We start from the raw sequence: 204,458 nt of genomic DNA on the forward strand, positions 1-204,458 counted from the left end.
TATAATAAATATAAAATTATTATTTTTTATAGCTTAGTACCTATAATCTAATAGCTAATCCGAAATTAAGAACTAGTAAATAAAAATCGTAATCCGGTATTATATATATAAAATCCCTAATTAAATATAGTTTATAAAAGTAATTTCTTTATAAGTAGTATTTAATAATACTCTTTTATATTCTATTAGCTATAGTTCAAACGAGGTTATATAAGAATTAGAGGCAAATATTTCTCTATTTTTTTTAATTCTAAATAATAATAGAATTTTAGAGATTATTAGGAATCTAAGATATATTAATACTAAATTAACTATTAAATTTACTACTAATATAATAAAGAAATACTATAATTTATATTATATTTTTATTAAATTAAATATTAGTAATATAGTATATTTTAAACTATATAAGAAATACTAATTATTCGAAAAACTGAACTATAAAATCTCTAAATAAAGAATAGACTTCTTTTATATTAGAAAGAGAATTAGGAAGCTAGTATATAAGTTAGATCTGCCTTTTTATTAGAAGATCTATTCGGTAATCTCGATTATATACTTGGTACTAGCTCTAGTTAATAATAATTTCTTTAAAAAACTATTTTCTAATTTTTAGAAATTATTCGAGAATTAGAATAATAATAATAAATAGAAAATATACGAGTTAGAATATATAGTAAACTAATATATTATATAATATAGCAGGAAGAATTATATTAAATATCTCGTTAAGTTTAAAAGTTATAGAAACTAATATAATAACTAGTATTTTCTAGAACTTTTCTAAGATACTCGTAAGTTTATTACGAAATATAAAAAAAAACTAGTAGCCTTACTAGTTTTATATTAAAGTACTCGTATTTTAATATAGTATTTATAAGCTCTTTCTTATATAAGGATTCGGTTCTACTAATAGTATTATAAGTATTATTAATATATAAATTTACTATTATCTTAATTTATTAATTCTTAATTTATTATATATATTATATTTACTAATAAATCTTTTCTTTATTTATATTTATAGTACTTATATTTGCCTCTATATTATATATCTTATAACTTATATTATATTTGTATTATATAAGTATTTCTTACTAATATAATAATATTCTAATTACTAGCTATAAGCTATTATAAGCCGAAAATAATAAGAACTACTTATATATATTAGAGATTAGTTTATACTTTAATAAATAATATCTCGAGTATTTTAAAACCTATTAAGCTTATAATTTATATATTTATTTATATCTTATTATTAATTACTCGTATTTTCTCCTTAAATAGAACTATTTATAGTATATTAATAACTAATCCGTTACTAATTCTACTAGAGCTATCCCGTCTAATAAAGAACCTATTATAATAACTAATAAAAAGAGATATAATTACTTTCCGGAAAGCAAGAAAGTAATAAATAAGAAACTAGCTATAAAAAAAGTAATAGTTAATAATTCTTTCGATTTCTTAGCTAATATCTCGCGAGTTAAAGGCAAAGCTAGAGAGATTAATATATTTTCTATAAAGAATAATAAAGCTATTAATTCTTAATATTCTTAGTATAGAACTAAGGATATTAAAATAGTATAATTATCTAATAAGTTTAATTATACTCAAGGAAAAATATTACTAAAAAAGAGCTAATTAGTAATACCTTTATAAAACCATATATATTATTATATATTAGATATAATAAAGGCAGGTATATTTCTTTAGAAAGATAATCTTTATAAACTTCGAAAATATATAAGCAGCGATTTTATAATATTATAAAAGTATAAAATATAAAAATTTAATAAAAAATTTAATAAAAAGATATAAAAGATAAAGAAGCCTATTATAATTCTATTCGAGTTATTACTTTTTATATTATTTTCTAAGTTAGATTTCGAATTATTTATATTATTCCTATATAGGTATAAATATCTATTATTATTTAAAAAGCTATTTATTAATATACTTCTAATATTTAATAAAGTCTAAATAATTCTTAATTATTATAAAGGAACTCTTATTAAAAAGTCAAGTACTAATTTACTATATATTTATTATAGATATAAGATATCTTTTCTTTTTATATTTTTAAATATTATTATAATATTTATATATATATATATTTTCCTTTATTATAAATACTTTTATTATTAATAAGATAAATATATCTAATTATATCTTCTATAAGTAATTAATAACCTTAATATAATTATATAATCCGGACTATTAATACTAATATTTCTATAATTAGCTAATACTAAATAGTTATTTTATTAGGATTTCGGGTTATTTTCTTTATTTTTAATTACCCTATTATATATGTTTTCTTTTCTTTTTATATTATTTATTAAATACATTTTTCTTGTCTTATTATTATTTATTTATATAAGAATATATAAAGTTCTTAAAAATAGTATTTATTAGGCTAATAAAAGATATATAATAATATAATTATAATTACTAGAACTAGAATTCTTATAGAATTAATAGAATTATTTTTAAATATACTAATAATTCTTATATAATATTAACTTTATTTTATATATATTTAGATAAGGTTAATAAGGAATTATATAATAATAGAACTCTTATAATTCTATTTAATATAAATACTACTATACTAAAATTAGACTTAAAGACTTTATAATAATATATAGCTAATTTAACTAAATATTATAATATTGAAATTCTTGAAATTATTCTAGAATAGATCTTATAAATTATTATTACTTTTTCTATATAAGATATATTAATATATTTTAATAATTAAATATTTCTGGAAATTATTTTTTATTATAATTATTAAATTAATACCGTTTTTCTATTTCTTAATTAGCTTTTCTTTTATTAGTATTTATATTAAACCGAGTTTAGTTTCTTTTTATTATATATATATAATTTATAATAAAAGGAGTTTAAAGATAAAATAGTTTATAATAGGTTTATAAAAAGAATTTAATAATAAAGGTATTTAGATACTCAGATATTTAAATACTTAAATACTTAGATATTTAGATATTTAGATATTTAAAGATATTAAAAGTATTAAAATAAATATTTTGTTTTTAAATATTTCATTTATAATAAGAAATTTAGGAAATGAAATATTATAATTCTGGAAAAGTCTAAAGCTTAAAAAACTTAATTTAATAATAAAATCGAAATTATAATTAAAAAGTTTTAAGAATATATATAAAATATATATTCCGAAAAGAGAATTTTATAGATTCGAGTATTATATAAATAGAAAAGATAGTTTCTAAGAAAATAGTCTTAGAGCTAAAAGAAATTAGTTTTAAAAAATAGTAGAAATTAAATAAATAGATAATCAAATAGCTAATTATTTATCGGTTTACTAATAATATATAATACTATTATATAGATATGAAATACTATTTATATAAGGTTAGTAAAGTTATTATTATTTAGAAATAGAAAGTATAGTATTTGTTACGCTCTGCTGCTTTACTAGTAAATTTAGCGTCACGTGACCACGCGATGACGCATGCGGCTGGCTAGTATTTAGAATACCAAAGCTCCTGTACTTACAAGCTTCCCTCCTTAGTTTAGAATCCTCGGATTAAGAGCTACTCTACCTTGCTTTCCAAGCCCAGAGACCCGGTTTCGTGACAGTATTATAGTATTAATATATGATTCCTAAATCTACTAACCCTAATAGGGTCTAGTTTACTAGTCGAGTTATTTATAGGATATAAAATTATATAACTATATCTCATATTTTATATTTTATTACTTATATCCCGTATCTCATATCTCGTAACTATATATATAACTCCTAAAGAAATAGCTATATTAATACTAGAAACTTTCTAAAAAATGCGAAAAATAGTATTTTCTTCTAATTATATATAAATTCCCTAATTTGGCCTAGTACCAGATTTCCCAAATATTTTATATATCTATATTACTTCTGAGGTTTTAGTTATATATTAAAGGCTATAGCCTTTTGTATATAACTTTCCCTCTTATAATATTCTTCTATTTCATATATCTATTTCTTGCCTTATTTATATTCGACTTATTTCTCTATATTTAATTATATAGTATTTATATTAATTAGGTATTTAAAGGTATTTATTGGCTTTAATTTCGTTATAGAATTAGTAGAATTCGATTTTCCCTTAATTCATTTAACTTCTATAATCTCTTATTATTCGTATATCTAATTGTAATGCCTATATTAACGAGCGTCCAGCTGGATTTGGTAGCCTAATTAGGCTAGTGCTTATGTGGGATCGCACTCCCAAATTGGGACTAGTGCTTCCGTACATCCAGCGGAACACTAGATTCTATATATGGAGGCATGCGAGCTTTGGAAATGGGCATCGATTAGTTTATTATAGAGAACCAGTTCTTGGAATCAATTATACTTCCACGCTTCACTCCATACTTTACCCTATATTTCACCCCTTTACCTTGACTACTTGCGTAGCACCCTGCTATATTGGGAGCCTCATACTAATAGAAATATATTAAATTAATTATTAAATGCTTTTCTCAAATAGTTCCTAATTTAATAAGATATTTATATAATAATTTCGAATTCGTATAGACTACTAGTAATAGTTCCATTTCTAGTACTCTATTAATTATAGATTTGGCTAAAGCGCCTATATTAAAGCCGTAAGCCATATTATAGAGTTTTAAAGCTAGAATACTTTTAGTAACTCTCTTGTATTTAATAGAGAACTAGTAGATAATATTAGTATATCTAGTTCCGTTTACTAGAATTAGAATATATCTAATTTAGGAAAAGAGATCTCTATTATTTATAAATAAAGTATTTATAAAAATAATTAAATATAAGAACTCTTTTACTAGTTTTATAAATCTTAATTCTCTAGTAATATTCTCAATTTGCTATTAAATGCATTTATTAAATGCCTTTATATTAGTTTCTAAAAGTTTAATAGTTTAAGTAATAATTAATAGATTATATTAAGCTTCTAATTAATAGACTAATATAATATATACTCTTCTAATATATTAGGTAATATATTAGTTTTTAATAAAGAGATCTTAATAAATAGTGCCTCTATTACTTATAATAGTAATATTCTTTATAGAAATAGTTCGGAGGTTTTTATACTAATATTCTTATATAAGAATAATTCTAGTAATATATAATAAGCACACGTAATGGCATATAGACAGGTATCAGATATTATAGATCTAGTTTCCTATTTTGGGTATAGCTTGCAATCGGAATTATATGGATTATATAGGATTTCCTAATTAAGTAAAAAGCTTTATATACCTGGCTAAGTACTAGGGAATATATAGGGAGACGCTTCTAGCTTTGAAAGGGGTATTAATTAGTCTCTTATTAGAATTAATTCTTGGAATCAGTTATACTTATAAGTATTACTCCGTAGCTTACTTATCTTAACTACTTATATATTACCCTGCTATTATATACCTTATATTCTAATTAATCCAATCTTCGGAAAGCAGTTTATTATAAGGTAGTCAAGCCATTAATAGACAAAACCACTAATAGCTAGAGTATTAACTAGAAGAAGTATCTCTGCTATTACTAGGGCGACCTAGTCAGGCATTTAGGGGAGCGTCTAGTTAGCTACTCTAGCTACCGCCTAATCAGGAGAAGGAAGTAGAACTCAGATATCCCCAGAACTAGCTAGCAGGATAATAATAACGGAGAAGCTAGTAGCGGCTTGTTATCGCATTACTAAGTTAGAAGCAGAGATATAATAGAGAGAAGATCTAGAGAATTTAGAAGCTCAGATTTACTATCTTAAGGATATTCGGGCACCTATTATAGAACCTATTATATTACCGGTAGTATATTTGGTTTACAGGGCTCCAAAAACCCGAGAATTACTAATCTATAAAAGGAAGAGTATTAAGGAAGCCCAGGACTTCTTTTACTAGGCAAAGCTAAAATAGTATAAAGACGGCGGGATTATCTAGGTTATAGATATAGTAAAAGTTATATATTATATTTCCTGTTTTAAGAATATAGCCAGGAATATCTGGAAGTATAGGAAGTAATTAGTAGGCATTAATACTACGGATTAGGAGACCTTTATCGAGTTTATAAAGAATTCTATCTTGGATCCGGAGAACCATAGTAATAATACCCTTACTAAGTTCAAGAATATAAAATAGTAGCCAGGTTAGAGTATCCAAAGCTTCGTATCCTACTTAGATAGCCTATTAGATAACTTGGGATATACGGGTTTACTATAAGAGCGGGATAACTTATTTAGTAACTTAAGGCAGGAGATTTGGGACAAGATTAATTACTAAGGAAATACTTTATAAGAAAGGAAGAAGCTTATTTCTATGGCTATAAGAGTCGAGAATAACTTAAACTAATCTACTTAACGGGAATATAATAATAAGCTAATAGGTTAATAAAAGGAAAGAAATTAGAGAAAAAAGAGAGAAGATAATAAAGGGAAACGGAAGAGAAGTATATTCCCGTTACGAGGTTTATATAACCGGGGTAATAAAAGTATAGTAATAGGGTCTAATATAGTACCCGTATTAGGATCTATAAGACCGGGTATAACTTGCTTTACTTACTAGAAAAAGGGTTACTATACTACTACCTGCCCAAATCGGGAAAAACCGACTTGCTATAACTATAATAAGTCTGGCTATAAGGTATATAAGTACCTAGAACTAAAGAAGCCGGGAAACGGGTATATCCCGTAATAGTTATACTCGTTTATACTATAAAGGGCAAGGCCCCTAAAACGAGAATAGTAATTAAGGTTATTATTAAGATAAGAAAAGATAGGTAAAGAATTAGAATATTAGTTAATTCGGATATAGAGGCTAATTATATAAAGAGGAGGTTAGCCTTAGATATAGGTATTCTATTAATATTAAGGGTAACTCCCTTATTCTTACTAGAGGAAAAGAGAATTTATTTATATAGAGATTATATTCTTGGGATTACTACTAAGGATATACTAGGGAACTAAAGAGAAACTAATATATACTTTATATTATATAATTTTGATCTAAATTATATTAATATAATACTTGGATTCCTATAGCTTTACTAAGTTAATTCCCTAATTTCCTTTAGGGAAGTAATATAAAGATACTAGATTTGACTATAGAAAATTAAAGTTCTAAATACTAGGAAGTTTACTAAAGTAGTAAAGTATAAAATATATGTTTTTCTATTAATTACCTATCCTATAATAGATAGCTAAAGGATTACTACTATTACTATAAATAGAATAGCTATACTTCCCAGGAAGTATTAGGACCTTCTCCGAGTATTCTCTATAGAGGCTATAGGTATACTACCCGATTACTATATAATAGAGTATTATATAAATCTAGAACCAGGATCCTAATTACTATATAATCCTATATATACTTTATTAGAAAGAGAGCTTAAAGTTCTTTGGAAATATCTTAATACTAGCTTAGAGAAGAAGTAGATCCGTTATTTTACTAGCCTAGCTAGTATCCTAATTATATTTATTTTAAAGAAAGAAGGTAGCCTATATCTATATATTAATTACTAGGATCTAAATAAAATTACTATTAAGAACTAAATACTATTATTACTTATTAGTAAGATAATAAATAGGTTTTATAAAGCAAAGGTATATATAAAGCTAGACTTAAAGAATACTTACTATTAATTGCAAATATAAGAGAATAATAAATAGAAAACGGTATTCCGAATATATTATAGATATTTTAAGTACTATATTATATTCTTTAAACTATCTAATACTCTAGTAATATTCCAGGCATATATTAATTATATATTAGTAGGCCTTATAAATATTATTTATATAGTTTATCTGAATAATATTTTAATTTATTTAGAGAACCCAGAATAATATATAATAGCGGTCTAATATATACTCGAGTAATTATAGTAATACTAGCTCTTTATAAACTTGGCAAAATACGAGTTTAATATAAAGAAAGTAAAGTTCCTGGAATTTGTAATTAGCCCAGATAATATAGAAATAAAGGCTAGCCAGATTATAGCTATTAGAGAATAGCCGGCCCTAAAGAATAATATCCGAGAAGTTCAAGTATTCCTGGGTTTTACTAACTTTTACTAGAGATTTATCTATAAATACTTTAGAATAATAAAAGGATTAACTAATTTACTAAAAACTAGCAGAAAACCACTATATTAGTTTAGCTAGATAAATAAGGTAAATAAGGCTTTTAAGGAACTATAAATTGCATTTATAATAGTACTAATTCTTTATTATTTTAACCTAGCCTTAAAGATTTATATAGAAACGGACGCTTTAGGATTCGCAGTTATAGGTATGATTTCCTAGCTCTTTAGTAAGGGGGCAAAAGCCAGGTAATACCCTATTACTTTCTATTTAAAAAAAATAACTATAATTAAGAATAGATATAAGATATATAACTCTAAACTCTTGGCTATTATTCTAGTATTTCGTACTTGGCGGTATTATCTAGTATATATCCGGTATATTATTATTATTAAGACAGATTATAATAACTTAAAATACTTTATAATTAAGAGAAAACTAAATAGTTAATAAATAAGATAGATAAAGAAGCTAGCTATCTTTAACTTTATCTTAGAGTACTAGCCGGGATATAGTAATTCCGCTAATAGGCTATTAAGGAGGCCAGACTTTATAGCGGGTATAAATAAAAATACTTTATTACCTATATTTTATAATAAGCTATAGAATATAGAATAGAGAACCCTATAGGTAATAATAATAAGATACTATACTATTCCTATAATACTATAATATAAGGCCTAGGAAAGAGGAGATAGGTACTCCTTAATTAGCGAGATACTAAGGAATTCTAAAAAGGAAGTCTATTTTAGTAATAGAGTAATACCGGAAATACTATTACTTGAGCCTATTACTAGTATAGCTAGTTATAAATAGTACATACTACGGATTCTAGCTATATAGGCAGCTAGATCCGAAATAGTATATAAGGAAAGCAGAGAGATATTACTTGAATTACTATTATAGTATTAAAGGCTCGATCTATTAGTATAATACTGGTAGTACAAATAGTTCTTAAAAGAGACCTTTACTAGAGTTATTAAGACTTGGGAACTTAATATATCTGGGTTATTAAGATATTAGAATACTATTTATATACCAAATAAGCCGGCTCTTAAAAAAGAATTACTATAAGCTAACTATAATAATCCTATAGGTAGGTATTTTGGTACTAGCAAGATACTAGAGATTCTCTAGAGAAAGTACTTCTAGTAAAATATAAGAAAGAATATAAAAGACTATATTAGAACTTATTCTATATATTAATAGACTAAGATAAAAAGATATCTGCCATATAGTATACTTAGTTTATTCCCCCTCTTCTCTAAGCCATAGCAAGAAATTACTATAGACTTTATTATAGGGCTGCCTCTTTCTAGGTTTTATAATAAAATATATAATTCTATACTTATTATTATTAATAGGTATACGAAAATAGTATAATATATTCTGACTACTAAGAAAGTCTTGGCTCCTAAGCTAGCAGAGCTATTTATATATTATATTATTAAAGACTTTAGTATACCTATAGGTATAACCTCTAATAAAAAATCTATTTTTATAAGTAAATTCTAGTTAAGTCTATATTTCTACTTAAAGGTTTAATAATAGCTAAGTATAGTATTTCACCCGCAAACTAATAGATAAACAGAGAATCTAAACCAAACTCTAGAATAATACTTAAGGTATTATACTAGCTACTAGTAGGATAACTAGATAGCAAAGCTTGCTCTTATAGAATTTATATATAATAACTCTATATATTTAATAACAGAAATATTTCTATTCTATACCTTATACGAATTCTATTCTAGTATTAAACTATATATTAAGGATAATATTCCAGAAAAAGAAGCGCTAGTAGTATAGGAAAAAGTATAAAGGATTTAAGTAAAACAGGAAATATTAGAGAAATAATAGCAAGAAGTAGTAAATATATAGAAAAAGTACTATAATAAGAAATATATTAATAAGAAGTTCAAGATATATAATAAAGTTATGCTTTATATAAAGAATATTTAATAGCTATAACCTAGTATAAAGCTAGTAAATAGATATCTTGGCTTCTTTAAAGTTCTAGAAATTATAGGAATATATAGACAGGTATACTACTTGGAATTACCGCTATTATATTAGATCTATAATATTTTCCATATTTCTTTCTTAGAATCATAATACCTACAAGCTAGTACTATAGTAGAACTAGAGCCGGTTAAGATTAAGGGCAAAGAGGAATTCGAGATGAAATCTATTATAGCCTATAGGGAAGATAGAAAAGAAAGGAAATATCTTATTTATTAGAAGAGCTACTTATTAGCGGATAATATATAGAAACCACTAAGTAATTTAGAGAATATAGCTTAAGAATTATAAGAATACTTGAAAAAGAGTAATATTATAATACTATTAGCTAAACGGAGATATAAAAAATAAATGCTTTTATTAGGAAACTATTAAAAAACCATATATTTATTCTTGGAAAAACTATATAAAAATTATTAAAAACTCTAATTTCTGTATCCTATAAATACTTTATTCTTATAACTATTCTCTATTATCCTTATTATTATCCTTATTAGGATCCTCTCGAGAAATAAGTAGTAAATTAGCCTATAAAGCTATTAGCTATTAGTAAGAAATAAGAAAGAAGTAAGCTTACTTAATACTAAAGAATATTAACTATACTATTAAGAGTACTTTATACTTATACTAAGCTAGTAAGAATTACTTAACCTATTTCTTAGATTATTAGGGGAATTTATTAGCCTCAAATAATAGCTTTAATATAAGAAGTATATATAGTTTAATATAGAAAAAGGGTAATAATAGCCTTCTTTCTTTTGGGCAAAGAATAGGGAAAATGCTTATATATATTAATAGCTTAAAAAAGGCAGTTTAACTATATTATATATACTTAAGGAACCTTAAATAATATTAGAATAAGAAATAAAAAAAGGAATTTATAACTTATAGAATTATACTTCTTATTCTTGGAGTAGTAGTAATTATATACTAAGTAATTATTACTCTTAATATAAATAAGGTCAGGAAACTTAGTAATATTCTTAGAATATTAAAGATAGTAAGGGCAAATCAAGGATATAGAAGTATTAGCCAAACGGATAGTAATAGGCTAATAAGTACCAAGAGAAGTATTTATCTTAATAAATAAAGAAGTAGAAAAGGGAATTAGAAAAGGACTTAAATAAAGCTTAAATAAGGCTTAAAGGAGCTTAAAGAAGCTTAAAGAAAGCTTAAAGAAGGAAGGCAAGGGACGAGAAGAAGCTAGGTACGGTATTATGGTTAAGGAAAAGAAAGGTTAGTTAATAGGAAAAGGAAGGCCTTTTTATAATATTCTCTCCCCGAATAGTAATTACAAATTCGGAACTGGCTCTATACTAGGAATACCCAGAAAATTCCAAAGAAAAGATTTATGAATAAACTAGAAGATTAGATTAACTTTTCCAAGCTCTTGGGCCTATAGAGTAATAATTTATTTGCGAATAGAGGCTAAGTTAGGATTTACGAACTAATTAGGAGATTAGATAAGCTTTATATCTAATAGTATATACTATATTCGTACTACCTTTGCAAGAGGAAATCGCCAGAGGCGATTTGCGAACTAGCTAGAAAGAATTAGTAAACTATATCCTTAACTCTATTACCTGGTATAATAATGGAATAATTATAAGAAGTCTTTAGGGAAAGCTAGTAGCCAGGAAAGTTTTAGGGAAATATTTATAAAGCTATTCGCAGTTTTCCCAGGCCTCTTAGGGACAAGGGCCCAGAGAGGGAATTAATATAATAGGTATACGTAATGGCATATAGACAGGTATCAGATATTATAGATCTAGTTTCCTATTTTAGGTATAGCTTATAATCGGAATCATATAGATTACATGGGATTTCCTAATTAAGTAAAGGGCTTCGCATACCTGGCTAAGTACTAGGAAATATATAGGGAGACGCTCCTAGCTTTGGAAGAGGCATTAATTAGTCTCTTATTAGAATTAATTCTTGGAATTAGTTACACTTGCAAGCGTCACTCCGCAGCTTACTTACCTTAACTACTTATATATTACCCTACTATTACGTGCCTTACATAATATCCGTATAAATAATATCTCTATTAAATTTGAAATTATAGTTAAAAGTAAGGCATTTATATTTCTTAGCCAAGAATTTAGCCTCTTGAAATTTTAGTTATTTCGTTTTTATAAAATTATTAGTTCTAATAAATAAGGTATTATTAATTTAAAGGCTAATAATTCTAAAGAATTACTTGCTATAGAGGAGGCAAAGAGTTATAAGTCGACTATTCTATAGAGAGCTCGTTAATATAATAGAAATAATAAGTTTTAAACTAATAGTTCCCGGTTTCCGGTATATTATATAATAGTTTTATAACTTTTAGAACGAAATCGTTCTTTAAATTTAGCTCTCTAATAAGCTTATAAGGTAGATTAATATAAAAATTATAATTAAATAAAGTTATTAATTAAATATAAGCTTATAAGATATTATATAAATATAATTCTATAATATCTATTATTATAGTAATAATATTAAGAATAATTCTCTAATTAATATATTAAATAATAGGTAATTATATTAATACTATATATTTTTTACTATTATTATAAGCTTAGATAACTAGTTTCGATTTCTTAAATTCTCTCTTTATATCCTTATTCTTAATCTTATTAATAAACCGGGAATTAAAGATATATATCTCTTTTAATACCTGAGATCTAGAAATAACCTCAAATATACCTTTTTCTAAAAGGCTAATAATTTTAACTTGGCAGGAGTTCTTATATAAGTTATTATCTTATAAGAATACCATAAAATCCGGATTGTTATAAGAGTATTCTTTATTATACTTTAGTAAAATAGCAGAAATAGTAGAAGGAATTATATTTGTATTACTTTTAGCTTTATTATAAAGTTCAAAAACAATTTCAGGTTCGAGACTATTAGTAATAATCTTAATATCTCTTATATAAAATGGCTTTATAAAAGTTAAATAAAAGGTAGTATTACTATATAGTAGAGCTAGTATATAGTTCTTTCTATTAATAGCTACTAGCTTATATGGCCTATTTTAATTATTAAATTAACTGGTATTTCTTTTATATTATATGAGAATATCCGAATTTAAGAAAAGTTTATAAATATTAGTAATACTAGAACTATTTCGGGTATTTAGAGTATTTGTAATTTGGTATCTAGCTTAAAGCTTTTAAATTTCTACTATTACCTTCTTAAATACTACTAATTACTATAATATAATTAGTAATAGGATATTATATTCGGTTATTCGAGGTAAAGTACTATAAATTAAGAGAATTAGGATAATATTATTAGATCTAGCAGAATTATTAATAGCCTTAAAAGCTATTTAGAATATAGTATTCTTATTAATTCTATTAATTTTAGCTATAATAATAAAATAAATATATCGAATTAGGTTATAATAGTATTCTATAATTCTAATAGAATTATAAGCTTTTATAGAAACGATTTTAATTTTAGTTCCTATAATATTTATAAACTAAGTAAACTCTTTATTAATAAACTGCTTTCTGGTATCTATTATAATCTAATCGAGAGGGCCTAAATAAGTATTAATCCAATACTATTTTAGGGTATCCCAAATATATAATATACTAATATTTTAAAGCTATTAGCTAGCTTAATATCGAATGCCTTTATTAATAATATAAAATATAGGCTTACTAGAAATATAGAAAATATTAATAATAATAAAATAATTAAAGCTAATATTATCTTTTAGGTTAAACTTGAATTATTTTAGTAATTATCCGAATTTCTAATATTACTTATAATATTTTATAAGGTATTTAAGGGCTTTTATATCGATATTATAATTAGCTTATTCTAATATATTTCGGAGCTTACTAATAGATAAATAATTAAAATAGTAATATAAATATTATAATTCGATCTCTATAAAAAAAATAGGAATTATAAATAAAGAATTCGAAAATAAAGCTTTATAATATAGTATTTTAAAGCAGGAAAGAGTATTTAAAACATTATATTATAAATATAAAATATCTAGTAAAAATAATAAAATAATTAATAAGATTATTAAAAATAGATTTCTAGCTTATTTATATTAGTTAAGCTAAATAAAAATAGAGTTTTTATAGATATAATATAGAATTATATTTATCTAATTAGTATTTTTATTATTATAGATCTAATAGAGAATATAGATCCGATATTAAATTAGATACTATTATTAATATACTATAAAGCTTGGAATTAGTTAGAACTAGTAATTAAGAATCTGAAGGCTCCGGTATTAATTATGATTTTATAAAAGTAGTAAATATTATATTTTAATATATTATTAACTATAAATATCTAAATATCTTTTATTTATTTAATAGGTTTTAAGGTATAGTTTTTGCTTATTATTTAATATATAAGGGAAAGGGAAATAAGGTTATCTATAAGGGTATTAGTTATAGGAATAGTAGGAGTAGAAGTAGTAAGAGTAGCTAAAAAGCTCTTAATAGAAATAAAATAGAAATCTGAATAATATTTTTTTCCTTTATTTATTTCTACTAGTAAAGCTTTAAAAGTATTACCTACTATTTCGTTTTTATTATTCTTATTATTCTTTTTTTCTTTAAATTCGGTAATATATTATATATAAGTACTATTAAAGCATTTATTAAAATTACAGGTATTTCGGGATTTAAATTAATAAATGTTTTTATTCTTAAATCGAGCTTTTTTAGTCTTTTATTTCTCTAATATATCTTTCTATAAGTAGTATTCGGGTTTCTTATATATAAAATACGATTTCGGAATATAATTATTATAATTATAGGGCTTGAAATAGTTATTATAGGTTCTGAAATTGCGGCTAGATTCGTATTAATGATTTTTAAATAGATAATAGCTTAAAGAATTTTGAGAATAGTATTATTAATTAGTAAAATAGGTTTTGGTAGTAATTTATTGCTTTTTTTTATAGGTAGTAATAGACGATTAGAGCTTATTAATAAGCTAACCGAGTTTATTAAAAAAAATCCGAGATTATATATTAGTATACTAATAAGCCTTAATAGGAGGTAATAATCTTATTATATAGGAATTCAATACTTTATAAGACAGGAATAAGGCTATATTATAATTTATATAGGTTATTAATTAGTATTTAGATAAGCTTAAATATTGTCTTTTTAGGGTCTTTTATTATTATAATTACTAAGGTAATAGTATTTCATTTATCTAGATTTTAATAATAGAAACCGGGGCCTTTAAAGAAGCTATAAATATTCGTATAGGCTTCTTTATATATATGGCTCGAGAGCCAGTTATTATAGAAGTAATCTTATACTAATTCCTTTAATATAATAGGAAAAGCTCTTTCTAGTATTTCTTTTAGAAGCTCTATATATTAATAAATATTAAAAAAGATAATAAGTTTATAATTAAAACTACTATTAGTTCTATTATATTTCTATATTTTAAAATATATCTTTACTATTTCCCTAATAAGCTTTCTAGTAGTAATAGTAAGTATTAATTAATAGAAGTTCGGGTTTAGTAGTAATACTAGTAATAGTAAAGGTAAAAGTAGTAAATAGCCTTAATTTAGAGAAAGTAAATAAATAGCTTGATTTCTCGACTAAAAGTATCTGGTTCTTTTATATCTAGTTCTATTTAGAATAAGATAAACTAATATAATAGGTCTCTGAAAAAGATCTATTCTAATTAGACTATTATTAATAATATTAGCTTTATTTTATATACTTTTTGTTTTCTTTTAGGTAAGGTTAATAAAGAATTATATAATAGTAAGATTTCTATAGTTCTATTTAATATAGATATTATTATACCGAAATTAGGCTCGAAGATTTTATATAAATATATAATTAATTAGACTATATACTATAGTATTAAAGTTTTTGAAATTATCCTGAAATAGATTCTATGAATTATTATTATTTTTCTTATATAAGATATATTAATATATTTTAATAGTTAAATATTTCTAAAAATTAGCCTTTATTATAGTTACTAGATTAATACCGTTTTTCTATTTCTTAATTAGCTTTTTTCTCTTATTAGTATCTATATTAAACCGAGTTTAGGTTCTTTCTAGTATATATATATAATTTATAGCAGGAAGGATTTAAAAATAAAATAATTTATAATAGATTTATAAAAAAGATTCGGTAAAAAAGGTATCTAGATATTTAGATATCTGGTTTAGATATCAGGTTCAAATACCTAATTAAGATATTAAATACCTGATTTAAATACTTAATTAAAATACCAGATATCTAGTTTAAATACTAGATATTCCAGATATCTAGAAATATTAAGGATATTAAAATAAATATTTCGTTCTTAAATATTTTATTTATAATAAGAAATTTAGGAAATGAAATATTATAATTCCGGGAGAGTCTAAAGCTTAAAGAACTCGATGAAATAGCAAAATCGAAGTAGTAGTTAAAGAGCTTTAAGGATATATACGGGATATATATTCCGGAAAAGGGTCCTATAAATACGAATATTATATAAGTAGAAAAAATAGTTTCTAAGAAGGTAGTTTTAGGGCCAAAAGAAGTTAGTTTTAAAAAATAGTAGAAATTAAATAAATAAATAGTCAAATAGCTAATTGCTTATTAATTAGCAAGAGCTAGTATCTTTTCTATAGGCTATTAAATACTTTTATAAAATTAATAAATAGTTTCTTTTTTTAATATAAAATAGACTAGATTTATTTTAGGTTATTAAATACTTTTAGAACTAATCTAAAATCTTCTCTAATTTATATGTATAAATTAATTAGTATTAGTTTATTAGTAATATATAATATTATTATATAATATATATAAAATACTTAATATATAAATTAATAAAATAGTTATTATTCCGAAATAAAAATTATAGTATTATAGTATTAATATGTGATTTCTAAATCTACTAAACCTAATAGGGTCTAGTCTATTAGTTGAGTTATCTATAAAATATTAGATTATATAACTATATTCTATATTTTATATTTCATTATTTATATCCCGTATTTCGAATTCCGTAACTATATATATAACTTTTAAAGAAATAGCTATACTAATAGCTAATAAATAAATATATTACTTGAAATTACTATTATTATATTAGATTTATAATATTTTTTATATTTCTTTTTTAGAACTATAATACTAATAGGCTTGTATTATAATAGAACCAGAACTAGTTAAGATTAAGGGCAAAAAAATTTTTAGAGTAAAATTTATTATAGCCTATAAAGAAAATAGAAAGAGAAAAAAGTATTTTATTTATTAAAAGAGCTATTTACTAATAAATAATATATAAGAATTACTAAGTAATCTAAAGAATATAGCTCAAGAATTACAAGAATATTTGGAAGAAAGTAATATTATAATACTATTAGCTAAATAGAAATATAAAAAATAAATATTTTTATTAGGAAACTATTAAAAAACTATATATTTATTCTTAAAGAAATTATATAAAAATTATTAAAAATTCTAATTTCTATATCTTATAAATACTCTATTCTTATAATTAGTTTTTACTATTTTTATTTTTATTATTATTCTTATTAGAATTCTCTCGAGAAATAAATATTAAATAAGCCTAAAAAACTATTAGCTATTAGTAAGAAATAAAAAGGAAATAAGCTTATTTAATACTAAAAAATATTAATTATATTTTTAAAAGTACTTTATATTTATACTAAGCTAATAAGAATTACTTAACCTATATTTTAAATTATTAGAAGAATTTATTAGCTTTAAATAATAGCTTTAATATAAGAAATATATAAAGATTAGTATAAAAAAAAGGCAGAAATAACCTTCTTTTATTTAGGTAAAGAAAAAAGAAAAAAGAATTTAATTATATTATATATATTTAAGGAACTTTAGATAATATTAGAATAAGAAATAAAAAAAGGAAATTATAATTTATAGAATTATATTTCTTATTTTTAGAATAATAATAATTATATATTAAGTAATTATTATTCTTAATATAAGTAAGATTAGGAAACTTAGTAATATTCTTGAAATATTAAAAATAATAAAGGCAAATTAAGGCTATAAGAATATTAGTTAAATAGTTAATAATAAGCTAATAAATATTAAGGAAAGAATTTATTTTAATAAATAAAGAAGTAAAAAAGAATATTAAAAGAAGCTTAAAGAAATTTAAAGAAATTTAAAAAAGGCTTAAAAAAGGCTTAGAAAAGAAAAGCAAGAAATAAGAAAGAACTAGATATAATATTATAATTAAGGGAAAAGAAAATTAATTAATAGAAAAAAAGAAGTCTTTTTATAATACTTTTTTTCCGAATAGTAATTACGAATTTAGAACTAGTTATATACCAGAAATATCTAGAAAATTTTAAAGAAGGAATTTATAAATAAACCAGAAAATTAGCTTAATTTTTTTAAGCTCTTGGGCCTATAAAGCAATAATTTATTTATAAATAAAGGCTAAGATAAAATTTATAAACTAATTAGAAAATTAGATAAATTTTATATTTAATAATATATATTATATTTATATTATCTTTATAAGAAAGAATTACTAGAGGCAATTTATAAGTTAACTAAGTAAAATTAGTAAATTATATTCTTAGATCTATTATCTAATATAATAATAGAGTAAATATAGAAAGTCTTTAGGAAAAACCAGGAGCCAGGAAAGTTTCCGGGAATATATATAAAGCTATTTGCAGTTTTCTAAAGCCTCTTAGGAATAAGGGCCTAGAGAGAGAGTTAATATAATAGATATATATAATAGTATATAAATAAGTATTAGATATTATAGATCTAGTTTTCTATTTTAGGTAAAGCTTATAATTAGAATTATATAAATTATATAAGATTATATTTCTTAATTAAATAAAGGGCTTTATATACTTAGCTAAATACTAGGGAATATATAGGAAAATACTTCTAGCTTTAGAAAGAAATATTAATTAGTCTTTTATTAAAATTAATTCTTGAAATTAGTTATACTTATAAGTATTACTTTATAGCTTATTTATCTTAATTACTTATATATTACCTTATTATTACGTGCCTTATATCTTATAAAAGTATTTTTTTATAAAAAAATATTATATAAGAAATATTAAAACTATAATTTTAATACTTTAATTATAACTTCTTATATTATAGCTATTAAATATTAAATTAAGAATCTAATTAATTAATTTTATAAAATAAATTCTATAATATAAGTAATAATTATTAAAGTAGAATTTATTTATAGTATATAGAAATAAGCTTATATATATACTAATTAAACTAAAAGATTATTTCTTTATTTATTAAGATATTACTAGTATTAGAAGTCGCATAAATATAAATAGTCTAATTAGAGGAAACTATTATTAAAAGCCTGATTTAGACCTATTAGAAGCTGGGTTTTAGTTATATATAATAGGCTAGTATAGTAAAAAACTCATATAATTACGAAAAAGTATAATTATATAACTTATAAAATTAAAAAACTTAAAGAAAGCTAAGAAAGGATTTAGAGAGTTCTTCCCGAGATTAAAGACTTCTCTTGCCTTCTTTTACTTTTTTCTTTTCTTAAGGGAAGTTTAGGGAATCTTTCCCTAAAACTAATTACTTTTTTTATTTTCTTTTATTTTCCTTTTTCCTTAAAAGGCTTTAGAGTTCTTTTTTTATTAAAATAAATACTTTGCTCTTTAAATTAAGCCCCCTTTTAAAAGAATATTTTCTCTTATATTATAGCTTTATTAGTCGAGAAAAGAGCCTAAAATTATAATATAATCTCTTAAAATAAGAAAATCTGGCTTTTATTTTTAATATTTATATTTGCTTATATAGCCTCTTATATTCTAATTAAATAAGAAATATTAATATATAGCCGCTAATATAGTAATGTCTTAATAAATAAAGGAATAGTATTTATTTTAAGAAATAAAAGTGCTTATTTTATCAACTTGGGCATGGAATCTTATTATGTATGTACTCAGTTAACACTTGACCAACATGCAGACTTCGTAAGTGCGAGTCAGTTTTGACCCTGTCCGTTAATTGCCCGTCACTCGGCCGAACAACGGCAAACACACAAAGCTCACCTCACAGCCAGTTGGGCGTACCCGAATTTTGAACAAGTGTATCTCCCGAACCATTCATTGCATCATGCTTTGTTTTGGCCAATGGGTGACCTCAGCGCCTCCCTATTTTCCTGCGTATAGCAAATCTGCGTACGACGCTGAAACTTTCGTAGACTCAATCATGACGCCACAGCTATCTTCTGCGGCTCCGGCCGGGCTCCATTAGTAGCTGGAGCTTGAGGTACATGTTCTGGGACAGCTGGGAACACAACTGACTTGGCATGGTGCACAGCTGACGGTTGTGGGCTTTGCTCTGCCGGGTTACGAGTAGCCTGCTGTAGTTGCGTATGCCGTGGGCTGTGAACCGCTGGAGGAGAAACTGGAGTGGCTGTAAGATTTCGGGCCGGTGCTTGAGCAATAATTTGTTGCGAAGGAGGCTGGGAAGGTTGTATTTGTACGGCATCTTGGGTTGGTACGGCAGTTTCGTGTTTGGAAGGCGCTACTTGTTCCCCAGCTGCGTCTCTAATTGTAGGTACTTCATGCACTGTCGGAATTTCTGGCGCCACAGGGATTTCTTGGTGTGGAAGCGCTTGTTCCTGAGGTTGATGTTGTTGTTCCACCTGCTGATTCTCCTCTCCCTGCTCGTTCACTGGTTCAGCTGCAAGAGTCTCTCCAGACAATCTAGCTTCCATGTCTGTCTCCGCTTCTTCTTGCTTCCGGTACTCATTCGCCAGTCGCTGTAGCGCGTATGCGACTTCTTCCACAATCAGAGATGCTGGCTCTCGTTGACCTGGCCTTCGCGGCAGGTGGCAGAAGCACGCCTTGATGACATTTTTGGCTTGGAGCCCACAAAGATCCCGCACCTGGTCCAGGAACTCTAGAGTCGAGACTGACTTGCTCGCTTGACTGAGGCCCGCCGGCGTCTCTTCGTAAGCAATCTTGTCGCGGCAGGTGATTTGGTACAACAATATGCCTAGTTCCTGGGCGAAGTTGACTTTATTTTGCTCTATTTCTTTCCGGGACTTCAGGCTACCTCCTGCATCTGGAGGACTCGGCGAACCAAACCCATTGTCGAGCCATGGTTGTGTCCAGTCGTCCTTCCCAAGCTCCGTGTTCTGGCTAAAGAAACGATAGTGCTGTACCCGCCGTTGCGTGAAGCCAGGGTTGGCGGTCTCAAAGTGTATGTATGTAAGAGCAAGTGTGGCGGCAAGACAAAGTCGCGCGGTGACCGAGAACTCGTCGAAGCTCTTTTCCAAGATATCACCCAAGGTTTGGACTCCCTTCCACTTTGGCCTGTCGGTCTCAATGATTCGTCGGAGATGGAAGATCCTGTCTTTGTCTAATTTCACATCTCCAATTTCTTGAAACTTTCCTTCTGGCATCGTGGACAAGATCGTGTTAAGCTTCGATGGCATGTCGCCATCGCTGACTTCCAACCCAGGCCGCGAATCCGACAGCGTCCCAGTAACAAGGAGCTCGTGGCAGGGGATGTGATTTGGTATTTCTGACCGAGACAGCGCCATTAGAAGGAAGAAGTTCGGATCCGACCGCATTTTGAGCTTCTGGTGTAGACGATTGAATCTCATCCAATCTAGCAAGTCATTGTGGTTATCCTCCAGTCGAATGGCGAGCTTCACAGCAGAGTTCTCATCCTCAGCATTGGCGCTAGTGAGCGCCTCTTGCAGACTACTAATATCTCTTCGGACGAGCCTTGTATCTCGCCAAATTGTTGGCGGGTCGGCCCCGTTGCGGATGAAGAGGAGCGGATTCTCGTTATTGAGCTGAGGAAGGCATGCGTTCAGCTCCTTGTTCATGACATCAAGGCGGTCCAGCAGCGCTTCCATCTGTTCTTGGTGATCAGATGCGAACTGAACGGCCTTTACTGACCCCAGTGCTCGCTGTGCGTCTTCTCGTCTCTTTTTTGTCCGCTTTTCAGCCGAGGCAGAGATCCATGACGATGGCCCTTCTTCACGCCCTCTTGATGCAAGCTGATCCAAGTTCGCAGGCCGTGCCGACCCAAGTGAAATTGATTCTGCCGGTGCCTTTCCTTTGCTAGATTTCTTTCTTGAGAAGCTTGAGACGAAGCGTCGAACTCGTGACTGTGGCTGGACGCCTTCCCCAGCTCCTGCCACAGCAACTTGACCACCGGGATTAGCAAGTGGAGCTCGTGCTGGAGCTGGGGCCGTAGCTGGTCCGGGAGCAGGGACTGGGCCCGGAGCCGGGACTAGAGCAACATTAGCCGGAGCCGGGACATGAATGCCTAAAGTTTAGGTCAGCTTCATTCGTGGCCTATGGCGGTGAACAGATAGCTCACTCTCGGATTTGTAGGACTCAACCAGCTTATAACATTCTTCAAACACCGTAACAATTTCGAAGGTATGATCCTCTATTCGTTTTCTGAGATCAGAATCGATCCATCGTGTCTCGGTCTTGTCCGCTTCGATGTGGGCCCTGTATTTGAGAACAGATGCCTCGAAGAGACGCTCCTGAATCCGCACGCGTGTGTCGAATCGATTGAAATCCACGCCAAATCGCGCGACAGAACGGCAACCAAGCCAGATCGCCCGGATGCGGTTATAGGCTGGATCAAGCAGGGCAATTGCTGCCAAGCTCAGGGAGATTGGGTCAGCCATGTCTGGCGGGCATGAGCCAGCCCTAGTGTTCGAGGAGCTTGAAAGCCCCTATACTCTTTGAAATTGTAGAAGCCTGCGGTTGTGCCTTCGTGAAGCTGGGGATTGTCAGTTCTTGTATGGGGCCTGCAGCTTTCCTCCCAGCAGCACTTCCTCCTATTTTCTGGCGTGCGAAGACAGCCTCGTGAGGCCCATAACCTCGCCTTGGGCATTGTCTCATTCATGTTTCAAAACCCCTCACGTGGCAAATGTGTCGACTTGCCATTGGTCACTGAATGTCTATGCTGCATGTGCGGCTGAGATGTCGACGTGCCCACCCCAAGTTTAGGCAGGGAATGGCTTGGAGATCAGGTTCGCGAATCGGCAAGTTCGCACGAAAAACCTCGAACAAATCCTTTTAGCTTTATGTTTGTTCGGGATCCTGATTTAGATTTGAATCCTGTACCTTCCCGCTCGTGTCCGGCTAGGAAGTGAAAGACACCCCTGTTCTTCCAATATTGTGAGTCTTAGCCCTCATTTTAAGCTCTTGGTCTCTGTCTCCCTTCCTCCCCTTATATTTCTGTGACAGCTGTTGTTATGAACGTCCTCTCCACTTCATCGCTTGTGCTTCAAAGGAGCCTCAGCGTCATTGAGGACGAATGACCAAACATTGCTCGAGTCTTGAGATTGTCTTGTCCAAGTACTAGTGCGCATTCTTAGCATGCTATCTCGTCTGATACCTGTGGCTATTCATCGGTATCTATGCTGAACTGTTGAATAGTTTCGGAACGCTTAGTTTAAGAGTGAAGACAAGATGGATCCAGTCGGAGTCGTGGGTTTCGCGCTAGCGGCAAGTTCGCTCATCGCATCGCTCTTTCGAACTACTAGTCGTTTGGGTGGCAGTCACATAGAAATTCATACTATGGCGATGGCTCTTGAAGCGGAAACAGCCCGTGCAAGCAGGTGGAGAGGGTACCATGAAAGCCTGGACGCCGGTCACACAACGGAAGATGAAGAAGCAGCCCGAAGAACGGAAGCAATGGTGATGGAACATCTACATGAGCTTCGGGCTATGTTTGAGACGTTTCGCATCATGGAAAGAGGGAAGACTTCCAGACGATCTCAGGAATTTCAGATTTCTCTGAGATGGATCACAAAGAGAAGAATGGTTGTGAACACTTTGTATCTCTGCAAACAGCTAAACGATGCGATAGACTCATTGCGGCAGCCTACTAGAGAGATCGAAATCTTACGCAGGCAGACTCAGCAGCTCATAGATGGCCAGAAAGACATAATACAGAGTCTTGCCCAGGCACGTGAAGAGATGTTAGGCTCTTCACAGCAACCTCGTAACCCTCTTCCTAGGATCTCCCCTGGTTTAGAGGAACCTGTATCTAAGATCGATCTGGAGAATGCGGCCCATGTGAAAGTACTCTATGAGTTCGCATTGCAGGGGCTTCTCATCGTTGAAAAGCTTTTAGGCAGCCAAGATGTCACACACGTTTACGAGAGACTCAAAATCTGGGGAACTGGTCTTTTTGATGGCCCTTTGGGGCTGGTCCAAATTCTCGCTGCGTATCCGGATCATAGCGGTCGTTCGGGTCCAGGGGCGAGTTGTGGCGTTTTCCAGTCTGCATTCATTGAAATTCTCTTGGATATAGGTAGGATTACAAAACTCTAAAGTTTCAATCAAGTTTAGGCGAGCTGACCACCACTGTTCCACAGAACAGATACAACTTGCGATGAAATCCGAGAATGCAACTGTCTTGGCCTTCCAGAATGACCTAGCCAACTTTTTGGAAGCTGATAGTCCGATCAGAGAGGAAATCTTCTATCGCACCTTACTTCGCAGCCCACGAAATGGGGCGTTGCCCGAAAAAGACGTCAACAAATATCTAAGTTATGTCGATCATGAAGTGGAAAAGCTGCCAGAAGAGGAATTCAACAGATATTTGAGTCATATGGAAGATGAAGTGGGCAATCTGTTCGTTGCGCTCCGTGCTGTTGACTCAATGCGTGACCTACTCGGGTATCAACTTCAGAGGCAACCAAACGGGAAAACCTTTGCCACAGAAAAGCTCGAAAATCCAGTCACAGTCGCTGAGCAACGCTTTGGACTCATTGATGAGATGATACGGCTAGTGGAAGGAGTGGTATTAGCCTTAAGACGACTGGACGTGAACAGCAAAGGCGCTGTTAAAGATTTGTTCTCGTTATCAGAACAGTTCGAGAGAGAATTGGGAGAGTTTGTGAAATGGAGCAAGACTATAGAAGGCAAAGTGACAGCGGACATGACTATTTTGCTGGAAAGACTCGCTGGCTCACTTCGAAGTAAGTCAGATATCTTCCCTTTCTGAGACCAAGTTACCAACCAGTTGAAGATGGAATGCTCCCAGATATCCACTCTGGAAGTGGCGGCTCCGAGTACCAGCTGGTTCTGATGAAGCCGACTTTGCTAGGGACGCTCCACACGTTCCAAGAAAGCATTGCCAACCTTTACATGCTCTCCGAGGGTGGGTTTGACCACAGCGAGGCCAGCCTTGCGGATAAAAGAACACAGACTCTTGGGTTCGAACTGGGAGATATCCCCGATAGGGTAGGGCCATACGATGGTCCATAGCGCCTAAATGCCTATAATTATCGGTATTGCACAAAGAGCACACAGGAATCGCTATATTCACTACTTCCCCACAATCATTTGACCTGCATTCGCTTTTCGAAAACTTCTCTAATTCACTATCACTTTTTTCTTGTTGTTAAGGATTAGCCGCAATGATTTACATTCCTTCCACTCCTTCCCGGCCTCTCAAACTTCCGTCGCCACAACAGTATTTTGGTAATCTCTCCAATCAACCACAATCCACAACTCGTCCAAGCTCGCACCTCCTACACCCTGCTCACTACCAGCACTTCAAGAACATCAAGTTGGCTACTCATCATAAATTTTTATAATTTCATTCTTGCAGTCATCCTGCTCTCCTCATCTTGGCCATCGCCGAACCAATCCCGAACTCGGGACTTGCTGAACGACAAGGCGTCGTCTTGCGATATTGTTGCATTGACGGCTGTAAGTTCCAACCAGCTCAAACTATCTCATCAGCGGATTATGCAGAAACAATAACTTCGCAATTTTCAGGTACCACCTGCAGTTTCAGAGAATGCGAGGATCAAGGCTGCATCTGGGTAAGACAGGATGACCACCTTAGAAGCTTGGAGAAAGTGGAGATGAGCTAATGATGCGATATCAGCTCGATATAGTTCGTTCCTGGAGACGTGCGCTTTTACGAGAATGAAGTTGTGGTCGTTCTTTCTTCATAGCTTGTGGCCGTGCTTCTCCATAACAATTAGTTAAAGTACAGGACCGGTGTGAATGACTTACTCTCGTCTTGCGAACGTTGGCGCCCAACTTTTCGGATGTCTCGTGTTGCCTGACGCGGGGGCCATATCGATTGGGGGAGGAGGGCCAAGAGGGTTGCTTTATGTTGCCGCTGGGACCAGGGGGGCGCATCGACGCGTTAGAGAAATACAGTGCAAGACGAGGGTGTGATGCGCAGCATCCCCCAATTACAGCTCAATGTTAGGGTGCCTTGGCTTGGACGAAAATTGGTGCTACGCTAAATAAAGTTTAGCGGTAGTTCTGGTTGACCATAGCAACCAAAAGGGTCAATGCCTGATTTTCACCATTTTCGCCATTTTTCTAAGGCCATACCTAATTATTTTGACCCCATTATCTGAACTATACTGAACAACTATATGATTCACAGCTTTATATGACTATTTCTAAGGCCCTAGCCAATTATTTTAGCCCTATAGTCTGAACTATACTAAATAACTATATGATTCACAGCTTTATGGCCCTATTTCTAGGGCCCTAGCCAATTATTTTGCCTGCATCATCTGAACTATACCAAATAACTATATGATTCACAGCTTGATTTATAGCTTAATCTGAATTATTCAGGCTTCCATTTAAGTCATTTTTGGCCCCAGATATCTATAAAATAGGCCCTCAGCTCCCAATCCTTCCTCTAACTTCCTCACATATATATACACACATACACATACACATATATACTCACTCACTCTCTCTCTCTCCTCATACATACTTTATACATAACACTTTACATACATATAATGGCAGCCCAAGCTCAATAAGATCTAGTCGTCTGGACTCGTATAGACGCCTCTAATAATATTCAGTACTTCCTTCATATAGGAGGGAATAAGCTCCAGCCCTCAGTCATTAATAGTAGCCCTCAGCAGAAGCGTACCTTTAATATTAATGATCCAGAACCCTCAGATATTATAATTAAGGGTCCCTATACTGCTACTACCTTTAATGTCCCACTTCTCCCTGAGGTTATTAATGCAATCTTGACCCAACGAGTATAAGTTACTTCTCCTAAGTTTATATAATCTGTACTAAGTAATCTAGTAGCCAAGTTAATACTCAAACTCCTTATACTACTTACCAAAATAGTCAAGGCATTTTTGAGGAGTGCTTAAGAGTTCCTGGAGGAGAGTGGTATAGAGCATATAGTAACTATATTCGTTATAGTCATATGACCCAATATAGTACTCGAGATATTAATAATAATAGAGGAGAGGGCAATAGTAGAGGACAGCCTAAACCCCCTCAAATTACACGAAGTGGCCGGGTTTTAAAGCCTGGACATTATCCTGGCCAGAGTATTCCTTCTATTACAAATAAATAGATAGGACTACTCTTATTATATCATACGATTACCTAGCTTTTATATAATACCTAATAAATTATATTAAGCTCTTAATATTTGCCTTCTTTTAATTTTACTTATAATTATAATTTAATTTGGAAATACCTAAAAACTAAGAAAAAGAGAATTTAATCTAGTCCCAAAGTATTATATAATAAGTATAGAATCTCTTGGTATTAAACCAAGTTAAGAAGCCTTATTTCTTTCTCAGATTCTTTCCTCCTTTCTTTAAACCCTTAGACTTAACTTATTTAGCCTTTTTTATAGATATCTTTCTAATCCTTCCACCGTATAATATACTCTGAGTAAGCGGAACAGCCCCCTCTATCTCTCCCTTAGCTAGAGCTTAATCCTTCTCAGTCTGAGTATAATCTGCCCTAACTTACTCCTTAGCTTATTCTCCTGGACGAAATACTCCTGGACCCAAGAGAGATTATATTTGCTCCTATATATAATTACTCAAGCTTCCTCTTTTCTCAAAAGTACGGCTTATCAAGTCCTGAATTATATCTTCCTCCTCTATAAAGTCCTTAAGCTCTTAAAGCTTGGTAAGAAGGGTACTCTTATACTCTTTAGCTACCTTCTTATACTTGAGGGTTATAGATTACCGATTCGTACGTTAATATATAGTCTCTGGGGAATCAGGAAGTACGGATTAGGGAGGAGGAGGGATAGCTTCTTTTAGTAAGGCTAGAACTTGGCTAGAAGAAGGTTTCTTCTCAGAGTAATATTAGTATATAAATTAAATAAGTATTATATAACATACCGCTAGTCTCGGAAGAGGTTAAGAGAGCTCTACTTTAATAGCAGGCTCGACTTTCATATACTTGGCTTTAGTCACTTTGGCAGGCTAGAAATAAATATTAGTTAAAAGTAGAGGAATAGCTCGGTAAAAGAACTTACTTCTTGGGCTACTTGATTATATAATAAGATACGGCTTTGCGAAACCGGATACTTCTCTTTTTTAACGGCTCCTAACTAGGAAGAAGTAAATCCTATTAAAGGAGGGGTTAGAGAGGAAGGCAAGAGAGGTAACTTCTTTCCTCTACCATATAATAGCTTAGATAGCTCAGGTAATACAAGAATAGCCTTATATCTCCTTTAATAGTATTAAAGGCTTTTCTGGATAAGGTCTTTATCCTTAGTAAATAGGATTAAATAAGCCTAGAACTCATAAATATCCTTTTGAACCAATATAACTAAGTAAGATAAAAGATCCCCTATTATACGAATCTCCCCAGGAGAAAGCTTTTCCAAATCTCGTAAAAAGGAATTATCTCTATCCTTCCAAGCTATAGCTATCCAAGTCTTATACTTCCCAGTTTAGAGAACTAGCTCCTTCATATGACTATATACTTGGCCATATTTTCTGCTTAGAATACTCGTTACAAGCTCATTAATAATAAAGGCTTATATTAGGTCATTATCCTAATACCCAAGTCTCAAGAGGTTTATTCCAAAGACCTTATACTTAATATTACTTCCTAAGATAATATAAGTATTATATAATTAATAGGTAAGGAAAGTATATATATACCAAGAATACGGAACTAAGAAGATATAAGAAAAGAAGGATTAAGCTCTTTATTAGATAGCTAGATATAATATCCTTAAACTTTAAAAAGAGCTAATTATATAATCTCCCTTTGAGACCTAAACTTGGATTTTCCTATCTAGGATTACGGACAATAAGAGAGAGTAAAGGAGCCAGTATTCGGACGTTTCTGCTCTTTTCTAGTAGTAGCAGTAGCAGAAGCTTAGTACGAACCGGCTATAGTTATTATATAAGAAATAACTCTTGGCCTATATAATTAGGTAGCAGGTATAGGGGGGGGTAGGCTTGAATCGCTCGCTCCAGAGGGTCTTGGCCTTAATTCAATCTAACTAGGGTAATTTAGATATGGTTTAGTAGCCCATATATTATATAATACAAAGGCCTCCTCCTCCTCCTCTTGCTTAATCAGGGAGGCTTCTTACTTAGGCTCGGCCCGGGCTTAATAAAACTTAGTAAAGAGCTCCTTAAATAATAGAAGAGGAGAAAAGAAGGCCGTATAATAGGAGCTACTAATAGGGAATACCGGATTACTATCTAAAATCTCAATAATAGTCTCTTTTGTATTTTGGAATACAGGGGAAGATACTATAAGGTTAACTAGAGAAGTACTATAATACTAAGGTCTTAAATTATATGAATTAGGCAAACGAGGGGTTTCTGTACTATATTACTTATACTAGAACTAGCCAGACTTATTAAGAGTATTCCTATATATAGGACACCTTGAGAGAAAGCCAGAAATCTTTCCAGGAGGCATTTTCAAGTAAAGGAAGAAAGAAGGTATAATTATAAGTAAATTATATAATAAAGATAAAGATATAGCAAGATCCTTAAATAAAGATTTACTTTTTCTCTTGGGCCTCCTGCTCTAATAAGTCCCTCTTATCCGGCTACTTCTTATCCTACTCCTCCTTATCTGACTTACTCAAATTACCTTCTCTACTAATATCTATCCCTTTAATCTCTCTTTATTAGGATCATATAGTCTCTATAAACTCCCAGTTCTCTGAGATTAGCTACCTAAGGCAAGATCCGTTTTACTATATCTCCTTAGTACTAATTTTAATCTTTGGGACAAGTTCTAGCCATAGGCTTGAGTTTCTACTAGTAATATGATATTATATAGTAAGCCAAAGGCAGTAATATGCCTTAATATGAAGCCTAGAACCGTCTAGTTTACTAGTTCCTTCTATAAGGCTTAAAGGATTAATCCCAATATTTGCAAGCTGTGATTTATATTATATTAAGGTATTATACGGCAAGTACTCATTAATATCTATAGCTAATAATCTTAGTATATAAAGATAAATTTATAGTCTAGCTAACTGAGAGGCCCTAGAGCTAAAAAGGGAAACTAGCGGTAAAAAGATATTAGGGCTCGGTTTATTTACTTAAACAAGAATCATACGAGCCCCTAAGTCAAGCTATATTACAAGCTACCGCCCAAATTAGGAAAAGAAAGAGATTATAGGAATAACTTACCCTAATTAATATAATCTTACTCTAATTTAGCCAAGAGCCCCTCATTAACTAGAAGTCCATATTACTTAATAGCTATATACTTATAGAGAAATACAGGAATGCCTACTATATAGTATTTCCTCTTTAGATCTTTCCGGATCCGGTAGTAATTCTATATATCTATATATAATACTATGGCGTATTATATAATAGGTATATAAATAGCTAGTATAGTAATTCGGTCCGCAAGAGTACTATTAAAGTCCCCAGCTACTATAAGGGCTTGAAAAAAGTCCTATACTAGATTAGCCTAAGTAAAAGAATTATATAAATAGGTATAAATACGAATACGCCAGTAATATAGCCGGGATTTCTCAAGTTAACTCTACTAAGACTCGATTCTTTGATTCTTTATACTAGTCCCAAAGCAATAGACCTTCTCAAAAGAAAGAATTAGTATTATTATACGAGAGAGAGTATATTAGATTTTAGTAATAAAAGGGACCTCTCCTCCTTTATTAAAGGAAATTACTCGGGGGTAATAGCCAAGCTTTCTAAGTACCTAAAGGAACTGGCCAAGTATACTATATGCCATACGATTAGAAACGCCTATATAATACCAGATAATATTGCGAGAATAAATATTAATAGCAGTATAGATTTGGAAGCCCCATAAAGCTAGCTTATTATACTAATTAAGAGACCACCCCCAATCCGGGCCTTTGACTACTATCTCTTGCTTCTTATGCTATATATCATTCGTACGACGCTTATAGCCCTTACTATCTAGGCCCTTAATAATATTATAGATCAATTTGCGAGAAGCAGTAACCCCCATTTAATAGAAGTATATCTTGATTAAGCCTGCTCCATAGCCTTTAATCCCCCTATAGTCTAGCTCCTCTCGTATAATACCCACAAGCTATTAGTACTTCTGCTCCCTCTTCTCTATTATTATTCTCCGAATAAGGCCAAGATCTAGCCTATATCATACGAGCTATCGGCGGTAGAGGGGCATCCCCTCAACTGAGAGTGCTTGGAGAATCATATTATTATTATAATTGCCTGCAAATAACTCAGAAATACGTAATTTGATCCTCTCAATCTCAGGAGACCCATTCTTCCTATTATGCGATATACCCTAATTAGAGAAAGCTCGTTTCAGTGTTTTTAGGCTATATTCAACCTATAGAATCCCTCTTATTTTACTTAAAATCTCAGGGATCGTATGCTTCTCAGAGACCTAACTAAGAATCTCATTTTTATAAGGCTCAAGATTAATCTTTGGAGGCATTTTTAGTACCGCGCAATACATATAATATATTGAAAGTGGAATAATTCAAGTAAGTAATATGTAATAGGTCAAAAATGCGATTTTCCAAAAATTCGATTTTGCGGAAAAAGCCATTGACCCTTTTGGTCGCTATGGTCACCCGTAGTAGTTAGCCGATGCCTGGGGACAATTTCAGTTTGCGGCCTGACATGCAAGGCAATATCGCATTAATCATGCGCATCGTGAATAAAGTCAAATTCTGGCGCACAAACCTTAGTGCACTCTTCCCACATACTCTTCTTGGACGTACTACCATTCGTATAAACAGCCCAGAATCAGCAGCAAAGTTGCGCTAGGCAAGAGGAAAATAGGATATGGGTTTTCTCTAAGGTTACTACAACCGTATCGATTGTTCTACGAGGAAGCAATTACGTTTAAGGAGGAAGTGCCTTACTGAGAAGTTTCATACAAGCAAGGGACCTCTTGGCCGCAAAGTTGCGTTCGGAGTAGCTTGGTGGACATTTACCAAGAACCCCGCACCATCTTGAACCGTAAACACAACCGCGCCCAAAAGGGTAAATGTCACGAAACCGGGCTCTGGGCTTGGAAAGCAGGTAGAGTGGCTCTTAATCCGAGGATTCTAAACTAAGGAAGGAAGCTCGTATGTACAGGAGCTTTGGTGTTCTAAATACTAGCCAGCCGCATGCGTCATCGCGATCACGTGACGCTAAATTTACTAGTGAAGCGGTAGAGCGTAATAGTAAACGTCGATCCGACTATAACGGGAGTCGGAATTAAACCATTATCCCTCCGAGTAAGAACCTTTCTTCCGAGGCTATTTGAGTTAGAAAAGAGAATCTCAAAACATAAAATATATATTACTTTCTAGAATATGTTTCTCTACTTTGAATATTAATAGTATTAAAATTACGAACTTGTCTAGAAATAGCAAACCTATTTATATTAGTTTATAATTTATCTTTAGTAAGCAAGAACTTACTTTATATTTATAGTATTACTTATATAAGGTAATACGAATATAAAGAAAGTAAATAAAACGAGAATATAAAGAAATCTTATATCTAATAATTAAAGTTTATATTACTTGAAATTTTAATAACGAGTATATTTTTTCTAATAAGTAACTTACTATAACCTCGCTATTATATTTAACTTATAAATGAATAATATATTAAAGAAATACTTAAATATATACTTATTAAGTATTAAGTAAAGTATAAATAGCCTATTTATAACTAAGCTTAAATAAAGTAAAGTAAATTACTGTAACGTGGTACGTAGATTAAGCTCGCTACCGTACTGCCAGCTGGGCCAAGGCCTATAACGACTCAACACCTCCTCGTAGTGCAGGCTGTCAACCTATACTCTCTGGAGGGTAGGGCCAAGATTGAGTCACGAGCAAACGCAGGAAGATTTTCCTTTACCACCCAATCCGGTTTCACGCAAGCCAGCGGTATAGCGCCTCTACGGGAGCTCACTTCTACTCGACGAGACTCACGATCAGGATATCGACTCCGATTCTTTCTCTCTCGCTCGATCTACTATATACTTGGGAGAGATATATCTACAGGAATAGCGAGGGAAATCGAGGTGAACACCGTGGCCTTTCCGACTCTCTCAACTCACTCTCGGACTAGCTATATGATAGAGGAATTCTCTTGCAGAGGCAGGCCCGAGGACTCGGTATTTCCACGGATATAATAGGGGGTATAGGGTATTAAGAGGATAAGGGGAGGGATCGGGCTTGGATATTTGGGTTATAGGAGGACTTGGGTAGGAGGAGAAATGTTCTGGTGGCCACCCCAACCGGCCGTGGGAGGTTTTATATAGTTATAAGGCAGTTTGGTTATATATAGAGAATAGCCATAGGCCCCTATCTATACCTGGCTATAGTAAGAAATGCTTTCTAAGGCAAGGGCACTATAATACCGCGGGATTAGGGACCCGGGGCTATTTAGGAGGGAGTCTTTTTACCCCTTGTAGTTTTTGGCTCTATTCTAAATAGGACTTTGAGTTCTAAGGAATATCCTTAGCTTAGCACGTCCTTATACCCTTCGGGAGGTCTCTCGGACGTAAATAAATGTCAATTAATTAATTAATTAAAGCTAGCTAGGCCAAAAGACTATAGTATTCGCGACTTTGTTATGAATATACTTAATACCATATATATACCTGCGTCTGTACGTTACGTGCAGCTTATATAATGCATATTATAATTACTTAAGTAATTTAATTATTTATTACGTGGTTTATTTTATTAAATACTTTTCTTTATATTATAAATATTATTAAATTGTTTTCTTTATTATCTTTTTTTATCTTTATTATCTTTTTTATTACTTAAAATTCCTCTAATATTACTTATTATACTAGTAAAATTTAATATAATAATTATCTATTATTTAATATATATAACTTTTAAATAATAAGTTTGAAATATATATATATATATAATTTATTACTTAAGTTATTTAAGTATATACTTAATAAATATTAAGTAAAGTATAAGTAAAATATATTTTGGCTAATAGAATACAAGTAAAACCTATTACTTTACTTTATTTTATTTATTTAATATATTATAAATAAGCGAGATTAATAATAAGAGAATTATTTTATTTTTTAAGTAATTAATTTAAAAGAATTAAAAAAAGAATTATAAACTCAAATAAATAAACTCATATATTTATTATATTATTTTCTATATTATTACTAAATTCTTTTAATATTAATTTCTTTATATAAATTTCTAATTATATTATATATTAAAAACTTAAATTTATTTATTTTTATTAAAAAAACTACTTTTAAAATTATAATTTAATGTTTTTATAAATACTAACTCGGCTCTTTTATTAATATACTAGAAACTTAAACTTTGACTTCTATTAACTATTAATTAAAAGTTATATTATATATTAAAAACTTAAACTCTTATATTTAATAATATATTTAATATTATAACCTAAAGTTTTAATAAAATACTAACTCGAACATTTTATTAGTATATTAGAGACTTAAATCTTAAATTCTTATATATATTAATTTAAAGTTTTTATAAATATTAATTCGATATATAATAGAAATATTAAACTAGAAGTAATATATAAGCTTTTATAGCGTGGGATTACAAACATATGAGCGAAACGTGATTAGAGTAAAGATTAGTTGATTTCTAAGACGAGAGAAGGAGAGAGCGGGGTAATATATATGCGAACTAAGCACTCCTCACGATACATAACCGCGCCACGGGACCAGGGACCTGAAACCCCCACCCACAGGAGCTTCGTCCCGAGCATACTACCAAGAATAAGAGCCTAAAGACCCATCCATAAAGCATTATAATAATCGTAACTCGTACGCTCTGTCTTGTATATACCCTAGGCTTCACAACACTATGTTTCCGGCCTAATTCGTCGTCGTCCAAGCACTACTAAATACTCCATTTGCAATTATCGTACAAACCGTATCCAAGGCACACATTCAAAGTGGATCTCAAAGCAATAACCTAATCCTACAAATCATATGTGCCAGCACCTCTGCAATTACCGCCGTAATGCAGACATCACTGGTCTTGGAAGTAATGGTGCCTGTACTCTGTAAATTGTTATTGCAATCGCAGGAATTGCTAGTCTTGAAGTGTAATCCTGCTAGCACTTCTGTAAATTGCCGTTGTAATGGCAGGAATCACTAGTTTTGGAGAGGGCAAAGTGGTTCGGAAGATATCGCTTCGTGGGAGGGAATCGTACGTCGGAAGTCGGAATCATGAATCGTAATTAGGAGAGGAGGTAATTGTAGTTTAAAAGTGTAAAGGCAAATCGTAAGTCGAAAGTGTGCCAGTACTTCTGTAACTGCCGCTGCCATCACAGGAACTGCTGGTCTTTTAATCGAATAGAGAGAAGGTAAAGAGCTTCGAAAGTCGTGGAAAACGTACGAAATTGTAATTGCCCAAATCGTGCACTTCTGCTTGCCAATTGCCCCAGTTTTGCAAACCGCATATTCTAGCGCTTGAGTAATCTACGCAAGCATCTCTACCTCGTCGTCTTCGGTATTAAATGAAGATTCGTACTCTTGTAACAGTATAAGAGGAGAAGCTAAAGGCGGAGACCCTGGAATCTTCGTAGGAAAGACTAGTATTGGAAGGGTGATATTATTGAGGAGAAAATTATCCATCTGCCTAAATACCTCCTGGAAATATGCTAGCTGTAAAAGCACATTCGAATCGGTTAGATATTTGTTTCGTGCGATATAACTGATCTTATCGGAGCAATCTGAAGCAGTTTGAAAGGCCTTAGCCCTAGGCTAATGAAGAAGAGTTTGAAGGGAGACAAGAGGAGTTGATATTGCGCAATCCGAGGAATCGATGGAAATTGCAGTGAGCTATAAAGTAGTCTTAATTGAGTCGTAAGAGGAGAGCTTTGAACTAATAAAGGACACCGTTGTCGTACAAATAGATGATGTAATTAAAGCCTGAATTGTGAATCTTGAAGCTTGGCAAGGAGAGGAGAGGAGACGAGAGGAGACGAGCTGGTGGAGACTGCGCACAGACAACATTCTCTGGTTTTGACAAGTTGCGTTGATTTAACCCTTAACCAAAGGGTCACAACCCTCACGAAGGTCGCAGAATGAGAGGCTCATTCCATTCTATGCTCTTACTCGTTAATGTGATGAGCAGGTAGTTCCACCAGGTACACGGACGGCTATACCGTATTCGAGTCCCTTACTATGCTTGCCCCACTTGCCTCGCAAGGAAATCAAGTCTGGACAGTCACGAGAGCCGCGAGGTCTTCGTACTAAGAATATTAATAAAGGAATAATATAGCTTAAGGCCGTTTTAAAGCTAAGAATCGATTCGATATCGATACGTATCGATCCTTGCGATACCTAACTAATACTATCTAGTATCGGTAAGGTATCGATACCTTAGGTATTAAAGCCAAGTCTACCAGAAATTAGTTTTTCGGAGCCCGCAGATTCGGTGGGAGCTCGGGACGAGTGGTGTAAAGAGGCTCAGTGGAGGATGATGTGCAATTAGCTCCTTTAGTTTGCTCTGAATTGTGTGCCCATCCCCTTTTGTCAAGGGCACAATCACAAGAGAATGTTGTAAAAGTTGAGACCGGTTCTTTTTCGGATGTCTTGGGTTTGAACATCATTTCGGTCTTGTGCTGTACTTGCAGTTCTTCTGAATCCATTGGTTCGAGAACCTTTTCGTTTGAGAAGCTCGCTCCTGTCTACGTTCGTAAGCCAAAATTTGCTTTGTCGCAAGTGTGCTAGGATGTTTGAAGAACTAAGTACCTTTATATACTCGCTTGCAATGAAGTTTGAGTCCGAGTTCTTCCAATTGTACCTTCTGGGTGATTAATGTTGTGAACCTTCCCTTCAGTGTTGGAAATGCTCAATGAATGCATTCTTATATCTTATATCTAGGTGGGGGGAGGGGGCGTAGTTGAGCAGGGACCTTGAAGTTAGCCATACGGGCGTCAAATGTGGACTCAACATGGGTACAATATGCCCTGGCTGCGATGCTGCACACGGTGATTTGGAGTTGGTTTCTCGTTGACGCGGGGCTGAGTGGAAAAAGCAGGAGCACAATTCATTTGAACTGTCCCCAAATAGGAGCACTCAGGACGGCTTGATTTCAACTTCCATGTAGCAGTGGACTTAAAGTTCACGATTCGCCAAATCTTGCTTCCTTTTGACATCCTCTTCTCATTCTCTTGACCTCACACAACTCTGATTTTGATTCAATATTTACCAGCTTCGAATCGACCCCCAACATCTTCTTACGATCGAAGATGATTTCGTCTCTCAATCGGTCCCATCCTTCATAAGATATAGGGTCAAATGGACGAGTGCGTGCCAGTTAGATCACAGATCCGGGAATTTCCCACTTTTGAATCTAGGACAACTTCAGGGGTGATCCCACTTCAATCTGGGTTCTCGGTTTCTCTAAGGTGTACTTTTCTCCAAGAATCCACCAAATGCAGGGCTGAGCCAAGCCCTCTCGTTTTGTGGCGTCGCTTCCCCTATTGGAATCCCCGACATCGCCAAGCAAAATCACAAGCGAGTTTAAATCCGTAGTATTGCATCTCAGCCCTTTCAGCACCAGGCTGCAACTTGCTCGTTTCATTCTCCTTTTAACCTGGCGATGTGTCGCGAAGGCCTTCTTTCTCGATGTCCGAAAAAATGCAGGCCACACGCCCACGACATACCCCAAAGTTTGTGGAAGGTCGCTTGAAGTTGAGCACTTCCTGCACGGAGTGTCACAGGAGAAAACAAAAGGTATGGACTTCAAAAAAATTTGATGGCGTGAAGGTGGGCAAGAAAGCTAATCAGAACCCAGTGTGACCAAAAGCAACCTTGTGGACACTGTGCCAGGAGATATCCTCCTCCGCCGTGCATATATCGAAGCTTCCGGTGAGTATGGTTGTTGGCTTTCGCAGGCCCAAGTTAACGAGAGCAAAAGGGAAATCTCTAATCCATCCAAAGATCAAGCTGAAATTCTGGGATGGCAATTCTTGCAAGTACATGAATCCGGAACTTCAATGAAAGCGGAGTTTGCTCTCGGTAGCAACCAAGTCAATTATGAAGAGGACAAAACTCTGTCATGTCCTCTCACGCAGGAAGTTGAGGAACCCTTCGTCTACGAAAAATCAGAGTTGGAACCGCCTCACGTTTCCTTCGACACTCTAGAACAGTTCAGTTCAGAGAATTACCAGCAGCTTGTCACTACTATGATCTCCCACCTTTCTACAGCTGTACTTGGGGAGTCGTTTGCTGCGGAGGCACTTTTGCCGAAAATGTCGAAAAGAGGTGAAAGCCGGCTACCCTCTTTTCTCCAAAGTAATTCTAGAGGGCATAGGCAACCAAAAGAGAACCCCCACTTCAGAAGTAATTTCCTGCAATGTCGTGCGGTTCCGCCGCCGAGCCATTTCAGTATTAGTGCCGTGGAGCCACTGCACTTTCTAGGAATAACTCCTACAGTCCAGAGCGCAGAACTACTCCAAGTTTGTAAGTTGAAAACGCCGAATATGATGAAATAAATATCAACTACTGATATAGTACAGTTTTGAAGATCATATGCAAATATGTGGTATCCATTGATGGTAATCCGGCGCCAAACTGCTATAACGATTACTGGGTGCAATGGTCTATAAAATCGCCACTTTTGGCCCACCTAGCTATCCTCACATCTGCCATCTATCAAGCAGAAGCGCAAAACGAACCTCCAGGACAGTCTCCAATCACACTTCGTTACAAGGTCAAAAGCATTGAACTGCTCAATGAAATGCTCGGGAATGAAGAGAGCGCTACTTCTCCCGAAGCCATCGCTGGTGTTCTCTATCTGATGGTGAATGAGTGGTATTGGTGTAATCGTGATGTTGTGCAAAGCCATATAGTAGGACTGAAAGAGATGATTCGATTGCGTGGTGGGCTGCACAATTTGGGACTGAGTGGATTTGTGAGGAAGATGGTTCTTCAGTATGTGCGGAGGAGTTCATCTAGCAATCTGTTTTGCAAAGATTCTAACTTCTTGAGCAGCATTGACTATAACGTTGCGTGCTCGTACGACATCGAGCCTGCTTTTTCGCATGTGGAGCCCACTCAACCTCGACACCCAGTTGAAATGAGTATCCCATTTGTAGCTGCGGAGCAGGACTTCTGCAGCATCACTGAGGAGCTTCAAATCGGCAAGGAGACAGCGACAATCCTTGACGACATGCGTTTCGTGATTTTGGCGCTCATAAAACACGCCGAACAAGATTCTGCAGAGCCAGAGCAGATGAAATTAACTGCTACTGCGACATGGATCAGAGATCGGATCGCCTCACTGCCGGACGGCTCATCACTTGCTTCACCTTTAGCAAGTGATTTCATATACAAGAGCTGCAGAATTGCTGCCCTCATTTACTGCAAAGCCATCGTCGAACGATCTTCACTCACAAAGGTTTGCACGTTGAAAGAACTAACTCATCTCTGGGCGACTATGTGGCGAGTCAAGCTTTCCCGGTGGAAACAGATTCCCGGGATCTTCCTCTTCGTCATCGCATCTGCACTTTCGGCGGCAGAACTTACTCCACATGGAAGATTTACGAAAGCAATGTTCAAGACGGCTACCTCGTTCATTGGGTTGGACTATTTTGATTTTGTTGACGCTGCTCTGATGGCTTTTGTCAAGCTGCAGAGGTGGTTGAGGACTGGAGGTGAGGAGGTTGAGCGATCGTCGAAGCCTGTACCGTTGGAGTTTATTCATATATACGAATCTTAGAAGAGAAATGCAGTTACGAACGAGCAACCCTTTTTTCCCATTAGGGGAGTGTCTCGTGACCACTTTCGGGCCGTCAACTCTCGCCAAAGCCCCTTTTGAGTTTGAATAGGGGCTTCGCTAAAAAGTAATTGCCCCACTCCCTTTAAAGGCCATGCGGCCGCAGCTACCTTCCAGAATTCCAGCACTGGCTGTCAAACATAAAGCGTGTTGAGTTGATATGGTGAATAAAAAATCTTCTATAATATAATAAAGACTTTGGTCTTTTGATTTATCTTTGGGCCTGCCGAGAATAGTCTAGTGGCGCTGACTAAACTTCGGTACCTGCTCCGATGTTCTAGAACTACACCATTTTCAGCTAGCAAGGTTCTCCAATATTTGGGTCCCTGCACCTCGCAGCGCGCAAGGGAGTCTTCATCCTTTCTCCGCGTCCCTCGCGGCCTCGCGGACACCGCAAGCACCACTATCTGCGCGGCTGCTCCTGCCCCAGAATTTCACCCAATTCTTCCCAAAGTCTCGAATCTACACGAACCTCCCGTTGATCAATTGCTACATTTCGAACCTCTCAATCTGGGACGCTGCTGGCAGCCCCGGAAACACTGGACAATTCAAGATCGCTCTGTAGATGCAGTACTGGCCTCGAAGACGCATTACACAGGAAGAAGGTTGAGAACATGCCGAACCAATAACACTGGTAGAAAATAGGGATCTGCGGGCCGATGGGCACAATCGACGCCATGGCAGACGCTGGGGGAGATGGGACTCTGCGACAGCTTGAACCACACTGGAATCGCGGAATGATTGCTGCCTCCATTGTTATCTCTCTTCTTGGTGCATTCACATCTACCCAATTGCATGCTCCCCGTTACCGTTGCCTGCAATCGTAAAGACTAACATTTGCTCCAGGATGTGCCAAGCCAGAGCCTCAATTAGTTTCAATGCCGTGCTTGTTTGGGTATTACTTGCTAGCCTGACATTTGGATTCTGTTCAATATGGAGTCTTCATTTTGTGGCAACGTTGGCATACGAATTGGATATTTCGATTGGGATCAACACAGCTTTAACAATTCTCAGCTCTGCGCTGGCTGTCGTTTTCACCTTTGCAGCTTTGGGGTCTGACCTGCTATGGGAAGTCTACCGCCGAGAACGAAAAAGGACAAATGGGAAACGTAGGAGGAGGAAGTTGCCAAATGGCTTGGGAAGTCGACCACGAGGACAAGCCTCGGACCTCGACTCCAGACCACTCCTCACTCAGTCAGAGGACCTCGATGATTTCTCGCCAGGGCCCACCTCCGGCCCGAACCCGTTTGAGCTGGAGGGAGTTGAAGTGGAGGACAGCGCACCCGTCCCGGAAAATCACCAATTCCCGCCTTCTCTCGCACGACAGAATTCAACAGGCAGCACATCAACAAGAAAGATATCTACTTTGCCAGTGCTCGGGTCTTCCAATCATAGCTTGATCCGACACTCAGATGACAACCAAGAACTAGGGAACGCGGACAGTACGACAGATTTCACAGACTCGGGCGACCACTCAACTTCAGGGCGGTCTTCCTCATTGTTGGGTTCCAGTTCTGCCTCTACGTTCGCGCTTAGCAGTATTGTGAACATTGCGTATCTCACCACATCTCCAGCCAAGAATATTTTCTTTTTGACTGGAGAAACACTGTATTTGGGCTGTACGTGGAAGAACATCACAAAGGGATTTGTATGGTCTCTCGCCATTACCAGCATGCATTACGCTGGGATTAATGCTCTAAGAATTCCTAGTGGCTATTGCACACTAAATTACGCCTTCGTGGCACTATCTGGCATAATTAGTTGGCTTGTATGCATCGTGGGGTGTATCCTGATGTCTCAAATGGAGACGCATTTGGGCCAACAATTCCTCTTCTCCATTGCAGCAACAACAGGAGTTGCCGCCATGCATTTTACTGGTAAGTCATTGCGCCCGCCATCTGATGTTCTCATACTGACACCACCTAGGAATGGCAGCTGCAACATTCTGGACTAAATCACCACCGACGGAAGCAAGAGGCTATCCACCTATCCTAGCAACTGCTGTAGTTAGTATCGCAATTGCAACTTGCATTGCGGCTAATGGCCTCCTAGCCCATGCTGTAACAGTTTCTCGAAACAAGCTGGCAGAGGTCGTATCGACACGCAAGAAGTTGTGGAGGACTATTGCCCAAAAAGAGAATGCTGAAGCCGCAGCCGCAGCGAGAAGCGATTTTATTGCTTCTGCATCTCACGAAATCAGGACTCCGCTACATCACCTCCAAGGATACAGTGACCTGCTCTCGCAGACGGAATTAACCGAGGAAGGCCGTTTGCTACTGCATTCCATTCAACGAGCTACTAAAACTTTATCATTGAGTAAGCTACAAAATTCCCCTTGTTGCTAGCATCTTTTAACCCAAACCCAAATCAGTCACAAATAACGTCTTGGATTGGTCGAAATTGGAAAGTGACTCTGAATCTATAGCCCGCCCTGTCGCTCTCGACATCAGAACCGTCTGCGAAGCAATTCTTGTGTTGCTACCTAATAAAGATGATGAAGCAGAGGTGGAAACAATGGTCGTTGTCAAGCCCAACGTTCCAAAGTCAATCTTCCTGGATGAGACTTACATTCATCGAATCTTGATGAACCTTCTCTCCAATGCGCTAAAATTCACAAGATCTGGTTACATTATGTTACTAGTTGAGTTTGAAGAAGGCAAGCTTGTGGCTACTGTGAAAGACACTGGGCCCGGGGTGCCTCCATCTTTTTTACCTCAACTTTTTGAGCCATTCAAACAAGCTCAGACGAGAGGCTCGCAGAGAGGAACGGGGCTCGGCCTGAGCATCGTCAAACAGTTGCTCCATAACATGAACGGCAGCATTACTGTCGAGAGCAGACATCCCGAGGTCGAGGGAGTCGAGCCAGGACGGACTGGCAGTACATTTGCCATATCTATTCCCGTGCAATCTGGTACGGAGGTTAACTCGGCCGACGTGCAAAAGCCCGCGAAAATTGCAATTCTCCACGGTGGCAATGAACGAGCTATCGAAGGGCTTCGAATTGCCTGGGAGAAATTCGGATTTGAGGTCGTCATAACACATAACACTGCGGCTCTAGCGGGTGTTGACTGGAAGTATATATGGGCAGATCTTCCGTTCCTGAAGGCCAATCCGGCTTGTCTACAGGCCCTTTTGAAACAGGATTCATGGAGAGTCCTCGTCCCATACGATACTCTCCATCCGATACATCAGATTCCAGAACTTGAATCTGCTCTACAATTTGTTCCACTACCGAGGCCATTGATATGGCATACGTTTTCACATCGTATGGCTGCAGCAAAACAAGGGCCGATGAAAACCGAGGTTTCAAGGACGGTAAGGTTCGCACCGACGGTCAATTTTGTAAATGAAAATGACAAAGCACAAACACCAAAATCGACTGCAAAGAACTTTGTTATCCTGCTCGTTGAAGACAACCCGGTATGTCGTTTCTCCCATGCTTATCTTCACAAAACCCCTTACTTACTCATCGCAGATTAATCAAAAGCTCGGCCGAAAGATGTTGACCTCCCTTGGATACAGGGTCTGGCTCGCAGAAAACGGCCAAGAAGCGATCGGTCAAATCCTAGAGAACGACTCTGCCATAGATGCGATACTTATGGACCAGTCTATGCCTGTGAAGGATGGAATCATGGCCACAAAGGAGATTCGAGAGATGGAGGCAGCCGGTGCCCTTTCCCGACGACATCCGATCATTGCTCTGACGGCGGTCGTGAGTTCTGAAGCACAGGCGTTGTTCAAGTCTGCTGGCGCTGATGACTTTCTTGCTAAGCCACTTTCTTTGGCTAAGCTCGAGCACACGTTGGCTATTCATCTGCCTGTAAAGCGGAGGTGAACTAGCAGGTTGACAAGCAAAGGCCGAAAATTTGTCATTCTTGCGGGGGCTTACTATGGCAGTACCGCTCACGTATCAGGAAATTCCCTGCGAGCTGGTTGAGTAATGTCTGCCTTGAAATGATAAATCCCAGTCTCAGTACTGGCACAACATCAGCCATTAAACGGAGGACGCGGGGGAGGCGTAGAGCTTCGAGATGTCCGAGGTAGAGGAGCCTTTTCAACCCTTATTTCACATATCAAAAGCTGACATCCTCCACAGGACTATCGGGTAAACTCTATCACATGAAGAAGTTGACTTGAAGATCAAATATGAGTTTGTACATAACCTACACACAAGATAGATGCGGCTGACGATGTAGGCGTAAGACGAGGATGAGCTTTGGGACACACATTAGATCTGTAGACTGTATAGATATTCTCTTTCCAGCTAGTTGCATAGAATTGAGCATACAGACACAAATAAGATCTCTGGAATCAAATTCCTGTCTCTCCAAGATCTTCGAAGATGGTTCGAGCATATCGGACATTATCTCGTCCGAAGTGGACGATACCAGAGACTGTACCACTTTGGGAGGCATAGCATTCGGGCTTACACAAGATTAATCCACTGAGACCCCACCGAATCTATAGGATTATAAGCTTAATTTGCACATATTCGTATCTTCGCAAGGTGTGAGTTCCCATTTCACACTCGCTGCTGGGGTTAAAAGCACTGAGCTCGGATTTCATACTTCGTACCGCCGGATAAGGTTACACCTAGAATTTGACGCTCAGGCGCTGGTGGCGCTTACGCTTTTCCCCACCACAATGTCTGCTTACACAACATGTGCTTTTTTTTCAGCCTATGGGATTATCACCGATGCGTGTGTTCACATTGGCGTCGCCGTTTGATTGAGAATCTGAGAGTTGTTTTCATAAAATTAGAAATTGCTTACTCCTCCGGAATCCAGATTTGAGTGAGGTGAGCGCTACAGGCCCCTATCCGAAGCGAGATTAGCTCAGGTACGGGCCACAGGGGTTCGCGTTTTGGCTTGCCGGTGGTACCTGAATCTGTGCAACAGCGCCCTCCCTTCACCACCGTTCACCCATCTGCAATCAATATCTCTCAAACGTCTCTCAACACGTCGTCAACAATTGAAGCGGTCTACTTGATGCCCATAAGAGAGTAGAACGAAGCAGGAGCTAGTTTTTGTCATCGTCCAAGATGCGCGCCTCCGTTGCTCTTTCCCTGTCGCTGGGAGCAACAATTGCCAGCGCCCAGCTTCAACCTCGACAGACCACCAGCATTCCGGATTTCGTCACGAATTATGGTAGATTAAGGCTTTTCCTATTAACCATCCATCACTAACATCCAGGTAGCGCCATTAGTATATCTCGACCAGAACGACGTCTACCTTCCTTCCGACATTCAAGCGCAATTGAACAACACTTACCCCGCACTCAACTACACAGCGCTGCCCAAAGCGGATGTCCCTTCACCACTCCTCCTTTCAGATCTCGAACAACTCAACATTCTAGGAAATTGCGGGCAGAACTTCGATGCATGCCCCATCTATCTTACCTCCAAAGACAATGTGGCGACGGACCCACCTTGGCTTTATGGCGTCCTGCCTGATCCCGTGACCGGCAAGACTGTCGGCGCGAGATCTTGCGCTATCATTGTCAATGACCATGGAGGCGGACTTGTCGATGCTTATTATATGTATTTCTACGCTTTTAACTACGGATCGGTTGTTTTGGGGCAGCTCCTTGGGAATCATGTTGGAGATTGGGAGCATAGCATGGTGAGATTCAAGGAAGGAATCCCCATTTCCGTCTGGCTCAGTCAACATGAAGTAAGTTGCTCCTTCGAAAGGAAATGCAACCGCCGCTGATGGTGGACAGTATGGACAAGCTTTCACATATGACGCGCTATTAAAAAAGGGTCCTCGGCCCATCATCTACAGTGCATTTGGCTCTCACGCCAATTTCGCAGTAGCAGGGACGCACTCCCGAAACGTATCCGTCGTAACAGTAAATGACTACACTTCGCCTGGCCCGGTATGGGACCCTACTCTGTCAGCATACTTCTACACCTATACACCATCGTCAGCCACAAACGGCACATTCGTGCCTTCCGACGCTACGACTCCCACAGGATGGCTCTACTTCGAAGGCAGGTGGGGTGATGAACAGTATCTCGACAGCGACCCTAGACAAGTGAACTTCCTGAATGCCAGCATTGCTTGGAAGTACGAGACTGGGCCAACTGGACCTTTGGACAAAGGCTTGAATCGGACGGATGTGTGCCCGAATGTGTCGGGGACGCCTTGCACAACTTTGAGTGTGTTGCCTATTACCAGTGGCTCAAGTATCCCAGTCACGGTCACAAGAACAACTTCAAGCCAATATTCGGTGCCTACGGGAACGGGTGGGGGAAATAGTACTTCTTCTAGAAGTGCGGGTCCAACTAGCTCGACGTTGACCAGCGCAAACGGGGCCAAAGGTTTGAACGTCAAGATTGGGTTTAGTTTCTGGGGAGTTGTGGTGGCTTTGCTAGTTTGGTGACTTGATTCAGTCACCGATGAAAGCTCATCGTACTATCTAATGGACGGATTTACCGGCCAGGCTCGCGTTCCCTGATCTCGTCGTCGACGAGCATCGCCCTTGGACCGAAACACAAATGACAGCATTTGGCAACGCCTAGGCACATTTTACAAGCTTGCATGCTCGCCCTTTAAAACATTTTGCCCTGCATGTGATTGGTAGAAAGTGGCGCAGCCCATCCTCGTCCCCATGCGCAATGATCAAGCCCCAAGGCTCCAGCCTTATCGCCTTGACCACCAACTTTAAGCAACGGATCACCTGCAAGAAAAGACGACGATAATTCACCCTACTATTACCAGTTTTCATTAAATATTTGAATGATGAAGATATTAGTGCACAACGTCCCAGACGAGATTCTCCTCCAGATCTGCTCAAGTCTCACCAGCCACGAGCTCTACCAACTCTCACTGTCATGTCGAGCTTTATCTCGAGTGGCTTTTGAAGTGTTCTCCCGCGCCATCAAGCTCGACTACGCATACCGCGATGATGGAAGCCTCTCGCATCTGAACGGCTTCATAACGAAACTCGAACGTCGCTCTGGCGGCTTCCTCTCAGGCATCAACATAGCCCACCTCTCATGGCCCATCGGTAGCGAGCTTCGTCGCCGCATGCATTACATCTTATCCATTCTCCCCAATATACAGACTCTGAATCTAAAAGAGCATTTTGGCTCGCTTCGGGGGTTCTTTATCGGGAGTGGAGGACTGGATGAGAATCTGTACGATATTTTGCTTCAAATACCGTCTGCATCTACACTTCGCAGTCTTACCATCTCGGATACCAGGATCACGGCTCATGATATTCTGAAACTATTTGCAATGAAGCAGCTAGAACATTTGTCTCTCGATGGCTTCAATTATGCCATGGGTATAGAACCTGGTGAAGAGGTGCCTCACTCACAACTGCAAAGTCTAACCATCTCGACTTCGGCGAACCCCACTGGCCGCCATATCGACATTATACTTGCACGAACACCCAAACTGAGGAAATTCACCTGGAATTTCGACCTCAGCTCAACGTTGAATCAAGAGGCAATCCGGCGAGCACTGTCGCCGGCAGCCATGGGCGAGGCTCTCAGCCCTCTGAGGTCGAGTCTCGAAGAATTGTATATTTCCATGGCTCCTAGTCGGTTTCGAAGCGATTCAACAAGTCTGAATCTTTCCAACTTCTTGAAATTGAGGATTTTGAAAGTCCACGAGGAAGTTCTTTTCCCGTCGTATAATGAGCTGGGTTATGTTGTCTTCTGTCGTGGTCTTGAGGCACAACTCTGTGAACGCTTGCCTCCGAATCTGGAGATGTTGGAGGTGAGATGTCAGAGACATATATAAACCCTCAAATATCTTCTGGTGCTTGGCTGACTCATAAAATGTGCATAGATCGTGTTTGACCGCACTGGCCGAATCGACTGGTGGGCTACAGAGAATCATAAGTTGGTTTTCTGCTCAGCAGGTAGCAAGAGAACGCGTGCTAAGACGCCAAGACATATTTCAATCACGGAGAGATCATGTGCTGCTCTTGGTGAGAGAGAACTTGAGGACTGCGCGTTAGAGCCACCAGATGAAGTGAAGTGGGCTTTCGATAAAGCAGGAGTCACATTCAAGGTTTTTAAGAGGGCAAGAGAGGTACCCCTTAGCTAAAGCAATGACCCAATCCGAGATTGCAAGATTCACACTCGTTTCTAGAACCTTGGCTGAGGAGACTTCGAGCAAAGGTCTTCTGCGTCCTCCTACAAATGTGTGCTATCTCACTCTTTATACCGTATCAACCTTCTCAATACCCAGGCTCTTCCCTCCCTCATCGAATACTTGTTTCACCCACCCAATCCCATCATCAAGCCACCCCTGCCTCCCAGGTCTCATTCCCTCTATCTCCGCACTCTCCTTCTCAAGCGTCCCCAACGCAGTATCAAAATACGGGCCCCAGTTCTCCTCTTTGCTCATCTCGTCACCGAGGCCCGAATACAAAAAGCTTAATGGCGTTCCGCAGCGCCCACAAAACGTCCTGTGCGCCTGCTCAGAGCTATCAAAAACCTTGATATACGTCGCTTCCTCCAACTCCTTACTCGGGCGGAGAACTTCTGCCGTTGTCTTTGGAGTGATACGCTCTTCACTTGTGTTCGAGTCGGAACTCGTGTTGCGGGCCAGAAGGGAGAAAGTCACCCATCGCTGCGGGCAAATAAACCAAGCCTGAATAATCGCGCCCGAGATCCGACGACAGGAATTACAGTGATCGAGACTGATGACCGGTAAGCGCGCGGCCACATTGGTCTGAGCACCGAATGCATGTTTTGGTGGGTGGCGGTCGGAATCGAGGAGCGGGCGGGACTCGAAGGCCGGGATGGAGATTGTGTAGGTTATTGCTTTGCAGAAGCAGCCGCCGTGGACTGAGAAGGGGGTTCTGGGGAGAGAGGACATCTTGACATGGAGATGGAGTTATGGAGAGGGAGGATGCTGGGCTGAAGACAGAAGTGGGGGAGGAGGGGGGTTGAAGGCGGGGGCGGGGTGATTATTGAGGCGTCTGACGTACACTGGGTATCCTTGCTTGTTTGTGAGCCCACAGGAGAGAGAGATTCGAGTTCGCTTGTTTTTGAAGCGGGTGAATTCACGGGGAACATCTCGAAATTTCAACGTTTCATCGATGCCGAGATTTCTTGTATGTATATTTATTAGGAAATCCAAAGGCACGAGCTTAGGTTTCTAAGCACCACTGGAATAGAAAGCCCGTTGTTATTTGAAGAATTTGAAGTGTTGCGAGGGAAATCTGATCCTTGAGCGAACATCCTCTTAAGGGATTGCTTTGGTAGCTACCAAAACTGTTCACATCGGCTGAACATGAAAAGAGGCTCCAAAATCACTTTAAAGCCTTCAAGCGAGTTGCACGTGAGAACCGCGCCAAAATTTTAAAAACGGTATAACCAAATGGAGTGATATGCCGCGGCAAAACTGCGGGGAATTTTAAGTTAAGATTCTTAATCTAAGGTCGCGGGATTCGTCCCTGTTCAATTTCATCTGCTCGTGCGACATCAGTAGATTTCCCCGAACACCAGCTGCACAAACGGTAGTTAATGCACGTAAATTGAGCAGAGTAGGGAGTTGCACTGAAATTAAAAGAATTAATTAAAGCTAGCTAGAATAGAGCTCAAGGTGAGGTGTGGAAGCTCTGGAATATATATTCAAAGAGCTCGGCCATGCGAAGCGATCGCGCTACGCCCCATTGAGAAATCCTAACTGCAACAGTAGTTAAAAGCTTAGTTCATCTGCTCGTTCAGATCTGGCACGCAGCGTCATTGGGTTTACGTTTTAACTAATAATATTTACCTTGTATTTCATTTGATGCTGAAATTCAGGTAACAGACAACAGCCGATGGCCACTCTGTTATCGGAGTACTCCGTAGCCAGTTTCCTGCCTTGCCTGTAAAGATATAAGTTCCGAGCTGCTAGCCAAGGGCTTGATAGTGAGATCTTTAATTTTATCCCGTGTCAATTCGAAATGCAGTATCTCTAAATAGTTATTGAATTAAGATTATAAGGAATTTGTTTATCCGAAAGAACTCGGCAGGAGTAAACAAGGCTAATTCCATATAGGAACCAAACAGGAAACAGGAAACAAACAAGGAGGTTAAGCACCAAAATATTCTCATTGCCTGTTTAATAGCAATTGGGAGATTTGGAGAACATATAGTTAGTCTAATCCAAAAACAATAAAATAAAATAAAGTTTACTATAATACTAATTAATATAATTTATATTAATTAGAATTATTATATAGCTTATAGTAAATAATTCCCTGTTTCCCGATTTTTAATATTTTTAATATAGTAAAAGTTATAAAGTATATATAAATTTTTATACTTTATTTTATTTAAAAAATTATATCTTTTATAATATATATAATTAAATATAACTAAAATAATATTTAGTTCATAATTAAGCTTTATAATATAAAAGTAAAATAAATTTAATTTAATAAAGGTTTTATATACTTTTATAATTATATTAATATAATAAAAGAAATAATATATATAATAACTAATATAAAATTATTATATCTTTTAATACTTTATATTTTCTTTAATAATAATTCGAAAAATTTAAGATTTTATTAAGCTTAGTAAATTTAGGAATTATATATTAATATTATAATATTATAATTCCTATTTCTAAATATTAATTATTTTACTAATTTATATACTAGTATTTTATATATATTATATAATAGTATTATATATTTCTAGTAAACTAATACTATTTAGTAAATATATAAATTAGAAAAATTTAAGAGCTTATTATTAAGATTTATTTATATATATAGATTAGAAAGAATTAAGTTATATTTATTTAAAATTCGGTTATTTAGAAATAAAGCTATTATTTAAATTAAAGAAAAAATAATTATTAAATAAAAAAGATATTTAATCTTATTAAAATCTAATTATATTATATTAAAAAAGAAAATATTTATTAGTTCTATTATTTATAATATTATTAGTATAGCTATAGTTATTAATAATTATATAATATAGTTATATAACCTAAAACTAATTAGAAATAATAGAATACAAGTAATAATTATATAATCTTATATTATATAAGTAATTTAATAAATAAACTAGACTCTATTAGATTTAATAGATTTAAAAATTATATATTAATATTATAATATTATATTTCTTATTTCTAAATAAGAATAATTTTATTAATTTATATAAAATAGTATTATATATTACTAGTAAACTAATACTAATTAGTTAATATTTATAAATTAGAAAAAGACTTAGTTAATTAGAAAAGTATTTAATAGCCTAAAATAAGTAATCTATTTCTAGTTAAAAGAAGAAATTACTATTAATTCCGGAAAAGCATTTAATAGCCTAAAAAGAAAATACTAGCTTTTATTAATTAATAGATAATTAGCTATTTAACTATTTATTTAACTATTTAATTTCTATTATTCTTTAAAATTAACTTTTTTTAGTCTTGAAATTACTTTTTTGGAAACTATTTCTTCTATTTATATAATACTTATATTTATAAAATTCTTTTTCCGAAATATATATCTTATATATATTTTATATATATTTTATATATATCCTTAAAGCTCTTTAATTATAAACTTTAATTTTTCTATTAAATTAAGCCCTTTAAGCTTTAGATTCTTCCGGAATTATAATATTTTATTTCCTAAATTTCTTATTATAAACGAAATATTTAAATACTAAACTATATTAGTATATTTTATATAGAACTTTTAATAAGAACTTATAGAATTTATTTAAGAATAACTTTAAGGATTTTAATAATATAACCTTTAGTTAATATAATTATATTAATTTATAAATTCTTTAAAAATACCTTTAATATAATAATATTTATATTAAATAAAATTATATATACTTTATTATAATATAATTTCTATTTAATATTATTTAGAAAAAAAAATATATATTTAATATAAAGCCAATATTATTAAAAATAGCCCGATTAGAATAAATCTTTTAAAATAATTTATTATATTAGTTTATTTTATTTTAGAAGAAACTAGATAAAAGAGAATTAAATATTTTTAGTTAATTAGCTAATTAAATTAAGGCATTTTTTTATAAAATTAAAGTTATTTACTACTTCTACTTTTACTATTATTATTACTAAATCCGAACTTTTATTAATTAATATTTACTATTATTACTAGAAAGCTTATTAGAAAAATAATAAAAATATATTCTAAAATATAGAAATATAATAGAATTAATAATAGTTTTAATTATAAACTTATTATTTTTCTCGATATTTATTAATATATAAAACTTTTAAAAAAGGTACTAATAAGAGCTTTTTTATTATATTAAAAAAAACTAGTATAAAAAAGCTTATATAAATATCTATAGCTTTTTTAAAGGCCCCGGTTTTTATTATTAAAATTTAGATAAATAAAATAGTATTATTTTAGTAATTATATTAATTAAAGATTTTAAGAAAATAATATTCGAGTTTATCTAAATACTAATTAATAATCTATATAAACTATAATATAGCCTTATTTTTATTTTATAAAATATCGAATTCTTATATAATAAAATTATTATTTCCTATTAAGATTTACTAATATACTAATATATAGTTTCGAACTCTTTTAATAAACTCGGCTAGTTTATTAATAAGCTCTAATTATTTATTATTACTTATAAAAAGAAGTAATAAATTAATACTAAATTTTATTTTACTAATTAATAATACTATTTTTAAAATTCTCTAAGCTATTATTTATTCGGAAATTATTAATATAGATTCTATTATAATTTCGGGATCTATAATAATTACTTTAAATCCTATAATTATAATAATTATATTTCGAAATTATATTTTATATATAAAAAACTCGAATATTATTTATAGAAAAATATATTAGAAAAATAAAAAACTAAAAAGGCTTAATTTAAAAATAGAAATATTTATTAGTTTAGATTCCGAAATTCTTATAATTTTAATAAATATTTTAATAGTATTTATATATAATATATTACTAGAATTAAAAGAAAAAATAATAATAGGAATAATAAAAATAAACTAGAAAATAATACTTTTAAAGTTTTATTAATAGAAATAAATAAAAGAGAGAAATATTATTTAGATTTTCAATTTATTTTTATTAAAAGCTTTTTAGCTATTTCTATTATTTGCATAATTTTTTTTTATAATTAATACTCTTATAAATAATCTTATTTCTCTTTCTTTTATATACTAAATAATAAATAAAAACTATATTTTAGAACTTATTAAATAAATAAAAAATATCTAGATATTTATAAGTAATAATATATTAAAATATAATTTTTATTATTTTTATAGAATTGTAATTAATAATACTATTAAAAGTCAAATTAATATCTAGTTTAGTATTAGATCTATATTTTCTATTAAATTTATAATAATAAAAATACTAATTAGGTAAATATAATTCTATATTGTATTTATAAAAATTCTATTTCTATTTAGCTTAACTAATATAAATAAACTAGAAGTTTATTTTAATAATTTTATTAATAATTTTATTAATAATTTTATTAATAATTTTATTATTTCTATTAGATATTTTATATTTATAATATAATATTTTAAATACTTTTTCCTGCTTTAGAATATTATATTATAAAGCTTTATTTCCGAATTCTTTATTTATAATTCCTGCTTTTTTATAGAAATTAAATTATAATATTTATATTACTATTTTAGTTATTTATTTATTAGTAAATTCCGAAATATACTAAAATAAACAGGTTATAATATTAATATAAAAGCTCTTAAATACCTTATAAAATACTATAAGTAATACTAGAAATTCGGATAATTACTAAAATAATTCAAGTTTAATTTAAGAAATAATATTAGCTTTAATTATTCTATTATTATTAATATTTTCTATATTTCTAGTAAACCTATATTCTATATTATTAATAAAGGTATTTGATATTAAGCTAGCTAATAACTTTAAAATATTAGTATTTTATATATTTGAAATACCCTAAAATAGTATTAGATTAATACCTATTTAGGCTCTTTTAATTAGATTATAGTAGATACTAGAAAGTAATTTACTAGTAAAAAGTTTATTTAATTTATAAATATTATAGGAACTAAGATTAAGATTATTTCTATAAAAGCTTATAATTCTATTAAAATTAAAAAATACTATTATAGCCCGATTTAATATATTTATTTTATTATTATAGCTAAAATTAATAGAATTAATAAAAATATTATATTTTAAATAGCTTTTAAGGCTATTAATAATTCTATAGAATTCGATAATATTATTTTAATTATTTTAATTTATAATACTTTATTTTAAATACCCAAATATAATACCTTATTATTAATTATATTATAGTAATTAGTAATACTTAAAATAATAATAATAGAAATTCAAGAGCTTTAAGCTAAATACTAAATTATAAATATCTTTAATATTCGAAATAGTTCTAGTATTATTAATATCTATAAACTTCTTTTAAATTCGGATATTCTTATATAATATAAAAGAAATACTAATTAATCTAATAATTAAAATAAACTATATAAGCTAGTAATTATTAATAAAAAGAATTATATATTAGCTTTATTATATAATAATACTATTTTCTATTTAATCTCTATAAAACTCTTTTATATAAGGGATATTAAGGTTATTACTAATAGCTCCGAACCTGAAACTATTCCCGAATTCTATAATGCAACTAAAAGTAATATAAATATAATTTCTTTTATTATTTCTATTATTTTACTAAAGTATAATAAAGAATATTCTTATAAAAATTCAGATATTATAGTATTTCTATAAAATAATAACCTATATAACTCCTATTAAATTAAAATTACTAGTATTTTAGAAAAGAATATATTTAAGATTATTTTTAAATTTCAAATACTAAAAAAGATATATATCTTTAATTCCCGGTTTATTAATAAGATTAAGAATAAGAATATAGAAAAAGAGTTTAAAAAATCGAGACTAGTTATCTAAACTTATAATAATAATAAGAAATATATAATATTAATATAATTATTTATTATTTAATATATTAGCCAGAGAATTATTTTTAATATTATTATTATAATAATAAATATTATAGAATTATATTTATATAATATCTTATAAGCTTATATCTAATTAATAACTTTATTTAATTATAATTTTTATATTGACTTATTTTATAAATTTATTAAAGAACTAAATCTAAAAAATAATTCTATTTTAAAAATTATAAAACTATTATATAATATACTAAAAACTAGAAATTACTAATTTAAAACTTATTATTTCTATTATATTAATAAGCTTTTTATAGAATAATTAATTTATAATTCTTGTTTTTTTTATAATAAATCATTTTTCGGAATTATTAGTCTTTAAATTAATAATATTCTATTTATTAAAACTAATAATTTTATAAAAGTAAAGTAATTAAAACTCTAAAAGACTAAATTCTTAGCTAAGAAATATAAATACCTTACTTTTAATTATAATTCCAAGTTTAATAAAAGTATTATTTATATAAATATTACTAGAATTACTTTTATATAAAAATATTAATATAAAAACCTTTGAATTATTTCTATAAAAAATATTATTATTATAAATAATAAAAGTATTATTTATTAAGATCTTTCTATTAAAGACTAATATATTATATAATATACTAGAGAAATATATATTATATTAATCTATTAATTACTATTTAAGCTATTAAATCCTTGGAAACTAATATAAAAATACTTAATAAATATATTTAATAGCAAATTAAAAATAGTATTAAAAAACTAAAATTCGTAAAACTAGTAAAAGAATTCTTATATTTAATTATTTTTATAAATACTTCATTTATAAATAATAGAAATCTCTTTTTCTAAATCGGATATATTCTAGTTCTAGTAAATAGAACTAGATATACTAATATTATTTACTAGTTCTTTATTAAATATAAGAGAGTTATTAGAAGTATTCTAATTTCGGAATTCTATAATATAGCTTATGGCTTTAATATAAATACTTTAATTAAATTTATAATTAATAAAATACTAGAAATAAAACTACTATTAATAATTTATATAAATTTAAAATTATTATATAAATATTTTATTAAATTAGGAACTATTTAAAAGAAATATCTAATAATTAATATAATATATTTTATTAAATATATAAATAACGAGAAATTATAAAAGTTAAATAAATTAAGGGAAAATCGAATTCTACTAATTCTATAATAAAATTAAAGCTAATAAATACTCTTAAATATCTAATTAATATAAATATAATATAATTAAATATAGAAAAATAAATCAAATATAAATAAAATAGAAAATAGATATATAAAAAAGAGAATATTATAGAAAAGAAAGTTATATATAAAAGGCTATAGCCTTTAATATATAACTAAAAATCTTAAAAGTAATATAGATATATAAACTATTTGGAAAATCTAATACTAGGCCAAATTAGTAAATTAATATATAATTAAAAAGAAATACTATTTTTTATATTTTTTTAAAAAAGTTCTAATATTAATATAGCTATTTTCTTTTAGGAATTATATATATAGTTATAGAACTCAGAATACGAGATATAATTATATAATCTTATATTTTATAAATAACTTAACTAGTAAACTAAATTCTTTTAGGCTTAATAGATTTAGAAATTATATATTAATATTATAATACTATAATTCTTACTTTTAAATAATAATAATAACTTTACTAACTTATATAAATAATATTTCATATTTATATAATAGTATTATATATTACTAGTAAATTAATAATTAATATAAAAATCTTTAAACTATTTCTATAAAAAATATTATTACTATAAATAATAAAAATACTATTTATTAAAATCTCTTTATTAAAAACTAATATATTATTTAATATATTAAAGAAGTATATATTATATTAGTTTATTAATTAGAAACTTTATAAAATCTATTAATTATTATTTAAATTATTATAAACTAATATAAATATATTTAATAGTAAATTAAAAATATTATTAAAGAACTGAAATATATAAAACTAGTAAAAAGGTTTTTATATTTAATTATTTTTATATATATTTTATTTATAAATAATAGAGATTTCTTTTCCTAAATCGGATATATTTTAGTTTTAATAAATAAAACTAGATATATTAATATTATCTATTAGTTCTCTATTAAATATAAGAGAATTACTAGAAATATTCTAGTTTTAGAATTCTATAATATAAGTATTTTAGCTAAATCTATAATTAATAAAATATTAGAAATAGAACTATTATTAATTATTTATAAAAATATCTTATTAAATTAAATACTATTCGAGAGAAATATCTAATAATTAATATAATATATTTCTATTAGAAATATAAATAATAATAAAAAATTATAAAGGTTAAATAAATTGAGGAAAAATTAAATTCTATTAATTTTATAATAAAATTAAAATTATAAAATACTTTTAAATATCTAATTAATATATATATATAATATAATGAAATATAAAGAAATAAATTAAATATAAAGATATAAATTAAATATAAAGAAATAAATTAAATATAAATAGAATAAAAAACAAATATATATAAATATATAAAGTATTTGGGAAATCTGGTATTATACCAAATTAGGAAATTAATATATAATTAAAGAGAAATATTATTTTTTTACATTTTTAGAAAAGTTCTAGTATTAGTATTATAATAGGAATTTTGCTTCTATTAGTTATATAGTTCTATTATATAACCTCCGGATATCTATATAATTTATAATTCGCTTATATTACTTTTTTTTTCTTTTTAGTTCTTAGAAATTAACTAATCTTTATTTCTTAATTCTATGTTTTATTTATATACTATAATCTCATACTATAGAAGCCTATTCTTTTCTATATATTACTATTTGTTTTATATTTCTATTATAATATAGCTATTTCTTTAGAAGTTATATATATAGTTATAAGACTCGAGAAATAGAATATTAATAATAGAATATAAGTAATAGAATATAGGTAATAGAATATAGAATATAAAATATAGTTATATAACCTTATATTCTATTAGGCTTAGCAGATTTAGTAATTATATATTAATACTATAATACTATAAGTCTTACTTCTGAATATTAACCACTTTACTAATTTATATATTAGTATTTCATATATATTATATAATAGTATTACGTGTTCCTGGTAAACCGATACTTATAGAAACTTAAAACCCTTATAAGTCTAAGCTTAATATACTATTTACTTATATAAGTATACCTGACTTTTCTAAAGTATTCTTGCGTTTTATATAATTAAAAATCCTCCCTATCCCACCCCCCTCACCCCCAAAAAAAACTAACAAATAGAGCATAGGACAAATTCCGTTGTATTAAAGAAGAACCAACTAAGGAGGGAAGTAAGAGCTTGCGAGAGAAGCTCATACTTAAATGTTTAGATGACACCAGCACGTTACGTAATATTGGCTAAATCCGGTACAGTTGGGAATGCGGTAAGTGAATGGGTGACATGCAACCGTGACAAAAAGTATAAATTGTCCGTGTACTTTAAAATTCGATCACTAATTAACCACAAAATCTATTAGAAATTGGGTTAATAGGTTTTATTGACCTGGTTCCATCCTACAATTTCCCCGCTCAGTATTAATAAATCGGGGCTGTAACTAAAAAGTTGTTATGGGCGCAAAAGGGCAACCGTTTTGCCGTTTTTGGATCGGACCGACTGTAGTAGTATACATTTGAATCTAAAAATCCCTGCGAAACATTGATATCAATATGAAAAGAGTGCCGGCAGTCTCGTTCCCTCGTTTTTTATCTTTCTAAACTCGTGCTATTCTTCGTTGATATCCGTTGCAAGGACTCATCAGTACGGAGATACTTGATATTTATTCCCTCGGGTCAACATTCATCATACTAGCAATGCGTCTTTCAGTCAGTACTGTTGCTCTGCTGGCAACCGCGGCCAATGGTTCAGTACTTTCGTGGACAGAATCTGTCAGCGGAGTACAGTATAGCGTGGGCATCCCCGAGGTTGCAGCAGCGCCGTTCGACATATACACGTCCATTGTAGCCCCAATCGACATGACCTGGGCTGCCATCGCCTACGGTGGGTGCATGCTCAGGAGCCCCCTCCTCGTCGCATGGGCACACGGTACTAATATCATAGTGTCACCTCGTTGGGCGACGTAAGTCTCACAAAGTAAACAATTTTCTCTCAATTTGGACACTGACGATAATAAAAGCGCGTACCATCCACCCGCGCTCTATAACGGCACCACCGCGAAGGTCCTCAAAACTTCAACCGTCAATGCCACACACTGGAAGGCGGACGTGGTCTGTTGTGGGTGTAGCTCATGGTTCGGTGGCGCTGCCTTTGTCCCAGCCATGGGAGACACCTTCTTCGGATATGGCGTGAGCAACCTTTCCATAGCGAATCCAGCCTCGCCCAGCACCAACATCGGATTCCATAATGTTGGGAAGGGCCACTGGGAGCTCAATATCACCGGTGCTCGCAACTCGGCTCGCGACTTTACGAAGCTCACAAAGCCGATGTGAGGATGGGCGGGAACCATGGGTAGTTGGTCTCAATATTGTACGAAGATCACGGAATAAAGTGACGGGATTACAGGGCATAAATTTATGCAGTCCACTAAAGTGCCCTATAAGGTCTCACTTGCCCCCTGAAGGGTTCCAGTCGTTTAATTAATTAGTATATAGCGGGGTAAATCAGCTGACCCAATCAGTAATAAGTGAAGATATACTAGCCATAGTATATTACTATTTTCTCCTGGCCCTTTTTTCGTCCTTCCTTATACTTATTCCCCCCTTTTAGTCTAATTACCTCCTTTATATAATTAGGAATTGCTTTAATCCACTCTTGAATCTTATACTGAGATATGCTTTCCCAGTATTTCTCCAATCTTACTCTCAGCTTCTTTTTATTACTAGTAGGCCCTTGCCTAGTAGTTTCCTTCTTTATCCAAAACCATAAACGCTCAATAGTATTTAAATCAGGTAAGTTACTTGGCCAGATTATTTTTATAATCCTCCAGAGATTATAAACCTCTTATTAATAATGAGATTTATAAGCTAATATATTATTCTCTTAAATAAGTATCTTGAGATAATCCTTTTAATACTTTTTTATAAAAGGTAAAAGCTTGAGAATAAGGATCTTTTTTTGGTAGTAATACTAATTAATTCTTCCTTATTTATCCTTTACTATAAAAGCTCCAGTTTCCTTATTATACTTCTATACTTTTCTTACTCTACCAGGCTTTCTTTTATATACTTTTGTCTAATCCCTTAGCCACTTTCTTTATTACTTTTCCTATTTTTACTTATTTGCCTTCTTAATCAAGGAATTTTTTATATTCAAATTAGTCTTTCTCTCTCGCTTTTACTATATAATTTCTTTTTCCCATATATAATATAGCCCCTTTTTATTATATAAGAATAATTCCTAAAATATAAATTCAGAAAAGCCTTTCTATTACTTCCTTATATAATACTTATTATATGCCTCTCCAGGAAGTTCCTATATTTTTCTTTTTCCTCTTATATTTCCTAATTATACTATTATCTTATCTATAAAAATAATATTTTTCTAGTTCTCAAAACTCTAATACTTATATTCTAAATACTAGTCTAGCCTCTACTTTTTACTAAGCTTATTCAAACCAGGCTTTACTATTAATTTATATTAAGAATAGCTAGCTATAATAAAAATCTTTTAAATCATTTATATAGCTATCTTATAATCCTTTCTTTTATTTCCTTTATAATTATAGTATAAGAGAAACTATATATAATCGAATTTTAAAGAATAACTTGCAAAATATATTTAATAATATTAGAAGAAATAGCTAGTTAATTAGAATAAAATTAATTCAGGATATAATGTACTTCTAGAGATATATTCTTATTCTCTTTCTACTCATATTACCTAGTAAGGCTTATAAGCTTATAAATATGCATTCGTAATACTCTAGTAATTTTCTTAATATTACCTATAGATTTCCTTTATTTAAGTATATGAATGGCCTTAATTCTAGTACTAGTTAAGTATTCTTTATAAATAATATCAGGTATTATAAAGGCTATAGAAGTAGCTATAAGAGAATAGAGAGAAAGAATAAAGCTCAATATAATTAAATTATTATCTTTATTTTCTGAATTAAATAATAAATTATACCAAATATCCTTTTTATCTTTAGTAGCTTTAGTATATTCTAATTTGTCTAAATCAGAAGAATTAGGAGAGAAAGAAGCTCTAATTAGCCATTTAATAAATCAGGGAAGCTAAATAAACTACTAAAAGTAGCCATACTAGCTTTAGATAAGAAGAAAGTAAGTAAAGAAGAAAGTAAGTAAAGAAGAAAGTAAGTAAAGAAGAAAGTAAGTAAAGAAGAGAGTAAATAAAGAAGAAAGTAAGGAGCCTTAGTAGGGGGCCCAAGAAGGATAATAAAGCTTACTTTATCTCGCTACTAATTACGGATACAGGCCTAAAAAATCAGAGGCTAAGGGCCTATAGAAAGCCTATAGCTTAATATAGCCTCCTAATCGGGCTATATATGGTTTTAGTAGGCTTTAGGGGCCTTATATCTCTAATTCAGACTAATTATAGGGCTTATAGGGCTCGATAAGATATTATAGGGCCTATTAATGGCCCTAAATTTATATATATACCTGTAATCCCGTTACTTTATATTATAATCTTTATATTAGAAGAGTTAATAGCCAGTATTATAATATTAAGTAAACTATTAATAATTTCTAAGTAATACCCGTTTAATTAATAAGACCAGGTATTAGTTTAAAACCTTATCTTATTATTTTATTAAGTTTTAATAATTATTTTTAAAAGTATAAATAGGCTTTATTTTAGCTTTATATAAATATAATAGATATATATAATAATATATAAGCAAATATTAAATATTATATATCTGGTTTTTTATTTTAAGTAATACTTATATTAGAATTATATGAATTATACGGAATTATATTTCCTAATTAAGTAAAGGGTTTTATATATTTAACTAAATACTAGGAAATATATAAAGAGATATTTATAGCTTTAGAAAGAGATATTAATTAGTCTTTTATTAGAATTACTTCTTGGAAATTAGTTATATTTACAAATATTACTCTATAGCTTACTTGCCTTAACTACTTATATATTACTTTACTATTACGTGCCTTATAATAAAGACTATTTAGCTAGAGCTTAGTTAGGGTCAAGTAATAGTACGCTAGTAGATTAATATTTATATATAGTAAATGGAGGAGATATAAAGCTCGTTTCTTCTTTTCTCAGCCCCAAATAATAGTAATTGAACCTCTCTTACTTGCCTTCGAGGCCTTGAATTGTGATTCGTAATATTAAGAGACCCCCGCAAATAACTGCAATATCCTACTTTCCAAGAGAATACATAATAAACAAGTACGGTTAAATTAGGAAAATCCCTGAAAGCTCCCGGCCGAGGAAGGCGGATATGTTCCCACCATGTTTTTGGGACTTAAAATATCCAACTCGCCTATATTCATTGTCTCTCCCAGTGGTCCGAGCAATGAGAAGCCCCTCGAGATCAGCGATGCCAGTCCAGTCTTCATTATCCGGTCTCCAGACGAAAGGCAGAAAGTTGACATCTGGAGGGCTGAGCAGCCCCGGAATAGAAGGCAGGAACGTCTTCCGAGGCTTGAAATCGTTCATGTCGTCAATGACGCAGACCACAACGTTCTGAAGAAATCCAGTAAAAGCGTACAAGACGTTATATTTCTTCTCTGATTGCGTCTCGAAAAGCCCGTACCGGCTCCAGAAGAACCGATGGCTCGAAAGCAACGTCCCCCGAAGTCTGATGTAGCATGCGTGAACCTGGCCGTATGGATTTTCTATGTTTGTTGGTGAAGCAGATATTTCCAATATGTCTATTAGAGGGGAATATTTGTTGTAGACCTTAGAGATCTTAAAGTCCCGTAATATATGCTCTATCTTGCCACGTACGGAGGCCCACGACCAGGATGGCGCTATATAGTCCATGGATTCACCTACCGCGGATCTCTGAGAGGGACTGCCATCGCCTTGCTTCCCATCACTAACTAACCATAGCAACGATGGAATGAATTTGCTTTGCCAAAGGCCTGCAATGTATTTGTCGTCTGTCTCTTTCACCTCCTCGCCAAACATCCGTGCGATGCCAGATAGAGCAATAAGCTTGTCCGACTCCCTGGTGATTCCGTAAGTTGAATAGTTTTCAATAACTTGGAACCAGAGATCTTCAAGGAGGCCCCGCGTGCAACTCAAATGTTGAAAGTCCACGCCGTAGGCCGATTGACTGAAAGCAGCTGAACCTGTTGCCTCTGGTATTCCCTTCGGAAATGTTTCACATGCAGTGTGCATCTGACATCTCCAGAAGAGCTGGTGTTTTCCAAAATGGATGACCCGGGGGGGTAACATACGTTCTTGCATCACCCAGGCCCGGCGGTTGAGCGGCGTCCGTAAGATATTCTCTTGCAGAAAGTCCTTTCCAAACACATAAAAGGTACCTCGAGCCTCCATCCGGTCGTAGAAGCTAGAGATCTTGCTAGAGATCTTAGGCCAGTTGAGTTCAACCTTACAAGCTTGAACAAATGAAGCGTCTCTCTCGCCGAGAAGTGGTGAATGGCTGTTTTTTGCCCCACCAGCGGCTATGTTCAGGACTGATTTTCGGTAGATCTGACCCATAACAGCTGCTTCTCGTTGCCAGTCTCGTATGTCATCCTGTATAATACAGAATGCATCGATCCAGAGATAGCGATATTTCAGTTTGCGCATCGCTTCGACTGTATCCTGAAACAGGCGAGGAAGAGTAGAGAATGAAATTCCTCGGGAGAAAGTTTCAAGAGTACCCTTCCTTAGGAGGGGCAATTGGTCAAGAGACGGATTTTGACCCCACGTATAGCTGAGCGTTACGTATGGAAGTGGCGCCCTTCCTTTAGGAAACAAGCTCAAACGTATTTCTTGACCCGTGTCTCCCGCCCCTACATCAATCAATCTCGAAGGGACTTCAGAAGTTGCCAAGCCAACAAATTGGTGGCAGCACCCATGCCTGTCGTGGGATGGACTGCACGAGTCGACCCAAGACCGTATTAAATCCCAATTGCTGGGGGATTCCATGCTCTCTGTGGCAGGTCCATCTGCCACAAGATCTTCAATGCTGGCAAGCTTATAAATCTCTCCCCGCGCTTCAAACTCAAGTGTACCTATACCTCTAATAAGCAAAATCTACACAGCAAATATCGAATGGAAAATACGCACGATTAGCTTGCAAGAAAAATATATCAATAATTTTGGAACCCCAACTACCGAATTGGAACCTCACTTGACAGCCGTCGCTGGGGGAGGCTTTGTATATGGTCCATCCGTAAAAGCTCAGATCCGGTTTCGCTAGCCCTCGAAGGACGGCCAACGGATGCCACGGGAGGCGTTGGTTCTTGGTTTGGCGCACAAGCTCTCTTTCCGCATCCGACAACCTGTCCCAGAGGATTTTGCATATCTCGCAACCGCCTTGAGCTGCGAATTCAATCAAATAAGCGAAGAGGTGATGGTAGAACAAGGGCTTCCCGGGGTTAGTGCCAGCGAAGGGATGTAATATGTTAGCTTGACCGTCTAATATCTTGTGACATTCCTGACACAACATCTTGCTTGAGATTGAGGATAGTATGAGATAGCGCGCTCTAACTATTATGCCATGCCCGACCGTCGTTAAATTATGTTTTTCCTTGTTTTTTTTTGGCTTTTTTGTTGCCCTAGCTAGGGCGGTTCAGGATGACCGCGATTGCAGAATATTCTAACCAGTTAGAAGTATCCACTAGCCAACCGCGGGGGGGAAGGCGCACATTCTGCTTGTCTTGGTGAGCTCCCCATTGTCGCGATTCAAGCTGGCTCCTGCACGAGATAAACGTGAGGGTGTCTATTGGGTCCACTATCCCCTTCATAAAAAGAAATCAAACGTCTTGTAATAGCTTGATTGCTTTGGCTGAAATCTATTGATTTGGCATAATTGCGCCACTTGACGCGACGTGCTTGACTAGGTGACCGTGATCGACTCGGGACTGTTACAGACTCTGTTTGAAGAAACCACAAGTCTAGAAAATTGGAGCTCATTCAAGGATTCTGTATTCTTGTATAGACGAAATGGAAAGCCGCGCTTGATAAACGACGAAAGCGCCTGCGTAAGAAGAATTCTCAATTGTTCGTGAGCTTTAGTCCCACCACGTTCCTGTTGTCTGAACATATCAGCAGCCGCGTTTCGAGGAGGATACGTCTTTGGCATCTCAGGTTGTCGAGGCTCGGTGATATGAGTAATGGGCTTTCATTTCATTCCGTCTCAAACTGTACTATTTCGAAATCTCCTTCTTCCGCAGTCGAAAATGATTGCCGCGCAGTGACAAAAGAAACGCCATCCGTCAAGGACTCATGATCCTGTTCATGCGCAGAAGCATGCGCCAGTGAAATATCAGCGTCGGAGGCATCCACGTTATCGATATCTGAAAGGCCCAGCGGCCTTCTTCGAGATACGTCTTGTTCCAGTGTTGAACCAAATGGCAAGCCTACATTTGTGGGCAACGCAACGTCGACCCTCTCACCCAAGTCTTCGTCGTGGGGCATTAAAACAAGCTCAATCATACCTTCTTCGAGCTCTTCCATCCTTAATTGTATTTGCTCTTCAGTATGCTCTTCCCCAACCACTGGCGTCTCCTGGCTTGGAGTTGGATCCGAAGCTCGATTGATGATGGCCGCCATGAGCATATTCTGCAGTTGGACGGGCAAGTTGGAAAGTTGGTTCAGCCCGTTCACCATCTGATTGATGGCTTGATCTGACACATGGGCGATTCCTTGTGCTTGAGATGTGAGACCAGACTGGACTATACGGGCCGCAGCTGTTGTTGTGTCTACTACTGTCTGATTTGCTGAGGCGGTAGCAGCTCGTACGTCGCGAGTCACCCTGTTGTACGCTCTCAGCGTTCCGATGATGCCAGGTCTCGTCTGCGATATAACAAGCCTTCCACCCCGCACAACCACATATCCAGTGCCAACAACTGTCGCTCCAGCACCAGCGGCGTAAAGACCCATGGTGGCAGCACGCGCCGTTGCTAGAAGGAACTGAAGTCCGATCCCACCGAATCCTCCAGTAACAACAACTCCAGTCACGGCCATAATAAAAGAGTCAAAGGGAGTAAGCCCACTTTGGCCAGAACTGTCAATATCTTCTTCGCGAATGTGGTTTGACGGATAAGTTTCAGGGAGGTAAGGCTTAGTAGGGAAGTGTTTCTTGTCGGTCGAGTCGTAACGATTCGATTTATCGGGAGGAGAGCGATACTCGGAAGTGGGATAGTATGGAGGAGGCTTTTCGGTCTCGCCATAACCGTAGGACCTATTGTGTTCGGAGGGTGCACCGTTGTACCTCCGATTGCGATGCTCAGACGATCTTCTGTCTTCGTGATACTGTGACATCTTGGTTGCCTTAATAGGGGGGGAAATCGATATCGTGGCGTCTTTTACCAAGAGCAGTTCTTGCTAGAGTGTTTAGATTGTGAGTGTTTCGATTGTGAACGGAAGAGAAGAAGTCTTCACTTTCGTGCGTATGACGCCTACCTGCACGCCCTGTTTTGTCTACGGATAATGCTGAGCCCGGAAAATTTCAACAGGTTCAACAGATCACGTGCGCGCACAACGCCATAGAGATGTGTAAGGCCCTGTTTCGCAACCCTTGAATGCTGGTATTTGTCAGTATTCAAACACCAGCTTTTGTTTATTACAAAAACAAGGGGCCGCATAAGCAAGTGCAAATGCAAAGAGTAAAAGCCAGATTTTCCCACTTGAAGAGATTATATTGTGATCTTGGAGGAAGGCCCCCAAAGCCCCTCAAGGAAAAGAGAAAGTAAAAGAAGGCAAGAAGAGTCTTCAATTTTGGGAAAGGATCTGTTACGATTCAGCTTTCGACCTGGTCAGCTGACAGGCGTTGCCCATATCCTGCCATGTCCCGCTGCCTCCAGGTTATATAACTGCGCACGTGATGCGGCCGTATTACTAAGGAAATATGCATGGAATGCACTGGAGATATTTAGAACGCTAAGCCCCTTATGGGCTAGCGTATTATAGGATATATACTTACTTTCTCATAGTCTTCTATATTCTAGTTTTCCCTTCTTTAGTTTTGAATCGTTTTTATAAGAGATCTTTTACCTTACTTTCCAAGCCCTAAATATTATACTTATAACAAGATCCCCTAAATCCTTTTTTAAGCTTCTAGTAGCTAGTTAAATATTTCTCTAAGTTATATAATAATGCATTTTACTCTAGATTCCTTAAAGTAAAAGAAGTCTTTAATTTTAAGAAAAGATTCCCTAAACTTTTCTTTAGCTTTCTTTAAGTTTTTTTAATTTTATAAATTATATAATAGTAATATTTTATTATATTAGCCCACCTTATATAACTAAAATCCAACTTCTAATAAGTCTAAACCAGGGGCCATATTAGTAAATATAAATGCAAATTATAAAAGCCAGATTTTCTTTTCTTAAGAGAATATATTATAATTTTAAGAAAGCTCTAGTTTCCCTAAATTTTCTCGAATATAAAAGTATATAAGAGAATATATTCTTTTAATACCTTGAGAGATAAAATAATAGTTTTTAATTTTAGAGTAATTTTCTAATTTCTTTCTTTTTTAAAATAAAAAGAAAGTATAATAAAATAGAAATAAATATTTAATCTTAAGAAAAGGCCTTTTAAATCCTCTTTTAAGCCTCTAGTAACTAGTTAAATATTTCTCCAGGTTATATAATAGTAGTATTTATTATTATATAAACATTTTTCTATACTAGCTTATTATATATAATTAAAAGCTTTGCTTTAATAAGTTAAAATCTTACTTTTAATTAAGCTTTTAATAAGTATTTCGCATATTTTTATTTACTAGTAATAATTACTAGTATTTGCTTTTATACTAATCTTAGTATTTATAAAATTACTTATTTTAAATAATTCTATAAATGCTAAGTATTTAAATAGTAGCTTTTATTATCTTTATAAGCTTTTCTAGAGCATAAATTCTTTTTAAAGCTTTATATTTTGCGATTCTAGTAAAATATATCTTATATTAATTTATTTAATAATAAGTAATATAAGATATAATTGTTTTATTAATTACTTTCTATTTAATAATAAATAAATCTAGGCTTTAAGATATTATAATTATAAGAAGTAATTACTAATTATTAGAGAAAGAGAAGTGCGATATTAGTGAAGCTAAAGTCTATAAGGTTGACCACGGGCTTACAACACTGCTAGATAAAGCCGATTCTTAGCACTCTACACCAACCGAAAAGTCATCTCCAGAAGCCCTTCCCTCTTCAAAGCCTCACCCTTCATAATTCCATGAATATAACACTCCCCAACAAACCTAAACCCCTTCTCCTCTCTCCTCAATACAAATGGTACCCTTCCCCCATGCAACAAGCAAATCCTATCCCCTACCTCCGCGGCATCGGGCACGAGGCCCACAAAGCGCTTCTTCGTAAAGCAGAACGCCATATTCCCTAACCGATTGGAGAATGCCGCAGCAGTCTGCCAGTATTTCGCCACAATCAGCTGCTTCTGCAATGGCATCCTTTGGTATCTTGACGGATCCTGGTCGTGACTAACAGACAGGACTAATCCCCGCAGGTCGGTGGGCCATTCTTCCGTTAGCGAGTCTTGATTTCTGGCTGATACTTGGTAAGAATGTAACTTGTCAATTGTAGATTCAAGTTGAGGACCTCTTGCGTTCCCGATGGGTAGTATCAGGAGAAGGTCATCTCGCACCTCTCCCGTTGGATAGTCGCCAACGTAATTAATCAGCCTGCGGAAGTCCGCCATGGCATCGAAAAAGGATAGCACGCTTCCCGTCCCCATTCTTAATGGGTCTACGCTGGCAATGACCTCGATCGCATAGCCTTTGATTTCCAGGACGCCGTTTGGTTGGTACGTTGCCATGGGTGGGGTAGCCGAACCCGCACTGAAGTAGCCGTCAGCTGCTTCCCATGTTGAAATCGTCTTGGGGAAATTCCCTGTAGTCAATCGAGGAATCCATGAGCAGGAGTGGTAAGACTTAGACGCTCCTGCCCTGTATAGCAGCTCAATAGCCTGGCGGCCAATGACAAAGCCCTTAGCATATCGTAGCAAAACATCATGCATGGGCGAATCGTAGTCGGGATTGAACAGTTGATTTCCAGAATCGTATGCAAGGCCAAGCAAAGCGAAAAGCTTGTCGCGCTCCATAGTTGCCTTTGTATGTGCAAATAGCTCCAGCAGGTCGAGCAGGCTGTATTTCTTGGCTACCTCTCTAAGCCTGCGTCGTGTAAGGCCAAGCGCATACGCTGGCCCTAAATCAGGCAGAATTTTGATGTCTTCCTGGCGACCCTGGAGATTGAACACCTTTCCACAGATTATCAAGGCCTCGAAGAAGTGGTCCCAGTCCAACTCTGATACACCACACAAGATGAGAACCTTTGACGGGAGAACAAGTTCTTGGACGATCCAAATCCGTTGGAACCAGTTTCGTTTGAGAAGTAAGTTGACCTTGGTCCAAATATCGTCGCTTGCATCTGGAACTTTCAAAGGCCATGAATATGAAGTATGAATCAGGTCTTCGGCCAAGTATTTTGGTGCAAGCGAATGTTGAAGGCCAATGTTGGCAAGGGTTTTAATGGCTTCGCCACTGCCTTCATATTCGTGACCAATCCAAGCTATGACTAGATTGGCTGTCTGGTATATCTTATTCATCAGCCGGACTTGGATGGCTTTCTCTCGAGAATCATCTTGGTTGATACATATCCAGTCTGCCCAGAGTATATTGGAATTGCCTCTTTCCCTAATCTGCCTCAAAGCAGCGGCCAAAGAATGGGTGAGGTGAATTTTACCGCCGGGAGTTTCGAAGTATGTGGGAACCCAGGTGTTTGGCGCCGTACCCCAGACGTATGAGATGGCTACGAAAGGGCCTGGGTCTGAGATAGGAACATGATGAATGGTTCCTTTAAGTGGCATGTCACCAGTTCCCGGTTCCAGCTTGAGAAGCCTGATTTCTCCGTGCTTCAGCTCTCCATAATTGAACGTTTTGTCTGCCTCATTGGCTTTTGAGAGGCGCCTTGCATTTGCCGTGCGGTGTACATAAATAGCAGGGGCATTTTCACCAAAACACGCCTGGTACTCGCTGTACGTCTCGAGAGATAGAGAGCGTTTGCAGTATAACTGCCATGGGTCGGCAAATAGTGCAATTCCGGGATCTTTATAGAGGTTGAAGACAAGAGCCAAGATGAAGATGGACTTGTATTTACTATTAGAGTTTTCGGAAATTGTAAGATTCTCTGCCTAAATTGTTCACCTCAGCAATGGGACAGTAGGAAATCACTCTGCCTGAATTCGACATAAAGAATTCGAATAGAAAAGGAATCCGGCGCTCTACTAACCTTCTTGATTTGTTCCGAATCTATATCAAATGTTGAGCTGACAGGTCCAGCTGAAGGAACTACTTGTATGTGAAAGGTAGGACTTTCGTTTAAATATTTGACTTGCTGGAACCCTTCCTGTGAGAGAATCGCCGCGAGCCGCCCACTTGTATCCTGGATAGTAAATGTTGAGACGCTCAGATTCGGGGGGTCGTAGGGTTTGTGGCCGGACCTGCTTCGGAGGTAACTCGTCCAATGCGTGCTTGGCAGATATTCATCTCCTAGCGCAACCTTCAAGAAGCCTGAAACCTATTTCATTTTCCTCATTAAATATTGCAAAACACAAGAGTCAATGAGAACGTACATATAGTTCAGCGATAAACATGCTATCTTCACTTTGACTGTTGCCGCTTATTGATGGAACAGGCATCGGCAAAGACATTAGGCCACGGGCTGCGGAGTTTTGTCCTCTTTTCAAGCGTCTTATTTTGTTGGAAGGCGGAAGATTTGCCCAATCCGTGGTGTTTGAATACGAAGTAAATCCAACTGAATCATCAATGTTGTCAAACATTGCCACTTCCGAGCCGGGCAGTGAAGATTGAAACCGGTAATCCTCATTCATGTTGTAGGTTTTTTCACGTTGGATGTCCCGAGAATCGGGGGCCAGGTTGGCGTGCAACATTGTAGTTTGGTCCTCGGTCCCGTTGGTTAGATTTAATCTGTCTATGGCGGGGGGGTCGACTTTGCGAGTGATATTCCTTTTCGAGCCTCCTATCGAGACACGCATCGAGAGGTTAAGCTCTAATAATTCCTTTCCAAGGGGTTTCTTGAATCTTGGGCCCTTGGGCGATTTTCTATCAGGGTGTGATTCTGGTTGTGTCACATTATCGGAGTCTCGAGGAATTGGCTTGGTTACTGGTAGGCTTGATTCAGCGTCTGGACGGTTCATTTCAAAACAAACAAATAGAACGGGATAGAGCTTACGGTTACCAGTGCCCAAATCTCTCACTGTATCCGCAGGAACATTATCTGGTATTTCTCGCTTTTTTAGGTCCAGTGCAATTCTTCTCGTGTCCTTTTGTACGAGAATATGAGTGAGCAGCTTAATGTGTTCGATATCTTTTATGCCGCAGAATGTTGCAAGTTCGTCGGTTAGTTCAAGTGGAGGGCAACCGATTTCCATGTCCTCACATATGAGATATATCTTCAAGATATCACCTTCGGTAGCGAGCATTACACGGCCTTTTTCTGGGCGCCCAGAGATCATTGTTCCCCATGAAGTCAAGAATTTCCATGAAACGGAGACTCTCTGTGGTTGGTAAACTTCCATGTGGAGAAGTTGTTTCTGAATGGTCCTCCAATTTGGATTCGTAAGAGGAACAAGCCTGGAATATTTAGTAATATACTTGCAAATGCATGTTTTGGAAGGAAAAACTCACCGTGCAATGTATTTCCATTTACCTTGGAGAGATCGGGTGTATTCCTCATTAGGCCTTTCCCATCCATTGATACTTGCTTCTCTTTTGGCGAAATCGGATAATTTTCTCTTGTCACATCCCGTGTGCTTGATCAAGAGCTTGATGTCCTCGAGACTTTGGCTTTCAAATGCCAGTAATGGAACGATGCCTTGGAAGGAGTCGCATAGATGCTGAAGATCTGCAATGTACCATGAATTACTTTCAGTAATAGATCTAGCAGACTTCAGGCAGTCAAATTCAGGACCCCTCGCGTTAGTCCACACAGGAAAGATCTGGAAAAGTTGAAGGTCGAAGACACCCGCCTCCCTTAGCTTCCATTCGGAGAGGCCATATGACATATGGCTCAGCTGTTTGAAAATGTCACGAATGTAGGCCAAGGAATCGGTGGATTGGATTTGCTTAGTCTCAGTGACAACAGTTTTCAGAGTGGCATTTCTAACTCCAAGCTTTTCGCAGAAGAGCACTTCATATTCGGGATAATAGTCCTTCAAACGGGGTGTTTTCCGGAGGCATGCCAGGCCATCCCAGACACACTCTGTTGTATTCACCCACCTGGGGAGAAGCGATTTTTTATTACTATTCATAGGTATTAAAACAAGCTTTTCTTCTCTAAAATGGCGCCTAACAATGTGTCAGTGTACGGTTCCGCGATGCCAGATTCACTCCTAACTTTATAAGGCTCGTATCGCCCTCATTTTCACCTGTTTGCATTCTCTCATAAAGCCGAGTAACCTGTTCCGGTGATGATGCGTTGCGTTGGAGCTGCTTGAGGCGAGCAATTAAATCCTTGGCTTTCAATGTGATCACAACACCAAGCTTCTCCAGGAAGTCCCAGTCATTTTGCTCAGGTTCCGGAACGGCAAGGAGTGGAAATTTAGACTTGGGTGTATCGATGCCCGTATTTTCTGATGGCAGATTGTTGTCCGTTTGCTCAACTTCTGGAAGTTCATTTGCGGTTTCCATCCCATCAGTAGATGTTGGTCCGTCTTCGGACATGGTTGTATTGCTCTTCAGTTCAGCCTTCGATATATCTAACCCCTGCAATATTGTGCTACGGGGTAGATATGTTTGATCCAGTGGAACGAAAGACCCATCATGACACCGGACATTCATTAACGAAAGAAATGCCCGTATTTTGCTGTGTGGCGTGTCATGGACAAGACTGCTTGGTTCGGTTTTTGTAGTTTGAAAGTTCTCAGTCAGAATCCATTGGCGATAGTGATTCCAATGTGCTTTAAGGAGCTGCAAGACTTCCGACGACATGCAAGAGTCAACGAGGAAACGGAAATCGTTGCTGAGACTGAATGTTCCCTCGGATGAGAGAACAACCAAGCGAGGAATTAACCCCACACCAATATTTTTTTGAATCCATTTCCTATCCGCTTGCCGAGTGAAGATTGTCGAGTAGGCCTTGTGTAGAAATTTAAAACGCTTCTTGTGGTTCTTGAAAACCTGGCCAGCGGAATGCAGCTCGCCAGTGTCCATATAGACCTGGTTGCTACGATGACGATAGTGATCTTCTGTGACGACCCATATGTATGCGTCTGGCGAGTTGCGAACCCACCGTGCTTTGCAGAGAAACTCTGCATGAGATATCATATCTCGCAAAAAAATATCCTTGGAATTAAACCGGGGACTCATGTGAGACTGCATGATAATACTACACACTTCGGCTTTGGTTGCATCCCGAGCCTGGAGCTTGCTGAGAAGGGTCCTACGAGAGGGATCGTTTGCAGCATCTGGGTGAATAACAAAAGCATTGATATGTTCAGGAACAACCAAATCCCCAGCTGCTAAAGGAAATAACAGTGGGTCCGAATTTGCTGCTGTCCATTTCCCATTTCGCAGAGGAATGATGGGAAGTGAGAATATCAACTTCCCGAATTTCGCCGTCAGAGGGTCCAGAATTTGCGATAACCGGGAATGCCATTCGTCATCCATGGACTGAAACTCAACGGCCGATTTCTTGATAAAGTTTGAGAGGTCATCTAGGAAATCTTTAGCCGAGATGCGTCTTACACCTAGAGACTCGAGGGCTTCGCGGTCCTCGGCGGGGTAGTTTTGCGATACGTAGGTAAAGATAGAAGAGACCGGGGGAATGAGGGGATTTCCAATTCCATAAGTATATTCTTCTGGGACAATTGCTAGGTCTGAGGGGACCCGTTTGTCGCCAGTCATGGATTCCAAGATGGGCCTTGTGGACAGGAGTTGTTGAACTTCAGGCCAAAGATCATGAAAAAAGTCATCTCTGTCCTGCCTCAAAGGGAAAAAATGGATCCAATAGAAACGAAACTCTCCTGTATTGAATTCATTGATGGCGGCCACTGAATAACCATGAATCAGCATTGCTCGGTTAGGAAATTCCCGACGGCAGGGACATTCGGACGACGGGATTTGAATGCCTCATAACTCGTGGGACATTCAAATAAGGAAAATGAACTTAAGAAAATGCATACGTAATGCGTGGGGCATAAGATGCAGCAAGGCTTTGTTCCAAGCCGAGTCAGATTCGATTTCCTCCCGGTTGGCGATGAGCACGAAATCAGCCTGTAAAATGAACTCCACCAAGTTTAGCAGACACGAATGATAAGTCTTGATTCTGGTTGATATAGACATACCTTGAAACCATAGTCACGAATCGGTAAAAAAGCGTAAACCTTATGAGTCACGAGAATAGGCAATCTGCGTGGCCGTCGGGAGGATGAAGTGGGATTAGATTCAATTGATGGAAATGCTAACACAATTTCTGAAGTCGTGCGACCCTTCCGTTTTGGCTCTGGGGGAAGGTTGGAGACCAAGTATCGAAATAGGATATAGGGTGAAGAGGCATCCGGTTCTAAATGGCGGCAGGGGAGCCCTATGTATGCGCTCATAACGTCATGGCGTCGTAGTGTTACATTCGAAGTCTGGTGGTCTGTAAACACCTCAATTTCCACTTCTTTCAGGTTTTGAAGGAACATTAAGAGCCTTCCATCTAATGCGTTCAGCTCCTGGACCAAGATATTGAAATCTAGAGTTGGATGGAGCCGGAGGAAAATGGAAGTGAATCCGGCCAAAGGTTTTTCTGGAAATCGTGCCCAAACTGGAGTAAGCCTTCCTAGTGGCTCTTTATCGGTGAACATGAACGAGTAATGACCTGAACCGATGAACACAGAGCTTGAAACTCTGAAGACTGATTTGAAACCAATACCTTTCTCGCCAATTCGTCTCTGGTCAGCTTGGGATTCCACTTTTGAGCTACGCCCGATGCTGCAAATTGCCTCAACATCCGTCTTGCGAAAGCCAATTTCATTTGTATCGAACCGAAGAGTGCCGTTGCGGTAAGTAATTTTCATTTTAGGCGTGGCCGATGGCTTATATAAGTTGTCATCAGCGTTTTGGAACAGTTCTAGGAGGAAATGCATCGGTTTCTGGTATAGATCCTTTGATATCCTGGTTCATTAGCTGACTTGATTCACTGGACAGAGGCGTACCACTTACAAGTCAAGGGCAGCCTCCAGATCTTTTGCGTTCCTGCCACCGCCATGCTCGCGCTTCTCACTTCTGATGGCTTGAATATGAGATTGGGCTTCTGCTTCTGTTTCTGGAATGTCTGTGGATGAGGAGACTATTCTCCTGCTTGCCTGAGTTGCGGCTTTCGCAGGGTACTCTTCACTGGAAATTGACGTGTTCTTTCTCCTAGTACCCTCGTGTTGAGATCTCTCAGAGTGGTTCTGGCTTTGGTTTTTCCTCGAAGAGCTGGGACTCGAGAAAAAGGAGTTCAGCCGCCTTGCGTGTCCTCTTTCGGGGTTGTATTCGCTTTTTGTATCTTCGCTTCTCAAAGCTCCTGGCGTTTTCCAATTATATGAAGCTGTGTTATCGTTGGGAAGGCTGCCTTGAATTTCTTCCTTTCCTTGTGAGAAAGGCCTTGGATCTTGTACATCATTCTTCGTCACGTGAAAGGATGGTTGACCAATCATATCTGGTGCAGCTGGCACAGTATTGTAAGTAGAGTGTACTCTCGAACCTCCCGAAGCCGGATTGAATGAACTTTCCAGCTCTTCTCTCAAGTTACGCGTTAAAGAAGTTGAATGCCTGACGGGGAGAAGTGGGGGGCTCGAAAAGGATTGATCATTGTGAGGGGGCTTCGGTGAGGTCCACATTTCGCCGCTATAGAGAACTTAGCTCAATTAAGGTTCCTGGCTAACCTAGTAATCACCTCCGTTAAAGATAGAATAACGAATAGAGTGGGGGAAATTTTTTGGAGAAGAAATGTCTAAATAACTTCTCAGCCCAGCCTTATAACGAAGCTTGACCTAGCGCGCTAAGCTTCTTGGCTTTGCCAAATCTAGACACCGAGTATGAAGAAGGGGGAGTGACTCAAGCGAAAGGCAACTTTGCCAATAAGGCGCACTGAAACCCAAAACTTGCTAATTCCCAATCGAGCCCGTTTCCTCTCTAGCGAAGAACAATGTCACGTGATATATTTCCTTCTCCAACGATCAATCCATCGGAGCCATAGAATACACACAAATCGCTATCAAATTTGAGAGAAATGAGCACTGCTATTGCCAATATTCCTTCTACGCCATCGCTTTGGGGCTCGATCCTGCCCTCACTAGCGCTCGCCAGAACCATTTTTAGATTTAGAGTACTACAATTGCGAACACGTGGGGTTAAAAGACTGTGCCTCGAAGTGATTGCGTCTAAAGTATAATACCTTAGAACACTACAAGATAGCATATGTGCCTTCTCCGTACTTCCAGCTAAAGAAGTCCGAATTACAAAATTACAACTTGGACTGCTTGGTTTAAGGAACACGAATTCAGCACGGTCTAAATTAGCGCCTCTTACACAGGTCCGGTAGGCATCGCATAGAAGCAGCTGGAAGATATATCACCGTGTCACTAAGGTTCTCGCATAGGCAGGAGAAGCAGCGAATGATAGCGAGTTATTATTTGAGCATGTAACTCCGTGGCAGGCTAATTCAGCCTGAACCCCCCAAAAAATACGGTCCCAGCCCAGTCTGCGCTAAGCCCCTCTACCCCTAGCCCCCCACCCCCCTGCTCCCTCACCAACTGGCCGCCCGCGCAATCCCCCCCTCCTCCCCCACGCCCTGCACCCACCCCAAAAATTATCGTACGGGCCTAAAAATTTGAGATTCTGAAAGCGCATACACGGTTTCGCAATCCTAGAACCAAAAATCTGTTAAAACAGCCTGTGGGGGCGGCCAAAAAGTGCTGCTTTCGCGCGCGCACATTGCGCTGGCGGATAGCGCCGAGGGCTTCAGGGTGCTAAGCGAGCCCTGTAGCAGGCGCTGCACCCCTCTTACTTACCCCCTCGTCGCGCAACCATAACTCTAGCAATAGTAGTCGTAAAAACAAAAGAACTTTAGATTCTGATAGAGCAAAAGCTAATAGTGATTTCGATATGCGGCTTCTACTTAATTTTATTAAAGATTAGCTGCCGTAGGCAGCCGAGAAAAAAATTCAGATTTGCACGCGCAGCACGCTTTAAGCGAGACGCGCCCCTTGGCCAGGTAAGTAATACCTTATCTCCGGCCCCCTAGCGTGTTTTGGGACCGTAATTTTCTTGTCGTGAATGTCCTTTCTGTGGTGGTGGGGCCCTTACAAAATTGTGGTGGAAAGGGCGTGAATGGAGGGGCGATCAGGGAAGAAACTTAGCATAGAGCAATCCATAATTCCGGCTGTGAGCCGCTGTAATGCAGGGTCCCCCGCCCCCTCCCCTAACCAAACCCCCTCCGGACACTTCCAAATCTCAAAACAACCCAAATATCAAGTCCCTCTAATATAACTTTGAAAGAATATGAGACATACTTCTATACCACCAATTCATCTCGTATTATTAGTCACAAATGTAGTGAGTATTTGAAGCTTTTGAAGTGTCTGAACTGAGGCTGAGTTACAGTAGAGATAACCGAAACCTCGAAATAACTTAGTACAGTCAATTTCAATTCTTCCCAGCACTCTGGGACAATGAAACATTCCTTCTCCACCAACTTTAAAATCACAAGTGCTTTAGCCCACCAGCAACTACCAAACTCTGCCCCGTAACAAATCCCGTACATGCGAACATACTCACCGCATTCGCGACCTCAACCGGCTTGCAAAGTCTCCCTAGCGGAATTGTCTTTACAACTCCCGGAACTGATGATTCATCCGGAAGCATACCTGTACCACCGACCATGGCGGGGGATATGCTGTTTACTGAGATGTTGAACTCCGCCAAGTGCGAGGAGAGATTCATCATCATAGAATTTAGGCCGCCCTTGGACGCTGCATAATCTATGGCAGTGGGTTAAAATTTTAGTTCATGGGATAAGAGTGCTGGAGAGGTACGTACGACATCCATTAATCCCGGCTCCATACGCCGCAATCGATGAGATGAAGATAATCCTTCCCCATTTCCGGCCCTTCATTCCCCCGATAACACCCTTCACGAGGAGAAATGACGCTTTCAAGTTGATATCCATCATCTTATCAAACTCACTTGTTGGGATATCCCTGCCGTCCTCAATTAATCGCCCCCCTCTGTAAGTCAAGAGAAGGGGAAAGAAAGGACAATCTCACCAGATCTCAGAAATCCTCATCCCATACCCAGCATTACTGACCAAGATGTCTATCTCAGCACCGTGCTTCCCTTTAACCTCCTCAAATAGCTTTTCGATACTTTCTTCTAGGGTTAAATCTACTTGATGAAATGAGACTCGAAGGCTGGGATAAAGCTTTTGGAGTGAGGTGGCGAGGGTTTGGAGGCTGGAAATGTTGGTTGAGTATGTGAGGGCGAGATGGGCGCCAGCCTCAGCAAATTGCGCCGCGCATGCTCCACCGATGCTGCCAGTGGTTAGTGGGAAGGGGAGGGAGGGGGGAAAGGGTATGAGAGCAACTGACCCTCCTGAAGCGCCGGTTAATAGGACGAGTTTATTTTTGATTTCGGTGCTGTCTATCATTTTGGGAATTTTATTAGGGGGGTTAGAACGGAGAAAAGCAAGGATGCGTCTCTTTGAAAACTTTGTGTTTGGGGTGCGTTCTCATGCTAAGGTTCTCTTTAAGTTGGAACCCGAATGTGGAGTGTACTTCGGGCCGACGGAGGGGGCCCCTCGAAATTAAGCGAGCCTCTCCTCGCCCAACAATACCACGTAAAGTCGGGAAAACTCTATCAATTGAAGACAAGATCTGAAAAACTGAATGAATGGCAAGAGACACTCAGTGTTGTCTGTTCTTACTGTTTTCACATAGACAAAAGTCTCCAAGTTGGAGAGGCTGGCTGGGCTCGTCAGTCTATGGACCCCCTTTCACCGCACCCCACGTTAGAGCAGTCGCCGTCAAACGCCGCTGAGGGGATGCGGTAACACAACTCGGTATGAACGTTCGATACAGAGATAATCTCTCACATAATCCACAGGCTGCGTGTCTCTCACATGATCAGTGTATCACCAAGTCAACTATCAAACTCCCCTTCACCAATCATTTTTCAGCTCCAGCTCGATAAGTCCGAAAACTAGCCATGGCATCTATTTTCCTTAAGCCCAACCATCCACCTCACTACATCGAAGCAATAGAAGTCTACCGCATTGCTCCAGACACCGACTCGCCCACCAAGCTTCGGATCGCGTCCGGCGGAGCAGGGCAGTCAGGCCTGATCCGCACCTTTGCAGAAGGGTTCATAAAGCATCATGTGAAGACCACAGGAGCAGCTCCATTCGCAATTGCATGGATGGCATCAGATACAACTATGTCCTTCAACTCCCTGGCTCTCAAAGCAGTAGACATGAGCATCACGTACCACCCCGTAGCCGAAAAGACTGCGATACAGCAAGGTATCGCCGACCGCAGAGAATATATTTGGCGAGATCACTGGATGCTTGTCGGTCGGTGACAGATTCCGTTTCTTTCTTTCAATACCAGAAATGCGAGTTGAGCTTACTTAACTCTCAGGTCCCAGATCTAACCCAGCGAATCTCTCAACTACCGGATCGCCTTCGATATATGACCTCTTCACCCAACTCTTCCGCGCCTGTATAGAAACCCAGAACGCAAAAATTCCAATAAGATTTCTCTCCAGATACGACAAATCAGCTGCCAATATCAAGGAATCAAATCTCTGGACGGCGATCGGCCAGACGCCTTGGTCTTACCCGCATTCTAGCTGGTATCATACTTATGTCGACTTCCCGTTCCGTGCACTTGAAGTGGCTGCTCTGTTGGGAGAATATAGTCTCGTTGACAAAGGGACTTGGTGGTCTGTGGAGCCTTGGATTAGGGAGAAGTTGATGGTCTTTGTATGAACTCCCGATGCTTTCTGTATGGGGCTGAGCGCTGACAATCACAATCGAATAGAAACTCGGTGAAGACGATGAAGATGACCCATTGCTGAACCCAGCTCACGCATTAGTCTCTTCGAAATCCGATAACAAGGAACTTGCACACGAGTTCGTAGATTGGCTGACCAGCGAGGATGGCGGTCAGGAGGTAGCAAGGACGTTCACCAAGAACGGTGTTGTGTTGTATTCTGCTGCACCTCCTAGAAAGGGACTTCTGTCAAAACCCAAACTTTGAGAATTCAATTTCACAATCGGATGGATTACTATAGCTCAGTGTGTTTGAGTTCCTCCCCTCCAGCTCCTAACGGCTGCACCTTCCCTTGCACGATGTCCATCACAAAACTCTCTACCGTCTCAGGCGTAATCTTCTTCTGGTCATAAGGAAACGCCTGCCCATACATCGGGTTAAAAACTGCTAGTGCTGGAGACCCGGTATCCTGGATTCCGAGAGCGGGGAGCATGTGTCCGTATTCTACAGCATCGACTGTCACAAAATTTAGATACTCTTTGAATTTCTTGGCTAGAGGTTTCAGAGATTCGCGGTAGGTTTCGCGGTCTTGGGATGTGGGGGCGAAGTAGTAGACGAGGGACTTTCCGGCCTTGATTTCTATTGTTAGCTGAGATTTGGTTGGGAAGGAGAACATGCTTTCATGTATTTCAGCTCATTCCTGCGAGTGAACTCTCCAATTGAAGGCGCCGTCGCCGTCTCCAGGAAACTTTCCAGCACATCAATACCTGATGGGCCGGGTAGCACTTCCTGCTCTCCTTCCTTCGGTCTGTGTACCACAACACTGGGAATCTGTATATTTGCGGCTTTAGCCAGGGTCTTGTCCGAGGCAATACCGAAGGTAAATTTATCGTGGTTTCGGGACGCTAGCTCCATGAACGCTGCTTTCAATGCCTTCTCTTCTTCTGGGATGTATGCAATTATAACTGCTTCGTCCCCAGATTTGAACTCGGTGATGTTTTTTTGGTCAAGGGTAGAGACTACGGGAAGAACTGCGCGAAGAACTGCGCGGTTTAGGAAAGATACAATGCTGCCAGCGAAATCAATTGGCTTTGTCATGGAGCAAGAATTTATCAGGCCGACTTACGCTGAAGCCTTTCGAGGGCCTTTGTACCTTCTCACCTTCTCGCTTCCATCGAATACCCGGATGGCGGGGTATGAGATCACGCCTTGTTCTTGACAAAGATCTGCTTCAGTTTTGCAGTCGACACTTAGCAGGGCTGTCTTCGTTTGCGATGTAGCTGCGAGCCATTCTGCTTCGAGTGCCTTGCTAGGTTCCCTGGAGAACTTGTCAGTTGACTTGACCCGCGGAGGAGCGAATTTACTCACGTCCAAGGCTGGCATTTCAATCCAAATGTTAGCATATTTCGAACATGGAACCAGCGACCGGGTGGAGACGGCATACCGCGACGACTGGGAAATCCGTTAGCATGGCTTGCCTGCCCACAACTGATGAGCGTCAACTGGTGACTTACAAGCTACTAAGGCCAAAGGTTTCTCGTTGACAATATATTCGAACTTGGCTCTAGACACATGATTCCATCCCAGTGCTGATTTCACAGCAATCAGATCCAGCAGACAGACAAGGAGGACTTTGGGCAACATTCTGGGGCAGATTGAAAAGTTGGCGCCTGAAGCTTTCGATTGCGAGATTCTGAAGTTGTCCTGAGTCCCAGACTCAGGTTGGTCGAGAGTTTCTTCTCAAGTTGCGTGCAAAGTATAATTGTCTTCCGTCTCGCAGATGTCAATGGTGGAAAATGGTCGAGACGTTTTAAAATTTATATATATAAAAGTCCAAGTCTCGATCACAAAAATAAATTGAAGTCATGGAGGGGCAGTCGGGGTCAACCCTGAAAATGAACCCCTGAAGGCGCCACAACAGGGGTCTCGAAACGCCTGATCGCCGTGCATAAGCCAGGGGAAGCTCCTGTCACCCTGCATGCTGCAACATCATTGCTTCAAAAAGTCGCGAGTGGAACAAGGAAGGCTGAGAAGAGCGTCTCGAGAAGGTGATCGGATGAGCTGATTGCTGCGATGATTCCGAGGCCGTTGCAAAGTTGCAGGGATGAGGTCTGATCTCATCTGATAGCCCGATGGCAGGAAAAGGAGGGGAAATAATTTCGTTCGATTATTTCCATCTTCGTAGCTTCATCTTCGTCATTCAAAGCGAGGAGAACGGACAATCATGATGCTTTTTCCGAGATGTCTTTCCTTGCTCGTAACCGCGTTCTTTGCGAGCAATGTTCGAGGCAGCTCTGAGCAGGTCCCGCTGAGGGACTACAGCTGCCAACACCCTCCATACACAATCCACCTCTTCTCAAAAGCACCACTAGTAATCTACATCTCCAACTTTCTGACCCCCTCAGAACGTTCCCACTTGCAAGAAATCACGTTCGTCGCCTCTCCCCCTCCCTCTCACCACCAAACAACCACTAACAATCCCCAAGAAAAGGAACCTTCGCGCACTCCGCCGTGGCCGACGAATCCGGGCAAGAAGGCCTCCGTCAAACCCGAACCTCGCAATCCACCTCCGTAGCCCGCGACCCCATCGTCCGGTGCATCGAGTCGCGAGCTCTCCTCTTCCAAGGCTTCGACACGCCTCGTTCCCACCTCGAGCCCCTCCAACTCGTGCAATACGGAAACGACGAGCGATACCACCTGCACACCGACTGGTTCACGGCCGCCGACCGCGCGACGCCCGACGTCGGCGGCAATCGTCTGACTTCCTTCTTCGTCTATGTAGCTGCGAGCAACTTGACCGGCGGGGGAACGAATTTCCCGATATTGGATCAGCCGGATGATGAGCGGTGGTGCGAGTTTCTAGATTGTGATGAGCCGTGGGATAATGGGGCGACGTTTCGCCCGGTGCCGGGGAACGCGGTGTTCTGGCAGAATTTGATGGAGGATGGAGCGGGGGATTCGGCGACGATACATGCGGGTTTGCCGGTGACGAGTGGATATAAGCTTGGCATGAATATTTGGACGAGACAGGGGCCTTTGGATGAGAAGTTTAGGGGGGCTGATGGTGAAGATTAACAGCTAGAGGGAAATCTTTGCGTGTTGCGTTGCCCTTTTTAGGTTGCGGTGTCTAGTGTGTGACCGTCGTTGGCTTTTTCGCTGGGCACTAAATCATAGGGAGAGCCAAGTTGCCTCCGTGATGAGGCTAGTGCTTCGATTTATACGATTGGTCTTCTTTCCTCAGAAGAACCATGAATTATCTGCCATGCTTTCGCCGATCGTTCTCTCATTTTCCAAGCCCCTCTGGTCGCCTTTTTGCAAGCCCAAGGACCCCAGACCAAGAGGAGCAAACTGCTTCCGCATTTCCTCCAAAAGCTCCTTCAGCTCTTCCTCCTTCTTAACAACCTCGTGGGCCTCCTTGACGATCTGGCAAAGAGCCACCCTCTCCTTCAGCGACAGCCCTGCTATTTCCGGAGCTCGCGAGAAAAGAACCATCGGATCCAAGAAAACGTCAAATTGGTGAAGCTTTACGACCTCGTTGTAAATATGTCTGTGAGCGCCTTCCACATTACCCTCCATGCAATCTTTCGGCCCCATTCCTTGCCCCACTTCAACACACTTGATGACCTCTCTGCCCGCTTCTGCGATCCGGCCAAGACCGTGGTAGCAAGTGGTGAGCTTCAGCAGTCCCCAGACTTGGTCCTGTTTCCACATGCTAATGCCCTGATGTAGCTTCCACCACTCTTGGAGATGTGCGAGTCCTTTCTTGTAGTCCGGCTTGTCGGGTGGCATCATGGCAAGCCCGCATTGGAACATGTGTACTTCCGCGAGGTTCTCCCATCCAGTGGAGGTGGTGGAGCTGGGCGCCTCCCGCTGCATGGAGAAGTTCATGGCCCGTCCTGCTGCTGCTGTGTCACCAGCCATCATGTGGATCCCGGATTCCACATCACCGAGTAGAGCTTTCATCTTTTGTGAGTCGGTATTGTTCGATTCCAACATCTGGCTCACAAGTTTCAAAACCGAAGTGCCGTTTTCCGGCTTTAGATCCGCGAACACACCCATCATGGGGGCGTCGATAATGCTCTTTGCAAAACTGCCGAACTTGGACACCGCCTCTTTCTCAAGATCCAAGGCAAAGCCGAGATGATCGCCAGTTTTCAAACTCTCGATTTCCTGCTCATACTGGGTCCATATTTCCGACAAAGCAGGGCCCATGCCCTTCGGTTTCCATAAATTGGACATAGCTTGCATTCCGGCATTGAAATCTTTCTTCGCTACCTTACCGTCCCGTACAGCAAGCCTAACCACACAGGCGGCCCAGTTCTGCAAGTTCTGCAGATGCCAACGCCTAATAATGTTCAGCATCCCAGCATTAGTAGTTACAGGGTCATCGGCCAAGTTCCTTTCGAACAACTCCTTCGCTTCTCGCAATTGAAGCGACCGATCCATGATGCTTGCTTCGGCAAAACGAAGCTGGAACCAGGTGACCTCATTTGGCGGCGGCAGGACTGTCCCGGGAGGACTATTGGCTTTCCACCTCTCAAAAACTTCCAGAGCTGACTTGACGATCGGAGCTTTGCCTGACTGTACTGTGTCTTCCGCTTCAATCTGATAGAGGGCCCATGAGTAGTCCATAATGCAAAAGAGGTCCCATGTTGTCGGCACAGAGGCAGGACGCTCACTTGCAATCATGTGGACATACGATAAATGTTGGCGAATGTGTGGAATGAGCAGCCGTCTTTGTCGTGGCTTCGTCCACCAAGAGCCGACGGACGCGCCATAATGGAGGGAGAACAAGGTGACACCCATGCGCTTGACCTGCTCTTCCGGTTCACCGTCCTGATTTGCCCAGCCCATACCTTGCGCGTGCCTGTTGTGGAGAAGGTCCTCGTGTTGTTCCATCCCATCCCATACTACACCAGTCCATTCATTTCGATACTTGTCGTCCGCGAAAGGTTTTGAGGGTGTCCAAAGCAGCGCCTGACGGACTTAAGCAAACTTGGCTTCCTTCCAGGCTCCCTTGGTTACTGCAGTCCGGCCGAGTAAGGTATAGACTGGATTTACGTGGTAGCAAGGTACCTGCTGGCCATCGCGGCGCGTGATGGCAGCATGCTGCAGGATGCCAACGCGGATCAATTTTGACTCAATTTCGGGCCAATAGGCTCGCAGGTTACGAGCCATCTGGCCGTTGTTCACAATGTCCTGCCACTCCTTTGAGATCCAATTGGCATATGATGCCTCCTGGAAATACTTGGACGCAAAAAGATAAAAGAACCAGTAGTAGTAATTCAGGTCTTTGGGCATTATGTTCCAGAAAGGCGCAAAGTGCGTCGTCTGGATCATCGTGTCATCGAAGTTGATGAAGGACGGAAGGGCCAGGGCGATGGAAAGAGAGGTACAAAAGCGGGACCGACTCCATATATCCTCCGCCGGTTCTTCTATCTTATCATACAGAAGGTTATTGAAGAGAGCTTCTCCATTGTAGCCGGCTCTGCTGAACGCAGGCACGATCAGCTGGATAGCTGTTGGGTTTCCTTCCAGAAGGATAGCAACACGACGCAGGAAGTCGATATTGTCCCGGCGATGGTATATTTCGGGCGGCTTGGTTTTCTCGTCAAAGGCCAACTGCTGCAGGAGGGCCACGGAATCGAGAACCGAGAGGCCAGATAGATGGAACTTCTGGCGCTCTGAGGTAACGTTCGCAACCTGGGTGTTTGCAAGTCGAGACGCCACAATCGCCATTGATCCATCGCTTGTTGCATTGTCGATGAGCGCTCTCAGTGATCTTGCCATCTCTTCTGCGTCATCGGGGTTCTCGAGATAAAGCGGCGATTCAAAGGCGTCAGCGCTGTCAAAAACTAGAAGATACTTCCCGCTCCTTAGTCTATCGATAATCGCCGCCTCTGAGGGTTCATCGAAGTCAAGGCCAAGTTGGATGCACATCTGTTCAATATATTCTCCCCACGAAAGCAAATGGTCTTCAGCAAAGTTGATGTATGCAGACCCATTGATCCACCCAGAGGCTTTCCACCACTGACAAACATAGCGAAGGAACTCTGTCTTCCCGCAACCACCTTGGCCGTGCAAAAGGACCAGTCGTGATGTGGATAGGAGAAACTCCAGGGAGAGGACATCGATATCACGGCCAATCAGGGCTTGGTCGACCGACTGAAGTGCTTTGGTTATTAGTTGCTCGAAAGGTGACAGATTTTTGATCGAGCTCAACACCTTGTCAAGGTATGATGAGATGCTGCTGCCGTACTTGCTATTCTCTACCTTGCTGTGAGGGTTCGGGGTTGTGAAGGAGGTGTAAAATATAGGTATAATGTAGTCAGAAAGGTTCACATTGTACATGGACATTGCTCGTCTTCGCCGATTGTTGATCAGTGCCAGTCGTGCTATCCTTGATGCCTCTTCCACGGAAGCTTTATTGACGAGCAGGGACTGGTAGAATGCGTTCATAAATATCTCGACGGCCTCCTCCACCACCTTATAGGCCATCGCAAGCACGTGTTGAGTGCCATAACGCAGAAGAACTTCGGCCAGATTGCTTTCAGGACTGGAGGCTTCGAAGCTCGCAGAATCACAGGCGTTAAGGATGGCAGTTTTGACGCCACCTTGAGCGAGTTCCTTGCCGATCTCACTTCCCGTTCGGAAATCCTTTGTCATTTTGAGGGAATCCAGATGATTGGGTTTGCAGAACTCGAGACCAGCTCTATAAGACACAGATAAGGCCACTGAGAATGGACATAATGGAGGTTTCAACTTACGAAGTATGACCTGTGGAAGCTTTCCGGATCCTACCCTTCATGTCAAAGTGAACCAAGTCATAGTTATGGTCTTGCAATTCTTTCTGAAATGCCACCCATGTCGGCGGACGAAGAATTGTGAGCGAAACCTTTACATCAGGCCTGGTCTTGGAAACGTGATCAACGATAGCCACCAAAGACTTGGAAACAAGCTGGTAGTCGACATCTTTCTGTTTTCCTGGGCGGGAGACAACTAAGAGAATGTTGAATTTCATTCCTTGGAAGGACCCGGCCCCAATTTCGTCTTGCTCACTGTTCTGGACTACAGATCGAATGACGCTTACACTATTGAAGCTGTATCCGGATGACCAGATTTTTGTGTCCTCAAGGACTTCCCAATGCAGCCGTTGAAGTGTCGTCTCCACGCGGTTCGGGTCTGTTCCCATTCCGGAATCTTTAGACGCAATTTCTAGACGGATGCTCCCATTTTTGGGAAGTAGGCCAGTTTTGACAATCTGTGCAGCGAGATCGCGGCCATAATTTGAGAGAAGCTCTGTGGCGAGGTCGGCCCTAGCAGTTTCGAATGGCTCACTGGCGTAATTCTCAAGAAACCACTTCAAGGCTTTCTCTGGATCCTCACCGAGCTCAATCGATTGTCCAAAAGGGTCCTTGAGCGTAATCCGTGTACACTTTGAGCTCGTCTTGGCTTCGACATCCCACCGAGAAGAGTTCCCCTTGGGATTGATCACAGGGGCTTCATGAGCGACAGAGATAATCTCGCAGAGACGAAGTCGAAACGACATGGTGACCGTCACACAGAGAAAGGACAGCGAAACAGGGCCAGACCGTGGAGAGAATTCGTCGTGTGGGCGGAAATGTTCAGAACAAAGCGAGAGATGTGGCCGATGGTCTTTCGTGAGGGTCTTGGGTCGGATCAGGTCCACCGGCGTGTAACCCCCTTTATGGGGGCAGCTCGAGCTCCGTCGTTGCTTTTTCTGGGAGGTCCGCAAGCTGGCGCGTAGTTTTGGGTGGCCGCGCGAGTTTCTCAGCCCCCCAGTTTCAGCCCCAGCGCTGTGGCGCCCGCGGTCAATCAACGACGACCTTGAAAAGACAGCGTCCCCAGTGATGAGTTGCCCGTTTCTGCAGAATTGGTAACTGCCATGGCGCCACAGTCCTATGAACCCAAATTTTTCCTTCTCAAACGTCGTCTACCAGCGTCGGAGAGCGCGCATCTTCTCGGGCGGGTCGTTCAGCATTACCAGGACCCCACTCGCGACTTCACACCCGACTCCCCAGCGGGGAGTGTGACGGCCGAGGTATTCAAAACCTTCTTGCTTGGTGTGCAATACGACACGGACGCAATCCTCAAGGCGCAGGCTGCTCGAAACGATGGCCTCCGGGCAAAGCTCTCGGGGCTGCTGTCATTCTCAGCCGACTCTGCAGAAGGCGGCTCGACCACCGTGGAGTCCCCGCGCTTCATAACACGACGACTGAAGCTCGAGAAAGACTACTTTGATGCGCTGAAGGCCGTCCCTGACGTGCGTCGGAAGATCCTTGAGATGTGTCCGGTTGGTGATAAAGTCTACCTGATTGTCGGCACCATGAGCACCCAGACGGCCAAGTTCAAACAGACAGCAGCCCAGACCAAGGGTAGAAGTGTCTCTGGCTCCCTACAATTGCCTCTGAGTGTTGCTATGTCCGTCGGTGTCATGCCTCATCTAGACACCGTCACCAGCCCAGAGGCCAGTACGAACCACACTGAGTCATCCGGATGGTCCATGAAATTCAGCTCGACCGCTATCGGAGAGGACGGTAATTCTGGCGAGGCCGAAGAGGTCTTTGCTGTGGCCTGCAGGGAGATCTCGAGAAGCTGGCGGGATCTGGGACAGGATGTCAAGATGAAGACGAAGCCTCCGGAGTATCGGGGCGGACAGCATTTCGGGGCAGAAGAAGATTCAGACTCCGCCGACGAGGATGACGCGAATGAAGAAATGGAAGCGTTTGCGGCCGGGGGGTTGAATTTGCTGGAAGATGAATCGTCGAGGGTTCTAGACGGACTCTGATCTCTGGTCCTTGATGGGATCTGAGCTCGTTATGGCCAGGCGCCTCCTGGAACTATTTGGCTTAGAGGATGTTTCTGTACAGGTGGTGAAGAGAATTGCGAGATGTTGATTTGAAAAGGGCAGAGAAACCGGAAGGAGCAAATAGGCATCGACACGTGATTTGTCTAAGCGAGGTAACACGAATTCCCCCCTTTCTTGCGCAAATCCATAGTATACAAGACAGATACTTGTTGATGGGGCTGAAAGGGTCGGTGTTGAACTAAGACCACATGGGTTGACACTTGAAATGAAAAGCAGTGAGGCCTGACAGGGCTGAAACATCGATCCACACTTCCTCGAATGTGAACATTGTGTCTCTCCCTTCCTAGGCCAAAATTAAGCTCTAGTATATAACTACTTGGAAGGAATACGGCGAAATAGAGATTGATGGAAGAAAGACTTCAGATATCACTACAAACCGCAGACCAAGTGATCTCAAGCCGAACATCCAGTGTTTCCATCCTGCCAATTAACATACTACATTAGTATGAACCCCAGACACACCTTCTCTGAACACACTCTTCTACCCTCCACCTGTTCCACATCTCATACCTTCTCAGAATAAATAGGGAGTGATGAAAATCCCGCCTCCAAGCTCCACAGCCGAAGGGAACACCTCTGGAAAGCCGAACGTCCAAAGCTCACCAAGCAGAATAAAAAACATGGTCATATAATTAGAATTCCCTGTTCTGGAACCGGTGTGACGAAAGATTCGTTTAACCGGCCGGCAGGAAGCTTTGATAGAGAGCCGAACGTAGGGACAAGGGAACGAAGGACATTGTAGTTTCAAATATCCTATATCTATTGTTGGCTGTGACGTTCGAGAACTCCAACAGTCACTTGCCTGTCGAGACCCAACCATTTGCGAAATCGCATATCCGGCGTGGAAACTAGCGTCTCCTCATCTATAACAACGATGAAGTAGATTTGGGAGACAATCGCAAAGATGGCGATAGCGAAAAGGGCGGCCATTATAAACTTGTACAATCGTCGAGCCAATTTATTTCTCCGCAAAGAGAATTTCCTCCAAGGATCTTGGTTAGGTCGTGCGAGAACGGGGGCGTTATTTGACCTTCGCCGGTGTCGCCATAATGGCAAATTCTGGGGTTGGCCCGTTGTAGAAGTGTGCAGTGATTACGAAAACACAGGTGAAATAGTGAAGATCATAGAGAGGACAGACATCATGAAGTTGATTAAAATTCAGGTTGTGCGATCGAAAACTCTACTTACTCGATAGCGAGGCGCTACCAAAGAATCCCGTTTATGGTTGAGAGTGTCTTTCACTCTAACCAGAAAAAAAAAGAAGATAAAAAGGTTGGGAGGAGAAAGGGTGCGATACCTATTGTCGACTCACCAAAACCTCATCCAGGGGGCCGCAAGTAAAGCTTCCATGCTGTCGACCAAATTTGAAGTTGGTCGTGGACTGCGATGCTGAGAGTCTAAATTTAGTGTGCTAAATGAGGAAGTTATACAGGTTCAGGTGTTTCTCAGCGAGCCACTCCCGAGTATTAGTAAGATTGCCAATTCTGCTCCACAGCATCTCCGCGGATTTGAATTAAGACGGTGATGTTGCCTCAATAAACGCCTAATTAGGAAATGATGAGGACCAAAAGTTGACTTGTTATGCAAAAGGGGGATCGGACGAGGTGGTCGAACCAAGGTTTGGCAGGGGCCATTTATTACGTCACGCGCCGCTAAATTTTGGGCTCCCGCTACAGTTGCCTCGGGGCTTAGACTGCCTTGCCGTTGCGCTAACCACGCGATCTATTTTTATATTTGAATCCTTCCTCGCTCCCCGCACTGAAACATTGTACTCATCCAAATCTCGCTCTTTCAATGAAGCAAGTCGCTCATAACCAGACAGTCATCGCGACATCGGGAGATTATTGCCTGCAAGCCTCACTGATTCACCTGAAAGTTGAGACTCTGGTAAATAGTTCCGCCGCAACGCTGGAGCCACGAAAGAAAGTTGTTTCATATCGATAAACGCAACGAGAGCCTTCGTTTCGGACGCCATCACTGCGTGAAGCCTGCTGACTGGCCCGCTTGGTGCTCATCCTGGTGCGTGCTTAATATCTGGAGCTTGGGCATTCCCCGTTTGTATTGCTTCTGAGCAGGCAGGGGCTATACCCCATGCAGAGACTGCCGGGGCCCAATCCCTCAGCCGCACCCTGGCACTCTGAAGGATCAGACGCTAGATCAGCTGAAGACCCTAGGGCTGATCAACTCCACGGATTGTTATCGTCTCAAGTGAGAACTCTAAATCCACAAGGGGTTCAATCTTACTCTTCTGCTCGGGTGGCGCTCTTGCTGTGGAACCGATGAGTTCACAGAATAGTGTCAGTTGTCACCCTCCTTGGTCGTTTGTTTATCCAGTCATATCTGGCCCGGGATATTCGCGTCGGACCGTTGAGAACCCACGAGCCTGGGAAGCAGGGCTTCGGGTCGGGTCCAAAATAGGATAACGGTTAGCGGCTTTGTCTTTACCTTGCCAATGACAAACAAAAGCACACTATTGGTGCTGTCCACATGTGCAGGCCCTGCCACTGAGGCTGTTCACACCTTGTCAAGCCTTCCGACTTGGCAGAGCACAGTCTCACCAGATGGGGGAGGTTTGAGCCGGATTACGATCACAGCCGCTGGGGCTCCCCGTCATCCGAAGTTTCCGCGCTCGCGGACACACTGATCCGGCAGGATCCCACAATCTCTCCAAGAGCACTTGGCTGCAGCAAAATCTCCACCTATAAGACTTTAGAGAGCTTGTTCATTGCACAAAGTCCCGTGCACAGCCCGGTGAATATTTAGAAACTCCGGACGTAGATGATGATGAGCGCATTGATCCTATTCATGAAGGTTGTCCAGCTTGGCAAGCTACGTCATTGTGACGACCGACCAAAGATCTAGATACTCGGCCCAGCACAAGCTTTGAAATTGAGCTCTGCTCAATATGGTCAATGGTCAAGTGGCATCCTGCTGAGGATCGTTACATTCAGCGGGAAGTACTCTTCCTCAGCTTCAATGTAATTGCTTTGGCGGAAGGCACCACAGTTTCTCTTCGACATTCATGATCCTTGCTGTACACAAAATTTCTACTACTGATGGTTGAAATATATCTCCTGACTGTTAGGCGGCAAGACGTGGAAAATGAGCAAACCTCCAGAGGAAGTCCTGTCTGAAACTGAACTGGCGCATGTAAAATGACAGCTTGAACATTATGACTGCTACTCCTGACTTTGAGGCTTCATCACATCGAGTCATCCACCGACTACTAATGCACCAGGCAAAAGAACCAATTGGTTCATGAGAATAAATGCTGCCTGGGGCGTATTCGACCAGAAGTCTGCCCTACTGAATCTGTAGGGCCTAAAGTTTGGTCTTGCCTTGATGAAACCAGCTAGCTTCAGGCTTCGACTATCAAAATCGGTTGGTCACAACTTTGAAACGGTCCGCTCTGTCCCGAGAGCGAGGACGAAGAGAGTCAAGAGCTCTTGGCAAAGTAGTGCGCGCGTGACTAGTATTAAGCCCAGCCCTACCGGGCGTCCTCGCAATCAGGTGATACCCGAGCCCCAGGAGCCAAGAGCCACGATGACTACCTCGGTCTCCGAACTACTACGTACGACTGGTTGAGTCGCAAAAATGGCTAAAAAGGGTCCAGTACCTGCCCCAGAAGAACAAATATCAATAAGTGCGTTCACAATAACTGTCGCCTATTCGCGAGGAAAGGCAGAATAAGAAGGATCTTAGGGTTCCGCGTCTTCAGCTGCGCAGGGTTCCCGCTCTTTATCACCACGTCCGCAATAAAATGCCACAGTTCGGAAATCTCTGCATAGAATCCCATCACCATCCCCAAAGCAGGATCCGTGGCGTTCAATTAACCGTCTCTGAGCCACCTCCACCAACTATCTCGACTAGGATGGCCTCGCGAATGGGCATGCACAGGGCTGCAGGTTGCCTAACGGGCGGCCCTGTGACTGGTGCGCAGTCGGGGAACCGCACGGCTGGGTATGCACTGGGCGGGGCAGACAGTGCTTGCGCCCCCACCTCGGTTGCCGTTGATTCACATATACCGAAATTCCTTCCGGATGCAGCACCTCACCCACTCTGAATCCTTCCCCCATTCCCCATCCCCCCTTTCGAGACAAAAATACCCTTCCACAACAAACGTGGGAAATGGACAAGCGAGCAAGCCACACAGGCTGCCAGATCCGGCCAGCAGAAAGTGGATGCAAGACTGAAACGGCTCGTATACCTTGGGACTCACACCTCAGCTTCTGCCTTTGGCTTTTTATGCCCGTTTTGATTGGTCATGATGTGACCAAGACGGAGATGTATCTTCAGCTATGAGTAAAGAGGTTGAACTATAAACTATGACTTTCAGCCATCGTCAACGAAAAGATGTCTCTTAATCCAGATCCAAACCAGACGCCAACGCCAGTCTTAAGGTCCTCCGTCGGAGCTAACGCCAAGAGGACGAGTACGAGAAGTTCAAGCCGTATTGCGTATTCAGCAGCAGGCCAGAGCCGATCATCCACAAACCAAAACCGAGTCAGAAAGACTTACAGAGAAACCGACAAGATGCAGGCTGGGCTGCGTCCGCGCCAACGAACCTTCACCTCCTGCACCGAGTGTCGCCGGAGAAAGCAGCGGGTAAGTTCACACATCCCTATTTGGCCTCCTTCCTATCCAAGAAATTTCTAGCGAAGAGGACTGACGATTGGAGCAAAGTGTAACCAAGCGAAAGACCGTCCTTGCAACAACTGTGCGAGACGATACCCACCAGTCGCCTGTACGTACGAAAGCTCCAGGTATGTTTGTTTACCTCCTGCCTGTTCGAGGCTGCTGTCGTTAGAATAAGCATGCTGATGTACGTAATCCAGCCCGCCCCCAAGCATCGACAGGATCGTGGATTTCCACGACGACCACGGCCAGGGGAGAGCGAGCGTGCCCAGCACGAGTCCGGGGCCGTCTTACGTGCAGACGTCATCCCCAGAGAACATGAGCTACGCAGCGACTCCTGCAACCACAGATGGGTACTACAACTCCTCCTACGGGTACTACTCCGCACCTGCAGCGCCTAGGAATGACTACCACTCTTATTCCGCCGGAGGCTCGTCGCCGGGCTACGCTGTACCGGCTTATACGACGAGCGCGGGCTATACGCCTGTTTCCGCGGGCTACTACCAGAGTGCGACGACGAGCTATACGCCAGTTACGACAGGCGGCTATTATTCGAGTTCGCAGCAGGATAGTGCGTGGTTGAGCACGGCGGACCCAGCAGCATTCGTGGGTACCGGGAGCGCCGATTACTATTATGCTGCGGACCCAGATCCGGGACATCATCATGGCCATGCTTCTTCAGGTCCTTGACGACCTCCCTGAGGCCAAGAAGCGTCAAGAGGACGCTTGGAACTTTCTGTTGGGAATCTTAGAGGAGGCGAACCGAAGGGGTGCGCGATAAGGGCTTTGGGGGTGGATAACGACAAAGGGAACGGAGCCTCGGCATTGAGTCGAGCTCGAGGGGAACTTTCAGAAGACGTCAAGAGGAAGAAGAACCCGGGTCTCTCGTTTTACCGGTGGCTTCCATGAAGCTTCTGCGTGTCACAAGTGGAAGTGATGCTAGTGATGACTTGGTGCAGCAATGGATGGAGGATGCACGATGGTGCAGGTTTACCCTTCGGAATGAAGAGCAGTGAAGCAGAGACTATATGGTTCTGGGAGATAGACCTTGGCATGGACGATATTAACAAACTGGGGGTGGGACCTATTGACGCTTGTTGGATAGGAGGTTTTGGTCTTATTGTTTTAGTTGTATAAATATAAATTCCTTTCGATGCTTCAAATCGTATGTGTCTAGAAGATGTAATGAGAGACGGAACGATATCTGGCCTTAGATGTGCAAAACAAACCTCCCAGTAACAATACACTCTTTTTCTTAGCCGCAGGGAGGTTGACTGTCACTGGGATGGCAATTAGATAAGCCCATTGTACCGGAGCGACTTCGGACTTTCGGCCGATGTGCAACAAAACCAACCACCCATAGATTGTTGAGTCCGCAACTCACCCTCCATTTTAGAGCGTATTCTCAATGTAGCAAGCAACTTCGGACATGTGCAACAAACCCTCCAGGCATGATTCACTCGAATCTTGATCTTCACAACTCATTTACATCAGGGCGAGGTCCCAACCCTGGCCCGAATGGCCGAGGAAAGCGTGTATTACTTATTGTTATTTGACTCGGAACTGCTTGGGCCGTGAAAGAGGATTGTGGAAGATTCAGTTGGTAGCTTCATAGCAGTCGTTTACGGGAGAGATGAAGGAACCAGGCAATTCTAGTTTCGTGTTCATCGTCTGGACGAAGTCGAATCTAAACTCAACGTAACCGCTATCTTTCAAGCACGTTTTCCAAACTACGAGAAAGTAGTGTATAAGAAGGCCGAATGTTCATTCTGTGACCCGGGTAAGAATGCTCTCCCAGACGTGCAGGCCATCATGGACGCTCCCCATGGTCTTGGCTTGGGACTTTTTCTGCCCTTCTTCTCTTCCCGGATAAGCAGGAGTTGAAGCTAAAAAGGCGTCCATGAGAAATTGGCAGGCGAAAGAAGTAAAATGCTCATTCCCTGACCCAAATAGAATTCTCCTCCACATCCATACGCCGTCATGCACATTCTCCATGCTCTTCGCCAACGCGGTTTTCTGCACTTCTTCTACCTCCATATACGCGCGAGTTGCAGCCAACAACGTTTTCGCAGAATCCAATTCAACTCGGGGTGTCCTTGGAACGTCATATCGTGTTCGTGTGGTTCAAGAAAGCCTCGTGTTCTTCCGCCAACGGCACGAAACCTTGCGCTGGAACCGTGATCTCGCGCCTGTGGAACTGGTGGAGATGGAGAACCGCATTGCGTGGGAACATCTTGCATCCTTCCTCAGTCAACTTCATCCGTTTGACCCCGATCTCAGCAGCATCCATGCTCCCGACAATTCCTCTGAATGCAACGCATATGGTCTGATGTCCCCAGCATACCCTGACAATCTTCTGCTGCGGGTAGCAGTCGATCGTGGTATGAAGAAAGTCCTGCAGTTTCAGCACCCATGGGTCAGAATCCATTGGACCTGCCGTTCCTCCGCTGAGAACAATCAAGTCGAAAGTTTCTGGATCGGGATAGAGTTGGGCGACGACGGGATTGAAGAAGTCGGTCATGTTAACGGTGGAACTTAGAATCGAGAAGCTGGCAGTGTGATGACGGACACGAACCAGTCCAGGACTGCAATGGGCCAGCCAGTGAACAGGATGACGATTCTGAGAGGTGTGTTCGTAGCCATGGTTGCAGGTTGCTCAATCGATGCGTAGGAAGGTAAGGGCAGATTCGATCTCGATTATGACGCTTCGAATAGCAGTCAATGCGCCGCTGTACAGTAGTTACAATCGTGAGACGCTTTGAAGAAGCGGAACATCGGTGAGGACTGTGTATACTAGCCGGTTATGATCACTCTTCCAGGAACCTGTATCATTCTCCACCGATACGTGATCGCCAAAGGTAAGGAGAAGTGTGACGTCGCTTTGCCGTCGCTTTCGACGAGAGGTTGCTTTGGCGCAAGTCAATTAGGAGACATGGGGGTCGTCAAGAAGAGCTGAGTAGATGACAAGGGAAGAAAAGCAGCAGGAACGGAGCTTGTCAGTGTAATGAATGTTAGTTTGGCATATCAATAGTCGAACGCAGAAGGCAGCGTCCTTTTCTTTCTTTCCTCTTGGGTTGTGTGTGTTGAGAAGGAAGGAAAAAGTTGAAGGGAGAAATGGAGATGGAAAGGGAAGCCGAGCCGAGACCAGATTGTTGGGTCGTCACGTGCGGAAGCCTAATTTACCACCTCTCCTCGTTCATTCCCATCTCCACGGACAAACATCTGGACCTGCATTCGCCCCCTCCTTCTTGTGTTCCTAGTTCTTATTACGGCGCGACCTATGATAGCAGTCTATCAGACACGTTCCTCTCATCCGATCTTCCGATCTTTCCCATGTCAGCCTTAACCTAATCCGGCAATCAAACCCAGAGATTTGCCAAGCATCTCTTATCATCCTCATATCAAGGTTCTGACAAACACCCTTCATCTTCACCAAAGGCACAGTAGATCCCATGTTTGAAGCTTCATATCCAAGCAAATGTCACTGCCAAGTAGCTTGGCTCTACGAAAAGAGTATGGCAGGCGAGGATAACGATAATGAAGTGTAAGAACGACAACGGGAAGGACGGGCAGCGGGCCTTTCCCAGCAGGAGAAGAATGGGGTACTTAAGCTCGTCCTTTCCCACCGCGTAGTACGCGGCCTCTCGTTGAGAATTTGATTGTAATCATTGCGATTTTGGAACCCATCCTGAGCAAAGAATGAGTTCGGTAAGAAGCATCTCCACCGTCGCGAACCCCATTTTGTCTAACTTCAGCAGCCAGCCTTCAATTCATCCGAGCCGAAAGGCGGAGATCCTCTCTTCGTGGATGTCAATGCCCAATACGTCGGCTTCGAGTACCACTACACCTATCTCGTGTTCTGCGGCTTCATCGTCTGGCTGATTATTCCCGGCATCGGACTTCTCTATGGCGGTCTCGCGCGACGCAAGTCCGCTCTAGCGCTTCTATTCCAGAGTTTGATGGTAGCGGCTGTTACTACCTTTCAATGGATGTTCTGGGGATACAGTCTTGCTTACTCGAGGACGGCGGGGCCTTTCATCGGCGATCTGGCCAATTTCGGAATGAAGAATGTCATGGCTGCCCCGTCCCCAGGAAGCGCTGTCATCCCTGAGATTGTTTTCTGTCTGTATCAGTTACTTTTCTGGTATGTTTTCACACCCAAAGATGGGCACATGTGCTGATATCCTTCGAAGTGCTTGCACAGTCCAGATCGTGGTTGGGGGTGCATTCGAGAGAGGTCGTATTGTTCCCTCGTTGGTCTTCGGTTTCTTCTGGGCGACTCTCGTCTACTGTCCGATTGCATGCTGGACATGGAACCCCAATGGATGGCTGTATAAGCTTCCATCTCTCGATTTCGCGGGAGGTGGACCTGTTCACATCTCCTCCGGCTGGTCTGCGCTTGCATATGCCTTCGTTCTGGGAAAGCGCAAGCACTCTGGCGATAAGTCACATGGCAAACCCCACAACACCACACTCGTCTTTCTTGGAACGGTGCTCATCTGGTTCGGTTGGTTTGGCTTCAATGGTGGTTCCGCTCTGAACGCCACAGTTAGGGCTATGCTCGCGGCTTTCAACACCAATACAGCTGCCTCCACAGGCATGATTGGATGGGTTACGGTTGACTACCTAAAGTACGGCCGAAAATTCAGCGTGGTAGGCGCCTGCTCGGGTGCCATCGCTGGACTCGTCGGTATCACACCTGCTGCTGGCTATGTCGGAGTCTGGCTCGCGGCCGTCATTGGATTCATCACCGCGGTCGTGTGTGCTCTGCTCCAGAACTTGAACGAGTGGCTTCATATCGATGAGGGGATGGACGTTTTCAAACTCCACGGTGTTGGTGGCATGGTAGGAAGTTTCCTCACTGGCATTTTCGCCTCTGCCTCAAGTAAGTCTTGCACGCATCAGACTTGATTCATCTTCTAACCAAAACCAGTCAGCATGCTCGACGGCGTGACCTCAGCACCAGGCGGCATCGACGGCAACGGCATCCAAGTCGGCAAACAATTCGCCGAAATCACTGCCATTTCCGCCTACTCATTCCTCATGTCATGCGCTCTTTTGTATATCCTGAAATACATCCCTGGCATGCACCTCAGAGTCACAGAAGAGGCTGAGATGGTGGGCTTGGACATCGATCAATTCTTCGATGAGCAGATTGGCGATTGGGGAATGTTTGAGGAGATGGATCGGAGGAAGATGGCGATGGAGATCAGTGCTCCAACAACTCCGCCAATGCAGGAGGTTCAGGAGCCGGTCGATGGAGAGAAGAAGGTTGCAAGTGTATGAGCATTTAAGCACGAGCTTGAGTCATACATGAATTATTCAATTAGACTAGACCTTCTTTGCTTTTAATTTCGGTTATGCAAATATATACACTCTCCCAGGCTTTGCCGTTGGCGTATGTTCGAAGAAGTCACTTTGATACCTCATCATTATTGCTAGGCCTGACTGATTTGTTACTGGGAACATTTTCCGAAAGAGACTAGTTCGCCTCCATAAGAAATCGTGCCTTGGGTATTACACAAATCATCACATTTCAACGCACTTCATTTGGGAGGCGGGCTGTGGGAGATTAAGTTGTTCAAAGGAACAAATACAAAGGGCGGGGCACCTAGTTGGATTAGGTTGAATATGAAAGTCTGAGCATATATCCATTGTTCGTGACTTAATTACAGCATCGTCCACCATTCGCGCAGAGCTACATTTCCATCGCTAAATCCCTTCCTCGCCAATTCAGGGGCTCCGTTCAGCCCAACAAGCGAGAAAATTATCTGTCCCATGCTATCACCATTCGTCCTACTCTTGAGAAGCCTCGAAACGGCGATCCAGACCTAGGAGCGAAACTCCGAGAAGTAGAAACAGACTGTTAGTCCCTTTGCCCCGAAGGCAATGGCGGGACCATCTTCTTTCCTCCTTGAGCGTCATTGCGGCGGAAGTATTCATGCGTGGAATTCCTATGCACGAGGAAAATCACTAATCATTTTTTCGTCTGGATTTGGAATTCGCACAGGGGGAGTTGGAAAGACCGGCGGTAGAGATGGGTTGATATCCCCTTTCCCCCAGTCACGTGGTTCGAGACTTGCCGATTAGATTCGAGAAAGTCAGCGGGAACACCTTCAACAAGCTTACTAAAGCGATTATACGGAACGATTTTATCTAGCAGTAGCAATGGACATTCAACCCAGAGGATATTTCAACAGAAAGTGTATCTTTTCCCTGATTGCGAGGTTGCTGTATAGTCTTCACACTCGTCAATCTACCACACTTTCGGGTATTCTGCCCGACCCCCTTCAGCAAAGCGACTACTTATGCTATGTAACCTCTTCGTTTAGCTCAGCAAGGATCTCCCATATTCTCCCTCTTGTTTAAATCGATCAACAATAAAAAGGGGGGTGACAAATGCACCTCCGAAGCCTCACATGGCGGCTTGTCTCAGCAAGGACAATTGCTAGGAGAATCCTTTTGAGCCGTTTCGGAGAGTTTGCACCGCCAATCGCTTCCCCCCTTTTCCCACTGCCAAGAAAATATCCCACGAGTAAAGCACAAATGTGAAGCTGCGCCCAAATGCAATCATACAACGGTTCAGGGTCGCAGCATTGCACCAAAGGAGAAATCTTTCCGATCCCCTACGTGATACTCCTGTAAAACCCTATCTTCCTGGGGGCCAGATCCTCTGAAATCCTCCCTCTTTTCCTTATCAATGCTACCTCGTAGTTGTTCGACTCCACCATGATGTCTATTTATAACTGTATACTCCTTTGGCTAGAATACTGACCCCCAAAATTCCCCAACGCTAAATTGGATCATCTTCACGAATCCGCCTCCGGTTAATGAGTCCGCAAGCTGAAGGTTGAATTTCGCGGCGGGGCAATTGTTGGACGCCTGGATCAAGCGGGCCTGAAGGATTGATTTCGCTCAGACTCACAGGTGGTCCGCAGAAGGTCGCTATTGCGCCGTTAATGGCCAACGATACGTTTTTCACACCAGCGAATTCGGACTTTGCAATTGATCTTGCAGCGAAACCGACGACATCTTCTTCGACTTCTACGCCCAGTAGTACACCGATGGACTACTATCCGACGTTTAGCACTCCTTCATCGAGTCCAACGCCAACTCCTAGCACCACACCGCCGCCAGCAAGCGGAGGCCTCAGTGTTGGTGCAAAGCTGGAATTAGTGCTGGGTCCGGAGCTGTCGGGCTTGCTCTTCTTGTCCTGATTGGTATTCTGATTTTCCGGCGATGCAAGAGATCTGCGGCAACCTGGGTGCAGGCCGAAGACAAGACGCTGACCGCGGACGAAAAGGAAGAGCTGAAACGTTTGAGGAGGACTGCTGTTGCTGAGCTGGGATCAACTCCAGCATCCGTGACTCACGAAATGGCGGGAGGGGAAAGAGAAGAACTCGAGGCACTGAGGTGACAGGGGATGCTCTATGAGAAGTGATGTCGAATTGCGGAGATGTGGTGATTGGTTCTGGTGTATATATTCATCGTTGGCCTTCTGCAAGCCTTATAACCTTGAGACCCTGGATGCTAGGTAAATCGAGAATTTGCATAATTTGTCCGTACAATCGATTCCTTTTCTTCCTTGAACCAAGGCCGAGAGTAAGGCCTTGTTAGCAACTGCACATGATGGAGCAAATATGTTGTGAGCTGAGTGACGGAATTAATCCTGCCTGGGTACAGAATCGCGGCATAATCTTGAACCAGCGGGTTCCCCAACGCCAATATTTCGAGACCTTATCGTATGTCCATCATCTAGCACCTCATTTCAAAGGCCGCAAATCACCCGCTAGTACTCTAAAAGACCACTCCATTGACCAAGCCCAATCTAGAAGTACCATCTCCGCAATGCCTGCAACAGAAGTCACAGTTACCCTGTTGCCCTCTGCGATCAACCAATACCATGAAGCCACCACACTGAATCAATCACCTTGAGTAATGATAAATTGCGAGTCAATAGCGCTAGCGCACGAGCGTCTTTCAGTTCGATAAGTCCGAGGAATCTTCCTGGAAGCCTAAGGGGCATTATTGCCACTTCTCGCTGAAGAGGCACTTGAGGTCCTCCATTACAGATAGAGAGGTACATCGATGCTAGCTCTGCGATAGCCTCTGCGTGAACTAGCTTGTCGCTTGAGTTTGCGTCTTCTCGCCGAAGGTTGCTGAGAAGCTTGCCAGGTCTTCTTGGCTGCTGAGCAAGAATGGGTCGATGCAAGCCACTTCTACAGTATCCTCTGCCGGTGTCTTTTCGACATAGCAAAGGTACCCTGAGCCGGCTGGCCAGGGGTACATCTGCTCAAGGAGGACCTGGATTTCTTGAGCCATGTAATAAGTTTGCAAATAAAGCTCGTATGGTTCTTTGTCGCTGTGTGCAGCAAGCCATGTGTGGTGCGTAATCCGGATCGCTGTTGCAGGCACTGCCTCCGCAAATGTCTTGTCCACTTCACTCAGCGCCTTTCGGTGATTCCTAATTACTCAGTCAAAGTAATATCCAGCTGCATATGAGAGCCACGGTTCTGTTCTTCTGGGGCAAGTGCTCAATGATGTAGGGCCGAGATACCTGTTAAATCACTGAGGACTGGATCGGATTAGAATTCGAGTTTTGGTATGTCAATGGACCACACATAGTTTGCTTTTCGAGAATTTCCATCTGGCAGTTCCTTGCATGTGGATGTAGTGTAATGGTGCATGAGGTAATTCCAAAACCCGTTGTTCTTTTGAGTGGCTGATTCCAGCGGGCTTGGTAAAGATCGATATTCCAACAGACGTGAGATCGGCGACGACGGCCAACTGAAATGCTGTTGTTGTTCTTTTTCGGTAATTCAAAGAAGTGCTCGAAATCGTCACTTGCTAGGCATGGGTATCATCTAGAGTAATTGCCACAAAGAGGGTGCTTTTCATCACACTGTGGCCTTTGAGCGTATGCTCTCGAATTGGGAAGAGCGTGATTCTCTACTCACCTTTACCTTCCTTGCTTTACAAGTTCTACATCTCGTTCTGCTCTTCTTGAACGCTCTCCTGAGGGGCGGGAAAATGTGATCTTCGTGCGGAGGAGTTGAAGCGAACGTAGTGTCAAAAGTCAACATTCAGGTGCTGTCGTTTGGTGTCTTCCAAGACCAAGGACGCACGCTCAGGTAGGTACGTATGCCAACTAGGAGGATATTGGAGAAGAAGGAGTTGTTTGCCTGACATCACGTTCTGGAATGAAGGTTCAGCTTCGTTTTCGAGTGACGAGGGTGGTACTAGTTAGCTCCATTGGCAAGATCCTTAGGGAATGAAACTCAGTCCGTGAAGCTAAGTTTGCCCTTGGAGTCTTGGAAGACAGTGGATCTTGTCCTCCAGTCGGGATAATGGGTTCTGTTTCTGGCGGAGGGGCAACTATAGAAATGGCAAGAAATGGGAACGCTGATGGAAAGGGCAATGTAAAACGAACCCCCCTCCCTCCCCCCCGGGGGTGTCGATTGGGGGCCGGACTAACCTAAAGCAGTGAGGAACACCAAAAAAACTAGTTTTCCTTTAAGTTTAATTTACTATATAAAGAATTATTATAATTTAATTATTTTTTTACATTATAGAAAGCCAGATTATAAGCTAATATGACATAAAAATTTTATTATATAATAATTAGTGGACTTAAGAAAATTTAAAGAAGGTAAGGAAAGTCGGAATTTTCAAGGTACTATGAGAGCCTGAAAATTTAGTGATTAAGCGCCTGGAACTAATTTACCTCGTAAGCAATAATCGCCTCGCCCATTCTACGCCCCAAATTAGAGCTCTTACATACAAGCCTCCTTATACCTATATTAGGAAATCTGATTCAAGAGAAGGGCTTAAGTAAGTACAAGCAACTATTTAGGCATTATTAAAACTCTAAAATCCATTGATACGCCTAATCGACACCCGTGGGGGTGTCGTTTTACATTTTCCCCAGGATTGACTAATCATATCTTGACGAATCCATGGGCCTCGCTCGTAAATCACGTGCGGCTGAGTATGGATGGAGGAACTACCTGTCAGTAACTTTCCGAAAGGCTGCTGTAAGCATCGCGTTTAGAAGGTCCTCTGAGTGTCTCAGCCTTTGACTCAGCTATGCGGAGTTAGACGATCATTTGGGTTCAAAGTCCGTAAAGGAACGTTGTTTCTGGCTTATAAAATATACAATGCGTGCTGACTGCAACGTGGCAGATTTATTGGAATTCCAAAAGAGCAATAAGATACAAAACACAAAAGGCTCCGCCATACGGGTTCGTAAGGTTGATGCAAGGCTGGCTTGGCGTTTGAATCTGTAAGTATAACATACCGGTCGTTGTTGATTGGATTCTTCGGATAGGACCTGCATTCCCGTATTGTAGCTTTAGTGAGGCCAATAAAGTTAGCAGATTGATTTCTCAAAAATGGGGATGAAGGAGAGAAGAGAAAGTGAGACTTGAATTTAACTTTATTTCACGTGACCCAGCCTTGCCGATTTCTCCACTTTTATTTTCGCTGCCTTCAACCTGGAGATTCCTCCACCTCTCATCGACACTTCAACTCCACCTCCCACACAACCATGGCTGGACGCCGAGACTTCCTGAACCAGCCCGCGCCCGAGAACTATGTCGCTGGTCTTGGTCGTGGTGCCACAGGATTTACAACCCGTTCAGATCTTGGTCCGGCGCGTGAAGGCCCAAGTGAAGACCAGATCAAGGAAGCTCTCGCAAAGCGGGCCGCCCAGCTCGGAGCTGCTGCACCAACCGCGTACGGTGCACCCGAGAAGAAGGAAGAGGACGACGATGATGAGCGGTTTCAGGATCCAGAGAACGAAGTCGGGTTATTCGCTGGCGGGGCATACGACAAAGATGACGATGAGGCGGATCGCATCTACCAGGAGGTAGACGAGAAGATGGACAGGAGGCGGAAAGCTAGAAGGTTGGTCTCTCCACCCCCTTTGTATTACCCCTTCATCCCCATTGCAGATGGTTTATCATATATGCGTATAGATGAACAGATTACCGACGTTTCTACCTACAGGGAAGCACGCGAGCAAGCAGAGCGAGAGGAGTACGAGCGGAACAACCCGAAGATTCAACAACAGTTCGCGGACCTAAAACGAGCTTTAAGTACTGTTAGCGATGAGGATTGGGCGAATTTGCCAGAGGTTGGCGATCTCACAGGAAAGAATCGGAGGGCCAAGCAGGCTTTGAGACAGAGGTTCTATGCTGTGCCAGACAGTGTTATTGCTGGAGCACGAGACTCGACCGAACTCGGTACCACAGTTGCAGATGAAGGCCCGTCTGGAGGAGATGGTCCGGATGGTACGATGACGAACTTTGCGGACATTGGAGCGGCAAGAGACAAGGTTTTGAAAGTCAAACTTGATCAAGCTTCTCAAGGAACGGACTCTGTTGCTGGCAGCGCAACAAATATCGACCCTAAGGGTTACCTAACGAGCCTTGCGAAGTCACAGATTCAAGAAGGGGAGGCACAAGTTGGTGATATTAACAGAGCTCGAGTCCTACTAGAATCCGTCATCCGAACAAATCCTAAGCATGGTCCTGGATGGATTGCTGCTGCAAGATTGGAAGAGCTGGCTGGAAAGACAGTGGCAGCTCGAAATGTTATTGCACGAGGATGCGAGTTTTGTCCGAAGAACGAAGATGTCTGGCTGGAGAATATCCGACTAAATGACAATCATAACGCCAAGATCATTGCTGCGAACGCGATCAAGAACAATGACCATTCGGTGCGACTCTGGGTGGAAGCTATGAATCTGGAGTCAGAGTCCAGAGCGAAGAAGCGAGTCATCCGACACGCGTTAGATCACATCCCTCAATCAGTTATGCTCTGGAAGGAAGCAGTCAACCTGGAGGAAGATCCCGATGATGCTCGACTTCTACTTGCGAAAGCTACTGAGATTATACCCCTTTCAGTCGAACTTTGGCTAGCTCTTGCACGACTTGAGAGTGCCGAGAATGCGCAAAAGATCCTGAACAAGGCTCGCAAAGCCATCCCCACGTCGCACGAGATTTGGATTGCCGCAGCTCGGCTGCAGGAGCAGACGGGCAACTACAAAATCAATGTGATGAAACGTGCCGTTCTCGCACTTGCGAAAGAATCAGCAATGCTGAAAAGAGAGGAATGGATTACTGAGGCTGAGAAATGCGAGGAAGAGGGCGCTATCATGACCTGTGCCAATATCATTCAGGAAACTCTCGGATGGACACTCGATGAAGACGATGATCGAAAGGACATTTGGATGGAAGATGCACGAGCCAGTATCGGACGTGGAAAGTATGAGACTGCCCGTGCAATCTATGCCTATGCCCTTCGAGTTTTCGTGAACAGCAGAAAGTTGTGGTTGGCGGCGGCGGATTTTGAAAAGAATCACGGCACGAAAGACGCACTGTGGCAAATGCTGGAGAAAGCAGTTGAAGCATGCCCCCAGAGCGAAGTTCTGTGGATGATGCTAGCTAAGGAGAAATGGCAAGCTGGAGAAATTAACAATGCAAGACGAGTCCTCGGCCGGGCCTTCAAACAAAATCCCAACAATGAGGACATTTGGCTCGCAGCTGTCAAGTTAGAGGCTGAAAATAACCAACCCGAACAAGCTCGCGACCTCCTCACAACAGCACGACAAGAAGCCCCTACCGACCGAGTTTGGATGAAAAGTGCGGCTTTCGAACGCCAATTGGGTGATGCTGAAGCTGCGCTTGACTTGGTCAACCAGGCACTTCAGTTATTTCCCGCTGCTGCTAAGCTATGGATGATGAAGGGCCAGATATACCAAGGCGAAGGGAAGCTGCCGCAAGCTCGCGAGGCGTACGGAACAGGAACCAAAGCATGCCCCAAATCGGTACCACTTTGGCTGCTGTACTCGCGCCTGGAAGAGAAGGCTGGCAATACTGTCAAATCCCGTGGTATACTTGACCGAGCACGACTGGCAATACCCAAATCACCTGAACTTTGGACCGAATCGGTACGTATCGAGCGACGAGCAAACAACATTAGCCAAGCCAAGAACCTCATGGCGCAAGCTTTGCAACAAGTTCCCAACAGCGGCCTTCTTTACAGCGAATCCATTTGGCACCTCGAACCGCGGACCCAACGAAAGCCGCGGGCCTTGGAGGCAATCAAGAAGGTCGACAATGACCCCATCCTGTTCGTTACAATCGCGCGAATATTCTGGGGCGAGAGAAGATTAGAAAAGGCACAAAATTGGTTCGAGAAGGCAATTCTACTTGATAGTGATTTGGGTGATACCTGGGCTTGGTACTACAAGTTCTTGTTGCAGCATGGAACTGAAGTAGGTTTCTGGCGGTACGATAGGCGGTTCAACGCTAATATTGCTACTCAGGAAAAACGAGCCGATGTAGTAGCGAAGTGCATCCTCAGTGAGCCCAGACACGGCGAAATCTGGCAGAGTGTAGCGAAGGAGCCGAAAAATGCGGGGAAGAACTTGGAGGAGATTCTCAAGATCGTGGTTGGCAAGTTGGAGTAAAAAGGCGCAAGGATAGTGTATCATAATAAAGGGTTGGGTCGCTGCTTCCCAAAAGGGTTGCAAAGGGCAAGCAATATGACTTGACGTTCAATAGCCGTCATCTTCTATGTTCCTATTTTGTATTCATCGTTTTCACGGCCCCGTTAGACTCATTGCGCAATGCCCATTGTCTGGATGCGGAATCCCACTTTCGCAATGATTCTTTGTTGCCCAAGCCACACCGCTTCTGCACCTTTCGGCCTTCGTTATGGGAGAAATTGTAATCCCGAGCAAATACCCAAACCTGCTTTGGCCTCAAGTCTCCCTAAAAATTGCCCAGCTCTAGTTTTGGCTTGATCGGGGGGTGGTCGTCAACATGTGGGAAGACGCAACAGACCAGCTTCTGCCCAAAGGTAATGGATTATTTCCTCAACTCTTCTATGCAACATTTAACTCTGATTTTACGCAGACCAGAGAAGAACCACCGGGCGAACAAAACTAGCACAGAAATACAGCTACCCCATCGGCACAATCGACGCCCACAACACACGATTCCCCCTGTCTTACCGCCATTCCCCACCTCCCTCCACAATTTCAAACAGCGAATGACCATCTTGCCTTTCACGAACGCCTGTACGCCTAATTCCAAGAATTCTAGGACCTAGACTTCGCCACAATTCCAGGACTGATCAACGCGTTCTTGCCACCAACAGACCAGATACCAGGGTCTGAGAGATTGAGATTGAATTGATAGTTAATGCGTGTGCGTGAGAAGAGAGGGGTGTGTGGCGCTCCGACCGAGGGGTATTGTAAGTTTGGGAAGGAGGAGATGGCGAGAGATAAGGAGATTGAGTAGGAGGCGGAGGAGTGTGAAGGATTGATGAAGCAAGCGCTCGATGATAGTGGGATTGATATTAATGGAAGCTTCTATTTGAAAAGTTGGAGGAGCTGGAGGGTGATGGTTTGGGCATTGAGTTGAGCGCGCTTGGTTTAGTGGGAGTCGAGTCTTGAGGGTAGGAAAGAATCCCAGTGGACTGGTTTATGTTCCCCGTGGCTCCATATGACAGAAAGAGGTACGATGGTTTCAGGGATCCCATTTTCTTGATTTGGGCAGAGAAACAAGTGTTCCATGCGCATAAAAGGCCAAACCCTCATATGTTCAAGCGGCAAAATTGACGAAGGTATCTCTCAACCAAATTAGGTATTAATTGCCGTCTGCAATCTATGAAATTTATGTCCCTTAAAAATCCAGCCACATCCCTAAGCTACCCCTCATCTCCCAAGAAAGCTGAAAACTCCGAATTGTCTTTAAAGCGTTTAAGCTGATGCTGGCGGGTTTACCAAAGCTCTGTTCATCAAGTTAGCATTTCCAGATCCACAAGAAACAGAGAGGATTCACTTACCCCCAGCTGTCCAATGGCGGCGAGGTATTGGCTCCTGTCAAGTCCAGCCAATTCTTGTAATTTCCAGCAGCATTTCCTTTCATCGAGATCTTCTGTAGCTTGCAGGCTGTCTTGTGACTGGTAGGGATGTACGGCTTGGACTTCTGAAGGACATCGGGAGCTTCGATGATAGTAGCCGTCAATCCAGCCTCGACGTGCCACTCAATGTGGCAATGAAACAGGCTGACACCTGGATTGTCTGCCACGAAGCGAATTGTCACCGAGCCACCGCCTGGAATAATGATAACGTCTCGGCGCATTGGCGTCACCGGCCACGGGTTGGGCATATCAGGGATGCTTGGTGCTCCTCCAAACCGGTTGACGACTTGGAAGTTATGGCCGTGGAGATGAAAAGGGTGGTTTCCCACGTCGTGGTTGTCGATTTGCATCTCGACAACGGTGCCGAGGGGAAGAATGGTTGGGTTTACCTGACCATAGATGGCGGGGTTGTATAGGTTAGTCAGGGGTGCGCTGAGAACCGTGTACAGCGTTGGGACCTGAGGCACGTTAGCTCTTGTTCTCTACATAACCTCTTGAGCCATGCCTTCTGAGCAACATAGGTCTGTCCGTTGATATATCCCCGAATTTGATTGTTCTCATTGGCACCGAAGGAGACAGTGTAGTAGATCCTATGAATGGATTAGCCCATATAGTGAATGAGAAGGAAATTAGCCATACGTCTGTATCGTAGGCGAGTTGAGGAGAGGTTGTGCATCGTATGGCACTAGTTGTGTATCATCGAAGGGCTGGGGCGTGATCTCGAAGGGGTTTGGAAGTGGGGCCGCAGAATTGTAAACAAGCCAAGAGGTAACCTGCCCGCTGTCAGCGAGACGACCTCAATTATGACATGAGGATGCTTACCGATGGCAGCATTTTTGGCGAAATCTTGCTGGGATCGAACATGTCCATCGCCATGGTAGCCACGATCGCGAAGTTTTGGACAGCAGTTGGCTTTGCCTTGACAAGAACACTGTATCGTTGCGCTGTTGCCATGAACAACATAGGAACATCGTATGGCTGAGTGTAAACTCCATCGACCTCGACAATAGTCATAGTGTGCTGGCCAAACTGGAGCCATTGACTTGCGAATGCTCCCATGTTAATAATCCGAAACAAGTAGGTCTTGCCCGCCACGATAGGGAAACGGACATTCTGCGCTTCGTTGATTAAATTGGAATCTGGTACTGGTTCCGAGCCTGAGTTCTCCGGTGATTGATAGTAGTGGACCAAGTTTGGTGCCTCATCATGGTACAAATCTGAGAGAGTCATGACGATTTCTTGGTCGTACTTGAACGGTGGTGCCGGGTCATGAACAACAATGGGCCCTCGAAATCCGTCTGTAGAATATCAACAAAAAGCCAAGAAATCAGCAAAGAGGATTATACCAACATACTGCCCGCCAATGTGGGCGTGATACCAATAAGTTCCAGTTTGGGTCACCTAAAGCCACAATCAGGTCTCTGGTATTGAGAATATGCCTCCACTATTGATTGCCTTACTTTAAACTCGTATACAAATTCTTTGAAAGGTCAGCTGGGTATCGTCGTGCTGAAGTTCTTGGGACTTACTTTCTCCTGGAGCAATCGGGCATTGTGTGACCATCGCTGGCCCATCCATGAAGTTCGTACCATTCTGGAAAATTCCATGAAAATGTATGGCCGTGCTCTCATTTCCCAGACCATTATAAGCATTAATCTTTATAATGTCCCCAAGGTTAACATTAATAGGTGGGCAGGGCCATTGTCCGTTGATTCCGACGAAAGGTCGTGCCAATCCATCAGGAGAGGCTGATACCCATCCGATATTCCAATTAAAAGTTCGCAATTTGGCAGAGACAGCTAGAAACTGAAGAGCAAAAACGAGTGTGGTAGTGAAAAACATCTTGAGATGCTGTATACACTGTAAGAATACAATAGAAACGAGTGTAGGTTGAGGTTTTGAGGTCTCTGCTGAGTAGTACTGGCCTCGTGGTACTTGAAATATGCAATAGAGTGGGAGAGGAACTGAGGACAATAGTTTGCCCAGACAAGTAATTTCCAACCCGAGCCTCGCCAAGTATTGAATCAAGCAAGACGAGGGACGGAAAAAAAGGGGTGGGGAAACGCAACGAGTTGGGAAGCCAGAATCTATTTGGGTCTACGCCTTCTCATAATCGAATCGTCGCGTACCTGCAGAATGGGCTCAGGGTGTAGAAAAAAGCCATTTGCCAAGTTGCCAAGTCGCCAAGCCACGAGAGCACTCCGCCAAGCTCCTACGTAGTGCAAGAGACGAAAAGCGACGTTATTTCTGCCAACCAAGATATTCTGGGCCATGATAATCCGCTTTGTCTTTCTCCAAGGAAGAGCGAATGATGCCCTGAGCCCAAACTGTGATCTCATCCGCTTTACAGCCGAGCTAAGCAGCTGACTTTCCCCTTTATCAAATTGGCTTAGGAGAAAAGAAGCAAAGGGTACCCTGGGCAAAAATGAGACACAGTGACATACTGCCCTTAATTCATACGACGTAACACCGCCACCGGAAAACCCCGACCTTTACACCGGCAGGAACAGTCCGCCTCTTTATTGATTGTTGTCATTATTCTAGAATTCCGCCCCTTTGCTCAGAGGCGTTTAGGGAGTCATTTTTCAGCTTCAGCTGGATGCAACAAAAAGAAAGGGAACAATTGATGCCTCAGTGTCGAAATGTCAAAATGTCCTCAAAAAAAACTTTTTTGGGGGCAGTTATGGGAGTCGTTTATTTAAGCTTACCGCATCCCTCGGGTGTTTAAACTATTGGAAAAGACTGAGCTCGAGGTTCGACAGGGGCCGCCAAATGACCGTCTAGGAGGCTCGCTAAATGTGAGGGGTCATTTAGCGACCGAGAACTGGATTTTGGTACGAAAGGGGGTCTCAAGAAGTCAAAAACCACCCCCTAGTTTTGCCATCGCTGTTCGAGGGAAATTATGGGGTAATGGCTAATATCCTATATTTTTGGTTGGTCTGAGCGTCTCACCGCCTTGCAAGGGTGGCTCTTGACTTCCTGAGACCCCCTTTCGTACAAACTCAAGGAAGATGGAAGATACCAGTGAAGGATGTGAATAGACTCAGCGCATAAGGCTGGCATGGTGAAAAAGATTCTACGTTCTATAAATCTGTATTTAGCGCTGCCGCGACCTTCTCTATTCTCAATGATCTCTAAATACAGCTGGTCAGTAACAAACCATGCTCACGCCCTCTTCAAGAGCATTAACTAACGGCAAGACATTTGCTTGAAAACGAATCGAATGGATCAGAATGAGTGTTTCAAATGACACACAAGATCAAATAAAGTAACACAAAGGCCTTGGGTTGGCATTTCATTGTTCCAGAGCTTTTGGTACATTGAGTGTGCCTTGTAGAAGCCTGGTTGTCTAGTAAGGGCTGAGCATTTGAAGTATTCAAAAGTGAGGATTGGGAAGAAAGATGTTTTGTGAATGCGAAGAGTGACTTACAGAAAGTACCGCCAATTAATATCTTGTGGTTTCGAGAACCTCGCTGAGTGGCCCAGAACAAAGGCGGCTTAGAATAAAGGAGAAAACGGCTATTTTCGACACGTACTGACTAGCCTTCAACCATAGGACTGTGGCAGACTTAATAGGTGTTTCCCATGTAAATAAAATACTCTCTTCCTTGCCACGTTGTCATCTTCGACCCTCGTTGAGCATATTCCGGTTGTAGTAAAGCAGACCGAAACACACCGAAAGGAAACGCCGCTCTGCTAGAAGCATTTTCCTTGTAGCCCCAAGCCAAACAACAAGGATTCGACATGCATAGAAGGCAAACGCACTGTTAGCTATCACTGTTTGCTTTATATTTGTCGGAGATAGATATGAACCCCTAGTACCTCCTTTCATGATATGTGCAGTAAGGATAAGTAGCAAATTGGCCCTGATTCGAAAGATGAATTCCTTTTTCGAGTGCTAGATTATCGTAGCATCTTGTGTCGGCGGTACATCAATTTGTCGACGTAGCTTTCGCGATAGATACTTGAGCTCGCCCTCCACCAAACCTATTCTCTCATAAGTTCCAGGCATGTTCGGAGCTTTGATAAGTGCAAGCCCAGAAACGATTTCCGAAGCCAGTTCCCAGATTTGGCAGACTGACAGCAAGAGAAAAAAACAAGGAGTCTTGATGAGAGCATCACTTATCTCACTTTGGAAGCTCCATTTAAAAGGCATCTCCCTTCCGATTGCAGCTCCACACCAGGGTTTTCTCGTTATGAAATATTCCTGGATTCTTAACTCGAACAGGTGACCTTTTAATGTCAAAGAAGTGAGCTGCGATGCAACTCTATCGTACGATTGAGTTGCTGTAGGAGTGTTCAAAGCCAAAACCACCTTAGGAGAGAAGCTGTTTGTGATGGTAATGGACCAACTGGCAAAATAATACCCCACCGGGCCAGTAATACTCGCCCACGACCAAACCGGGGCTACACCGCTCCTCTTGGAACTCCAAGGTGCGGAATTGTCTCGGCTATAACTCTCCCAAAGCAATTGCTGAACCAAAAACGGTGCCCAGAGCCCATAAATATTTTCCCAGTCTCTTTGGTCGCTCAGCCGCCGAATTGTGCCACTGATAGCCATCAACCGGTCGCTCTTCTGTGTTAACCTAGCTTTTGTAAACAGCCGCACAATCTCGTGATTCCATACGAAGAGGGCACTTTGGCTTTGGCTAATCCCTGGTTGCTCGAAGCTATCGAAGATATTCTTGATTAGAGGAGTTTCCCTCGATTGCGTCAGGTCAGGCTTAAGTTCTGAGCATATCACCGTCTTGCACTCCCAGCTTATCAAAGACCCAAATTCAAGCGTCCTTGGGGCAAACAGCCTCTCCTGTAGGGCCCAGCCTCGAGTAGAAAGCGGAGATGGAAATTCAGACTGCCGAGGTGTTACTGACACAGATGCCGTTCTATTTCCCGACCCAGTAGGAGGAAGCTCGTACAGTTTACATCCTGCCACCTGGAGCGGGTCTCGAATTGTGAATAGGCCTTGATCGCAGGAAGAGGCACCCGATGCTGCGATTGTAAAGACACTATTGGCATAAACATCTGCCATAAGAGTAGCCTCCCGTTTCTAGTCGTTATGGTCATCTTGTATAATGCAGAGAGCATCGATCCAGATCCGTCGCTGTCCCAAGTGGAAAGTAAGATCGATTGCATGCTGCATAGTCCTTGGAAGTTGGTAGCTTGGGACCCCTTTGCTTGAAAGCTGCTCGTAATTTTTATGTAACAGTCTGACCTTACTTTCTCCTCCCCAGCAATAGCTGAGAGCCACATAAGGCAGAGAAACATCGCAGAATCTAGTTGATTCAAGCCTCGCCATGCGAGTGCCATCCTTTTCGTCGATAGCGATCAGCCGAGTGGGACGAAAATCATTGTTGAAGTGCTTTGAGCAGTTAGGATGCTGATCAATGCAATCCATAATCCATTTAGCTGCAAGCCGAAGAACCGGGGTAGAGCACGTAGCAGTAGATATTGGAAATACCTCTCTTTCGTCTGTCCCTCGTTAGTGCAAAGACAACAGATGAGCATATTTTCTTTGAGATCATTGCAAACAACCCGGTTTCGAAAATTAGTATCATCACCTCTGTAGGCTCCAGCCACAAAAAAACTCGCCTGGGAGCGGTCTTGAATCAACTGAACCGAGTTGATCATAGTCCCCGCGCTGTTTCTCCGACTGAGAGAATAGAAAATAATGTTGCACAAATGACATCGTTTTCCATAGGACTCATAGAACTCGTTCCAATTCTGGTAAAGTTCGAAGGATATCTCCTTCCCCTCCCTTTCAGTATACCGCCAGGGGACCGACCTCCTGTACCGCACCGCCAACTTCTCAAACCGCCCGGGGACAAGCCTTTGTAACAGTCGTACAGCCATGTTGGGTCTTGATGGCTGCCAGTATTGATTTAGTTCATGCCATTTTGCAAAAGCATGACATCTTTCACACATAAACGAAGTGACGACCTCAGCCTCTCGCGGTTGAGAAGGCTGGCTAAGATGCGCCGGTGAAGGAATGAAGGATTTGTCCCATAGCACCGGTCTTACGGCAGCTGTGATTTCTTGAGTAATCAGGTCGTGTGTTTCCATATCGAATGAGGGGTTTCGAAGGAAAAGATGAGTGTTGAAGGGAGGAAATTGGATGAAGAGACGAAGGGGAGTCGAAGGAATGTGCAAAGGCTTCGCCAGCCTAGGCCCAGTTCTCAAATGTACGGAAAGCGCTGGACTTTTGAGCACAGCCGGCCAAATCAGCAGGGGTTCAAAATACTCAGGTAGGGTCGAGGCAAACACTTCGTAAGATTTAGAAAATTAGCCAATAGCCTCACCAAAAGAGTGGAATAAATGGGATTCAAGTCTATCAACTATTGTATTTCATTTGACTAAAAAAATCTTATTCATGGGAAGGCGTTGAAGTCTGGAAGTGTCGGAGAGACCTAGCAGCAAAATAAGCGGAGCGGCGGAAATGCATAGGATATGACATTTTCAACGTCAACTCTTTCTGTGTATTCAATCGACTTTCAGGATGACTTCAAGAAACATCTATATATCATAGCACTCTCTAAATTATCTGATTTTTTTCTTTCGATTAGGAACTCCTATATCTTGAGAGTTATTATACCCGCAGTGGGCTGGCTTTAACAATTGGTTGCCTCGCAGGATGACCCCAGGAACCGAACAGTCAAATATAGTCATCTTCCTTTTCCTACTCCCCGTCCGGTTTTAACATGCTTCGATATTGCACTCCGGTGGCTAGCTCCCATTACTTTCCTAATACAGACACCCAGCAAAATCTATTGAAGCTAAAGCCTAAACATGTCCCAAAAAACTTGCAAACACCCAACGAACAAAATATCTTTCCCATTCGTCGTCGTACTTTGCCACGGCTCCCACCACACACCTGAACCCACCTCCCCTTTCTTAAATCCCTAAAAGAAGCTGGAATCGAAGCCTACTGACCCCAACTCCCAATCTCCGACCTCTCCAAACTAAACGTGGGTGACATCTCCAGCTCCGACCTCGATAGAGAACCACCAACAGACGGATACCTACAGACCTCAGACGGCGTGGAGGTAACCGCGACCCTTCTCAACCAACTCATCATCTCGGAAAACAAAAATGTCCTCTTGGTCAGCCACTCATCAGGCGGTTTCGTGGCAACAGCTTCCGCTACCCCTTACCTTCAAGGCAAACACAGAAAAACTCATAGTTTGTTTGCAGGAGCGATTGGGGTTTTTAACGCTTGTGCTTTTGTAGTCTCAGTACTTGTGATAGGGTAATCGATCCACAGTCTTTTCTAGCCGAAAGATGAAAGTCCTGCTGTGACGCCGCATTTTATCAAGTTCCTCGTGAGTTTCCCCTCAAAGTCCAAAATTGGACACAGAGTTGGCTCTCGCAACAGAAACACGGCATTGCAGGTCTAGGCACAGACATCGAAGCTGCAAAATTTTTCTTCTTCGGCCTCTCGAAAGACACGGCCGAGTATTATGAGTCAATAATGACAGCATCGCATGTGCTCTACATAGTCCTACCTATAGAACGATGCGGATTCTGTACTACCGTGTGTTTATCTTGTGGCAGAAAACAACTTGGCCTTTCCCGCCGCTTATAAGGAGGACATAGCTGTGTTGCAGAATCTGAGGGAGGAGATGGATATCAAGATTGTGAGGTGCCTGAGCGGGCACTCGCTGTTTTTGACGCGGACTGAAGGCCTTGTAGCGGAAGTGCTGAGATTCGGAAACAAGTTGGTTTGGCGTTAAGAAATCGAAAGATATCAACACAGACTCCACAAATCCCCTACATGGCCCCGAGACGTTAGTGCTCATTACAAGAACGAGCTACTCGATCCCTCGTCGAAAACTGTCCCGACTCCACCTTTTGAAACAAATCCAGTAGTCTCCTCGTAAGTCCTTTGGCTGCTCCTCTATCACAAAGTGCTCACAACTTTCAACCTCCCCACCCTCAACCCTGTCTGCCATCTCCATCGATACCATCAACTCCACCGCCGCTTGACCCGCTAGAGCCAGTACTGGCACCCCCAGTTCTTCTCCACAAAATTAAATTCTGCTCCGCACTCTTCTCGACATCTCGATAATACGAAAAATCACTACTCATAGCCCCTTCCCTCTCATAACACTCCACATACATGTCCTTCTTAGTCTTCGTAATGCTCTCCGGATGCACAGCCTTGAACTCAAACAGCCAGTCCAAGAGCTCCCTCTCCCTCTCCTTCGTCAATACCCATGTTCCTATTCAATGCACTAAGCCTAGCTCTGAGCATTCTTACAGTCTTCGAATGCTCGCTTCGAAGCCAAATTCCCAAATGCGAGTACAGACCGGCCACACCATTGGCAGAGCATTCGCCAGAGTGTTGGGATGTAAAGAGGTCAATCACATTGGCTGCCTTCCTCAGCTCGCTCAACACCAGCTGGTTTCTGAACGCGTCCTGCATATTCTCGTCCTCGATGTTGAAGGTCCCCATTGAAACAGGCACCTGTGCGACGGCAAACCCGGTGGATTGAACCAGGGTAGGCGGGCTCACCGTATCGTTTTCGTGGTCGGCTGTCACCCAGGACGGCGGCGGTAAAGATGAAGAGGCACTACCCGATGGTGACGAAACGGCCACGGCAGAGGGTCGAGATTCCGAGGAACTGCTCCCGGTGCACCCGGCCGCCTGCTGGTACCATATGAGAATGCGAGAAATAATAGAGGCATGCACCATGATCCGATGTCCTGATTTGGCACAAGGACATTTCAGCAGCAGGCGCAGACGGTTGATGGCATCGCTATTGAAATGAAGCACCTCGTCCAATCGTGCCAAGACCGTGTCTACATTTGCTTCGGGTGCGTGGAGGAGTGGGCTGGGACAAATCAGATCTCGGAAGAGCTCGTATGAGCCCCTTGGGCAGCTATGGGACTCGGGACTATCAAAGCTCGCGCTCAAGTTGTTGGCGGGTTCTGATGCTGAATCTGGGAGTCGACTGTCGCTTGAGAAGGATGGAAACTCTAGACTGGGGCCCCAGATGTCGAATTGAGCCCATTCATCGAGCGGTAAGGGAGTAATGAAATTCGAGTCAAGTTGGTTCTGTTCGTAGATGCTTGACGTATTGTTGATGTGAGAAGGCACCGAAAGGACGTCAATTGCTAGATCCGAGGTTTTGAGCAGTGCAGCTTCTTTGGCAGTTTGAGATTTCATTGCGCCCATTGTTGTGCGATTATCACAACTCTGGATGCTCGCCGTAGAGTTAAGACCAGAAGGCAATGGGAGGATGTCGGTCTGTGGATCCGAGGAACTGAGCTGTGGCTGTGCAGGTTTCTTGACACTTGGAGACTGTTCTAGTCCCATGGTTATATGATTCTCACAGCTTTGGGCTCTCCTTGTCACACGTTTCGCGTGCGAAACTCGTTGGACACATCGAGGCAAGCACTAAGCCTCTTCCGCGGGGGTTTGCCAAATTTGCGCGATATACCATAGACACAGGTCAGACCAAGCGCAACGCAACGACTGCACTTAGGCTGACCACGATCGCACCTAACCTTGGCGGCCCCGCAGCCCTCGCAAGAGGCTCGCAGTTTCGGGGCTTTAGATCTAGGGAGCGTGTCCGCCATGGTGGTTGGGGACCCAGGCAGAGTTACTATGGTAAGGTACTAAAGCGTGCCTGCAATAGCTTGCGATTTGGAACGTTTGGGAAGGATAGAGTCGCTGACGGCTGATATCCCGTATCAGCCACCGATGGGGCCTCTTTCAAGCTGTTCAGTAGAAGTGTACCTGAGTCAGTCAAGAGCTTATTGGAGAGGGTGGTTGTTTCTGGTACCGTTACTGAATCAAGGACGACCGCCCCTTTTCCCTGGTCCCGTGACCTGCAACTTTCGGGACCCGAAAGTCAATTCCTATTGGCTGAATATGAAGGCAGTTGGCCACCACCATGGTCTACATAACGTGGAGGTTATTCCCATTCTTATGATAATAAGTAGGGCTCACCAAGCTAATTTGCATCTATTATTCTCTCCATTTTTGTTCAGACCCTTACCAAAATCCAAAATGGTTAAGATCGCAGTGGCTGGCGGCTCTGGGCGTACGTCTCAGCACTCAAAACACAACAATAAACCACCCTGACTTTGAACCTGCAGAAGTTGGCCAGGAAGTGATCGATGCTTTAGCCGCTGCAAAGAAACATGAGATAGTGATTTTGAGTAGGAATGTAAAGTGACATCGATACCTTGTGTACTTGCATATGTATGTTACTAATGTAGCATAGAAGGCAGTCACTGGCGACAGCGCATCTGGAGTCACATGGCTTGCCGTAAACTACGACGACAAAAGCCAGCTTATTGAAGCCCTGAGAGGAATTCACACCGTCTTATCTTTCACCCAAGTCATGGATTATACGCCCCAGGAGAATCTGATAGATGCTGCCATTGCCGCCGGCGTGAAACGCTTTGCACCAAGCCAATGGGGGAGGTAAAGTTGACAGGAAATATGTATCATGGACATGGTATCTAATGGATCTACAGTGCGTCGACAATAGGCATGCCTTGGTGGGCAGGAAAAGATAAGATCAAGGAGTATTTGGAGAAGGTGAATGAGAATGGGAAAGTAAGGATGCCATCTCTTCTTACGCTCTCCAATACTCGTACTTCTTCTGACCTAGCTCGTTGCTAGGTCCTCGAGTACAGCCTGTTCCAACCCGGTCTATTCTTAGACTATCTTGCCACTCCGTACAAAACGGCCAAGTATCTAGAGCCGCTCAATACGATGATTGACTTTCAGAATCGACGGGCAATCGTCGTTGATGGTTATGACGCTATCATGACATACACCACTGTTAAAGATCTCGCTGCAGTCGTCGCTAGGGCAGCTGACCTTGATGGCGAGTGGCCTGTGGTTGGTGGTATCCGTGGCAATAGAGTGCCAGTCTCACAAATTCTCAAGATCGGCGAGAAAGTTCGAGGTGTGTCTTACCCTACCCACCAAATAAAGATTGAATTGTTCACAAGAAACTACAGGCCGCGCCTTTACCGTTGATAAAGTCAAACTCGGAGATCTTGAAAGGGGGATTTTGACGGCATCGTGGACACTAGAAGCGAGCCACCCAAGTGTTACGGGGGACCAGGTCGAGGAGATGCTAAAGACTGTTCTCATTGGCACTCTTCTGAGCAGCGCAAAGGGTGCATGGGATGTTTCGGACGAGTTCAACCAACTTCTGCCCGATTTCAAATTCACACAGATAGAGGAATTCCTTGCTCAGGTCTGGGAAGGCAAACCATAATAGGAAATGCTCTATGCTCCAAGTCCCAACTGGGTATGATATGTTTGCTGGTGTTATCAACTCCCTCACAACGCTTCTGTTCCGAAGAGGACTTTTGCAGTGCCAAAAAAGGTCTAGATGGAGCAATTGCACCGGGCTTCGCCTTCCGTTAACGGCAGTCGACCTAATCCCCCTTTTGCGCCTACTCACTCGCCATGCTCGCTTACTAAATACGCACAACGTAGCGAGAAATTTTCCTCTCAAGTGTTCCTGAGTAAAAGCCACAGGACCTTGACATCGGTCGGGTGAGAAAGGGGAAACAAAAGATGCCGCTCGGCTCCATGAAGAGAATTAGATTGGTGCTTGGGTTAGGGTGTGAGTATAGTACAAATTTCCGTCGCTCCTTTAGTGTAGGGGGTATCCAACTCAAGCCAAACCGAAAAACAACCTCTATTTGATCCGATCCTGCATAAGCTTCAAACCATGCTCCATATACCCCCCCAAATTATCGTATTTATCTTTCTATCCTTCACTCTCCACGTGACATTCTCCCTCGTCAGACTCATTCCCTGATGCTCTCCTCCGCACCAACCGTCTCGTCTTTCTTCGAGAAAGCGGCACTAGCCCACCCAATCCAACTGGCTCTCTTCCCCGCTCCATCTTCACCACTAACTTTTCTATTCTCAGGATGATCTTGCACCAACCTCAATGGTCTCGGTTTATTCCCCGCAAACGTCGTTGCTTTCTCTGATGCATGTGCTCTGGGCGGACTTTGGCTAGGTGGCGTTGTGACGCCCCCACTCTCACCACTCGAGCTGCTGGACTCGCTCTTCATGCCGGGGAAGTTGCCCGCGGTAGGGACTTGGCCTGCAGTTGCGGATGGGACACGATGTGCTGCGTTGGGGTTTCCACCAGGTTGAGGGGGCGCAAAGAAGGACTGAGAGTGTCGTGGTGTTTGGGGACCGTGGAGAGGAGGTGAGTTCGGTCCACCACGGTACATCTGGTTTACCACATTTGCGGCGCCGGCGGTGTATTGCTCGCTCATTGGGCGGCCGGTGCGGAAGCTGGAGCTGCGGGCGATGCCGAAGGGGATGCTGGGAGCGGTATCTGGGTCTGTGAGAGCGGAGTGTGTGGCTGGCATTTGGGATTGCGGGCGTGGACGCCGGGTTGCGTTCATGGCGACTGATTTTGCTCGTTGAAGGATCGAGGCTCCGCTTGCTTGCTCCTTTGGCGGTGGCGGGGGTAGCTCTTTGTCCACGTTTGCGCTGCCTGGTGTGAAGTCTGAGTTCTGGTCGAGGACCGCCTCAAAGTCCTTGTACTGGAGGAGACGCTCGATGATCTTGTTGATATATAGGGTCAAGGCCTTGTTTTCACCTTGGGATTTCTTCAATTCCACTTCGAGACGGCGGTAATTCTCGCTCTCCCCTTCTGCTGCGTCTGAGAGCTCGTCTGCTAGACTTGGTGCTGCTGTTCGTCCTTCGAGGGCATTTAGAGCATCTGCGTTGTGTGATGCTGAGCCCATGAAATCGCTCTTGGCGAAATCCCCGGTCAGGGTCTTCTCAGATAGCAGCAATTGATAGCTCTCGTTGTCCTCCATCAATCTAGCATTGGTCATTCGTGCTTCCAGAAGTAATCTCTCAACTTCTTGGAATCTGCCACCTCCCATGTTCTCCGATTCGACCAACTTAATTTGTGCCTCTGCCAACTCTAATCGAAGGGATTCAATCAACCTGTCCTTCTGGAGCAGAAGCTTCGAATTGTTTCGAGAATCGCTGCGATTCAAACCTGCCGGGGGCGCAAATTGACCATCAACGCTGGGTGAAGTATTATTTGCTAAAAGTGGTTAATGGTGAAGCCTGGTGAGAGAGGCGGTGCAACTTACAGCGTCTCGACAACCTGCTATCCTCATCCGTGTTTGACCTCCCGGCGAGAGAATCCTTCAGTCTTTGTATGATTGTCTGCATTTCCTCCTCACGATTAGACATGTCCTCCCTCTCCTTCGTCATTGAACTCCTCTCCGCCTCGTATATCGCCTCCATCTCGCGCTTTTGTCTAAGAGCATCGCGTTTCTCATTTTCTAGTGTCTCTAACCGTTCCTCACTCTCATGTAAACGATCCTCGAGCTTCCCTTGCTCCTGTAATGCTTCATCTAATCTCGATTGCAGGACTTGAGCCTGTTTCTGGAATTGCTCGGACATCGACTCGGTGTTGCGGAGGCGGTCTTTCAGATCATCTAGCAACGCGACCGTTTCTGCCCGAGCGTCATCGTCTACATCAGATGCCGCGCTGCTTGAGCTGAGATTCGAAGCGCCTGCGCCTGGCCTTTGCATAGCTGCTCGCGCGGAGACTGGAGTCCCTCCCCGTATTGATCGGCTTCGCGCGACGCCATTCGCAGTTGCTGATGTAGGCGTGGAAGCACGCGCTGGTGCTCGAGATGGCGAAGTGGAGGTTGGATCTGTCGAGGGTCTGCGGCCAGTAGGCGTGCCAGCTGCTGGCGGTTTTTTGGGCGCTGTCGACATTATTATTGATGTTGTGATGTTGACAGAGTGAAGTCTGGGAGAGGAGAATGTTGGAGGTCGTTCGCGGGAGACCCGAGGGTTGGCGCAACAATTCTCGATAAGCAAAACTTGCTGTCAAGAATAGCACAGCTCAGCTGCGCCTCGTGTTGGGTTTGAGATCTTTTTTTCTTTCCAAAGAGAAGAGCCAGACGTCAAGAGAGACAGAACTAGTCAGAGGCGCAGTTTGTAATCATCATGTGTCCTCTTTGCGTTGTTGACATTCAGGTAAATTAGCCTCCTCACGCGATTGCCCGGATTGATCCCAGGCGCATGAAGCCTCGCGTCGGCCGGATGAAAATGACACAACGCCAACCAAACAGGGGCTGCTTGACGGCTGCTAGACGTGATCTCCGGTCTCATGTAGATTGAAACACTTCCTACCCGGGAGATGCTTGGTTTCTTGCGAGTGGATCTTGAACAAGGCCGCCTCACAATGGTTGCAGCAGCCTCGAAGAAGGTTATTTGAATCACGTATGGCAGGATTATCCCAATCACGGTTACTCTCGAGGACTCGGGGTGCACGAGGTGGCCCAGTTTGATGTTCAATGACCAGATGAAGTCGGGCTAGAAGGCAGCTGTGTCCCATATTCCTAGCAGTAACATTATATGAGCACATCTATGGACTTGATTCTTTGCAACGTTCATGCATGGAAGCGTTTGCCCTTGCTAAGAAGGCCAGGGTCAAACGGGAAGGATTCAAGGATTTGAGGCTAGTCATGTGATCATGCGCTAGGTCTGAACTGGGCTAGTCGCTCGCAAGCCGAATCCGCACACTGGGGACAAACTTTGCGCGAATCCTCAAAAGAAAACTTTCCTCAAACCATCTACCACGCCGGAGCGACCACCACATTCAAGATCATCCAACAATCTTGACACGCAACGATGGCACCTACCAAGAAGACCAAGAAGACCGCCGACAGCATCAACTCGCGCCTGGCGCTTGTGATGAAGTCTGGTAAAGGTGAGAACATTCTTCTGGACAGGAATTTCAGCATCAGCATCAATTGCTGACCTCCATCCCTCACAGTCACTCTCGGATACAAGTCTACTCTCAAGACTCTCCGTTCCGGAAAGGCTAAGCTCGTCATCATTGCCGGCAACACCCCTCCTCTCCGCAAATCAGAGCTGGAATACTATTCCATGCTTTCCAAGACCAATGTGCACCACTTCGCTGGCAACAACGTACGTACATACATCTTCTTTGTCAATAAACGAAGCTTGCTACTTCTGCCCAATGACCAAACCTTCGGGTTTGCGAGGGTATGCCCAGCGATAAAGTCTTCCACGACTTTGGAGGGTATTCCTTTTGCTTACTTTTCCTGTTTCGCAGATTGAACTCGGAACTGCTTGCGGTAAACTTTTCCGTTGCTCTACGATGGCTGTGTTGGATGCTGGTGACTCCGATATCTTGAGTGGACAGACTGCTTAAGTGCAGTGAGGTGGACGACGGGCAACGGATCATGTATGCATATTCTGCATAGCTCAGCATAGCGAATGATACCCCTTCAACTGGACATGGCTCCTGGGCAATTTGTATGGGGATTCGACTGGAAGTTTGGACTGGGTGGAGGTCATTTCAGCAGGAACAGATTTGGCTCGGAGTTTGCTCGTGGATTTTCACCACAGCACCGGACAATAAAATGACCGCGAAATGCTAGAAGAATTGATCAATGTCCGAAACTTGCCTCGTATCATAAAACTCTCTCTGTTTTGATTTGCCTGGATTCATTTCGACTCATTCTGAACCATTGTGACTCTTCTCAATACCCGCGCCCCATTTTCAAAAATTTGCTGTGTGCGGAGATAAGCCCTGCTAAGCGAGCTACGTTGATTTCAAATCTCGACCATCTTCAACTTGGTACAAGACCTCTTGTCTTCTCTCCCCATCCCGCAACAACAACCACGAAGCCACCTCGAAATCATTCAAGATGGCACGAAGACCCGCGAGATGCTACCGTTACTGCAAGAATAAGGTGCGTAGGACGCGTTCCTGGCGGATGGAGGGATTTTGAAGCCGTGATGGCCACTTTCTTCCCCAGTCGCCACTTCACATTGCCAGAGAAACACGAACTGACATCCTATCTTTATAGCCCTATCCCAAGTCCCGATTCAACCGTGGTGTCCCCGATCCAAAGATCCGTACGTTTACGCCCCTCACGAGCCCGTCACTACAGTACTAATATACACCAGGTATCTTTGATCTCGGCCGAAAGCGTGCGAACGTCGACGAGTTCCCCCTCTGTGTCCACTTGGTCTCCAACGAGTATGAACAATTGAGCTCTGAGGCTTTGGAAGCTGCCCGTATTTGCGCCAACAAGTGAGCATATCCAGCGATGACGATCTTGGCGGGGCCAGCACGAAGGAGAGATTCGAAACCAGAGAGCCTGGTGTTTGGCAACCGCCAAGATGGAACATGAAAATGAATGGAGGCTAATGATGTCTACAGATACTTGGTCAAGATTGCCGGAAAGGAAGGTTTCCATCTCCGTGTCCGCGCCCACCCTTACCATGTCGTCCGAATCAACAAGATGTTGTCCTGCGCCGGTGCCGATAGATTGCAGACTGGAATGCGTGGTGCTTGGGGTAAGCCCAACGGAACTGTTGCCCGTGTCAACATTGGTCAAATCATCCTGAGTGTCCGAACTCGTGATTCTCGTAAGTTCACTGTAGTCCATTCCATAAAATCCATTCCTAACATGTTGTGAAGACCGCGCAACCGCTCTCGAGGCTCTTCGACGATCACAATACAAGTTCCCTGGCCGCCAAAAGATCATCGTTTCCAAGAACTGGGGCTTCACTCCTCTCCGCCGTGAAGAGTACATGGAGAAGAAGGCTGAAGGCAAGCTCTTGGTCGACGGTGCCTATGTCCAGTTCTTGTCCAACAAAGGAAAGCTGGCCGACAACATCCGAAGATTCCCTGCTGCTTTCCAAGAAGCTTAGGTGGGCGGCTGATGGTGCGTGGCAATTGGGAAAGAAGAAAGGCGTATTTTGCAAGGGCCGGATTGCATGATGTCTTACGGCATCCAGTTTTCTGATCGTTGTACTTAAGGAATTGCTACGACTTTCTGCTTTTACTTTGAGCATACCGATGTGATTCGTGTGAACTTCTGTACGGAGTGAAAGATATGCTAGACTGGAGGCAGGAAAGGGCATCCCTGGCAAAGCCGCAAAAGCAATAATGCCTGTGCTCGTTCGGAGTCCGCACCAGTCTGTTGACAACACGCAGCCCCAAGGAGGGCAGGGTTAGATGCGAAACTATCCCGTTCTGGCGATTGCAACGTCCATCTCATCTCACCGTCTTCTTGGATTCGCTTGAACAAATACACAAGTCATGCCATCAAAAGGCGTCACTGGCTGGGTTGGCTGTGCGAAACTCGGCCCGTATCCTGTTGTCAAAAACACACTAATTACCCCCTAACTGATTTCATCATCGCGCTGCGATAAGCAACCCGGGGATGTAACTCACCAGCGCCGGAGACGTGTAGCTGACGCCCAACATAATAAATTCACAACATAAATAATCACAGCTGATTACTATGCTGACTGCTCTTCACGGAACAATTTTGCAGTTGTTATATACTTCTTTACTCTCGCTTTTGACTTCCGCTGAGCCAGGGGCGTAACCCATCCCACGTGGTCCGTTGCATGTCGATTATCAGGCCCGAGAGCGGTGATCATCGAGCTAGGAGGGCACACGACCTGTATTCCCCCTCGAATCCCCTCACCTCAAACCTCCGTTCCATTTCTCCTGCCAGAAAGGGTCACATCAGCTACACTCCCCTGGCCCGAGCTGCACGGGTAATCAGCCTGCACCACCCGAGGCGTCCTTGCATTTGCATTTCACGATCACGATCCGGATAGTCTGATCTCGCTCCCCTGACCCAGCCTCCTCACCTCCGTCCGAACTGCATCCAGTCCCCGTACCAAGCAGCATACATTTCACAACTTCCGACGGATACCTCGTCTGCAAAGCTCTGGACATATCTTGACAGAGCACAGCAGCAATGGCCTTCCGCCAGCCCACCTACCACGCTCCGCAACGCATCTATACCCCTCCCTCCGTCGATACACAAGCACAAGCACAAGCGCACCCCACCATCCAACCTGCCACACAGCCTCAAAACCTCGCCGACTCCCAAGAATGGATCCTCTTCTCCCCGGCCGCGGAATCGACAACCGACCGCACGTACACGACCTCCACTACACGAACTCGAACCGCTGGCAGGAGCAGAATAAGTGATTTCGGGAGCTTGGATACTGCGGCGAGAAGCTATGGGTATGATGAAGATGGGGAGGAGGCCATAGAGGAGGAGGAAGAGGATGGCGAGTTGGATAGTCTGGATAGTCATCTGCATGAGTTTAGGGAGCCGAGTTTGTATAGACAAGCGGAGGCTAGTGGCACTGTTTTGCCGACTCATGATGGCCTCGGGAGTTTTAGGCTCGATCAGATGGGCATGGGAGAGGAGGTGCAGGAGCATTTGTATGCGTTTGAGAGGTTTAATCCCAGGAGGGTGAAGAGGAGACGAGAGAGTGTTGACTTGGGGATGCTGGAGCTGGAGAGTGAGAGGGCCGCGGAGGCGGAGAGGACGAGGAGGATTGAGACGTGGAGGATGGAACAGAGTCGGTTGTTGGTGGACGAGATACAGAGGGAGACGAGGAGAAGGAAACAATCGATGTCTACTCAGAGAGAAAGCATCCTTGCGGATAGGGAGCAGGAGGATGTTGCTACATTGAGTAATGTGGATTTTGGCTCTGAGCAGGATGAAGTTCCTGGTGATGAGAACGAGAGCTTCTGGAACAGGATCACTAGGAGGGTCATTCGAGATCTGATGGGTATCGACGATGACCTACTGTCAATAATCTTCGGCGAAGCTCTTCCCCAAGCAGACGACCTCTCAACTACTCCGCCGGTGGAAGAAGCCGGCAGCATCATTGCTGCCAACCGCTACGACCAATCTTCATGGGAGTTCCGAGTCCTCGAACGAATAGCCCGCGAGGTTGGGATCCTCGTAAACCAGATATCGGACCACCCAGGTGCCTTCTCGACATACCTACACTCCCAACAGACGCCCCTCCCTTACGCCGGCCTTCCCGTCATCCCAGAGACAGCAAGAGATGTCCCAACTACCACCAACCCAGAAGAGTCAACATTTACTTCCACGACAGGCCCTCAATTTCTCCCAACCCTCCAAACCACTCAACCGGTATCAATCCCCATCCCAACACCAACAACCTCTCTCGCCTCACCTCTTCCCCTCGAAGATCCAGACTCCACACCCCGCCCTCCAAATCCCCTTTCTCAACCCCTAACCCGCGAAGAGTGGGAGCGCGACCTCGACCTAAAAATGGTTTTCCGCTACCTCCGTTCCCGCTTCGTCTCTAAATTCCGCTCCTCGCCTCCCACAGATTTAGGCTTCACAGCAGGAATAGGAGGAACAAGCCACCTCGCAACAGCAAGCACAGCCGACACCGCCGCCCGCGCAGCAAGAGTAAGGCAACATCATCCGCTCGTCACGAGGCAAAAATCCAATACAGAGAGGGATCGGAGGAGGAGTATTGAGAGGTGGACGTGGAAACCCAGTATTCCTACTGGCGGAAGTGCATCGGGAATTGCAGGCGGGGGGCTGATGGGCCATGTGAGGAGAGGGAGCAGTAGTTGCGCTAGTGAGAGGTTGAGTGCCAAGGGGCTGGGAAAGAGGAGTGGGAGTTCGAGGCATTATTGGGATTTTGGGGGGCAGAGTGTGGGGAGTGGGAGTTTGGTCGCGGGCGTGGGGGGCATGGGGAGTTGGGGCGAGGTATGACATATGAGGTGTATGATTACGACGAGATGAGACGAGAGTTCATGAGATCAATACGTCTTGAGATACGATATAAATCATAGCGGAAATTTGGCTTTCGGGTTTTATTTTGCGTACGTTGGGTTACTAGCATGGCGGAAGTGGTCGATAGCGAGCGACATTGGGGACCATCTCAATAGAGACTTTCAGCAAACACACTCAATTTACAGAGGATGAAGACTTCCCTCTTTGCGTTGGTCTTGTTGCGCTTTGACCTCCATGTGTTCCATTTTGGTGTATGCTCCAAGTTGGGGAGCTAGTCTATGCCAGTGGTTGAAGCCAAGCGGGACGTATTTCTCTTCTCAAAGGCGAGCCGCATGTTCGGCCTTTCTCTCTGATGCTCCAGTTTGATCAGGAGAAGCACGCTGAAATCTTGGTAGAAATATTGCCTGGAAACCATCGTTTTTGACAATCAGAAAACGCCTCTAATTCCATTCCCATCCCACGCCACATTTTGTCCTCAAGACGAGAGCTTGGCCCCAACTCATAGTACCTCCAGTGCGCCTCATTGCATTCCGTCCCAAAATCCATGCAGACAAACTGTCCACTCGTATGTGAAGTGAATAAATACAGGGGTATATCCAAATGCCCAAAAACGCCACCCTTCATGCCGGAATCGTACTGTACACGTGAAAAAAAATCGCTTTTGCAAATGCTTCACCACTGTGCAAAGACGACAAATGGAAGGTTTAATTATATGAGCAACCGACTCTACGGCACCAGCGCAACCAGCGAGTATTTATCGATGGTAAACTCGCCCAAGAGAATCGGAAGATGAGTGCTTTCACGTATCATGATTCGTCAAATGTTTTGTCGATCGCTCCAAGAAGCATTTTCCAAACGTTCCCGTTGGAAGCGGTAGTATCGACGATGTCCCTGCATGAAAGTTAGGAAATCTGGTCCTCGAATGCTACCCGAAGCTACTCACATTGCCTGTCCAAGATTATCGTCTAGATCCTTGAGTCGTTTGAGACCAACCTCGTTTTTCCCGAAACTAATGAATTGGATGCCTACTTGCTTGGAATCTTTGGTGTATCCGAACGCTATCAACTTGTCAACAAGATTCTTGATTGCGGACGAAGCGTCGCATCCAGGTTCCCAGACGCCATCGGTGAGGACGTAAATATTCAGTGGCCGCACATAACCCATTCCTCGTGAGAAGGCGTTACTCAACTGCGACGTATAAGGCCCCAAGATAGCATCTAGTCTGTAAGTAATGTTGACGGTCCCTTCAATTTTAGACCGCCTCTGTTGTACATAACCAACAAGTTTGGAGGATGAATTTATCCCAAAGAGATTCTTGCTATTGTAGACTTCCTCGGTCATCGTGAAATGCAAATCGATACCATTTGGATCGGCCGCTTTGACGATTTTGGCCATAACCCCGAACACGGCCTCGACATCATTCCAAAGAGGTGACATAGACAAAGCGTCATCAATTATGAATAACTGTGCTCAGTTAGCAACTGAACGATGAATGGAGAAAGTGATTGATGTTTACGTGATCTCGCTGCTTCAATCGAGGGAAAAGATTTTTATAGCCAGTGAGAGATTCGGCTTTTCCTTTGGCTAACACGGAGATTGCAGTGGCAACTGATAACACGGCAGGCGGTTTGTTCTTTGGCTTTTGCTGAATTGCTGGAGGTGATTCCGGCATTGGAGAGGTTGTTTCAGGCAGGGGATATCTGCTTGGCTGCGTTGGCGAAGTAGATGTCATGGCTATGAAATCCTCAGTGTCAGCATTGCCTAACGACAGTACGGGGAAAGATCCGAACACAGCCGATGAGCAAATAGACCCTGGCTTTACTTTTCATTTATGGTAGGGACGCATTGGGAGCCGATAGAGGAAAAGGCGTGCTTGAGGAATACATACCTTGACGAGAAACATCCATCATGCTTGCTGCGCCGTTTTCAGGAAAGCTTTCCACGTGTTGTTGCATTGGGTGTTGAGCTGCGGCCACCCATCCTGGTGGAGCTTTATTTTGATTCCAATAACTCATCGGCATGTTTGGGTGATCATCCCCATTAAAAGCCTCGTAGTTAATCGGTGCGACGTTCGGATGCTGCTGTTGTGAGAAGTTCTCCTGGGTCCAGACTGGTGGTCGGCTAGGACCTGCATTTCCAGAGGAGCCATCTTCAAAAGCCCCCTGCAAGTAATTACCTGAAGGGGCTCGTCCCTGGCTGAAGTCTGAGTGCGGATACGGGTTATGAGAAAAACTCTCTGGTGCGTGTCGAAGGGTGCCGAAGGAATCTGATGTTTCGCCACGCTGCGTCCTGTACAAAGACTCGACGAATTGTCCACTTGTGCCAGGCGGCATGCTGACCACGTTTCTCGCAGCAGTGACCTGACCTGGAGAGCTCTGATCAAACTCATTTTCCATATGAGTAGGAAGCCCGCTCATGCTTCGGGTGACCTGGTGCATGGGCTCTGCTGACCCAACGTCGTGGCTTCGTGCACGAGGGCCCATATTTGGATTGAAGTTTAAGTTATTGGCATCTTGAAACTTCACAGAGGGGCGGTGGGTCTGGCGGCTTGATTGAGGATAGCGGGTCGTTACTTGTGCCGAGGTTTTGCGCTGGGATTCAAATCTACCAAGTTGGCCTCCCATCTCCCCTTGATCGAAGTTGTCGGTCTCATGGAGTGCAGGCGGGGACAAGACCCTTGGGAAGTCTCCAAACTGACCAACGTTTTCCGCCAATAGGTCAGGGCGTGACGGTGTCGAGGAGGTAGAATCAGATATACTTGGCGACGTGGGCGGGCGTGGCTTCGTGGGAGTGTTTAAATCCGATCCCACATTCCCCTCTTTCAAATTTCCCTTTGCTTTCTCAAGTATCCGTCGAGACCACCTCCAGAAGAACGTCGCTTTCGCTCGAGATTTCTCATCATAAAGCATGCACTCGATCAATTGCAACACCGGCTCCGTGATGACGTCGTCTCTCCGCAAACGTTTCTTCAAGCGTTCATGCCAGATGGCTACTGTATCCAGCACTTTCTGGCCATCGTGAAAACAGTCAGTGCCTCTGACTTCGGGAAACCTATTGGCTGCCGCCTGTCGATCCCGACAGTACTCTTTTAGGCTTTGATTGCCTTCCACCAGCCACACCGCTGCCACGCTGAAGACGGCTCCAAGCGACCATACATCGACTGTTTGTGTGACCTGGAGCTTGCTCTTTCCAAGTGTTTCGTCTGATCTGCAACACTCTGGCGCGCCTGAAAGATATTGTTAGCCGTACAAGTCTTCACGTGTAGGGAGAAACCAACCATAGGTGCGAGTTCCTTGTGAGTCTCGGTCTGTAGCATCCTCAGTCGATAGGTCTGATATCTTGAAGTGACTAACACCCAGATCGGCAAGTTTGAAATGCCACTCGTACGGCGATTTAGTGTTATCACCCAAGGATGTGACTAAGATATTGGACGGTTTCACATCTTGATGCCATCTAAAACAGTTAGGAGAATGCAACAGTAGAACTGGCTGAAGATAGACTTACCCATTTAAAGGTCGGGAAGACCCGTCAGAATTGAGAACAATTTCGCCGCCATGCACAAACAGCAAGGCCTCTATCAAGTTGAACAAGTGTTCCCAGAACGTGATTATTTCTTCTCCAGTTGTAGGGGGTGTTATCTTCTTGAAATAATCTTCGAGAGTGCCTTTATCGGCAAACTCAAGGATTATGTTATAACGATCTCCATGCCTGAAGCCTCCATAGAAACCTATCATACTTTGAGTTTTCGTTCGAAGCAGTCTAAAGGCCCCGACTTCGGCTAGGTAGTTTCGTTCAGCGTCTTCGCCGAAGTAAGTTTTGAGCACATAGGTATTCGTAATTCGATGATTCGACGACTATAGTATTTACAGTCAGCGCAGTAAGAGACATACTTGCAGAATGGGCATCGACTTACTTGTTGAGCACCGTTCGAAGAGTTAAGCTGATTGTAAGTCGGACATATCTCGATCTCGTAGAGATGTGCACTCACACCTCCACCAAGTCTCTTTATAAACTTGAAGGGAAGAATCTGGCCATCTTCAAAGATTCTGTGCTCGCGAAAGTCAATCTTCGGTGCGCAGACAACCCACTGTTCTTGGCAGAACCGCCGGAGGAACTCGCTCTGATCTTGATCTGTCGTACATTTTGGGAAGTGTCGTGGAGGGTATTGATCGTCAAAAGGCAGATGGGAGTCCTGAAGGTGGTCGTATTCCACAAATCGCTGAATGTATTCAGGCCTGCCAATCAGTACCAATGTGCAGAACACTTGTGCGCAATTATCTGCAACCTTTTCAGGACCGATCGGAATATCTCCCACCGGAAATGCAATTCGAAGAAGCTTGTTGAGCCTGTAATGGTTGTTGGCTTTGAAATAAGTCTTCAAAACGTTCGCATCGAGCATGAAGGGCTTGACATCGCTGGCTGGATCGATGAGGCCGGGCTGACTATTGTCGCGAACCCAGTCAAGAAATTCTTGATATGCTGGGTGGCTGTCCAACCGTGACGACATGGTGGTGGTTTCAAACGTGGAGAGCTCGTAGTGGGTAGGTCAACCTCTGGGTTACAACACTTCGTGGAGGGGTAGATCATAGATGTGTGACTCGGCGCATTGGAAGGAAAACGATGTGTCGGTGGGGGCGGTATATGGGGCTGCAGCTTTCCGATGCGGATGCCCTGGGGAGCGGCAATGCACATGAAATGCAGCGGAGGCTTCAATAGAGATTTTGGAAGGTATATTTGGTGCGGATGTTGAGGCTGAGAGTCCCCCGATGAATTAATTGACTGAAGGCACCGGGGCTATCTTGCCAGATGACTAACAAAAAACAGAGGCTGACCAGACAATCCGCCAATGAAATAAAACTGATGCAGGTTCCCCGCCGTCTTGTCAATGGTACCTCTAATGGCACCAAAATATCACGCATGCCAAGAGAAGTTTGATCGTTCCAGGAGCCGGGTTGGAGCAATATGGGATCGACCAAACTTTAAACAAATCCTCCATGGTTAAATTATCTTCTTTATGGGGGAAGTACAGGAGCGCCTACTAGGGAGCTAGCGAAGATACCCACTCGGATCGGACCGAACCTTTTGATACTGTACACACGGAGAAGAAATTGCAGAAGGGGGGTGCATACAGTATTGAAGCGCCTGAGGATCTCCATTTGCCAAGCTCCATGGAAGTGACGCGATAGGACATGCGCCTCCTTGGGATGGCATCGCGGAGATCTTCCCGGCGATCCGGAGGAGGCTGAGCGCAATACAGCAACGCGGGTGATCCGACGAACTGAGCATGAGAATCTGGCCCTTGCGCATTCTTGGCCAATTGAAAAACTGGGAAGTGTGATGCTTAAAGGACTGATTCATGACTTTTGGAAGGATTTGCCGAACATTCTTTCACATACGGCAGCTTGTTTAACGTCACGTCTGTATGAGGTACCTGAAACTTCGTTCATCTCAAAGACTCAATCCCAACCTTGATTTCAAGAACACACCTTTCCCCTGAAAAAGGTATGCTAGCCCAACGCGACACAAAATTTGAGAATATCAATTTGCATTTATCGGGCTCTTTGTAAACTTACAAAAGGCGGTTGCTTCCACTTTTTGAAATGTTTGGATTCACATACCACAATATTCACGATCTCTTGGGCGATATTTAACCCGCTTCACCGGTATGTGTCAGATTTCTTCCTCTCCAATATTAAGCGCGAGGCATTCAGAGTCTACACAAAATCTTGATTTACAACTTAATACAAATAATTCACACCACCAATAGGTATATACCGATTACCGAAGCAGACCAGAAAAATTCTTGAACTCCACAAGAACAGATTGGATCATCACGAGCCAGTCCCGAGGTGCTTTTGTACAGCTTTTGCTCGCTCCTTTCTATCAACCCAAAAATAAACGCCGTACCAAGAGGCAAAAGTCAGCAACATCATCGGCAGAGTAATAGCCAAATATAACTGCAGCGCACCGAGTTGGAAAACCTCTTGTGACTTTCCATCGGCTGATACCTGGTACTGAACAATGTCCGTACTCATGATTGTCTAGCTCAAAATCAGCACATCACTTGTAGATAATTAATAGCACTCACCGAGATGAAGGTGCCGGGTAGGAAAAAGAGGGTCACTAGAGTGATGATTCTCATCGACACAGTCTCTTGCTTGGTCTTCTTCGCAATTTCATGCATGTCCTGGGTCATGATCTCCATGTTTTCTGTAGAGAGCTGAGCTTTGCTAGCAAACAACTTATTGGACTCCATATTGCGGTAATCTAAGATGCCGTAAAGCTTACTCAAGTCAGCATGAGGCAGAAGCAACAGAAGGAAACACTTACAAGGCTCTTTCGGTCTGTGAGAAGACGCAGTAACATCTTTGTCCTCGATTCCTGCATTTTAAGATCGTCGATAATGTTTCCAACGACCTTCTCGAACTTCGTTAAGTCTCTTGCGCAAGCTGACTTCAATGTTATGGGAAACTCGTCAAATGTAAACGTTTCTCTATAGTGCTCTTTGACTTTTGAGAGAGCGTTGATATTCGATTCCAATACAAGAATAACTTCGTTAGCTTTTTCCTCGAGGGACTGCACTTCCTGCAAGTCATTAAATGAGAAATCTTCATCGGTGTTCAAGCTCTCTTGGGACTCCGCGGCTGAGCTGGCTGGCCTTGGGGCTGTCGTTGCTTGACGATCCGAATGAGGGTATGAGGTAGTTTCCTTGATACTACTTCCAGAATGCCAGGGTGCTTTCTCAGGTATAGATAGCGGGGAACTTGGTACTCGAGACGAAGTTGCCCGTTGCATCATTCCCTCATCTGGACGCCTCTCGATTCCGTTCGAGCTTTTGTTGAGGTCTATTAGTAGAGCCTCTCGAGTTAAGCGTTGAAGTTCCTGCTCGAGAAAGTTTATATGCCATCGCCAATGTTCATGACACCAATCAAAGATAAGCAGATGGGATTGAAGTGTCGAAGAGAATGAAGCAGCCAGTGAGGTTAATTCGAAAGACTTAGAAGCTTGAGCTCTTCTGGCGTTTGTAGCTGATTCGATACGCCTTTTGATCAATTGGTCGCCTTTGATGATAACCCAGAATGCTTTTCCAGTCTCAATATCAAAAGAGTGGTAAGTTGCTGTCTGCCGAATTGACCACGGCCATTCTTTTTGACCTTTTGATGGTTCCACTGACTTCAGATTATAACACATCCGAATATCTCGTCCAGATCGTCCAAGCTGGGGAAGTTCTAACCCCCTTTCATTGATGGATAGTCGATCTTCAGCTCGAAAGCCACTGAATTGGAAATCTTGCGTGTAGAGCTGCTTGCCGAATGGAAACAGAAAATCTAGAAATGCCGGCATGACTTGGTGATACGTGAATGTAAACATGAGCATTTTTCTGGTTGTCCTGAGTCGCTCTCTTGAGTGGGGTGCATGTACAAATCTGTGTGAAAAGAGAGACTTTAGCAACCAAAAATCAAATCATTCATCCATCCCCCTCGGGCAGAACTCACACAAATCTACATTGGGGATCGACTCGATCAAAAGATTGGTTTCCAGTCAGATAGTCTCGCAATTCGAAATTGCTACACAGTGTAATGTTCTCGAAACCTAGTCAAGCCGATTAGATACCATTTCAATGCAGCACCCCCTCATCTGTAGCCGCCAAGAGTAGAACCAACCTTCAACGCCATCATCGTAGTCTCGTAGGCACAGGTTAGCCTTCGATTCATCGAAGAATAGCCTATCCTCCTGCTCATCGAGTCGCTCGCTGTACCCCTTCAAAATATGATCGTAAGTGCCATCGTAGGGAAGATTGAGAGGATATTCCTCCGCCGTAGCGCATGACTTTGCGAGTCTCTCGCCTTCTGCTTTCGACATCTCCTGCATGGATGATGATTGAGGACTAGGCGAATATTGATTATAGGAGTCGTGATTGCTGGCAATCCGAGAACACTGAAATTTTGTTGTTACGATAAACGCGTCAAAGAATTCTGCAGTTAAAAGCAGCTAACCCTGCCCCAATAATATGAGGCTCATGCCATTGGCGAGCAGTGCATGTGGCACCCCGAGTATTTGGGGCTGAGCGAGGTTTTCCATGTGGCTTTCTAAGGGCGATGATCGTCATTCGTGGCCTGTGTGACCGTCGGGGCCCTTGATTCGTGGCGAACTCGCCCGAGCCTGAGCAGGCGCAGTAGCTTTAGACATGGCTGAAACCAAATCATATCGATGATTTGTCAAGGAACTATCATCTACTCCCACCTAATTAAATGTAACATTGGGCAAAGTGCAGGGGATTTTTGCATGGTAACTGGACCGTACCGGGCTGGTTTTGCGGGGATCCACTATTACATCTATTTGGGGGGGGGGGGGATCAATGACTCAAACAACCCCAGTACACAAATATATTCTATCTTTAAGGCATTTAAAGAATTCATTAATCATGTGACGTAAACCATGCTACAAAGCGTTCGACAAATCCAATGTAGGCTGCTCAGCCCGTCCCAGGCCACCAAACCCCGCTAGCGTCCCGGCCCAATGCCCTGACTAAGCCCCCAGAAACCCAGAAACCCACCAACAAATTCTGACTCTCGTACCGAATGTTCACTCCTGCTGCTCTCTCTTTCCGTCAAGCTCCTCAAACTCAACCTTCGTTGCGGGCAATATTAGCACGCTCAAAGTCCTCAAGGCAGGCCGAGGACTTACAACTGTCAATTTCCGCGGAATGTAAAAGATCCAATGATCTGATTTATGCTATGATCACGAAGAATGTCAACCAATGAGACCCAAGATTCAGTACTTCAAAGTGCCTTACATGAAGTTGAAAATCGTACGGTCCAAACAACGATTCCAGATACTCTTGGACAACCTTTTCGGAGAGACGGTATGAGGTAATCTTGTCTCTCTTCAACTTCGTGCTAGCCTTCGGCATGTTGGCCAGTCTTCTCTGTCTCGTTTAACTGGATTTTGTTTCAGGGTTTCGGATTTTTGGCGTGGGCTTTGTCGTATCTTGATTCCTGGGCAGGATTTCCAGGTTGTGGCTAGGCTCTCATGTTATATGCTGCGACTTCTTGTTCAGCCTCGTTAAAGGTGGTGACACCAGCTCCAGGCTGCGGTGAGGCGGCCAAGGCAAAACGATTCACTTGTGCCAATCATTTGCAGCATTTCCTGGGTCACCATGCAAACGACGACAACCCTAGGGAAATGAATTATTTTCCCCCGGCCTCCGGTGTGTCAAATATGATGCGAATTTCACTGTGCGTGCCAAAGATCCGGAAACCCCAACCAGGGGCAATTTTCAAGTGCCGCAGAAGTCAGATAAGGATTTCGCAGTGAGGGAAAAGACTGCCCAATTTGTATTTTTCGTGGAGTCGAACCTGTCATCCTCCCCTAGAAGTTAACCCATCCGCCAGGCAGGAAGGAGGATGGAACCTCTGTTCTTATTTCGGGGCAGAGAACTCGTGGCCGACCTTTGTATCGTTGCCAATGCCAATTGATTTCTCTCCTTTAAGTCAAGCGGCCTACTGAATTCTGTCCTAAGCTCTGGGCTGGGATCTTGATTAGGGCTACCTCTTGTAAGCTTGCCACTTGCGTCACAATTTCCTTCCTTTCCGAAGACTATAATGAGGATTATGAAATTTGTCAATTCAGTTTCTTCTTTTGATTCAGCATGGCGTAATTCGGGGATGTTGTTTGGAGAGGGGTCTTCTGGTAGTAAAATGCCACATGCAAAAGCAGAGTGTCTCTCAAGACGTTTGTCGTAGAGGTATTGAAACGTTGTGTCTTTATTTCGGATGCCTTATTATTGTTTTCAAAGGTATTTCGCCTAGAACTAGCCAAATTAGTTAATAACTATTACTTGAGCTTTAGTTATCTATTGCAGAAAGCAAGGAACAGTGATTTGCATGAATGGCTATTTGATTAGAAGCTCGTAAGGAGCCTCTGGATCTAGCTAAATAATGGGGAGCTGCTGAGTAAGCTAAGCTAAGCTTCCTAGTACTTATATTCGTATAATATTATCTTATTTATAAGTAAAAGTAAAGAAGCTTTTTATATTATAAAAAGTACTTAAAATTATTACTTTAAATTTCTTACTAATTCTAATTAGAAAATTATATAGTTATATAATATATATTTTTAAGAACTTATAATTTGCTTTTAAACCTTAGAAATATTTTATTAATTTCTTTAAGGTTATTTAGAGTATTATAATATTATATTTAAAAAGTAATACTAAATTTCGCGAAATAATACTCTAATAATATAATATATATATAATAAAATTACCTATTTAAAAAGCAGCTTTTTTAAGATATTTTAAAAGAAATAAAAATTAGTTTTATATTTAATTTAATTAATCTTTTATTAATTTGATATATTTTTAAAAGTATAATTTAATTCATTATTTTAAAAAATATCTTTTAATAAATAAGAAATAGAAAAGAATCTTAATATTTAATAAAACTTGTTTTTAAATATATAAGTAAATTAAAAATAACGAGATTAATACTTTTTAATTTAATAATACTAACTTTTCTTTATTTTATATAAGCTAAAATATAATAAAATTATAAGATATACTTCTAGATTTATAATTATAATATTCTTTTAAGAACAAGTATTTTTATTACTAGTATTATATAAAGTAATACATAAATTAGTATAATTAATTAATATTTAAAATATAATAAAAATAAATAATAAATAAAAGAATTTAATAAGCCTAAAATAATAATAATTACTAGTATTAATTATATGCTTTAAAAGAGTAGTTTTATAAGTTTAAAGGCTTATTTATTATAAGAAATAGAAATCTTAATTATTATTAAATTTATAATAATGAAAAGCTTTTAATTATATTTCTTTTAAATAAGTTTAATTACTATTATAACTTTATTATTATTATTTCCTTTATTAAAATATATTAATTATTATTAGAATACTTTAAATAATAAGGTTACTTATTTACTTTTATAAAATTACTTTTTTTATTTATTTCTTTTTATAAAAATCTTTAAAATATATAATTTATTAATATTAGCTATTTTTTAAAAAATACTTTTATAAAATTAATTATTATTTTACTATAATTAAATGCTTTTAGCTTCTTTATAGTAATAATAAATATAATTAGCTTCTTTTTTATTTTTTTATTTTTTATAAATTAATATTTAAATTAAGTTTCTAAAAAGTTATTAAAAATATTATTATTTTTTAAAAGAAATAATAAGAGTAATAAAAGAAATAATAAAGAAATATATTAATTTACTAATAATATTATAATATTCTTAAATTTAGTTAAATTAATATATAAATAATAATATTTTTAATAATTTTTAAAAGTTAGAAATTAATTTTACTAATTAATATATAATATAATATTTAATTTACTTATTAGTTATTAATATTACAGGTATAGCATTTAGTATTTGGAAAACAAGGTAAAAGATTCTTTATAAAGACAATTTAAAGCTAAGAAAGAAAAAACTAGAATATAGAAGGCTATAAGGAAATATATATATCTTATAATATACTAGTCTTAAAGGGGCTAGCTTCTAAATTTCTCTAGTATATTCCAAGTATATTTCCCTAATAAAATAGCTATATTATATATATCTAGAAGGTATCTGGGAATTATAATAATTAAATCCTTTATAAAAGCTAAATAATATATTTAATATTTTAAAATAATTTAATATAAGAATTAAAAAGTACTTTTATTATAAAGTAAAAATATTAACAATTTCCTAAATTATAAAGTCTTTATTAGTTTTGAAAATCACGTTTAAACTTTTTATATTATATTAAAAGTTAATTACTTATAGTCTTATTACTAAACTAATTCTAATTTATAAAATAAATAATATTTAGAATATTTTTAATTTAATATATTTCTCTAATAAAAAATAGGAATAAAAAAACCATTTTAATATAAAAAAGTAATAATTATTATATAATTTAAGTAATTAATATATAAATATTATTATTAAAAATTACTAAGGCTTTCGAGTTTAATAATTAATAGTTTACCTTAAAAAATATAAAAATATATATTTAAAGAACCCCTAAAATTTAATATAAATACTTTATATTAAGAGAAAATAACTAAAATAATATTTATTTTAGTATTAATAATATTATTTGGTATTATTTTAGGCGAGAAAATACTCGAAGCAAAATTTAAAATATGCTTTCTATTTATATTTAAGGTTCGGAAAAATAAACTTATAAATTAATTCTAAGTTTAAAAGAGATTTTAGAAAACTCGTAATATAACATAAAATTCTTGTTTTGCTTCTAGTAATTGCGCTATGACTTGGAAGTGAAGTCAGTCTATTTGCATCGACTGTGCAGGTCATGCAGCGTCTGACAGTCTTTTGCCAGTGCTTCGATAATGCCAGTAACTGAAGCAGCTGCTCCGATAATTGTCAATGGTCGACCATTGTTTCCGAGCACTTGAAGGAGAATTTCGAAGCATTGATGAAGAGACGTTAACGAGGTTGGCACTTGACGCAGTTGGAAGTTTTCTGAGTGACAATGAGGTTGCACAGCCTCCAGCTGGGCGTGCATCTTCTGCAGGCCGCTTCAGGGGGGGTCTTGGTGGCCTCGGTAAATGCATTCGCAGTCTTATAACGCGAGACGACAATCCCTTGACCTCCGCACTTCATCTTTTCATCAAAGTTTTGCCCACAGCAGTGCATGCCAGTCTTCAAACACTTACTATCTAAAATTATTTCGTCGAAGATTCAAAGTCATGGCGCCAGCAATGTACACACAACTGGATCGCGGAACGCGAGAGATCCGCCTTGCACATCTAGAGCCGAGTCTCAACCTCGAAGATCAGCCGTCATGCTCTCTTCATATCGTGTCGTTAGACGAAAATCCATCGTACGAAGCTTTCTCCTACGCTTGGGGAGACCCCACGATCACAGTACCAATCCAACTCTGGTCATCTCCTCAGACAAGTTCACAATGCGCTCGGGAAGCCTCAGCCTTATCAGCTCCCACCGAGGATGAAGTTTACGGCGCGCAATGGCCGGTGACGACGAATCTTGAAGCAGCTTTGCGTTATTTGCGTCATAGATCGGAGGTACGGATCATCTGGGTTGATGCTATATGCATAGACCAGTCGAATATCGAAGAACGAAATCACCAGGTCCCGTTGATGAAGACAATTTACAGCAATGCGGTAGCTGTTCAAGTCTGGCTGGGCAGCCCTTCGGAAAGAAGTGACGGTGCTATGGAAATACTCAAGCAGATTTTCCAAGGGGTTCCTTTTATTGAGATCAAAGTGGGAGATTCCCTGCTGCAAGACGATGATTTGTGGTCGGTAATTGAGCTCATGAAGAGACCGTGGTGGAGCAGAACGTGGGTTCGACAAGAGTTGATCCTCTCAAAACGAGCGTTCATCCATTGCGGGTTCAGTTCTATTAGCTGGAACGAATTAAAGTTCGCTGTCTTACGAATGGAATGGTTATATTGGTCTGAATTAGCACACGAATCGCATGGATTCACTCAGGGTACCTTAGGTCAGCTTGAAGATAGTCTCGGCCTTTTCTTGCGAATTGGCGCCATGGCCAGATATGGTGAAGGGAGTTCCGACTCAACGGTTTGTGTCAATACCATTATTCTAGCCCTTGGCCGACTGTGCGATAATTCGGACGACCGCGATTCAATCTATGGGTTCCTAGGCTTAATGAGTCAAAATTTTCAAAGGAAAATCAAGCCCGATTATCAGTTGTCAACTCCAGAAGTCTACCTAGATGCTGCAATTCAACTGGCAGTTTGTTCAAACTCATTGGCCATCCTCAGTTTGACGAGATATTCGGCAAAGAACGTTTGTTGGCTTCCCACCTGGGTGCCTAGTTGGCAACCTTTAGGCACGCTCGAAGCTAAGGAATGGGATGAAAGAACTGCAAACTTGTTTGGACACCAAGGTTTCTCTGCCTGCGGGGAAAACACTCTTGAGTTCCAGGTAGTGGATGGACGAATCTTAAAGGTTTCAGGCGTCAAGCTTGATCATGTCTTGAGCGATGGTATCGCGGGGTGCAATGAAGTGTCATTCGGGGAAAAGGAGATTTTGGTAATGCAGCGGAAGTGGAGACGTCTATGCGGTCTAAATATGCATAATAGGTCAAACTATATGGCGGGTGGCAAAGCTACTAATGCCTTTTGGCGAACTCTAGTGAATGACATGCTTGAACAGGGAGATCTTACCATCATAGGGAGATATCAGACAGAAGATTACAAAGTCTATCGGATGTGGGTAGAAGAGTTGGAAGATTCAGACACACCGTATTGGAAAAGCAGACATGTCCAGAGTTACCACACGGTTTTTAGGGCAGCCTGCTCAGGCCGTCGATTCTTCGTTACCAAGAAGGGGTACTTCGGTATCGGACCTGCTGAACTCGAGGAGGGAGACGAAATTTACATCCTTGCGGGAGGGAAAGTCCCTCTCGTTCTACGACCATTGCCCGAATCACAGCCCAACACTTTCGAACTGGTCGGCGATTGCTATGTCCACGGGGTCATGGATGGAGAAGCAGTAACCGAGCCAACGCAGCGCTCTGGCCAAAGTCCCTGGAAGAAAGCAGTTGCGACAGCAAAGAGCTTTATTCGATCCAGAACTAAATCTCTCGACCCTGATCTACCCTTGCGCGACTTTCACGACGTATTCATTGTGTGAATCGGAAGAGTGCTGAGGAGGCTGGATAGAGCACAGAGGGCAGGGCCGTTTCCCCGGGCCAAGTCACTCACGGAAACTCAGAAATTGGATACACACATTTAGTCTCTATGATGGCGATGGAACTGGAACTCCACTTGAATGTAACCATACTTGGCAATTTTGAGACACTTGGAGGTCCTTGCGCGAGTACATGGGAAACACAACTCATGTGTGTCAATCTTCTATGAGCGGGGGGAGTGGTCATTGCATTACTTTGAAGGTCGGGTGTGAAGAACATGAGGACTTTGTACGAGACCGAATTCGTCTTTGGTTCGGAAGATATTTCGTTGGTATATCCTTTGGAAAGAATGAACGCCGAATGTCAGAGTTGTCAGAGTTGCAATTCCAACAGTTCCAGGACACAGGTGGTGGAGAGCTCAGCTACAGGCTGATCACAAGACGAAGTTTATCACAGCTATCGAATGCACGAGTGCGGATGGTCAATTTCTAAAACCCTCAATTATTTGGCCCACTCATTTTCAGGAAATTTGGGAAGGCTCCTCTAATTTTGGTTGGTACCACGAACAGTCCAAAGATGGGTATCTGGACAGAAATGTCATTTTAAAATGGATCACGGAGACTTTTGAGCCCCAAACAAAGGCACGAGCTAAGGGTAGTATTCCACTCTTGATAAGCGATGCTCTTTCCGATTACAATACACGATTTGTGGAAAAATTCTGTGAGAAGAAAACATTCGTCTATGTCAACTTCATTCATTAGCTGTTCAAAAGCTCCAACCTCGCCATGTCGGCCCTTTTGAACACCTACAAACTGCACTTCAAAAAGAATTCAAACAATTATACACTCGATGCGAGAATAGTGAGAAGGCACTGTTCACGGTTTCATATAATTATGCACGACATAAAGCGTTTGAAGTTCATACAGCTCAAGCTCAACTCTATGGTTAGGATACCGCAAATTTGTTAAGCGAATCCAATACGGAGACGCAGCATAGCCGAATTCTAGGCTTCGATGACAGTCTAAAGACCACAGAAGAGCTGGTGTTTTTATGCAGAGATATTGAGGATGATTTGACTTCAAGGGTGCTTAGCAAAGGTGCGAAAGGTCGTATTTTCAAGCTGTTAGATGTCGCAAAGGCGGGTTTTGCAAATTTGGGTTCTTCGACTGAGCACACTGTCTCTATGCAGAGAAGCAATTATCTAAGCGTGATCCACCGCCATGTTCTACGGCATGGATGCCACTTAAGAGAGTGACTGAGCAGAGGTATCGTCGCTTAGGACACAGAACACTTTAGAAGAAGAGGCACCACAGTGACATAATTCAAGACAGGCTTCAGACAAGCTGACCAAAGCAATCTGACTCGTGTGGTTGCAAGACAACACAATATATACACATCTTAGAAAATGCTTTTCGGAATCTAAACGAAGGCAAGAACCCTGAGTTATTGATTTTGCTGTCTCTTATGGATTACTTCATAAACTGAATCCTATGTCCTAGCATTTCTTGAAGCCATTTTTTGAGTCTGCTACCCGGTCCGATCAAAAATAATCTAAAGTGATATGTTTTGTATTCTGGATCAAGTTGAATCTCGGTTGCAGTGGCAGGAATAGAGCAGGACGCCTGATGAGAAAAGTTGTTATTATTTCAGCAAACAATAAAAAGTACTCATGCTAGCCCAAATTTCAGACGTTTTGCGTAGGAGAAAATTTTCTCATGAAGATAAGCGACCCCTTTAACCCGAGCAAGGAGGTGTGACTCCTCAAGCCAGTCGATAACCAATGAAGCGATCGAGCCCGGAGCTCCTTCATTGTTAAGCCTAAAAAGCGGAATAATATTCAAAGGTTGAGAGAACATAGCCTCAGAGTGATATTCATTCATCATTGGGTCCTCGAAGAATCGGACGTCGTAAGTCAATGTCTCATGCAATTTCATGCACTGATCACCTTGCATTTTGGGCGGGCAGTCACAAATGCAAGGGTCAACCGACTTCGGATGGCTTCGAAGTCTCACTTGGTGTATTTCTGTCTCATTGTATAGAATGTAAGATAGGGGAGGATACCGGTCAGATGCTTTGAATCTTTGATATAATTCACTCAGAGAGGTCCGGTTTCCAGACGCAAGCTCAGCCAAAAAGCAGATGTTAAAGGACTTCTGATCCACCTCTTGTATCCGGTATCAGAGGAGATATCACCGCGATGTTTATGTCATCGAAGACCATTCCAGCCAGCCCAGGACCAGCTAGGAAATCCGTGACGTCGATGGTATGGGATGTAGTTTTCATTGACCTTCAGAATATCGTGCCAGTTGTCTCCCGGATTCTCCCACCAAAGTCCTCTTGCAAGGCCGATAGAAAGGGCAATTTCAATTTCCTTTCCGTCCGTATCATCTGGAAAGTTACTATAAGTAATCGGTATACCCTAAATATTCATGAAGTTTGATCTTCTCAATAGCACCTGAAAAGCATTCGGGGAATCCGATGGGTGTGACAGATCGCGGCTTTTGTAATAGTGCAAGTTCTCGAAAAATTCCCACAGGCCTTTTGGTTTTGGGCCGGTTGCCATATGATTACCCAATGTATCGTTCTTGACGTTTCGCTGCTTAAGGGACGATATATCCACATCGAAAGAAGTAGTAATAGCCTCGCAAGAAGACATACTATTACACAAGAAATGTACTTGCTCGTCCGTGAAGACAAGCCATCGCTCAGACAATGCCGCTTCTTGATATGTCTAACCTCGAGTGATCCAGCTAGAAGCTGCTATAGCGACTGAAGCATGTGATAACGTAGACACCAGCAAGTGATGTCCAATCTGCTCAGCCGGTTGCTGTAATACGTGCCAACGATTGACACTTGGCAGACCAGGGCCCGACTTTTCGAAGGGGCAGCAACAGTCGTTGCAGCGGCACCCTCATATATTTTATCCATGACTTGGATCTGACTTTCTTTATAATCGGAATCCCATTGCTTGATGCAATATTTATCAACCCATAGAAATTGTCGTCCCAGTTTTTGAACCACGGTAATGGCATCTTCAATGACTTGAGGTACACCGAAGGAAGAGTGGTAGCCCTGGAACATCCTTGGCCTTGTCTTTAGGACCATTACTCACATGTCAGCCCAGACATAACTGAGTGCGTAATAATCTTCTCTCGTACTTATTTTCTTTTTCATAGCTTTATTCTCGTATTCTTATAATATAATTTTATTAATTTTAAGAATAGTTTTTTTTTAAAGCTCAAGGCGAAAATTTAAATAAAGAGCTTATATATACGTAGTAAGAAAAATACTAGAAATTTTATTTTATTTTAAAATAATTTATATAAGAGGACGTAGATTTAATTATCAGAGTAAGTAGTTGTGTTTGAATTAATTAACTAAGAGTACGAATTTTACAAGATCGCAAAAAATCAGAAAATCAAAACTCGCTTCCGAGTTTTGTCGACTGGCCATTTCCTGTCACTATCTACCTAGGTAGCCTTTGACTTTATCTTGGTTCTCATGCCGCCGAGACTAGTAGCCGGGCTCAAAACGATCCATTTGGTGGTTTGCTTTCGACTTCCCAACTTTCGCTTCGGTTTACATTTGCTTCTCAGCAGCTCACCGCTATTAGGTTCGCCCTGTCAGGTTCGCCCTGGCCTGCTTGGGCTTTCAAGTCCTTGAACGCATGCTTAGAAGAGGATGTACAAATACCGGCAAAATTTCGACAATGTCGCGTGGGACAAGAATGACGATGCCGAGGAGGAGTCCCAAAGGCGACTTCGGAGAAAAGACACCTGTGGCCAGGTCGAAGGCCTCGTCAGGCAGAAATGCGGCAAACCCGCTACACTCATATCACCACTGGTCATCGGTGGCCTCAATATCCATTACAGGATCCATCTCGAAGGCGAAGACTCATCCTCCGACGTCATGGTGCGGCTGCCCTGGCCCTACGCAGCCTGCTTCCCTGGCGAGAAAGTCGTCTACGAGGCGGCGACGGCGAAATATCTGAGACTGAACACGCACATCCCCACTGCCCAAGTGCTCCATTATGGTCGGGATTCCAACGTCGGGCCGTTCCTTATCCTCCGCCGGATCGAACACCGAGGTGATATGACAGACGCTCTTGCCGTTCCCGGTCTGGACCCCAACCTGACTCCCGTTCTGAACTTGGAGCTCCCCGAGAGCAAGCTCCGAAGTCTGTGGGGGAATATCGCGTGGTGTTTACTGGAAGTAGTGGAACCCACCTTCTCCCGCATCGGCTCGTTGGTCGAGGTTGACGGATCCTTCCGCATTGCCGCTCGACCTCTTACTCAAAACATGAGCAGCATGACCCAGCTCGCTCATATTCCCCCGTCTATCCTTCCTCTCGAGAGCGAGACCTACGCAACAACCGACGAGTGGTACGAGGCATTAGCCAATATGCACCTGGCACAACTCATCTTTCAACACAACGACCTCGTCTCGTCCGAGGACGACTGTCGGAACAAGTACGTCGCTCGTCAGATATTCCGCAGACTGGCTAAACAAGGTCGGCTATCGACATTCGGATTCGTCCAAGACGATTGGTCCGCCTACGTCAAGACGGTACATCCAAGGTGTCCGGCTCCGGACAGATCGGGTCCCTTTCGCCTCTGGTGCGATGACTTCAGACCGGCCAATATCCTCTTGGGCCCGGACGACGATGTGGCTGCCGTGATCGACTGGGAGTTCACATATGCTGGGCCCACGCAGTTCGTCCTCGACCCTCCTTGGTGGCTACTATTCGAAACACCGGAAATGTGGCCTTCTGGCATCGAGGAGTGGAGCAAGGCCTACGAACCACATTTGAAGATTTGGCTCGAGGCGATGGAGGAGAGGGAGAAAGGGGCTGCGTTTCTCGACGCCATACCGCTCTCGGTGCATATGCAAGAGAGCTGGAAGATGGGCCGCTTCTGGCTCAACTACGCAGCCAGAAAGAGCTGGGCGTTTGATGCCGTCTTCTGGACGTACTTGGACGAGCGGTTCTTTGGCGAGCGGGACGGAGAACTTCTCGACAAGGACTTGTGGAAGACACGACTGCATCTCTTGAGCGAGGAGGAGCGACAGGCCATGGAGCCGTTTGTACAGCGGAAGATGGACGAGTCTCGGGAACGGATCCTGGTTGAATGGGACCCGGCCGAGGCAAAGCAGCGTTTATCAGAGCTGTTGTTTGATTAACTGCCTGCCAGGCAGGGAGATTCGGAGGATGCTAAGGGCCATCGCAATCGGAGACCAGCAAGCTAGAAGAGCGACAGGCGTTGCTAGTGTACAGTATGGCAAAGAGAGCCACCACACTATAAATTACGACTGGGCCGAGACGCCCTACCACCTCTTGCTTATGTAGTCTCGGAACCTAGGACAGAATCTAGTTATAATCGCTTCTCAGAACTAAAAGCAGAGCGTCTTGAACCCTCTCCACTTCCCTGAAGCCCAAAATAGCAAACTCTATAATTCCATTGGGCTTAGAAGCCTACATGTCAGAATCCGAAGACAGGAACAAAATCCTCTCGATGCCTCGTCTAGATGACGACTTCGCAGCAACGGCCGCTTACTATATCCGCCTGTTTCTGCTTGCCGGCACGACGCTGCCGCAAGCACCATCAATTTTATGCAGCACTTCTTATCCAAACAACCCCACGATCGCACTCAACTATGAGGAGTTGTCTTGGGAAGACGTTGAGTTTGAATGAGTTGAGGATTGTGTTGGTTACGACGGCGAGGGCTTTGAAACAACGCCTTCATATGAGGTATGGGATATCGTTCAGACCCAAAATTCGGGGTTGTGGACAAGGGTGACGAGATAGGTGGGTGGGAAGGAGGTCAATACTGTAAGAGAACCGGGCGTTTCGGACGTAGAAAGCGGGTGCTCATCCTTTGAGGGGTATCCGTGTCGAGTGGAACTGGTGGAGTAGAAATCCATAAAGATATTCTGGTTCAAGGAATGTAATGAACAAGGGATTTGGTAGAGATAAAGTCACGGCAAGATAGATTGTTTGCAGAGAAGAGCTTCTTGGATTTGACGAAGTACTTGAAGCAAGCTCTCTCTGACCAAGACCCAGACCCAATCCTCGTTACAGCCAAAGAACAATCCTCTCGGTTCAGAACAATTCCAGCCCAAACCCAAACCCGAACCCGAACCCGGAATCAAACCCAAAGAATTCTCCTCCACCTCATTGCCTCGCTCTCAACTTTTCCGACCACCTTGTGTTTCCTTCGCCTTCGCAGCCAAATCCTCGTTTCTTTGCATTATTGCAGGCAAAGAGAATGTGTTCCTGGATGGGGTGGTGCTGGAAGACATTGGAGTAAGTAATTGATGAGAGAAAAGAGGAAGGTGGTAGACTTGCCAAAGCAGATCAAATAGGTGGATGGTGGAGTTGGAATGGCTGAATGCGCGAGACGGAGAAATGTGAGATGAATTTTTTTCGCCGAAATTTGAGGTGGACGAGAAGTTTGAGACTGCTTAAAGATGAGGCCGGTTGAAGTCGAGCCGGTGCTAACTTGAAGAGATGGCGGAGGTGAGATGATTTGAGGAGCAGCCAGACTTGAGCAGCCAGACTTGAGGAGCAGCAATCCTGACGTGGAAGACTTGGTTGAATTGAACTCCGAACCTTGAAAGTTAGCAGGCAATGTCACTTGCGGAGTGGAGACACATACCTTTGATTTGAAGAGAGGGATTGGTGAATTGCAAGGGAAAGGTGACCGCCAGCTCGGTGATGTCGACTTCATTGGATCTTGACTTGAGAGCGAGAAAGAAATTGATGTCGTCATAAGCTCGGGAAGAATGAAGTGAAAAGCTGAAAGGGAGCAAAGAGAGCGTCCTTGATGATCTGAAGGAGTTAGCTGGCCAATGTTTAAGGAAGATCGGGAATACCTACCTTGGCAAGCCACCCGTTCCTCAGTTGTGAAGAATAGCAGAGCGACATCGAGGTGTTCATGATTTTTGACAATTCCTTCGCTCCATGGTCAGAATCCGATTCTCTTACCGAGCGTTGTACTACCGAGCAAAGCTCCAGTCTGGTTGTTTGACCGTCCACAATCGGATCGTGCCAAGCTTCCAGAGTCGACCGTCCACAATCGGATCGTGTCAACTCCTTCCGCGCCAAACCTTCACCTTGCCTGGGCACGCGTGAACGGACTCAAAACCTCTTCATCCTTCCATGGAGCTCCAGAAAAGCAAAGTGAAATGAACTGAGGGTGATGATCTGGATAACAGCTACTGCTGTCAGCACGAGTGTAAGGAAACGCAGAAGTAATGGACGAGGATGAATGAGAGCGAGATGTGGAGAGTAGTGGGCTTGTAGATATTTTGGTTTGAAGGAGGTGACGACGATGACTCATCAGTGGTTTGACCTGACCATAAATAAAAAGGTGAATGCAGACAAAGGAAATTTTCGCGAAGGTAAGAGTACTCCAGTTAAAAGTGAACTCGCAGCGTCGCCAATGACGTCGATGAGGTCAACTTGAACCTCTTCGAGACAGATCGCAAGGAAACGTTTTCAGAGACGCTAAAAGAGCGCGATGGAGAGGGAATTGAGTATTGTCGATGTTGCCGATCATGATGTTGATAATGAAGGAAAGGGGAAGGGGAAGAGGGAAGCTGACTTTACGTGAAGATGGTTTTGGCATCAACGACGTAGTCCAAAAGCAAGGGAGCAATGCGCAAGGAAGGCTAAAAGTTACGAAAAGAGTGATTAGACGTACCAAGATTGATGTCGCTCGGAGCCTTTGATGACTTGAGGTGATGTGGTTGTGAAGGTTTGACCTTGTTTTGGAGGTTTGATGTTGTATTGAAGACACGATGTTGTGATGGAGACTTGATGTTGTATTGGAGACATGACGTTCTGATGAAGACTCAAAGTTGAGATTATGGATGGAAAAAAAGGTTGTAAGAAGGGAGAAGAGGTTGCGGAGGAGGGAGAGAAGGGCCTTTTTATAGACGAGGGCAAGTCCTCTCTGGTTCTCTTGCGAGGTTCGGAACAACTCGCGCTAGTGCTCTTGATACGGGGCTATCACAGCAAGAGCATGCTCATTTGGTTTTTCGACAGCCAACCAGGGATCTGGGAACACCGTAAAAAGTGGGTCCTTAACATCATGGGCGACAGACGAAGCTGTTGATGTGAATAGCCTCGCGCTTTTCGGCCTTCAATATCAACAACACTTCAACGATTCTCAGCGATGACTCATCTACCGACGTCACAACCTCTCACCTGACCAAAGATGCCCCTCTATTGACGTAGAGATCATCCGATTTGCGACTTTCTCCCACGAGGCAGACAAACTCTTCCATGCTCGCGTATCACGTGACGTAAACAATCCAAACGAGAATGGGAACGATAACATTCAGGAAATGGACCACAAATTGCGTATTCTGTTGAGATAAAACAAAAGATAACCAATCTGATAACGTTAGGGAGTAAATTAGAAGACATACAGCTAAGTTGCGTGACCAGTTCAGAACCCATTCTGATCATAGATGGGCGGCCCTAAATAGGCTTGGCTCCGCCCCACTTCCCCTGAAAGTTGAAGCGAGGACGCCGAAGCTTCACATTTTCACTCATCAACTTCTTCCTCACTCCTACTCATCTCACATAATGCCTAATAACCCCAACTACCTCCCTGAAACCTCGATAACCTTCCCGTGACGTGCTCACGAAAATGTCTTTTACCAGCGCGCAATGAATGGCATTTCAATATGCTGCGCCTCGCCCCAAAGACACTGTCCGCCCCGCCGCCCCGATCATCGAACTTGGACAGTGCGAAGAGCTCAACGTCCGACATTTGGTGGCATGGGAAGATAAGACAGGAATGGGGGCCTCAATGTTGTTGTGCACTGTCGTAAGCCATAGGGTTACGCATTCAGGTGGCCGTTTCCTCCTGAGGTGGCTTTTCTCATCGATCGCGAGCATGCAGACTCAGTTTGCTGCTGATTTGACAGCCTGGTTCGGATGTTGCCTCGCAATGGAATGATTGGCCTTGACGAACGCGCGAAAACATGGGTCCGCCACGATGTGCCCTGCAAAAAGAACTTCAACCCCATCTTGCTCCGTGCCTGTCTTCCTTGACTTCAGTGCGTTCAAATAAACAGGAAAGAAAGATGTCCTAGTCGTCAGATATATATCGAAGACTCCTCGCCCCTTCTCCCCACTTGTTTCTTGTGCTTCCTTTTACGGATTTCGAGCGACAGTGAATACCAAGCCCCACAGCCTTGCGGAGGAGCGGAGCCTCACAAAGTCCAAATCCAACTGCTCTCATCATTCCACCAGCCCAATGGCGCCGAGCAAGCCTTGTGGACGACCGAAGATTGCATGGGATGCTTCACGCAAAAGAAAGCTGGTTCGACTCTATTTGATGACAGATCTGAAGATCGCGGACATCCAGCAGGTCTTGTCGACGGAAGGCTTCACCCCAAAGTAGTGCTCTGCCCTACATGTGCGAGATTCGTTGGGCTTATTTCTACCAGGTCGAGAAATATTCAAACCCAGTTGAGTATTCTATTGCCAGAGAATGCGAAGGAATGGAGACGATACAGACCCAACGGAATCAACAAAGGCAAGGATCGTTTGACGGCATTGAAGAATTGCAGAGAATACCAAAACTCGAAGCGTCTCCGACATACTCCTCAACCGAAAGCCAAATTGAAGAAAGCAGACATGACTGCTTTTGGTTTGAAGCAAGTGCAGGTTGCGAATCCATTTTACGACCCTGGACGCCATTACGATAGTATTCATTGCAAAGGAGTGCCATCCCACTCTACCTTCCCAACCCTGAATCAATCCTTTTGGAACCAGTCACCTTCAAGATCTAGCAGCGGCAGCGACAGTGACAAAGAAGTGGTGTGCGCTGTTTCTACGGATACTCCCAATGAAGGAAGAACTACTTCTGACATGCTGGACAGCCGATACTACAGCCAGTGTGACAGCAAGGCACCAACACCAACTGCTCGGGAACCCGTAAGCAACAATGGTATTGCCGACACTGATTCGAGTCAATCCGAGTCTCATTCCGACCCTCGACGCGACGATGAGGTCGTCCCACTTGTGGTCAAAGTTGGAACTCCGCCAGCGTTCAACACGACCAGCATTACACGGTCAAGCTCTAGAGCAAGTCGAAGTGGTGGGGCAAGCATAAGAACAATTAGTACAAGGATTTCTTCCAGAGCATCTATCTCATGGAGCCATGTCAGCTCTGTCCTCGCTGCTACTTTGTCCTCGGGTTTCAGTCATCGATATTCGGCGAGTTCATCCTTCGCTGACCTGTCAAGGTTGGACAACACTTCCACTCTATGGTCTCGTGACGAATTCGAATCTTGGAACGAACTCGTCGACCAGACGAGGCTGCATTCAGCCCCGCTTCAACTATCCTCTCACGCAGGGTCTTTGCACGAAAGACCTTGTTGTGGTCGCTTTAAAGAAATACCCTACACCCAGACGATCGAAAAATGCAATGTCTGTGGATACAACGGAATATTTCAACTAGCCCGCCACGTGAAAATTCGTTTATTCGACTCTGGTACTCAAGATCGATTTGGGAACACTGCTCTCCACCATGCTATGGCAGCAGGAAATTTGTGGGTCATAAAAGTCTGGATGGATGATACGGAACACTCCTCAAATGTAGACCTGTCTCATCGCAATACATCCGGGGAGACATTCCTCCACGTATGCCGGATTCAGAAAAGTGAACAATTCATCACTTATACCGAGATCCTCAAAACTGTTGCCCAACGAGGATTTGACTTCTCCATTCGAGACCACAGTGGCCGCACAATTGCGCAGCGACTCCACGAGCTAACAGATGAGTGGGACAAAATCGATGAGAATCAGTTACTTGAGGCTGGAACCATCTTTAGGATGAAGAATCAGTTACTTGAGGCTGGCACCATCTTTAGGATGAAGAAAAATCCCAACGTCATCGATTTACAAGGAGATGAATGGCAGCTGCCACATTCTCTCGTCCTTCCTCCTCCAATTGAACGGGGAACACTCCTCTTGAATAGACTTAGACAATCCCCTCCCACGCCAATTCGTGGATTCGAACTCCAGTCTCTCGTGCAACATTCCGACATACATATTCGCGATGAGCGTGGCTATACTGCACTTGCCAGCGCAGCTCGGCTTGGCTTTACAGATGCCTGCGATCTACTCCTACAAAATGGCGCAAATCCAAACACTCGAAGCTATCAAGGGACCAGTGTGATTGCGCATGTGACGGCTCATCTCATTCAAGCGCAACAGAATGACGATAGTGGATTATATTCTCGAATTCTGTCGTGTATTGTTCAGCTAACAGACCATGGGGCAAAGCTTATCGTGTCGGATCATGATGAGTTCGCTATTGATGCTTTAAAGGAGGTCAAAAGAAAGACGTCTATTCGCGACAAATTTCTCAAGCCGCTCCTCAAGTCGACATCAATAATGATGCGCAAGAATAAGAGGAAGCTGGGCATGATTGAGGAAAAACCATTGGAACTCGAAGGCATTGCCGGAGTATCAGAACTCGAAGGCACCGACAGAGTATCAGAACTTGGAGGGTACCAAATACATAAACTTGATACCTACCGCCCATCAGTACTTGCCGATACCAGCAGAATACCAGAACCTGAAGCTACCAGTTCCTGGTCCGTTCGCACAGGGACACTCACAGATCAGTCATCACTGAACTGTGTAAACTCGTTCAAACCACCTGATTCTTCTCAGCGGATTGACCCAAGTGCTGGCGACGACTGCAGTTTCAGCATCTATGCACAGCCTGCCACAAGCTCATGGCATACTCGCCAAACTGGGGTCCAGCACAGCCAGTGCGACGGCCCCGCCGAATTCAGATGCCAACCAGTCATTATTGATGGATATCTGTCTCACCACCAGCCTGTATCTTTGTCAAAAAGTATGTTTGTAAACTGACCGCCTTACTCTTCTTTCCTAATTACGCTTTTCTCGAGAGCCCGGCTCCTGAGACATCTCTCTATAGCAATACGATGTGGGAGTTAGCTCCACAGTTCGGAAACCCTCGGGCTCGAAAACTTGCAAATACCGCCTGCTAATGCAATGGACAGGTCTAGAACATGTTCAATACGGACAAGATGCTTCCGAATCCGTGGTGACAGATCCAAATCCTGCTGGCGGATGTCCCACATCGGATAATACGCAAGTAGGAACTGCATCGACCATGGTCCCATTCTCTTTCTCTGTTCGAGAATCCCAGATAACTCTCGGTTTTCAAGAGGTGGCTGAAGCCCTATTTCCTTCTACAGCATTGCCTCACACAGATTCCGCACCGGCTACGTCCTCGCAATGCAAGGTACTGACCGCCGGAGCTCTTTCGATGACAGATTGCAAGGGCCTTGGTGCGTTCCTTCCGAGTCCAGATATAGGAACGCCGTCAAACTCGCAGCCTAGTTGGCGTGACATCGGTGATAATTATCCGGACGTTGATCCTCGAGAAGAGAAAAGCTACCTAACTTCTGGTCATTGTGCCTCCCAATTGTGTGGAATAGAGCCAAGTTTCTCAAAGTTTCAACAGCAGTTGCAGCAACCAGTCATTGACGCATCGGCAAAAACCGCCACACAAATAGGTCCGGACTCATGCGTTTCTCGCCTACGAGCAGTGCCGCCGTTTGCTCCGGAGGCTGATTCTTGCTTCACTTCACAGTTTGAGATCCAAGCTTCATCAGTAACATGGGGTGTTCCCCCGGCCAGTCAAGATAATCACAATTCCTCCAAAGTGTTTGAGAACGAGATCACGTACCATCCAAGAAAGCGTCGACGACGATCTGGTCCAGCAGCAACGGAACCGGTACTGAAAGCATACTCTGTTCCTTCACAAACTCAATTGCTAAGCGTGGAAATATCGCACAGTCCTTTCGATGACATACCCAGCTCTACGATGGACTTTGCGAAACCCAATAATCGTCGACTCATCAAGAATCGGTCTTTAATGACGACGGCCATGCCTTTTCCGCCAGGGTCGCCTGAGCCACCACGAAAACGGCATCGCAGGAAAGGAGACTACGTAAAGCCTGGAATGGCGTCAGACTCAACTGGAATTCCCTCGCCAAGGTTCACAAACTCTTTTGGACAACCTGCAGAAGCTCAACTTCCTGGTACGGGTTCGCAGGCACCAGTTGTAGGCATTCCACCTCTCCCTACCCCATCCTGCAGCTATTTCAGCATCGATGAAACCTCTTCAATATATGATTCAATGACTCTATACACACAGACCGAAGACTCGGGGCAAGAACTCTTGATCAATCCGTGGACAAACGATGTCTCAAACAACGGACGGGCGAATTTGGATCCAGATCCTGGCGACGCCTTATTCGTCCAAGATTCGTCGATCATGCGCAACGACTATCCTTTTGAGCCAGACTTGACAGCAGAATCACCCTGGATTACTCAATCAGAAGAATACCACCCACCGATATCCTTCCTCAATAGTGGCAATTCCGGAGACGCACAGGTTATTCCACTGCCTGGTGATGGTCACCAGGGGCGAGAGCCTGGATGAGAACAACGACCTATTGGGTTATGATTGTGACCTGGGAAAGAGAAAGGACTTTGTATGAGAGTCGTAGCTAGCCATTTCTCTTTGCGTGATGTGAATTTTGATTTATTATCATTCATTCTCCATACTAAACAATATTACAATAATTCATATCGCTGGGACCCCTTTTCCTTTCACGAGCCCCTGAGAATCAACTGGCCTACCCCAAAGGCGGCGCGCTCGGATCCTCCATACACTGATCCACCCTCATCAACTGCTTCCCGGTCTTCTTCGCAATCGCAATAAATTGCGGTATATAACTAACCGTCGTATTATACAAATAATGCATCACCACAAGATTCCCCCCCTTATTGACATCGTTCTGGAAATTCGTGATCTGGTTTTCCGGCGTGGAGCTCAAGGCCCACAGCCAATCCTGCACGTCGACACTCCATTCGATGAACTTTGAGCCGGGGATGAGCGCTGCGAGTCGTTGGCGGATGCGTGCTCCTTCGGTGCCGAAGGGAGGCCGGAAGTAGGTCGATGTTATGCCGAGCGTAGACGAAACGGCGGAGATGTCGTTGCTGAGTTCCCAGTCGATGGCCGCAAGGGAGGGGAGGCCTTCCATGGGGGGATGGGTGAAGGAGTGGTAGGCGACCTGGTGCCCGGCTGCGAGCATGCCTTTGTAGACGGCGGTGAGGTTCGTGCTGGCGTCGAGGAGGGCGGCGCCGACTGTGAAGAACGTTAAATGGATGCCGGCCGCGGCGATGGCGGAGACGACCCGTTGGGCGTACTGTGGGTCGCCGTCGTCGATGGCGAAGGCGAAGGAGTTGGGGCGTGTGCAGGCGAAGAGTAGGGGGGCGGTTGTGAGTTTGCTGGGGACGAGGAATCCTGTGGGCACGGTCTTGACGATTTCGATTTTGGAGAAGACGGTCGAGGTCGTGGTGTAAAAGCCTTTGAGGGCGAATCCGACGGCTAGGGCACGATTGATGTTGAAGTGTGAGATGGGTACGTAAACATCCGTCTTCGCGGTGTTGGAGTATCGGGAAGCTTCAACTGAATCCCATGTGAATGGAAACGGATTGATGTTCGGATTACAGGTTGGATTATGTTGTTGGAGGGCGATAGTGAATGCATTGCTACCAGTGTATGCAATGTGCAGGTAACTGTTGTCATTTGGCGTGAAATCAGTGCAGCCGTTGGATACTTGCGAGTACCACGAAAGGTCGGAGTTCCCCTTCATGTTTATCGTCAACTTGGCGCCGGAGATTGTGTAAGTGGTCGTATCATCGCCACCATGATAGAAGCCAAGACTGTTGGTGTTTACATTGGCAAAAGCGTCAATGACGAATGCGGAGGGGCCGGTAGTAGCTGGAATCGTGGATGTGGGCTCAACCACTGCGACTGTGGTTGGTACCGGATATGCTGTTCCTGTGGAGCCGCAATAGAATGCTATTGGGCCGAAAGTGACAACGTTACTGATCGACGAGAAGAGTACGACAATCAGGTGATCAGTGTCGAGTCCTGGGAACTTCGAAAATGGGATAGTGTAGAATTTTTCGGTTCCATCAAAGGTCCATCCGAGGTCCGTGGACAAGAGATCATTCAGGACAGGATTATTGGAGTTACAGGCCGTGGAAGTCTGAAGCTCGATACCCATCGTCGTTCCTTTTGGAGCCTTGATCGTCAAGCCAATTCCCCCATAGACACCTGTCGCTTTGACACAGCCAAACATCGAGTACCAATAAGAACCTCCACCGGATGCGGAGGTCAATGTGACATGGTTGTTTGCAACTATCACACTAGTACTCGTATCTGCTCTGTCGGCCACTGGTGCCATGGTACCATCATCGGATGATGGCTGCAGCATTGCGTTGTAGAAAAGGAAAGTTAATCGAGATTGAGATGAAAAGTCGTCAATCAGAAGACTGGTACATTGTCCGTTGGTAGCAGAAGACGTCGGGCTAGTCGTCACTGACTTGGAGACGGTGCTGGAACTGGCGGCTGTCGATTTTAGGGTCGAGACCGTGGAAGAAGTTGGAGACTTCACACTACTGCTACTCGTAGAGGGTTTTACCGTGCTGCTGGCCGACGATACCGTGCTTCCTACGCTGCTGCTCGAGTGGACATTGGCGCATACCAATTGTGTCTGTCCGATTTCCCATGCGCCGTTAATGCTGAACGATTCAAAGAGAATGCTGTCAATCGCGTTCAAATTTGCTCCCGTAAAAGCGCTTAGCAGGACTGTGTATGTTTGTGTCGATCCGGTTATCCCAGTTAAGGATGTAAAGTAGCTTGTATATGCAGTCGTGGAGCAGGAGGCTGAGGTCTGTAGTTCAATTGTAAACTTCGCTCCAGCGGGACCTTTAATTGAGAAAGTGATGGCATTATATTGGTCTGTTGTAGCTTTTTCACAAGCGAATGTGGTGTAGAAGTAGCTGCTGGCAGTAGTCGTAAATGTGATCTTCTTGTTTGCAACATCTGCTTTGAGGTTCGTGGTTGTGCCGTCATCTGCTCAAAATGTCAATTCCGTCTTGAGAGCCGCATCTGGCACACTCACCACTGGTCCATTGACCCAACGAATTGAGATTGTTGGCGAAGTTGGCATAATTGTCAATCAGAAGATTGGTGGTGCACGCAGCTTGAACTGCACCGGCACATAGGAGGGCCAAAAACGCGCCCGCGGGGAATTTCATGACTGTATTTGAACGAATCTTGGGGGAGCGAAGGGACGTCGACAACGAATAAACGCGTCGTACAGGCTAAAGACAGTGCAGCAATAATCCCACTCTGTACGACTTCAAACGAGGGAAGGGAAAGTGCGAAACAGGATGAAATAAACTTGGAATGACATTTTAAATCACGCAAGGCCGCACGAAGAGACTTCCTAGCCGCCGCATTGTCATTTCTCACGATCAGGCGATGGCAGGTTTTCATGCAGGTCGTCGACCCAGACTGCAGCCAAGCTGCATTTGAACCCCCCCAAGAGGCCCTAGCGAATCCCTAAATAGAATAAACATGCACGCCGTCATCGGTTGCTCAGGGGCACCATGGCACTGGACTCTTGGCGTGTTGTGGCGTCTCGTAACCCCAGGATCTGCTCGAGTGCCTAACCGAGTTATGCTGATGTTCGAGAAAGGATGGCCATTGAGTGGTGCCAGAACTGCGTGTCTCTCTTTTCGTCTGGCCGCATCGAGTATCGATATATGCAGGCCATATTGCCACAGCTCGACGTGGCCAATTTCTTTTTGGTGCTTACAGGTGGCGTGCTGCTGAAGTGATGTTAAAGCTACTGCTCTGCACTGCAGTGGAAACTTTCCGGGAGCGAAGTGAATCAGGGGCCTGGGCGATCCCGCACAAGCTTCACTTTACGCTTTAAAAATCGCCTATTTTCGACAGCCTCGGTTGCCTTTCAGGGGCTGACCATTGGGTTGGTTCGCTGAGTGCACGTGAGAAGCTCGATTGGAGGTCCTTCTGCAAACGTTCCAGCTGCACAAACCAGTTCTTGCTTCTTCTCCATCTTGATTGAGCATTGTACGAAGTTTGGGGGTTAGGTTGCCCCGCCATAAGCGAATACGAGTAACCTTAACCCCGCAGCTGTCTTTAGTCACAAAACTTCGAAGATTGAACCCCTCCCCAATGACTGCTTGGTTTTATTTATGTTTGAAGAATATTTTGTCGCCAGTTAATATAACTTAGCCTGAAATAAGTCAAAAAGTGCCTCTAAACGCGATGCCTAGGGCCTACTGGCTACTGATTGCGAAGTAAAGCTGGATCTTCACATCCGGCAGCCCATCAACCGTTGGACTGTTTCTTTTCAAGCGAGCCAGTATCCAGACAATGTATATACGCTTGTCTAACTCTGTTCACAGCCTTATAGGTGCCGCATCAGGCCTTGCATAACCACTAGAGAATCCCTAGTCCCAAGCCTTCCCACTTTTTGACCAGGCCGGAGACCCCGGCTCTACCTCTTCAAATTCCGTCGAATCTGTCGAATAACCCTTATACCTCTTCAAAAGCGCACCTTGTATCCCTACCGCATAGATTCTCCTTTCATATACATTTTCCTCTAACCCCGTGTCCTTCCTCGCAGACCTCACTAACAGCCCCTCGATAGCATGCTCCCCATCCGCAATAAGCAGGAAGAGCAGACCCCACCATAGTTCGCAATAGCGCAAGAAGTCGTGAAAAACGCGGAATTTCAGCCAGGAATCAGATGTCACCTTGAGATGGATCCTGAGTTCGTACTGGAAGGCACTCGCGAAAACGGGAATGCATAGTCTGGAGACCTCAGTATAGCCGTCTTTTCCGACCGGACCGTAAGGGTTGTTGCTGGTGAGTTCACAGTGAATGTCAAGGATCTTGAAGATAGATGAGATCTTGGATGGTGTGGGAATGTGTTGTTCTGTACAGCTTGATTTGGAGATGCCCAGGACCAGGTGGGTGCATGGCAAGGTGGGGGCACTCTGAAGTCAGTCCCTCGAAAGTGAAGGTTCCTCAACGGCGCTACCTGGATGCCAGGATTCCAGGTGGGAACAAGTAGTCGACGCATCAAAGAGCTCTTTTCATGAATATATAACATCCTTTATATTCGTATTTGCATCGAATCTCGCAAGTCACACTCTTCAAAAGCTGTATGACCCCAAAAAATGATCCTCTGATCATATGGCTTAGATGGCAATGTCAACACCTCAAAATACAATTCAAACAGCTGGAGTAATTTTACAAATGTGTTACAAGCTACCATTTGCCACAGTCGACAGTGTTGGGCACGCATCTCCTTGTGATGCGCCTGAAAGTGTAGCATTTATTGCTGAATATTTGGTTCGTGCAACCAGTAGTAAAGATGTTGCCTGTCCATAAACATCTTGGTTGAGAAGAAGTAAGTATGGTCTTGAGATCGTATATTTGTGCCTTGAAACGGCAAGTTCAAGAGCTAGAGGAAATATCTACTAAAAAAAATCTCTAAAGCATAAGCTTCCTAAATCTTCACCATGTTGTCCTATGGATCTTCATTCCTTAGAACCTACCACGAAGGAACTCGTTCTAGGCGTTGGCTCAACTTACCATTCATCTTCGCTAGACCTTCCAGTGCCTCAAGAGACCAATCAGGGGGCTGTGTTTCCTCCAAGCTGATACTTCAAAGGTTAAAGACAACACTTTTTGTAAAACAAGGCCTAACTAAGATGCCGCGCTACGACTTCAGAGCTCGCCTATTCCAAAACTTAGAGCAAGGTCATGACTTTGAGAGTGTGGTTTCTTACTTCCAAACAATTGTGCAGGCAAATCATTCTCCGCACAGGCTTAGGAGGCGTATGTGAGGGGCCTTTTTTTCTTGGCGCCTGCAGAATCACTTGAGGGAGGGAGGCCTATGGATTTCCTGAGTACACGAATTCTGTGATACGGGATGTAGTAAACAAGAGAAACCCAAGTTCTTCCATCAGTAATAGGCATTGAGCGAGCGAAGGCCGTGCGGAAGGTTCGTCCCGTGGAAAAATTAATTTTGCGGGGTGATCTGCAAGCTACCCCACCTACCACATTCGGCCATTATCCGGGGGTTTGTCATCCGAACTTCAACAACAGCTCCTGCAAGGCTCAACAACGATGTCATCTTTCGGAAGAAGTGTTATTTTGCACCTTTGCTGGGGCTGCCATTAGTTGGAAGTGACCAACAGGCGCCGATGTGGTGGTAAATGAAATTTTGGCTCTACATAAAACACCTTCACCCCTACATTAAGCTCCAAACAAGTTTCAAGAAGCCATTTCTATAATTCCCCATAAGCTCCCAGACATAATGACATTCAAGATGGTCGCCATCATTCCTCTACTTTCTTTCTTAGTCCTGGCAATCAAGTTTGTTTCTGGGGCCTCCCCGCATCCTCCACCAAGAAGCAAAACCTGTGTTGTTCCATCAAAATACCTCGCCTCGAATGGCACTGCAGATGACTCCCCCGCAATCGTTTCAGCATTAGCCAAATGCTCGAAGGACGCTGTAATTACTTTCTGTGAGGGAGTAAATTACAATATCTTCAACCCAATATCTGCCAAAAATTTGTCGAATGTCGAAATTCGAATGCGAGGCAACCTCCATCTACCTCAGAATATTACTGCTGTTCAAAAACTTGTCAACATTTCGAATGCTCTCACATATTTAACAACTTTATACTGGATCGCCGTCGCTGGTCCGTCTATAGACTACGTTAGTACAGATAATGTTACGAACGGTTGGATCGACTCCTATGGGCAGGCGTGGTGGGACTTGAATCCCGTCAATGGAACAGGAACGCTGCTTCGACCTCACCTGCTCAGCTTCAACACCACGAATGTCTCTCTCCGACATTTCAAATCCCGCAAACCTATTGCCTGGAACGTCCAATTAATCGGCAACAACATCACCGTTAGTGACGCAATCATCGACGCGTACTCAACAACTGCGAGTTTTCCCTTCAACACCGACAGTTTTGACGTGACGGGAACGAACATCAAAATCACTAACAGCGTAATATTCAACGGTGACGATTCGATCGCTGTACAGTCTGGCTCACACAATGTCCTTTTTGAGAAAGCCACAATCGGATACCAAACCCACGGAATGAGCATCGGTTCCCTCGGCCAAAACCAAGCATCCTTCGCCAACGTCTCAAACATTACTTTCAACGATGTGGCAGTCATAAATGGTGTCTATGCAGCACGGTTCAAATCTTGGATCGGAGGTCAAGGTCTTGCTAAGAACATCACATGGTCCAATATCCGGTCTTACAACGTCTCCTTCCCTATCTTTGTCACACAAACATACTTCAACCAAGGGTCTTCTCAAACACAGCTTGAGACTGGTGGAGTTGTTGGTAGACCAAACAATTCCACGGTCATCATGAAAGATTTCATCTGGGTGAATTTTACGGGTACGATTAACACATTCAGTCCTGGCGACGGAAGCTGTGTTACCGACCCATGTTGGTACAACGCCGGTCTGCCAGACTTGAAGCACACTGAAGCAATTATCGTAGAGTGCAATACGAATTCTTCTTGTTCGAACTTTGTGACGAAGAACATTGAGTTGTTCCCGCAGGATATGGAGGCTCCGACGGTGGTGTGCTTCAATGCCACGGCGGCCTTGAATCCGAAATTAGGGTTTGATTGCAGGAATGGCACGTTTATTCCAGCGTAATTAATTTTCTTGCAGATTTCATCTCAACAGAAATCCAAACATCTTCCATTGCAGCAAAGTTCATCTCGTGATTTCAAAAGTGCACAATTCCTAACTAAAACTCAAAGCCCTTAATGGAAAGACTCCTAATTACTATCCAATTTGTCCATTTCCCAGCCCAAAATGTAGGTCCATTATCCCAAACACATTTCGCAATCTCATTCGGATATGCCTGTTGCTTCGTATAGTAAATATTTGGACCCGAAGCCTCCACAACCTGCCCACTTTATTGCTTGAAAGAAGTCTATTGAAGGCGCATGATGGTGTTCATTAGAGTTTCGTATTTGTCAGGGGTGATTGGGATGGGAGGCGCCACGAGTGGGGATTTCATGTTGCCTGGGTTGGAGTTCTAGATACTTTTAATTAGTGATAAGCGGCGAGGGCGAACATGAGGAGCTTACTGCTGTGATGTCATAAGTTTGAAAATATTCTGGTCTGAGAGCGCGCATAAGATCGACAAACTATTATTGCCTTGGCCAGTGGTTGGAAAGTGTAATTCTCACTAGGAGTTATACACCATACCCCTTGCTTGCTTGCAGCGTAGACCGGATCGGGGTGAGTGCGTGAAGACCTCCTTTTGAGCTTGTGGTGACCTATTTTCTCGGTCAGAAAATCGCAGATGCTCAGAATGAAGTTTGAGGTACCCTCTTGAAACATAGTACGTTGAGAATCACAATCTGCAATATCAGTGTGGATCACAACACATCAATGCCCAGCTCTTTGGCAATGATTTCTCCGTTTTCGTTAATATCCGTCATTACAACCCGCCATTCTTTTCCAAAGTTCTTTGTGAGTACGAGTCCCACTCCTGACGCTGCTCCGGTGATGGCAGCCCCATTTATGGCTGTTTGGGAGTTGATTTTGGCTCAATGAGTTCCAGAAACTTGAAGAGAGACCAGTACACTACCTCGACTAGATCTGGGAGTCTGGGAAAGTCTGTTAACCAAATTTTGTAGTGTAATGATGAAGTACGTCAATATTGTTTGGTAGATGGGTTGGTAAATCGGTGGAAAGATGATGGGATATGGGTCAACAATGATGGAACGAATATGGGAGGACGACATAGCAGGATACGTAAGTTTCTTGAATAAAGCTGAATCGGATCAACGCTGCGTTAAATCATAATTAGGGCAGCAATACAGGCATACAGATTTTGGTTTCTGGTAAAGAGAAATGTGTACATCAGCGAGCCCTCCGCCGAAACCCGCCCAGAGAATTGTCAAGCCAAATCAACTGCGCCAATGAGCTTGCACTTTTGATCGAGAAATTTGGCGATCATACCGTGGCGCATCAACACTTCCTTGGCTGGGACTTCGCTATGGGACTTGGTATTTTGCGGCTGAGGAGCGGCTAGACAGCTGACAGTTGATGGAGCAAGGGGCAGGATATGCAGGCGTCGTAAAAGCAGCTTATTTTCCTTAGCTCAAAACCAATTCAAGAGCATAAGGCAGGCTCAAAAAACAGTTCCTACCCCAATGACATAGGATTATACACTGAAACCGAAGACTTTCACAGTTTACAATCGGAAGACTGTCAAACATCTCAACTAGCCGCCACGATCTCTGTGTCTGAAATTGGGATCTCGCTTACGTCCCAAGTTCAGACCCACTTTTAAGCGAGCCCCTTTTCGCGGAGACGTCGGAGAGCCTTCGAAGCACCACCGACAGCCGAGCCCAACACAAGAAAACAACTCAAGACTTTGAACACCTCACACTGTCTATTCACTTGCCAGAAATCGTCCTCCAACTAGATTGACCCCTTACGACCATTCCTCCGCTTCTTCCGGACCATTACCATTTGGACAGTTCCCAGTCTCTCAACTTACATTCAGCCGGCTGATTCCTAGAGTAGTGTTGGAAAAGAAGCCTGCAGCCGTGAGCACAGCATTTCGAAACACAGTAAGGGATGGAATTTTCAATATGGGATGCCTAGCACTGAAAGCCAAACTCGCCAACCAGAGTGCAACGTAGTGCCACCCGCATGGCGGAATTCTCTTATACACTGGATCGTTGTTGGGCCCTGGAATTGGACAATCCCCCACGCTGACATGGTTCCCCACAAGCGTGAGCTGACTGGAGATATAATACGGATGCTGGAGAAAGCCACTACGGGCTCCGTGACTTATCCCAATGAAGAATTTCTTGTATGATGGTAGGAAATGATTATATGCGAAGGCCTCGCAAACCATGAGCACATGAAGAAAAGAAGATCAATCATCGTGTATATACCTAGACCCCTGCTTGCATCCCCAACAAAACCCCAGAAAACAAAGGAAGAAAAGCCAGTGAGTTTATATACTCTCTAAAATGCCTAAAACCTCCTCCAACACCGCCCCCCTCTCCCCGGCTGCATCGATCGGCACCACATCGCCTTCCTCCACACCCCGGCCCTCGAGGGCCTCAAGCTGACTCTCCACCATCGCCGTCCCCATATAATGCCCCTCCCTCCCCCCAAGCCTCTCCCTCAACACCCTCGCCTCAGACTCCAGCATCAAAAACACAGCTCCCGTATCCCTGCTCTTCCTCAACTCATCCCTATAACTCCTCTTCAGCGCCGAGCACGTCACCACAATACTCTCCACCTCAGCCTCCCTCAACTTTAGCAGAGCGGTAGCTTGGATCGCCTCCAGCCAGAGCCAACTGTCTTGATCTGTGAGTGGAATTCCCGCTGCCATCTTTTGAATTGAGGAGGCGGAGTGGAGACTGTCGCCTTCGATCCATGGGATGTTGAGGGCTTTCGAAACGCCAGTTGCGAGTGTGGATTTGCCGGAGCCGCAGGGCCCAGATATCACAATGATTCTCTTTTTCGCCAGGGAGGCAGAAGGGGTGGCCCACGAGGTGGCGAGGAAGTGGGAGACGAATTTGGAGACAAGAGATTGACTCAGGACTGGTGCGGAAGCGAGTGATGGGGAGAGGAATTGGGCGTAAGAGGTATCGTAGGTAAGACCAGTTCGAGGGAGATCATTGTCGTACTTGCTGACGAAAAATTCGAGGAGCTTGATGGGTGGGTTTGTGACGGGGTCTGGGTTTGAGGCTCGTAGTGCGGAAATCCATTCTTTCTGTGAGAGTTCTTTGAAGGAGAGACCAGCGTTGTGAAGTGCTGGCAAGAGGTCGCGTGTCCAGTGGAAGCTTTGGTGATTCACAACATTCATTACGCCTGCTCCAGCAGATCCGAGAGAAATGTCCGAAATAGTGGAAGCAACGACGTCGACTGGTAGCCATAATGGACTCTCATCGAGCTTGGGAACGGCACCAACTGTCAACGCTGCTTGCATCATCAATGGAATGGCCTCGGTGGCATTCCAGATTCCGTGAACAGTGTCGGCAATGACTTGTCCAACCCGCAACACTCGTGTCTTGATGCGATACGACTTCGCTGCTTCAACGCAGATATGTTCCGTGACGAGCTTCGACTGTGCGTATCCCATTCCTTGAGCATATTCGAGACTTTCCGGTAATGCTTCAGGAACGAATCCGCCCGTCGTACGAGCGACGGCACTGACTGAAGAGCAAAAGTTGAATGTGGCGGGTTCAGTCCGTTGCGCTTTCAAGCAGAGTGTGAGCAAGTTGTTGGCACCTGCGATGCAATCGGCCTCAAATGACCCAAGACTGAGGTTGAAATTGACGGACCAGGCGCAGTGCACAAGCCCAGTGATGTTGGATGCAATCTCAGCGTACGTCTCTGGACTAAGACCAAGTGAGGCGTCACCGAAGTTTGATGGAAATGCGGCGATCTTCCTCCGGGCATCAAGTGCAAGGCAGTGGTAAACAGAGCGCTCTCGCATCGAGCGTATGACTCGGAGGCGTGCATTGACTGGTGACGAGGCACGAACTAAACAGTAGACCTTCTTAACGTCTTCGCGAAGGACGAGTTGAGCGACAAGATGGGAACCAAGGGATCCAGTTGCGCCAGTTACAACCTGTTACTCAAAGGTTAGAAAATTAAATGCTGTCTTCCTTATGGAGACTAACCAGGTAGTTCCCTTCATTACTGTTCTCCACCGGAACATGTGGCTCGAAAACAGAGTACTTAGAGATCAGCTCTTGCATCTTATCGACAACAGAAACAATATCCGACTCCCCACCCGTCCGCATTCGATAAAGCTCCTCAGCCAATGCATGGATAGAAGGGAAATCAAAAACAATATTCAACCCCAACTTAGTTTTATTAGTCTGAATATTCTTGCTGAGCACAGTTCGGAGTTGAATCGCTTGCAGTGAATCAATGCCAATTGAAAAGAAGTCAGTGTCATCAGCAAGAAGACCCGAGGACGTGGTAGGAAGGATCTTAAGAAGCTCGATACGAATGTATTCCTTCAGCTCTGATTCCGACAAGCACAGCTCGCCAGATGGAACATCGGCAGAGTCATAGACTTTTTCGATTTCGGCTTCGAATTGCCGGTAAAAGGCTGCTCGGATCACGGTTCCTTTGTCTGTTCGAGGGTATTCAGATCCCACTGGCAGGACTTCAACCATATCCAGAGTCATCTGAGCGTAGCCTGGCATGTCTTTATTCGCCTCGTTCAAAGCGGGGACAAGCTCTCTCCGGATATCGTCATTTGATAAATCCTTTGCAGCTTCTGAGGGGACGATCATTAATCCCGGACGAGCTTTCCCGCTACCAAACAACACAGCCTCAGCAACTAGCTTCTCATGCCTGATTAAATGCTCAAATGTATTGGGAACAATCTTCTCGCCATTCACCAAAACGATGGTGTCATCCAAACGAGCGAAGTATTTCCAAGCGTTCGGAATCGTGGGGTGAGGAGTGAAGAGATCCTTGGTAGCGTACGAGCCATCTGGTCGGTTTGATGCCACCTTTGAGGTCCAGCCATCAAGGACAACGAGTTCAAAGATTCCTGGATTGCGCTCTTCCCATTGCAGATATGGCTTCACGGCATCTCCGGCACGGACGTAATCCCAAGCCTTGTCACCCGGTTCTCGGAAAGATGTCATGAGCTGTCCAGTTTCGGTGCTATCGAAATCAGTAAATTGAATGAAGACAGCAATTGGGTTGCTCACGTCCCATAATGGCTAATCAGGTTGACTCCATGATCGACCAATTTGTCACCCAAAGCATTCGGACATGCTGATCCCCCAAACATCACCACCTTTGGTTTCGCCAACGCTTCAATACCCTCAGAGCTTTCTCCAAGAAGCTTGAGCGCATACGGAACCCCATAAAAGATATCAAATCGGTACTTCTGCATGATGCTGAGAAGATTTTGGTAGGTGAGCGGTAAGCCTGCGCTATACATGTAGATCTGCTTTTTCGAATAGATCGAGCGGAAGACGCTGCTGATTCCATGGGCGTGATAGAGGGGAAGTGTGATGAAACCTCGTAGATTAAGGTTCGAAGCGTAGTTATTCAAGGCTGCACTGTGAGTTTGGTAAATCGGCTTTGGCAAACCCGTCGAGCCGCTGGAATGGATGATCCATGAGATCTTTTTGGATTCAACTTCTGGCTGGAGATGTTGACATAGTCGGGTATCAATGTTTTCGTCGTCGATCGGGAAGTTATATGACTCGGCTTCAGTAATCTCGTGAATTTCGACGGAATTGCAGGTCTCCTTGACCTGCGCAGCGGTTTCGCGGAATGAAGAGTCAATTAAAATATGCTTTGCCCCAGTTGTCTCCAGGAGGGAAACGTAGGCCGCAATGGATATCCGTGTTGACATAAAGAGAACCGTGTGGCCCAGCTTGGCCAAAGCCAGGATGCTAATGAAGTATTCGAAATTTGAAGGACCCAGCAATCCCACAACGGTTTCGGGATCTGATGAGGATGACCTTTGTGGCATAAGAATTTTATATTTTTGAGCAACACGGTGCGCAAAAATGTTGATTTGCCGCGTAGTGTAGTCCACATATTCGAGGCCTGAGGAGGGGTATGAGATTATTGCTTCTCTGGGTATTTCTTGTGAGCGTTGTCGGACAAGCTCATCAATGGTGAAGGGTGGCCTTGACTCGATCTCAGGTTCTTGGGTGGGAAGAATCGTTTCTAGTGTCTTCACCTGAGACTTCCATGAAAAGCTCTCGCCTGCAGAAGGGAGAGCTACATTAACGGCGAACGGTGGCATATTGCTGTGTGAAGAGTGGAGTGCTCGTGGTGAACAGGATGTCTTCTAGGGATTGCCTTGGAAACCACGAGATATCATGATGTTCTTTTTCAAACACTGCTTGGGTACATATGCATCTTGCCTGAGACGAAACTCACAGTGCAGGGTAGCCGCGAGGTCCGCCAAAAGCCCCCACTGTTTTCCATACCGAAGGCGATTGTCTAGTTCCGGGCATGGCAGGGCCTGGTTTGAGTCTTGGGGTGGGGGCAATGTGGTTACTCGCCCGGATCTGCAATGCGCTGGAGGGTGAAGTGGTGCCAATGCTTGGGCGTTGATCTCCGGTGTGGTAAAAGGCTGCAGCGCCGGAAATGCGCCCTTTAGGCTCGGAAACCTGCTGAGCACGGTGAAACTTAGGCCCCACAATTCGCCCAGATCCCACAATTTTTGCGCCCATTTGCCACCCTGATGGTGAAGTCATTCTGGGGTATCCAAGGCTGCCCTCCTCGGGGTTTGAAGGGTTCACCGTACCTGGTTCGTCCCCTTCTCTTTTCCGGACCCCGGCTGAGCACTTTTGGCAGCCGATCAAGTGGCCAGACAAGAGAAAGGAGGAAGGTCCAAGGTCCAGGCCGTGAGAACTGAAGCTTTCGCCGTTGATTCATGTCTTATCAGTGCCAGTTGTGTTTGCCAAGTTTATCTTTGCATTTCATGATTTCACCAGTCATACAGTCATTGATCTCACATAGAATTGCGACTTCCGTAGTGCCGGTGAAATTCAACCGCTTGAGAGGAAGGCTTCGTTGCTGTTGAAATTGTGACGCCAGACCCCCAACCAGCCTGCAGGCTATAACTCCCCGCCTGTGAAAATGGACTTGCTGAACCACCCCAAAAATAAAAACCGTCGATATCATTAAAAATAGCCCAACCTCTTGTGCCGATCAAGTTCCTTTGCGTCTCTTGGTCCGAGTCCTCTTACACTTGCCAACTATCGTATACAAGTCCATCTGGCCACGCTATTGCCTAAAAATACTTTATCAGCGCCATCACTAATGATTCGAATGGAGTAACTTACACAAGCATCAAGTTCCGCCCAACCCACAAGTTCGCCTTAAGGACCGAACAATTCGAGATCCAGCATAGAATCATCAAATGTTTGAGTAGGAGCGTTAGATATCCTGAAATCACCAGGGATATTGCCTTGGCTATAACTGTGCGGCATCAGTCCTTGATTCTCTTGCCCAAGTAATTGACCCATGGCCCCAAAGTCCATAGGATAAGCAGCGTTATTAACAGGCGTCCGATTTGGAGTTCTGCCAGAAGAATCCATTAAATAGGGTGCTCTGGGCTCCGCTTGTTCCTGGACCATAACCTCGGGTTTGCTAAGCGTGCTGTTTGACGGCGGCGTAGCTCCGTCCAGGCGGAGGAGAACTTCTTTCTTCAACTCATCTAAGATAATGTTGTATCTTCTGAAGGGCGAACTTGGGGCAGTAGTTGCATAGATATTTCCTTGGCATCTTTCCGCTGCTTCGAACTGCTGTAGATGAGGGCTCGTTCCATTGTTGGACCGCTCTGGCTGCTCGCCGGGTTGACTTTGCTGGATAGCATAGACGTAAAGGGTAGAAATAGCACAAAAAGAAATATAATGAGTGAACCAAAACGGTTTCCGCATCCTGCTTTGCTAAATGAACCCATTGACAGTTTCCACCACCGCGGACGCGGCATCAATGCATTCTTTGAGGCTAGATTCTAGCTTGCCAGAAGGAGCGTTTTGGGATCGATTTAAATCTGCAAAGCTGCTGAGGAGAGATGGAGGATTTGCAAGTATTAGGGCATTGAGGTATGCTAATCTCAACACAGTGCTTTGGCGTTGAAAGATAGGTATCAACATGGCAGGATCTACCTTGTCGGGTTCTAGGAATGGCGGGAGAGATCCTTTCCAGGCTTTCAACTCTGCAGTGATTTGCTGTGCGGTTTCCATCCAGTCGGTATTTGGAATATTGTTCGTGGGGTAAAGATCGCTGGATATTTTCCCAACAATTCTGGCCAATCTGTGATTCTGTTTAGTGTATGTAGTATCACGTTATGTCAAGAGATGGAAGGAAAAGAAATGCTGGAACATAGCGAGTGACGTACTTTGCATGGAATACTGGTCCGTCCGAAACACACTGACTCTGCGCGGCCTTCGGTTTTGATGAGTCGGAGGTCGAGTCAGCCTCATTGAGTCGCTCGGGAAAATGTTGGTCGATATCCTCATCTCGAAAAACTCTGGGTCGACCTAAGATGATACTGAGGTACTTGTCAAGTATGTATGCACTCCAGAAGACTCGTTTTCGCATCTCAACCTCAGCCAAGCTTGACGAACCTCCAAAAGATTGGGAGAATTTCTTCCGGTGGATACCCAGGGCGAGGGCCATTTGGCTTGCCGTTCCAAAGGTGTACCAAGCTTGATTTATCCGCGATGATCCCAACAGGTAGATGCATTGTGCCAACCTCGCCTGGACTGATTCTAACCGTACGGGGCCTGTTTCCTCTGCTATTCTCCGTTCAGCTGCCGCAAAGTAGACCCCACTACGAGACGTTAGCAAGATCATGATAATAGCCTAGCAAAAAAATCACCTCTGCTCGCAATCATCAGCCTCTGAATCAATCAGGGAGCCTGTAGCGTCTTCTTCATACAAAGTTGCCGTTGCAAGAGTCAGCAAAACCAGAGCAGCTTTTGCGTTTGAAAGTCGCGGTATATTGGCCGCCCTGTTTTCATTTTTGTCACATATCCGGTCCAGCCAGATTTCCACGGTGGCACGATGCAAGAATCTGTACGTCGGCATAGCGAAATCAAAGTATCTGTCGACAAGATGCTTGGCTTGCTGCCTGGGAGGGAAAGTCAAGTCGGAAGCGGAGTACTTTGGATAGTAGCCATCTCCGAAAGAGAAGACCGATGATTGCGGGGAGCCTTTCCCGTTGACATTGCTTGAAATCGTTGCGGCAAAGTCCTGTTTGAACCGTCTCTGTGCTCGATGGAGGAAGGCGATCCCGGATGTTGGACCGATATAGTGACCCTCAAAGCGGGTTTCCTCGGGCTCCTGAGAACTTCGCGAGGACTTTCTTTGCTGGTTTGAGATAGGCACATCATCTGATCGATTTGCTGCAGGTCGGGCCGAAGCCTTTCCATGTTGTAAATGAGGACTCACTGCTGATGTTGACCTGACAGACTCATGACTTGAGGTCTGAAAAGTTTCTGCTGGCTCTGGAGATGGAGGTTTCCCTCTTCTATGGAGCGCATTGTACTTGCAGGCAAGGCCTTGGCTGCTACATCGACTGCATGGCTGGGTTCCTGTGCAACGGAGTTTACGCCTAAGGTAACGTCAGTCCTTTCAAGGCTAAAACAGCAATAACGTAGTAAAGGCTGTCAGAAACTGCAAGGGCCAACCCACGACTTGCAGATGTCACATGCTCTACTGACTTTCTTTCGTTCCTCCTTCTTCAAAACTCTAGAGGAAACCGAACGTTTTCTCTTTGCCCCTAATTGGTCGGAAGTGTGTGACATTGGTGGTCTAGCATTTGAGGATTCATGAGGTTGAGCGTCCTGTGAATGCGAATCCGAGCCATGCCTTTGATGATAAACCCTCTCGGGATCATTTGTGAAGCGTTGCGGGGACTGACTGGAATTGCCTTGGGACGGATGGGGAAAAGCTTGACCTGGGGCTTGACCGTAATTGGGCAGATATTGCGGAGGAGACAAGTTCATCGTGGCCCATGGGGGCCAATGTCTCACCAACTCACCGAGATTGTGGAGAGTGAAGGTTGCTGGGGTGGTTGGCCCCAATTAACCTGCTTTTCGTTTTCCGAAGGGATACAAGGCTGGTAACGTGGGACGATGGGGAAGGAGCTTGAATGATGTTGTTGCATCCGAGCTGGAAAAGGAAACATAGAAGCTGAGTCCACGTATAGCTCGGGGTGCTGGATCAAGACTGAGAGAGGTTCGGAAATGGGAAGTGGCTGGGGTGCAGCGCTCGGAAATAGCGGCTGCGATCCATGGTCAGCCACTCAGCAGGAAAACCCGGGCCCGACCTGTCTCCACCACCCCTGCGCCGTCCTCGGAAATGTGTTCAAGATTGACCTCCCCCATTCCTGTTTCTCCACTGGGAGACGGGCTTTGGAGGCAAATCACTTGTTTGCATCCTGAATAAAAGAGCTCCATGGACGACGAGATGACAGCTATTACGATTGACTCACTGGATACTGCCAGCATCACTAATTTCCCCTCCTACTCAAATCCAGGATAACATCGAAAGCGCAAGCATGGCGCTCAACCGTACCTTCACACTCAATACCGGGGCAAAGATACCGGCGGTGGGCTTTGGGACATGGCAAGCTGCTCCGCATGAGGTTGAGAAAGCAGTCGAGATCGCTTTGAAGTCCGGATACCGCCACATCGACTGCGCAGCCATCTACCGCAACGAGAACGAAGTAGGCATGGGCATAAAGAAGAGTGGTGTCAAGCGCGATGAAATCTTCGTTACTGGGAAGCTGTGGAACACGAAGCACAGGCCCGAAGATGTTGAGAGTGCGTTGGACAAGAGTCTCGCTGATTTGGGGACTGACTATGTTGATCTATTCCTGATGCACTGGCCTTGGTAAGATTTTCCGTTGCTGTCGCCATCATTGATTGTCCATTGCTAACGAATGTTGCTTTCAGTGCGTTCGCCCCAGGAGACAAGTTTTCCCCCCTCGATGCCAATGGAGTATTTCGATTGGACGACGTTGATGTCTCGGTGACCTGGAAGGCAATGGAAGCGCTACTCAAGACCAAAAAAGTGCGTGCGATTGGAGTCTCGAATTTCAACATCCGCCGGCTCGAGTCGCTATTGTCAACCTGCTCTGTCATTCCCGCCGCCAATCAAGTCGAAAAACACCCATATCTTCAACAACCCGAGCTCGCCGAATTCTGCAAGAAGAAGGGAATTTTGATTGAGGCGTATTCTCCACTTGGGAACAACCAGACCGGTGAGCCAAGGACAGTTGATGATGCAAAGGTACACGAAGTAGCAAAACGTCTTGGTAAGGATCCAGGACAAGTCCTCGTGAGCTGGGGAGTACAAACTGGACATGTTGTATTGCCAAAATCCGTGACGGCATGAAGGATTGCCAGTAATTTTCAAGATTTTGAAATCCCGGCGGAAGAGATGGCCGAGTTGAATGCACTTGAGCATCACAAGCGCTTCAACTTCCCCATGCGATGGGGATTCGATATCTTTGACGAGGCTGGTGAAGAGGTAGTAAGGGAGGCTGCCAGGGTTGCAGGGGAAGAGAATAAGACGAAGTTTGTCGTGTAAATCAATACTGGCATTGGAGGCGCATCTAGAAAAGAGATCTTACCAACCCAAATCATCTCTATCGGTGGACCTTCAAGACTGGTTGTGAATTTCTGCGGGAACGAAATTCTGCGCTGTTTCGACCCGTCTGTTTCGACCCGTCAGTTTGACAATACATGATTTGCAGACAATGGCCTCAAGAGGCCCCAACGCCAAATATCTGCTTCGTCAATTCTGACAATTCTCGAAAGTCAGATCACGACGACCGAGCATCTGCTATGAGGTCTTACTCATTCCTCCCTACCGAAACCTTCCTAGTAATGAATTCCACTTAACATACATTGGTTCTAACACACTTTAAGATGGCTCTACGTGATCGAAGGAGCCGGCACCATGGTCGTCGGCCTCATCGCCTTCCTCCTACTCCCTACTTCCCCCGTGGCTCACTGAACAAGAGCAACGCCTCGCCGAATGGCACATCGCCGACTCCGTAAATGGGGAACTTGGTGAGGCATTTCCCATGAGCAAGGACTCTTGGATACCCTAATTGACATCAAAGTCTGGGCGCTATTCTGCGTCCAGGTCTGTCTCCCCTCCTCGCAAACGTAGACCTGCTTCTTTCCCAGAATCGTGCAAACCTTCGAGTGCGGCAAGATTCGCTCTCTCTCCTCTCGACTTCTCCAGTCTACATCTTCGAGTTCTTCACCACGTTGGGAAATTCAGTGATCGCACAGAGGACCGGTCTAAGAGCAGTCCTCATTAAGTTGCCCCTAACCCTTGCCATCGTCGGCAACGCAATGGTCATCGCCTCCCACTTGACAGCCGCCCGCTATACAGGCATGTTCCTCATGTGCGCGGGGTCCTTCTCCGCCTTCAACGTGCCTGAGGCATGGGTCGGGAGTACCGTCCCCAGAACGTGGACGAAGAGAGTGATTACTTACGCGTTGGTTAAGTAATATTTAAGGGAAAATGTAAAACGACCCCTACCCCCGCTCCACGCCCCCGGGTGTCGATTGGGGGCCGGACTGGCCATTAACCCAAGGTAGAGGCGCTCGAACAGGAACGCCAAAAATCTAGCTTTATCTTTGATTTAATTTAATTTAATAAGGAATTAATAGAATTTAATACTTTATTTTATTTTATTATAGCACTAATTAAGGGCTATCCAAATATGAACTTTTTATAAATATAAATTAGTAATAGTTCTTTAAATTAAAGAAGTTAAAATAAAAATATTTTATAACTAAAAGGCAAGCTTAAGAAAGCCTAGAAATTTAGCGAATAAGTTCTTAAAACTGGACATGAGAGCCCTAGCCTAATTTATAAGGCATATAAGGCCTAAAACTAGAACTTAATGAATTAGTATATAAAGTTCTTTAAATTAAAATTCTATTTTAAGGACTCTTTTTATTATAAGTTGAGAAGCACGCAATTATATTATAAGCCTTATAACATACTAGCTTATACTTATATTGAAAATATAAAGAGCTTGATTAGCCGATTCCAAATCGTTAATAACCTAGTCCCAATCGACTACCCGCCAAGGGGGGTGTCGTTTTGCATTTTCTCATATTTATGAGGCATAATTCTTTTTTCCGAGTAAGGTTGCGCCACAGTAAGTTAGGGGTAGGATCGCGCTGAGTACTTTTGCTTTGGGAGGAGTTTATTTTGCTGTAGCTTTGGGCGTTTTTCTGAGCCTTCTGAGGCACTTGAATTGAATGTAAAATTATCGCCTAAAAGCATACGCTGCCAAACGCCCCCTCCCCCATTCGACTAGCGTGTGGCGCCCCAGCCCTGTAGCAACCCCTGCCCGCCCCAAGCACCGCCTGTAAGGCCTGTAGAAACCCCCCTAAGATTTGTGAGAGCCTGACAGGCGCCAATATACGCTGCCACTCTGGCAGCGTATTTTTTTTGGGATTTTCCTCGTTCCCACCGAGGATTTCTTATTTTCTATAGGGCATATCTCTAGGCTATAGCTATAGGGGTATAAATCCCTTGTTCCCACCGAGCCTCCTTAAAATCCTCGTTCCCACCGAGGATTTCTTACAGGCTTCAAATGCCCTAAAGGCCCTGTAGAATCTCTCTCCGGCCCCCCTGTTACGCCAGTCCTAATTAGTCCAAGCCACAAAAAAATACGCTACGTGGCGCTGGCAGCGTATTATTTCGTAATAAATATAGTTTCTGACCTAGTAAAAGAATCCAATAGCTAATAGCTCAAACCCCCCAACCGCCCAAAAAAAAACTTCAATAGTCACTTAAATAATAATTATTTAACTACTACAACTCATTTTAATACTAAATAAATTATTTTCCAAAGCTTTTGCTACTTATTAAAATGCTTATTAAAGAAAATTATTATTTTAAATTCAGGAAGAATTCAATTAAGCTGGCTAAAGCAATAAAGTTTTAAATAATATATATATATATATATATTATCTCGACTAAAACAAGAAGAAATTAATATACTCGCAGGCATTTCCGCACCCAGTTCGGGCCAGCTCGCTAAGCTCGCTGGTTGCAGCAAGTCCGACATTGCAGCAATTCCGATATCGATTTTTAGTCGTTTTTATTATATTAAAAAATAATTATATATCCGATTAAAATATTTTTTTTATATAATTATAGCCCTTACTTAGACTAGTAATTGCCTAATAGAGTATTTTTTAATTAAAGCGCATCCGGTTATGGTAATAATTAATTAAGTAAATTATCGGAGCTTACCAAGCGGCCTCGGCATAACCTTACATATAAAAATCGCGTGTAATTTACTTCTTAATACCACTCTGTTTCCATCCAAATTATTAAATACGCTACTATACCTAAAGCCATATACCGTATAGTAAGAGAAAAGAACGAGGAAGTGGTTTAGAGGCTCAAAAAACTCCTATAGTATAAGACGGTTTAGTATATAGTACAGGAGAAGCGGATAAAGGAGGCTATATATACTTGGAAGAACCCTGCGGAAACCGAAATTACGAACCTATAAACCTCTACCTCTATATTTGATATGCCTTACTTAATATATTTTAATTAATATAAGGGGTCCAAGCTTCTTTTAGAGAATAGAGGGTATAATATACGGTTAAATGAGGCCCAGGAAGCAAGCTTGATATATTATATAGATATATATATTGAGAGGAATTATTCTTTATAATATAATATGGTTACTACGGCAGCTATATTAATTTTGAAGGCTACAGGTTAAATACTCTCTCCTGCAGACCGAATTAGAGATATATAGGCCCTTTATTAGATAGAAAAACAGAGGAAATTAGGCTAGTATTATATAGTTTATACTAAGCCTATAGACTATAAAAGAAAGGACGCTCTTATTCCCGAAATTATTATAAAGTACTTTAATAATCTAAAGGCCATAAAAGAGAAGTATAATATTTACGAGAGTAATTAATATAATATAGACAAGATTGGATTCCGGATAGGATATATATAAAGTACTATTATAATTACTTATAAGAATATAAAGTATATAAGTAAAAAACTATTCTATTAAAAATGCCCTTAAAAATATAACTATATTAACTAAGTTTAAATATTTATAAAGGATCCTATATAAAGAGAGCTAGTTATAGCTATAGAATATATATTTACTAGTTTCTAGAAGCTTAATTTATTTATTATTATACTAGATAGTATATTTATATAGAAGTATTTTAATAATAATCTAGCCCTAAATATTAAAATTATAACCTCTAAAAATAGATATATAAATAACGAGCTAGCCTATAAGTAGCTATAGTATTTCTATTACTAGACTAAGTTATAAGTTAAGGGCAGATATTGCCTTCTAATATTTAATAAATACGGAAATTATATAATATACGAATTTATTTAAGCTATAAAGTCTTTGAATATTATCTGTTTCTATCTAATTATATACTTTATATACCTATATTAACTATTAGATATTATATATTTCTAGTAGGAGAAATACTAGTATTTAAGAGTAATTAAAGACAAGATTTATAAAAGTAGAAATAACTTTACGAAAATGACTTTCTTATAGTACTATAAGTAAATTAGAACTCTAACTTTTATTAAAAAGAATATATATTTAGCTTTTATAAAAACTAGTATTTATCTATTTAATTCCGATATGGTTTTAAAGGCTCTTAAGAAGCAAATAGCCAAGAAACTAGGTAATAAGAGTACTAGAGGATATATTTATAATTATAGTAAGACTAATCTATTACTTGGAATTCGTATATCTTTATCTAATAAATTATAACTTTAAGTAAAGCCTAGGGAATTAATAATATAGAAGGAATAGCCCAAATTACATAATACCCCTGAATTCCTAAGCAAGCTTAATAAGGATAATAAAGACGATTTGGAGCTTCTATTACTTTCTAGGGCTTTGGAAATCGAAAACGAGATTGGAAATACTATAGATAATCTAGTAGAACCCTTTTCTAAAGCTAGGCTTACTAATTATGGCAAGGAGAACTCAGGAATTCGCAGACTAGATAATCGGTAGTATACCAGAACCCCCTTTTTCCAGATACCCTATAGAGTAAAGGGTATATATAAGTATATTATCTTTTTAGAAAAGTATAAAGATAAGATATTCTTATCTTCTAGATAATTATCTAATTATAAGTTCAGGAAAAGAGCCCAGATTAAGGCTAATTTGGGTATAATTATATGCGAGAACCTTACTAAGAAGAATAAAGAGAGTATATAGTGTGGGAGGGAAACTGCGATAAGACAAAAACCCACATAAAGTATACTAGAGCGCAAAACGTGACTTGATAGCAAAACAACAAATCAAAAGCGTAAATAGTAAAGCATAAATAGTATATAGTGTGTAAAAGCTTAATTAATTGAATACTCATAAAGGATTATTCTCTAAGTCTATAGAAAAACCAGCTTTCTTATGTAATTTCCGCAAGTCACGTGCAAAAGGCCGCGGCCTTTGCCATGTGACCTAAACCTCAAAACCGCCAAAACAACATGATTTTCGACGAGTACGGCCTGCCGTACCACAATAGGCTAAGTCTTTTCCTTTTATAGATAAAGAGAATCTTTAGAAGTATATAAAGCTACTAAAGAGAGGCCGAGTTATCTTATCTGGGAATGGTTTATATTAAATTAAGGCTTGTAAGGAGTAAGAGGAAGAGGAGGATACTTTAACTAAAGCTCAGAAGAAGCTTAAGAGGGCTAAATACTGCTATTAAGCTGAACTTAATAGGATTAAAAAAGAGAGGAAAGGGGAAGAGGATATTACTCGCAAGGAGTAGGAGAAGCTTGAAAAGGCTATAAGAAGAGAATAAGAGAGAGCTGAAAGGGATAAGAGAAAGAGAATAGAAGAAGAAGTAAAGAAGGCTAGAAGACAGGAGTTACTTGCTTAGGGAAAGAAGCCTAGGGAGAGAAAGTACAAGATTAATACTATTAATACCCAAAGTACGGAAACTAGTATACAGGCTAGTATATAATATTAATAGGAGGCTAAAGGAACTAATACTATACAAAATAGAGAGTAATTCCTATACTTGATTCTTAATATATAGTAAAAGTAAATATAATATAATAATTTAACCCTAAAAATTAATACTTATCTCCGTATTACAAAGGCTAAAACAGGTCGTATAAGGCCCATATTATATTATTTTAATAGGCTAATTAAGCTCTATAATAATATAAATTTTTTATTACGATATCTTATATGGTTATATTAATATTTAATTAATTATATAAAATGTCGGAGTTAGTAGTATATCGGAGTTACTATAACTAATAAGCATAGCAAGGTGGCCCAAATAGGGTAAGGATTAGCCGACGAGTATTAAGGTACTAATTAGTATACGAAAAAATTAATTAGATTAATTAATTAATTCATGAATATTTATAAATAGTATAAATAGAATTTAATTAATATAATACTTATATAATTTGATTAGATTAGAATAATTAATTATAATTATTTATAAATATCTTGATTTATATATATATAACTATAGTATGTAATAGTCTAGCCTAATTAAGTAAGGTTCTTGCTCTAGTACTGCCTTAGGGAGCTTTTCTCTCTAGAAGCAAGGTAGTACTAGAGCCTGATTCTTACCTAATTAGGCTAGCCTGTCACGTGCTGCGGTCACGTGTATATTAATCAAGTTATTTATGAATATTTATAATTAGCTTAATTAATTCGTAAATAGAATATAATTAATAGCTATTAATCTAATCTAATCTATTCATTTCTTATACTAGTACTAATAAGTAAGTACTTTATTAGTAAATACTTTAAGATTAGACTAGAGAAGCTATAATATTATAATAATAGCTATTATTAAAGAGAAAGAGTAATAATTTATTAATTTTTGTAATATATAGTAAAATAATAAAACATTATCTTATAAGTAATTCTAGCTATACTATTAGATTAAAATAAATATAAAGTTATTAGAATATTAAAAATACTATAAAGTATTATAATAGAGACTTTGATTTTATAATTATATAATGCAATCAAGTAACCTCCGAATGTTTATATAGTCCACAGTCTGCTTACATTACCCCTCTCTCTTCCTTAGTTCTTAGAAATAAACCAACCTTTACTTTCTATTTTCACGTCTCACTCGTATACTGTAATCCCATACTGTGGAAGCCCATTCAACTCTCTATATATTACTACTTGTTTTATATCACCATAACAGTATTAATATATAAAAGGATTTGCAAATATAATAAAGGTATAATTAAAAATCGAATTTTGGGGTGGGCGGTTGGCTAGTGGATTCTTCTAGGGCCCATACAAATTTGGTGTGGGATGCGTGTGAACGGGTTGCAAATCGAAAAAATACGGTCGCGCAACTTGGGACCGTAACCTTTCCCGCAACGCCTCAGCGAACCCTTAGCGTGTTTGGGGACTGCCTTTCTTCAGGAAGAATAACAATGTTGAACAGGCGGAAGAGGTGATTGGAGTGGTGAGATGTAGGTATCTTGTTTGGAAATTGAATGGAGAGCGTGCGTTGATTAGGAGCAACTATGTCCTATTCACCTTACTTCACTCTTAATCTTTAACGAGGGTAACTCGAGCCCTATTTCCAAAAGGCATTCCTCGCAGTGCCTAATGTCACCCAAAAATGTTTCAGGCTCATAGTGAGGCAGATTTGCCTAAGTCTGAAGGGAGTTCTTGATTGGTGATGACCTCGGTCCAGACAGTTTGTTGACTTGTACTGCATGAGTGGCTTGCAGGATGCCAGCGTATCAAAAGCAAAGAATCAGTCAGGAATTGAGGCTGTGTAGAGCCTTCTTTACTTTCGTCATTTGATTAAAACTCTCATTGATCTTGTCGTAATACTTGAGCCTGAACAGACCTCATTGCGAAGCAAATATTTTGCTACCCTTGGCCAAGATGTCGTTGGGACACTCCCTTGGCGATTTCATCGCGGGAGCAAATATGACGTACCGCCTTATCCGAGCCTTGTCAGAAACGAAAGGAGCATGTATGGAGTACCAAGAGGCAATGTCAGAGCTTGGTGCTCTACAGCAAACCTTCCTGCAGGTTGGCTACCTGCGACCCAGCGATACATTAAGTCAAGCGACGATCAATGCCGCAGCATATATTGTTCTTTCTTCAGTGGAGCTCATCGGGGAATTCCTTCGAAAGACACAGAAATATCGCCAGAGATTCTCCCAGGCCCGGACTGGGAATGCGGTTTCTGATAGCTGGCAAAAGATGGGATGGGTGTTGTTCAAAAGAGAGGAGCTGAGGGCTTTGAAAGACGCTCTGCACTTACGACTGACAAATATTTGGGTTTTGCTCTCGACCGCTGAGATGTAAGAACATTACACAACTTGACCCACAGGCCTTCAAACTGGCTAACATACAGATGGCAGTCATGGCAAAATCCCGCCCATTGTTGCTCAATTTGAGGGAAAGGGTTCAGAAAAGCCGTCCTATTCCGAGGGCCATGCAACAAAAGGCACCGATATTGGAGTTTCGATCTCAAACGATCACAAGTAAAAGGATGGCCAACCTAATACTAAGTCATAATGGCTAATATGTGGACGATAGAATTGGCAAATTGCCACCCTCAATCGCTCGATTTGAGGAAACGAAACTGGAACACTCTGTCCATTCCGAGGACCATGCAGTCGAGATTGAACGGCCAAGGATTGAGAAATTTCCAAGTATTTCTACTGAGACCAGTCAGCCTGTCACAAGTTCGCCTGACCTTGTGACTGTATCTGTGGAGATGAACGACGAAGGTGATCTACCAAGCAAAGAAGCCCGCGTCGAAACCACAAAAGATTCGGAACCGGTAGAACATTCCTTGGAAGTTCGAAATGGGACGCCCCCGTCGATTAATGGCGCAATGTTTGGGTGGAAGGGACCAAATCCCGAACGCATCGGTCATTCCGCTCAATCTTTACTACCATCGGCATTCACTACCTTCAGATCTTATGCTAAGGTGGACGGCAAGTGGGTAATACCAAACGAGGAGCGGAATAGCATGCCCAATGGAGGTCAAAAACCTACCAGAAATTCCGAGGAAGCTTCGCGATCAGAGACACAAACTGGTGTCAGGTCTTTAGACAATGTCACGGGAGATCAGTCTTTTCCTCTTCCAGAGCCTAATCGGGAATTCGTCACGGCCTCATCGGAGATAGACTCCAACATCTCTCAGAACAACCCAAATATCCAGGCCATTGGTCCTACGACAGGAATCAAGAAGGTTAATGGAGCCAAGCTACTTTCTCAACTTGAGCACTTTCTGAAGGAAAGTGGTTCTCTTAGATCCGACAAGAAGCCTATCAAATTCAAGGACGCCGTAGGCAGGAAGTTCTCTTTCCCATTTGAGCTTGCGGCTACTTGGGCTGTGAGTGTCAAATTCACGTCTTGTATGTTATAGACACTAATCGTAGACCAGGGCATGGAAGAACTCATCCGCCAAGCTTTCCAGCATGTAGACGGCCTTGGGCCACACGTGGCAGAGGGACACTATGATCTTATTGGCCCTAATGGAGAAATAGTTCTCCCCAAGGTTTGGGAAACGACAATCGAGCCTGATTGGGCTATTAGTATGCACATGTGGCCTCTGCCAGAGCCCAGAAAACCCTTGCCGCTTGGGCCGCCACCCCCTCCCCCTGGATGGTCTAGACATGGAGGCCCACCACGGAGTCGGCATGGTGGGCCCCCGGTCATGGTCAATCTGAGACGTAGTCCACGTAGAAGCAGACACTCTAAGTCGAAAGTTCGAGGCTGGATGAAGAAAGCCAACAAGCTGTTCAGTACCAAAGATAAATATGGTAAGCTAATCCTTTCAGTACCCCGCTTTGTTTGAGATCGCTAATAAAATGCGAAAGTAGAGTACAGTGACAGCGATAGCTTTTGATCTCGGTCTTCTGTAACAGTAATGTGATGGGGATTTGATTGTTATATGGATTTCGGACCATATATAGGTGTTGGATGCGTGGGTGGAGGTAAAGAGGGTAGGAAGCTAAATAAGTAGAAGTAATAATCTTAAGACTCTCAGTACTAGTAACGAAATAATACGAATAGTCAAAAATAAGGGGCTCCAAAGATTAATGTATTAGGAAGGCTAATTATACGTATGGACAGAGATCTTATGCAATCCCTTAAACTAGCGCTAGTATGCCTGGGAAGCAGGATATATAACGGTAGTCACGGGACAAGAGAGAAAAAACCCTACTATATAGCTCTCCCCTATTATTCGTAATTATTCCCTAATTATAGCAAAGAATATACCAAGCCCGTATAAGTATAAAGCCTAATAGAACCTGGAAACCCAAATAGTTTCTAAAGGAACTTATAGCCTATACTTAAGACCCTCTCCACTCTTTCTATTTCTTCATTTTTCCCCGAGAAAAGAATACAAACGCAGTAATAATAGTTATAACGGAATTATATATATCTTCCATAACTAGTAGAAGCTCGTAATAAAAGGAAAAAGCTATATCCTAGTAACTACAAAGAAATAATATTAGCTTTACCCCTTCCTATATCCGAGATACCTAACCCTTCTCTTCTTTTCTTCCTAGATAAGTATCCTAGTATAGTATTCTTATTTTCTGGTCCTTTATATATCCTTAATTCTCTTATTTCCCTTCTCTAAAGACACTACTATCTCTAATATAGTAAAGCTAAGTACCTTGCCTTCTAGTTTTCCTCTCTGTTTTATTTAATATTTCGTCTAATTCCCTTGCTTCTTTTATAATAGTACTATCTTTATATGAATTATCCGTAAATTACCTTTATATAACTATTTCCAAAAGAGGAAAACCCCGTAATAAATATTAGATAAACTTCTCTATTATAAAAAGGCCTTTTCTCCTCGTTTCTAATAACTTCCTCCTTCTTTTAATAATAACCTTAACCTCCTTTACTCTTTATTTATATCTAATCTCTATATCTATTAATTATTATATCTGCCTTTTCTAGTACTATTAGATTCTCGGGAACTAAAGAGATTAATAAACCCGCCCCTAGTTATACTTCCCATAATATAATACCTAATACTCTTTTCCTAATAATAATTGAAAATAGTATTATTTAGCTAAATATATAGCAAGTATATCTTTAATTATTACTATATAATTTCCTATTTATAATTTTTCTCTTTAAATAAATCTTGAATTACTATTTTAATTACTATATTATTCCTACTATTATTATTAGTTACTTTAAAAAGTTCTATTTTCCTAATATCCGAGATAATAATATTAATAAGCTTACTAATAGTAATTATACTTATTTCTATACTTAAGAACTTAAAGCTATAACTACTATAGGCTTTAAAGTTATATATACTAATACTCAAGCCTATATAAGCTACTAAGAGAACAAGTTCTACTTTAATAAATACTACTAATATTACTTTCTTAATTCTAGCTATAGTAAATATCTCTAGAAATATAATTCTTATAAATATTCTTTTTATATAACTTGCCTCTTTCTAATTCTACTTAGATTCAAGTACTAATAGTAATAGATTCTAACTAGAAAAACAAGCCTTTAGTTCCTTAGTCCCTTAAGGTTCTTTTTTTACTAAATCCTAGCTATTATAAAGATATAAGAGTAATAAATCTTATAAATAGTATATCTAAATACTCTCTAGTTTATTATTCCTAAAAAAAGCTAGTATTTTAGTAACAAAAATTAATAGTTAGTATTAAGCTTCAAAATAATATTACGTATTAATTCTATATTTTTTTTGGCTTTATTAACTTTTTCTTATAAAATCCCGGATATAGCTATTATATATATAAATAAATATCTTATAATTTTTTTTCTTTTCTTATTTTTCTCTAATTTCCTTTAACTAGTAATATAATATTTTCTTCCCTTTTCTAATTCTTGCTTTATCTAGCTTTCTTTCTTATAATAATCTCTTATAAAATACTTTCTTTCTCTAGAAAACCGAACTTTCCTTTATATATATTAGGTAATAGATATAAAACTATAATATTTACAAAATTATTAAAATTATTAACTTTTTTCTAAATAAAGAATATTTTATTACCTCTTTCCTAATATCTAATATTTCTCTTCTAATATTTAAGAATAGGCTATTAAGTATTATTTCCTTATTTCCTAGTTCTTTATATATTTCTAATTCTTTTTTCCTTTTTTCTTAAAGAATTACTTATTCTTTTTATAATAAGTCAAGAAAATATCTTTCTAGCTTTTTTCTTTTATCTAATACTTATTTAATATTCTTTTTTACTTCTTTTTAGAATAGCCTATTTTCTTTCCTATATAACTTTTTTATATTATTTCTTGCTTTCTGCTATATTTATTTCATTCTTTAATTCTTTTAAATTACTTTTCTTATAATATAATTCCCATATTCTTTTACTTTATTTTTCTTCCTATAATAACTTCTTCTTCTAAATATCTTTATTTATATCCGGCCTTTATATCTATTAATTATTCTTGCTATTTCCTTACTATTTAAGCTCTTCTTTCTAATATCCCGTTTACTATAGCTAACCCTAATAATACTTCCCTTATTATTTTACTAGCTTATAAGCCGCCTATAAAAATAAATAATAATATTATAATACTAAATAAGTAGATAATATATTTCTTTTTATTTTCGTATAATTCTCCTTTTATAATTTTCCTTTTCTAATAGATCTTGTTTTATATATCTATAGACCTTATTCTAGCCCCTAGTACTTATTTTAAAGCTAATTATATCCTTTATAACTATAATAATAAGTACTCTTTTATAGATAGTAATTATAATTTATCTAATACTTAAGAACTCAATATAGTAATTATATAGGGCTTTAAAGTTAATTAATTTAATAATAAAGCCTATATAAGATACTAAAATATTACTAAGTTCTAATACTTTAAAGTTTACTACTAATATCTTTCCTATATTAGTACTTATATTAATTATCTTTAAATATATTATGAAAATAAATATTCTTTTTATATAACTTTTTTCCCCCAAATCCTACTTAAATCCAAGTCTTAATAATAATAGATCCTGATTTCTAATTCTTATATATTAGTATTTAGTAAAAGTAATCTCTTTTTCTATTAAGTCCCGGTTATTATAAAGATATAAGAGCTTTAAATATAGCTAATAGAATAGAACTAAATAAGAATATTATTTCTAATTACCTCTCGCTTTATTATTCTTAAGGATTTAGGGCTATAGGTTAAGAAACATATAGTATTTTCTAGTAATTAAATATATTAATCTTTTATTTACTAGTATTCTTTATTAATTTTTCCCTATAAAATCCTATTTATAAGTATTATATATATAAATAAATACTTATATATTAATCCCAAATTCCTCTTTTTTCTTATTTTTTCCTAATCTTAATTAACTAGTAATATAATATCTCTATTTCTTTTCTAATTCCCTTATTATCCTCAAGATTTCCAAATTATAATAAAATATAAGAAATATTTTTCTATATAAAAAAAATACTTAATTTATATATATTTGTTTTTCTTAATAGTATTTCTTTTTTGCTTTTCCTTATTCTCTTTTTTAAGGCCTAATAATTACTATAAAACTAGCCCTAGCCAAAATATAAGTTTAATTTTCTTTTCTTATAATCTTTTCTTTTCTTTTCTATTACTTTTACCGAGTTATAATCTGGTTTTTCTAGTCCAAATTAATATTCTTTTTCTCTAAAATATTAATCTCTTCTCCCGGAAATATTACTGTCTTATAAGTACCGGGTTTCCCTTAAACTAGGCTATAGATCTGCTCTAATACTTCTTTATTTTAATAATATAAATTATATAAGGTTTCTAGAATAGTATTATAAAAGATAAATTTCTTAAAATAACTTATAATTATAGTTCCTGCTTAGAGAATACTATCTAGTTCTATAATTATAAAAGTACTAATTACCTTACTAGCCCTAAAAATCCTAAATAGTCTTTTCTAGTAATAATAAAGCTTTAATAAAGAATCGTTTTCTAGCCTAATATTATAAAGAAAAATAATATCCCTAATAAAGAAGTATTCGGATAGCCTTAAAATATAGGTATTATTAAATACTTCTTTCCTATATATCTAATAATAGTATATTACTAAGAGTACTTTATTTAGGTTTATATCTCTTTACTTAAGCTATTATATATATATAATAAGTAAGTTAGATATAAAAGAAACTTTATATTATAGTAATATATTTCAAGTTAGATAGTTTAGATCTATTAGTAAAAGACTTTCTTAATTTCCTTTAAAATAAAAGAGTATATAACTAGTAATAACTTTAGCTATTATTTAATTAGCCTCAGGCTCGGTAATAATTACTGAGTAATCGATTAGTAATCAATTATATATACTATTAATTAGCTATTAATTATAATCGATTAGTAATTAATTACTAAATAATTATTACCCTATATCCCACAAAAGCTAAGTACTAAATTTTTAGTACCTATAGCCTATAATTTAGTAATTATAGCCCTAAAATTTAGTAATAAGCAGCCTATAATTATAGGGCTTCCTTTTTCTCGTAATTACAAGTCTTAAAGCTTACTTCTTACTTTCTCTCTCTACTTATTGCTTTTTACTTTTATATACTCGCCCTCTTAACCCCTCCTTTATTAAAAGTTGCTAAGCTTATAGGCCCAAGGCAGCTAGTATATAGGAGGGCTAGTGGGAGACTAGTGGATTTGTACTATATTAAGGGGCCTTTCCCTGCCTTTAATAATAAGAACCAAGGCTTTTAATTACTTAAATTTAATATCCCCTAATTTCCCCTTTTACTTTTATACTTTTATATATAGAGAGAAAGAGAAGAATTAAAGAGAGAGTAAATACTGAGAGAAAAGAAAGGAGGGGCAGTAATATATAAGTGCGGCCGATTTTTGGTAGGGTAAATCGTAATAGACTCCCTTACTAGTATAGACTATATTTTACCGGATACAGGAATAGCTATTAATATTATCTTAATAGTACTAATGAGTAATAGGCTAGAGGGAGTCTTTTTAGGGGCTTATTATATAATAAGCTACCTAGAATAAGGAATAGCTTAAAGCCGAGATAAGATATAGAAGTACCTTAAGTACTAGAAAAGAAGTAGAGTTCTAGATACTTTCTTTAAATAAGTAAATAAGAGAGAGCCTTACCTTTATTATATATAGTATAGTACTTTACTAAACTCCTGGATCTTCTGGTATTAGAAAAGAAGTAAAATTATATATATATAGGGATTAGCTCACTAAATAATTAATTATACTATTAATATAATTAATATCTTATAATTATAGTATTAATTATTATTAATAGTATAAAACGCCAATTATTACCGAGCCTAATTAGCCTAAAGTATAGCTAGAAGATAGAAAACCTAATTATTAATATTTCTTTTAGTAGCTTTAATTAGAGTAATAACTATAGGCTTATATCTCCTTTTAATTATTTTATTAGCTAGAGAATTAAAGGCAGAAATAATAATATAATAAATTCCATATATTATTATAAGTTCTTTTATAATAGTATTATTATTCTCTGGTTTCCTATCTATAACTAGCTTTAGAAAAACTTTATATCTATAAATAATATCTTTAAAAATAAACCGGGTAATTAATTAAGTATTAGTATTCTTTAGTATTCTTTCTTTAACTTATCTTAAGCCTTTTTCTCTAGCTAGTACTAGCCTGTCTTTACCCGAATATAAAAGTATATAAACTATATCTAAAGCTACCTTATATTATAATACTTATACTTAAGTAAGATATAGCTTACTTTTTATTCTTATATAAGCCATAAATTAATATTACTTATAACTCTTAATATATATTTTAATATTTTTATATTATTTATTTTACTAAAAATAGTCTATAATTTTACAAGAAGTAGCCTCTCTAGGCTTATAACTCCTAATCTTATAAGTTATTATTTTAATATCTTTTTACTTTACTAAAAAGTTAATAACTTTTCTAGATATACCTTAATTTTGCCTAAAAAGTATCTTATTTCATATAAGAAACTTAATAGTATTATTCTTAAATAGCTAATATTTCGTAGTACTTTATTTAACTAGCTAAATAAGTATAGTAAGCTAGCAAGTATATTATTAGTAATATATGAAATAGAAGCCTTCTAAATAAAAGTTTACTTTAGGTTATTTCTTTATAATAATAATTAAATAAGAATAAATATTCTAGATAAGTAATATTAAGTTAAATATATAAATAAATATAATTCTTAGAAAGAATAATTAGGTATCTATAAAGTCTTTAATATCTTCTTTCTTTTTCTTTTTCTTTACTTCCAGAATTATATATAATTAATATAATAAATTATTAGCTATTATATATTTCTTTTCTAATATATACTTAATATTAAAGTTAAATAGCTAGATCTAAGTAATTTATCTTATAAGTAATAATCCGAATAAGTCTAAAGTAGTACTATTAAGCTATATAACTAGAATATTTATATTAGTTTCTAAGAGGAACTTTATTTTATAAAGCTAGCTATAATATTTCTTAAATACCTTTAAAATTCCCCTATATTTATACTTTATAGTATTATAAGACGCCTTAACTTAACTCTAATAACCGCTCTTATATTATACGGGATAGTACTTTCTACTATACTAGCTAATCTATATTAAGACTATACCTTATCCGGTAAGACTAGTATTTATTATAAGAATAATTAATCCGGTATCTAATAAGAAGTCTAGTATAACTAATATAGGAAAAGAGATTAAAAAAGTTTTAAGAATATCTATTATAAGCTAGTATTTATATATCTAGATAAATACCTAATTTTTCCGGAAAAGTTTATAAATAGAGGCTATAATCTTAGTAAAGTAAGTAATCCAGATTTAATAATAAATACAAATACTAATAAAAGTATAGGCTTATATAATATTTTAAGAAGCTAGCTATTCCAGAATTTTAATAATTTTTATAGTTTCTAGTAATCTTCTTTTAAAAAAACAAATATAACTAATAATTTAAATACTATTTATATACTATTATAATTTTAGCCCGAATATAGTTAATCTAGTATACTCTAGTAATATAAGAACCTTATTTAAGTTCTAAATATATTCTTATATAAAATTTTAAATACTAGACAAGTCTTTAGTATTATTATAAGTAATAGTAAGATCCCGGACTCTAATATTATTAAGGTAAGTTATATAAACTAATAGTATTAAATCTCGGAAAATATAATATATAATTTAAATAAACTAAATAACTAAATTCGTATTTCCTTAGAAAATTCTAGTATAATAAAGAAACCTATATAAAGTTATAAATCCCGTTATATTCCTATATTTCTTAGCTAAAGGAAGTTAATTATAACTCGAGAAGTAATTTACTAAACTCGTAATTATATAGCTAGTAAAGTATTCCGAGAACTTATTTATATTCGGGAATAAGTTAGTATCTCTAATAGTAACCTTATTTACTTATAAAGCTACTTATATTATATAATACTTAGAGACCTTCTATTTCACCCGGTTTACTAATGCGAGCGATTTCCCAATCGGGGGCCCCGATTCCCGAATCGGATACTATAATTAGGAAATCGCAGGTTCTTTATAATTCGGGCGTCCTATTAAGGAATCGGGAGCCCGGATTCCCAATTACTCGATATTTCGGTATCGGGGCTAAAAGAGCTGAATTCCCCTTATTTACTAGCTTATTTAGCCCTATATTCTTTACTTTACTATACCTCATATTTTGATTTTATAGGCTATAGTTTAATATATTAATTTAAGATATTAAAGGAGATAATAATAGGGATAAAGACACTTCTCTAAAGCTCCCAAATATATATAGGGCCTCTGCTCTCTTACTCGTTATTTCCTAGATATAGTTTATAGTATAAGTACTAACTTTCTAAGTATAAATACTAATTCTATATACTTCTCAATTAATTATCTTATTTCTAATATATTTCTTTTAATTCTTCATTTATCTCTATCCCTATATATGCCTCATTAGTATATATATCGGCAAGTAGAGTAATATTTTAATATTATTACTATAGGGGCTCGTTCTTCTAGTACCCAGTTTTTACTCTCCCCTATTACTAAAGAGCCTACTAATAATTAGTCTGCTAAAGACGAAGCTATATGGGATAAGAGGCTTGCTAAAGGGGGTAGTAAGAAAATTCTTATTACTAGGAAACTTATAGATATTAGATAGTAGTTACAAAATCCGAAGGCTCTGCTTTCTAGTAGAAATAAAATAAAGAAACGCTACCAGGCTAATATTAAGTATAATTCCGCTCTCTATAAGCTTTAGGACAGCCAGATATATCGCAAGAAATACTATAATAATTAATATAGAGAGCTTATTTCCGCCCGGTATACTGTTTACTATAATAATACTTTTGAGATTCTTACTACTATTTATAAGAAATTAATATATCCTGGTTAGTACTCTCTAAAAGCTACTAATTTTTATACTAATTAAAAAATAGGCTCTAATACTATATTTGAATATATATAGAAAATTTGGTATAGCCCGTCCTATAATAATTATATATAGATTAGTATATAATATACTTATTATAATAAAGAGAAGGTTTAAAAGAATAATAAGGAAGTATAGCTTATCTAATCTCATTATTCAGGCAAGCATATAGTTCTGAATTTTTCGTATAAGTATTCCCTAAGTTATATAATTTACTTCTATATTCCTATATTTCCTGTATTTCCTGCATTTTTAAGCTTTTCCTGCAATTTTCGCAATTCCTGTAATTTTCGTAAATTCCGAACTTTTTTATCTATACTTTATTAATACTATTATTAATACTATTATAGTATAATCCGGATAGAGAATATATATGGATCTGGTAATTAAGATACTACTTTTCTAAGTTCGTCTGGATCTATAGGCTTAAGGCTAAAACTGCGGACGAAGCTATAGACGAGCTTATTAAATAGCTAAATAATAATAGATATATTTCCATTTTAGCCTATAATAATAGGGGCGAGTTTAAGGGAAAAGTAATTGAGATTTGCAAGAAGAGAGGGATAAAGATTATTTACAGATAAGCTTACTATCCTTAATCTCAAGGCTCTATTAAAATAGCTAATTAAATCTTTAAGAAACGATTACGGGCTATATAAGCGGATACTAGTATCTAATTATAGATATAGTTACTTCCTTTAATTATATAAATAATTAATACTATAGCTATATTAGCTCTTCCTAAGGGAAATATACTATATGAGGTCTAGTTTAGATGAAAGCTACCTACTAATTTCCTGGACTATAAGAAGAGCGCTTGCCGTATATATATGGCCCTGGGAGATATAGGGGAAGAGGTTGAGAATAATAAGAATAGTAGTTCTGAGGGTAGAGAGGATAGCTTATTTATTAATAAGGAAGCAGAATAAGAGAAAGCAGCTAAGGAGATAATTTTATCTGAACTAACTAAGAGAGTTACGGAGTATATAAGAAAACAGAGGGAGAATATAGTAAAGAGAGCGAATTCCAAAGCTCTTAAATATAATATTCAAGAGATTATAATTCTCTAGATCCCAAAGTAATACAGATTTGGTACGGAAATAGCTAGAATTCTAGTAAAAGTTCTGGAAAAGACTTTAAAGGTATATGATTTATAAGCCTTACTTTAAATAAAAGCTAATTAAAAATAGGGCTACCGTTTAGCTACTAAGTATAGCGAGCTTACTACTCTCTGGCCATATAGTGCCCTTAATAAAATCACCTCCTAATTAACTTATCCTAAACTACCTACTACTGGTATAACCTATAAGAAAGACAAAATCACCTTCCCTAAAGCAGTAGTAAAGGAGAATAATTATAGTTCAATTGCGTTAGTTTAGAAGGCTAGAAGAGTATCTGAGAAAGTAAAGAAGAGAGTAGCTAAGGAGTAAGCACGTGAGAATAGAGCTAGAGAAGGAGGAGAATCAGGTAATTAAGTAAAGGGGAGGGTACTAAAAAGGGCTAAGGTAGCTATAAGAGTACCTAGATATAGTGGGAGGCATGAATAGTAAAGGGGAGGCATAGATAGTAAAGCTTAGTATAGGTGAAGTATCTTTAATATATCCTTATTTTGTTCCCGATACTGAAATATTACCCGATTAGGAAATCGGGCTCCCGAATTATAAAGAACCTGCGATTTCCTAATTATAGTATCCGATTCGGGAATCGGGGCCCCCGATTGGGAAATCGCTCGTATTAGCGAACCGAGTAAAATACTTCTTCTTTCCTACTAGAAAATAAGAATTCCTATAGGGCCCGTTATAGTATTTAAAAATCCCTATATCTAGTTATTCCCGTATAAGCTTATTAATTACTAGAACTAATACCCTTAGTACTAAAAAGCTAGGTTCTTACTAAGCTTTATATAAGATAATACGAATTTCTAATAATAGAAATACTTCTGGTTTTAATAGCCCTGAATAACTAAAGTCCTAAGCTAAAGCCTTTTCTCTATTATCTAATATTATAAATAATAAATCTCTCTCCTTATATAATAATTCGGGGCTAATTTCTAAGGCCTTTTTTCTTTTCTTTATTTAATACGAACCTGAAATAATATAAAAAAACTTCGGAATTAATTACTAAGAAAAATACCTAATTCCCGGTATACTAATATCCTTTCTTTCTTCTAGTATCTTCTTCTAATTATCTAGCTTTCCAGAAGCCAAGCTAGTACTCTTACTTAAGTCTACTAGCTAAATTTTCTTTATAATAGGTTTATATAGCCTATTAACTAATATTACTAGAGAAAGACTTTACTATTATATAAAAGAATAAGTATTAAATTATAAAGAAATATAATAGTTTATATTTGTATATAAAGAAATATTATAAGAGGTATTTATTAAGGGCCCCGAATTAAATATATATATAATTCCCTCTCGAATTTCTAAAGAAAAAACAAAAATATCTCCTAAAGACTCTTTTTTTCTAGTACTAATATTTTCTTTAAAATCCTCTAGTTATTTAAAGAAAAGATATTCTCTTAAACCCAGTTCCGCGAATTAGATACTTTTATAACTTGGCTTATAAAAGATCTATTATTCCTAGTATTAAAGATAATTATATAGGTAGCTTCTAATTAGGTATACTTAATAGTAAGATTAGTTTATAGAATAAAGAATTACCCGAAAATAAGTTAATAATTAGCTTCTTTAATAAAGAAGATCTGGGTATATAATAATATATTTCTAACTTTAACTTAAATATTCTTATAAAATTCTTTAAAAGAATAATATTTCCTATTATAAGAGACTAAGATTAAGTAAGGGTTTCTTGTAATTATAAGACTATAGTTATTTATAAGGCCTTAAGTTATAATATTAATTTCGGTACTAGTATTAATTATAGCCTTAACTTAAATAGCTCTATTAAGGCATATACTAAGCTTGGGTATAAATACTATATAATATAGGTTCTTTTTGCTTTTTTCTAGATTATAGGAAATAATAGTAATACTAGGGCTAGGTTCTAGTAAGTTATATTAAGGACTCTAGAAAACTAGCTTTAGAAAAGCCGGAAAGTTTAATAAGAGCTCTCGAGTTATAATATCTTCTATTTTCTAATTAAGGATCTTATTTAATAATAGCTCTAGCTTAGCCTTCTTCTAAAGTTCATTTACTAGATACTAGACCCTTAAGCAAGAATTAGGTAAAAGGCAAGTATAGGCTATAAGTAAAGCTATAGGCTTAATAGTAAAGTTCTTTAGAGAAATTAAGTATATAAAAATAGGCTATAGCTAGTCTAGTATAAGACTATCTTATTAAGTCTTTTCTTCTTTCTTATTTATAGCTATAACAAATATTTATTTCTTATTTCTAAGGTATTATACTATAATAATATCGGTTTCTTTCTTTTAATAATTCTTTAATACCCGGTATTAATTATAATTATTTTTTAGTTCTCTATATAGCTTATTATTCTTCTTTTTCTCTGCCCTAGAAATACTAACTATAATCTATTTATTTTTATTATTAGTCTAGATAAAATCTCTTATTTTATTATTAGAATCCGTATATAGGTTATATTTCTTTATAGCTAAAAAGAGAGAAAAGATTTTAGTTTCCGGACTAGAATAGATATTCTAATTTATATACTAAGAATATAGCTTAAGTTACTATATTCTATTAATCCCGGAAGTAAATTAGAATATTATATCTCCTAAACTTATAGGGCTAATATAGATTTAATTTACTTAAATAAAATATATAATTCCTGCTATATAAAGAGCTAGTACTTCCGGATATTAAATAGACTAGTAAAAAGGAAAAGAATATAAGAAATAATATCTAGTACTAGCTCTAGCAAGTCTTAATAGTTCTTATTAGGAAATAGGTAAATAAGACTAAGGGAATTAAGCTATATTTAGAGAGGCGGATTCTATAAATACTATTTATATACCCGAGTTAGATATATTACTATCTAGAGAAAAGCCCTAAATACTATTAAGAAATAGTACTAATACTTATATAGCTTAAGTAAGTCTAGCTATATCTAATATAAGAACTTTAGTACTTATAAGCTATATACTAATAAATAACTAGTAATAGTCTAGTTCTATATAAATAGAAATAAGGCAAATAAGGTCTATTTCTATAGTTATTTAAGCTTAGAGGCTATTAATAAGAATATTATAAAAGTAAGAATAGTCTTAGTAATAGGTTATTTCCTTATTAGCTTAATTTAACTTATAATACTTTATAGCTATTAAGACAAAAACCTTAAAATTTATTATATAAGAGATATTAAGCTTTATATTATACTTTTAAATAATCTTTTTATAAAGAAGTAAAGGAATTTCTTTAAGAAACTAAAGTATTTGGGTATAGCCTTTAAATAATTAATTATTTACTAAATACTAAGAAAGGGAAATATATTATTAATAAAACTTTTATAGATTAACTTTATTAGTATAGCTCTTCTTTTTTAAGGCCTCTATAAACCCTCGGGTTCTTATTATTTAGTAAGTATTCTTTTCTTAATATTCCCGATATAAAATAATTCTAAAGGTAGCCTAATTATTTGAAACCCACTTTAGTATTATATAAATATACTATATAATAGTTATATAGTAATACTAGAGAAAGCAGGAAACTATAGCCGAACTAATAATATAATAGTCTTAGTACTAGCTTTTATATTAGTCCAGGAATTCAGTAATATTAGGCCCTTAAAAGTAGGGTATTTTAGGGATAGTAGCGGATACTATTATCTATATAAGATATATAATTTGAGTTTTATTAATAGAGAGGTCTACTAGTACTATAGGCAAGGCCGGGTTACTATTATTCCGGAAGCAAGTAATAGTATCTATTTTAGTATCGGAAATAAAGCTAAAGGAATTAGTTATAGTAGAATCCAGATTACGGGTAAGAACTCGTATAATAAAGAAAGTAAGTAATAATAGTAATAAATATAGTTCTATAATTAGAAGTAAGGTAATCTTAGTAGCTTAAGTAATTAAAGTTAATAATATTATAAAGGGAAATAGTAAGTTCTAATTTTATATTAACTACTTGATTTCCTAGAGAGATTATAATATATAAATAATTGCCTTGACCCTAAGAACCGGTCCTAAAGCTTTAGTAAAGGAGCTTTTTATATAAAATAAATAAGATATAAATTACCTGGCTATTTATATAAAGGAGGGCTAAATGCAAGGTTTTCTATTATTAATTCCCGAAGCTATAACTTTAATATAGGCTAACTCTATATTAACTTCTTTAGAATAAGCTACTAGCTTCCCCGTAAAACAGGCTAGTATAAAGGAATCTCTATATCTCCTAATAATTATATATATATTATAGATAAGTATAATAAAAAGGTTAGTAATTAAAAGATATAATAAAAGAAATAGTTTTATAAGCTAATTTATTTATAAGATTAGTATAAAGAGATATACCTTTATAATTATAAATAGATAGAATTAATAGCCGACCGGCTAGTATTCTAACTTTAGAAAACTTGTATAATTAAAGCTAAAATATATAAATATAACTAAAAGTAAATGTATTTTTAGAGTCTAGAGAATACTTATATAATCTAAAGATACCGGCTATTATAATTTAAATCTTCCCTAGATTGCTAATATAATAGGGATTTAATTATTATATGAATTTCGGACTATATATAGGTATTAGATACGTGAGTAGAAGTAAAAAGAATAAGAAGCTAAATAAGTAAAAGTAATAATCTTAAGACTCTTAGTACTAGTAATAAAATAATATAAATAATTAAAAATAAGGGGCTTCAAAGATTAATATATTAGGAAGGCTAATTATATATATAGATAGAGGTCTTATATAATTCCTTAAACTAGTACTAGTATATCTGGGAAGCAGAGCACGTAATAGTAGTTATAGGATAAGAGAAAAAAACTCTACTATAGTAATATCCCTTATAAAGAAGAAGTAGTAAGGTTAAGAGATTAAGACTTCTAATTAATTGGTTTTTGTCCTATATACTTCTTATATTCTTATTATAGTAGTTTCTTGCAAGTTGCTTGAAGTTAAATAGAATATTTTCTTATTAGCTTATTTATAGGTTCAAATCCATATTAGTCTGCTTAACTACTATCTTCCTTTAACCTAATACTCCCTTTTTTATTCGATATAATTAAATTAGCGTATTCTAATAGCTAAGTTCTAGTATATTAAATGATTTAGCTTGATTTAATTAATTAAAGTCCCGTATTAAAACACGTCCCGTACTAAAACACGCGTATAATAAAAGTATTTTATTTATTAAAATACAACTACCTTATAAAAAAGCCTAATTTTTTTTATATAAGATCCCCTTAGTATATAAAACTTACTTTTAATAATATATAATAGAAATACTTAATATTTATTACTATAATAAACCTTTAATAATTTTATTTAATTTTATTTAATTTTAATATAGGATTTATATTATATATTATAATAAATTAAAAATATTATAAAATTAGTACTTTATTATAATAGTTTTAAGAAATATATTAATATTTTATATAATTATAAATTAAAGATTAAATTTTCAATTTTTTTTAACTCTTACTTTTAACTTTAAATAAAAAGTACTTATTTTATATAATAATTCAAATTTTTATATATAAAATTTCTTTTATATATTAAACTCACTTTTAATAATATTTAATAAGAATACTTATTATTTTATAATATAATAAGCTTTTAATAATTCTTTTAAAATTTTATAAATATTAATATAACTTTTATATTATATAATATTATAAAATAAAAAAATCATGAAATTACTTTAATACTATTATAGTCTAAAACGATATATTAATATTTTATATAATTTTAACTTTTAAAAGAATAACTATAATTTAGAGATTTAAGGATTTAAAATTTTTAATTTTTTAAACTTTAATTTAAAATTAAAAAACATTTATAATATATAAAAAATATATATTACTTTTTATATATAAATCTATATTTGAAATATAAAAATACTTAATTTAAGAGTTTTATATTAATAAATTTTTATATTAGATTTATAAATCAGATATTAATATTAATCTTATAAATCCTTTTAATAATTAATAATAATTAAATGAATTTATATATTAAAAAATATATTTATTAAATAAAGCTATAATATAAATATTATTTAAAAAATAGTTAATAATAAAAACTTTATATATAATATAAGCTTAAAATAATAGAGGTATTATATTATAAGATACATAATAGTAGGATAATATATAAGTAGTTAAGGTAAGTAAGCTATAGAGTAATACTTGCAAGTATAACTAATTCCAAGAATTAATTCTAATAAGAGACTAATTAATACCCCTTTTAAAGCTAGGAGTATCTCTCTATATATTCCCTAGTACTTAGCCAGGTATATAAAGCCCTTTACTTAATTAGGAAATCCTATATAATTCATATAATTCCGATTATAAGCTATATTTAAAATAGGAAACTAGATCTATAATATCTAATACCTATTTATATACTATTATATATACCTATTATATTAATTCCTTCTCTGGGCCCTTGTTCCCAAAAGGCCTGGGAAAACTATAAATAGCTTTATAAATGTCTTCCTAAAACTTTCCTAGCTACTGGCTTTTCCTAAAAACTTCCTATAATTACCCTATTATTATATCAGGTAATAGAGTTAAGGATATAGTTTACTAATTCTTTCTAGCTAGTTTGCAAATTGCCTCTGGTAATTCCCTCTTATAAAGGTAGTACGAATATAGTATATATTATCGGATATAAAGCTTATCTAATCTCCTAATTAGTTCGTAAATCCTAACTTAGCTTCTATTTATAAATAAATTATTATTCTATAGGCCCAAGAGCTTAGAAAAGTTAATCCGATCTTCTGGTTTATTTATAAATTCCTTCTTTGGAATTTTCTGGATATTTTTAGTATAGAGCCGATTCCGAATTTGTAATTACTATTCGGGGAAAGGATATTATAAAAAGGCCTCTCTTTTCCTACTAACTAACCTTCCTTTTTCTTAATCATAATACCATACCTAGCTCCTCTTCGTTTCTTGTCTTCCTTCTTTAAGCCTTCTTTAAGCTTCTTTAAGCTCCTTTAAGCCTTATTTAAGCTTTATTTAAATTCCCTTCTAATTCCCTCTTCTACTTCTTTATTTATTAAGATAAATACTTCTCTTAGTACTTATTAGCCTATTATTACTTATTTGGCTAATACTCCTATATCCTTAATTTACCCTTACTATCTTTAATATTCCAAGAATATTACTAAGTTTCCCGATCTTACTTATATTAAGAGTAATAATTACTCGGTATATAATTACTACTATTTTAAGAATAAGAAGTATAATCCTATAAGTTACAAATTCCTTCTTTTATTCCTTATTCTAATACTATTCAAGGTTTCTTAAATATATATAGTATAATTAAACCGCCTTTTTTAAGCCATTAATATATATAAGTATCTTTCCTATTCTTTACTCAAAAGAAAAAAGGCTATTACTGCCTTTCTTCTATACTAAACTATATATACTTCTTATATTAAAGCTATTATTTGAGGCTAACGGATTTCCCTAATAATTCAAGGAATAGGTTAAGTAATTCTTACTAGCTTAGTATAAGTATAAAGTACTCTTAATAGTATAGTTAATATTCTTCGGTATTAAATAAGCTTACTTCTTTCTTATTTCTTACTAATAGCTAATAGCTTTATAGGCTAATTTATTACCTATTTCTCGAGAGAATTCTAATAAGGATAATAATAAGGATAGTAGAGAGTAGTTATAAGAATAGGGTATTTATAGGATATAGAAATTAGAGTTTTTAATAATTTTTATATAGTTTTTCTAAGAATAAATATATAGTTTTTTAATAGTTTCCTAATAAAAGCATTTATCTTTTATATCTCTATTTGGCTAATAGTATTATAATATTACTCTTTTCCAAGTATTCTTATAATTCTTAAACTATATTCTCTAGATTACTTAGTAGTTCCTATATATTATTTACTAGTAAATAGCTCTTCTAATAAATAAGATATTTCCTTTCTTTTCTGCCCTTTCTATAGGCTATAATAGATTCTATCTCGAATTCCTCTTTATCCTTAATCTCAACCGGCTCTAGTTCTACTATAGTACTAGCTTACGGGTATTATAGTTCTAAGAAAGAAATATAAAAAATATTATAGATCTAATATAATAGTAGTAATTCTAAGTAATATACCTATCTATATATTCCTATAACTTCCAGAACTTTAAAGAGGCCGAAATATCTGTCTGCTAGCTTTATACTAGGTTATAGCTATTAAATATTCTTTATATAAAATATGACTTTATTATATATCTTAAATTCCTTATTAATATATTTCTTATTATAATACTTTTTCTATATATTTACTACTTCTTACTATTATTTCTCTAGTACCTCTCGTTCTACTTGAATTCTTTATACTCTTTCCTATATTACTAGTACTCTTTCTTCTAGAATATTATTTTTAATATATAGTTTAATACTAGAATAGAATCCGTATAAGGTATAGAATAGAAATATTTCTATTATTAAATATATAAAGTTATTATATGTGAATTCTATAAAAGTAAGCTTTACTACCTAGTTATCCTACTAGTAGCTAGTATAGTACCTCAAGTATTATTCTAGAATTTGATTCAGATTCTCCGTTTATTTATTAGTTTATAAGTAGAATACTATACTTAGCTATTATTAAATCTTTAAATAAAAACACAGACTTAACTAGAACTTACTTATAAAAACAGATTCTTTATTAGAGGTTATACCTGCAGGTATACTAAAGTCTTTAATAATATAGTATATAAATAGCTCTACTAGCTTAGGAGCCGAAACTTCCTTAATAATCGGAATATATTATACTATTTTCATATACTTATTAATAATAATAAGTATAGAATTATATACTTTACTACAAAACCTAGAAAGAGGTAGCCCTATAATAAAGTCTATAGTAATTTCTTACTATGGCTTAGAGGGAAAGGAGAACAAACTAAGTATACTATATAGCAGATATCTCTTTACCTTAGTCTATTAATATATAGGACAAGTTCTAATATAGTCTTTTATATCCTTTCTTATATTTTACCAGAAGTACTTTCTCTAGAAAATCTCTAGTATCTTACTAGTACTAAAATGCCTATTTATAGGATTATTATAGTTAGCTTATAGTAATTCTTTTTTAAGAGCCGGCTTATTTAGTATATAGATAGTACCCCGATATCTTAATAACCCAGATATATTAAGTTCTTAAGTCTTAATAGCTCTAGTAAAGATCCCCTTTAAGAACTATTTATACTACCGGTATTATATTAATAAATCGAGTCTTTAGTACTATAATAGTAGTTTAAATAATATCTCTCTGCTTTCCTTATATACTATTTCGGACCTAGCTACTTATATAGCTAGAATCCGTAATATATACTATTTGTAACTAGCTATACTAGTAATAGGCTCAAGTAGTAATATCTCTAATACTACTCCGTTACTAAAATAGACTTTCTCTTCAAAATTCCTTAGTATTTCACTAATTAAGGAGTGCCTACTTCCTCTTTCCTGGGCCTTATATTATAATATTACAGAAATAGTATAATATCCTATTATTATTACCTATAGGATTCTCTATTCTATATTTTATAGCTTATTATAAAATATAAATAGTAAAGTATCTTTATCTATATCTACTATAAAGTCTGGCCTCCTTAATAGCCTATTAGTAGAATTATTATACCCCGGCCAGTACTCTAAGATAAAGTTAAAGGCAGCTAGCTTCTCTACTTATCTTATCTATTAACTATTTAGTTTTCTCTTAGTTATAAAATATTTTAAGTTATTATAATCTATCTTAATAATAATAGTATACCGGATATATACTAGGTAATACTACTAAGTATAGAATACTAGAATAATAGCTAAGAGTTTAGAGTTATATATCTTATACCTGCTCTTAATTATAATTATCTTTTTTAAATAGAAAGTAATAAGGTACTACCTGGCTTCTGCTCCCTTACTAAAAAGCTAGGAAATTATACCTATAACTGCGAATTCTAAAATATTTATTTCTATATAAATCTTTAAGGCTAGGTCAAAATAATAAAGGATTAGTACTATTATAAATATAATTTATAGCTCTCTAAAAGCCTTATTTGCCTTATCTATCTAGCTAAACTAATATAGTAGTTTTCTGTTAGTTTTTAGTAAATTAGTTAATTCTTTTACTATCCTGGAATATCTATAAATAAACCTCTAGTAAAAGTTAGTAAAACCCAGAAATACTTAGACTTCTTGGATATTATTCTTTAGGGCCGGCTATTCCCTAATAGCTATAACCTGGCTAGCCTCTATTTCTATATTATCTGGGCTAATTATAAATCCCAGGAACTTTACTTTCTTTATATTAAACTCGTATTTTGCCAAGTTTATAAAGAGC

General features: G+C 40.4%; 49 protein-coding genes across 49 annotated transcripts; 26 read left to right on the forward strand and 23 right to left on the reverse strand.

Moving 5' to 3' along the window:
• Positions 1–20,014: 20,014 nt before the first annotated feature.
• On the reverse strand, positions 20,015–22,911 carry K444DRAFT_665638 (uncharacterized protein). Its single transcript, XM_024887095.1, has 2 exons — positions 22,460–22,911; positions 20,015–22,405 (listed from the first exon to the last, which is right to left on the reverse strand). Exons 1-2 carry the CDS (start codon positions 22,776–22,778, stop codon positions 20,325–20,327), a joined length of 2,400 nt encoding a protein of 799 aa, XP_024734135.1. The 5' UTR covers positions 22,779–22,911; the 3' UTR covers positions 20,015–20,324.
• A 209-nt stretch (positions 22,912–23,120) lies between these two features.
• Positions 23,121–25,460, forward strand: K444DRAFT_615693 (uncharacterized protein). Its single transcript, XM_024880777.1, has 4 exons — positions 23,121–23,274; positions 23,536–24,415; positions 24,480–25,085; positions 25,136–25,460. The coding sequence occupies exons 2-4, from the start codon at positions 23,569–23,571 to the stop codon at positions 25,372–25,374; spliced, it is 1,692 nt and encodes a 563-aa protein (XP_024734136.1). The 5' UTR covers positions 23,121–23,274; positions 23,536–23,568; the 3' UTR covers positions 25,375–25,460.
• Positions 25,461–38,869: 13,409 nt separating this feature from the next.
• Positions 38,870–40,069, forward strand: K444DRAFT_535084 (uncharacterized protein; the record flags this gene model as incomplete). Its single annotated transcript, XM_024875260.1, has 2 exons — positions 38,870–39,282; positions 39,343–40,069. Coding segments are annotated over 2 exons (1,140 nt in total), but the record flags the coding sequence as incomplete, so codon positions are not given.
• Positions 40,070–40,458: 389 nt separating this feature from the next.
• On the forward strand, positions 40,459–44,097 carry K444DRAFT_49554 (uncharacterized protein). Its single transcript, XM_024873272.1, has 5 exons — positions 40,459–40,919; positions 40,973–42,003; positions 42,053–42,442; positions 42,498–43,546; positions 43,602–44,097. The coding sequence occupies exons 1-5, from the start codon at positions 40,786–40,788 to the stop codon at positions 43,959–43,961; spliced, it is 2,964 nt and encodes a 987-aa protein (XP_024734138.1). The 5' UTR covers positions 40,459–40,785; the 3' UTR covers positions 43,962–44,097.
• Positions 44,098–45,038: 941 nt separating this feature from the next.
• K444DRAFT_594115 (uncharacterized protein) lies at positions 45,039–46,733 on the forward strand. The gene is made up of 3 exons (XM_024878334.1): positions 45,039–45,273; positions 45,323–45,798; positions 45,848–46,733. Exons 1-3 carry the CDS (start codon positions 45,168–45,170, stop codon positions 46,508–46,510), a joined length of 1,245 nt encoding a protein of 414 aa, XP_024734139.1. The 5' UTR covers positions 45,039–45,167; the 3' UTR covers positions 46,511–46,733.
• On the forward strand, positions 46,689–48,118 carry K444DRAFT_49624 (uncharacterized protein). Its single transcript, XM_024873278.1, has 3 exons — positions 46,689–47,267; positions 47,334–47,818; positions 47,926–48,118. Exons 1-3 carry the CDS (start codon positions 46,867–46,869, stop codon positions 47,934–47,936), a joined length of 897 nt encoding a protein of 298 aa, XP_024734140.1. The 5' UTR covers positions 46,689–46,866; the 3' UTR covers positions 47,937–48,118.
• On the reverse strand, positions 47,972–48,963 carry K444DRAFT_566200 (uncharacterized protein; the record flags this gene model as incomplete). The annotated part of the gene is made up of 1 exon (XM_024877123.1): positions 47,972–48,963. The coding sequence occupies one exon, from the start codon at positions 48,961–48,963 to the stop codon at positions 48,301–48,303; it is 663 nt and encodes a 220-aa protein (XP_024734141.1). The 3' UTR covers positions 47,972–48,300.
• Positions 48,964–58,872: 9,909 nt separating this feature from the next.
• On the forward strand, positions 58,873–59,836 carry K444DRAFT_594121 (iron reductase domain protein). The gene is made up of 2 exons (XM_024878335.1): positions 58,873–59,269; positions 59,327–59,836. The coding sequence occupies exons 1-2, from the start codon at positions 59,004–59,006 to the stop codon at positions 59,637–59,639; spliced, it is 579 nt and encodes a 192-aa protein (XP_024734142.1). The 5' UTR covers positions 58,873–59,003; the 3' UTR covers positions 59,640–59,836.
• A 2,699-nt stretch (positions 59,837–62,535) lies between these two features.
• On the reverse strand, positions 62,536–64,800 carry K444DRAFT_665643 (HET-domain-containing protein; the record flags this gene model as incomplete). The annotated part of the gene is made up of 2 exons (XM_024887096.1): positions 64,384–64,800; positions 62,536–64,328 (listed from the first exon to the last, which is right to left on the reverse strand). Exons 1-2 carry the CDS (start codon positions 64,763–64,765, stop codon positions 62,536–62,538), a joined length of 2,175 nt encoding a protein of 724 aa, XP_024734143.1. The 5' UTR covers positions 64,766–64,800.
• A 441-nt stretch (positions 64,801–65,241) lies between these two features.
• Positions 65,242–66,727, reverse strand: K444DRAFT_615699 (uncharacterized protein). Its single transcript, XM_024880778.1, has one exon. The coding sequence runs from the start codon at positions 66,580–66,582 to the stop codon at positions 65,446–65,448; it is 1,137 nt and encodes a 378-aa protein (XP_024734144.1). The 5' UTR covers positions 66,583–66,727; the 3' UTR covers positions 65,242–65,445.
• A 1,630-nt stretch (positions 66,728–68,357) lies between these two features.
• Positions 68,358–76,257, reverse strand: K444DRAFT_615702 (uncharacterized protein). The gene is made up of 9 exons (XM_024880779.1): positions 75,515–76,257; positions 74,653–75,466; positions 74,491–74,593; positions 72,705–74,358; positions 71,996–72,655; positions 71,541–71,941; positions 70,921–71,471; positions 70,578–70,865; positions 68,358–70,479 (listed from the first exon to the last, which is right to left on the reverse strand). The coding sequence occupies exons 1-9, from the start codon at positions 76,174–76,176 to the stop codon at positions 68,443–68,445; spliced, it is 7,170 nt and encodes a 2,389-aa protein (XP_024734145.1). The 5' UTR covers positions 76,177–76,257; the 3' UTR covers positions 68,358–68,442.
• Positions 76,258–78,040: 1,783 nt separating this feature from the next.
• On the reverse strand, positions 78,041–78,983 carry K444DRAFT_654271 (short-chain dehydrogenases/reductase; the record flags this gene model as incomplete). Its single annotated transcript, XM_024885933.1, has 4 exons — positions 78,041–78,318; positions 78,377–78,537; positions 78,604–78,867; positions 78,925–78,983. 4 exons carry the CDS (start codon positions 78,981–78,983, stop codon positions 78,041–78,043), a joined length of 762 nt encoding a protein of 253 aa, XP_024734146.1.
• A 484-nt stretch (positions 78,984–79,467) lies between these two features.
• K444DRAFT_594130 (uncharacterized protein) lies at positions 79,468–80,592 on the forward strand (the record flags this gene model as incomplete). The annotated part of the gene is made up of 3 exons (XM_024878336.1): positions 79,468–79,904; positions 79,972–80,315; positions 80,374–80,592. Exons 1-3 carry the CDS (start codon positions 79,541–79,543, stop codon positions 80,590–80,592), a joined length of 927 nt encoding a protein of 308 aa, XP_024734147.1. The 5' UTR covers positions 79,468–79,540.
• Positions 80,267–82,259, reverse strand: K444DRAFT_49713 (thioredoxin-like protein). The gene is made up of 6 exons (XM_024873296.1): positions 81,840–82,259; positions 81,770–81,777; positions 81,694–81,701; positions 81,452–81,643; positions 81,004–81,394; positions 80,267–80,956 (listed from the first exon to the last, which is right to left on the reverse strand). Exons 1-6 carry the CDS (start codon positions 81,967–81,969, stop codon positions 80,621–80,623), a joined length of 1,065 nt encoding a protein of 354 aa, XP_024734148.1. The 5' UTR covers positions 81,970–82,259; the 3' UTR covers positions 80,267–80,620.
• A 73-nt stretch (positions 82,260–82,332) lies between these two features.
• On the forward strand, positions 82,333–83,400 carry K444DRAFT_594135 (2OG-Fe(II) oxygenase superfamily protein; the record flags this gene model as incomplete). Its single annotated transcript, XM_024878337.1, has 2 exons — positions 82,333–82,755; positions 82,812–83,400. Exons 1-2 carry the CDS (start codon positions 82,550–82,552, stop codon positions 83,398–83,400), a joined length of 795 nt encoding a protein of 264 aa, XP_024734149.1. The 5' UTR covers positions 82,333–82,549.
• Positions 83,401–83,481: 81 nt separating this feature from the next.
• On the reverse strand, positions 83,482–85,528 carry K444DRAFT_49796 (uncharacterized protein). Its single transcript, XM_024873309.1, has one exon. The coding sequence runs from the start codon at positions 85,222–85,224 to the stop codon at positions 83,563–83,565; it is 1,662 nt and encodes a 553-aa protein (XP_024734150.1). The 5' UTR covers positions 85,225–85,528; the 3' UTR covers positions 83,482–83,562.
• K444DRAFT_49707 (uncharacterized protein) lies at positions 85,097–88,052 on the reverse strand. The gene is made up of 2 exons (XM_024873292.1): positions 87,093–88,052; positions 85,097–87,037 (listed from the first exon to the last, which is right to left on the reverse strand). Exons 1-2 carry the CDS (start codon positions 87,872–87,874, stop codon positions 85,312–85,314), a joined length of 2,508 nt encoding a protein of 835 aa, XP_024734151.1. The 5' UTR covers positions 87,875–88,052; the 3' UTR covers positions 85,097–85,311.
• A 124-nt stretch (positions 88,053–88,176) lies between these two features.
• K444DRAFT_615705 (uncharacterized protein) lies at positions 88,177–89,442 on the forward strand. The gene has a single exon (XM_024880780.1). It carries the CDS (start codon positions 88,232–88,234, stop codon positions 89,132–89,134), a length of 903 nt encoding a protein of 300 aa, XP_024734152.1. The 5' UTR covers positions 88,177–88,231; the 3' UTR covers positions 89,135–89,442.
• Positions 89,443–92,809: 3,367 nt separating this feature from the next.
• K444DRAFT_632374 (uncharacterized protein) lies at positions 92,810–93,278 on the forward strand (the record flags this gene model as incomplete). Its single annotated transcript, XM_024883470.1, has 2 exons — positions 92,810–92,858; positions 93,004–93,278. The coding sequence occupies 2 exons, from the start codon at positions 92,810–92,812 to the stop codon at positions 93,276–93,278; spliced, it is 324 nt and encodes a 107-aa protein (XP_024734153.1).
• Positions 93,279–93,488: 210 nt separating this feature from the next.
• On the forward strand, positions 93,489–94,663 carry K444DRAFT_49816 (uncharacterized protein). The gene is made up of 3 exons (XM_024873310.1): positions 93,489–93,820; positions 93,899–93,978; positions 94,051–94,663. Exons 1-3 carry the CDS (start codon positions 93,569–93,571, stop codon positions 94,538–94,540), a joined length of 822 nt encoding a protein of 273 aa, XP_024734154.1. The 5' UTR covers positions 93,489–93,568; the 3' UTR covers positions 94,541–94,663.
• A 915-nt stretch (positions 94,664–95,578) lies between these two features.
• Positions 95,579–96,658, reverse strand: K444DRAFT_49849 (uncharacterized protein). The gene is made up of 2 exons (XM_024873314.1): positions 96,649–96,658; positions 95,579–96,579 (listed from the first exon to the last, which is right to left on the reverse strand). Exon 2 carries the CDS (start codon positions 96,369–96,371, stop codon positions 95,955–95,957), a length of 417 nt encoding a protein of 138 aa, XP_024734155.1. The 5' UTR covers positions 96,372–96,579; positions 96,649–96,658; the 3' UTR covers positions 95,579–95,954.
• Positions 96,659–97,082: 424 nt separating this feature from the next.
• K444DRAFT_594137 (ammonium transporter-like protein) lies at positions 97,083–99,273 on the forward strand. Its single transcript, XM_024878338.1, has 4 exons — positions 97,083–97,558; positions 97,609–97,994; positions 98,044–98,735; positions 98,784–99,273. The coding sequence occupies exons 1-4, from the start codon at positions 97,550–97,552 to the stop codon at positions 99,134–99,136; spliced, it is 1,440 nt and encodes a 479-aa protein (XP_024734156.1). The 5' UTR covers positions 97,083–97,549; the 3' UTR covers positions 99,137–99,273.
• Positions 99,274–104,370: 5,097 nt separating this feature from the next.
• K444DRAFT_654279 (putative Pre-mRNA-splicing factor prp1) lies at positions 104,371–107,556 on the forward strand. Its single transcript, XM_024885934.1, has 3 exons — positions 104,371–104,755; positions 104,858–107,129; positions 107,181–107,556. The coding sequence occupies exons 1-3, from the start codon at positions 104,397–104,399 to the stop codon at positions 107,322–107,324; spliced, it is 2,775 nt and encodes a 924-aa protein (XP_024734157.1). The 5' UTR covers positions 104,371–104,396; the 3' UTR covers positions 107,325–107,556.
• A 1,146-nt stretch (positions 107,557–108,702) lies between these two features.
• On the reverse strand, positions 108,703–111,226 carry K444DRAFT_644874 (multicopper oxidase; the record flags this gene model as incomplete). The annotated part of the gene is made up of 7 exons (XM_024885015.1): positions 108,703–109,264; positions 109,424–109,557; positions 109,607–110,082; positions 110,131–110,185; positions 110,245–110,264; positions 110,314–110,583; positions 111,199–111,226. The coding sequence occupies 7 exons, from the start codon at positions 111,224–111,226 to the stop codon at positions 108,703–108,705; spliced, it is 1,545 nt and encodes a 514-aa protein (XP_024734158.1).
• Positions 111,227–112,370: 1,144 nt separating this feature from the next.
• Positions 112,371–114,191, reverse strand: K444DRAFT_692871 (uncharacterized protein). Its single transcript, XM_024887829.1, has one exon. It carries the CDS (start codon positions 113,811–113,813, stop codon positions 112,683–112,685), a length of 1,131 nt encoding a protein of 376 aa, XP_024734159.1. The 5' UTR covers positions 113,814–114,191; the 3' UTR covers positions 112,371–112,682.
• Positions 114,192–116,761: 2,570 nt separating this feature from the next.
• Positions 116,762–118,530, reverse strand: K444DRAFT_692885 (uncharacterized protein). Its single transcript, XM_024887830.1, has one exon. It carries the CDS (start codon positions 118,095–118,097, stop codon positions 116,946–116,948), a length of 1,152 nt encoding a protein of 383 aa, XP_024734160.1. The 5' UTR covers positions 118,098–118,530; the 3' UTR covers positions 116,762–116,945.
• A 226-nt stretch (positions 118,531–118,756) lies between these two features.
• Positions 118,757–120,367, forward strand: K444DRAFT_692891 (NAD(P)-binding protein). Its single transcript, XM_024887831.1, has 6 exons — positions 118,757–118,827; positions 118,883–118,953; positions 119,011–119,213; positions 119,267–119,348; positions 119,415–119,703; positions 119,750–120,367. The coding sequence occupies exons 1-6, from the start codon at positions 118,794–118,796 to the stop codon at positions 120,019–120,021; spliced, it is 951 nt and encodes a 316-aa protein (XP_024734161.1). The 5' UTR covers positions 118,757–118,793; the 3' UTR covers positions 120,022–120,367.
• A 195-nt stretch (positions 120,368–120,562) lies between these two features.
• Positions 120,563–122,519, reverse strand: K444DRAFT_644863 (uncharacterized protein; the record flags this gene model as incomplete). The annotated part of the gene is made up of 2 exons (XM_024885013.1): positions 120,563–121,833; positions 121,883–122,519. 2 exons carry the CDS (start codon positions 122,517–122,519, stop codon positions 120,563–120,565), a joined length of 1,908 nt encoding a protein of 635 aa, XP_024734162.1.
• An 869-nt stretch (positions 122,520–123,388) lies between these two features.
• On the forward strand, positions 123,389–123,987 carry K444DRAFT_594155 (putative 60S ribosomal protein L30; the record flags this gene model as incomplete). The annotated part of the gene is made up of 3 exons (XM_024878339.1): positions 123,389–123,519; positions 123,586–123,740; positions 123,889–123,987. Exons 1-3 carry the CDS (start codon positions 123,441–123,443, stop codon positions 123,985–123,987), a joined length of 333 nt encoding a protein of 110 aa, XP_024734163.1. The 5' UTR covers positions 123,389–123,440.
• Positions 123,988–124,409: 422 nt separating this feature from the next.
• On the forward strand, positions 124,410–125,828 carry K444DRAFT_615711 (putative 60S ribosomal protein L10-A). Its single transcript, XM_024880781.1, has 5 exons — positions 124,410–124,531; positions 124,649–124,697; positions 124,749–124,875; positions 125,005–125,213; positions 125,266–125,828. The coding sequence occupies exons 1-5, from the start codon at positions 124,487–124,489 to the stop codon at positions 125,496–125,498; spliced, it is 663 nt and encodes a 220-aa protein (XP_024734164.1). The 5' UTR covers positions 124,410–124,486; the 3' UTR covers positions 125,499–125,828.
• A 734-nt stretch (positions 125,829–126,562) lies between these two features.
• K444DRAFT_644866 (uncharacterized protein) lies at positions 126,563–128,359 on the forward strand (the record flags this gene model as incomplete). The annotated part of the gene is made up of 1 exon (XM_024885014.1): positions 126,563–128,359. The coding sequence occupies one exon, from the start codon at positions 126,563–126,565 to the stop codon at positions 128,357–128,359; it is 1,797 nt and encodes a 598-aa protein (XP_024734165.1).
• An 827-nt stretch (positions 128,360–129,186) lies between these two features.
• On the reverse strand, positions 129,187–132,887 carry K444DRAFT_535390 (uncharacterized protein; the record flags this gene model as incomplete). Its single annotated transcript, XM_024875285.1, has 7 exons — positions 129,187–129,271; positions 129,324–129,844; positions 129,897–130,114; positions 130,269–131,606; positions 131,658–131,833; positions 131,885–132,234; positions 132,294–132,887. The coding sequence occupies 7 exons, from the start codon at positions 132,885–132,887 to the stop codon at positions 129,187–129,189; spliced, it is 3,282 nt and encodes a 1,093-aa protein (XP_024734166.1).
• Positions 132,888–133,385: 498 nt separating this feature from the next.
• On the reverse strand, positions 133,386–133,841 carry K444DRAFT_615717 (uncharacterized protein). Its single transcript, XM_024880782.1, has one exon. The coding sequence runs from the start codon at positions 133,685–133,687 to the stop codon at positions 133,427–133,429; it is 261 nt and encodes an 86-aa protein (XP_024734167.1). The 5' UTR covers positions 133,688–133,841; the 3' UTR covers positions 133,386–133,426.
• A 189-nt stretch (positions 133,842–134,030) lies between these two features.
• K444DRAFT_615718 (uncharacterized protein) lies at positions 134,031–136,415 on the reverse strand. The gene is made up of 5 exons (XM_024880783.1): positions 136,045–136,415; positions 135,877–135,973; positions 134,711–135,806; positions 134,469–134,663; positions 134,031–134,421 (listed from the first exon to the last, which is right to left on the reverse strand). Exons 1-5 carry the CDS (start codon positions 136,250–136,252, stop codon positions 134,212–134,214), a joined length of 1,806 nt encoding a protein of 601 aa, XP_024734168.1. The 5' UTR covers positions 136,253–136,415; the 3' UTR covers positions 134,031–134,211.
• Positions 136,416–136,752: 337 nt separating this feature from the next.
• Positions 136,753–137,385, reverse strand: K444DRAFT_615719 (uncharacterized protein). Its single transcript, XM_024880784.1, has 3 exons — positions 137,178–137,385; positions 137,069–137,116; positions 136,753–137,011 (listed from the first exon to the last, which is right to left on the reverse strand). The coding sequence occupies exons 1-3, from the start codon at positions 137,292–137,294 to the stop codon at positions 136,967–136,969; spliced, it is 210 nt and encodes a 69-aa protein (XP_024734169.1). The 5' UTR covers positions 137,295–137,385; the 3' UTR covers positions 136,753–136,966.
• Positions 137,386–141,128: 3,743 nt separating this feature from the next.
• Positions 141,129–141,755, forward strand: K444DRAFT_534023 (HET-domain-containing protein; the record flags this gene model as incomplete). Its single annotated transcript, XM_024875190.1, has 2 exons — positions 141,129–141,327; positions 141,382–141,755. Coding segments are annotated over 2 exons (573 nt in total), but the record flags the coding sequence as incomplete, so codon positions are not given.
• Positions 141,756–142,715: 960 nt separating this feature from the next.
• Positions 142,716–142,928, forward strand: K444DRAFT_483861 (uncharacterized protein; the record flags this gene model as incomplete). The annotated part of the gene is made up of 1 exon (XM_024873061.1): positions 142,716–142,928. A coding segment is annotated over one exon (213 nt), but the record flags the coding sequence as incomplete, so codon positions are not given.
• Positions 142,929–143,495: 567 nt separating this feature from the next.
• On the forward strand, positions 143,496–143,807 carry K444DRAFT_534686 (uncharacterized protein; the record flags this gene model as incomplete). Its single annotated transcript, XM_024875230.1, has 1 exon — positions 143,496–143,807. A coding segment is annotated over one exon (312 nt), but the record flags the coding sequence as incomplete, so codon positions are not given.
• A 1,999-nt stretch (positions 143,808–145,806) lies between these two features.
• On the reverse strand, positions 145,807–146,151 carry K444DRAFT_632389 (HET-domain-containing protein; the record flags this gene model as incomplete). The annotated part of the gene is made up of 1 exon (XM_024883471.1): positions 145,807–146,151. One exon carries the CDS (start codon positions 146,149–146,151, stop codon positions 145,807–145,809), a length of 345 nt encoding a protein of 114 aa, XP_024734173.1.
• A 576-nt stretch (positions 146,152–146,727) lies between these two features.
• On the forward strand, positions 146,728–148,224 carry K444DRAFT_534705 (uncharacterized protein; the record flags this gene model as incomplete). The annotated part of the gene is made up of 1 exon (XM_024875232.1): positions 146,728–148,224. The coding sequence occupies one exon, from the start codon at positions 146,728–146,730 to the stop codon at positions 148,222–148,224; it is 1,497 nt and encodes a 498-aa protein (XP_024734174.1).
• Positions 148,225–149,067: 843 nt separating this feature from the next.
• K444DRAFT_50212 (uncharacterized protein) lies at positions 149,068–149,984 on the reverse strand. The gene has a single exon (XM_024873354.1). The coding sequence runs from the start codon at positions 149,812–149,814 to the stop codon at positions 149,293–149,295; it is 522 nt and encodes a 173-aa protein (XP_024734175.1). The 5' UTR covers positions 149,815–149,984; the 3' UTR covers positions 149,068–149,292.
• Positions 149,985–152,351: 2,367 nt separating this feature from the next.
• Positions 152,352–156,221, forward strand: K444DRAFT_632391 (uncharacterized protein; the record flags this gene model as incomplete). The annotated part of the gene is made up of 3 exons (XM_024883472.1): positions 152,352–154,929; positions 155,099–156,168; positions 156,204–156,221. The coding sequence occupies 3 exons, from the start codon at positions 152,352–152,354 to the stop codon at positions 156,219–156,221; spliced, it is 3,666 nt and encodes a 1,221-aa protein (XP_024734176.1).
• A 412-nt stretch (positions 156,222–156,633) lies between these two features.
• On the reverse strand, positions 156,634–159,330 carry K444DRAFT_665667 (carbohydrate esterase family 4 protein). The gene is made up of 2 exons (XM_024887097.1): positions 159,086–159,330; positions 156,634–159,036 (listed from the first exon to the last, which is right to left on the reverse strand). The coding sequence occupies exons 1-2, from the start codon at positions 159,219–159,221 to the stop codon at positions 156,746–156,748; spliced, it is 2,427 nt and encodes an 808-aa protein (XP_024734177.1). The 5' UTR covers positions 159,222–159,330; the 3' UTR covers positions 156,634–156,745.
• Positions 159,331–162,331: 3,001 nt separating this feature from the next.
• K444DRAFT_534687 (glycoside hydrolase family 28 protein) lies at positions 162,332–163,693 on the forward strand (the record flags this gene model as incomplete). Its single annotated transcript, XM_024875231.1, has 1 exon — positions 162,332–163,693. One exon carries the CDS (start codon positions 162,332–162,334, stop codon positions 163,691–163,693), a length of 1,362 nt encoding a protein of 453 aa, XP_024734178.1.
• A 2,265-nt stretch (positions 163,694–165,958) lies between these two features.
• On the reverse strand, positions 165,959–169,808 carry K444DRAFT_654292 (male sterility protein; the record flags this gene model as incomplete). The annotated part of the gene is made up of 3 exons (XM_024885935.1): positions 165,959–167,651; positions 167,704–168,706; positions 168,754–169,808. The coding sequence occupies 3 exons, from the start codon at positions 169,806–169,808 to the stop codon at positions 166,023–166,025; spliced, it is 3,687 nt and encodes a 1,228-aa protein (XP_024734179.1). The 3' UTR covers positions 165,959–166,022.
• A 1,296-nt stretch (positions 169,809–171,104) lies between these two features.
• K444DRAFT_50264 (uncharacterized protein) lies at positions 171,105–173,807 on the reverse strand. Its single transcript, XM_024873360.1, has 4 exons — positions 173,216–173,807; positions 172,401–173,135; positions 171,918–172,352; positions 171,105–171,832 (listed from the first exon to the last, which is right to left on the reverse strand). The coding sequence occupies exons 1-4, from the start codon at positions 173,527–173,529 to the stop codon at positions 171,463–171,465; spliced, it is 1,854 nt and encodes a 617-aa protein (XP_024734180.1). The 5' UTR covers positions 173,530–173,807; the 3' UTR covers positions 171,105–171,462.
• Positions 173,808–173,878: 71 nt separating this feature from the next.
• Positions 173,879–175,114, forward strand: K444DRAFT_692926 (alcohol dehydrogenase). The gene is made up of 2 exons (XM_024887832.1): positions 173,879–174,418; positions 174,481–175,114. The coding sequence occupies exons 1-2, from the start codon at positions 174,084–174,086 to the stop codon at positions 174,920–174,922; spliced, it is 777 nt and encodes a 258-aa protein (XP_024734181.1). The 5' UTR covers positions 173,879–174,083; the 3' UTR covers positions 174,923–175,114.
• A 7,354-nt stretch (positions 175,115–182,468) lies between these two features.
• Positions 182,469–182,897, forward strand: K444DRAFT_534237 (uncharacterized protein; the record flags this gene model as incomplete). Its single annotated transcript, XM_024875200.1, has 1 exon — positions 182,469–182,897. One exon carries the CDS (start codon positions 182,469–182,471, stop codon positions 182,895–182,897), a length of 429 nt encoding a protein of 142 aa, XP_024734182.1.
• A 973-nt stretch (positions 182,898–183,870) lies between these two features.
• Positions 183,871–184,125, forward strand: K444DRAFT_503291 (uncharacterized protein; the record flags this gene model as incomplete). Its single annotated transcript, XM_024873369.1, has 2 exons — positions 183,871–183,936; positions 183,988–184,125. Coding segments are annotated over 2 exons (204 nt in total), but the record flags the coding sequence as incomplete, so codon positions are not given.
• Positions 184,126–204,458: the final 20,333 nt, after the last annotated feature.

Source organism: Hyaloscypha bicolor, assembly GCF_002865645.1.
Source record: "Hyaloscypha bicolor E unplaced genomic scaffold K444scaffold_117, whole genome shotgun sequence".
Classification (NCBI taxonomy): domain Eukaryota; kingdom Fungi; phylum Ascomycota; class Leotiomycetes; order Helotiales; family Hyaloscyphaceae; genus Hyaloscypha; species Hyaloscypha bicolor.

Coding starts and splice junctions, on each gene's coding strand:
- K444DRAFT_665638 (XM_024887095.1), bottom strand. CDS start 22,778: ATGGCTGACCCAATCTCCCTGAGCTTGGCAGCAATTGCCCTGCTTGAT. Junction 22,406..22,459: donor TGAGTCCTACAAATCCGAGA/GTGAGCTATCTG, acceptor CCTAAACTTTAG/GCATTCATGTCCCGGCTCCG.
- K444DRAFT_615693 (XM_024880777.1), top strand. CDS start 23,569: ATGGATCCAGTCGGAGTCGTGGGTTTCGCGCTAGCGGCAAGTTCGCTC. Junction 24,416..24,479: donor TGAAATTCTCTTGGATATAG/GTAGGATTACAA, acceptor ACTGTTCCACAG/AACAGATACAACTTGCGATG. Junction 25,086..25,135: donor ACTCGCTGGCTCACTTCGAA/GTAAGTCAGATA, acceptor AACCAGTTGAAG/ATGGAATGCTCCCAGATATC.
- K444DRAFT_49554 (XM_024873272.1), top strand. CDS start 40,786: ATGGGCACAATCGACGCCATGGCAGACGCTGGGGGAGATGGGACTCTG. Junction 40,920..40,972: donor GCATTCACATCTACCCAATT/GCATGCTCCCCG, acceptor CATTTGCTCCAG/GATGTGCCAAGCCAGAGCCT. Junction 43,547..43,601: donor TGCTCGTTGAAGACAACCCG/GTATGTCGTTTC, acceptor TACTCATCGCAG/ATTAATCAAAAGCTCGGCCG.
- K444DRAFT_594115 (XM_024878334.1), top strand. CDS start 45,168: ATGCGCGCCTCCGTTGCTCTTTCCCTGTCGCTGGGAGCAACAATTGCC. Junction 45,274..45,322: donor GGATTTCGTCACGAATTATG/GTAGATTAAGGC, acceptor ACATCCAGGTAG/CGCCATTAGTATATCTCGAC. Junction 45,799..45,847: donor TCTGGCTCAGTCAACATGAA/GTAAGTTGCTCC, acceptor GATGGTGGACAG/TATGGACAAGCTTTCACATA.
- K444DRAFT_49624 (XM_024873278.1), top strand. CDS start 46,867: ATGATGAAGATATTAGTGCACAACGTCCCAGACGAGATTCTCCTCCAG. Junction 47,268..47,333: donor GGAGGACTGGATGAGAATCT/GTACGATATTTT, acceptor CTCGGATACCAG/GATCACGGCTCATGATATTC.
- K444DRAFT_594121 (XM_024878335.1), top strand. CDS start 59,004: ATGCGTCTTTCAGTCAGTACTGTTGCTCTGCTGGCAACCGCGGCCAAT. Junction 59,270..59,326: donor GTGTCACCTCGTTGGGCGAC/GTAAGTCTCACA, acceptor CGATAATAAAAG/CGCGTACCATCCACCCGCGC.
- K444DRAFT_615699 (XM_024880778.1), bottom strand. CDS start 66,582: ATGTCACAGTATCACGAAGACAGAAGATCGTCTGAGCATCGCAATCGG.
- K444DRAFT_615702 (XM_024880779.1), bottom strand. CDS start 76,176: ATGTGGACCTCACCGAAGCCCCCTCACAATGATCAATCCTTTTCGAGC. Junction 75,467..75,514: donor CTGGAGGCTGCCCTTGACTT/GTAAGTGGTACG, acceptor CTAATGAACCAG/GATATCAAAGGATCTATACC. Junction 70,480..70,577: donor ATTCGGAACAAATCAAGAAG/GTTAGTAGAGCG, acceptor TGAACAATTTAG/GCAGAGAATCTTACAATTTC.
- K444DRAFT_49713 (XM_024873296.1), bottom strand. CDS start 81,969: ATGTTGCCCAAAGTCCTCCTTGTCTGTCTGCTGGATCTGATTGCTGTG. Junction 81,395..81,451: donor GGCCCTCGAAAGGCTTCAGC/GTAAGTCGGCCT, acceptor TTTCGCTGGCAG/CATTGTATCTTTCCTAAACC. Junction 80,957..81,003: donor ATGAGCTGAAATACATGAAA/GCATGTTCTCCT, acceptor ATAGAAATCAAG/GCCGGAAAGTCCCTCGTCTA.
- K444DRAFT_49796 (XM_024873309.1), bottom strand. CDS start 85,224: ATGGAACAACACGAGGACCTTCTCCACAACAGGCACGCGCAAGGTATG.
- K444DRAFT_49707 (XM_024873292.1), bottom strand. CDS start 87,874: ATGTCGTTTCGACTTCGTCTCTGCGAGATTATCTCTGTCGCTCATGAA. Junction 87,038..87,092: donor GCTTCCACAGGTCATACTTC/GTAAGTTGAAAC, acceptor TGTGTCTTATAG/AGCTGGTCTCGAGTTCTGCA.
- K444DRAFT_615705 (XM_024880780.1), top strand. CDS start 88,232: ATGGCGCCACAGTCCTATGAACCCAAATTTTTCCTTCTCAAACGTCGT.
- K444DRAFT_49816 (XM_024873310.1), top strand. CDS start 93,569: ATGTCTCTTAATCCAGATCCAAACCAGACGCCAACGCCAGTCTTAAGG. Junction 93,821..93,898: donor GTCGCCGGAGAAAGCAGCGG/GTAAGTTCACAC, acceptor ATTGGAGCAAAG/TGTAACCAAGCGAAAGACCG. Junction 93,979..94,050: donor TGTACGTACGAAAGCTCCAG/GTATGTTTGTTT, acceptor TACGTAATCCAG/CCCGCCCCCAAGCATCGACA.
- K444DRAFT_49849 (XM_024873314.1), bottom strand. CDS start 96,371: ATGACCGACTTCTTCAATCCCGTCGTCGCCCAACTCTATCCCGATCCA.
- K444DRAFT_594137 (XM_024878338.1), top strand. Junction 97,995..98,043: donor CTGTATCAGTTACTTTTCTG/GTATGTTTTCAC, acceptor TATCCTTCGAAG/TGCTTGCACAGTCCAGATCG. Junction 98,736..98,783: donor CATTTTCGCCTCTGCCTCAA/GTAAGTCTTGCA, acceptor AACCAAAACCAG/TCAGCATGCTCGACGGCGTG.
- K444DRAFT_654279 (XM_024885934.1), top strand. CDS start 104,397: ATGGCTGGACGCCGAGACTTCCTGAACCAGCCCGCGCCCGAGAACTAT. Junction 104,756..104,857: donor AGGAGGCGGAAAGCTAGAAG/GTTGGTCTCTCC, acceptor TTCTACCTACAG/GGAAGCACGCGAGCAAGCAG. Junction 107,130..107,180: donor TGTTGCAGCATGGAACTGAA/GTAGGTTTCTGG, acceptor ATTGCTACTCAG/GAAAAACGAGCCGATGTAGT.
- K444DRAFT_692871 (XM_024887829.1), bottom strand. CDS start 113,813: ATGGCAGATGTTTATGCCAATAGTGTCTTTACAATCGCAGCATCGGGT.
- K444DRAFT_692885 (XM_024887830.1), bottom strand. CDS start 118,097: ATGGGACTAGAACAGTCTCCAAGTGTCAAGAAACCTGCACAGCCACAG.
- K444DRAFT_692891 (XM_024887831.1), top strand. CDS start 118,794: ATGGTTAAGATCGCAGTGGCTGGCGGCTCTGGGC. Junction 118,954..119,010: donor TAGTGATTTTGAGTAGGAAT/GTAAAGTGACAT, acceptor AATGTAGCATAG/AAGGCAGTCACTGGCGACAG. Junction 119,704..119,749: donor GATCGGCGAGAAAGTTCGAG/GTGTGTCTTACC, acceptor ATTGTTCACAAG/AAACTACAGGCCGCGCCTTT.
- K444DRAFT_615711 (XM_024880781.1), top strand. CDS start 124,487: ATGGCACGAAGACCCGCGAGATGCTACCGTTACTGCAAGAATAAG. Junction 124,698..124,748: donor TGTCCCCGATCCAAAGATCC/GTACGTTTACGC, acceptor AATATACACCAG/GTATCTTTGATCTCGGCCGA. Junction 125,214..125,265: donor TGTCCGAACTCGTGATTCTC/GTAAGTTCACTG, acceptor CATGTTGTGAAG/ACCGCGCAACCGCTCTCGAG.
- K444DRAFT_615717 (XM_024880782.1), bottom strand. CDS start 133,687: ATGCGCAAGGGCCAGATTCTCATGCTCAGTTCGTCGGATCACCCGCGT.
- K444DRAFT_615718 (XM_024880783.1), bottom strand. CDS start 136,252: ATGCAGGAGATGTCGAAAGCAGAAGGCGAGAGACTCGCAAAGTCATGC. Junction 135,974..136,044: donor CTACGATGATGGCGTTGAAG/GTTGGTTCTACT, acceptor CGGCTTGACTAG/GTTTCGAGAACATTACACTG. Junction 134,664..134,710: donor TCACAGACCGAAAGAGCCTT/GTAAGTGTTTCC, acceptor GACTTGAGTAAG/CTTTACGGCATCTTAGATTA.
- K444DRAFT_615719 (XM_024880784.1), bottom strand. CDS start 137,294: ATGCCGAAGGCTAGCACGAAGTTGAAGAGAGACAAGATTACCTCATAC. Junction 137,117..137,177: donor CGTACGATTTTCAACTTCAT/GTAAGGCACTTT, acceptor TCGTGATCATAG/CATAAATCAGATCATTGGAT. Junction 137,012..137,068: donor TTCCGCGGAAATTGACAGTT/GTAAGTCCTCGG, acceptor CCCGCAACGAAG/GTTGAGTTTGAGGAGCTTGA.
- K444DRAFT_50212 (XM_024873354.1), bottom strand. CDS start 149,814: ATGACGACATCAATTTCTTTCTCGCTCTCAAGTCAAGATCCAATGAAG.
- K444DRAFT_665667 (XM_024887097.1), bottom strand. CDS start 159,221: ATGAAATTCCCCGCGGGCGCGTTTTTGGCCCTCCTATGTGCCGGTGCA. Junction 159,037..159,085: donor GTTGGGTCAATGGACCAGTG/GTGAGTGTGCCA, acceptor CATTTTGAGCAG/ATGACGGCACAACCACGAAC.
- K444DRAFT_50264 (XM_024873360.1), bottom strand. CDS start 173,529: ATGAACTTGTCTCCTCCGCAATATCTGCCCAATTACGGTCAAGCCCCA. Junction 172,353..172,400: donor GCTGATGATTGCGAGCAGAG/GTGATTTTTTTG, acceptor AACGTCTCGTAG/TGGGGTCTACTTTGCGGCAG. Junction 171,833..171,917: donor GGACCAGTATTCCATGCAAA/GTACGTCACTCG, acceptor ACAGAATCACAG/ATTGGCCAGAATTGTTGGGA.
- K444DRAFT_692926 (XM_024887832.1), top strand. CDS start 174,084: ATGGCGCTCAACCGTACCTTCACACTCAATACCGGGGCAAAGATACCG. Junction 174,419..174,480: donor TTCCTGATGCACTGGCCTTG/GTAAGATTTTCC, acceptor TGTTGCTTTCAG/TGCGTTCGCCCCAGGAGACA.